This window comes from Dasypus novemcinctus, chromosome 16, assembly GCF_030445035.2.
Source record: "Dasypus novemcinctus isolate mDasNov1 chromosome 16, mDasNov1.1.hap2, whole genome shotgun sequence".
In the NCBI taxonomy this organism is placed as follows: domain Eukaryota; kingdom Metazoa; phylum Chordata; class Mammalia; order Cingulata; family Dasypodidae; genus Dasypus; species Dasypus novemcinctus.
In genome coordinates, this window is record NC_080688.1 from 63,105,928 (window position 1) to 63,394,285 (window position 288,358).

General features: G+C 39.7%; 4 protein-coding genes across 10 annotated transcripts in view; 1 reads left to right on the forward strand and 3 right to left on the reverse strand.

Moving 5' to 3' along the window:
* Window positions 1–54,551: 54,551 nt before the first annotated feature.
* On the forward strand, window positions 54,552–205,497 carry KATNAL2 (katanin catalytic subunit A1 like 2). Of its 5 annotated transcripts, none has more exons than XM_023586400.3 (16): window positions 54,552–54,679; window positions 110,342–110,412; window positions 117,576–117,742; window positions 119,085–119,127; window positions 125,372–125,489; window positions 126,646–126,744; window positions 129,883–129,981; window positions 130,192–130,269; window positions 133,074–133,172; window positions 135,192–135,255; window positions 135,453–135,571; window positions 141,263–141,354; window positions 143,529–143,639; window positions 163,647–163,809; window positions 164,697–164,799; window positions 205,357–205,497. In XM_023586400.3, the coding sequence occupies exons 1-16, from the start codon at window positions 54,629–54,631 to the stop codon at window positions 205,407–205,409; spliced, it is 1,530 nt and encodes a 509-aa protein (XP_023442168.1). In that variant the 5' UTR covers window positions 54,552–54,628; the 3' UTR covers window positions 205,410–205,497. The 5 variants fall into 5 exon arrangements, with proteins under 5 accessions (XP_023442168.1, XP_004484749.2, XP_023442165.1 ...); XM_004484692.4 differs by lacking the exon at window positions 205,357–205,497 and adding an exon at window positions 165,308–165,642; XM_023586397.2 differs by lacking the exon at window positions 205,357–205,497 and adding an exon at window positions 165,308–165,642 and having other exon boundaries at window positions 119,088–119,127.
* HDHD2 (haloacid dehalogenase like hydrolase domain containing 2) lies at window positions 172,477–218,358 on the reverse strand. 3 transcript variants are annotated; one of them, XM_004484689.3, is made up of 7 exons: window positions 218,311–218,358; window positions 202,519–202,629; window positions 199,306–199,514; window positions 194,385–194,469; window positions 181,790–182,006; window positions 180,031–180,094; window positions 172,477–175,299 (listed from the first exon to the last, which is right to left on the reverse strand). In XM_004484689.3, exons 2-7 carry the CDS (start codon window positions 202,617–202,619, stop codon window positions 175,196–175,198), a joined length of 780 nt encoding a protein of 259 aa, XP_004484746.1. In that variant the 5' UTR covers window positions 202,620–202,629; window positions 218,311–218,358; the 3' UTR covers window positions 172,477–175,195. The 3 variants fall into 3 exon arrangements, with proteins under 3 accessions (XP_004484746.1, XP_004484744.1, XP_004484745.1); XM_004484687.3 differs by having other exon boundaries at window positions 217,939–218,343; XM_004484688.4 differs by having other exon boundaries at window positions 218,143–218,340.
* A 1,600-nt stretch (window positions 218,359–219,958) lies between these two features.
* IER3IP1 (immediate early response 3 interacting protein 1) lies at window positions 219,959–233,993 on the reverse strand. The gene is made up of 3 exons (XM_004484686.4): window positions 233,710–233,993; window positions 223,634–223,735; window positions 219,959–222,796 (listed from the first exon to the last, which is right to left on the reverse strand). The coding sequence occupies exons 1-3, from the start codon at window positions 233,921–233,923 to the stop codon at window positions 222,741–222,743; spliced, it is 372 nt and encodes a 123-aa protein (XP_004484743.2). The 5' UTR covers window positions 233,924–233,993; the 3' UTR covers window positions 219,959–222,740.
* Window positions 233,994–255,868: 21,875 nt separating this feature from the next.
* SKOR2 (SKI family transcriptional corepressor 2) overlaps window positions 255,869–288,358 on the reverse strand; it is a 42,350-nt gene continuing 9,860 nt past the window's right edge. Inside the window, 5 exon segments of the mRNA XM_058277235.1 lie at window positions 255,869–256,701; window positions 261,673–261,738; window positions 269,771–269,838; window positions 279,267–279,365; window positions 279,745–279,810. Coding sequence (XP_058133218.1) covers window positions 261,676–261,738; window positions 269,771–269,838; window positions 279,267–279,365; window positions 279,745–279,810 — 296 coding nt within the window. The 3' untranslated portion in view covers window positions 255,869–256,701; window positions 261,673–261,675.

The window sequence follows — 288,358 nt, forward strand, 5'->3', positions numbered from 1 at the left end:
ATAGATGGATGGATAGATAGATAGATAGATAGATAGATAGATAGATAGATAGATAGATAGATAGATAGATAGATGGGTTGATAGAATGATAGGTAGATAGCTAGAATGATGGGACAAATGTGGCAAAATGTAAAAATTGGTGGATCTGGGTCCCTGGGGATATAGGGGTGTGTTAGAATTAGTTCTCTGTGTGGGGTCTGTATTGTTTTGTTTTTTTTTATTATTTTTTTAATATTTATTTATTATTATTATTTTTAATTACATTAAAAAAAATATATGAGGTCCCATTCAACCCCACCGCCCCCGCCCCCCACTCCCCCCACAGCAACACTCTCTCCCATCATCGTGACACATCCATTGCACCTGGTAAGTTCATCTCTGAGCATCACTGCACCCCATAGTCAATGGTCCACATCATAGCCCAGACTCTCTCACGTTCCATCCAGTGGGCCCTGGGGGGATCTACAGTGTCCCGTAATTGTCCGTGAAGCACTATCCAGGACAACTCCACGTCCCGAAAACGCCTCCACATCTCATCTCTTCCTCCCGTTCCCCACACCCAGCAGCCCCCATGGCTACCATTCCCACACCCATTTCACATTTCCTCTGTGGACATTGGATTGGTTGTGTCCATTGCACACCTATGTCAAGTGAGGGCTTAGATTCCACATGGGTACTGGATGCACTCTTCCCGCTTCTAGTTGTAGACACTCTAGGCTCCATGTTGTGGTGGTTGACCTTCTTCAACTCCATGTTAGCTGAGTGGAGTAAGTTCAATAAGTCAAAGTGTAGGAGCTGAAGTCTGTTGAGGCTCTGGGCCTGGGTGTCATATTATCAGTCCAGAGATTCAAATCCCCTACATATATCTTAAACTCAGCACCAACTACAATTCCAATAAAGTAGCATGCAAGTTTTGTGAAAAGAGATCCCCTCTGAGTCCATTTCCATCACGCAGAAACACCAGCTCCAAAGAAGGGCCATCTGTCATGGCAGTGAACCCCTTCTGCCATGACCATAGAACCCGTGGGTCTCTTTATCCCTCAAAAGAACCAATACCTGGGGTTGTATCTACCTTATCTGTCTCTTAGACTCTGTTCAGTTGTACATAGGGGTATTCCTTCTGACAACCTCCAGACTCTTTTTTAGAGACTCACAGCCTTATAATCTCATTTCTCCTTTCCATTTCCCCCTTACATTAGGTCAAACCGCTTCCCGAAGTCATGTTATTATATGTAGACAGGTATATTCTGCTGTTCCGCATTGAATCTTTAATTCAAGGTCATTTTCTAGTTGCTTCTTCAGCTGGTATGTGGTAGTGATCCCTCGGTGCCAGGGAGGCTCATCCCCGGGTGTCGTGTCCCACGCTAGGGGGAATGCATCACATCTACACGCTGAATTTGGCTGTGAGAGTGGCCACATTTGAGTAACATGAAGGCTGTCAGGAGGAAACCCCCAGGCACAATGCTACTCTAGGCCTTGTTCTTATTGCAGGTGCATAGGCTCAAAAGTGTAGCCATTAGTATCAAGAGCCCACTGTTGGGCCCTCCTTCCTTCCTGGTTCTTGCCGTTGCACCTGAAGGATTGCCGCTGCTCTCCCAGGGCCCACAACAGTGACCCCCCGGCCAGGAGCCCAGTACCCCCCCAGCTGTTGTTTTTAATTGTTTCCACTATGAGTATATATAGACATTACCATATACCCTGGGCATATGCCCTGTATAACTCCCTGTCAACCATATATATCCTGTCAATAACATCCCATATCAGTATTCCTCCGCTGCCATTGTTGAACCACTCTGTGATCCAAAACTTCCCGTAAAGTGAATCCCAACATAATGTCAGCTTCAGAAGAGTCTTAGATCACCGAAATTCATATATACAATATACAGTATTTCCCCAGATCCACCATAAAACCTTTTCCCTTCCACAGCAATAATCTTTTAACTTATTCATATCATATTTCCTGAAACTGATGTACAGATTCCGAAACTATAGTTTTCAAACAAGGTAACATTTGTGCTTACTATGTGGTCCATACTTTAGGTTGTACAGTTTTCTAAATTTTTTAGTTATCCTATGTTTCGTCTTATGGTTTTCATTATTAGTCTGTCGTCCCCTATATGTTTTTGGTGTAATATTAGCTGTTTTATATTCATCCTTGTGTACTCTCACATAACTCCTCTTTTGCCCCCTTATTTACCTTTGTTCTATCCATTGCACGTCCATTTTCCCCTCCCCTTAGGGCCCACAACGCCTGCCAATCTAATGCCCTGGGAGCCGCCTTTCTCACGAGAGATACAGTTCTCTCTATTCGACGGCATTAGTCTTCCCCAGGATATGGGTCCACCCCACCCAATGGTAGAACCCACCTTGGCAAAATGAGCCTTCAGCTATTCCCTCCGGAGTCCGTCCCACATCAGACCATACCCCCTGAGCGTCCTAACCAGGTGACCCTCCTACTTATACTTTGATACGTTTTACTCAACATTTAGTTCTCAACGAACTTCTGGCACTCTCCCATGTTTGTATGTTGCCCCTCCCTCCCACTGTATTGTTTTTGTAATTGCTCTGTAAGTTTGAAAGTGTTTCAAAATTTAAAGATTTAAAAAAATTTTTTAAAAATATTTTTGATGTCATTGCTAATACTGATTGCTGTCAAGCAAAAGAATTGTCAGGTGAGGTGTGATACATTTTGATATATTTTGAATTTTTTGAATGCATAAAAAATACAGATAAAGTTTTTCATCATGTCCTGTTATACTATATGAAGTAAAAAATTTCAGAGGTGGATTTTCCACTTATTAACTGCCTAACTCTAGGAAATTTTATTTTATTTTATTTTATTTTTTATTTTGAGAAGGAAAAATGTTTTATTGACAGCCAGCCGGACTTGGGAGCTTTCTGTTTCAAACCTGAGCCCTGAACAAGAATTTTGAGTTCCTTTCATACAGAGAGGAAGTGTCAAATTGTTCTTTGTTTCAGTGCTCAATAGGCTTAAATTAGCATATATCTTCCACATCCTAGGTAAGCTTTTAGCATGGACCTTATACATTCTAGATAAGCTTTTAGCACATTTGGTTTGCATTTTCTCTGAATATTTAAAGTTTATAGAGTTTGCATTGCTAAACTGTTTCCTGGAACTGGAGTTGTTGCCATGGTCACCAAGGGCAGGACTGCAACCTCTTACCGTCCCACACCCACAAATCACAGACGGCTTAGGTTATCAAGAAGAGACAAAGAGCCTCCCACCCATAACCCACGTCATTTTCCCCCTTATACCGAAGCTTAACTTGCTAAGCTTTGGCATAATTATTGTTGGAGCTATGAGGTGGATGGCTCTTTGTTGTTCTGATTGATTACTTTACTTATTAATTTTCAGTGTAGCATCCAGGATCCTGTTTTTAGAAGTTCAGAAGTTTTCATTCTGGACAGCAGAATCCTGGGGCGGGCCCCCCCTGCAGTCATTTTGTGGCCACCGGCACTCATGCAGATTTTCAGTCAGGTTCCAGATCCATCTATTAATTTTGTTTTTACCCTTAAAGAGTTTATACCTTTAATCTTAAAGGGGTGCTGAAGGGAGATGATCTCTTTTCTGTAACTGCTTCCTGCTGGCCATGGGCTGTAGTCATTACCTAACAAGGTGTAAAACTTTTATTTTATTTTAACTGGAGGAAGATGGATCTGGCATTCAGTACAAAGTTGGATGAAGTTTTTATATGGTTAATAAGATGTTCACTCTGAAAGAAACAAACTTAATTAAAATTTTGGAATACCTGTTTTTAAGAGAGGACATTGGATTACAGAGGTAGACAAGGTTAGGTGCTTATAAAGATGGCACCCCTTTTTAAAAGCTGGTGGGAACAGTATATATATATATATTTTTTTTCTCTAAGTTATTTTCAGAGAGAAATTGCAATAGATACTTAGCTTTGTTTTGAAGATGCATTTCAGGCAGTTTAATAATTGGCACTCGTGTTCTGTTAGATGCTTCTGGTAAACTGGCACCTTTTGGACAGTTGGTTTCATTCAGGATTAGTGCACTAAGATGGAAATTTTCTTAGTTTTTAGCTTCTTCCATGTTCAGAGTTCTTTTTCATTCCCAGAATCTTTCTCTTCAGACCTTCCATTGCCCTCGATTTTTGTCAGGAAGATTCTGTTGGAGCCCACATCTTTTCTGGATTAAATTTAATCCAGGGGCGCCCAGATTTGGGGTTCACCCGAGTCCTACTGGCTTCCTCGAGGATTTGGAAGGGGCAGCAAAATGCTACCATCTCTGGCCTTCGTTTGAAATCCCGGGAGAGTCCCCAAAAATGTTGTAGAAGTTGAGAGAGGTTCAATTATTTGCATATAGAAAGGCCAGGACTCAGGAATGATTTTGAGAAGGAAAAATGATTTATTGACGGCCAGCCGGACTCGGGAGCTTTCTGTTTCAAACTTGAGGCTAACTCTAGGAAATTTTCAACTAAGTTTTCTAATTTGTAAAAGAGGAATGAAAATACCTTATCTCAGGATGGTAAAATGAGAAAAGGTATATGAATGCAATCTATAAACTTACAAAGCAATATATATTTTTTTAATCTAAACAGCTTTTTTAATAAACACACCAAAAAAAGTATTAAGGAAAAGTATTAAGAAGTATTCATATATACTCATATGATTCATCCTAATAGCTTTAGAAAATAATATTCAGCCTAGTTGAATTATGCATCGACTATTCAGTTTAATTACAAACATCTGTCTTTTTTTATAGTTTTCCCTTTTTCTCTCTGAACCTATCAACCCTCCCTGATCTCAACATTTCTCTTTTCCTTCCCACTGATTTCATCAAATCTCCTGATAACCATGCTCAAGCCTTCTAGATATCTTTTGAGCCACTTCTTTCTTTGTTGTTAAGCAAGCATCTATTTCTAATCACATTTCCCCCTTCTTTTGTTTGGCCTTAACTTTTACTGATTCTAATATCAAGGAGACTGAACAGTGAATTTGGCGTAACACAAAGACAAATGCAAAGAAAAGTTGAAAGCATAGTACGGTGGACATCTATGCATTCTCTCTAGATTCAACAATTACTAATATTTTTATCAGTAACTTATTAAGGTATAATTTACATATATTTTAGCATTTCATATACATGGGTTCAAAGAGTAGCTTTTTTTGTATTCTTTCCATTCAACATAATATATTTGACATTGATATATGTTGCAGACATCATAGTTAATTCCTTTTTATTGCTGAGTAGTATTCCATTATATGGATATATCAGAGTTTATTAATTTTCCCATTGATGAATATCCAGGCTGTTTCCAGGTTTTGTCTATTATAAATAAAGTTGCTGTAAACATTCTTGTACAAAACGTTTTGTAGACATCTAATTTTATTTCTCATGAATAATCACCTGAATTCACTTGAATATTTATTGTGGAATGGCTGGGGCATAGGGAAAATGTATGTTTAACTTTATAATTACAAAAACAATACAAACAATACGGAAATGTATGTTTAACTTTATATATCAAATAGTTATGCAATTCTTAGGCTCTCACCAATAATGTATGTGGATAATAAATTTTAATAGTCAAATATTTTTACTCTATATTTTCATTAACCTTGAAATTATTTGTCAATGTTAACTATCAACCTTCTTCAAAATAATTGTCCTTGATATTCATGAGAAAGATGGCTTATTGTTTTCTTTCTGCTTTCTCAATTTATCATTTGTTCTCTTTATATGTCTCTTTTTATGTATCTCTAATGCATTCACTTGAAAAGCTCATCCATTCCCATAATTAAACCTATTACTGCTGTTAAAATTCAGTTATAGACTGTGATTCTAGATTCTAGAAACTTCTGCAAGATAACTATATATATAAGCTAGTAGAATGAAGACAAATCTGTACTCAGAGGGAAATTTATGTTCAAGGAAAGATGTTAAAGAAAGCAAAACACTAAAGTTTCCTAGGGCTGCTGTAAAAAATAAAAATTTTAAAAATTACCATAAAATTTGATGGCTCAACACAACAGAAACTTATTCTCTCACAGTCTGGAGGCTAGAAGTCCAAAATCTAGGTGTTGGCAAAATTAGATCCCTTTTGGCAGCTCTGAGGAGATTCTGTTCCATGCCTCTCTCCCACATCTGCTGGCAATCCTTGGCATTTCTTGGCTTGTAGAAACATCACTTCTATCTCTGTCTTCATCATCACATGGCATTTTCCCTGCACGTTTCTCTCTAGATGTCCTTCTTTTTATAAAGACACCAGTCATTAGATTGCATTAATCAAACAGAACAGATCAAGATTCCAGAAGAAGGAATAGAAGAAAGGAAGCTCTCTCTGGAGGTGAAACAAGTGCACAACATATTCAGAGTAAGATTCAGATAATGAAGCCTAGAGAAAATCTGAACAGATAAACACAGGCTAGTCTAAAGGTCTAAAATAAGACCAAATGTCAAAGGAGAGCCTTAACACAAAACCAATAAAAAATAAAACCCTAGACAGGGTGAAATGGACCTATAGGCTTAACTCATCAGGGTAATCAGGTGTCTAGACATAAGCCAAAAATGACAAGCCATAATACAATAACAAACAGGAAAATATGGCTCAGTCACAGGAACAAATTAAAAGTTCAGAAGAGACTCAGAAGTCAGAACAACTAATAAAAGATGTTCAAACAAATCTAAACCAATTCAGGAGATGAAGGAAATTTTTCATAAAGAGAGAACGGAAATTAAGAAAACAAAGAAGAATTTAAAAAGTATAAAAGGAAACATAACAGAAAATATGGGATGAAAGTCACAATAGTATAGATTAAAAATACACTAGAGGCATTAAACTGATTTGAACAGGAAGAAGAAAGAATCAATAAACTAGAAAATAGGGCAATCAAAATCATGCACACTGAAGAAAAGAATAGAAAAAAAAATAATTGGTGTAGCAATTTGACATGGTTATGAATTCCAAAAATAGATATTGGATTATGTGTTAATCTGGTTTGTACCTGGACATGATTAAGTTATGATTAGGGTTTTAATTGGGCCAGGTCATTAGGGCATTAAGTCCCCACCTTGGTGGGGATAAAAGGCATGGCAAAGGACAGAGTTGAGGGCTTTTGATGTTGGAGTTTCGATGGTGGAGTTTGATGCTGAGGCCTTGAGCTGGAGCCCTGAGAAGTAAGCTCACAGAGGAAAGAGAAGCAAGCCCTGGGAAGAAAGGAATCTTGAACCAGAGAGAAGCAAAACCTTGGAAGGGAGGAACCAAGGAAACCTGAACCCTTGCAGCCGTCGGCAGCCATCTTGCTCCAACAAGTGAAAATAGACAATGGTGAGGGAAGTAACTTATGCTTTATGGCCTCGTATCTGTAAGCTCCTACCCCAAATAAATACCTTTTATAAAAACCAACCAATTTCTGATATTTTGCAACAGGTATCAGCTGACTAATACACAGTGTCTTGGGGATTTGAGTGACAGCACAAAGCATGCTAACATATTTGTCATATGTGTCCCAGAAGAAGAGAAGGGTAAGGGGGCAGAAAGAATATTTGATGAAATAATGGCTGAAAATTTCTCAACTCTTATGAAAGACATAAATACATATGTCCAAGAAGCACAACTTACTCCAAACAGGATAAATCCTAATAGACCTCCCCTGAAACACATACTAATCAGAATATCAAATGCCAAACAGAATTCTTTCAAAGAGAATTCCAAACGCAGCAAGAGAAAAGCAATTTGTCACATATGAGCGATCTTCAATAAAACTAGTGCCAATTTCTCATCAGAAACCATGGAGTTTGTGAAAGACACAAACTGCCAGCCAAATATTTGTCACACAAACTACTGAGAATGTCAATCATCAAAGAGACAACTCTGAGAGCAGCAAGGGAGAAGCACACCATCACATAACACATATAGGAATTTCCAGTAAGATTTAGTATGGATTTCTCATCAGAAACCATGGAGGTGATATGTGATATGATACAATTAGAATACTGAAAGGGAAAACATTGCCGGTTGAAAATTCTTTTTTTAAAAAAAAGATACTTACATTACACAAAATGTTACATAAAAAAATATAAGGGATTCCCATATGCCCGACTCCCCACACCTCCCGCCTGAAAATTCTTTATCCAGCAAAATTGTCCTTCAAATATGCAGGTGAGTTTAAAATATCCATAAACAAACAGACAAAGAGAGTTCATAAAGAATCTGCCTTGGAAGGAAATATTAAAGGGACCCTTACATCCCAAAAGGAAAAGACAGGAGAAAGAGGCTTGGAGAAGAGTGTAGAAGGTAAGAATAACAGAATGGATAACCAAATGAGTAAAAAGACAGACAAAAATAAGATATGACTTATAAAAACCAAAGAAAAAGATGGTGGAAGTAAATGATGAATTTACAGTAGTATCATTGAATGTGAATGGATTAAACTCCCCAATCAAAAGACAGAGACTGACAGAATGGATTAAAAAAAACATGGGGGAATTGGTTGTGGCTCAGCCAGTTGTGCACCTCTCTACCACATGGGAGGTCCCAGGTTCAGCTCCCAGTGCCTCCTAAAGAAGAAGAGCAGATGCCCATACCCACTGCAACAAGCTATATGCCTCACCCTGGTGCAATGAGCTAGACACCTGCACCCATCACAACGAGCTAGCTGCTGCACCCACCACAACAAGCCAATGCCTAAATGAGCAGATGCCACAAGCCAGCAGACTCCACAGCCTGTGGGCAGCAGATGTGGCTCAGGCCGTTGGGCACTGGCCTCCCATGTCAGAGGTCCCAGGTTTGGTTCCTGGTGCATTCTGAAGAAGGCAAGCAAACAATGAGCAGACAGATAAGAGTACCATCATGGGGGGTAAGGGGGTTTATAAAAAATAAATAAATAAATCTTTTTTTTCAGAGGGACTTAGATCCAGGGATACAAACTGGCTGCAAGTGGAAGACTGGAAAAAGATACTTCATGCAAACAGTAACCAAAAAAGAACAGGGTAGCTATATTAATATTGGGGAAAAAACGAACTTTAAGTGCAGAAAGTTACAGAACACCATTATATATTAATAAAAGGAAAATCCATCAGGAAAAAATAACAGTCAGTAAATATCTATGCACCTAACCAGGGTGCCCCAAAATACACGAGGCAAACTCTTGCAAAACCGAAGGGAGAAATAGACATCTCTACATCAATAGTTGGATACTTCAACACACCACTTACATCATTAGATAGGACAACTAGACAGAAGATCAACATGGCAACAGAGAACTTGAACAATATGATAAATGAGGACAATATGATAAATGAGCTATACAGAACATTGCATCCCAAATCAGCAGGTTATACATTCTTCTCAAGTGCCCATGGATCTTTCTCCAGGGCAGACCACATGCTAGGTCATAAGGCAGGTGTTAATAAATATAAAAAGACTGAAATTATACAAACCACCTTTTTAGATAATAATAGAATGAAATCAGAAAATAATAATAAGACAAGAAAGGGGGAAAACTGCAAATGTGTGGAGGATGAACAATAAACTCCTAAACAATCAGCGGGCCAAATAAGAAATCACAAGTGAAATTAGTAAATATATTGAGATGAATGAAAATGAGAACACAACTTATCAAAACTTATGGGATACAGCAAAGGCAGTGCTGAGAGGAAATTTACAGCCCTAAACACATTAAAAAAGAAGAAAGAGCTAAAATCAAAGATCTAACTGAACTGGAAAAATTAGGAAAAGAACAGCAAACCATTCCCAAATCAAGCAGAAGGAAAGAAATAATTAAGATTAGAGCAGAAATAAAGGAAATTGAGGGAAAAAAAGAAAATCAACAAAACCAGAAGCTGGTTCTTTGATAAAATCAATAAAATTGACAAACCTTTAACTAGACATACAAAGAAAAGAAGATGCAAATAAATAAATTCAGAAATGAAAGGGGAAAGTTACCTCTGACTCCACAGAAATAAGGGGGTATTATGGGAAAGTGTATGCCTACAAACTAGACAATCTGGATGAAATGGACAAATTCTTAGAAATGCACAAACCTACATTGACACTACAAAAAATACAAGAACTAAACAAACTTGTAACATTGAAAGAGATTGAATTAGTCATCAAAAATCTCCCAACAAAGAAACGCCTAGCACCAGGTGGCTTCATAGGTGAATTCTACCAAGCAGTTCAAGAAGAATTAACACCAATCCTGTTTAAACTCTTCTGAAAAATTGAAGACGAGGGAAAATTGCCCAAAACATTTAATGAAGTCAATAAAATACTTGCAAATAGAATCCAACAGACAATCAAAAGAATTATACATCACAACCAAGTGAGATTTATTCCTGGTATGCAAGGGCGGTTCAACATAAGAAAATCAAGTAATGTAATACATCACATTAAAAAATTGAAGGAGAAAAAAAAACACATGATCATCTTGATCGATCCAGAAAAGGCATTTCACAAAATCCAGCATCCTTTCTTGAAAGAAATACTTTGAAAGATAGGAATAGAAGGAAGCTTTGTCAACATGATTAAGGTAATGTATGAAAAACTCACAGCCAATATCGTACTCAAAGGTGAAAACTGGAAGCTTTCCTTTTAACAGCTGGAAGAACACAAGAATGCCCACTGTCCTGGAAAAAGATCCAGGATCATACTCAAAGGTGAAAACTGAAAGCTTTCCCTCTAAGGTGTGGAACAAGGTAAAGATGCCATTGTCCTGAGAATTACATGTTCTGGTGAGCCTTCTGTTCCTAGTAGAAGGATGCAAGGGATAAACAGACTAGAATCACCGCGGTTGCTATAGCTTGAAACAGAACTATTCTACCTGACTCATAGACCTTCCGTTATAATCAGAGCTGCTTGGTTAGGTTCAGCCTAGATCAACCAATCTCCAACCAATCTTTAGATGAGAGTGATGATAAACAATTATTTTAAGCCTCCACCCCTCTCCTCCGAGGGCGTTGGGCCTGGTCCCCATAGATTAGGGAGGGCCAAATCGCCTCCTCATTGTTCTGAGGGAGTTGGGCCTTTATGCCAGAGATTATGGAGAATATTGCCACCATCTCACTGTACTAAGGGGTTTGAGACTGTCCCCCAGTGTTTGGGGAAAGTATGGCTATCACCCCAATGTTCTTCGAGGGTGAGATCTGGAGCTCTGTCACCACCCAGATCTTGATGAGGGTAGAACAGAAAAAATATTGGGCAAGCTTGTGGAAAGAGGGTCCCTTATGAGGATTTGAGAAGAAGAAACCATTGTTTTAAGGACCCTCCAACTTCAAAATCTAATGGAATATGCCCTGCAGGTTTTTGGAACTATTGGGCTTGTGACGCATGTTTGCCTTCCAAATTCTCCTTATGTTAATGTAAATGTTTATCCTTTGTCTGTGCATCATTTATATATTGGGAGTAGATAACTTGCTTTGTAAGTGTCACAGGTCTACAGCCAGAGAGAACTTTGCCCCAAGACAAAGTGTATTCCTATAACTGATTTTCATGTGATTTTGTACTTAGCATTGCTATTGAAATTATTTAAGTTTTTTTGGAATATTTTATTGCCTTCTTTGGGATTCAGAGGGTGGAGTACAGCAGTTTGAGATTATTTTATAAATCCCAAAAAGAGAAAGATTATGTTTATAAACTAATCTATTACTCTGGGTATGATATACTTTATTAAATTCAGCTAAGGGACCCTTGATTAGATTGCCTGTTAAGATTAGAGGTTTTTGATTTGACTAAGTAAGAAAGGCATGACTAAGGTTGAGTCCCTGCCCCCTTTATGGGTCACTCAAGAAGACATACAGAGGAGATAACTTTGCCATTTTTCATTCTGCCATGTGAAAGAAAGGAGAAGGATCAAACAGCTAAGCCCTGGCAAGAGATGGACCATTTGCCTAATAGCTTACAGCTGATGTTGGGAAGAGAGCTGAGACTGATTAGGAAGCCCTGAGCGACAAACCTGCAGCTGCGATTGGGAAGACGCTGGGCGTACAGGGCCTAGAGAGGAAGAGAAAGCCCAGAGGGGAAGGTTGAAACCCGGCAGAGATCATCTGCTTTCTTGCTTCAACATGTGGCAGCTGACTTTCGTGAGAAAGTACCTATTATGGTTCCTTGAGTTGGACTTTCCATGGGCTTGGGACTGTAAGCTTTTACCCCAAATAAATACACTTTATAAAAGCCAACAGATTTCTAGTATTTTGCATTTGGCACCTCTTTGGTGGACTAACACGTGCATCTGTTGAGATGATCCTGTATTTTTTTCCCTTCATTTTTTTAATGTCGTATATTATGTTATTGATTTTCTTCTGTTGAACCAGCCTTGCATACCAGGGATAAATCCCACTTGATCATGGTGTATAATTATTTTAATATGCTGTTGGATTTGGTTTGCTTGTATTCCATTGAGGATTTTTATATTTATATTCATAAAAAGTACTGGTCTGTGTTTTTCTTTTCTTCTGGTATCTTTATCTTTCTCTGATATGAGGGTGATGTTGGCCTTATAGAATGAGTCAGGTAGTGTTACCTCCTCTTTAATTTTTGGCAAAGTGAAACAATGATAGCAGCTAGTATGGGTGAAGATCTGGAGAAATGGGGATAGTTTTTTATCTTGGTAGAAGAATAAATTTATCCAATGGTTCTCAAATGTCAACGTGCATCAGGATCACCTGAGAGGTTGATGAAATAGCATGCTGGACCCCACCTCTGAGTTGCTGGGGTGGGTTTGCTGATTTTGCATTTCCAGTAAGTACCCAAATAATACTGAGAACTACTGAATAAACTCACTTTGGATAGCAATTTTGCCATACATAAGTTAAGATGTATTATGACCCAGAATTTCCACCCCTGTGTCTATACCATAAAACAGAACTTTGTATTGGTGTTCTATAAGTGCATCATAGAAGTCCTCAAGATATCAATTCCCAAAGTACCTGGAGTGGCTCTAACAATCCATGTGCAGGGAAGCGGATTTGGCCCAATGGATAGGGCATCCACCTACCACATGGGAGGTCCAAGGTTCAAACCCAGGACCTCCTGACCCATGTGATAAGCTGGCCCACAAGCAGTGCTGATGAGTGCAAAGAGTGCCCTGCCATGCAGGGGTGTCCTCTGCACAGGGGAGCCCCACACACAAGGACTGCGCCCCATAAAGAGCTGCCCAATGCAAAAAAAGTGCAGCCTACCCAGGAATGGCACCACACACACGGAGAGCTGATGCAGCAAGATGACGCAACAAAACGAGACACAGATTCTGGTCCCGCTGACAAGAATACAAGTGGACACAGAAGATCACACAGCAAATGGACACAGAAAGCAGACAACTGGGGGTGGGGGAAGGGAAGAGAAATAAATAAAAAAAAAATCTTTAAAAAAAAGAAAAAAAATCCATGTGCAATCTGCACACAATTTTATTTTGAAATTATAAATATTTATTATTTTCCTCCCTGCCATTCCCCCCATTGTCTGCTCTCTGTGTCCATTTGCTGTGTGTTCTTCTGTATTTGCTTGTATTCTCATTAGGTGGCTCCAGGAACCAAACCTGGGACCTTCCAGAGTGGGAGAGAGGTGATTACTCCCTTGCACCATCTCACTTCCCTGTTCTGCTATGTCTTCTTATTTTCTCTCTTCTGTGTCTCTTGTTGCATCATCTTGCTGCACCAGCTCTCTCTGTTGGCTGGCATGCCTGCGTGGGGCAGCATTCCCGCGTGGGCTGGCAATCTGTGTGGGTCAGCTCACCGAGTGGGCCAGCTTGCCCTCACCAGAAGGCCCTGTGCATCGAACCCTAGACCTCCTATATGGTAGACAGGAGCCCAGTTGGTTGAGCCACATCCATTTCCCTATTTTGAAATTTTTGATATGGAAATGCTGGTAGAATTTTAAAACCTATTTTTACTTATCAGAAGAAATCTCAGAATTATACTTGCCAATGGTAGAAAAGGAATGATTGTTAGATTTTAAAATATAATTGCAACACTTCAGTGGTTGAAAAATTATTTTATAATTTTTTCGACAATTGCCTAAACAAAGTTTCTTGTCAATGATGTCTACCAAAAATTTGAAGACATTGCCATTAAAATGTCTTGGTCAGAAAGTATAGACATTTCAAGTATTAAACCTGCTCATGGAACTAAGCTCAAGCATTTCATTCAAATTTTTGAAATTTTTTATTTGGAAATTTTATACAAAATTTAATATTTTCTTTAAATACTTTCGTATTTCTTTTTTTTTTAAGATTTATTTATTTTTTATTTATTTCTCTCCCCTTCCCTGCTCCCCCCAGTTGTCTGCTCTCTGTGTCCATTCACTGTGTGTTCTTCTGTGTCTGCTTGTATTCTTGTCAGCAGCACCCAGAATCTGTCGTTTTGTTGTGTCATCTTGCCGCGTCAGCTCTCCGTGTGTGTGGTGTCATTCCTGGGCAGGCTGCACTTTTTTCACACTGGGTGGCTCTCCTTACAGGGTGCACTCTTTGTGCATGAGCCTCCCCTGCACGGGGGACACCCCTGCTTGGCACAGCACTCCTTGTGTGCATCAGCACTGCATGTGGGCCAGCTCACCATGTGGATCAGGAGGCCCTAGGCTTGAACCTTGCACCTCCCATGTGGTAGGTGGACGCCCTTTCCGTTGGGCCAAATCTGCTTCCCTATATTTCATTTTAATCATAATTACAAATATAAGGGAAAGTGATGCAGGTTAGTATAGGGAAAGGGAAGACAGGTCACAGCTGAGGCCTGGGAGACAACATGGCTGACAAACAACATGGCTAGCAGACAACATGGATGACAGACAAAATGACTGGCAGACCAAGTAGCTGTAAGACCCTTCCCAGAAACCTCCTGAAGAATCCTGCAAGATCCTGGCTACAAGAATCTCATTTGAAATGAGATTGCCATTTGGAGTCAAGGGAAAGCCCTCAAAACCCTCAAAAGGCCTCACCATTGGCCCCTGAAAACTGACAGGTGGGACAACTAATCAGAACAGCAAAACAACTGGAGCCCCTCTCCCAACGTTATGAAGGGGGAGGAAGAAAGACTTTAAAACACCCTGACATGGGACCTTTGCAGCACACAGATCCATGCCTTGGACATGTACTTTTCTCATTTTCTTGTTTCTTAATAAACTTTTTACTCCCTTGCCTACCCTGTGGCATGGTCTTAAATTCTTGTATGTGACATAAAAGACCTAGAAGCCCAGAAACCAGAAGTAACATTATTTGGTGAGCCAGCCAGGAGCTAGGAGCCAAGTAACATTCCCCAACACCCAATGAGGACTGGTGAGTCTAAACTTTTAATTAAAGCCTGTCTGTGCTTTATTTTGTTTTATTAGGGAGGACCCAAGATTCTCACCCTGGACCATGCCAGGAGGTTTGTTCCTTACTCAGCCCCCAGGAGACCCTGAAGTTCCTCTTGATCCATTACCTCCAGAGCCTGGGAGGCTCTTTGCCTGTTAGCTGCAGATCAGTCTCTGCTTCTTAATTGCCTCTTCATGTCTGACTTAACTGCCAAACTTGTTCCCTGGCAGCAGCCATAAAATGAGCTCTCTCTCTCTCACGGCCACTTTCTAAGACCCTTGCAAGTGTAAGCCAAGAGAAAGATCCCTAGCCAGTCCCCTTCCTTGTGGGAAAGCCTGGTGTCGAAGCCAATGTCTGCGAACTGGACACAGACATCTCTAAGATTTCTCAGGCTCTGGGGACTTTCAGAGACATAAGGTTTCCAACCCCCAGAATGTGGGGACTCCTGACCTTTAGGACACTGGCTTGGGATGCAATCCAATCAACCAGTCTAGCAGTGGGAAGCCACCAAGACTGATGAACGTGTTTACCTTCTCCTGGGATAATGGGCACCTTCTAATTGAGACAACCTGCCTACTCTTAGTCTAAAAAGAAAGAGGGTAATATACTCCTGCTGCACCACATGGCCACAGTATAGTTAAGAGTGGGCACTGTATAGGACACTGAGTTTCAGTTAAATCTTTTTTAAGAGGAAAGAAAGAGAAGACAGAGCTGAGGGCCAAAGAACATGTGGTCATATCTTCTTAAAGGGATGAGGAAATGTACTACCAAATCAGTCAATTGAAAGCTCAGAGAATTTACTCAGAAGCAGAACCTAGAAATCTAGCTTTATTTCAAAGAAAGCTGGTAGAGGCAATAAAAATATGCTCTTGGTAGATCCTAATTCTAGAGAAGGCAAACCCTCTTAGGAACTCCAGTCTGCCTCAGATATCCATAGAAAGCTACAGAAACTTTCCATGAGGGAACTTCCATTAACCCCCTTTTAGAAAGAGCCTTTGCAGTTTTCAACAATCAAGACTGAGCTGCAGAAGAGAAGCAGGTGAGGAGGGGGCAGGCTCACCTTTTAATGTCCACCATTAAAGCTATGTCCCCTCAGGTCCATCCAAACCAGGCTCCACATCAGCAGGAACCTGGCCCCAAGCTGCCGCACTACACTGACCAACAGGGCTTGCCCCAGGGAAGCATGGACGGGGCCTGAAGCCATGTGTGAACCATCGACCAGGAGGCTTTGGGTGACCCGTGAGTGGCAGGTAGGATTGTAAATTTCTTAATTAACATGGGAGCCAATTATTCAGTCCTAGCCTGCACTCTGGACCTCCCCTAACTTTGGTTGTGTCTAATGAGGGTAGTGAATGGGGAATCAAGGTCTAGGACATTTACTAAACCTCTCCCCTATAGAACAAGGAACCTCCTCATGTGCCTTGAATTAAGATCAAAAATTTCCTGGCTATTCCTAATAAAGCAGGCTGGTAAGATAGGGAATCAATAGATGGATCTCAAACCTGGCAAGAAGTCCGCATGGATATCAATAACCCCAAGATGGCTACTGGAAGACCCTCCCCAAGATTCTGCCACTCTGAAGAAGACTTCCTCTGGAAGCCAGGAGAAGGCCCAGATATTCCCCAAGGACTTTATCATTGGGCCCTCATGGTAGATGGATGGGAGAAACAAACAATCAAAGTGGTGAACAGCTTGAACTTCTCCCATGTCATTAGCAAAGGGGTAGGATAATCAACAGTTCAAAAAGCAGGCACGATCCTCTTGACATAGAGGTGCAATGGACACAACCAATCCAATGTCCACATAGAAGAGGTGGCATTGGATTGGGAAAAGTGGACATAATGGACAAAGGGTATGGGGAAAGGCAGGAAGAGATGAGAGGTGGAGGCGTCTTCGGGACATGGAGCTGCCCTGGATGGTGCTTCAGAAGTAATCACCGGACATTGTAAATCCTCACAGGGCCCACTTGATGGAATAGAGGAGAGTATGGGCCATGATGTGAACCAATGTATATGAGGTGCAGAGGTGCCCAAAGATGTACTTACCAAATCCAATGGATGTGTCATGATGATGGGAACGAGTGTTGTTGGGGGGCGGGAGGGGGGGGGGTGGGGGGGTGGGGTTGAATGGGACCTCACATATATATTTTTAATGTAATATTATTACAAAGTCAATAAAAAATAAAAAAATCAAAAAAAAAAAAAAAAAAAAAAAAGCAGGCACGAGACCTTAATGTGCTCTCTTGCATGTGCTCTCTGGCATGTGGATCCCTGTTCCTGCCCTCTGTGCTGTTTTTCCTCTGCCATGTGGCCATGCAAGTAAACCTGGGCATTTATAATCTATAATGAGAAATTGTAGCCTATAAATCAGCCTGCTTTATCACTTTTCAACCCCTTCCTCTCTACCTGGGACCTATGATGTGTTATTTTCTCCCATTTCACATCCCTCCCTACATGAGTAAATTACTGACCTAATTCACCTGAAGTGCTCTTGAAATTCATTTCTGCAGCATAGTCAAGAATCTAGTCAAAATCTGATAACACTAGCTCCCTGCCTATTCCCTTCCAACATTCCAGTCCTTCCAGGGAAAAAGCCTCACAGTGCTTTACCTCTTCCATGAGGTAACTTCTGGGGTGCAACACTCAAAGCAGCCCCTATCTGTGTCTCATCATGGGCAAGGCTTTTCTGGATCCTTTTGCTCCATACTAAACAGCTGCCCAGGAATTTTCTGGAGGGACAAAGTTGGAGGGCATGAGGGTTTCTGCCATGGACAGACATTGGGAGCTTTGCATTAGGTGATTCTAAAGGCAGGTCTTTCCCTAAGCTAAGTGTGTAAAATTGTTTCTTCTCTTCTAATCTGTGCTTAACTTTGTGTTTAACTTTTAAATCTGTGTTTAATTTTGTCCATCTGCTTGTGCCTAGGAATTCATAAATCAGATTTGGGGTTTGCCTTTTACTAATTGGATAATGGTGAAAAGGAACCTAAAAATGAGTCTTTAAATTTTAATACAATCTTGCAATTGAATTTGATGTTTAAAAGAGATCACAAGTGGAATTAATTCAATTGCTGGAAAAGCAGAAAACCTTAGCAACATTAATGTTACTAATAAAATCATTTTAGTTGCTTAGTTAATAAACAAACATGCCCAATTTGTTCTAAAGTAAAAACTTACTAAAAACTAACTAAGAGTTAAGCCTGTGTATTATAAAACAGCAGAAGGATAATATCTGAAATTGCTGTAACTGGGTGGATTTAGCTCAAACCTACTACTGTAATGGTAATTCTAAACTGAGTTTTCCTTTGTTTATGGTTACTTCAGGTATAGCCTCTCCCCTGTTTGTAACATGGCAAATTCTGCCTCCTATGGCCCAGAGGAAGGCAAAGTTGCGACACCCCTGTCCTCCTACTGTTGTCAATAACCCTGTTTTTATTCATGATTGTCTAGGTCTTATAAGAGATGAGGATCAGTGTAGTTTTCATATAAAAGTAATATAAAGTGGAGAGGAAGAAAATATTAATTAATGTAACTTGGCAGTCTACTGCCTTAGTCTCCCACTCCTGGGTTAAGCAGGAACAAAGGAAACCAGCTTAAGCCAGTTCTATAATGGGGGAAAAAATGGATGCACAAGAAAGAGCTAAGGCAATACCAATTCACTAAATTCCATTCCTTATTTGACAAAAGAAGCAGGTAAAAGCCACAGTGGTTGAAATGTGATGGGGGGAACAGTTAATCTTAAACTGGGGGACTTGTGCAGGAAAGTTAGACCTCTTGGGTAAGCTATAACCTCTGAAGTATCCAATCTACAGAGAAACAGAGGAAGGGCTTGCATGCTAGGCTTACGGGTATAAATTGTGTCATGTTCCTTTGTTCAGCATGCCAGTCACATGTTCTCGTGGTGCGCCCCTTCTTGCAAGATTGATAATAAATTCCTTTCTTCTCCACAATTGCATGAGCCTTGTTTCTCCCAGAAGAAGATTTCTTTCTTACAACTTTGGGGGTTCGTCTAGGATCCTGAAACTTCAGAGAGCAGATCCCCAGGGTAGACGATGGGGAGGTGTGCCCCACTGTTTAAGCTGTCTTGGACTCCACCGGTGGGTGCCTCGCCTCTGGCAGCCAAGAGACCCGAGAACAGATGCTTAGATTTGCTGATTATGGACGAGAAAAAGGGAAGGGAAAATCCGCCTCTCGTTAACCAGGCGACTTCATGCATGGACCAGGGTAAGAACAAGGGCTATTAAGTATTATCTTGGTGGTTGGAAATTCTGATGAGTCTGAGGTTGATTGTGCATGAGGTTGATTGTGCATGAAGCGAGTGCAGAGTCCCAATTTGTGTTTTCCTTCTCCTGCGAGGAAAAAGGCCAGAAACAGATGAAGTGAAGGATTCCAGAGAAAGAGACCCCTACAAGATTCAGTATGGGGAATAGAGGCAGTCAGTCAGCTGAGAAAAAGGGGAAGGGGTTATCTGTAGGATTCCCTGGGGACATTCCTCCAGATAGTCTATTAGGGAGGATGTTGGAACATTGGACCAATAATGATCGCATCAAGGGAAAGGAAATAACTGCCCAGTGTATTCTGGTCAAAATACTGGGCAAATGAGGATTGGCTCTGTGCCAATCTTGCTTTCATAATTCTTTTTGTGTTTCTCTGTTTGTTCAGTATATGTTTTATGTATTTATTTTATTCATTTCTTATCCCCCCCACCCCCGCCCCGTTGCCTGCTCTCTGTGTCCATTTGCTGTGTGTTCTTCTGTGTCCACTTGCATTCTTGTCAGGCGGCACTGGGAAAATGTGTCTCTTTTTGCTGCATCATCTTGCTGCATCAGCTCTCCATTTGTGCAGCACCACTCCTGGGCGAGCTATGCTTTTTTCATGTGGGGCAGCTCCCCTTGCGGGGTCCACTCCTTGCACATGGGGCACCCCTACACAGGGGGCACCCCTGTGTGGCATGGCACTCTTTGTATGTGGCAGCACTGTGCATGACCGGCTCACTACATGGGCCAAGAGGCCCTGGGTATCGAACCCTGAATGCTCTATCAGTTGAGCCACATCCGCTTCCCTGTTCAGTGTGTTTTAATACCTCTGGGTGGTAAAATTAAATTGACAAAATTCTTAAAAGAGCTCTAGTCAAATGGCTAAAAATTTAAAACTTATATTGCTAAAGTATGGAAATCTTTAAAATGCCTAAATTGAGATGAATGGTTTATTCTTTTTCACAGAACAGAATGAGGAATATGAGACTTAAGTAGATATAGAAAGATGTAAAAGTTTTGTGGAAGTGCTGACTAAAATTTGTTTGTTTAAAGGAATGTTTTTTTCCTAAGATATGATTGCTAGCTTTCATAAAGTCAGATTGGAAGTATATAGGACAAAACTTGAATGCATACGGCAAGTTGTAGAAGGCATTGTAGAAGGCAGCATTAAGTAAGGGAATGTGTTTTGTGAAGGCAGACTTTGTCTTAAGATGAAGCCACTGTTATGGATGAAGCAACTAGTTATGGGTAGTTATAAGAAGTTTGTAGAAGCAGTGTTTAAACTAAAATATTTGAATGGCTAATTCCAGTAAGTCTTTATTAAACAGAAACTGAATTGATTTTAATAACAAAAAGTAACGTCATAACAGGAAAAACTGTCAGAGACTGCCTCGATCTGTATATTGAAGAGGTGGTCAAAGAAGATAATCTTAGGGAACTGAGGTGGCATAAGAGAGAGAAGATAATCTTAATTCCATTAGACATCTGTATTACTGAAGTAAAATACTTGTTAATTAATGTGATCATGGTGAAGGTGTAAAAGTAAAAAGTTCCTTGTTGCTAAAAGGCACTTATGCACCAGGTTGGTGGGTTGATGGAATACTGGAGTCTACCTTCTTAGTTTCCTTCTAGGGTCAATGGTGCTGCAGCATGCTGGCTGTGTGAACAACATGCTAAGTGGAGCAGTGATTACCAGAATGCTTTATGAGTAGAACTTAAATATAATTGGCATTATGGCCTGCTCCCATGTGGAGGCAACTTGTATGGTCTTGAAAATGTGAACCTTGGATCTATTAATTGTAACTCAAAACAAAAAAACAAAAACAAATTTATACATTCATAGTGCATTGATTAGTACTAAGTACTATACCTATGTCTCTCTTATTCTAGATATATGCTTGGTGATTATAGTGATATCTTTTCTAAATTATATGCAGAGGGATATTGAACATGTTAAAAGGTCCTGGTAAACTTCATTTTTTAATGTTAATGTTAATGTTCTAATGTTAATGAACATGCTTAATCCAAGTCTCCCTCCTAGCCCATATTCTAAAACCTATCCCACTCATATCCTGAGGAGGACTGGCAAACCCAAGTGCCATCCTGCCAGGGCTAAACATTTGGGATCCACTTCATCTTAACCCCTTCAAAATACTCTATGGTAACCTTTCCTCACCTAAGACCTGAAAACTAATTTCTGATAAAACCTGCAAAATAAAGCCCATCCGTTTTAAGAAGATACAGCCTTTCAGCACTTGGCCTTTTCTATTTTTATGGCCCAGTATCCTTTCAGTGAAACCCAATATCCTCAAAATTCCAATTAAGTTTATTTCTTCCATCTTGTTAGCCACACAAAGATTTCATCCAGTTTCACCCAGGGTGCCATACTCATCTTCCTCCAACCATAATAGAATAGTAGGAGGGTTTTACACCTTGTCATAATGTCTGGAGACCTCCCTACCTTAAAGTAGAAATATCTCTTCCTTAAAAATTATATATTGGCCTTATCTTCTACTTTGTCATCGCTCAGACATCAAGGTTTGCTGGCTCAGACTTTGCCTGTTTGTTTTTTCAATTAATTAATTAATTAATTTTTTCTTTATTTTCTTTTAAGTGTTACATTAAAAAAATATGAGGTTCCCATATACCCCCCACCCCCCTTACCCCACTCCTCCCATATCAACAACCTCCTGCATCATTGTGGCACATTCACTGCACTTGGTGAACACATTTTGGAGCACTGCTGCTCCACAAGGACAGTGGTCTTCATTGTAGTCTACACTCTCCCCCATTCCATCCAGTGGGCCATGGCAGAACACACAATGTCCAGCATCTGTCCCTGCAGCACCACCCAGGACAACTCCAAATCCTGAAAATGTGCCCACATCATATCTCTTCTTTCTTCTCCCTACCATCAGCAGCCACTGTGGCCATCCTCTCCACATCAATATTATAATTTCTTCCCTTACTAATCACAGTAGTTCCCCAGCAGAGGGGGATTGGACTTAAACATCCCAGGGTCCACAGGATGGAGGAATAGAGTATAGATTAGAGCAGACTCTGCCTCTTAAATTTGCAGTCCATGAACACCAACTTGGCAGCTGGGTCCTAATCAAGTCATGGAAAGAGTCCAAACTCCAACCAACCTGGAAAGGACCTTATCAAGTCTTGCTGACAACTGAAATGGTAGTCTGAATGCAGAAAAAGGCTGGACTCAATACACTCAAGTAAAAAGCAACTGGGTCCTAATCAAGTCACGGGAAGAGTCCAAATTCCAACCAACCTGGAAAGGACCTTATCAAGTCTTGCTGACAACTGAAACGGCAGTCTGAACGCACAAAAGGGCTGGACTTTCTACAATCAAGTAAAAAGACCTGAGCCAGATGATAAGTGCCCAACAACACTGTCTGAGTCCTAGGAAATAACTCCGCTTCGGATCACTTAAAAATCACTCTGAGAAGACAATAATTGGGAGGGCATATCAGAAAGGGGATAGACTGGTCAGACTCTATATCAGTAAATTTTGTGGAAAAATATCCCTCCACTTAGAAGGAAGCCTATTATCTATATCCACCTTGTCTAGTGCCTCAAGAAACTAGCAGATGAAAGACTTAAAGTATCTGAAAATGTGAGTAATTATACTATTATGTTTCAGATTCAGGTCATAACAAGCCCCGTTAAATTGATAGTAAATATAACCGAAGGCCTAAAGTCTCAACCTGTCCAGTTTGACGACTGTCAAGTGATAAGGTGTGGCGATTTAGGATAGTAGCAGCAGCTGAGTAGGCAAAATAAATATCTATGCCCAGAGTCACCAAGAGGTTATCTCATCCTCCCCCCATCTTGATTGGAGCCTTGTGTGGTTGACTACAGAGTACAAGGGGTGGACCGCTGGGAACGGAGGAGACCATACTCCCTCGAAACCATTAGAGGGCATGATAGCCTTTTATAAAGGTAATAACCTACCAGAATGTGAAAACCTCCAGTGTAACCTGGTAGTAATAACCATTAGAAAAGGAGACAATTCAGCAATAACAACCATTATTCTTTCCCTGACAGAGTCTATGGGATAGGGGTAGATGTTACAGGTAAAGATCCTCTGGGGAGATTCCTTATTCAAGTCCTTCCTCCCCCTGTGGATATGATGTCAATAACATCCCCTCCAGCTAACCCTTCAGAGATACCAAGGGAAAACCCACCAAAGGCCAGTTCCCCAGTGCAGAATGATCCCAAAGCAGTCAGGTTGCTTAAGGCAGAAGATTTAAAGCAGACCATAGACATAAGAGACAAGATACGGAGATGCAAATTCCTGGGTAGAATAAGTCAAATATACAGTCCAGAGTCTAAACAAAAGCAACTGTTATGCTTGTGCAACAGGCTGGCCTACTGCTTATATTGTACCCTTTCCATTAGGTATGGAGGAGAATGAAAGGGAGTTTAAGTGCATTGTGCTCCTCTTCCAGAATGCTACTCCTGTGTGAAACTGGTAGGACATTGTCCTCTCTCTTCCCTCCTGTCAAAAAGAGAAACATCAAAGCCACACCAGCTTCCCACCTTGGTCTAGGAAGTCACTCTGCCTATCTCTCTAGATGGGGAAAAGGGCCCTAGGACACTGGGACCTTGGCTTTGTGTACACAACTGCGGAACATGAGTGAGGATAGTACCAGCAATTTCTCCAGTTTGGTTATTCCTCAAGCAGACCTGTGGTGGTACTGTGGAAAGAGTATTCTCCAATCAATACTGCCTGAGAGGTGGGGCAGAACCTGTGCTCTGGTCCAATTGGCTATCCCATTCACCTTAGCATTTGAAAAAGAAGTGAAAATAACATCCCAGGGAGGGAGAGAGAAGAGAAGTCTATTCAGTTCTTTTGACGAGTGGATCTATATAGGTAATATAGGAGTTCCCCAAGGAGTCCCAGCTAAATTTAAAGCTAAAAATCAGGTAACAGCTGGGTTTGAGTCATTCTTGTTCTATAAAATATAGATTGGATTAATTACATTTATTATACCAACAGAGATATATTAATTACATCAGGGATGCAGTTAAGGGAGTTGCAAGACAATTAGATGCTACTAACATAATGGCATGAACAAATAGAATGGCCTTAGATATGATGCTAGCTGAGAAAGGGGGAGTCTGTGTTGTGATTAGAGGTAGTTGCTGTACATTCATCCCCAATAATACTGCCCCTGACAGAACTATCACTAAAGCTTTACAAGACCTAACAGCCCTATCTGAGGAATTAGCAGAGAATTCTAGCATTAGCAATTCACTCACAGGATTGCTAGAAAATTGGTTTGAAAAATGGAAATGGGTTACACTGTCTATCTTAACTTCCCTCATTATCTCAGCTGGGGTGCTTACCACAGTCAGATGTTATATCATTCCATGTGCCCGAAGGCTAGTTCAAAAACTCATTAAAACTGCCCTAACCAAACAAATGCCTATACAGTATGGACAAAACAATCTGCACCACTTCCCCTATGATTAAGAGTGTGAGATAGCTCTTAGAAAATTTTAAGAATGAAAATATGAAAACTAAAAAAAAGAAAGAGACGATTGTAAGAGATGGGGATCAATTTAGGTTTCACATAAGAGTAATATAAAGCAGGGAGGAAGAAAATATTAATGTAACCTGGCAGCTTACTGCCTCAGTCTCCCACTCCTGGGTTAGGCAGGAACAAAGGAAACCAGCTTACGTCAGTCCTACAGTGGGGGGAGGGGGGGAAGGATGCACAAGAAAGAGCTATGTCAATACCAATTCAGCACTAAATTCCATTCCTTGTTTGACAAAAGGAGCAGGTAAAAGCCAAAATGGTTGGAATGTGATGGGGGGAACTGTTAATCTTTTTTTTGTTTTTAAGATTTATTTCTTTCTCTCCCCCACCTTCCCCTTTTCCCCATTGTCTGCTCTCTGTGTCCATTCACTGTGTGTTCTTCTGTGTCTGCTTGTATTCTCATTAGGTGGCTCTGGCAACTGATCCTGGGATCTTCCAGAATGGGAGAGAGGCAATTTCTCTCTTGTACCACCTCTGCTCCTGTGTTCTGCTACATCTTCTTATTTTCTCTCCTCTGTGTCTCTTGTGTCATCTTGCTGCGCCAGCTCTCCACATCAGCCAGCACTCCTGCACAGGGCAGCTTTCCTGCAGTGGGCAGTGTTACCACGCAGGGTGGCTCTCCTGCGTGGGGCCACATTCCCACATGGCTGGCACTCCATGTGGGCCAGCTTGCCTTCACCAGGAGGCCCTGGGCATCGAACCCTGGGCCTCCTATATGGTAGACAGGAGCCCAACTGGTTGAGCCACATCCGTTTCCCAAGGAACTGTTAATCTTAAACTGGGGGACTTGTGTGGGAAAGTTAGACCTCTCGGGTAAGTATGCCTCTGAAATATCCAGAGGCTGTTTCAGAGAAACAGCGAAGGGCTTGCATGCTAGGTTTAGGGGTATAAATTGTGTCATTTTCCTTTGTTCAGCATGCCAGCCACATGTTCTGGTTGTACACCCCTTCTCGCAAGATTGAGAATAAATTCCTTTCTTCTCCACAATTGGGTAAACCTTATTTTCTTCCATAAGATTGCTTTCTTACTATGTGGACTAGATTGCTGCCTGGTGGAATTCTCAACCCTCGGGGTTGGATGTCCTCTCTTCCAGTCCAGTGGCCACCAGAGTCTTATTGTCTCCAAGTAATAGGGAGTGTGGGGGGGCCTCCCACCTTGGGTATTAATGTTCCGAAAAGCAGCAGGTCATGAGAGAAACCAGGTTTCCCTGAGACTTCACTGGCCTTAGTGAATATATTCTGGAAGTTGCTCATCCAAGGTCTGCCAAAGTCAAAATGGGAAATAAGCAAAGTTAAACCATTGGAAACAATTTGGTTATAAGCTAATAATTAAAAAGAACCAAGTGCATGGTTTGAGGCATGGACCATAGGTATGCTGCAGAGTGAGAAGCACACCTGGGGCCCCAGGTCAGGCCTTTTTAAAGTCTTTCCTCCTCACCCTTCATAATGCTGGGGAAGGGGCCGCAGCTCTTTGCTGTTCTGTTTGGTTGCCCCACCTCTCAGTTCAGGGCCCAACGGTGAGACCTTTTGAGGGTATCAGCAGTTTTCCCTTGATCCTGAATGGGATTATTCCCATGGCCAGGGTCTTGAGGAATCCCTCAGGAGGTTTCTGGATGGGGTCTCATGGCCATTTTTCTGATGGCCCTGCTGTCTGTCAGCCATGTTGTCTGTCAGCCATGTTTTCTGCCTGGCAACAGCAACCTTCTCTCTTTCACTCTACTAACCCGCTTCACCATGTTACAATTTTTAGCTTTCCTTTTAGTAATATACATGATCTTAGACTTTCCCTTTAAACCACTTTCATATCCACAAAGAGTACTTCTAGTTACCAACATGTTAGGTTTCCCCTTTTCTATTCATTTCCAAAGATTAACACATATCCTTTTTTATATAAAGTTTTCTTTCTTAAGGGGAAAAAAAAAGAGATCTGGAGCAAATATGGCAACATGTTAAGATGTGGAAAAAACTGCAAGGTGGATATACCAATATATTCTTCTCTATACTTATATGGTTGAACCATTTCTTAATAAAACAAAACTTAAACTACATCTGTAATTGATCTCTCTTCACTACTTCCATTGCTACTGCCACCGTCATCTCTCACCTGAATGACTGCAGTAGCCTCCTATCTTACCTTACCTCCTATCTTACCTCCTTGCTTTCTATCTTGTTCCATTACAAACATTCTCCATGTAACAGCCTGAATGAGCTTTAAACCTACAAATCAGATCTCACCAATGCCTGCTCAAAACCTTGCAATGGATTGGTGAGGGAAACGGACTTGGCCCAGGGGTTAGGGCATCCGTCTACCACATGGGAGGTTCGCGGTTCAGACCCCGGGACTCCTTGACCCGTGTGGAGCTGGCCCATGCGCAGTGCTGATGCGCACAAGGAGTGCTGAGCCATGCAGGGGTGTCCCCCGTGTAGGGGAGCCCCATGGGGAAGGAGTGCGCCCATAAGGAGAGCCGCCCAGCACGAAAAAAGTGCAGCCTGCCCAGGAATGGCGCTGCCCATACTTCCCGTGCCAGCTGACGACAACAGAAGCAGACAAAGAAACAAGATGCAGCAAATGGACACAGAGAACGGACAATGGGGGGGGGGGGGGAATTAAATAAATAATAAATAAATAAATCTTAAAAAAAAAAAAAGAATCAAACTCCTTACCACATCTACAGGTTTCATCTTTCACCTTTCTCCTTGTTCATCTCACTTAGCTACATTGTCCTTCCTCTGCTATCACTACTGATCCTCTCAAACTGCTTTATTTTCCTTATGGAACTTCTCATTATTTAAAATTATATTAATTCACCAGCAATTCCGTGTGTCCTCAGCCCCTGGCTGCAATATTAATCTCCATTGCCAATAACATTGCTTGACTCATATTAACTATGAAATATTTTCCCAATGGATGAATGAAATTTTTTTCATTCAAAAAGGACAGAATGTCATTTCAGTGGTTTAAAAAAATGTAATCAAATGTATGGAGGCTGCAAATTACAGCGATCTATAATAATGATAAGTAATGGCCCAGTAATCAAGCATTTACCATGTACCAGGCATTGCCAAGTATTGAAACCACATACTTATGGTGTATGTGTCAGCCTTGTTATCTTTCTCACAGCCCTATAGATCTATTTATATCATTAGATTCTGCTCCCTAGCTACAGTTGATTGGGTTTAGATTGACTCTGGCTGAAGAAAAGCTCATCAGTTAGCCAAGGCCCAGCAAATATTTCTTTTTCTTGCAAATTTGTACTGTGTGCTGTGGAGATTAAAGAAGTTTGACCATGAGTCATGTTAATGGCAGGCCACTTTTGAGTGAAAGGAACAGCTGTAGAGGTCCCTGAGTGTCCTTGGCTTAATTATAAATGTTACCCCACTATCCTTACAGTAAAATCCATCCCCTTCATTTTTTAAACCAATATTGGAAGGTTTATTTATTTCATTCTCTATTCATTATCCTAAAAAAAAAAAAAGCAAACAATTTCTTAAACAAGGAAACTTGTCTAAGGCAACCTTTCCCACACATTGTCTCATTTAAGTCTCATAAAACTATGCTATGGGTATTACTGTTCCCATTGTGCAGATGAGGAAACAAGGCTTGGTCTGGTGGAATACCTTTCTTAAAATAACAGAGCAGTAAGTGATGGGGCAAGATTCCAACCCTGACATGTGGGATGCCAGAGAGGATTTCTGAACAACTACATATGGCTGCAGGAAGGGCAGCACCAGTACTGATGTGGAGATCGTCAAAGAAAAATTGCACTGGACAGTGATAAATAGGTAAGGATGACTTTAGTCAAAGTTATGTGCAACAGAAAAGAGAGTGATCAGAAAGTTTTTGTGATAGAGAAAGTTTGAGAGAGAAGGCTCAACTCTGCTAAAACAGAAGCAGGAGAGCTTTTCACAACAGGGATGAGCAAAGGAAGAGTCCTGGAGGGGGAAGTCAGGCTATGGGGTATGTCCATTAAATTATGTTATTTCCTGAGTTTACTGTCCAGGCCAGATGGAACATATTCTATCTGGATTCTGTAAGGGTCAAGGTGAGAGAGGTCAGAGGCCTAGAGACAGGTAGAAGAAGTCTGTCTACAGTTAAGTCTGTCAAGCTAAGGAGAAGTTAAGGCCATCTTGGTCAGTAACACAATGGGGATGGTGGCGGGGGGGTGTATTTCTTAAGTTATGCTGTTTTCCAGGATCACAGAGTTCAGGTAATTCAACATTGTCAAGGTGATGTTAGAAAGACAGGGCAAACTTCTTGATACCCTCTAGGGTAAATTGGAAAAACAACACTGATAGCAGTGATGGGATAAAAAACAGATTTCACTCTGATTTTGGATCTGATCAAGTAGAAACTTATTCATATTTTAACAATTGTTAGTAGTGTGAAATTGGAATGATATTTTATTTTACTAACCATCTTGATTTGCTTGAGCTTCCATTTTAACCAGGAGTTATAAAGAAGAAATCAAGATTAATGGAAGCAAGCTGACATACCAATAATCCTTTGCAGTGCTGATAAAACCCTTTGCTCCAGTCTGGGAGGAAGAACTGTAACAAAGAACTCAAGTTGACACCAGCAAGGCCTTCTGATCTTCAACCAGATAGCCACAACCTTAGAGCAACATTCTGCTTGTTAATTAACGAACTGGGCCTCAAGGACACCTTGCTCAAACATCCCCATAGGCTCGTAATACACAGAATGCATGGAAAGCATGGAAAACACATACCAAGCATAAATCATGTTCCCCTTATCCCGCCCCCTTTCCCCCCATACCTTCCCTTTGTCTCAAGCAGCCATATAAGCTGCTACTCCAAGTCAAACTTTTGAGCAGAAACCTCTTTTGGTGCTGCTCTTATATTAATGCAACTTTGGCTCAATAAACTTACTCTGTATCCCCTTTTAAAATGTCTGTTTATTTTATTTTCAGCACAACAATAGAGAGAGATATATACCAATATAGAATGCCTGTATGATGAAAATGTTCAGACAATTTTTAAAGAACTACAGAAAACAATTTTTTTTTGGAATAGATAAAAATGGAATTTTGACATTTGTGTTCAGAGATGGCTTATAGTTGATTGTCATAAGATTTGTAGTAGGGCAGGTACATTTCTTGTCAGTCTTAAACCTCTCATTCTTGTATGCCTAGAGAGGCTCTGCCTAAAGTGGTTTGACATAATTGAGATTGTGAATACAAAATTCTAAGAATGGTTATGCATGGAGCAACTGGGGGATTGAGGAATTAACATATGATTTTAAGAGATTAATAAAACAAAAAGCTAATGGCTATAAAATTGTCAGAATTTATCTTACAAATATCCTTGTAACAGAAAGAACAAGTGGAATAACTTATTTTCTCTAACTGAAGTTGGACTATGTTTTTCAATTCTTTAGAAAAGTATGTCCCTTGAGAAACAATGATATGCTTGAGTGCTTTCATACACATGAAATAACACAGTATGGAAACATCATTAATGTTCACACCAATCATAATTTTTTTACTGGTAATTATTTAATTAATGTTTTAGAACTCAAGCATAAGAAATATTGAGTTTTTTTATAAAAGGAGAGAAAAATACAATTTTCTTAGAGGAAGTTCTCATTTTCTCTGCAGGTATTGATGGTTTAGGAAGCAATAAATTGGTACATTAAAAAATTTAAGACTTGTTCCCCCAGCTGGTGGTTTTAATCTGGGGGTGATTTTGCACCTCATCGAGACATATGGCATCTGGCAATGACTAAAGACATTTTTGGTAGTCACAATGCAAGAGGTTCCACTGGCATTCAGTGGATAAAAGCGAGGGATGCTGCTAAACATCCTACAATGCGCAGGTTAGCCTTCCATAACAAAAAAGTATCCCACCCAAAATAGAAACTGCCCTTGCAGTTTCTAGTTAGCAAAGAATTTCAGTGATAAAAATTTGATTTCCCTTCTTAAAGGAAATCCGCATGGCTCTGCTTTTACTTTTTCTTTCTAAAGTGATGACCTTGTAAAAATAAATGAAACATGGGAAGCAGTTGTGGCTCAATCAGATGAGCTCCCATCTACCATATGGGAGTCCCTCCGTTCGTGTCCTATGGGCCTCCTTGTGAAGGTAGGCTCACCTGCACGCTGCAGAGCGCTGCCCAGCCTGCAGACACCTTGGAGTGCCAACCCAGCAAGGTGATGCAATGAAAAGAAGGGAGACAAATGAGAACACAGAAGAGTCCACAGCAAATGGACACAGAGAGTAGACAGCAAGCAAGCTGCAAGGGGGGAGGGGAAAATAAATAAATAAACACAGACACAGAAGAGGGTACAGTGAACGGATGCAGAGAGCAAACAGCTCGCAAAAAAAAATCTGCAAAGGGGGGATAAATAAAAATAAATAAATGAAACAAAATAGAGTTACTATGACTAGGAGAGTTAAAATGGAGTCTGGAGTTCATTTTGGAGATTACTCTTATGCACATCTCCGCCAAAAAATTCACAAACTGCCGAAGTATGCAAAGACACAAGGAACAAAATTCCTCAAAACCCTGAGGACATCAGGAGGCCAGAAACGAAGCACAAGATAAGGAACTCAGTAAACTATCTAACCTGAAGGACATTTGGAGCACCTCAAATATTCACCAATCACAAACATCTTATGTCATCTTTTTTTCATTGAAAACCTTTGCCTAGTGGAAGTGGCTGTGGCTCAATCAGATGAGCTCCCATCTACCGTATGGGAGGCCCTCAGTTCATGTCCCAGGGCCTGCTTCCGAAGGCAGCCTTGCCTGCACGCTGCAGGCCAACTGGCCCAATAGCACCGTGGATGACTCAGCAAGATGACATACACACACACACACACACACACACACACACAAAAGGAGGCAAGTGAGAACACAGAAGAGCCCGCAGCAAATGGACACAGAGAGACAGAGAGAGCAGATAGCAAGCAAGCCACAAGGAGGGAGGGGAAATAAAATAAATAAATACAGACACAAAAGAAACATACAGCAAATGGACACAGAGAGCAGACAGCATGCAAAAAGCCACAAGCGGGGGGGATAAAAAACAAAACAAAACAAAACAAAACAAAACAAAAACCTTTGCCTAGAAACCCCAAGACGACACAATTCGGGTTGCTACCTGAATCTGTGCTACTTGAATGTATGCTCCCCAAATTGCAATTCTAAGACTTCAGATACCCTTGCAGCCTTGCAGCTTAGTTTGTTATTCCTCAACTGTTAACATTAATTAAACAGATTTTTTAGTGGAGTGGGTGAGCTCCTGCTTCTCATGTACAAGGTCCTGGGTTCAAACTCTGGTACCTCCTAAAAAAATAAAAATTAAAAAACCCAGATTTAAAAAAATCAAATTTATTGATACATATTAATAAATCCATCCAAAGTATATAATCAATGGTATTTTGTATAATCATATAGATATGCATTATTGGAAAATTATCATTATTCCAATAAAAATAATAAAAAACAGAAAACAGATAAACAAAAACTCTACCCCTTAATAATCACCTCTCAATCTCTCTATGCTTCCCCCTGCTGTACATAGCTATTATTCTGTTTTGTTCTAACTTAAGTATTTTATTATATTGATGGAGTAAAATATTTATAACACTTATTTGTCTAGTTTCTTCCACTTACTATATTTCCTTTTTTCATTACACACTTAATGTAAGATTATTAATATATTACTATATACTACTGTCCATAGTTGCTTTGATTGTATTCATGCCTGATATTAACATCTTGTAACATTAATGTACATTTGTTCAGTTTCAAAAAGTCATATATACAATGTTAACCATATTCATATTTCACATGAGCTTTTGCTATGTTATACAGTCCCATGTTACATTTTTTAGCTGTCCTTCTAGTAATATACATGACCTTAGGCTTTCCCTTTCAACCACTGTCATACCTATATTAGCACTGCTAGTTACAAACACTATGATGTGCTTTCACCATTCCTATTCATTTCCAAAGACTTAGCAACAATCTTTTAACCAATTCTACATAGATTAACCCTGTGGCAGTTTGAGATTATTTTACTAATCCAAAAAAGAGAAAATTTATGTTTGTAAACTAATCTATTCCTTATTCCATAAGGTTTTTTCCCCTTTATTTTTAAAGAGCTTTAGATTACATAAATGTTACACAAAAAAATATAGGGGTGAAGTGGATGTGGCTCAAGTGATAGTGCTTTCTCCTACAATTTGGGAGGACGTGGGTTTGATCCCTGGGGCCTCCTGGTGAAAAAGAAGAAGAGAAAGTGTGCCTACGCAGCAAGCCCGTGCCTGTGAGAGGGCCCATGTGGTGAGCCAGTGCCCATGCACCAGGATGATTACACATCAAAAAGAGATGAAAGCGGAGAGTCAAGGTGAAGCGCGGTAGAAATTAGGAACTGAGGTGGCACAATTGACAGGGAACCTCTCTTGACATCAAGGTTCTCCAGGATTGAATCCCAATGAATCCTAGAGGAGAGAAAATGAGAAGAGAAGACAACATAGATAGCAAAAACAGCAGGGTGGGAAGGGGGGAAAATATAAATAAATCTTTAAAATATATATATATATAGGGGATTCCCATATACCTCACCCCTCCCCCTCCCACAATTTCCCAATTAGCAACATCTTTCATTAGTGTGGTACTTTGTTACAATTGATGAACACATATTAAAGCATGCTACTAACTGTGACTTATAGTTTACATTTTGTACCGTACAATTTTGTAAGTTTTGACAAAATGTGTAATGGCCTGTATCTATCATTGCAATATCATGCAGAACGATTCCAATGTCCCAAACGTGACCTATGTTACACCTATTCTTCCCTCTCCCTCCCTTCAGAATCTCTGGTGACCACTGTCTTTATATCAATGTTACAAGTTCTTCCATTTCTAGAATAATAATGTATACTTTAGTCCATAGTTGCATTTCCCTCTATGTTTGTTCATTCCTTAATCTTGAGGATTTGGGGATTGTGATGCCCACTCTGCTTATGATTGAGAGGAGGGGGCTTAGATCCTACAGGACTGATGGGTGGAATTGTCTTGCTTGCAGTTGTGGATACTCTGTTTTTGGGGGATGGGCATTGTCCATCATTGTCCTTTGTTAGTTGTCCTGAGTAAATCAGATGAACTGGAGAGTAGGTATTGGCTGCAACTTTGCTGAGATTCAGAGCTCAACTGGCACATAAACGTCTGTAAGATTTAAGTCTCTGGGACATATATTTAATGGGTATAATGCTAATTACAGGTTCAAATTAAAGAGGGAGAAGAACCATATGTAGGAAACTCATAAGTAAGTGTAATTCTGATACATTGCAGAGATAGGTTATCATATATTCCAAGATAAGACCCCTGATGGGTGTGGTGATTTCCTGGAGTTTTCTGCCCTACCTATAGTGTCTAGATATTCCTAGAGCCCTCAGAAGCACTCTTGAGGCACTGTTTACTGTAGCACTGTGGCAGTCAGTGAGACCCTCCTGAGACATGCATAAGCATGTCCTCTGGAATGACCTCCCGACTCACTTTGAAATCTCTTAGCTATAAAACTCATTTGTATTTAATATTTCCCCCTTTTGGTCAAGGTCTTTTTCTAAATACATCACTAGTTGGTGCTTGATAATAGTCCCTCAGTGCCAGCAAGTCTCATGCCTGGAAGTCATGTTCCATGGGGAGAAGGTAGTGAATTTACATGCTGAGTTCGGTTTAGAGAGAGGCCACATTTGAGCAACAAGGAGGCTGTATTAGTCAGCCAAAGGAGTACTGATGCAAAGGACCAGAAATCTGTTAGCTTTTATAAAGGGTATTTATTTGGGGTATAAGCTTATAGTCACAAGGCCCTAAAGAGTCCAACTCGAGGTACCATAAGAGGTACTTTCTCTCCAAACATGGTTGCCAATATCGGTGAGGGTTCAGCCTTCCTTCTTCCAATCTCAGTTGTAGGCTGGCATAGGGCTCATTTCTGCTCCTGGGGCTTTGGTTGTTTGAGCCTTCTCCTTTTTGTCACATGGCAGGATCAAAATGTACCTGTTTATATTAGCTCACCAAGAGGGTGGGGACTCAATGTAAGTTACACCCTACTGGCATGGTCAAATCAAAGCCCTAATCTTACATAATTTAACCAAAGTCATCTCAGCTGAACCTAAAACAATCAAAGGGGATCACATCCAGAGGAACAGACCTGTTTACAAACATAATCCATATCTCTTTTTAGTATTCATAAATAATATCAAGTTGCTACAGAGGCTTTCAGGAGGTAACTCTTAGGCAATATATATTACTGGGTTAAGTTTCAATTTCACAAAAACAAGGTTCATAAGCACCAGCATCAATATTAAGAACCTGGTGTAAGGGTCTGTCCTCCTTTGCTAGGGACTGTCTATGTACTCCAGAGATTCTTGCCCCTCTATTAGAAAATATAGTAGGACTCCCTAGGATGGGAATTCAATATTCCTTCAGGTATTGTGTGGGTCTCCACCCAATGAGACAACACCTCATGTCTATACGAAGAAATTCATATTCCATACAGCCATGCCTCAGGATGCCCCCACTACCGACAACCCCACACCAGTGATCCTCCCCTGTCACAGTTGCAACTCTTCTGCAATCCAAACCCCGCCCCCAAAATTTCTTTTGCATTCTGTCTTTCATCACTGTGAGATTGATTATCTTTTATGTATATTGAAATTTTCTTCTGTATGTTCCCTAGTGTCTTTTTTTTTTTTTACTTTATTTTCAAAGAAGCTTTAGGATACAGAAAAGTCACATAGAAAATATAGGAGAATTACATATACACCATCCCCTCCCCCTCTCACATTTCCCCTATTAATAACCTCTTACATCAGTATGGTATATTTGTTAAAATTGACAAACACATATTGAAGCATTGCTACTAGCCATGGTCAACAGTTTACATTATGGTTTACATTTTGCACTGTATGCTTTTATAGGTTTTGACAAAATGTGTAATGATCTGTATCTGTCATTGCAAGATTATACAGAACAATTCCCATGCCCTAAAACTGCCCTGTGTTCCGTCTATTCTTCCCTCCCCTTCCCCTCGGAACCTATTGTAACCAATAAGTTTCAATTTTTGAAAAATAAGGTTAATAGTTAGACACACTAATATTTAGGGCTTGACATACTGTTTTCTTTTATCATGCACTGCTGTGATGGTTAGGCTAATGTACCAACTCAGCCAAGTAATTGTGCCCAGTTGTTTGGTTAAGTAAGCACTGGGCTAACTGTAATACAAGGGCATTTACGGACTTTAGTAACCATTGACTTTACTGCAGTGGTAAATCATAGATAGCTGATTACATCAGTCAGGGAGATTGCCATCAGCAATGAGTGACGCATTATCCAATCAGTTGAATGTCTTAAAAGGGGAAGTGATTCCAGCATTGAGTGAGAATTTCCCAGCTCATCTTTGGACAGCCAATGTCTCCCAGAACTTGTCAAGAACCTTCACTGGACTTTCATCAGAAACCCTGGTTGCAGTCTGCCTGCGGAACCTGGACTTGTGCAGCCTCATGGTCACATGAGAGACTGATACAATTGCATACTATTGGTAGATATCTCTTGCTAATTCTGTTTCCCTAGAGAACCCTGACTAATACAACTGCCTATGTACTTGAGAGATTCTTGCCCCTCTATTTGAAAATGTAGCAGGAATCTCCAGGATGGGAGTTTAATATTTTCTTGTTTATTGTGTGGATCATCACCCACTGAGATAACACCCTATGATAAAGTGAAAACATTTATATTCCATAGAAGCACGCCCCAGGTGCACCCTTTCCCACATATCCTCCCACCACCAACGCCCTGTACCACTGACCTGCCCCTGCAATATTTCCCAAAAGGACATTCTGACCGCTGTAGTTTCAACCACAGACCTACAAATCCCCAGAGTTCACCTGTTCCTTCCTCTAGTCCTCTGCCCAGCTCCATGGATAGTCCAACCCAACCCTTTACCCTGCTTGCCCTCACATTCTAGCACCATCGATCCCACTCATGTCCCTATACCACCATCCCCTCCATTCACTTTCATCTCCCTCCCCTTTCACCTTATCATAGATTTTGCCATATTGAACATCAGCTCACCACAATCTGTTTTCTGTCTCCTGTCTCTAGCTCTGTGAGTCTGCTCAATATGCTTAGGTTGTATTTGTGAGATCATGCAATATTTGTCCTTTAGTGACTGGCTTACTGCATTCAACATAAGGTCTTTAAGATTCATCCGTGTTGTCACATGTGCCAATACTTCATTCCTTCTTACAGCTGAGTAATATTCCATTGTATGTATATACCATATTTTGCTTATCCACTCATCTGTTGATGGACACTTGGGTTGCCTCCAACTTTTGACAATAGTCAATAATGCCTCTATGAACATCGGTGTGCATGTATCTGTTTGTGTCCCTGGTTTCAGTTCTTTTGGGTATATAACCAGCGGTGGGATGGCTGGATCATATGGTGATTCTATAATTAGTTTCCTGAGGAACCGCCAAATTGTTCATAATGGCTGCACCATTCTACATTCCTACCAGCAGTGGGTGAAGGTTCCTTTCTTCCACATCCTCTGCAGCATTTGTAGTTCTCTGCTGTTGTTTTTTTTTAATTGCTGCCAATCTAATAGGTGTAAGATGATATCTCATTGTAGTTTGAATTTGCATTCCCCTAATAGCTAGTGATGCTGAGCATCTTTTTATGTGCTTTTTAGCCAATTGCATTTCCTCTTTGTAAAATTGTCTATTCAAATCTCCTGCCTATTTTTCAAAAGGGTTGTTTGGCTTTCTATTTTCAAGATGTAGGATTTCTTTATATATGCTGGATATTAAATCATTATTGGATAAGTGGTTCCCAAATAATTTTTCTCATTGAGTAGGCTGCCTTTTCACTTTCTTGACAAATTCCTTTGAAGCACAAAAATTTTTAATTTTGAAACAATGTATCTATTTTTTTCTTTCATTGCTTACATTTTGGGTGTAAAGATTATGAAAGCATTTCCTACTACAAGATCTCATAAATACTTCTCTACATTATCTTCTAGGAGTTTTATGGTCTTGGCTTTTATATTTAGGTCTTTGATCCATCTTGTGCTAATTTTTTGTATAGGGCATGAGATGGTGATCCTCTCTCATTTTTTGGAAGTATGGATATCTACTTCTCTCAGCACCATTTGTTGAAGAGGCTATTCTGTCCCAGTTGAGTGGGTTTGGTGACCTTGTCAATTATCAGTTGAGTGTATATGCAAGGATCTATATCAGAACTCTCAATTCAGTTCTGTCTACCCATGTGCCAATGACATGAGGTTTTGTAGTATGCTTTGTAGTATGCTTTAAAGACAGGTAGTGTGATTCCTTCAATTTTGGTTTTTTTTTTTTCCATGTTTTTTGCTATTTGGGGCCCCTTGCCCTTCCAAATAAATTTCATAATTGGCTTTTCTGATTCAGTAAAAAATGCTGTTGTAATTTTTATTGGGATTGCATTAAATCTGTAAATCAATTTGGATAGGAAAGACATCTTAATGATGTTTAGTTTTCCAATCCATAAATCAATGGCATATTCTTCGATTTGTTTAGGTCTTCTTTGATTTCCTTTAACACTGTTGTGTAGTTTTTCTTGTACAATTCCTTTGGTTAAATTTATTCCTAGATATTTGATTCTTTTAGTTGCTTTGTAATTGGATTTTTTTCTCTTGATTTCCTCTTCAGATTGTTCATTATTAGTGTACAGAAATACTACTGATTTTTGCATATTTGTATTTTATCCTACCACATTATTGGACTTGTTTATCTATTCTGGAAGATTTACTGTAAAATTTTCAAGGCTTTCTATGCATAGGACCATGTCATCTGCAAATAGAGAAATTTTTACTTCTTCCTTTCCAATTTGGATGCCCTTCCTTTTTCTTGCCTAAGTGCTTGGTCTTCCAATACAATTTTAAATAAGAGCAGTGACAGTGGGTTTCCTTGTCTTGTTCCAGGTCTTAAGGGCTCTTAGCATTTCATTATTGAATATGATGTTAGCTGTGGGTTTTTCATATATATCTTTTATCATATTGAGGAAGTTTCCTTCTATTCCTGTTTTTTGAAGTGTTTTTATCAAGAAAGGATGCTGTATCTTCTCAAATGCTTTTTCTGCATCAATAGAGATGGTCATGTAATTTTTTTCTTTCAACTTTTACTGTGTTTTTTACATTGATTGATTTTCTAGTTGAACTATCCTTGCATACCAGGGATAAAACCCAATGACCATAGTTATAATTGTTTGATGTGTTGTTAAATATGATTAGCAAGTATTTTGTTGAGAATTTACCATCTGGATTCATTAGAGAGACTGGTCTGTAGTTTCCTTTTCTTGTGGTGTCTTTATGTGGCTTTGGTAATACGTTGATATTGGCATAATAGAATTAGGTACTGTTTCCTCTACTATTTTTTGGAGAGTTTAAGCAGGATTGGTATTAGTTCTTTCTGGAATGAGTGGTAGCATTCACCTGTGGAGCTATCTTGTTCTGGGGTTTTCTTAGTTGGGAGGTTTTTGATGACAAATTCAATCTCATTACTTGTGATTGGTCTGTTGAATTAATCAATTTCTTCTATTATAGGTGTTGTTTGCTAGTGTGTTTCTAGAAATTTGTCCATTTCATTTAAGTTCTCCACCTTGTTGGCACACAACTTTTCAAAGTATCCTCTTATGATACTCTTTATTTCTGTGAGATCACTGATGATAGCTCCTCTCTTGTATTTTATTTTCCTTACTTGCATTTTCTCTCTTTTTTTCTTCATTAGTCTAGCTAAGGGTTTGTCGATTTTATTAATCTTCTCAAAGAACCAGCTTTTGGTTTTACTTTTTTCTAGTGTTTTATAAATTCTCAATTTCATTTAGTTCTGCTCTAATCTTTATTGTCTCCTTTCTGCTTGCTTTGGGATTCATTTGTTGTTCTTTTTCTAGTTCCTCCACGTTTGCAGTTATGTCTTTGATTTTAGCTCTTTCTTCTTTTTTAATATAGGCATTTATGGCCATAAATTTCCCTTTCATGACTGCTTTAGCCACACCCCATAGGTTTTGATATGTTGTGTTCTCATTTTCATTCATTTCAAGGTTGTCACATTTCTTTTGCAATTTCCTCTTTGACCCACTGATTGTTTAAGAGCATATTTTTTAACTTCCATATTTTCGTGCCTATTCTGGTTCTCTGCTCTTATCAATTTCCAGCTTCATTCCACTGTGGTCAGAGAAATTACTCTGTATAATTTCAACCTTTCTAAATCCGTCGAGACTTGTTCTGTGACTTGACATGTGGTCTATCCTGGAGAATGATCCATGTGCACTCAAGAAAAATGTATATCCTGCTGCATTTGGGTGTAATGTTCTGTACATGTCTATTAGTTCTAGATCCTATAATGTATTATTCAAGGTCTCTGTTTTCTTTATTAACCTTCTGTCAAGATGTTCTGTCTAATCATGATAATGGTGTATTAAAGTCCCCCACTATGATTCTGAGGCATCTATTTTCAGTTTTTCCATTTATACCTCATGTATTTTGGGGCACACTGGTTAGGTGCATAAATATTTATGATTGTTCTTTCTTCTTTATAGAGTACTCCTATTATTAATTTATAGTGTGCTTCTTTGTCTCGTACAATAGTTTTGCCTTTAAAGTCTGTTTTGTCTGCTATTAGTATATCTACTCCCACCCTTTTATGGTTATTGTTTGCATGTAAAACTGTTTTCCAACCTTTCACTTGCAACCTCTTTGCATCCCTGGATCTAAGGTGAGTTTCTTGTAGACAGCATATAGATGGATCATATTTCCTTATCCATTATTCCAATCTATGTCTTTTTAAAAAAGATTTATTATTTATTAACCCCCTCCTTATTTGCGCTGTCTGCTCTCTGTGTCTGTTCATTGTGTGCTTTCTGTGTTCCTTGTCTTCTTTCAGGAGGCACCAAGAACTTAACCCAGGACCTCCCTTGTAGGAGGGAGGTACCCAATTGCTTGAGCCACATCCTGCTTGTTGTGTCTCCTCATTGCATCACCTGGTTGCATCATCTTGTCATGTCATCTCATTGTGTCATCTCATTGTGTCAGCTCACTGTGCCAGCCTGTTGCATCAGCTTGCTTGTCTTGCTCATCTTCTTTAGGAGGCACTGGGAACTGAACCTGGGACATCCCCCCTCCATGTAATAGGTGGGAGTCCAACTGCTTGAGCCACATCTGCTTCCCAATCTACATCTTTTGATTGGAGAGTTTTATCTATTAACATTCAATGCTATTACTATCAAGTCAGGACTTACATTAGCCATGTTTTCTTTAGGTTTATATTTGTCATATTTTGTTTTTATTTCCCTTTTTTTTAAGATTTATTTATTTATTTATTTGTCTCCCACCCCCCCACCCCAGTTGTCTGTTCTCTGTGTCTATTTGCTGCAACTTCTTTGTCTGCTTCTGTTGTTGTCAGTGGTACGGGAATCTGTGTCTCTTTTTGTTGCATCACCTTGTTGTGTCAGCTCTTCGTGTGTGTGGAGCCATTCCTGGGCAGGCTGCATTCTTTTTCACACTGGGTGGCTCTCCTTATGGTGCGCACTCCCTGCACGTGGGGCTCTCCTACGCAGGGACACCCCTGCATGGCATAGTACTCCCTGCACACATCAGCAATGCACATGGGCCAGCTCCACACGGGTCAAGGAGGCCCGGGGTTTGAACCGTGGACCTCCCATGTGGTAGACGGATGCCCTAACCACTAGGCCAAGTCTGCCACCTATTTCCCTTTTAATTTTCATGAGATACCAGGGATCAAACCCCTCCCTTTTCCTGGGGAAATAATTCTTTTCCCCTCTGCATCCTCAACAACCACTCCTGAGCAGTAGGTAGGGTGTTTGGGAGGGTTGAATGTCTTTAGTCCCCTGTAAGCTCCCAGGGCAAACAGTGGTGTGGCCCTGCCCAGCCAGGAAGGGTTCGTGGGATTCAGCATACCAAATGTGTTGGCCAAAAGCTGAATTAGCCTTCCTTTGTGTCCCTCTCGCTCACCTTTCCTGGATGCCTGCAGCCCTCTCTCTCTCCGTAGCTGCTGGCTTAGGCTGGAGAATTTAAAGCTGTCTGTTCCAAGGTGAGGCGGTGGGCACTGGTAGCTGCAGCGGCAGTTTTACTTGGAACTTCCCTGTTGAGGTTCTTTTCCTTTGCCCTTCATTCTTCTGAGTGGTGTCCAGCCTTCCCCTGATGTCCTAAACCCTAGAACATTTTTTCTAGGCTGTTTCTGTCTGACCTCTAACTATTTTTGGTTGTGAAGTGAGTCTTGTGTTTCTCTAATCCTCCATCTTCCTTCAAGTCCCTAAAACAGATTTTAAGACAGGGTAAGATGTGATTGGGGGAGGAGGGCTTTCTTGTCAAAATTAGGGGTTTGTATGTTCTGCAATACCACAGAAAGATTTCCTAGATAGTAGGCTGTTATGATCTCTACTCTTGAAAGCTAATTCGGAGTCAGGTGACCACCAAGGAACTCTTCTGAGAGTCACTCCGCTCAGTCCTTACAGTCCCTAGTCCAGTTTTTATCACCCACACTAGTTTGATAACCTCTTTACTGACCTCCCAACTTCTGGCCAATCCCCTTCCAGAGCATTCTATATCTCTAACACCATTCCCCCACTGGACTGAGCCCAAGGGATAAACAGTGAGGACGAGAACACTGCCCTCCAGAATAGGAAGACACGATTTAGCAAATAAAAGTAATAATTTATTTTTTTTTGCAGTATTTGGGACACAGATTTAAAATTATTCATTGTCTATTTGAAATTCAAATTTAGCTAGGCAACTAGTATTTTATCTGACAGCCATACTCCTGGAGTTTGTAGTAGAGCAGGGAAGACAATTCCAATGGAAAAGCTATTCTAGTGGAAAAGCAATTCCTATATTTTGTGTAATAAGTGTTCCCTCAGAGGAAGAATTTATTGCTGTGAGAATACACCGCAAATAATGTAGATGTAATCTTGCCCTTAGCATCAGAGAAGGCTTCCTGGAAGAAGTGGTAATCTATTCTAAACTGATACCTAAAAGATGAAAAGAATTTATTTGACTAAGGTGTGCCATGGGAAGTCGGTGAGGTAGAATGGAGTTAAGATCAGAGGCTGGAAGTCCATTTAGGAGGTTTTTATAATAATCTAAAAGAGAAAATGATGGCCAAGACTAGGCAGTATAGAAGACATAATAATAACAGTAATAATAATAATATTAACTGAATGTTTACTGTGTCAAAATTTATACTTTAATAAATTGACTCATTTAATCCTTACAACAACCCTGTGAATTTGTGCTATTATTATCCTTATTTTACATATAGGTATACCTAAGCACACAAAACTTAAGTAGCTTGCCCAAGACCACACTCCAGGTAAATGGTGGAGACAGAATCTGAATCTGAATCTAGGCAGTTTGCCTATATAGTGTATGCTCTTAGCAATCGTGCTTCACTGTCTCTGTTGAAGGAAATAAGTAGATGCAACTCAGAGATGTTCCCAAAGGAAAATCAACAGAACTGTCTATATTAGTCAGTCAAAAAGGTGCTGATGCAAAGTACCAGAAATCTGTTGACTTTCATAAAGGGTATTTACTTGGGGTAGAAGCTTACAGTTACAAGGCCCTAAAGAGTTCAACTCAAGATTAGTTCCTCACCAAAATCTCTTGCCACGTGTTGGTGTAAGATGGCGGTGACATCTCTGAGGGCCCAGATCTCAACTGTCGGCTGGAGGGCTCATTTCCTTCCGGCTCAGCTGGTCTGGTCTCTTCACAAGGTCAGCAGTAAACTATCAGGCAAATGACTCATCTCTCTTCCTGGGGCTCAAGGATCCTCTTCCATGTCTATGGTACTCTCTTCCTCTGTGTGCTCTCTCTGTGTATCTACTTCTGTGTGTTTCCTTGATTGATGTCCATTTATATAGCCCACAAAGGGAGACAGTGACTCAAACTGAGTCACCCTAATGATGTGGTCCAATCAAAAGCCCTAATCTTAACATAATTTAATCAAAGACATCTCAGGTGAATCTAATAAAATCAAGGTGTATCACACCCAGAGGAACAGACCAGCCTACAAACACAATCAATATCTCTTTTTGGAATTCATAAATAATATCAAACTGCCACACTGTCCTTGGTAACTAAGTGTATTGGGGATCATGGAAGTGGGAGTAAGAAATCCTGGGTGATTCCCAGTTTTTGCCTGTAGTTGTTTCTAGCTAATGGTCTGTAACCCTGACTCTCCATTGGAATCACACTAGAAACTTTTAGAAAATGCCTATGTTGGGGTCCCATCCCAGACTAATACATAAATCAGAGTTCCTAGGTGGTGGGGACCCAGTATAGATGACTGATATTTTTTAAAAGTTCTTCAAGTGATTCTAAAATGCTGCCAGGATTGAGAATTACTGCTCAAGTCAGTGGTTCTCAAACTTCAGAGCATATCCTAATCACCTGTGCTCAATGCCAGACTCTTTGATTTAATAGGTTTGGAATGGAACCCAGACATTTGTATTTTCACCAAGTTCTCAGGTGACATTGAGGCTCTTGGTCAGAGACCACACTTGAGAACCCTGTTCTAGGCTTAAACAATTCTCTTTCTAAAATTGTCTTTGGCTTTTTCCATAGCCATTTTACAATTGGTCAAGCCAGATAACTTTTTCTCTAATCATGGTCTGAACTTCATAGTGCTGCTTTACTTTTTGTATTTAAAGATGGTTCCTGCAAACATTCATTAATTCAACAAATAGATTTTAAAAAGGGGGTTATGGAACATAATCTCTAACCTTGTGGGTCTACCAGAATTCTGTTTATGGGCACTGGGAACACTAGGGCATAATGTTAAGAAATGGGGACACATATTGTACATATTTCTTTTACTCACACACATGTTCCCTGTCTCATCAAATTTACATCGTAAAATATGAGTTCAAACAATGCTTAATAGGAATTATAAAGAATGCTGAGAGCAGAGCATTAAACCAAGCACAGGACCTTTCTGAGAACAGGATTCTGTGGAATAGCACAGGTCACACAACCTGGAAGCCAATACTGAGGATAATGTACTTTACTGTCCAGCCAGGGAAGATTTTAGATAACAATGACACTATCATTAATTATACTAGAACAGAAAATTGGGACAGATGGTCACCCTACCTGTCAGCTGCACTTGATACAGTTCACTACTGCCTCCTCCTTGGTCCATTTTCTATACTTGGCTTCTAGAACATCACATTCTTCTGGTTTTCTCTTGCCTCAATGCCCATTCCTCATTTTCCTTTTCTGGTTTTTACTCATTTTCTCAACCTCTCAATGTTGGATGTTGTGCAAGTTTGAATTTGGTGAATCCCAGAAAAGATTATGTTTTGGAAGTAATCCATTCCTGTGGGTGTGGGGCCCTTAGATTGAATTAAGGGTCCTTTGATTAGATTACTTGATTGGATCACTTTCGATTGGACTATGTGAGGTATGACCTAGGTTAGGTCTTATATAAACTGAGCACGCCAGCACACACACACACACACACACACACACACAAACACAGATACCCAGTAAAGGGAGCTCTGCCATTTACCCAGCCATGTGAGAGAGAGTACTCCAGATTTGCCTACAGCAGTGGGGAAACTGAGACACCCTGAGAAGCTCAGGAAATGAGGCTTGGGGAAAGAAGCCTAATTGTTCACAGCTGAGCTCCAGGAGAAAGTAGAGCAAGACTGGCAGATCCGCTATCTTGCCTCAGCATGTGGCAGGACTCCAGAATCTGCTAGCAGCCAACATGTGGTGAGAAAGCATCTCTAATAATTCCTTGATTTGGATGTTTTTGAAGTCTTGGAACTGCAAGCTTTTACCCAAATAAATCACCTTTATAAAAGCCAACCCATTTTTGGTATTTTTGCATTGGAAGCTGTGCCAGTTTGAGCTTATTTTTGGAATCCCCCCCCCAAAAATGATTATTTTTGTAAACTGATCTGTTCCTTTGGGTGTGATGCCCTTTGAATACATTTAGATTCAGCTGACATGTCTTGATTAAATTACCTGTTAAAATTAGGGCTTTGATTTGACCATATCAGTAGGGCATGACTCAGATTGAGTCCCTGTCCCCTTATTGGGTTGATATAAATGGACACTCACACAGAAGAGGAGAGAACTTGTTCATTTCTGTCCTTCTCTGTGACAGAAAGGAGAAATCTTAAACAGCTAAAGCCCAGGGAAGAGAGATGAGCCGTTTGCCTGATAACTTGCAGCTGAAAAGAGTTAAGCAGCTGAGAAAGCCTGGAAAGAAACAAGCCTTATGCCAGACTGATTTAGGAATCCCTGAGAGATGATGCCTTACGCCAGCCTACAAGTGATATCTGAAGAAGCTGGGCCCATGGAGCCTTTATTTATTTATTTATTTATTTATAATAAATAACAACACCTCCTCCATCATCATGAGACATTCATTGCATTTGGTGAATACATCTCTGAGCACCGCTGCACCTCATGGTCAGTGGTCCACATCATAGCCCACACTCTCCCACAGTCCACCCAGTGGGCCATGGGAAGACATACAATGTCTGGTAACTGTCCCTGCAGCACCACCCAGGACAATTCCAAGTCCCAAAATGCCCCCACATCACATCTCTTCCTCCCACTCCCTACCCCCAGCAGCCACCATGGCCACTTTCTCCACACCAATGTCACATTTTCTTCGATTACTAATCACAATAGTTCATGAATAGAATATCAGTAAGTCCACTCTAATCCATACTCTATTCCTCCATCCTGTGGACACTAGAATGGTTGTATCCACTCCGCATCTATATCAAGAGGGGGCTTAGATTCCACATGGATGCTGGATGCAACTCTCCTGCTTCCAGCTGTAGGCACTCATAGCTCCCTGGTGTGGTGGTTAACCCTCTTCACCGCCATGTTAGCTGAGTGGGGTTAGTCCAATAAACCAGAGTGTAGGAGTTGCAAGTCTGCTGAGGCTCAGGGCCTGGCTATCACATGGTCAGTCCAGAGATTCAGGTCCCCCGGGCATACATTAAACCCCAGCACCAACCACAGTTCCATGGAGCCTTAAGAGGAAGAAAGGAGGAAAGACCAGGCAGAGATTGCCCACCATCTTGCTTAAACACATGGCAGTGACTTTGGTAGGAAAGCAACCTTGAATTGGACTCTGTAGGGCCTTGTAACTGTAAGCTTCTATCCCAAATAAAAACCCTTTTTAGAAACCAACAGATTTCTGGTACTTTGCATTAGCACCCCTTTGGCAAACTAAGACAGATGCTCAGGGCTCCTTCCTTGGATCTCTGCTCTTCATTATCTACATATACTGACTCCCATGGTGATCTTATCCAGTCCCATGAATTTAAATTCTTTCTTTAAACTGACAGCTCCCATAATCATTATATCTCTAGTCTAGACTCTCAGCAATTCTAGTCTTATATATCCTCTTGTCTATGCAAAATCTCCACTTAGGTTAAATTTAACATGCTCAAAACTAAAGTCCTGGATTTGCCTTACCAGTATGCTCTAACAACAGTCTTCCCTATCTCAAAAAATGGCAACTCCATCCTTTCAGTTGCTCAAGTTAAATCTTGGTGTCACTCGATTCATTTTTAAAGTCATACCTCACAGCCAATCTGTCAAGAAATCATGTCAGACCTACCTTCAAAATACTTATAAAATCCATTTCTCACCACCTCAACTTTAGCACCCTGGTCTAAAATACCATCATATTTTTTCTGGATTATTTTAACAGCTTTCTTTTGAGCTTTTTACTTTCACTTTTCCCGACTTTTTCTTCATCCCCGCCACCCCCCCCCCCAACCCCCCCACCACCACCACCCAATAGCTTTCTAACGGATCTCTCGCTTCTGCCTTAACGCTCCCTGAAGTCTACTCTCAACCTACTAACTGGAACAAAACAAGTTAGATCAAGTAAGTTCTCTGCTCAAATGGCCTGCAATGGCTCCCCATTTCACTCAAAATAAGACCTCTTCTTATACTCCTCCCCCGCCTCACTCAGTTTGCTCCAGGACACACCTTGCCATTTGCAACTTTGTTTAAGTCCTTTGTTCCCACAGTTCCCTCTGCCTGGAATGCACTTCCTCATATTTCTGCATCTTTCCCTTCCTAATCTCCTTCAAGTCTTTGCTCAAATCTCACCTTCTCATGGAGGCTTTCCTCTATGTGTGTGTGTATAGGTAGCTCAGATAGATAGATATTGCATTCTAACATTCTATATAATTCATTTATTACCAGAATAGCTTTTTTAAAAGAATGTATTTTTATTTAGTTAATCCTTAAAATCTGATGTGCAGTTTTGAAAAATGAACATAATTTAATTATATTTTACCCCTCTAGATGGTGTAAATTTTTCAAAGAACAGTAGTAGCAAATGGAAACGTTCAAGGAATTAGTAAGCAACAGAAAAAGCAGATTTTTTTTTTTAAGGAAGTACCAGTGATTGAACCCAGGACCTCATATGTGGGAAGCAGGTGTTCAACCACTGAGCTACACCCGTTCCCCAATGAGAGTTGCTGTCTTCATTTGCTTGTTTTTGAGAGGTACCAGGGATCGAACCCAGGACATTGATTATGGGAAGCTAGTGCTCAATAACTTGAGCTACATGCACTCCCCGTGAGTCTAGAATACCAGAAAATTTTATTATCTTTTTTATTTCCCCAAAGCAGTTTATTTGCTTAAACACAAAAGGCATTTTAAAGCATTTCTGCTTTTTGCTGTTCTGTGAAAAGAAATATTATTAGAAACACAGGATCAATTTGTTTTCTCACACTGTATCTATATGTACGTGCATGTACTCCCTATTTTCAAAACGGATCTCATATATATTACAATAAAAATACAAGCAGAATAGGATCTGAAACTATTATCTACAATAAGAGATAAAAACAGAGTGAAGAGGGTAAAGGGAAGGTGAAAATTATTTCCATAAACCTTGGAAAAAATTCTGTTTCAAGAATTGACCACATAATCCAGACTCTCTCATATCAAACATTAGAAATGACAGAAAAGATCATATATCTGTGTATATGTGTTCTCAAACCCCTGCCTCAGGGCACCTGTGAGGGCTGTGAGTTGTCAGGAGAGGTAGAGTGTTCTAGATGAGGAGGGAAAAAACAGGGAAATGTCAGTTTTCTGGTGAGCTTCCTACAGAGATCTCAGAGAAAAAAACCTGTGCCTCTAAGACTTGTGTAATTTGTCGAGTTTTAATAAATATTTTTTAAGGAAGTACCAATGATTGAACCCTAAATAAATATTCCTTTTAAAAAACAACCTTGTATTCTTTTTCTTTAAGGAGGCAATCAAATTATAAAAGCTTCAGGACGCACAAAACCTGGATGACCCTGTATCAGAGGGAGAAGAGGAAAGTTCATAACTGTGGCACAAGAAGAGGCAGTTATAAAAAACAACAGATTAGAGAACTGAATAGCTTATTGTCTGTCACTACCACTTAACCATGTTAAAAAATTTATCCAATATCAATTTTATCTTTATTGGCTTAGTAGCTGTTATTGCTTTATATATATTCACAAATCCTTTCCTATTTCTCCTTTCCAGAGTTGGAATTTAATTCCCCTCCCCTTGAATATTGGCTGGACTCAGTGTCTCACTTCTAATGAACAGAATATGCTCTCTTCATAGAAGCTTTGGCCATAGTAGATATTGTGGCTTCTGCCTTGCTTCCTCTTGGATCATCTGATCTGGGGAAAGCCAGCTTCCATATCATAAGGACACTCTAGTAGCCTATGGAGTGGACCATAAAGCAAAGAACTGAAGCTTCCTGCCAACAACTACGTGAGTGAGCCATTTTAGAAAAGGATCTTCTAGCCTTAGTCAAGTCTCCAAATGAACACAGTACTGGCCAATGTCTTGACTGCAGCTTCATGAGAGACACTAAACCAAAACCATGAAGCTATGTAGCACAGAAATTCCATGCAGTAATAAATGTTTGCCCTTTTAAGCTTCTAAGTATTGGTGTAATTTATTATACAGCAATGAATAACTAATATATTAGCTGTGTATGTTTTGCTTTTTTAGTGGTTGATCTAGGGTTTATAATATGTATGTTACTAATCACAGCCTACTTTCAATTACTATTACACCATTCCAATTATAATGTAATTGCACATCCCCTCTTCATCCTTGTGAGATTGTTGTCATATATTTCTCTATGTGTTATTAACTCTACAATAAATAATTATTATTTCTGCTGTAAATAGTACATTTTAAAATTACAAGATGAGAAAAAACCTTTTATATTTATGCAAATGCAAGTATTTACCATTTCTGGTGCTCTGCACTCCTCTGTGGAGAAACAAATTTCTATCTGGAATCACTGTCCTTTGGCCTGAGGAACTTCCTTTATCATTTCTGACAGTGAATGTTGGCAACACATTCTCTGTTGTATTTATGTGAAAATGTTTTTACTTCCCTTGTTAAAAAATACTCTGTTAATTCACATACAATCAAATTTACCCTTTCAAAGTCCCCTTAAAATATTTTTTACTTTATATTTTAAAATAATTTCAAACTTATAGGATTGTTACAACAATGATACAAACCCCATACAGAATTCCAACATTGCTCCAAACTCCCAGATACCCAAGATCCACCAATTTCATCCTTTTTTTTTTTTTACCACCATTGCAATATCTATCTATCTATCTATCTATCTATCTATCTATCTATCTATCTATCTATCTATCTATCTATCATCTGCCCTGGCTTGTTTTCTGTGGACTCCAGAAAATTATGTTCTTAAGCTAACCCATATCTGTGCCTGTAGATACAGTGTAGATGGGACCTTTTGATTAGATTCAGTTAAGGGACCTTTAATTAGATCACTTTAGGGTATTTGATTGGATTACATCAATGAGGTGTGCCCCAGGTTGAGTCTCCTCCCTTCTGTTGGGGGCTTACATAAGCAGAGAACTGAAAGCAGAAACACACACACACAGAAAGAGAGCTGCCATTTTGACCCTGCCATGTGAAAGAGGACTCCAGGATCAGCCACAGCTAAGAGAGGGCTGGAGATGGGAATCAGTGGAAAATCTGAAAGAGACAGGCTTGGGAAAAGAAGAGCCACATGCCTGTTCGTCTACAGCTGTAGAAAGACAGAGACACCCTGAAAGGTGCGTCAAGGTGATGAGGCCCAGGGAGAGATACCTGATTGCCCATAGCTGAACTCCAGAGAAAGTAGAGAGAGAGACTGGCCGACCTGCCACCTTGCCTTACCAAGTGGCAGGACTCCAGGATCTGCTAGCAGCTGACCTTTGATGAGAAAGCATTCTCTGATGATGCCTTCATTTGTACATTTTTGCAGCTTTGGAACTGTAAACTTTTACTTCAATTAAATACCCTGTATAAAATAAACACATTTCTGGTATTTTTCCTCTGGCAGCCTTTGGCAAACTAAAACATCATCTATTGATCTCATCTATCTATTTTCTGAACATCTGAGAGTAGATCGCACACATCATACTCTTTAAACACAAGGACATTCACTTATATAATCACCTTAAGTGAAGTTACCAAGTTCAAGAAATTTAATGTTGATACAAAGCTTACATTCTATATCCCAATTTTTTTTCTTAATGTCCCAGTAATGTCTTTTTGGGCCTTTTCTCCGTCATTAGATCCCATGCGAAGTTATGTATTGTAGGTAATAGCTATTATCTCTTTAGTTTCTCTTTCTTATTTTAATTGTGGAAACATATATATAACATAAATGTTCCCATCCCAGCTCCTCCCAAGCATACCATTCAGTGGGATCAATAATATTCACAGTGTTGCAGTACCCTCACCACCATCTATTTAACTTTCCCTTCAGTCCAAACAGAAACCTTGCGTTCATTTTGCATCATCTCCCTATTGCCCCTGCCTCACCACCCTCGGTAACCTGTACTCTACTTTCTGTATCTGTGAGTGTATTAGTCAGGGTTCTCTAGGGACACAGAATCAACAGGAGATATCTGTCAATAATAAGAGCTTTTATAAGAATCTCTCATGTAACCATGGGGATGTGCAAGTCCAGGTTCCACAGGCAGCCTGCAAACCAGGGGCTCTGATGAAAGTCCAATGAAGGTCCTTGATGAGTTTCCAGGAGACGTTGGACAAGCTGGAAAATTCTCTCTGAATGCTGAAATCACTTCCCTCTTTTAAGGCATTCAACTTATTGGACAAATCACTCATTGCTGACAGCAATCTCCCTGATTGATGTAAATGTAATCAGTTATCCATGCAGTAAAGTCACTGGTTATTAAAGTTCATAAATGTCCTTGTATTACAATTAGTCCAGGGCTTGCTTGACCAAACAACGGGCACAATTACCTGGCCGAGTTGCCATATTAGCCTAACCATCACAATGAGTTTGCATATTCTCTGATACTTTCTTTGTCAATACCATGGAGCTTAAATTTAACATCCCAAATCTATAACAATCTCGTTTGCTTTGATACTACCTTAACTTCAAGAGCATACAAAAACTATGTTTCTATATCTCTCCCTCCCCCCAACTTTATGTAGTTCTTTTTAAAAATTACATATTTTTAAAATATATTTTTTATTTTTTAAAAAAGATACTTAGATTAAATAAAATGTTACATAAAAAAATGTAAGGGATTCCCATATGTCCTACTACCCACATCTCCCACTTTTCCCCATATTAACAACTTCTTTCATTAGTGTGGTACATTCATTGCAATTGATGGACACATTTTGGAGAATTGCCACTAAGCATAGATTATAGTTTACATTATAGTTTACACTCTCTCCCATTGAATTCTGTAGGTTATGGCAAGATATATAATGGCCTGTATCTGTCACTGCAATGTCATTCAGGACAATTCCATGTCCCGAAAATATGACCCATATTACACCTCTTTTTCCCTCTCCCTGCTTTCAGCACCTTCAGTGGCCAATGTCTTCACATCAAAGATATAATTTCTCCAATCACAATGTCTACAGTAAAAGAATGAGAGAGGAACTCATCTCACACCTTATACAAAAATCAACTCAAGATGGATCAAAGATCTAAATATAAGAGCCAAGACCATAAAGACCTTGGAAGATAATGCTGGGAAGCATCTACAGGACCTTATAATAGGAAATGGTTTCATGAACTTCATACCCAAAGCATGAGCAGCAAAAGAAAAAATAGATAAATGGGACCTCCTCAAAATTAAAAACTTTTGCACCTCAAAAGAGTTTGTCAAGAAAGTGAAAAGACAGCCTACTCAGTGGGAGAAAATATTTGGTAATCATATATCTGATAGGTGGTAATATCCAGCATATATAAAGAAATCCTGTATCTCAAAAATAAAACAATGCCTTTTTAAAAAATGGGCAAGTGATTTGAACAGACACTTCACCAAAGAAGAAATACAAATGGTTAAAAGCACATGAAAAGATGCTCAATATCACTAACTATTAGGGAAAAGCAAATCAAAACTACAATGAGATATCATCTTACACTCAGTAGATTAGCAGCCATTAAAAAAACAGGACTACAAGTGTTAGAGAGGGTATGGAGGAATGGAACCCTCTTTCAAAAATTACATATTTATAAAATCTTTGATTTAGCATTACATTTTGTGCATTTGCCTTTTAGATTCTGAAGGAAGCAAAAAGTGGAGTTACAAATAAAAAATACAATAATATTTGGTATTTCCATTTATCCATGTCATTATCATTACTGGAAATCTTTATTTCTTCATGTGGTTCCAGTCAATTGTCTACTATCCTTTCAACCTGCTGAACTCCTTTTAGCTTATCTTGTAGGGTCAGACTAGTGGCGACAGTCCCTCAGCTTTTGTTTATATGGAAATGTCTTAATTCTTTCCTCATTTTTGAAAAAATTTTGCAGAAACAGAATCTTCAGTTAGCAAATTTTTCTGCTTTCAGCACTTTAAATACGCCTTCCCTCTGCCTTCTTACTTCCATGGATTGATACGTTTTAATGAGAGTAGATCTAATGGAAGAGGAAAAGTATGAGGCAGTTTGCATCCCAGAAGGTTCCTGACAGCCCATGTCCACAGCGGATTCTTCCGTTCTTAGTGGACTGTGGGTCGACCGACAATCTCAAAGGAAAGCATGTGGGAGTTTCCAAATTTTAAGATGGGATCTTAAAGTATAGTTTTAGGATCATAAATCAAAAGGCTCATCAACTGTCAAAATAAAGTACGAATTCTATAGTACATAACTTCAGGTCACCTCACACTTGAGAGACTGAGCATTACAAAAGCCGGAACAATTCCAAAACCCGCCCAAACCCTGACAAATCATCCTCTCGGTCTCTGATTGGCCAGTGCCCCGCAAACGCAGGATTAAAGCAGGCTCTGTTTAACATTGATTGGCATGCTAAAGAATCTATCTGTGGCCGGTGATTGGCTGAGCCGTCTAGGTTCTGGCCTATCCTGAAAGGGGCGGGCTGGTTAAGCATCGGGTTTCCCGGAGCCGGATTCCTTGCGTCTACTGGTCAGCCTAGTAACTGGCTCCTTTTCTCCCTTGTCTTGGCTTCTATCACCGCGTCTGATGGAGCTTTCTTACCAGGCCCTTAAATTTACGCATCAGGCTCGGGAAGCGGTAAGGAAAGCGTATACGAAAAAGAACACTACGACGACCTTGTCTCCCTCTCCTTTGTTGCTGCAGGTTGACTCGCGAGTTTCCGGTTGCTGTCGCAACAGAGTCCGCCACCCGAGTGGCGCAAGCGCAGTGACGACCCCTAGGCCCCACCGGCGAAATCCGGAGGGCTGGGCTTGAGACCCGAGACTGAGAAAGGATGTTATCTGTTACTGTGGTGGCTTTGAGGGCGACAGTGGGCCTGGTGAAAGGGACGGCAGGGTCACTTTGTGACTGAGGAAATGGGATCGTGATGGGGCAGTATTATTAGGCTAAATCCTAACAGCTGAGTGCATTTGGGGAACGGTCAAAATGCGATTGTTGCAAGGCAAGAAAAGATTTACCTGGGAGTTAGAATACTGGGTTCTGGTCCTGACTCCCCACTACCAAGGCCGAGAGACTTTAGGCATTTTACTTATCCTTTCGGGTTTCAGCCCCACCCCCCTCATTTGAAAATAAGGGAATTGGACTGACTGTACTGCTTTTCACACGAAGATTACATGAACGTACAGTGATTTCTTTTTGTCTGTATTATCTGCTAACTGGCCAGCAATACTTTCCACAACAATGAACACGCATTGAAGATATAGTATATGTTGAGCATTGGGGAAATAAAAACAATGCTTTAGGACAGGGGTTCTTAACCTTTCTTGTTCCACCCCTTTGCCGTCAGGTGAAAACCACGGACCCCTTACTAAGTCCACACTATACTGTGTATTTTTTAAAATTTCTTTTTTATTAAAGTTAATAGATCACAAGGGATGTTACATTAAAAACATAAAAAAAAAACAAAAACAAGAAACATAAGAGGTTCCCATATAACCCACTCCCCACTCCCCACTCTACCACATCATTTTTGTAAATTGTACTTTTTTGAAGATATATACATCACACACAAAAAATGTTACACTAAAAAAATGTAAGAGGTTCCTGTATACCCTCCACCCCCCACCGCACTCCTCCCACACCAACAACCTCCCTCATCATTGCGGCACACTCATCGCACTTGGTGAACATATTTTGGGGCACTGCTGCTCTACACAGATAATAGTTTACCCTGTAGTTCACACTCTCCCCAGTACATTTGACCCTGCAATATCATTAAGGCAACTCAAAATCCTAAAAATGCCCCCACATCACATCTCTTCTACCCTCTCCCTGCCTTCAGCAACTACTGTGGCCACTTTCTCCACCTCGATGCTAAAGTTTCTTCTATTACTCGTCACAATAGTTTTATAGTAGAATATCAGTAAGTCCACTCTAGTCCATATTTTATTCCTCCATTCTGTGGACTCTGGGATGGTGATGTCCCCTTCGCTTCTAGATCAAGAGGGGGTTTAGATTCCACATGGATAATGGATGCAATTCCTCTGCTTACAGTTGTAGGCACTCTAGATTCCCTGGTGTGGTGGTTGACCATCTTCACCTCCCTGCTAGCTGACCTGGGTAAGAACAACGAACCAGAGAGTAGGAGTCGCCACTCTGCTGATGCTCAGGGCCCAGCTGGCACATGGGCAGTCCAGAGATTCAAGTCTCCAAAGTATGGACCATCCCTAGTGTCAACCACAGGTTCAGTAAAAGTGACAGAATAGGCATGTGTAGAAAAGTCATCTGAGTCCAGCTCTGTCACACATAGGAGCACAAATTCCAAAGTAGGGTCCCCTGACATGGCACAGAATTCCAAATCCATCTGCCATGACTATACACCCTGTGGATCTCTGTATCCTTCAGGAGAACCAGTACCTAGGGTTGTATCTACTTTGGCTTTTTCTGGGGTCTGCTGAGGTGTGTGTATGCATGACCCCTCTGATGACCTTCCGACTCTTTTTGGAAGACTCTTAGCCATATCAACTCATTTGTTTTTGCCATTTCCCCCTTTTATTCAAGGTCAAAGAGCAGTGTTTAACACTTGATCCAATACGTAGGCTGAGATATTCTGCTGGTCTGAGCTGACTCTTTTATTCAAGGTCTCTTTCTAGTTGCTTCTCCAGTTAGTGATTGGTAGTAATCCCTCAGCTCTAGGGAGGCTCATCCCCAGGAGTCATGTCCCACATTGGAGGGAAGGTAATGCATTTACATACTGAATTTGGCTTAGAGAGTGGCCACATTTGAACAACATGGAGGCTCTCAAGAGGTAACTCTTAGGCAACTTACAGCTCTAGTCCTAGTTCATATTTCAGTCACACAGGCTCCTAAGCATAGTCATCAGTATGAAGGGCTCATTGATGGACCATCCTTCCTTGTTGATCTTTGCCATTGTTCTTGGAGGATTATTGATGTTCTATTGGGAATTGTTATAGAGCTCCCCTGGGTGTGAACTCAGCACTCCCTCAGTTGATGTTTGTAACTGTAACTACTATAAAAACACCCCACATATATCCTAACATATTTATGTTTCCTGTATGCATGCCCTGGAGAACTCCCCCTCGCCATGTGCTCCGCATCAATAACACTCCACACCAGAGTTCCTCCCCTGCCATAGTTTAACCTCTCTGTGATCCAAAACTTCTTCAACAATGAATCCTAATATATTGCCAAAGTCAATTAATAGGAAATTGAAATACAGGGATGGGTTTAAAGTTTAGAAATAGAACGCATAGTAATTTAGAAATACTAAAAGTACAAATAAATTGGTGTATTAATAAAATGAAAAATATAAAGCTTTGTTTCTAGCGTTTTGCCTTTCTTCACTGTAATAGGTGTTGCCCTGTATGTACAGTGGCAAGGCACTTCCATTTCTTCCTCAGTGTCTACATTCTTTGTTTTTTTTTTTTCTTTTTTCTTTTCTAATTTTTAATTTTGTCTTCAAAAAAGTTTTGGATCACAGTAATTCACATATGCAACATAGGGGACGCCCAGATAGCCAACGTCAAACCCTTCTTCCCTTTCCCCAGCAATGATCTCTTTACATGTTCATGTTATATTTGCTGCAGCTGATGTACAAAATTTGAATCATAGCTATAAAACATGGTTCCATTTTAGTTTACATTATTGTTTGTATTTTAGACTGTACAAATTTCTAAATTTTTAGTTTCCTTATGTTTTACATTATAATTTACATATTAGTTTATAGACTTTTACACACTTTAGATGTAAGCTGATATATCCATCATTGCATGATCTTGTGGAGCACTTCCATTGCCCCTCAGGTCCCTGCTTCCATCCGTGCTATACCTCTCTTTCCCTTCCGTCAGGGCACACTGTGACACTCAATCTTCACCACTTGAGAATCAGATTTACAGATACTGCAACAATGCTGAGGGTTTGACATACTAGACTGCCCTAACTAATTGGGAGCCATCGATCCTCTCCAGACACAATTCCCTTCCTTTGGGAACATCAGGTCTCCCCAGGATGTGGGTACACCCTCACACTCATTGTATGGGTCTCCACCCAATGATATGAACACACTGTGACAAAATGAGCACTCACATACTCCCTAGAAGCTTGCCCCTGTACCAGATGCCCACAGCCCCCCCAAGCACCTTAAACACGTGATCCTTCCTTATTATATTTTCTAAATAATTTTCTCAACAGTATAGTTTCAAACATATACCTGACATTCTCCCATATTCAACAGTTCTCCCCAGCCCTCCCCCCAGTTCCTTGGATCATCTGACCCATACTCCCAACTCTAGCCCCTCTCAAGCCCACAAAGCCCCACCCAAAGGTATTCCTATGCCCCCATCTTATCCCTTCCCTGTACAAATACTTACCTCCAGCTTGTCATAGACTTCACCCATGTAGGTGTCAGCTCCCAACCTTCCTTACCCCCCTCCAGATTCCTTAAAGCCTATCTTCCAGTCTTTAGCTATCTGAGACAACTCTGTTTGCTTGTTTCATATCAGAGAGGTCATGTAGTATTTGTTCTTCAATGACTGGCTTGCTTCACTCAACATAAGGTCCTCAAGATTCATCCATATTATCACATGTGTTTATAGTGTATTCTTTCTTATAGCTGAGTAGTGTTCCATTGTATGTATATACCACATTTTATTTATCCATTCTTCCGTCAGTGGGCATTTGGGTTGATTCCAACCTTTGGCAATAGTGTATAATGCTGCTGTGAACATTGGTGTACATATATCAGTTTGTGTCCTTATCTTCAGATCTTCTGGGTATATACCCAGCAGTGGAATTGCTGGGTCATATGGCAAATCTATAGCTAACATTTTGAGAAACCACCAAACTGTCCTCCAGAATGGCTGGATCCTTCTGCATTCCCACCAGCAGTGGATGAGTGTTCCCATTCCTCCATATCCTCTCCAGCACTTGTAGTCTGTTTTTTTTTGATAGCTGCCAGTCTTATGGGAGTAAGATGGTATCTCATTGTAGTTTTGATTTGCATTTCCCTAATAGCTAGTGATTTTGAGCATTTTTTCATATACTTTTTAGCCATTTGTAGTTCTTTTTTGGAGAAGTGTCTGTTCAAATCTTTTTCCCATTTTTTAAATGGGTTGTTTGTCTTTTTATTTTCAAGATATAGGAGTTCTTTATATATGCAGGATATAAGTCTCCTATCAGATATATGGTTACCAAATATTTTCTCCCATTGTGTAGGCTCTCGTTTCACTTTCATGACAAACTCCTTTGAGGTGCAAAAGTCTTTAATTTTGAGGACGTCCCATTTATCTATATGTTCTTTTGCTGCTCATGCTTTGGGTGTGAAGTTTATGAAGCCATTTCCTATTACAAGATTCTGTAGATGCTTCCATACGTTGTTTTCCAAGGTCTTTATAGTCTTGGCTCTTACATTTAGGTCTTTGATCCATCTTGAATTGATTTTTGTATAAGGTGTGAGATGGTAATCCTCTTTCCTTCTTTTGCATATTGATATCCAATTCACTAGACACCATTTGTTAAAGAGGCCATTCTCTCCCAGTTGAGTGGGCTTGGTGGCCTTGTTGAATATCAGATGACTGTATATATGAGGATCTATATCAGAACTCTCAATTTGGTTCCATTTGTCAGTGTGTCTATCCTTGTGCCAATACCATGCCATTTTCACTACCATAGCTTTGTAGTATGTTTTGAAGTCTGGTAGTATGATTCTTCCAGTTTCATTTTTTTTTTTCATTACGTCTTTGGCTATTCAGGGCCTCTTTCCTTTCCAAATAAATTTCATAGTTAGTTTTTCTAGTTCATTAAAAAAAAGTTCTGTTGATTTTTATTGGGATTGCATTGAATCTGTAGATCAGTTTTGGTAGGATAGATATCTTAATAATATTTAGTCTTCCTATCCATGAACACTGAATATTCTTCCTTGCGTACATCAGCACTGCACATGGGCCAGCTCACCACACAGGTCAGGAGGCCCTGGGTTTGAACCCTGGACCTCCCATATGATAAATGAACACTTTATCAGTTGAGCCAAATCTGCTTCCCTATTTTATTTTTATTTACCTTTTGGGGGAAGACTCAACCACATATTAACAAGTGCCTTGTTCTTTGGTTTAGTTTTCTACTCATTTGATAGAAGTTCTTCAACTTTTGGACAGAACTATAAAATTTTAAATATGGTGAAGTTCATCAGGTAAATTTCTGTTTCTTTTTTTTTTTCTTGGAGACATTCTTTCTGGACTTTCTCATTCTCCTGCCCTATGGACATTTTGCTGTCTGGGCTTGCTATACAGCTTTCTTTCTGGAAAACCCTTTGCTCTTTCCTGTGTTAGAAATCATGTTTCCTAGATCTTGTCTTCCTCCTTCTTGGCCTATGTCCCTGTCTTAGGGAAACACATCAACCAGTAGGTATGGTTTTTGTGCCAAGGTATGTATGAAACTCTGTTCTTTCCTCACCTTAGTTTGGTTGAGATTAATATTCTAGGTTGGAACTGATTTCATTTCATTTGAGAAGGCTTCTTTTCTTTTGGCTTCCAGTGTAACTGTGGAGAAGTCTGATGCCATTCTTTCTTTCTCTCAAAGCTTTTAGAATCTTCTCTTTAACATCCCTACGGGGAGCAGCTGTAGCTCAAGTGGTTGAGTCCCTGCTTCTCATGCATGAGGTCCCAGGTTGGATCCCTGGTACCTCCTAAAACAGAACAAAACAAACAAACAAAGAGAAAACATCCCTAGGTTCTGATTTTCACAAAGATGGCTTGTTGAGGATCCCTTTTCTTTTATTGTGCTGGACATGTAGTTGTGGGCCATTTAGATAAAAATATTCATGTACTTCAATTCTGGAAACAATTCTTGCCTTATATCTTTAAGTAATTTCCTCCCCTCCTTTTTTCCCTGCTCATTTTTTTTCTTTCTGAAAGTCCTATAGAATGTTTGACTAGAGTTTGCTTCACTGTTCAGCATACAGACTTGAAGTTAATTACTTCTTCCTTCAGCTAGGCCTAGTGCCCCATATCTCTTGTTTCTCTGGTTGAGTTTCTCCTGTGAGGAAACCTCCAGTCCTCTGCCAGGGTAGTGGAGGAGCGGTTACCTGTTTAGGGTAGGGGAAGGAGTTTGTAACTCTGTGTTCAGCCTGTTCTTCACTCCTCACTTCTGTGCTTAGAGGTGCTGGTGTACTAAGTGGCACCCGGTGCCTCCAGTTCCTGAAACTTTACAGCCTTCTTCTTCTGTAGGTGTTGACTTTGCTTTTGGCTTTCTTCATATTCCTAAATCAGTTGGCATTGATCCCATTTGCTTTCAGTCTGTCAAAGTTTGATTGATATAGCCTATCTATTGTCACCAGCTCATTCTTTGTCCTTGAGGGATCATAGCAGTTTTTTTTCCTCCTTTTTCTTTTTCTTTTTATGGAAGCAGGAGAATTTTATGTAAAGCAAAAGTACACACTCAAGACGGGAACGCGGGTGTACTTGTATGAGTTGCACGATTTGCCAGGACATAGCATTTTTATTCCTTTACTATCATTTTAATATGGTCTGAGGAGGGAGTAGAGATAAATGGTCTTTAGACTACTTTTAATTCTACAGATTTTTATTGATTGTCTACTGGGTACAAAGAATCATGCTAGTTGCTCTGGCAGGGAGTGGTTTCAGAGAAGTGAATTTAAAAAAAGCAACTAATATGATTTGTTTGTAAGAGGTAACTTTTTTTACATTTTTGTTGATTTCAAGTTAGGCATTCCACGTACATATGTTTGTATACTCAAATTTAGTTTCAAATATGCATGCACATGTTTATATATTAAAAATTACTTTTACATATGGATAAGGTAGGAGCTGATGACCTGGCACCAAATATAATTTTTTTATGCCATTGCATTGAGCATAAGAATGAGAGTTAGGTCCTTTTGAATTCATATCCTGTTTCCATTTATTAGCACTGAGGTAAGCATGTATTTATTCATTAACACATAACAAACATTTAGTGCCTATTTTGTATAAAATGTACTAGGGTCTTGAGATAGTAATTAATGGGAATGTTGACACTGTTGATTATTCTTTGGAAATGCCTTTTCTCTAGGCTTTCAGAGACTTTGTTTTGTAATCTCCTTCTTGGTGAGTTTCTCTTTCTCTGTCCTTTACTTTCTTGTTCTTTAGGATCTGAATTTGCTTTTCTTGGGAAGCTTTCCCCAGGCCAATCCTTATTCCCAAACTGGATATGTTGCCTGCCTTTATGCAGTGAGTAGCATCTCCAAACTACCCTTATCCCAGGGAATTATAATTGAAGTTTTACTTCTTAGTTCCTTTCTCTGTCCTAGTAGACTTTAAGTTACTTAAGGACAAGGACTCTGGCAAGTTTATTTCTGACTAATAAATGGATCACGCTGTTGCAGCATGTCTCAGGATTTAATGTACATACTAAGCACCTAGGATGGTTGTTTTTGTTTCTGTTTTTTAAAAAAAATTTTTAGGAGTTACTGGGGTTTGAACCCAGGACTCTGTACATGCGAAGCAGGCACTTAAACAGTGATTTATGCCAGCTCCCAACCCAGGGTATTTTTTTTTTTGTCTTTATTTATTTTTTTAATATTACATTAAAAAAATATGAGGTTCCCATATACCACCCACCCCCCTCACCCCACTCCTCCCCCCCTAACAACAATCTCCTCCATCATCATGAGACATTCATTGCATTTGGTGAATACATCTCTGAGCACCGCTGCACCTCATGGTCAATGGTCCACATCATAGCCCACACTCTCCCATGTTCCACCCAGTGGGCCATGGGAGGACATACAATGTCTGGTAACTGTTCCTGCAGCATCACCCAGGACAACTCCAAGTCCTGAAAACGCCTCCACATCTCATCTCTTCCTCCCATTCCCTACCCCCAGCAGCCACCATGATGACTTTCTCCATATCAATGTCACATTTTCTTCGATTACTAATCACAATAGTTCATGAATAGATTATTAGTAAGTCCACTCTAATCCATACTCTATTCCTCCATCCTGTGGACCTTGGAATGGTTGTGTCCACTCCACATCTATATCAAGAGGGGCTTAGATTCCACATGGATGCTGGATGCAATCCTCCTGCTTTCAGTTGTAGGCACTCTTGGCTCCATGGTGTGGTGGTTGACCTTTTTCAACTCCATTTTAGCTGAGTGGGGTAAGTCCAATAAACCAGTGTAGGAGCTGAAGTCTGTTGAGGCTCAGGGCCCGGCTATCACCTTGTCAGTCCAGAGATTCAGGTCCCCTGGGTATATATTAAACCCCAGCACCAACTACACTTCTGGCAAAAGTAACAGGAGAGGCTTGTGAACAAAGATCACATCTGAATCCAGCTCCATCACACAGAAACACAAACTCCAAAGTAGGGCCAACTGACATGACATTGAATTCCATCTGCCATGACCATAGATAGAACCTGTGGGTCTCTGTAGCCCTCAGAAGAACCAATACCCAGGGTTGTATCTACTTTATCTGTCTCAACCCAGGGTATTTTAAAAATTCAGATTCTAATCTAGAAGCTCCCGTGTGGCATCTGAGAGTGCATTTCTTCAAGCTCCTGTTTGACAGTAATGCTGCCGGTGATCTTTGGTAGCAAACATCTGGAAATGGAGAATTCCATTTGATAACAAGACTGTATCCAGTTTGTAAACCTCCCCATTTTCTTTTTCAACCTGAATTTAAGAATCTTTTATAATACGTTAAGGTCAGGGAAGCTCTTAGGAGTAATTGCCTGGGTGTTTTCAATTTGACTGCACAATTAAAAACAAACAGTAATTGGTGTTAATGCACAGGAATGGCTTTTGCAAAGCCATAATTGATCCACACATTTATGTATGCACACAAAATTACCCTGAAACAAAAGCTACTTTTATTTGTTCTCACATGTCATTATATATACTTTTCAGAAGTTGCTACTTGGCTTAAGCGAGACTTTTATGTTTAAAAATACCTACTGTAAGTGTTAGCAAATTAATGAGGTAGTTGACTATTTAGTTTTTTAAATGAGTGTTGTTAAATGCCTTAGATTTTATTAATTGCCTGGGCCCTTAAAAAAAAATCCCAGAGTAATTGAAAATTTAATTACATCAGTGTTTTTCTTCAAAGAACTGAAGCTTATTAAACTTTAAATGTTCAAACATTTAAGTATCTATTGAAATACCAATAGCTATAAACAATGTGCTATTCTAAATACTAATTAAACAAACTCTAAATCACTATAAAGCTAAGTTGAATTTTAAGTAACTCTTATGTTTTAAGTACTCTGCTCCTACATAAGGAAGATTAACCGCTTCACTACTGACCAACGGCTGCAGCCTGGCGGGCATCTTTAAAATACTGTGGTTGTTAATTTACATTCTTACTGTACCTGGGCCAAAAAAGGAAGACTGATCAGACAACCTGAAACACTGTGCTCATGCCATATTGATACTCTTGGAGATGTATTCTTTTCTTTTTATCACTAATGGAATATAAAGGTGTGAATTTGTATATTTGATGTTTTAGGCCAAAAACACTCCTACTCTCCTTCTTTTGTAAAAATAACATTTATTAGGCTTTATTTTTAAATGATGAAAGTATAAATCAAATCACCCAGATAAATCCTGTAAACATTTTTTTAAAAATTGATATGACTTCTTTTTTCAACCTTGATGGAGTAAGTACCTGGTACCAGTTTAGCCTTCCTGGTATAAGCAACTAGAAAACTAGACTAAATATGTGAATAAACTTTTTTTTAAGACATTGGACAATAGGACTGTGATCCCTGAGAGAAGGCCTTCTGTCTAGAGGCAATAACTGAATTCTGGCACAGAAAGGAGAACTTACTTACGCAAAGCACAGTTGTTTTGATGAGATGAAGAGGCACAGACTGGAGTTTGGAGGAGGCTGAGGAGGTTAGAACTGAAAGGGAAGAGTACCTGAGAGGAGGGAGCTATGCAAAGCAAGAGCTCCAGAATTTTGAGTTTTGGGCTGAATATCAAGTTGTGAAAATGTATGAAACTGGGCAAAGACCAATTAAAGGGAACTACAGTATAAACTGAGCAACTACTGGTTCTCATGTTTCATTGGGAGACATTTGAGTTCCAACCAACCTGAGTGGAGAAATCTTGTTTGAACAGCAAAATATTTAGTAGAGGTCCCAGAACAACTATGTATTAAGAGTAGGCTGGGAAGCGGATTTGGCTCAATGGATAGAGTGTCCACCTACCACATGGGAGGTTTAGGGTTCAAACCCAGGACCTCCTGACCCATGTGGTGAGCTGGCCCACATGCAGAGCTGATGCACGCAAGGAGTGCTGTGCCACGCAGGGGTGTCCCCCGCGTAGGGGAGCCCCATGTGCAAGGAGTGTGCCCCTCAAGGAGAGCCGCCACAAGTGAAAAAAGCACAGCCTGCCCAGGAGTGGCGCCACACACATGGAGAGCTGACACAGCAAGATGACACAACAAAAAGAGACACAGATTCTGGGTGCCACTGACAAGAATACAAGTGGACATGGAAGAACATACAGCAAATGGACACAGATGGCAGACAACTGGGGGGGGGAAGGGGAGAGAAATAAAAAATTAATTAATTTTAAAAAAAAGAGTAGGCTAAACTAGACTTAGAAATAAAGCTTAAAAATGAACCTTGTTAGGATCAGGCTGATAAAAAGTTAACCAAACTATCTGCCAAAACGAAACTCAACACACTTTAAAAGAAGACAGTAAAATTCAGATAATCTCAGTGTCTGACATCCAGTAAAAAATTACTAGACATAAGAAACAGGAAATTGTGACCCATAACTAGGACAAACACTGGTAATAGAAACAATAGAAATAGATCCAGAAGTAGCCAAGAAGATGGAATTAGCAGGTAAGGATTTTAAAAATAGCTTTTATAAGTATGTTTAGGGTTTAAAGGAAAGAATGATCATAAAGAGAGAAAGAGAAGATATAAAAAGAATAAAATAGAATTTCTAGAGCTGAAAAATACATTATCTTCAATGAAAAATTCATTGAATGGCTTAAGTAGATTAGACACTGTAGAAGAAAAGACTACTGAATTGAAGAAATCACAGTCCAAACTATCTAAACTGAAACACATGGAACAGAAAAAAAAATCTGGGAAAAACTTAACAAAGCTTCATGACCTGAAAGACAATATCAAGTGGTCTAACATAAATACATTTAAATTCCAGAATGGGAATGAGAAGATGAAAAAATGTTTGGAGGAATAAGAGCCAATTTTTTCCCAAAATTCAATGAAAACTACAAACACATAGATCCAAAAATCTCAATTCCAAGAAAGATAAACACTTGCTGGCTTTGATGAAGCAACCTGCCATGTTGTGGGATGCTTCATGGAGATGAGGGAAGCAAGGAAATGAGAAAAGCTTCTTGTCCACAGCCAAAAAAACAAACAAACCCTGTCTTACATCCTCCCAAGAACAGAATTCTGCCAACAACGACGTGAGATTGGAAGCGGATCCTTCCCTCGTAGAGCTTGGATTGCAGCTGTGTAAGAGGTCTTGAAGCAGAGGGCGCAGTGAAGCCATGCCTGGATTCCTGACCCAGAGAAGACATGAGATAATAAAATTGTATTATTTAATACCACTTAGTTTGTGGTAATTTATTATGCAGCAATGATAACTAATACAACTACAAACCTGGTAAGTGGCCAGAATTAAAAACCTTGACAATACCAAGTTTAATGAGAATGTGGAGTAACTGTGATTTTGATATATTGCTGGTGTGAGTATAAAATGTTAAAACCATTTTGGAAGTTTTTAATAAAATTATAAATGCACTTACTGTATAACTAAAGAATTCTAGTCTAAGGTATTTACCCAAGAGAAATAAAACCATACGCTCACAAAAGGACTTGTTCACAAAGATTCATACTGGCTTTATGCACAATGGAAATATCAATGAACAGGTGAAGGGAAAAACATACAATGGTATATTTATGCAGTAGAATACTAAGCAATAATAATGAATGAACTGCTAATACATGCAACAACATGAATGAATCTCAAAAACATTATGATGGCAAAAGAAGCCAGTCACAAAAGAATATACTGTATCATTTGATATATGTGAAATTTTATAATATACAAATATAACCCATAGTGATAGAAATTAGATCAATAGGTGCTTCTGCTAGGTGGTGGGAGGAGACTGCATAGGGGTGAAAGGAACATTTTGGGATAATAGAAATGTTCTGAATCTTAACTGAAATGTTGGTTACATGTGTGTATAAATTAATCAAAATTCATTGACCTGTACACTTAAAATGCATGCATTTTATTGTCTATAAATGGCTCCTTAATAAAGTTGATCTCAAAATGGTATAAAAATTCAAACAGCATTTAACAGAAAGGTATCCAATAAAAAGTAAATGCTTTCTTTCCTACTTTCTATCCCCTGTCCATTTCCACTTTCTGTCTCTATAGGGAACTACTACCCATAGCTTCCTATGTATGTCTATTCAGAAATATATTTACATGTAATAACTGCATATGCATATATATGTATATATATTTTTTCTTTCCACAAGAGATTATTTTTTTCATTCTCTATTTTCTTTCCCACACTTTATTACATATTTTGAAACTCTTCAGCAAATATTTATGGAGTGCCTCTGTCAGGCACAGTTAGTACTGGGAACATAGCTGTGAAAAAAGATGCTGTTTCTGCCTTCATAGTGATTGTATTCTAATAGGGGAGGCAGCAATCAAGTAAACATATTGACCAAGGAGTAGAATTGCTAAGTCATAGAATAGCTATAAGTTTAACTTCAGTAGGTAATGGCAAGCAGTTTCCCACAGTGGTTATATCAATTTGTATTTCCTCTTGCAGTGCATGTGAGTTCCCATTGCTCTGCAAACTCATCAACACTGGATATTATCATTCAGTTTCTTTTATTTTGCATTTCCTTGATTACAAATGATGTTAAGCACCTTTTCATTTGTTTATTAGCCATTTGTAGATCTCATTTTGTGAAGCATCTATGACATCCATTTTTCTGCTGGGTTAGTTTTTCTTTAAAAGAATTGGTTTGTAGCTGTTAATTATATACTTTTATATTAGCTCTTTGGTTATATGTGTTCATATTTGCAACAGATCAGTATGTCCTTCCAATCTGATGGGTCTTTTCACTCTTGTTATGGTGTCTTTTGATAGATAAAAATTCTGAGTTTTAATAAATTTGCCAGTCTTTTCTTGTATGGTTAGTCTTTTTTTTTTTTTGTATTCTCAAAAAATCTTTCCTTATTCCAAACTCATGATATGTTCTTTGTATTATCTTCTAAATACCTTATTGTTTTGCTTTTTGTGTTTAGATCTACAATCCATGTGAATTGGACTTTTCTCTGTGTGTGAAAGGGGTGAAGAAAGCATTTATAGGGACATATAATTTTTCCAACAGTGCTTATTGAAAATGATGTCCTTTCTCACTGTTCTTTGTTCATGTGTATATGGATCTGTTTCTGACCCTCAGTTCTGTTCTACCGATCTACTTGTCTATTCCCTATATCAAAATTACACTGTCTTAATAAGTATAGTTGCATAATGTCTTGAAATCTAGTAGAGCAGAGCCTTCTTCTTGTTCTTTTTTGCAGAGGAATCACGATTATTGAGAATATGTACTTACATATTTTAGAATCAAAGTGTCAAATTCTACAAAAACTGTTGGGATATTGATTGGCATGGCATTGAATCATCTGCAAATATAGATCAATTTGAGGAGAATTGACAATTTTTAAAATATTGGGCCTTACAATCCATGAATATGATATGACTTTTTCTTCAGATCATTATTTTTATAGTGGCATTTTAGAGGTTTTTTGCATAGAGGTTTTGCCCATTTATTGTTAGATATGCTTCTAGTTTTTTTGATGCTATTATAAATGGTTTCTTGTTTTTTAAATTAAAGCAGTTTTATTCACACACCATACAGTCCATCCAAAGTGAGAATCAGTGGCTTTCAGTATAATCCCAGAGTTGTGCATTCATCACCACAATCAATTTTTTTTTAATTAAATTTTATTTTTTTATTTCTCTCCCCTTCCACCCTACCCCCCCCCCCACGTTGTCTACTATCTTGTGTCCATTTGCTGTGTGTTCTTCTGTATCTGCTTGCATTCTCAGTGGCACCAGGAATCTGTGTCTCTTTTTGTTGCATCATCTTGCTGTGTTAGCTCTCTGTGTGGCGCCACTCCTAGGTAGGCTATGCTTTTTTTGCATGCGGAGCTTTCCTTGCAGGGTTCACTCCTTGCGTGTGGGGCTCCCCTATGCAGGGGACACCTCTGCATGGCATGGCACTCCTTGTGTGCAGCAGCACTGTGCGTGGGCCAGCTTACCACATGGGCCAGGAGGCCCTGGGTTTGAACTCTTGATCTCCTATATGGTAGGCAGACACTCTTATCAGTTAAGCCACATACACTTCCCACCACAATCAATTTTAGAACATCCTGATTGCTCTAAACATAAAAAAGGGGAAACGGACTTTGGCCCAGTGGTTAGGGCGTCCGTCTACCATATGGGAGGTCCGCGGTTCAAACCCTGGGCCTCCTTGACCCGTGTGGAGCTGGCCATGCGCAGTGCTGATGCCCGCAAGGAGTGCCGTGCCACGCAAGGGTGTCCCCCGCGTGGGGGAGCCCCACGCGCAAGGAGTGCGCCCGTGAGGAAAGCCGCCCAGCGTGAAAAGAAAGAGCAGCCTGCCCAGGAATGGCGCTGCCCACACTTCCCGTGCCGCTGACGACAACAGAAGCGGACAAAGAAACAAGACGCAGCAAATAGACACCAAGAACAGACAACCAGGGGAGGGGGGGAAATTAAATAAATAAATAAATCTTTAAAAAAAAAAACCTTATAAAAAAAAAGAACTTTAAAAAAAATAATAATAAACAAAAAAAGAAAAAGAAAAAACTTTACCCTTATATATCCCTTATTATTGGTGTAGTTTCTTTGTTATGATTGATGAAAAAGCCTACAATATTATTAACTATAGTCTATAATTTGCATTAGTTTGTTTTTTTCAAATTCATTTTATTTTTATTACTGATATGTAGAAATTCAATTGACTTTTGTATATTGGCCTTACTGAGCTGCTGCTAAATCCATTTATTCTAATAGTTTATTAGTGGATTCTTTTGACTTTTCTATGTATACATATTATCTATGAAAAAAACCATTAATTCTTTCTTTTGAGTTCTTATGCTGTTTTTTCCTTCCCTAATTTTACTGGTTAGAAATCCCAATATAATGTTGAATGGAAGTGGGGATATGAGGAATTTTTTCTTGTTCCCAATCTCAAAGGGAAAACTTTCTAACATTTTACTGTCAGTATGATGTTGGCTATAGGTTTTTGTTTGTTTGTTTGTTTGTTTTTTAATAAGTTCTGGCTCCTGGTTCCCCTTACTCTTGCCCTTTTTCCTGATCTTTTAAAAACTTTTCCCTCTAGGATTCTGTTATGCGTTTGAGCTAGCCGGATATATGCCTTCACTCCCACTTTACAGAATGAAAAGTTAAGCATTCACTTATTTGCTGAAAGAATGGCTATTATCCTGATCTTTATGTAGCCTTAATAAATCTTTCGCTCTGTTATCTAATTTCCACCAGAAAGAAAAGTATGGATAACTTATTAACTCAGTGTCAAGTTTTGGTAGGGTACCTTCTCGCCTGTATTTTGCTGATTTACATTTAAAATTCCATGTAATAAGTAAATTTATTTAGTTATCGAGTATGCATTATTTGAGCTTTAGTTTATCTTGGAGAACATCATAGGAAGTTATATTGCTCAAAGCTAGAAGTTTATAGGTGCTTTATTGAGATGGTTTACTTTTTTACAAACACCCTTCCCCTGATACCATCTAATCTGCTTTCTATCTCTGTGAATTTGCTAATCTTAGGCCTGTTCTAAGTGATATCATGAATTTTTGTCTTGATGTGTTTTACTTATTTCCCTGAGATAATGTTCTTGAGGTTCTTCCATGTTGTAGCATGTTTCATAACTTCATTTTTTCTTATGGCCAAATAATATTCCATTGCATATATGTACCACATTTTGTTCATCCATTCATTTGTTGATGGATACTCAAGTTGTTTCTACCTTTTGACTATTGTGACTAATGCTGCTGTAAACATTGCTGTATGCTTACGTGTTTTGTTGACGTCTTTTTGTCAGGCTAAGGCAGTTCTCTTCTAGTTCTATTTTGCCCAGAGTTTCATTTTTGTTTTTTGTCAAGAAAGGATGTTGAATTTTATCAAATACTTCTCTGTATTTGTTGAAGTGATCATAACTTCTTTATTTTGTGATGTGGTACCTTAATTGTATCACTCAATTTTCTAATATTAAACCAACCTTCTTGCATTCCTAGGATAAGACAAACTTAGATATTACGTATTGTTGATTCATTTTTTTTTTTTTTAAAGATTTATTTATTTATTTTAATTTCCCCCCCTCCCCTGGTTGTCTGTTCTTGGTGTCTATTTGCTGCGTCTTGTTTCTTTATCTGCTTCTGTTGTCGTCAGCGGCACGGGAAGTGTGGGCGGCGCCATTCCTGGGCAGGCTGCACTTTCTTTTCACGCTGGGCGGCTTTCCTCACGGGCGCACTCCTTGCACGTGGGGCTCCCCCCACGCGGGGGACACCCTTGTGTGGCACGGCACTCCTTGCGCGCATCAGCACTGCGCATGGCCAGCTCCACACGGGTCAAGGAGGCCCGGGGTTTGAACCGCGGACCTCCCATATGGTAGACGGACGCCCTAACCACTGGGCCAAAGTCCGTTTCCCTGTTGATTCATTTTTGCTTGGGATTTTTTCATCTATATTAAGAAGACTGGCATATAATTTTCCTTTTTAAAAAAATTTTTGGTGTCCTTATTAGGTTTTGGTATGAAGAAATGATGAAGATTGGCATTGTTTTTCATTGACTGTTTTGTGGAATTTGCCTGAAAACAAATTTGGGTATGGGTTTTCCATTGGAAGTTTTGTGGGGTTTTTTTTGGGAGGGGGCATTCAATTGATTTTCTTTCTTTTTTTTATATTAAAAAATTTATTGAAGTATATCATTCATGCATGATCCTACATATACAATGAGTGTATAGTAAAAGTTGAGAGCTTACAAAACAGACATGCATAACATCATACAGGGCTCCCATACATCACCTACCATCATCACCTTGCATTGTTGTGAAACATTTTTTACAAATTATCAAAGAGCCTCATCAAAATAGTACTACCAACTATAGTTATATCTTACATTTGGTGTATTTTTCCCCCAACCCACTCTATTTATTTTCTGATTTAATTTGTTTTAAAATTTAATTCAGTTTTTAAAAAAAATAATTTTATTGATACATATTAATAAAGCATAAATCCATCTAAAGTGTACAGCCCATCCAAAATGTGCAATCAGTGGTATTTTATATAATCACACAGTTGTGCATTCAACACCCCAGTTATTACCAGAACATTTTAACTGCTCCAATAATAATAATAATAAACAAAAAACAGGCAAAAAAGCTCTGCCCCTTAATAATCACCTCCCAATCTTTTCATATGTCCCCCACCATACACAGCTGTCACTCTCTTCACGTCTTTCCAACTTATTTGCATCTACACTTTGCATAGACGGAGTCAAACAACATGCAGTGCTCTTTGTCTAGTTTTTTCACTTAGTATATTTCCTTTTTTTATCCTTAATGGAAAATTATTAATATATTACTGTATACAACTGTCCATAGTTCACTTTCATTGTATTTTTGCCTGATAATAACATCTTGTAACATTAATATACATTTGTTAAGTTTCAAAGAAAGTCTTCTATATACAATATTACCCATATTCAAATTTCACATGAGGTTTTGCTATGCTGTACAGTCCCATGTTTCCTTCTAACATGACCTTAGACTCCCTTTTAACCACTGTTGTACCCATGTATTAGCACTATTAGTTGCAAACACTATGATGTGTTTTCACCATTTCTAAAGATTTACAAACAAACTTTTTATCAATTCTGCACAGATTAACCCATAGCTTTCCATTCTCTAAGCTCATTCTATTTTCTGGTGACCTATATTCTAATTATTAACTCCATGAATTTACACAGCATATTTAGTTCTTAATAGCGCCATCGTACAGTATTTGTCCTTTTGTGTCTGGCTTGCTTCACTCATCATAATGTCTTCCAGGCTCATTCATGTTGTCATATGCTTCAAAACTTCAGTTCTTCTTCCAGCTGCATAATATTCCATCATATGTATACACCACAATTTTGTTTATCCATTCATCAGTTGATAGGTACCTGGGTTGTTTTCATCTTTGAGCAATGGTGAATGATGCTGCTATGAACATCAGTGTGCAGATATCGCTGGTCTCAGTTCTTCTGGGTATATACCTTATAGTAGTATGGCTGGTTCACATGGCAAATCTATATTCAACTTCCTTAGGAACTGCCAAACAATTCTCCACAGTGGCTGTACCATTATACATTTCCAAAAACAGTTTCCTCCCTTGCTGCTCTCATAGTTTTCTCTTTATCTTTGGTGTTTGACATTCTGTGAAGTATGTGCCTTGGAGAAGGTCTATTTGGCTTTATTCTGATTGGGGTATACTGCACTTCTTGGCATGTAAATGCATTTCTTTCATGAGAGTCGGGAAATTTTCAAGCATTACTTCCTCAAATACTCCTTCTGCCCTCTTTCTCTACTCTTCTCCTTCTGGAACTCCCAAGACATGTATGTAGTTGTGCTTCTATTATCATTCAACTGAGCCCCTGCTCATTTTTCCCCCATTCTTTTCTCTTTCTTCAATTTCAACTATTCTGTCTTCCATATCACTTATTCTTTCTTCTATCATTTTGAGTCTGCTGTTTTATGCCTCTGATATGTTTTTTTTTTTTTAGAAGGTACTGGGTATTGAACTCAGGATTTCATACATGGGAAGCAGGTGCTCAAACGCTGAGCTCCATATGCTCCCAATGAGAGATGTGTTTTTTGTTTGTTTATTTGTTTTTAGGAGGTAATGGAGATCAAACCCAGGATCTCATACATGGGAAGCAGGTGCTCAACCACTTGAGTTGCAGGTACTCAACCATTTGTGCTATATCTGCTTCTCTCTAATGTGTGTATGTTTTTTTTAAAGATGTATATTTATTTATTTCTTGTTTGCACTCACTGTCTGCTCTGTCTCCATTTGTTGTGTGCTTGTCTTCTTTTTAGGAGGCACCAGGAACCAAACCAAGGACCTCCCTTGTAGGAGGGAGGTGCTCAATGGCTTGAGCCACCTCCACTCCCACTTGTTGTATCTCTCATTGTGTTTTTTCCTTGTGTCTCTTTGTTGTGTCATCTCATTTCATCATCTTGTTGCATCAGCTCACCATGCCAGCCCATTGCATCAGCTCGCTGTATTGCTCCTTTTCTTTAGGAGGCCCTGGGAACTGAACCCAAGACTTCCCATGTTATAGATGACACCCAACTGCTTGAGCCATATCTGCTTCCCTCCAATATGTTTTCTATCTCACCTATTGTGTCTTTCATCCCCATAATCTCTGTTAGTTTTCTGTTCAAGTTTTCAAATTCTTTGTGTTTGCCTAGTGTCCTCTTGATGTCCTTTATCTCTTTAGATATATTGTCTTTCAACTAGTTGGCTTGATTTAGGATATTTGTATGAACCTTACTGATTAGTTGTCTCATATCCTGTGTCTCATCTGGAGTTTGATATATTCCTTTGCTTGAGCCATATTTCTTACTATGGCTTTTAATTTAGATTATGATAATGAGTTCACTCTGATGCTCAGTTTCTCTTTCTTGTGTAAGTATTCAGTGGTGGGAGGCTTTGTGTTATCTGCTATTCTTTGATTCTTGGTTCAACCTGTTGTAGCTCTTTAGGATTATCCCTGTATTGTTGCTGAAATCTGGATCATGGACCCAACCAGTAATGGTTTGCAGACCTGCTTTCAAGGACCTTGGGGAGGGAGACTGTGAAGGCCCAAGAAAGCCTCTCTTTATTTATTTACTTTTAATTTCCTTGCATATACCTCCTTGGTCCACCAGCAGATGGAGCTCATTGGCAGCCCTCTTGGTTCCCACCCTGGTCTGAATGTTGTTGGCTACAACAACCACCACTGCAGCAATGTGACAGGGGATCCTTCCTCAAGGCTTTTCAGAGCCTTTGTTGTCATCACCTCTGTAAGGTTTAGAAGGTTTTCATTACTCCAAAAGGAAAAATTCCATACCCCTTTACACCCCCTATTGTTGACTCTTAGAATTGATATAATCTTTGACATTGCTGCAAAAATATTACGATATTACTGTTAACTATTGTATATAGATTACATTAGTTCTAATTTTCTGGTGTATCACCATATTCTTAAAACTTTGTAAAAGAAGAACATTCTTATATTTATACTGTTAACCACAGTCTTCATCCATCACTTAAATCACTTTGTAATACAGCCCATGGATTATCCTCTAGCTTCCTTTCAATTGACATTTATATCCTGAGACTACCCCTTTCAGCCACAATCACATTTGTAAATCAGTAGTGTTAGTTACACTCACTTTAATGTGTAACCATCAACTCTATTTATTTTCACACTTTTACGGGAAACCTTATTAAAAATTCTACATTTTTAAAACCTCAACCCACATTATATCTCCTAGTAACTTATATTCTAGAGTTTGCCTTCATGAATTTACTCATTGTATTAGGTTCATATTAGTAAGACCATATAATAATCATCCTTTTGTGTTTATCTTATTTCATTTAACACAGATGTTCTCAATGTTTCATCCATGTTGTAATATGCATTTCAATTTCATTTCTTCTTGCATCTGAATAGTATTCATTATATACCACATTTTGTTTATTCATTTTTTATCCATTCATATACACTTTTTTTTGTTGTTTATCCATTCATTGTTTTTCCATTCATGGAGACTTGGTTGTTTCCATATTTTAGCAATTATGAATAAGGCTGCTATGAACATTGGTGCTCAAATATTAATTTGCATTCTTGCTTTTAGTTACTCTGAAGATATTCCTAGTAATGAGATTGCTAGATCATATGGCAGTTCTGTGCTCAGCTTCTTGAGGTACTACCAAACTGTCTTCCATAGAGATTGCACCATTCTACTTTCTGACCAAAAGTGAAGGAGTGTTCCTATTTCTCCACATCCTCTCCAGCACTTGTAGTGGTTTTTTTGTTTGTTTGTTTGTTTTTAAACTGGCCATTCTGTAAGATGTGAAATGATATCTTGTAGTTTTCATTTGCATTTCCTTAATAGCTGGTGATGTTAAAATTTTGTGTGTGTGTGCTTTTTTGGCCATTTGTATTTCTTCTTTAGAAAAATGTCTATTTGAGTTGTTTGCCCATTTTGTAATTGGGTTGTAATTGATGGTTACGCTACTGTGTCAACTCAGCCAGGTAAAGGTGCTCAGTTGTGTGGTCAAGCAAGCACTGGGTTAATTGTAATACAAGGGCATTTCATGGGCTTTAATCATCAGTTACTTGATTGCATAGATAGCAGTTTACATTTACAATCCACTGAGGAGATTTCCTTCAGCAGTGATTGACATCTCATCTAATCAGTTGAAGGCATTCAGAGAGAGAATTCTTATCTCTACTTCAGAAAGCAAGCATCTCATGTGAACTCATCAGGAACCTTTATCTGAGCCCCTGGTTTGCATCCTGCCCTGCAGAATTTGGATTTGTGCCTCCCCAAAGTCATGTGAGACAATTTTACAAAATCTCATACTATTTACAGATATCTCCTGTTGGTTCTGTTTCCCTAGAGAACCCTGATTAATATAGCTTGGTACTGAGAGTGGGTGGCTCTTGAGAAACAGAATGTTAGAAATGGAATTTCTGAATTCGTTCTGAGAATTTTGCAATTGGCTCTCTACTCTGATTAGATTCAAGGGCACTGATGACTCACTTTCCAATAATCAAGAAGCCATGAAAGTCTATGATGTGAGTTGGCAACAGAGATACACAAAACATCACCACTGGATATGATTATTTCCATGCTTATAAGAGGCAAGGATCTGGGTGAGAGTTTAACATCTTAACAGAGTTTTATGGAGTTAAAAGGTACAATGATGTTGGCCAGTTGTACCTAAATTATGCTGGATACAGTTACAAAAGAAGGGAAGAGCTGAAGGCTTAAAATATGCAACTTGAGTGCTGCATGAATGATGTGAAAATTTCTATGTGTGCTCTTAAAGAAAATCTTTTTTCTTGCAACCACAGACTTAAGAGCTCTGAAAAACAGACTCATAGTCTCATTGTCGAAGTAGCAGAGTTACAATGGAAACTAAAATCTCTACCATGCAGGGTATCTCCTGTTAAAGTGAGGACGTGATTGGGAAGAAGTGGAACCCGGCGGACTGGGATGAAAACATATGGGTTGATGATATCAGTGAGGACATTGAAACCCTAAATTATGCTGCGACTATGCCCGATAAACCTGTCATGGTCTGCCTTGTGGAGACCACCCAATGTCAAGCTTGCATCATCTTGCCTCCTGCCTGCCCCAGGGAGTCTGGACCTACTTCCTTCCCTGAGGCAGGTAACACCCAACCTCAAGCCTATACTGCCCAAACTCCAGCCTGCCCCAAGGAGTCTGGACTTCTTCCCTGCCCTGAGGTGGGTAGCACTCAACTTCAATCCTACACTGCCCAATTTCCAGCCTGCCCCAAGGGGTCTCCATCTTCTCCTTGCCCTGAAGAAACCGTCACCCAACATCCACGAAAGAGTCTGCTATTTGACTCCCTGAATGGCGTTAATCCCTGAAAAGATAAATCCTGTCTCACCAGATGAAAGGGAAAAGGAATGCCCTGAGGTCAGTAGCTTGCAGGAGATTTCTAATTCCCTTACCCACTTCCACCACCCCTCTTTTCTTCCAGACCTATATCTAGACTAAAATTGCAACAAGCCCCCAAAGGTGAAGTACAAAGTGTGACACATAAGGAAGTACCATATAATCTAAAAGAACTGCATGTGTTTTCCAATTTATATAGACAGAAATCAGGAGAATACATCTGGGAATGGATAATAAAGATATGAGATAATGGCAGAAGGAATATAAAGTTGGATCAGGCTGAATTTATGATATGGGCCCACTAAGCAGATTCTAGATTCAGTGCTGTAGCTTGAGGGGTTAGAGAGGGCTCTAACAGTTTGTTTAGGTTGCTGACTGAAATATAGACCAAAAGTTTGCCTATAATGCCTGTGGTCAAGAAGTCCAATTTACCCTGGTATACTACAGATGAGGAAATCTTAAAGCTTAGATTAGAATGTTGGAATGGATTCACCATCTAAGACCTGCCCACTCACCCTAGGAATGTCCAGAGGATACACTTTTCACCAGGACTATGAGGAATACATTTGTGAGACTAACTCCATCTTTCCTGAAGAGCTCAGTGGTTGCTCTTCTCTGTAGTCCAGATATTACTGTGGAAACTGCTCTTATGGAACTACAGTCCTTAAAAACTATGGGGATGATTGAATCCAGGGTTGGCAGAAGCCAAGTTAACAGCACGTAATCGCCAAATACAAGGTAGGTGTGGCTACCACATTGAAAGGGAGACTCAAAGCAGTAATCAGAAGAGTCTGAATTGCACAGACCTATTCCGTTGGCTAATAGATCTTGGGGTACCCAGAAGTAAAATAGATGGAAAGTCTACTAAATTCGTGCTTGATCTGTATAAGCAGAAGAGTTCTGGGTCAAGTGGAAAAAAAAAAACATAACTTGAATTACAGAAACAGAGTCACAGCCCCTTAATCAATTCCCAGACTTGAGATTGTTTACAGACCCAGATGTCCTTGAATGAGGGGAAAGCCAGGTCCCCTTGGGGAAGGATTCTGTTACACTATCAAAAGTTTATACTGTTAATCTTCTCCCTAGCTTTCCCCAAAGTCACCTATAGCTTTTTACCAGGGTAACTGTGCATTGGGGAAAAGGAGATGATCAGATATTTTGGGGGTTATTAAACACTGGCTCAGAAGTGACCGTAATTCCAGGAGACCCAAAATATTGCTGTGGGGAAATGGGTGTAGCTCAGTGGTTGAGTGCTTGCTTCCCACGTATGAGGTCCCAGGGTCAATTCCTGGTAACTCCTAAAAGAAAAAGGAAAAAGAAAAGAAAAGAAAAAAGGATAGGAGAGGAAAGGAAAGGAAAAAGGTCACCATAAACAAATAAACAAAAAGAAAAGCCATTCAGTGAAAGCTTATGTTTAAAAAAAAAAATCACTGTGGTCTACCAGTCAGAGTAGGAGCTTATTGAGGCCAGGTAATCAATGGAGTTTTAGCTCAAGTCTGTCTCACAGTGGCTCTAATGGGTCCCTGGACACATTCTTTGGCTATTTTCCCAGTTCCAGAATGTATAATTGGAATAGACATACTCAGTAACTGGCAGAATCCCCATGCTGGATCCCTGACTTGCAGAGTGAGGGCTATTATGGTAGGAAAAGGCATGTGGAAGCCACTAGAACTGTCCCTACATAGCAAAATAGTAAATTAAAAATCCCTTTGGATTCCTGGAGGGACTGCAGAGATCAGTGCCACCATCAAGGATTTGAAGGATGCAGGGGTTGTGATTCCCACCACATCCCCATTCAACTCTTCTGTTTGGCCTGTGCAGAAAACAGATGGATCTTGGAGGATGGCAGTAGATTATTGTAAATTTAACCAAGTGGTGACTCTAATTGCAGCTGCTGTCCCAGATGTGTATCGTTGCTTGAGTATTTCAACACATCTGGTACCTAGTATGCAGGTATTTATCTGGAAAATGATTTTTTTCTTCAATTGCCTTTAGTAAGGACCATCAGAAATAGTTTGCTTTCAGCTGGCAAGGCCAGCAATATACCGTCACTGTCCTGCCTCAGTGGTATATCAACTCTTGAGCCTTATGTCATAGTATTGTCTGAAGGGAACTTGATCATCTCTCCCTCCCACAAGACATTATACTGGTCTATTATATTAATGATATCATGCTGATTGGTCCTAGTGAGCGAGAAGTAGCAATTACTCTAGACTTATTGGTAAGGCATTTCTGTGAGAAAGGATGGGAGATAAATCCACAAAAATACAGGGGCCTTCCACCTCAGTGAAATTCCTAGGTGTTCAGTGGTGTGGGGCATATTGAGATATCTCTTCTAAAGTGAAGGATAAGCTGTTGCATCTGGTCCTTCCTATGGCCAAAAAAGAGGCACAACACTTAGTTGGTCTCTTCGGATTTTGGAGACAACACATTCCTCATTTGGGTGTGCTACTCCTGTCCATTTACCAAGTCACCAGAAGCTGCTAGTTTTGAGTGGGGACCAGAAGAAGAGGAAGCTCTGAGACAGGTCCAGGCTTTTGTGCAAGCTGTTTTGCCACTTGGGGCACATGATCCAGCAGATCCAATGATGCTGGAAGCATCAGTTGCAAATAGAAATGCCATCTAGAGCCTTTGGCAGGCCCCCATAGAAGAATCACGACCAGACCCTTAGGATTTTGGAGAAAGCCCTGCCATCCTTTGAAGATAACCTCTCCTTTTGAGAAACAGCTTTTTCCTGTTTGCCTGAAATACAGGAGATCCTCTAGGGCATCTCTTGGTACTACCATATCCTGTGATTAAAGTCAATGGAGGGAAGCAGATTTGGCTAAATGGATAGAGCGCCTGCCTACCATATAGGAGGTCTAGGGTTCAAAGCCAGGGCCTCTTGACCCATGTGGTGAGCTGGCCCATGCACAGTCCTGATGTGTGCAATAAGTGCTGTGCCATGCTGGGGTGTCTCCCACATAGCGGAGCCCCACGTGCAAGGAGTGCACCCTATAAGAAAAGCTGCTCCATGTGAAAAAAAAAGCAGCCTGCCCAAGAGTGTCACTGCACACATCGAGAGCTGACGCAGTAAGATGAAGCCACAAAAAAAGACATAGATTCCCAGTGCCGCTGACAAGAATACAAGTGGACACAGAAGAACACAACAGCAAATGGACACAGAGAACAGACAACTGCAGTGGGGTGGCGGGGGGGGGGATGAGGAGAGAAATATATAAAAAATAAATCTTAAAAAAAAAAAGTCAATGGAAAATTGCAACAACCCAAGCAGGACTAGCAATGGCCCAGTATCTTCAGGAATGAAAGTTTGGGTCACCCCACCAGGCAAAGAACCATGGCCATTTGAGTTGCTCGCTGAGGATAAAGGGAATATGGAATGGGTAATGGAAGAAGGTAGTGGTAAATATGAACTTCAACCATATGACCAGTTATAGAAACAAGGACTATAATGTTCAGATGTTCATGCCTATTTTTCCTTGTTTTGTTATGATGTAAAAAAACTTTTTAAATAGTTTTACAATTTTATTATTGTTTTTCCTCTCCCTCCCCCTCCCCACTGTTTTTGCTGTGTCTGTCTGTTCTCTATGTGATCTTTTATATCTATTTCTCTTTTTGTCTTCTCTTCTAGTCTTTTTCCTCTAGGATTCACCAGGATTCAATCCTGGGGACCTCTGATGTGGAGAGAGGTTCCCTGTCAATTGCATCACCTCAGTTCCTGGTCTCTTCTGCGCTTCACCTTGATTCTCCCCTTCGTCTCTCTTGTTGCATCATCATCTTGCTGCATGACTCACTTGCGTGGGCACTGGCTCACTGCGTGGGCACTCGACTCACCATGCAGGCACTGGCTCACTGCACAGACATGCTTTCTCTTCTTTTTCACCAGGAGGCCCCAGGGATTGAACCTCAGTCCTCCCGTATGGTAGGCGGAGGCCCTATCACTTGAGCCACATCCACTTGCCGTTTTGTTATGATTCTGCTTTTATATGTACATAAAATGAATTTTGTTTTCTTCACTGACTTTTTTCTGTACCATATGATGTAAGTTGTATTAGTTTCATGCCATAGTTTTTAAGGATGTCGAATTTAAGAATGAATATTACCAAGGACTTATACCCTATTCTTGAGGGAATTAGTGTGTTTCTGGTTGTATACCAGACAGATGATTATTGTTAGGTGGAAATATATATCTGTTACTGTTTTTATTTAGAGACTGAGTATGGCTTAAGGTGATGTGTATGGCTGCCAAGTTGACAAGGGGTGAACTGTGATGATTAGGCTAATGTGTCAACTTGGCCAGGTAATGGTGCCTAGTTGTTTGGTTAAGCAGGCACTGGGCTAATTGTAACCAAAGGGCATTTCATTTCATCAGTAAGTTGATTGCATAGATAGCTGTTTACATCTACAATCAAATGAGGAGATTGCCATCAGCAATGAATGACATCTCATCCAATCAGCTGAAAGTCTTAAAAGGGGAAGTGATTTCAGCATTCAGAGAGAGAATTCTGATCTCTACTTCAGACAGCCAGGGTCTCCTGGGAACTCATCAAGTACCTTCATCTCAGTCCCTGGTTTGCAGTCTGCCCTACAGAATTTATCCTTGTGCATCCCCATGGTCATGTGAGACAATTTTATAAAATCTCATGCTATTTACAGATACCTCCTGTAGGTTCTGTTTCCCTAGAGGATCCTGAAGAACAGGTTGTTTCTTCTTTTATCGCTGAGTCCTATGATCTTTTTATATAACACACATAGCAAACCCTTATCAGATATGTGGTTTCCAAATATTTCCTTCCATTGAGTAAGTTGCCTTTTTACTGTCTTGACAAAATCTTTTGAAGAAAAAAGTATTTAATTTTGAGGAGGTCCCATTTATCTATATTCTCTTTTGTTGTTCATGTTTTGGGTGTAAGGTTTAAGAAACCACCACCAACCATAAGATCCTGAAGAAGTTTCCCTACGTTGTCTTCTAGGAGTTTTATAGTTGTAGTTTTTTATATTTATATCCTTGATCTATTTTGAGTTAATTTTTATATAAGGTATGAAAAAGAGTCCTCTTTATTTTGGATTTGGCTATCCAGTTCTCCCAGCACCATTTGTTGAATAGACTGTTCTGGCCCAGCTGGGTGGCTTGACAGCCTTGTCAAAAATCACTTGCCCATAAATGTGATGATCTATTTCTGAACTCTCAGTTCAATTCCATTGATCAATACATCTGTGTTTATGCCAGTACCATGCTGTTTTTACCCCTGTGGCTAAGTAATATGCTTTAAAATCAGGATGTAAGAATCCTCCAACTTTGTTCTTCTTTTTAAATATATTTTTGATTATTCAGGGCACTTAAACCTTCAAAATAAATTTGATAATTGACTTTTCCAATTCTGCAAAAAAAAAAAAAAAAAAGGCTGTTTGAAGTTCTATTGGGATTGCATTGAATCTGTAGATCAACTGGGGTAGAATTGATATCTTAACATTATTTAGTTATCCAGTCCATGAATGCAGAATGTCCTTCCATTTATTTAAATCTTTTTTGATTTCTTTTAACAATGTTTTATAGTTTTCTGAATATAAGTCCTTTATGTCCTTGGTTAAGTTTATTCCTAAATATTTGATTCTTTTAATCTTAAAGTAAATGTGTTTTTTCCTGATCTCCTCCTCAGATTGTGCATTAATAATGTATAGAAATGCTACTGATTTTTGCATATTAATTTTGTATCCCATCCCTTTGCTGAACTTGTTTATTAGCTCTAGTAGCTTTGTTGTAGATTTTTCAGAATTTTCTAGGTTTAGTTTCATGTCATCAGCTAATAATGAAAGTTTTACGTCTTCCTTTCCTATTTGGATGCCTTTTATTTCTTTATCTTGCTTGATTGCTCTAGCTAGAACTTCTAAGACCATATTGTGGTGACAGTGGGCATCCTTTCCTTGTTCCCAATCTCAAAAGGAAAGCTTTCAGTTTTTCACCATTGAGTATGATGTTAGCTGTGGGTTTTTCATAGATGTACTTTATCATATTGAGAACGCTTCTTTCTATTCCTCTATTTTAGAGTGTTTTTATGAATAAAGGATATTGGATTTTGCTAAATACCTTTTCTCCATCAAGACTATCATGTGATTTCTCTTCTTGGTTTAATAATGTGGTGTACTGCATTAACTGATTTTCTTGTGTTGAACCATCCTTGTATACCTGGATAAAATCCACTTGATAATTATGTGTATTTCTTTTAATGTGCTCTTAAATTTGATTAACAAGTATTTTTGAGGGTTTTTAAATTGATATTTATTAGAGAAATTGGTTTATAATTTTCTTTTTTTGTGGTATCTTTATCTGGCTTTGGTATGAGGATGATGTTGGCTTCATAGAATGAGTTTAGTAGGATTCCCTCCTGTTCTATTTTTTTTTGAAGAGTTTGACCAAGATTGGTATAAATTCTTCAAAAAATTAATAGAATTCACCTGTGAAACCATCTTGCCCTGGGCTTTTAATTTTTGGAAGGTTTTTGATGACTGTTTCAATCATCAATTTCTATAAATGTCTCAATTTTTGGCTAATAGCTATTTTTCTCATTGTTTGGATAGTGACCTCCTTCCTGGACACTTCAAACACTGATCTTTATCTGTCTGATTAGCTATTTCTCCCTCTTGACATAAAATACAATCAAAGCAGCAGATAACTTCCCCTTCCTGAATCCTGGACCGTAATTCTTGCTACACACAGATGTGTGAGTCTGCCAGGGGTGATGCATGAGCTGGCCTGCATTTATTATGGACTCCATTTCTGTACTCATAAAAAGCATTTCAAAGAAATCTTGGTCCACCACATACACAGAATTATATTTAGATATAGTAGCAGGATTCAGATGTGGCCATATCTAATTTTTCCTTAGGTAGACTCCAAAGAGGCATTCAGTGGACACTTCCAAATTTTTCCACGCACAGTTCCTGCAAGTGAGCAATTTAAAACTTTCAGCCAGAATTTGGTAAAGAAAAAGTCTGCTGGGTATTGAGAAGGGCTAAATGTTCTGAGAAAGTTTCAAAACTAGGTATCTTAAAGCCCTGGTATGTGAAAGAAAGACTCCCATGAAAAGTATCTAAAAAGTGGTCAGGTGGTAAAAAAGAAGCATCCCATTGTGATGTAGTGATACACACTTTCTGGGTTCTTAAGAAATAGTTTTCTTCAGGAACTGAGGTGGCGCAAGTGACAGGGAACCTCTCTCCACATCAGAGGTCCTCAGGATCGAATCCCAGTGAATCCTAGAGGAGAAAAACGAGAAGAGAAGACAAAAAGAGAAATAGATACAGAAGATCACAAAGTGAATGGACATAGACAGCAAAAAAACAACCAATCAAACAAAAAAAAAGCAGGGGGGAGGGGGGACAGGAGGAAGGGAGGAGGGAGGAGGGGAAAAAAAGAAATAGTTTTCTGCCGTGTTCTCACTTATTAATGTACTGGCATTGCCATAAATGATGAACACATTTGCTGATAAGTCTATGATTCTGGCCTCAAAAGTCCAGTCTCCTGAAGTACATATCCTCTTGGTCACGAGTACCTTTTCCGTAAATGCCATGCAGACACCTCTTATAGTCATTTCTCCTCTAAGGTTCCAGAGGAAATGCTCACCTTTTATGTCATCTGTCACTATGATCCCTACCAAGATTCAGCTAAATGTGTCCATAATGAGACCATTCCTAATGCTAGAGAAGTGTCCTTGGGGGCCATCTATTAGAGAGAGGGAGACTAGTCCTTACTTCTCAGAAAAGGATCAAAGGATCCATAGGTTATCTGTGGTATTTTGTACAGTTCTAGCAGTCTTCCAGTCTGGGCAGAGAATGCTGAAATGATTCCTGCAGTGACAGCCAAATTCTTGGTCTGTCTCTGGCAGGAATATTTAGGGATATTCTGTCCACCTCCAGATAGCCATTTCATGGTGCTCTTCAAAGTCCTGACATCATTGTGAAGCGCACTGTACAGATGGAAACTCAGAGAAAGGTTAGGGAGCAGATGGGTATTCCTATTTATCTCTTAAGTGGCAAAAAGAAAGGCCATGACATAACAATAATTTTTGAAGTTCAACCAGGAAAGGCTGGCTTGGAAAACATGGCAATGCAGGATTCCCCATGGTCTGAGTTGTCTGTCTCCTTTGCAGTCCTGAGATGCAGAAAGTCTGACTCCTGGAAAAATCCAATTTCTTTTCAATAGGACTAGTCATATGTTAACATTTCTTTTGGTGTCAGTTTGGTAACTTGTGTTTTTCTAGGAATTTGTTTACCTCATCTATATTTTCAAATGATCACTGTTCATAATAACCTATTATTTTTATATTAATATATACAGAATCTGTAATGAGATATTTTTCATTCTTGACATTGGTTTTTTGTGTCTTCTCTTTTTTCCTTCATCATCCTTACCAAAGGTTTATCCATTTTGGTAGTCTTTTCAAAGAACCAGCTTTTGTTTTGTTGATCCTTGTATTAGTCTGCCAAAGGAGTGCTGATGCAAAATACCAGAAATTGATTGGTTTTTATGAAGGGTATTTATTTGGCATAGGAGCTTACAGATACTAGGCCATAAAGCATAAGTTACTTCCCTCACCAAAGTCTATTTGGAGCAAGGTGGCTGCCGATGTCTGTGAGGCTTCAGGCTTCCTGGGTTCCTATGTTCCTGGGACTTACTTTTCTCTGAGTTCAAGGTTCCTTTTTTCCTGGGGCTGGCTTCTCTTTCCTCTGTGAGCTTACTTCCTGGGGATCCAGTTTAAGTCTTCAGCATCAAACTCCAACATCAAAACTCTAACATGAAAAACCCTCAACTCTGTCCTTTGCCATGCCTTTTATCTATGAGTCCCCACCTACCAAGGGGTGGGGACTCAACACCCTACTCATAACTCAGTCAAGGCCTGGTACAGATGAGATTACAAGCATAATCCAGTATCTACTTTTGAAATTCTTACCCATATCAAACTGCTACACTCCACCCTCTGAATTCCAAAAAGACTTTATAATATTTGCAAAAACCTTAAATGAGTAACAATGTAAATACTAAATCATATAATTAATTTAAAGAAATACAGTTTGTCTTGGGGCATACAGTTTGTCTTGGGGCAAAGTCCTGTTTGCTATAGACCTCTGAAACTTAAAAAACAATTTATCTGTTTCCAATTCACAAATGGACAGACATAGGATAAACATTTTCATTACAGTAAGGAGAAATTGGGAGGGAAACATGAGTCATGGGAAACATGAAATGTTTCCTGTACATTTCAGTAAACCTGCAGGGCATCCTCCATTGAATTTCAAAGTCTGAGAGTCACTCTTAAGAAGATGGTTTCTTCTCCTTGGGGCCATATGGAGACCCACCCTTTCCATTGCTTTGCCCAACAGCCATTTTCTTGGTTCCACCCTCATCAAGCATCTAGGTATCGACCAAGCTCTAGACCTCTCCCTCCAAGAGTGTTGGGGTGATTGCCACACCTTACCCAATATTTGGGAGTCTTAACCACCATCATACAGTGATGTGAAAACAACATTCCCCCTAACTTCTGGCATACATGCTCAACCCTTTCAGCAATGACTTGACCACCTGGCCTTCTGTAATCTTTGGGGGACGGGTCCACCCCTCTCAGACCTGTGAGGTGCTGACCTTAACTGTCCTATTCCTCGGGGAATGTGCTCCACCCTCTCTGTACTCTGGGGCAGCAAAACTCTCCCAGAACATCAGATGGGAACATTCACCCTCTTCAACACCTTTTCTGTACACATGGATGGGGTTCCTCTCTTGGCTCAAGGTAATGTCCTAATTCCAGATCTCAGCTTCCATGGTTTTCCTCTTAAAGCAGTTTCTCCTTCAATCTCTCCTTTTCATGCCCTTTTTATTCCAGGCTGACAGTGGTTTTGTTCATACAGCCCTCTCAAAAACCTTGTTGGTTTAGCATGCAGGAAGCAGGGGTCTAAGCCATCAGACAGTAAGACTTCCCGCAAGTCTTTCCTAGATAACTGCATCTTCAATCTTGATTTATCAGTTCCAAATTTATTTAAGTCCTCCAATGGGGCATTTTCATCTGGGAGCTTGACTTCCAGAGGCTTGGAATTTCCAGAATCAGTTTCTGTTTTCTTTGTGCCTGACAGTTTAGTTCACAGCATATCTCTCTTGTCTAGCATTTTGCTATAAGCTGCAAGCAGAAGCCAGCTGCATTCTCTGGGTTTACTTTGGAAATTTCTTCAGCTAAATGCCTTGGCTGGCCATTTTCAAATTTGCCTTCCATAAAACACCAGGAGTTAATCTTGCTAAGTTCTCTGCAACTTTAAAACATAGATCACCTTTCCTCCAGTTTCCAATAATAGTTTCATCATTTACTTCTAAGGCATTATAAAAAGTCTCTTTAGCATCCATATTGGTATCAACAATCTCTTCAAAGTGATATAGGCGTTTTCCATCAAGCATCTCACAAGTCCTCCAAAAAATACCCCTTACCCATTTATAAAACTTTTCCAGCATTTTGGTAATTGCAAAACCACTTCCCCAGTTCTTGATACCAAATTCTGTATTAGTCAACCAAAGGGGTGCTGATGGAAAATACCAGAAATTGGTTGGTTTTTGTAAAGGGTATTTATTTGGCATAGGAGCTTACAGATACTAGGCCATAAAGCATAAGTTACCTTCCTCACCAAAATCTATTTGGAGCAAGGTGGCTGCCAATGTCTGTGAGGCTTCAGGCTTCCTGGGTTCCTACATTCCTGGAACTTGCTTTTCTCTGAGTTCAAGGTTCCTTTCTTCCTGGGACTGGCTTCTCTTTTCTCTGTGAGCTTACTTCCTCGGGATCCAGCTTAAGTCTTCAGCATCAAACTCCAACATCAAAACTCTAACATGAAAAACCCTCAACTCTGTTCTTTGCCATGCCTTTTATCTGTGAGTCCCCACCCACCAAGGGGTGGGAACTCGATGCCCTAATCATAACTTAATCATGCCCAGGTACAGATGAGATTACAAGCATAATCCAATGTCTATTTTTGGAATTCATACCCATATCAAAGTGCTACAATCCTCTCTATTAAAAGTTTGATGTCTATTTCACTATTTTAATGGTCTGATATTTATTATTTCCTTCTTTCTACTTTCCTTGGGTTTTATTTTATTATTGCTGTTCTTATTTCTTAAGATGGTTGCTTCACCTAGTAATAGTTCTTTTTATTTTCTAATAAATGCATTTAATAATATAAATTTCCCTCTAATTATTGCTATGCCTGTTTACCATATGTTTTAATATGTGGTATTTTCATTTTCATTTAATTCCAAGTATTTCCTAATTTTTGTTGGGAAATTACTGACTTTCCAAACATATTGCGAAATCTCTTGATACCTTTTTGCTATCGTTTTCTAGTTTAATCTCGTTGTGGTCATGCAACAATATTCTAAACAATATCAGTTCTTTGAGATTTGTTGAGAATTTGTTTTATGGCTCGGTTTTTGTTAAAGTTTGTTGTGTTATTCCAATCTTTTATATTCTACAGATTTTTTTTGACACTTGTTTTATCAATTACTGAGGAAGGCATGTGGTAATCTACATTTGATTTCTCCTTCAATTTTGTCAGTTTTTTCTTTATTTATTTTGAGGCCATGTTACTCTTGGTACACACAAATTTAGAATTATCTTCAATTAATTTGTGCATTTGATGTGAGGTAGGGGTTAAAGATCATTTGTGTTTTCTGTTTGGTTATCCAGTTGCTCTAGCACCTTTTTAAAAAATTGAATTACATTGGCACCTTTGTTAAAAAATCAAGAAGCTATATATTTGTGGGTGTATTTCTGAACTTTTTTCTGTTTCATTGAAAGCTATGTTCATCCCTTGCCAATATCAAACTGTCTTAATTTTTGTTGCTTTATATTGTCTTGTAAACTGACAGTGAAAATCCTCTGAATTAGTACTTCTTGGCTATTCTAAATTTTCCCATAAATTTTAGAAATCAGATTTTCACACTATATATAAAAAAGTTTTTGATAAGATTGCATTGAATCTATAGATCAATTTGCAGGAGAATTTATCTCCCAATTCATGAACTTTTTAAAAAGATTTATTTTATTTATTTCTCCCTACCCTCTCATTGTTTACAATTGCTGTTTCTGTTTGTCTTCCTTGTTTCTTTATGAGGAACTGGGAACTGAACCCGGGACTTCTGAACTGAGACCTGGACTTCTGATGTGGGAGGGCGGTGCTTAATTGCTTGAGCCACCTCTGTTTCCCATTTTGTTGGGCCTTCTCTTTATTTTTTTCTTCTTGTGACTTTTGTTGTGTCATCTCGTTGCAGCACCTTGCTGAGCCTGCCTTTCATACCAGCTGGCTGTCTTCTTTAGGAGGCATTGGAAACTGAACCAGGGACCTTCCATGTGGTAGGCAGGAGCCCAATAACTTGAGCCATATCTGCTTCCCTGTCTTATTTAATTTCTTTTAGATGTATCTTGTGGTTTTTAGCACAGAAGTCTTAAACATAGCTTGTTAAATTTGTTCCTAGTATTTAATTTTTGGAGACTGGTATTGGTTAAATCATTTTTCTAAAGCTGTGTCTGATAGGTCCAATATCTTCAGTCCCAAAACCATATTATTGTCTGTTTCAATTGTCTGTTATTTCTGATATTTCTCGTTTATGTTATTGTTCTTAACCTTAAACTGTGTGTAGGCCACTGTTTTTGAAAGTTTGATTTTAGAAATAATTTGAGATTAAGGATGGTGTAATCTTCCTCTAGAGGTGGTTTCTAGTGAAGAAAGACACTAGCAACCCAGGAATTTCTCAGTCCAACTTCAGGAACTGAGTTTCTGAAGGTCACATAGAGAATGTGAAAATGAACTTGGGCAGCTTAACTTCTCATTCATCCTTATTCCTAGGATAGAGCCTGGATAGGTTATCAGTGTCCCCTAACTTGCTGGGTCTGAGATTCCAACTTTTGTGCTTATAGCTTCTGGAACTTGGCAAACACACTGCTCAACCTTTTAGCTTCTTAGAGGTATGAAAATGTCCTTGGGAAAAAATAACTTTAAACACCATGGTCACATCTGTGCATCAGTGAGTAGACACAAACACACAAACACACACAAGGGCAGGTATATCTATAAGATAAAATCCTAGAAGTGGAATTACTATATCAAAGAGTTTTTATATGTGTATATTTAATACATGTGCATCGGTAGAATAAAATCCACATGGAAGTAAATGAAAACCACCCAAATGAGAGGAGAGACTAGAGACTATCCAGGGAGTCAGTCACAATTATTTGCATGTGGCAGAGAATCAAAGGCAGGCAGGGTTAGAAAAAAAGGAGGCTTCAGGTATCTTCTGATTGGAGGTTATTGACTTGGGGAAGCTGGAGGTGGGCTAACTAGAAGCAGGACATTTTATATGATTGGTTTGGGAAGCATATTTGACTTTCTCTGGTTGGTTCTGAGTTAGAAGCTGGGGACAAAAATAGGGAAGCTGACCAAAATCGTGACTATTCTGGGCTAAGTGCTGCAGAGATTGTGGTTTGGTTTCCTGGGCAGATGGCTGCAGACTTTCTCTGAGCTGGTTGATGGGGAGATTGTGGTTTGGCTTCCTGGGCTTCTTATGTGGGTCTAGCCGTTGTCCATTTATATATTCAGTCTTCCATACTAGAAGTGATATTACCGTATCAAAGAGTACATACATTTTAATTTTTGTCTCTTAGCTTTCATAGAAGTTGTATGAATTTATACTTTTGCTAGCAGTATATGATATTCTGTTCCAACACAACAGGCTATTACTCTTTTTTTTTTTAAAGATTTATTTTTTATTTATTTCTCTCCCCTTCCCCCCACCCCCAGTTGACTGCTCTCTGTGTCCATTTCCTGTGTGTTCTTCTGTGTCTGCTTGTATTCTTGTTAGCGGCACCGGGAATCTGTGTTTCTTTTGTTGCATCATCTTGCTGCGTCAGCTCTCCGTGTGTGCAGCGCCACTCCTGGGCAGGCTGCACTTTTTTCATGTGGGGCAGCTCTCCTTACGGGGTGCATTCCTTGCACATGTGGCTCCCCTACACAGGGGATGCTCCTGTGTGGCACGGCACTTGTTCTGCGCATGGGCCAGCTCACCATACCGGTCAGGAGGTCCTGTGGTAGGCGGACACTCTATCAGTTGAGCCAAATCTGCTTCCTGGCTATTACTCTTTTCTTCACTACCTGATAGATGAAAAATGATATCTCAGTATGTTTTTTATTTTCCTTTTTCTAAGTTTGACCATTCTTTATATATTTTAAGAGACTTTTGTGTTTTCTTCTCTGTGACTCATCTTTTCTTATGATTTACCGATTTTTCTATGAAATTATTCATCTTTTTCTTACAGATTTGTGGGAACTCATTACATATAAAGGAAATTAGCCTTTGGACTGTGAAGTGAGTTATAAATATCTTTCCCAGTTTTTATTTGCCTTTTGTTCCTGTTTTGGATTATTTTTTATTTTTATGTAGTCAAATGTTTTTGTCTTTTGAATTAATGACTTCTTGGTTTTTGTCCAAGAAATCCTTACTCACTTCAGGACACACACACACAAAATCTCGCATTCTGCTTGCACTTAGTTTTATATTTAAAAATTTTTTATCTCTTAGGCAATTATATTGCTATACATAGTGAGGCATTAATCAAATTTTCTCCCAATTATCCTGTTGTCTCAGTATTATTTATTGAGTAATCTCAATAAATCTTATCATTCTTGGTTTTTAAGGATAACTGATGTCTTAGGTTAATTAGATCCAAAAGCTCCTGATATTTATTTTGTTTTTAGTACTCTCAGTAGTATAAATTAGTAGTTCTGATATTGCATGATTATTTTGCACTTATATAAATCAAGTTTAAAGAAAGAATAGATATCATAGATTCTTGACTGCTAAAATAAATACCATACAGTAAGTTGGCATAAACAAGGAGAAATTATTGATTCATGGTTTTGAGGCTAGAAGTCTGAAATCAAGGTTACTAACGCAATGCTTTGTCTTTGAAGAATGTGGAATTCTGGGGTTGGCTGTCAGTGATCCTTGGCCCTTGGCTTTTCTAGTACATGGCAATGCACATGGTGATGTCTTCTTTCTACTCTGGGTTCTGTTGACTTCTGGCTGCTTCTGCAGTTTTCTCTCTGTGGCCCCCTCTGTAAGTCCTCCAGTAATAGGATTAAGACACATCCTGATGAAGTAGGCCACACCTTAACTAAAAATATCCTCATCAAAATGTCCTATTTACAATGGGTTCCCCCACAGGATTGGGTTATGATGAAGAACTTGTATTTCTGGGATACATAATTCAACCTGCCACAATAGGTGACAATTTTATATGTATTGTATATGCATAAATAAAACTACAAAATACAAAACAAAACTGTATTACCACAGCCCGGATATTGCCACTAACATCTTTGTGTATGTTCACATATCCCTCCAGATCTTTTTCTATGTGGAAACACACACTCACACACATATATTCTATCAAAATGAAATCATATGCTCCATACTGTTCACTAATGATACTGTTGTCTAGGATCCAATCCAGAATCTTAGGGTATATCTGGTTATCATAGTCCTTAAGCATTTTTGAATTTAGCACAACTTCTAACTATACCCACCACTTTTTTCTCTTTTTATTTTAATGATGCTGACAAAAAACCATGCCAGTTCCTCAGAATGTCTCAGAACCTTCCAAATTTGGCTGGTTGCTTCCCTGCATTTTTACCTGCTGTTTTGTCCCCTGTAAACTGGAAGCTGATTCTAAAGATTTGAGGGATTCAAGTTAAATCCTTCAATTTATTGCATGCATGAGGCTGAGAACTTTACATTGCATCACTACACGAGACTGTGATATCAGATGCCCACCTGTAGAGATGCTGAGGTTACCTCTACCTCCGGGTAATGGCAGTCTGATTGCTCCATTGCAGAGTTCTGTTCTCTTTGTAGCTAGGAAGTAGTCTGTGAGGATAAGCTTTTTGAAAACAACGTAGATGTTGTGATTCCATACTCTAGTTCAGTGTTCAATAACAGTGGCAAATTACAAAAGTCCCCTGTTTTTCAATAGATTTTATACTAGTTCTCTGAAATCCGCAATTCTATACCCAGTTCATACTCATGGTTATAAAAAAGTCCTCTGTGTACCTGAGCACAGTTGACCAGTTCTGGCTATCTTTCCTAGATCTGCAGCTACTCCTTTTGATGGCTCTAATGGTAGTTCTAATGCTTTGTTAGGTTGTGCAGCATTTGAAATTTAGGAAGTTTCCTGGTAGAAAAAGGAGGTAATCAGGAAACAAACAAAAAACAAATTAGAACCCACAGGCATATCTATCCAAGCTTTTAAGTGAATATTAGATGAAGAGACTGTAAAATAGAACTATAATAAAAACATTTAGAAGAAGAGATGTGTCCTTTTTAACTGTTTGTTTTTTGAGGTGGAAAGCTAATGCAAAATCTGGATCTTATTACAGAAATTGAAACTAGCTAATGCAAGTTAATCTCCATTGCACCCGTAAAAAAGAAATTAAAAGCACTAATGTTGCATGTGGTGTACATACAGTAACATTTTCTAAGTATCTTCTAGGTCTAAAACTGGGAGTGATATTCAATGCTTCCTTTTCCTCAGGCTACCGTATCATAGGATTCAATTTTGAAACTGATAATGGAGACATTTTTGTTACACAATAGCTCCCAAAGGGAATGAAGGAAGAAGAAAACAGCTAGATTATTGAAACAGGCTGATGAGACACCTAGGTTAGAGGTTCAGTTCTGGGCTTTCTTTCATTGGTAGACAGAGATTAACTGAGCATCTAATTGTGTCCATTTCAACAGCACCCAGTCTCTTACAGTTTAAATTGACCATTTGCTGGTGGCTAATTCTTAGCTGTGGGTTTTTTTTTTTAATTGAAAAGACAATTTTCTCTGCTAATTTGAGTGATATGAGTAGAAAGGTGTTGTACACCTAGCAAACCTGACATCTTTATGAGACCAGATTTTTTGTTTCAGTTCATAGAAGTACACCTTAACTATTTAACCCTAGGTATTTGTTTTTTTTTTTTTATTGACTTTGTAATAATATTACATTAAAAATATATATATATGTGAGGTCCCATTCAACCCCACCCCCCCACCCCCCTTCTCCCCCCCCAACAACACTCGTTCCCATCATCATGACACATCCATTGGATTTGGTAAGTACATCTTTGGGCACCTCTGCACCTCATAGACATAACCCTAGGTATTTGAATGAATGTTTTCTTTTCTGTCTTTTCTTCTCTGAGTTTCCACGGAACGTGGGTTAAAGTAAAAGTCACATTATAATTTCAAGGATTGGAGGCCTCAAGTACAAGCTGTTCCACAGTCTGCATAGAAGGAAAGCCATTTTTTTGAAGCAGGCTCCTTACCAAACAGTTATCAAAGGGTGTCCCTCAATCCCCATTATCTTCTATAGAGATCAAGACTCTTTGGAAAAATCTGCAATTTTAGCAAAAAGAAACTCTGAAAATATTTTTGATTGGGACAGGTACTTTTTTCCAGGAATGTAATAAAAACCCAGCAGCAGCCTCTCTGCTGGGCTATATATATTCTTTGAAGAATATAATCAGCACGGCTCAGCTCAGCTTAGGATCTAGAAGTCCCTCTGTCCCAAGAATTAGAAAGAACCTTTGCCTTCCTATTTATCCTGTCACTAGGTCAATGTTCACTGTTTAAATGACTCCTCAGGCATTCTACAAGGAGTTTGAGGGAGATAGTTCTGACAAATGCTCCGGTTCAAGTTATTGGGGCAGCTGTGACACCCAAGGCCCTACCCATGGAGAGTGGACAACCCTGGTTTTCTCTGCCTACATGTGAGTGCGCAGCCATGTGCTCCTGGGGAAGGAGACGAGGTTGGGAGAAGTGAGGTGTGGAGAAGTAGGTATCTTTGGGTGCCTTTGGATGGACCTGTTTTTCCTAATGAATGAGAACACCTAATGAATGAGGCTTGTGTTAGTATCAGCCCCACGTCACCTCCCCCTTCCCATCACCCACCCCTCATTTTACTTTTTGAGGCTGGAGCAGGGTAGAGCCCAGATGTCCAAAGGGCTCATCTGCCTAGATGGTGACGCAGTTCCTTGGACTTGACTTAGACATTTCTCGAACTGTGAATAGTTGAACCTAAGCTGATTTGTTGTTTTTTAACTTTCTATTTTGAAATAATTTCAAACTTATAGGACAGTTGCTGAAATAATACAAGGACCAATACAGAGAACTCCAAAATACTTCTGTAGCAGTTTGATATAGTTATGAATTCCAAAAATAGATATTGGATTATGTTTGTAATCTGGTCTGTACCTGGGCAGGATTAAGTTATGATGAGGGCTTTGATTGGACCATGTCATTAGGGTGTTGAGACCCCACCCCTTGGTAGGTGAGGACTCACAGATAAAAGGCATGGCAAGGTACAGAGTTGGAGGGATTTTGATGTTGGAGTTTTGATTTGGAGTTTGATGCTGGAGTCTTGAGCTGGAGCCCCAGGAAGTGAGCACACAGAGGAAAGACAAACAAGCTCTGGGAAGAGAGGACCTGAGCCAGGAGAAGAACACAGAGGAGAAATAGAGACAGCTCCTTAGCCACAGCAGAGCCCTGGGTAGGGAGAATCAGAGCTGTTTGCCTGATTGTCTACAGCTTACCTTGGGGAGAGAGGCAAAGCCTAGAGAGCCTCATAGTCTACAGCTGACCTTGTGGAGAAAACAGAGGAGCTGAGCAAGAGACTTGGGAAGCAAGACTTGGGAAGAGAGGAACCCAGGAAGCCTGAACCCTGGCAGATGTTGCCAGCCATCTTGCTCCAACACGTGGAAATAGACTTTGGTGAGGGAAGTAACTTATGCATTATGGCCTGGTATCTGTAATCTCCTACCCCAAATAAATACCCATTATAAAAACCAGCAGGCTTCTTGTATTTTGCATCAGCACCCCTTTGACTAATACAGCTCCCTATCCACATGTTACTAACTTAACATTTTGCCACATATGTCTTGTCATTCTATGTCAGTCTGTCTACCTATCACCTATCTCTCTATCTCTCTATCATCTCCTAAACGTTTGAGAGTAGGTTGCATACATCATGTTCCTTGAACACTTAATACTTCCCTCTATTACCTAAGAACAAGGATATCTTCCTATGTAACCTGTTAAGTAGATATCAAGTTCAAGAAAGTTAACATTAAGTAGAGTTATCAAATTCAAGAAAGTTAACATTGGTATAAAGCATACAATCTATATATTGTTTTTTCAGGTGTCGCAATAATGTCTGTGCATTTTCTCCTCCGTTATTAAATCCAGTGTAGGATCATGAATGGTATTTAATTGTCATTTTCTCTTTTGTCTCTATCCCTCCCTTTTTTTTAAAATTGTGGAAACATTTATGCAAAACAAAATTTCCCATCTCAAACCAAACATACACTTGATTTGGATTAATCACATTCATAATTTTGTGCTAGTCTCATCACCACCCATTTGCTTCCACCTTTTGGCTATTGTGAATAATGCTTCTGTGCACATTGGTGTGCAAATATCTGTTTGAGTCCCTGCCTCCATTTCTTTTGGGTTTATACTTAGGAGCGGGATTGCCAGGTCATATGGCAGTTCTATGTTGAATGTTTTCAAGGACTGCCAAACTGTTGTCCAGAGTGGCTTTACCATCTTATGCTCCCACCAACAATGTATGAGGGGTTCAATTTCTCTGTATCCTTGCCAGCATGTGTTACTTCCTGGGTTTTTTTTTGTTGTTGTTGTTATTTGTTTGTTTTGTTTTTGCCTTCATGGTGGGTAACAGGTAGTATCTTATAGTTTTGATTTGCATTTCCCTAATGACTAATTATGTGATCAATCTTTCCTTGTGCTTATTGGCCATTTGTATATTTTTCTTGTAATACTTTCTATTCAAGTCTTTTGCCCATTTTTAAATTGGGTTATTTGTCTTTTTGTTATTGAGTTGTATGATTTCTTTCTATATTCTAGGTGTTGAAGTCTTATCAGATATGTGGTTTCCAAATATTCTCTCCCATTTTGTAGGTTGTTATTTTGCTCCTTTGATAAAGTCCTTTGAGGCCAAAAGTTTTTAATTTTGATGAGATCCCATCTATCTATTATTTTCTTTTTTTGCCTGTGCTTTGTGTGCAAAGTCAAAGAAATCGTTACCTAACACCAGGTTGTGAAGATGCTTCTCTATGTTTTCTTTTAGGCATTTTATACATCTGGCTCTTATATTTTCTTTGATCCATTTTGAGTTGATTTTTGTATATGGTATGAGGTAGGGGTTTACCTTCATTCTTTTGCAAATGGAGATCCAGTTTTCCCAGCACCATTTGTTGAAGAGACTATTCTTTTTCAGTTGAGTGGTCTTTTCCTGCTTGTCAAAACTCAGTTGGCCATAAATGTGAGGATTGATTTCTGAATTCTCAGTCAAATTCCATTGGTCTGTATGTCTGTCCTTGTGCCAGTACCCTGTCTTTTCTGGGTGTAGGTCTTATCCTGGGCTTGTGCTTGCTAGTAAGTAGCCTTAGGAGCTCCCCTAAAAAGTTTGAATGCTCCTTCTACTTTCCAGGAGACAGACCTTCTCCCTTCCGCCAGTGTTCCACTGCCTGTTCCACTCTTGGACTTAAAGCAGGTAAGCCTTTGCCCCAGGCCATCCACCTCAATTGTTTCTTACACTGCTTTCATTATCTCAAGCTACTTTTGCCTGGAGGGCAAATTTGGGGGCGGGGACATCAGAGAGGAGTTTCCCAAATCAGTCTTTCCCAGCCAAACAAGACCAGGGGCCCACAAAAAGAGTGCCTGCCAATTCCAAACTGCCCTGGAGAGGGAACGAGGGAGGGGCTGCCACCGGGAAGTTGTGCTTTCTTGACCTGACCAACAAATACAGCCCTACAGTTCTGAAGAAGGATACTGTCTTTAAGTCTCCTCTGCTGCTTTGTCTGGGGCAGGGTGGAACAATGACCACCCTCAGAGCCAGGCCCCCAGCAATCTGAAGTGGTTAATCAAACACTGTAATCGATGAATGGCCTATGCTGACCTCAGATCTTTGGGAAGTGAATTTTTTCTATCTTTCTAGCACCAGCAAGCTAGACCATGGGCCAGACCTCACTGCTGCCTACTGTGAGAGTGAGGGCTGGGCAATGGTAACCACCATTCAGAGAGAGCAATTGACTGGTATTTATCATAATTTACCAGGCTCTTCCTTCTGTTCTTCCCAGGATGATATACAGTATTCTTCTGGACTCTGGAGTTTTGAAATAGTTGACTTCAAACTCTTCATGCCTCTTTAATAGTTGTTCTGGTGGAGGGACTGATTTCTGGAGATTCCTACTCTATCATCTTCCCACAAAACTCCCATATTAACATCTTAACTATATTGTCTTTCAATCCATGGGCATGGAATATCTTTCCATTTATTTGGGTCTTCTTTAATTTCTTTCAGTAATGATTTGTAGTTTTCTATGTACAAATCCTTTACATCCTTGTTTAAATGTATTCCTCTCTCTCCCTCTATATATATATGTGCATATATATTTTGAAAGATTTATTTATTTATTTCTCCCCCCTCCCTCCATTGTCTGCTCTCTGTGTCCATTCACTGTGTGTTCTTTGTGTCTGCTCATATTCTCATTAGGCGGCTCCAGGAACTCATCTTGGGACCTTCCAGAGTGGGAGAGAGGCAATCATTCTCTTGTACCACCTCAGTTCCCCGGTCTGCTGTGTCTCTTATTATCTCTCCTCTGTGTCTTATTATCTCTCCTCTGTGTTGCATTATCTTGCTATGCCAGCTCTCTGCATGGGCCAGCACTCCTGTGCAGGGCAGTACTCTGTGCAGACCAGCACTCCACATGGGCCAGCCTGCCACATGGGCAGCTTGCCTTCACCAGGAGGCTGTTTGGCATCGAACCCTGGACCTCCTATATAGTAGATGGGAGGCCAATTGCTTCAGTCACATCCGCTTCCCTATTTTGTTTTTTTAGTTGATGTTGTAAATGGGATAGGCGTATTTTAAGATCATGTTTGCTTTTTCCTTACCAAAATATTAAACAATTCAGAAGTATATGGACTAGGGAAGTGGACTTGGCCCAATGCATAGGGCATCTGTCTACCACATGGGAGGTCTGCAGTTCAAACCCCAGGCCACCTTGACCCGTGTGGAGCTGGCCCACTCGCAGTGCTGATGCGCGCAAGGAGTGCCGTGCCACGCAGGGGTGTCCCCCGCCTAGGGAAGCCCCAAGCGCAAGGAGAGCCGCCCAGTGCGAAAGAAAGTGCAGTCTGCCCAGGAATGGCACCGCACACATAAACTGATGCAGCAAGATGACGCAACAAAAAGAGACACAGATTCCCATGCCGCTGACAAGAACAGAAGCGGACAAAGAAGAAACATGCAGGGAAACGGACTTTGGCCCAGTGGTTAGGGCGTCGGTCTACCATATGGGAGGTCCGCGGTTCAAACCCCGGGCCTCCTTGACCCGTGTGGATCTGGCCATGCGCAGTGCTGATGCGCGCAAGGAGTGCCGTGCCATGCAAGGGTGTCCCCCGCGTGGGGGAGCCCCACGCACAAGGAGTGCGCCCGTGAGGAAAGCCGCCCAGCGTGAAAAGAAAGTGCAGCCTGCCCAGGAATGGCGCTGCCCACACTTCCCGTGCCGCTGACGACAACAGAAGCGGACAAAGAAACAAGACGCAGCAAAAAGACACAGAAAACAGACAACCGGGGGAGGGGAGGGGAATTAAATAAATAAATAAAATCTTTTAAAAAAAAAAAAAAAGAAGAAACATGCAGCAAATGGACACAGAGAACAGACAACTGCTGGGGGGCAGGGGGGCGGGGAACGGGGAGACAAATAAATAAAAAAATAGAAATAAAAAAGAAGTATATGGACTAAAAATTAATTTGCCAAGTCCCCATCCAATTCCTCTATCCACAGGCAACTATAATATCTAAGTTTTTTTTCTTTCATTTTTCTATGAATGTGTGGGAGTGTATTTATGTGATTTTCAGTTTACCCTGTATCTTAGAATTAGGGGGATCTGTATGTATTCATATGGAAAGATTTCAAGACAAATTATTAAGTAAAAACCAAAACCAAAACCAAGATGCAGAGTGGTATGTATAAAATGATCCCATCTGTGTAAAAGTACAAAATTTATACATATATAAGCTGGTATATTTATAAACTCTTTACAGGTCCAGCATACAATAAATTAACAATAGTGGGTGGAGTGAAGAGAGAAACTAAACTTACTATACTAATTGAAGTTTTTCCTTTAATACTTATCATATTTAAATATTACTTTTAATTCAAAATTTTCCCTTAGTGTCACAATATTTGGGGTAGGATAAATGAGTGGGAAGAATACAATATCTTCAACATCTTTCATTGTCAGTATCTCTAGACCTACTCTCTTCTTTTTGTTGGTGCATAATATCCCACAGTAAGGATGCACCGTGATTTATTTAACCATGATGGACATCTAAGCTTCTTCTAATTTTTTTTGCTAATACATATACTGCTGTATTAAAAAGTCTCGTACCTTAACCACTATGCATACCTGGAGTATAGTGTCACTGATCTTCTGTAGTATAAATTGCTAAGAGTAGAATTGATGAGTCATTGGGCATGTGCGTGTTTTCATTTTGATAGATTTAGCCAAATTGGTCTAAATGAGAGTTCTACTAGTTTACATCTCTGACTGCATATTGTTCTACACCTTGCCAATTCTGGATAGTTTCAAAAATTTTTAAATTCCTGTATTTTTTAAAAATTGAAATTCTCATTGAAAGAACTTACATTTGCCTCGATGGGTTAAATAAATATTAACAATACTTAAAGTAGTTTCTTCAATGTTTATGTGAGTTGCAAATTGTGATAAAATCAAAAAGAAAAACTATAAAGAGAAAAATTTGCCCAGATGGTTTTATGTTCTTTTCTGTCTGGTAAGTCTACTCCTACAGTTGCATTGATGCAGAAGGTTGGTGTTTTTGTTTCCCTGCTGCTAAAACAAATACCATACAATGGACTGACTTAAACAGGAACTTATTGACTCATGGGTTTGAGGCTAGGAGAGGTCCAAAATCAACCTGTCAGTAAGGCAATGCTTTGTCTTCGAAGGCAGTGGCATTCTGGGGCTGGCTGCTGGTACTCATTGGAACTCCTTGCCTTTTCCCTCACATGGCCATGTCTTCTCCCTCTCTTCCAGACTCTGTTGACTTCTGGCTTCTTGCTTCTCCTTTGGCTTCTCTGTCTGTTTCCAATTTCCTTATTTAAAAGGACTTGAGTCATATTGGATTAAGGTCCACCCTCATTCAGTTTGGGCACAGCTTGACTAATAACATCTTCAAAGATCCTATTTACAAATGGGTTCACACCCATAGACCAGGGGTTGGGACATGATCATGCCTTTTGTGGGGACATGATTAGTAAAGTTGATTTATCTGCCATACTCAAAGCTGTAATCAGATACTGCCATTGGGGTGAGGAGGAGACCCTCACAGAGGTCCTGGGTGATAAGCAGTTATGCCCCCTCCCATCATTCCCATTTTTTAAAAAAGAAATACTTCATTTTCTTTAAGTATTTTTTTTGTTTTTGCTTACAGTTTGATATTTTTATTCCTTAGTAGTTTTTCTTTAAGTATTTTTTTTTGTTCTGCTTGGAGTTTGATATTTTTATTCCTTAGGAAATACTTCATTTTATTTTACTTTTTCAGCCACAAGTTCCAAGAAAATGCAACTTCAAGAATATTCGAAATAATACCAAAAGTAGATATAGCAGGCTTTAGATTGCATGGAAACAGTAGAATGTGATGATGTGGAGTAATTTGGGGTCTTCTCAGTTTGCCAAGCCAGGCAAACCATTTTTGGTCTAGTCCATGTAATAATTTCCGTGGTAACTGTCCAGATTGAAGAGAATTGTCATAGAATGGTGAAGCCCAAACCACTGAAACATTTACAGTACACAAAGCAAAAGAGTTCTTGGTGATACAAACTTATTTGTTTATCATTAAACTAATTAGCAAACCAGAGCATACCCCATTACATAGCATTACAAACATCCAGAGTCATTCTTTCATTTTTTCATTCATCTACCAACCAGTGAGTATTTATAAAGCACCTACTATGTGCCAGGAGGCATAATGTTAAAAGCTGGAGTTATACAAAGATGATTAAGGCACATATTCTGCCTCAGTCCAACTGTACACATTTTAGATATGGAAATGAAAAAACAATACATTGTGAGAAGTGCTGATAATCAGACGTTCAAAGTGAGAAACAATCATTGATTCATTCCACCACAGATTCTAGGAGAACAGTATGTGGCATTCCTCCTGATGGGTGCTTGACATAGCCTTTATCGCTGTATTTCAGTTCCAGCGTGACAATGGGGCATCCACAGCGTGGTTAATAGTTACAACAGACCAGAAACTGCATGTCCCACTACTGAACACTTTGGGGACATGCGGTTTGTCATTGCAACCGTAGCTGACTGTGGCTGAGTCCCACACCTTTACTCACTCCACAGGTAGTTACTGAGGATACACCACTTGCTCTCCAGCCCCAGCCTGCCTCCCAAGCTGTCCACAGGGGCCTCTCTGCCATTCGTCTGTGCTCTCAAGTTCAGTCCCATTTGGCCAGACCCAGGTGTATGTTCTTCATTGTTCAAACCTAAGCCTTACCTCTCAAGGACCACTTCTTTCCCCTGAGTGATTGGCTTTTCATTTGTCATTCATGATTATGGTGAAAAGATGGATGCTAGTTTCTATGTAAGGCAAAGGGCCTGACTCACATTTCCTGTAGTGTGTGAACATGGAGCCTTGGGCATTAAAAGGAAGAGCAAATAAGCAGAACCCTGAACCCCTCAGTGTCTGTGACCTCCTGTCCTTTTTCCTCTTCTCTCTTGGACCTGTGTTCACTTAGACATGTTTACTGGCATAAAATTGAAATCAAGACTTGCGTTTCAGCTTCTGACTTACACCAATAACAATAAAGAGTGGATTTATAAATGGTATTGTTAATGCTTTTCACAGTTTGGCTTTTGCAGAGTTTTGGTTATTAGGCAGAGGTCTCCTTTCCTCAGTCCTTTCCACCAGCCTGAGTCATGCTGACAGCCCTTTCCCTCCTTGCTTATCTAGCAAAGACGTTATTTAGCATCTGAAATCCAGTGTGATTATCTTGTCAGCCAGTCACTCCCCTTCCATTTACTCCATTGTCCTAAAACTTTTTATTTCTAATCTGCCTTGCTGAATCCCTCCCACCTGGAATTACTCTCATTGTGGATTCCGACTAGTAGCACAGGTAAAGGCTGTGGCCCTGTGAGCAGGAAGGTCTAGGGAGCAGACTTTCAAAACCAAGGTCTTTGGTGTTCACTTAGAGTTAATATGTATAGTGGTATTAAGGCCTCTTAATAGAGGCATTTTGCTTAGTTCATCTAAAAATCTGAGTACCTTAGTGTTAATTTAGTAACTAAATCCTTATACTTTGTGTAAATAATCATTATAAATGTTCTTTTGATGTAAAATTACACATCTCTAAAATGAAAACTTAAAAATGAATCTCTCTGATTTTACTTTTTAAAGAATGTATTAAACTCAAAATTTTGATTTAGTATATTTCCATAAATTGTACAAAATAAACAGAATCTGTACAAAAATAAGACCTCTCCATTTTCAGTAATACCTTTACTGTATATGAATTCGTTAATATAAAAAAGTATCTCCTAAGAAAACTATAAAAACATTGCTACAATGTCATAAATTCTCTACATTCTGTAGGAAAACATACCTTTGGAAACAGTACAACTATTGGAAATTCTTTCTTAGTAAAATTCAAGCTTGGATATGCCATATGCATTCAAATCAGGTCAGCACTAAAACTATGTCCATCCTTCCTACTTTTAGAAATTGTCTGTGGCATTCACCAACAGAGATATAATTCTTCTTTCTTCAGCTATCATCATTGATCTCTGTGGATATCCTCACAGTGACACGCTGGAAATCTTGAACAAATGTTAGGAAGTAGAAAATAAAACCAAAGGCCACTGTCCACTCACAAATTGCATTCACTAGGTGATGTATATAATCCTTTTCTTTTGGATTCCACTCCAGTTTGGTTATAGAAATTAGTGGAGCACAGACAATCATGGGAACCACAGCTGCACAGGAAATGGCAGAAATGGCTGAGTGTGGCATGTCAAGAGGCAATCAATGACATTTGATATAATCATTTGTGCATTCATCACTTCAATCATTTTTAGAGAGTTTTCATTATTCCAGTAGTAATAATAATACAAAAAAACAAAAACCAACCAACCAAACCAAACTCATCACCTCTCAATCTCTCTATGCCTCCCCTGACACAAATAGCTGCTACTCTGTTTCCATCTCTTTAGTTTCTTTGCTTTTATATTTTGTAAAAACAGTCTTATATATGCAATATCACCCATATTCGTGTTTTATATAAGGTTTCACTATGTTATACAGTCCCATGTTACATTTCTTAGTTTTCCTGCTAGTAATATACATGCCTTTAGACTTTCTCTTTCAGCCATTGTCATACCCATATAATAGCTCTGCTAGTCACAAACACCATGATGTGCTTTTACTATTTCTGTTCATTTCCAAAGATCTACAAACAACCTTTGTAGGCCTTTGAGTAAATCCCTTGACTCTTCTGGATCTCAGATTCTTAAGACTGAATGATCTCTAGGTACCTTCTAGCCACCTCAAATTCTGATTCCCAATCTTGAGTTTGAGGATTGAACATTTAGAAACATATCCCATTAATCCACTACCACCTGTTTAGTATGCGATTGTGCTTTTGTTAGTAAACTTGATTTGGACAGATTTCTGTGATAATTGTAATCCATATTATGCGACAATAGTGGAATCACCTAAACATTGTGAAGTGCTTTCCCTCCTAATACACTAGATGGCACTATAGGTGAAGCAAATCAAAATCAAAGTTGTGTGTGAGAGAGATTGATTTTGAGGGCCAGCGCTAACCATGGCAAATTAGAAGGGCATCAGTTGTAACCAAGAGATGTTGTGTAAACACAGCTACTCTTCAGAAAGATGAGTAAAAACTTCCAATGCTGGATATTTTCATATCAGCATAATTTCATTTTGTATAGTGGCTTTCAAAGTTTTTCATGATTCACCATAAGATATTTTAGACTGGCATCTAGTAGACACACACACATTTATATGCAACCACGTATAACTTTCACTGAGCGATACTATACCTTCCTACGTGTTATACATTCTGTGATAATTCTATTTCATTAAACTATGCAGCTTGTAACCAGTTAGAATGATTTTATAACCTACAGTTTGAAAGGCAGTTATCTAGTGAACCTATCAGGAAATTTCAGTCTCTGCTTAGCACTTGGCACCATACTGTGGGTGATTTTAAAGAAGTATATAATGATGCTTCCATTTTCTGGGAAAGAAAAGAGTTACTTTGAGAAATTAGAGAGTGATCATGGAAGACACTGAGAAATTATGCCAGAGGCCAGAAAATAGCAGATAATTTAAGTGAAGACCTTATGGAATGACTGGAGTTCCTAAGCCATTATTTTGAAATGAATTTTTGTTAGGAAAAATTACATGTTGTTGTACAAAAGTAGTTACAAAATACACATTTTCTTCATATAAAGTTCAGAAATGGGAAAATGAAATGTATTTTAAGGATGCATGCATAGGTGATAAAACTGAAAAGAAAAAGAGAGTGAGTAATCCAACAGTCAAGATGGTGGGATGAAGGGCGACACCCGCAGAGGGCTGGCAGGAGCTTCCAAGTTGCTGGCTGAGCTCTAGGTCTTAACCGGAGTGGAGTTTGCTCATTGTTCTTATTTGAAATGTATGTCTTAACAACAAATGAAACAACAGCAAAGATAATTACAGTAATACTTTCTTGATCCTTTACTTCTCCTTGGTAATTTGTTTTAGGGTTTGTTAACATGCCATGATGTAAAGTAGTCTCTTCAAGGACAGAAGTAGAAATTTGTTCAGTGTCACTTTTTAGACATGTCCTGCTGTACTTTTAAAAAGTCTCCTTAATGCACTCAAATCTGTTTTTGAAGATGCATTTGGATTTTAAAAATATTCAAACCTGCTTATACAGGGCATTCATCAGCTGGATGAGGCACAATTTCAAATAATAAGACTATCCAACAATAAAAGGTTTGTTAAGTTATGGGACATTCTTTCCTGTCATAAGAGACAAGTTTTAGAAACAATAACTTAGGAAAGTATTTAGAAAATGTTTTAAGAAGAAGAAGAAACAGATTATCAAAATGCACGAGCCCAGAAGACTGAAAGAACTGACCAAAATGGTTTATTTTTTTCTTGTGCCTTTATGCTTTGTCCCAGTTTTCTATGATGACCTCATATTATTTTTGTAAATGTGGGCTGAGGGGAGACTGTGGTTCATTAACTTGTGGTGACCGCTTTAAAAGAGGAGTTTCAGAAATGTTTTGAGCAGTAGAATAGGAGCATGATCTGACAACATGATTACCTTGAAGGGGAAAATGTTCATTTAAATATACTAGATCTGACAAATTGTTTAAAAATTATCCACTACTTTTTACTTCATATATCTTATTACTTCAAGGGTTATAAGTTCCCTTGACTCTTTCTTTTGGATTTCTGAGAACTCTGGTTTTGATTTATTTTAGGTTAAATTCAAAGCAACAACTACTTTTTTAAAAATTTTATTTCTCTCCCCTTCCCCACCCCCTCTCCGAACCCCCAGTCTGTTTTCTGTGTCCATTCACTGTGTGTTCTTCTGTGTCTGCTTGTATTCTTGTCAGCGGCACCCAGAATCTGTGTCTCTTGTTGCATCATGTTGCTGCATCAGCTCTCTGTGTATGCGGCACCATTCCTGGGCAGGTTGCACTTTTTTCACACTGGGCGGCTCTCTTACTGGGTGCACTCCTTGCGTGTGGGGCTCCCCTGTGCAGAGACACCCCTGCATGGCACAGCACTCCTTGTGCGTATCAGCACTGCATGTGAGCCAGCTCATTACATGGGTCAGGAGACCCTGGGTTTGAACCTTGGACCTCCCAGGTGGTAGGCAGATGCCCTATTGTTGGGCCAAGTCCACTTCCTGCAACAACTACTTTTTGAATGTCAGAGAACAAAATAAGTTTTGATTGAATGACTGGTTACTTCTATGCTTCCTTTGCAAGTGCTTTCAAACACAATTTGCTTTATTTGCTGTGTTTTCTAGTGAACTGTATAACATTTTTATTTGAATTGTTTTGAATGGATATTTTAATGGAATAAATTAATGTTCTGCCTGCCTCTGTAAACAGCAGATATTGAATATAACTTAAACTCTTCATTATGACTTTGTATCAGAAGGTAAGAGAATGCTGCACCTGAAAAACAAGAACAGAATGCTGTTAAAAAGGAACAGAGAATAAAATGCTCTTAGAAATTAAAAATAAAAATTTATACAAATAAATCCTATAGAATGATTTGAAGACAAAACTGATGAAATTGCTCAGAAAATAGAAAAAAATAGTGGAGACAAAGAAATTAAATATATATATAAAGAATCTTAAAGGATCAATTCAGAATGTCCCTCATCTAGTTAATAGGAGTTCTTAAAAATAAATCTGAGAAAACGTAGGGGAATAATTTCTCAAAAAAAATAATAAAAGAAACTTTCCAAGAATGGAAACAAAAGGGACTTCCAACTTGGCAATAAGCAGCATAATTAATGAGAAAAGACCTGTACCATGAAAGTTGTATAATTTCAGAATACTAAAGTTAATATTAAGAAAAAACACTTTGTGCAAAGGATCAGGAAAAAGAATTTCACTGGACTTCTCAACAAAGACACTGAAAGACAGGCAACAATGGAACAAAGTTATGTCCTTCCAAACTATTCAGTTTGAAGTAGAATAAAGACACTTTTAAGTGGGCAAATTCTTAAAAACATTTATCTTCCATAAACCTTATTCAAGAGGCTATGCCTAATAAACAAGGGAGTGATCAGGAAAGGGGAAGACGCAGGTTCTAGGAAATGGGGAATCAGACTCAGGAAATTGTCAAAGGAAATCCTAAGATGAATGCCTGCAGCAGGCCTAGTAGTCAGCAATTCAGACAAAGTGTAATTGACACATTATCTGATATTTTTGATGGTGTGGAAAGTGATGTGAGGGGGATCTAGAGATGTGATGGTGTTTGGAAATTAGCAATAGGTATGTCTAAAAGTAAGCAAATGAAAAACATGAGGCAACTCTTAATTCCAAGAAAAACAAATGCTGTATTGAAATGGAAAGGTGTAGTTTTTGGATCAGCAGTGAACAATATTTATGTGGACATAATAAGGTAATCACTGGATATTGATAAAACCGTAAGGGGAAGATAGGGTGAGAAGGGCATAATAGAGCTTATTTTAAAAGGTGAATAGTTATTGTATAACATTTATACATCATGAAATGGTGATCTATTATTTAGAAACATGGAGGTAAATATCAGAAGAAATAGCTAAAATAATTAAGATTGTTACCTGCAGGGTAGTGAAGTAGGACAGGAGACTATTGATTAAAATATATATATATGTAGTACTATTTGATTTTTAAATAACTACATATGTGTTTAATTGTATTACAACATTAATTTTGAGAAAGCTCTGGATGAATGCCTGAAAAGCCTTCATATATGTCATGGATGAATATGAATGTTTGTCTATAAATCTTATGATATAATTTGAGCCACTCAGGGGTCTTTTTTTCTTTTATCCAGTTTTTACTCATTAGATAAAGATGTTAGGTAAATTATTTCCAATAAGGGAAGTACTACTGAAAATGATGTATTTCATGAATACATCAGGGAATTTGAGATACCAGATAACTAAAGTAGTTACATCTTATCACTATGAATAAAAACACAAATCCATCCAGTTTGAATAAGGACCTAATTATGCAGAAACTTTCCTTTTATGGCCTCTGCTACTCTCAGTGGTTTTTCTAAGAGCTTGACTGTTCAGTCACCCCTGAATGGTTTACTGGAATATATGTCCATGTTTGTGCAGGGACTGGTTGGAACTCTGAGTGAATTAAATATGTGATAGCAGGTAAATGCCTCTAATGTCAGAGCTGATTTCTGGCTCCTGAATTTATCTTTATAATCACTTTTCTTAACCTGGTTCAAACAGTTGGGGTGTATGCATTTTTTCTTCATGATTATAAACAATAAAAGGCCAGTAAGAATTTAACTAGCGAAGTGCAATCCCAATTTAAATGATTGTACCTTAAGTTTACAATTGAGAAGGCAGCTTTAAGAAGAAAATAAAAATGGAAAGCAACTTTATATGCCCTTAGAGGCTTCAAACTGCTTTCCAGCCTTTAAGTCATGCTGCTTGGTTTTGACAAGTTACATTTACCTCCAGGGGCTTATCACTATAAAAGAAGTGTGACATCTCATTGTTGCCCTATCTAAATTTTCCTCTTTGTTCACAGTGCGAGATGAGGACAGAAGCACGAAGAAAAAATCTTCTCATTTTGATTTTGCATTACTTAACACAAGAAGGGTATGTTCCATTATAAATATTAACAGATGATTTCTTTCTTTCTCTGTTCTCCACTTTTCCAGACATATTTTTAGTGTCTCAATTACATAGATATTTTCCACATTATGCGTCTGAAAACTTTTTTAACAGACCTACCTAGTACATGAGATACTTTTACCTTCTACCTGGGTTGTTATAATAACATAGGCCTTTGAAATGAAGTTTCCTGAGGTTCCAGTTCTGATTGTGCACAGGTAGATAACACTCTTATTTCTCAATTGTCCTTCCTCCAAAATAAAGGCATTGTATTTTCCTGGACAGCAGATGTCTAACTCTCTTTTTCCTTCCAATATACATTCTATAACAGTTAGGAGAGGAAATTTGGAAGCATCTGAATTTGGCCCCTGTTTTAGCTTCCTGGCTGCTGGAAGCAAACACCACGTAATGGGTTGGCTTAAACAATGGGAATTTATTGGCTCACAGTTTTGAGAGTAAGAGAATTCCAAAACCAAGGTGTCATCAAGGTGATGCTTTCTTCCCTGAGTGTGGCATTCCAGGGCTGGCTGTCAGTGATGCTTGGTCCTTGGCTTTTCTGTTACATGGTATTGCACGTGGCGGCCTCTCCTGGCATCTCTTCCAGGTTCCGTTAACTTCCAGCTTCTGGATGCTCTCACCTCTTTCTCTTTGTGTCTGAATTTCATTCTGCTTATAAAGTGCTTATAATCCAGTAATAGGACTTAAGACCATCCTCATTCAGTTGGGTCACACCTTAACTAAAGTAACCCCATCAAAAGGTTCTATTTACAAGGGTTCACACCCACATGAATGGATTAAGCTTGAAAACATGTTTTTCTGGGGTACATAGCTCCAAACCACCCACCCCTTTACCTTGTTAAAAAAACACCCAAACATTTACAATAAAAGCACTAATATGCTGAATACTCTGTGAGGGAAGAAAGTTGATTCCACAAAGTATTTAAAGGGCACTATCCACTTTAAAGTTTTCTTGCTTTTCAAGTGTCCAGGAAGAAAATACTCAGGTATCAGTCTTAGAACTGAAAAACCTTTGAGTTAAGGTTGTGGTTCTCAAGATGGGGTGATTTTGCACATCCTCACCCCCACTCCTTGGTGCCACTTGACAGTATCTGGAGACGTTTTTGGCTGTCAGAACTGCCATTAGTGGGTAGAGGTCAGGGATGCTGGTAACATCACAATGCACAGGAGAGCTCCCACAGCAAAGAATCATCTGGCCCCAAATGTCAATAGTGCCGAGGTGGAGAAATCCTGGGTTAGAGCAAGAATTTTCCCAAAAGGTTGCAAGAACATATCTTTTCCTCCAATAAACATAGTGTCTGTTAGTGAAGTGAAGGATCTACTCTAGGTAAAAGTCAATTCTGAGCACCCAGTAACCCCTGTCCTGGGGAGGTAGGAAAGAAAGAGACGGGAGGAGAGGAGACAGATGAGAGAGAACTGGGAGTTTATCCTTATTTCTCTTAACCATGCCAGAGAACAGGCCCATTGCCCTCTCGAGGGGAATGAGCATTCTAGACTCCCTGAGGAATCTTGTTTTACATTTTAAGGTAGAAATTGGAGTCTCTTTTTCTGTACTGGGAGAACCTGAGGCTTGGAGGAATAAATGAGCTCACTGGAGGTCACCTGGCTCTAAGTGGGAGCACTTTCCAGGTCTGTCTCACTCCGTAGGACTTCCAGGGTCCAGAGGAATAACTACTTCAGTGTCAATGATCTTTTTCTGCTTGATGGTCGCCACAGGAAAATAAAAATATGGATGGATCATAGTTTGTTGTTTTTTTGTTTGTTTGTTTTTAAATGATGACCTTTTAAAGTCAGGAAATGAACTCCCTGCAATATGATGGCTAGGAGCCAAACTAGGTTCAAATGCCCCATCTATTCGTTGCTAACCTGTGACCCTGGGTAAGTTACTTATCCTCTTTATGCATCAGTTCCCTTGTCTATAAATTGGGGTAATGACTCTATCAGGTAGATACAGTTATTATGAGGATTAAATATGTGACATGCTTAGCTTAGAATAGTACCCAACACAAAGTAAGCATATATGATGCTATTTTTACTGGGAAAGAGTTAGTATATAGATTTTACCCTTTTAAATACCCAATCTAGTCTAGCGAAGATTTAAAGGAGTTGGAATGTGGGTTTGACCTATTTTGCTTCAATTTTTGATGGAATACCAGCTCTATCCAAAGAACCCTGAGCCAAAATACTGGAGGCAGCATTTTCTGGATATCATAGAATATTAGAAATGCAGGATATTAATAGTGTTAGTTTAAAGGAGTTTTGTGGCCAGGTAAGTTTGACAAGCATTGGGTAAAACTAAGTTAAGCGGTTTATCTTATTTCAGGACTTCTCAGACTGTCTAATTTGCTAATATACAATGGGAATATCTGTACAAAAGTCACTATATTCAGAGTTTTGCAAACCAATTATTTTCTCAGGACATTTTTGAGAAGTAGTTTTCTATGGAGTACTTTTTTTTTTTAAAGATTTATTTTATTTTTTTATTTCTCCCCTTTCCCTCATGTTTGCATTTGCTGTGTCTGTTCATATTCCTTGTTTTTCTAGGAGGCACTGGGAACCGAACCTGGGATCTCCTTTGTGGAAGGGAGGTGCCTAATTGCTTGAGCTAACTCCACTACCTGCTTTGTTGTGTCTCATTATATTTTCCTCCTTGTGTCTCTTGTTGCACCATCTTGTTGCAAGATCTTGTTGCATCCGGAGCTCGCCGCTCCGGCCCATCGTGCCAACTCACTGTCTTGCTTGTCTTCTTTTAGAGGCACCAGAAAAGAAATGCAGGACCTCCCATGTGGAAGGCAGGAGCTCAATTACTTGAGTTACATTCGCTTCCCCTATGGAGCACTTTGAGAAATGCTGCCTTAGTGGACTGACTCTTATAAAACTTGAGTTCACCATACCAGGTCTCAGCAGTGTGAGCATAGTATTAATAGATGCTCAACAAATATTTTTTGAATAGCCATTGAGGAACTAACTGGTGTGTAGATAGGTAGAATAATTAGAAAGCAATCAAGGCCATTTAGTAACCTCTGATTTTTATTGAAATACATTTTGTATTTCAGAAACCCCATAAGAAAGGAGATCTGTAAGAGTTAAAAAACAAACAAAAGTGGGGCGGCGAACTTGGCCCAGTGGTTAAGGGTGTCGTCTACCACACGTCTACCACATGGAGGTCCCTGGTACAAACCCTGGGCCTCCTTGACCCCTGTGGAGCTAGCGCATGTGCAGTGCTCATGCGCGCAAGGAGTGCTGTGCAGTGCCACGCAGGGGTGTCCCCCACGTAGGGGAGCCCCATGTGCAAGGAGTGCGCCCCGTGAGGAGAGCCACCCAGCGCAAAAGAAAGTGCAGCTTGCCCAGGAATGGCGCCGCACACACGGAGAGCTGACACAACAAGATAACGCAACAAAAAAACACAGATTCCTGTGCCACTGACAACAACAGAAGCGGACAAAGAAGACACAGCAAAGAGACACAGAGAACAGACAACTGGGGGGGGGGGGGGAGGGAGAGAAATAAATAAATAAATAAATCTTAAAAAAAAAAAAAAGTCAGCATCTGCCACTGCTGCTGTTAGGGCCAGAAAGGTTTAATGCGGTGTACACTTGCAAATCATGCAGTTTCCCCTTTGACCACTAGATGGCCTTTTGCATCTTGAATCAATGAAAATTCTACTGGAGTTGATTTTCTTGAGACCTGCTGAGAAACAGTCGTTATGAGTTGATTATCAAGATAATCAAGATTAACCTGATCAAAAGCTGCAAGAGACTAAAATCTTGTAGATGTCAAGTAAAAAGTTGTAATTTAAAAAAAAGATTAAAAGTAAACTGTGGCCATATTTTTTTTTAAGATTTTCCTCCCACCCCCTTGTTGTTTGCATTTGCTGTGTCTGTCTGTTGTGTTCTGGTCTTTTTTTTTTTTTTTTTTCTTTTCACTGGGAGCTGAACCCAGGACCTCCCATGTTGGGGGGAGGTGCCTGATTGCTTGAGCCACCTCTGCTCCCAGTTTTGTTGTGTCTCTCATTATGTTTTCCTACCTGTGTGTCTTGTTGCGTCTTGTTGCATCAGCCCACTGTGCCAATCTGTTGCATCAGCTCACCATCTTGCTCATCTTCTTTAGGAGGCACCGGGAACCAAACCTGGGACCTCCCATGTAGTAGGGGAGAGCTCAATTGCTTGAGCCACATCTTTCCTGGCTATTTTTAAGGACATACTAGTTTAGAAAAAAGTTAACTTCCTTTATTGAAGCATTAAGATTTCAGCATTGACGACAGATTACAATAGATTGGAATAAACAGTCAGGAGAAGCTTTGTAGAGAAGGTGATGAGAGCTGGTCTTGAAAGATGTGTAGACGATGGATAGACAAATGCTATTTGAGAGGACATTCAGGTAGAGGCACAGAGGAGGAAGGGACATGGCATCAGTGAACAATTAGATAAACAGAAAGACCAGAATTCAGGTGTGTGAGGAAGTGATGCGATCAGACAGTGAGGACCAGGGAAGCTGCTGCTTCTCATGCCATGCATGTGTCTTCTGGGGCTGAGTTACCTTTAATAGCCTCCCTGCTTCTCCTGCTGTGTCCTGCTCATCACTGCTAGCCAACCCTTCCTAATGTCCTGTCCTGTCATTCTGCTGATTAAGAACCTCTAGGGGCTCTCTCCTACCAACCATATCAAGTTCAGATCTCATTCAAACGCAAACAGTATAATAGACACACACAAAAACTGTTCTGTTTCCTATTAGTTTAGGAAAAATGGGGACTGCAATAATTTACTCTTGTAATTTGTGCTTAAGTCAAAGTTCCATGATTTTGGGAAGAGTTCAGAATATAATATGATGTCAGTAAAGACTGTAAGTAATATATAGCTTGTGATCCCATCTTCCATCTTTTTCTTTACAAGTGCATATATGTAAGTTTATGTATATGTGTGTCCTTTTAAAAAGTTCAGAAAGAGACACAAGCTTAGCAGTCATTATTTCTGACTTACCTGTATTTTCTGTGTTTTTCTGAAATAAACATGAATTACTGCACACTAACAAAAGCTATTAATTAGAAGAAAAAAAACTGATTTAGTTTTTCTCTGTGTAAACTGGGAATTGAGATATAGTGTGGACGCCTGGGGAGCCATCAATAAGTATAGAGGCTGACTGACTACACAGTCAATTGACTGTGGTTCGCAAATTCTTTAAACTTAACTTCAGAGAAACAAATACATTTCAAGGTCTTTGGCACTATCATGTGCAACCTCTTTTAAGTTCAACCTTCCAACTGACCTGAATTTCATGTAGGGGAGAGGACATACCAAAAAAAGTTTTCTTCTTCTACCTTTCCAGATTCTAATCAAACAGAAAGAACTCTTACTTTCAACAGGAACTCTTATTCTGAGGTACTTGGATGAGCTGGAGTTGGGGGAGAGTGGGCCCTTGGAATTGTATGCTAATTTTTTTCTCTCCCCTTCCCACCTCCCCCCCCCCGTGTCCCTCCCCCCCGTTGTCTGCTCTCTGTGTCCATTCACTGTGTGTTCTTCTGTGTCTGCTTGCATTCTTGTCATGTGGCACCAGGAAACTGTGTTGCTTTTTTTGTTGTGTCATCTTGCTGCATCAGCTCTCTGTGTGTGCGGCGCCACTCCTGGGCAGGCTGCACTTTTTTTTGCATGGGGCGGCTCTCCTTGTAGGGCGCACTCCTTGTGTGTGGGGTTCCCCTACATGGGGGACACCCCTGTGTGACATGGCACTCCTTTGCACATGGCAGCACTGAGTGTGGGCTAGCTCACCACATGGGTCAAGAGGCCCTAGGTACTGAATCCTGGACTCCCTATATGGTAGGCGGACACTCTATCAGTTGAGACACAACTGCTTCCCTATATGCTAATTTGTGCATATTTGCCCAGGTGCTTCTTTTTCAGGACTAGATCCTTGGTTTTAAAAAGAAGTTAAGAACTGAAAATTAAGATCTGGATAGTATTTTCACTTTCAGAGGATTTTGAGACATAAGCCTTTGCTACTAGTGCTAAAACCACTTAAACTGGACAACCTTATGACTGAACAGGTTAAAAACAACAATGAGAGAGTGTTGCTGTGGGGGGAGTGGGGGGTGGGGGCAGTGGGGTTGAATGGGACCTCATATTTTTTTAATGTAATTTTTAAAAATAAATAAATAAAAAAAACAAAAAACAGAAAACAACAGTGAAGAAACATGGTAAAGATGCTATCAAGTGGATGAATATCTCCTTATAATAAATTTCTGTGATAATGCTCTTGATCAACATATCTTTGAATTTCCTTCAGAACTTGTCTTAGTTTTCTGGGTCTGCTGTAACTAAGTACCACAAACTGGGTGGTTTAATTCAGTACTTTATTGCCTTTCAGTTTGGGAGTCTGGAAGTCCAAACCATGATGTCAGGAGAGCCATGCTTCCTCTGGAGTCTGTAGGGGGCTGGCAGTGGCTGGCCAGCAATCCATAGTGTGATTCAAGCTCTGCTTCTGTCACACGGCCATCTCTCTGTCTCCTATTGACTGGCCCCAAACTCCCTCTCCCTGATCCAGTTTGGCCTCATCTTAACTAATAATCTCTTCAAATAGGATCATATTCACTGGACCAGAGGTCAGGACTGGAACTTATCTTTTTGGGGGATGCAATTCAATCCATAACAGAGCTCATCACACATTCTTTTGAATTGCCTCTATGATGGCAATCTTGCCTGTTGGAGATCAATTTGGGTTTTAACAATTGCCAAATGTTACCTCAAATGAATACTGGTGAATAAAGAGGTTATAAAGTTGGGTGAATACCCATTTTTTATTAAAAATGAGTGAATGTAAAACATAAGACTAGTTTTTTTTAGTTGACTGACGACTCTCAGCGCTTCCAAAAACGGTTTGGGCAATGTGACGTCACTAAAATGGGTGTGTAGTTTCCAGAGGCAACTTCTTTGAAAGATAATATTTGGATGTATTTACAATGTGAGGCTCCGTACCCTATAGGCATTTCTCATTTATACTAGTTTTCCTCGAATATACTATTTAATGTAGGCTTACTCTCTGAATATTGAGTCTCTTTGGACTTGTAATGCCTGTTTGCCTTTATCTTTTTTACCTAGAGTTGTTTTAAATTTGTTTTTCTTCTGTGAAACTGCCAGATATATCGAGGCGGCCAATGCTTTGGAGCAAGAAACCAAACTGGGGTTACGGCGCTTTGAAGTTTGTGACAACGTTGATCTTGAAACTATTTTGATGGAATATGAGAGCTATTATTTTGTAAAATTTCAGAAATACCCCAAAATTGTAAAAAAGACAGCAGACACAGGTATGTGGCTATTTTCTATAAAAAGGGGCAGTATCTCATCTTTAAAATTAAGTTCCTTCCTCATCTTATTCCCTGATAGATGGTACCTCTCACCCGGCACTGAGAGAAGGCACCAGATAGGTCATGCAGTTTCCCTTAGATCCAGTGCAGATTATTTAAACATAATTGTCTGGACATTGCTGTCCCTTCAGCCGTACTGGCTATTTGAGGAATGTGTGTTTTCTGGCAGTGGATGCAAAACCCCGGAGTAACACAGGCACTTCTTAGAAGACCAACATGACTTTCATTTCTTTGGATATGCAAAGAGCTGTTAGAAGAGGATAAATGACAGAAGACTTTTTCAAGTTAGGAGGACCTATTATCTATCTTGAAAATAACGTGGAAAAGAGTATTGCTGCAGCTAATAGCTCATGTATAGATAATGAAATGCTTTTGAAAGCCATCAGTCCAGATAATGATCAATAAAATGCAAAGACCCAGGATAAGTCAGCAGTCAAGGAGGCTGGCTGGAGGAAAGATCTAAATCGAGGGCCCCGTGTTTCGTTGTAACATTGACTGAGAAGTCTGTAAGTGGGGGAAGTAATTATAAACCAAGGGAGATCATTGTCCTATTTACAAGGCACTTGTTAAGCCACAGACTTTAACATTTCATGTAGGGACCAGGAAACCAAGAGGAGCATCAATTAAAAATAGCCAGGGCCAGATCTCAGAGCTAGAAGGGGTCCGAGAGATAGTTTCATCTGAGCTCCTTTCCAGTGCGGGGTCCAGAGCTTGGCTTCCTTAGCTGGTTGTTAGAACTGGGAGTTGGCAGAGGAAGCACTGATTCCTAACCACTGGGCCACCTAGAATATTACTGGTATGATCTGATTTCTACATTGCTAGTTCTGACCTATGTTAGTGGCTATATTCTCCCGTGATATTGGACAATGTCCTTATTTTAAGGTAAACTGGCAGAGTATGGCTGATGTTCCCTGCCAGGCCCATGCTAGCATCCTGCATCCCACACACCACAGCAAAATGGTGTCAAGTTAATGAAAACATAACGAAATAGCAGCTGTAAAGCTTGCTCCCATATTGGAGTTGCTGCCAGGTCTGTTGTAATCAACATCTTTAATAGCTGAAGACTTTGGGGTCTTTCTCTGTATCAAAATGCTTGAGAAGCACAGGCCCCTTTCTCATAGCTGGTAATTTCACTTCTCTCTAGATGAGAATAGCTTAGAGTGTCTGGATTCCAAAAGGCTGCAGCACAAATTTGAAGAACAGTAGGAAAAACACACCTGAAAATTACTATCTCTTTCTCTTAAAAAATTAAGTTTTCTCCCCAATATTTGTTTTGCCACAGCAGAAAATAATTTACCACAAAGAAGTGGAGGGAAGACCAGAAGGTAAAGTGAATGGTAATTCATCTTGATCAACTCAACTCTAGGAATTTGTGGGATCCCCTACCAGAAGATTTTCCAGTGCAGATCCATGACTGTCTACCAGCAATACCAGGCTGTGGTCATGTGACCTCGGTAGGCTCAGCCATGGGTCCCCCTCCTGATATAGCTGTCCAAGACTTGGCTCATTGTCTGTTGGTTCTCCAGGTTTTAATGTAAATCACTGCATCCAGTGGGACTCAATCTTTCTAGGTCATGTTGTCTAGAGTATGGACCTCAGAAATAAAAAGCAAGACCCAGGTTCAATTCCTGGCTCTGCTACTTACAAGCTTGGAGCAAGTTTCTGGCACACAGTGAGTTCCTGGCATATCACAAGCACCCAAGAAATATCTGCCTTCCCCTTCCCTCCCACCCCCCGCCCTTTATCACGTCTGTAATTTCTGTGAGCACTCCCAGATAACATGTCCCCACATATCTGAAGATAACCAGTGAGCCAGGAGGTTTGAGCTCATACTTCCACTTTCCCCAAGGCTGGTCTGCTGTGGACCTGCCCTTCTCTTACTTTACGTTCTTTTTCTCACACTTGTCTTGTGTTCCCTTCCCCACCTTCTCAATTCCGTATCTCCTTTGGGCCTCGTTAGAGCCCATCTGTCTCTCAACCATTCTGGGTGGGCATGTTCTTCCACAGTGGCCCCCACTCTTGCCTCAGTGCCCTCCATTCCTCTCTAACTGTTCTCAATACATTCCTCTTCTGATAGGCTGTTTAGAAATGCCTGAGAACACTGCTGCAGAGGGATAGCCTGCTTGGGAGCATCAGGTCCTGAGGTTCTTTGCTGTTACAATAAAGTCTAAACCTTAGGGGAAGTTTAAAGTTGGGTGCCTCTAGGGACCACACAGTCATTCAGGCAATGAACTAAATTTTTAAAAATCTTAAGAATGTAACTGAAACAAAAACATGAGTTGTGACCATAAGCAATGAATCAGACCCTCAAGAGGCATGAGTTCAATGAGCCCCAGTAAGTTCCCAACTCTTATGAATCTGTGTCCCTTGTCTATAGCCAAGAAGGAAGGATAAAGAGCTTCCAGGGCTTATACAATTGGCCATGGATCCTGTGCCTGCCTGCTGGTGTAACTCATGCCTAAGGCTAGCTTTGCTGTGCACTGTTCTTTAGGAACAGTTTTATTGTTTTGGCAGAAGTATTTTTCCTTTTATTTACTGTTTCCATAAGGCTAGTCAGATTCTAGTAATAAATGGTAACTCCTTGTGAGTCGAGACAGCAAGGAGCATTTGGAGAACCCAGTTCTGGAACACATTCTGGTTCTGATTATTTTTCAGTCATACATTCATACCTGTAACTTCTTCAGCATTCATTACCTGGTAGGAAAATTCTGTAAGTGAATATTGTTGGAGTGCTTTGCACCATGTTAGGGCCAGCTCGGGGTTATTTCAGCTTCTATATGGGCACCTAAAGGGTGCCTAGCAAATAGAGTCAGGTAGGATAATCAGAAAGTAGTGAATGGTGTTTCTGATCACAATTTTGTGCCCAAAGATTGTTAGAGATTGAGTCATTTCTGGTTAATGAAATAGACGTTTTTTAATTCTTGCGTCTCATTCCAGTCAGCAAGCTCCCAGTTTACAGATTTGTAGGTGACCCAAATATGGGAAAGTGAGCTAATGTGATGGGAGGCAAAATTAGGATTGAAGAGATCTTTACAATTTGGGAGGTGGACCCAAAATAACAAAAAGAAAAACTGGAGTAAGGCTTAAGCTCTAACCAAAGGTTCATGACAAATAGTCCCCCATTACAAAATTAGACACCTAGAGGTCTGAGTTCATGAAGGTGCCACATGAGTCAATAGTGTAGTATGATTGCTAATGTCCTTAGCAAATAGAAAGGCAGCATTCAAAAAGTAGGAGGTCAATAAAACTACTAGAAGGAAATGTAGGGAAACATCTTCAAAACCTTGTAGTAGGTGGTGGTTTCTTTGACCTTACACCCAAAGCACGTGCAACAACAACAAAAAAATAGATGAATTGGACCTCCTCAAAATTAAACACTTTTGTATCTCACAGGACTTTGTCAAAAAGGTGAAAAGGCAGTCAACTCAATGGGAGAAAATATTTGGAAATCACATATCCAATAAGGGTTTAATGTCCTGGATATATGAAGAGATGTTACAATTCAACAATAAAAAGACAAATGACCCAATTGAAAAATGGGCAAAAGACTTGAACAGACATTTTTCCAAAGAAGAAATACAAATGGCAAAAAGACACATGAAGAAATGCTCAAAATCAGTAATGATTAGGGAAATGCAAATCAAAACTACAATGAGATACCATTTTATACCTATCAGAATGACCACAATTATTATTTTTTTAAGATTCATTTTTTAATTTTATTATTATTTTTCTTCCCCTTTCCCCCGCCCCCACCCCTCCCCTGCTGAGTTTATGATCTGTGTCCATTTGCTGTGTGATCTTCTGTATCTGTTTCTCTTTTTGTCTTCTCATCTTTCTCCTCTAGGATTTCCTGGGATTTGATCCTGGGGACCTCTGATGTGGAGTGAGGTTCCCTGTCAATTTCGCCACCTCAGTTCCTCTTCTCTGCTGGGCTTCACATTGACACTCCCCTTTGTCTCTCTTTTGTTGCGTCATCATCTTGCTGCGTGACTCGCTCGTGCGGGCACTGGCTCACCATGTGAGCAGTTGGCTTATCACGTGAGTGCTTAGCTCACCATGCGGGCACTTGGCTCACCATGTGAGCACTCAGCTTGCCACGCTGGCACTCGCGCAGGCACTCAGCTCACCATGGGGGCACTGGCTTACTGTGCGGGCACTAGCTCACCATGCAGGCTCTCAGCTGGCCATGTGTGCACTTGCACAGGCTGTTGGCTCACTACATGGGCACTTGGCTTGCCACACAGGCACCTACATGGGCACCTGGCTCACTGTGCGTGCACTCGGCTTCCACATGGGCACACTTTCTCTTCTTCTTTTTCACCAGGAGGCCCCAGGGATGGAACCTGGGTCCTCCCATATGGTAGGCAGAGGCCTTATCACTTGAGCAACATCCGCTTCCCAGAATGGCCACTATTAAAAAGATGGAACTACAAGTGTTGGAAAGGATGTGTAGAGAAAGGAACACTTATTCCCTGTTGGTGGGAATGTAGAATGATAGAACCACTGTGGAGGACTATTTGGCAGTTCCTAAGGAAGTTGAATATAGACTTGCCATGTGACCCTGCAATACCACTACTGGGTATATACCCAGAAGAACTGAGAGCAGTGACACAAACAGACATCTGCACACCGATGTTCATAGTGGCATTATTCATGATTGCCAAAAGTTAGAAACAATCCAGGTGCCCATCAAGTGATGAATGGATAAACGTGGTGTACTCACACAATGGAATATTATGCAGCTATAAGAAGAAATGAAGTTGTAAAGCATATGACAACATAGATGAACCTGGAGGACATTATGTTGAGCAAAGCAAGTCAGACACAAAAGGACAAATACTCAATAATTGCATTACTATGAACCAAATATATTGTGTGACATAGTATATGATTTTTAAAAAGTATATATATCCAGTACATTTAATTGAGAAATGAATGTTTTTATTCAATTGTGTTTTCTTTTTAATTTTTAATTGTTTATATTTTCAATTATTAAATGTACAGAAAATGTAAAGTGAAAAAAAAAAGTAGGAGGTCAGTATTACTGAATTCTCTTCTGGCCAGAAGGTGGTGGACAAAGGAAGGTGGCCAGGATGAGGTTCCTCAGAGCCAAGTAACCTTAGGAATGACCAGAGCAAATGGAAGTGTTGAACTTGAAGAACAGAAGCCTTGGGGAGGAGGAAATCCCAGGAGCAATGCAGTAGCAGCCTTTACCTTCTAAAGGGGGAAGAAGGAGTGGAGCTTCTCTGCAAAACTCTCTGGGCCACACCTATGAACAGTGGCTAACACAGTGGGACGAATGTGGTTCCATATTAGGAAGAATTTTACAAGCATCAGAGCTGATTGAAGGAAACTGCATTGCTTTGTTCATTAGCGTACTTGAGTCTGGCCCTGTTAAAGCAGATCTTGTGGTTCACTTGCCTTGAATGGGAAATCAAAGAGGGAAAATAGAGGCCCAGTTCCCCTCCAGCCCCACAAGGATACTGAGGCAAGTTTAACAAAATATATGTAAAACTTGGCCTCATTTAAATCAATGCTGTTAGCAAGGGCTTGGTATTCATTTCATGGCTATTTCATTTTTGTGCTCACAAAAGGTCTGAGGGACAGACCTTCTTATTCCTACTTTGCAGAGGAAAACCAGAGGCCCTGAGGAACTGCTACTTGTCTGCCTCTATGACACTCGCCCCATTGGGTCTGGCATCAGGGTCACCATGTCTATGAATTTCCTGTGGCTGCCATAACAAAGTCATGACAGGAGCTTATTCTCCACAGTGCTGGAGGCTAGTGTCTGACATCACGGTGTCAACAGGGCCATGCTCCGTGGAGGGCTCTGAGGGAGGAGCCTCTCTTGCCTGCTCAGCTTCCAGTGGTTGCATTGGTGTTCCTTGGCTTGTAGCTGCCTCGCTCCCGTTTCTACCTCCGTATTCATATGGCTGTCCTCCTCCTGTGTGTGTCTCTATGTTCAAATCTCACTCTCCTTTTTCTTACAAAGACACCATTCACTGAATTAGGGTGCAGCCGAATCCAGTATGACCTCATCTTAACTTGGCGACATCTGCAACAGTCAAATCCCCAAATAAGGCCATGTTCACAGGGACCAGGGGTTAGGACTTCCACATATCTTTTGGGGGGACACAGGACAACATGTGGACACTGGTGGTATTGGTGGTGTGGGCAGTCTTGCTGCCCAAGTGGCTATTTATATTAGACATAAACAACTTTTCAACTTTTTCTTTCCCACAAAGAAATAGAATTGAAATAGCAGCCCCCTAAGATGACTTAGAACATGGGGAGAAATTCTTCTAGCAAACCTCCTACAAATTCACCTTGCATGTGGGGACAAAAGAACTTAGAGAACTAAATAACTTATAATAGGTCCATGTTGTGTCCCTGAGCAAGTCCTGCCTCTTTCTGGATGTTGTCTTCTATCTAAGATTATGGATAGTCCAATATGAGTTTAACATGTAACTATGAGGATGCAGTGCATAAATTTTTGTCACCTTATGTTGCTATTGAGCACATATACAGTGAAGTGCTTAAAGCCCACTCATGTTAAGTATACAGCCAATGACCTTACAAATACACATACCCTTGCAACCACTGCCATTTCCAGCCTTCCAACAGGCTCCCTTTACCTGTTGCCAGTCATTACTTTCCTTCCCTACCAGTTAGCCTCTATTCTTTTTTTTAGTATACTTAAAAAAAATTTTTTTAAGATACTTAGGTTACATAAATATTATAGGGGATTCCCATATGCCCCCACCCACCCCCACACACTTTCCCATATTAACAAAATCCTTCATTAGTGTGATACATTTGTTATAATTGATGAACACATATTGGAGCATTGCCAATATGTGGCAATGTGTGGATTATGGTTTACATTATAGTTTACGCTCTGTCCCACACAGTTTTGTAAGGTATGACAAGATATATAATGGCCTGTATCTGTCATTGAAATGTCATTCAGGACAATTCCAATGTCCAAAAAAAGTTAGCTACTAGTCTGATTTCGAATCCCATCAGTTTTGTCCGAAGTGAAAAAATCTAATGAAAATTGTCTTTTGCAAATATGAATGATCTGTACAACAGAGACAGGGTAAGGCTTGTTTTCCTTCTACAAGCCCCTTTTGTTCATCATTCACAGCTTGATGGGAGGTGTTTTAAGTAGGTAGGATCCATCAGAGGAGGACTCCCATCCTGCTCTGAAGGAAGGAAGAAAGAAACAATGGAAGAGTGCTGGTAAGGTAACGTGCCCTTGCGGACACAAAGCTGTTTGCTGAAGGGTTGAAGCCATGTGGTGTGAAGAAGTAATGAAGCAGGGGAGTTGGGGGCCTTGAGGAGGAGGTGAGCCCTCAGTCCCACTCTGGGGGAACCCAACAGGGAGACTGGAGGGCGTCAGGGCAAGCTGGACAAGGTGGGCAGGTAGTGCAGTTGGAAGGTTGCTATTGGGCACATCCACATATGCCTCAAGAAATGTCCCTCTTAAAATGTGCCATACTGTTTGTTTACCTCAAATTAAGTGGTTAGAATAATTTCCTCCAAGGTTTTTGTTCCTCCCTCTAGGGTGATGAATGACAGTTGCCAAAATCTTCCCAAGATCTGTCAGCAGAGGCCAAGGTCCAAGACCACAGCGAGGAAGACAGGGGACAGCAAACCTCTCAATAAAGAGAGTCCCAAACAGGTCAGGATGGCCTTGCTTGGTGTTAGTACTGTCACCCTTGACTTAAAGATTGAGAAATTGCCCGAAGAAAAAAGTCACAATTACTCCATTTTTGAGGACCTATGCTTTTTAAATTGCTGTGTGATTTTAAAATGTAGTTTTTCTCCCAATATACTAGACTAAAACTGGGCCAAACCCTAGGTTTCTTAATGTTTCTTAATTTAAATGGGAGGCCTCCTTCCTTCTCCCAGTCTCTCCCCTGGTCTGAGTTCTAGGTGACCAGCCCTTGAGCAGTAGGGCCATTTGACTGTCAGTGTCATTGGCTGGTTTTCCTGCTCAAAGCATATTCCTGGGTTCCTAAGTGGAAGCCAAAGACAGTCTCGGGGGTGGCTGGGTCTCAGAGTCTCCCATGGAGTGTCTCCAGATCACACATGGCTGCTAACAACCCCAGAGCTCCACGTTGGAATTTCTGGGGCAGTTGCTGTGTCTGCTGTAGAATGGCACAAGAGGAGAGAGCCTGGCAGTTGGATGAAATCGAAGGCTTCGGGCTCAGGAGATGTATGTCTAGAAGCTCCTTGCTTAGGGTAAGACATGCTAGGTTTCACAGGAAAGAGGACCAGTGGAAACGGAAAAGGAACGGAAAGAGGTAATGTCAGGATAGGAAGGAATAATCATGAAGCTCAACTGGTCAGAAGAAATCCCTCACCCTCAAGAAGTGTCTGTCATCTGGCCCATGGTACTCTGAATCAAGGGTAAGGGAGGTGGAAGTGGGGCTGGATGAAACCTACAAGAGGCTGGTTGACTTTACTGCATCTCCAGGCTCAGCTACCTCTGGCCATAAACATCTCTGGTCCCAGGAGAAAAGAAGCCAATGAAAGGGGTGGGTTGAGAAACAACTGTTTCCTCCATTGGAAAAGCCTCTCAGAGCATGTGGCCTGGTGGGCACGAGTCAGTGGTGTCTTCTCAGTCCTTCAAGGATAGCTCCATCTATGTGGCACAGGCATGTAGTTCATTCATCTTGTTGGGTTCAGCATGAAAGTGGCCAGATGACATACAGGGTTCCCCATTCATAGAATTGATACCCAGGTTTAATTTTTGGGTGATGGAGTAGGCACTTTCAGTCAGCATTTCTCAGTTGCTTTCACAGTTGACTTCTCACTGTTTGCTCTTTCTTCAGGAAATTGTCAATAACATTCATATGGAGAATGCTGATTTTGGCTTAAACATTTCAGGATTCAACAGAGGCAGTGGAGAAGAAAATGCTCAGCCTCGAAGAGTGAGTGGGACTTGTGAACCTAACACTGAAAAAGGGGAGATTCTCTTTTCTTTAAAAAAAAAATGTAAATAGAAAATGTTATTTTAGTCAAACAGGAAAGTTAAAATGTGGTGATCAAAAGTTGGCTGTCAGGTAAACTGGGAAAAGCATTAGGTAAGGATCAGAACCCTCAGGTTCTGGTCTGGAATCTTCTTTTTCCTGCATGAATGGTCTTGGATGAACTACTCCATCTCTATGGGGCTCAGTTTCCTCATTTGTAAGTTGAGGGGATTCAAAGAGATGACTTCTAAGGATCCTTTCGGCTTAAAAATTCTGTGATTTAAGTGCTGGACATTGGTGTGACTCTTCTGCATTGTTGAATGAGTCAGGTCCTCGAGTTCATTCTGTTCTGCCTTGCCGTGGTAGTTGGCTGGTGGTGTGACCTTCCTCTTTGGAGGGATGACTCCAGGTTGCAATGAAATAGTTTCTCACACAGAAAAAACCCAGATTGGGTGGATGTAGATAAAAGGTAGGTTAAAACATGTCATTTGTTGATGGAAAGCAGCATCAATGCCAACATGTTTCTCTTGATTGTAACCTCTGGAGTTGTGTTTCTTTGGGAGACTTCTTTATTTCTTCAAGTTCTCAACTGCAGACTGCTGACTTGGCTCTGGCCAGCTCTTCTCCACCCAACCAGAGTCTGTGCATGTGAAGGGGAAGCTGGGGGCATTTCCCAGAAATTAAGGGAGCTGCCTTAATGCCTGAACTGGCTCCCTTTAAGGGCCTCAATTTTATTGGTAATTGCTGGAGATGAAACCATTTGAATCAATGCCTTTCATGGAAAAATACTTCCTTGTTCATCTTTTTGACTCATTGTGGGTTTTTGTTTGTTTGTTTGGTTGGTTTTGTTCAGTTTTTTTAACTTATATTTGCATTTATTGTATGCTGAAGTTATTCCCAAGTCTTAAGTTTTTGTTTCTTCAGTTTCTTCTGGGATATCTTTTTCTTCTGTGCAACCTCCTCTTCTGGTTTAGGAACAATTTGTTCTTTTTCAGTAAGGATCATCTCAATGTGGAGGGGGAGCTGATGTGTGCATTAATCTAACCATGGGCTCTGTAAGTACACCGCCGCATCTTGGGGTCTTTGTTCATCTGGATGTGCTCAATGACCAGAGAATCTACATCTAAACCCTTAAGTTCAACATCACTCTCTGCATTTTTAATCATGTGCAACAAAAATTCAGCACTCTTTTTGGGCCACTGACCCTGTGTCCAGCCCCACTGTTTGGCCTGGGCATACCTGCCACCATTGTAATGATAGATTGGCACGCATTACTTCTGTAAAATGACGTCTTTCAGATACTTGGTGGCTTTTCGCATATGCATACCCTTGATGGCCTGGGCAGTTTCTCAGGTATTCTTAAAGTGAACATGAAGATTTTGAGCCTCTTGGTTTGCATGATTTTCTGGGGTTTTCTGGGTCAAGAGAATAATGAACCATTTTCAGAGACTTCAGGCAACTTACAAGAAGAGCTGACTCATTGTGTTTTCAGTCACCTTTGTGCCTAGCAATTTTATTTTATTTTTTTAAAGATTTATTTTTTATTTATTCCCCTCCCCCCCCCAGTTGTCTGCTTTCTGTGTCCATTTGCTGTGTGTCCTTCTGTGTCCACTTGGATTCTTGTTAGCGGCACCGGGAATCTGTGTTTCTTTTTGTTGCGTCATCTTGCTGCGTCACTTCTCCGTGTGTGCAGAGCCACTCCTGGGCAGGCTGTACTTTTTTTACTCGGGTGGCTCTCCTTATGGGGCGCATTCTTTGCATGTGGGGCTCCCCTACACGGGGGACACCCCTGTGTGGCACAGCACTCCTTGCATGCAGCAGCACTGTGTGAGGGCCAGCTCATCACATGGGTCAGGAGGACGTGGATTTGAACCTTGGACCTCCCATGTGGTAGGTGGATGCTCTATCAGTTGAGCCAAATCCGCTTCCCTGTGCCTAGCAATTTTGTGGCATTGCGTTCTCTCCTGAATGCCTCACATTGATATGAAGAGATGTTTTTGATTGGGTCAAAAGCAAGGGACTATTTGACCAGCATTTAACCTTTGAAAGACTCTGGCTATAAAGCCTCTCTCCAGTTGAAATGTCCTCAGGATAAAATATACATGATTTTCTCCCTAGCTGTTTTAAATGTTCATAGGCTGAATGGGGGTGTATGGCCAGAGGCTGATCTCCAAAATAGGGTTTCCCATTGTCATGTCAGGGACCCCAGCTTCAGAATTCCTACCCCCCCACACACACACAAATTGAGATGCCTTATTGCTAAGGGCATGGGCTTTGGCTTCAACCTGGGCTCAGAGGACTCCCAGCCAGGTGATCTCAGGCAAGTTGCTGAATCTCTCCAAGCCCTATCTCTCTCATCTGTAAAATGGAAATAATCATAATGCCCATTGTAAATGGCATAATGAATGGACAGTCTGAGAACAGTGCCTAGTATATAATAAATATTCAAAAAAATCCTGGTTTTTATTAGTGATATTTGCTTTTTGCATGCACACCTGCATTATCCTACTTGCCTCTAGGGAAGATGAGGGGCAATGAAAGGACTGTGGGTTTGGAAGACAAATTATCTGGGTTTGAATCCTTTAGGCACTTGTCAGCTGTGTAGCCCTAGGCAAATCACTTAATGTCTCTGGGCCTTCCTTCCCTGTTTATGAAATGTCCTAGCAGAGGTGCTGTATGAATTAGAAATGACCCTCACCAGGCACCCTGCCCACCTGTTCTGTGCCAGGCACACTGCTAAGCGGGGAACGTACGTTACAGTCAGTCCAGAGGAACTGATGTTACTCTTGTGTCTGTTTTGAAATGATGGGCCAGTTAGGGAAGATAGACATGGAAGGAAGCATTTGAAAATGCCTGTTATTCATTATTGAAATCACCTTTATTCTGAAGAAGTGACTTACAAAATAGGGTGATTTTTTCTTTTCTAAAGTGCCCCAACTTGAGGAAATCAGTTGTTCAGTATTGGTGCATTTCTTTTTAAGAGCTTACCTTTAGTTTGCCCTCTATATCAAGGTCCATAAATTGACCTAATGAAGCCAAGCTGTTACCGTAGTTTCCGCTCATATTTTGGTGGCATAAATAACCATTACTCCCTTTCAGGGCCAAATCATTGACTTCCGAGGGCTGCTCACAGATGCTATCAAAGGAGCAAGTAGCGAACTAGCCTTGAACAGCTCCGACTGCAACCCAGACCCCTCTGTAAGTGGCTGAGATGTGATATTCATCTTCCCAACTGTCAAATTCCAGATGAACTTTAGAAATATAATTTTGAGTACAGTGAAACCTTGAGATCAAGTCAGAGGTCCTAGCAACCTGCCACCATTTGTTTTATCGAGATCTGTGCTCTGTTTTTCTTTCTAAATTATGAGGCAATATTATAATATGAGGCTTTTTGGTTCCTATCAACAGGAACGATTGCTGAAACCTCTGAGTGCATTTATTGGCATGAACAGTGAGATGCGAGAATTGGCAGCCGTGGTGAGCCGGGTAAGATCTGATATTCAATTCACAAATTTACGGAGGCGGATCGGGGCTCCTGGAGCACTGTGGGCTGCTTCTTTTATTAATAACAATAAATATGATCATTTATTTATAAAGTGCCCCCACTTGCGAAGGCACTCATATTGTTTAGAGGCACAATAATGCATGATAAATAAATTATAGAATCATAAAATTACAATATAAAAAGCCCACCATCTCACTACAGAGGCCAAGAAAATCAAGAGGAAAAAAGACTTAGAAAGGAAGGGACAGGTGAAAGGTTTCCTAGCAGGGAAAAAAGCCTCGTTGATAGGGACAGCGTATGATTGGGTCTCATCCAAAGGTCAAAGCCTAGAAACAGAGCTGTCAGGAGTCTGATGACTTCATAATTGAAAATTTACATGAAAATCAAGATTAGTTGGAAAGATTTTACCATCCAGACTAACGATTTTTTCAAGTTTGCGCCACAGAATCTAAAGGCAGTGAAGCTTAATGGTTAAGGACACAGGGTTCCAGATTCGTCCAGTGGATTTGATTTCCAGCTCCTCTTTCTAGCCGTGTGACTCTGGGCAGATTACTTGGGAAAAGAATTGATTCCTGGCTTATAGGATTCTTTTCTAATTTCCAGTGATCTCCTGTTTAATGAAAGACTGAAACCAAGGCAGGCTCAGAGAGATGTTTAAAATGATCTGAAAAATGCCCAGCTGCTCTGGGCTCCTCTGCTCTCTGCTCAGTTCAGCACCCATTTTGTGGTGGGCCTGTGCTGGGGCTGGCTACCCCCAGGGGAGCTCATCAGGCAAGGTGACTGCCCAGAGGCAGTCCTCGCCCCTCAGGCAAGGCACACTTTGAGAGCATAAAGGAGGGGAAAAGGGTAGAGAAGAGGATACACAGAAGAGACAGCCAGAGAAGAGAGGAAGAGGGAGGGTGGAAGGTGTTCTGGGAAAGATGTGCGTGTGAAATAGTATAGCTTGAGTGGGTTTCTGGTGGACAGAGTGTGAAGCAGGGAGTGATGGGAAATGAATGTGGAGAGAGGGACAGGGATTCCTGAGTGAAGTTCCGTGAGCAGGACCCAGGGCTGGGAATCAGCCAGTAGGAGATGGGGAATCTTTGAAAGGTGTCCATCAGGGGAAAGGAATAATTAACTGTGCTTTTTAAGACAGCATGTTCTAAGGACAATGTGTGTGTGTGAGTGGGGGTGTGGGGGGGTGGAAATAAAAAAATGGAGATGAGGAGACCAGATATGAGTATTACAAGCAAAAGTGAATGAGGGATGGAGCCAGGCTGTGGTAACTGGGATGCAAAAGGGAGCAGAGAAACACATTTTTCACACCCACAAACATCTGTAGTTTCATTATCATTTTTAAAAAGGCTAATATGATCAGTGATGGTAGAATCATAGAGTGAAAATGGCCCGCAATGATTCCATTTAGAATTCTTTCTAGAAATACCCTGGGAGTTAGTCATCCAGACTCTGCTTGAATGCTTCCAGTGATGGGGAGCTCACCATCTCTCAAGGCAGTCCTGCTGAGTTCTGACTGATAACTTTGATTGATATAAGATGGAACTTTATATTGGGAAATTAAACACAACCATATGGAACTTAATCTCATCTGTAGAGAAGGGGAAGAAATACTGCCGTTATCTACGGATGCCTTGAATTTCAAGGCAGATGCACCCCCATTATGACTGACGCTTTCCCTAAGAAAGAGCCATAATAAGGATGTGAGTTGCTATGGGCTAGTGTACAGATCCAGGCTTTAAAGACAGGGTGAACTCTCCCAAGATTTTGGAAGGCTGAGTCCTTTCACTGCTCCCATTTAGTAAATTGTTATCCATGACCCAAATCACTTGTATGAATAGTTGCTCTAATAAACAGTGACTGGGTGGATGGGAAACAGGTGGGAGCAAAGAAGCTCACCAGCATTTTAAAGATATATAGTAACTATTTTTATATTTTTGAACAATCTGCAGGTATACCAACTAAAAAATTAAATAAATAAAAAATAGTTTCCAGATTGTTCTGTAGTCACTCAGAATGTCTTTGGATATAAGGGTTTTTTTTAACTCCTTTTTGGATGTAACACTCTAGATATCCAGTTTTCCTGAAACAGCTTCCACCTAGAAAGGGCCCTGAGTGACTGTTCTGAGGCATCTTGTGAAATTGAAGTTTAGAAACTGTAAATTAGTTATCAGTAAAAGTTACCTTAATTGATTACCCTAGATGGTTGCTGTACTACAAGAGGGGAAAACTGCACTTTTGCTCAGCTGTCGGCTTCTTGAATTTTGTAGAAGCAATTGTGCCTGATAGAAGTAGGGAACAATCACTAGGGAAAAAGAGAAATTGGTTTCAGAGGAGCATTATCTCTTTTTATGCAACAAATTAAGAAAGTGTTTGTGAGATCAAGGAGCAAGAGAGAGGCCAGGCACTGGCTAGGAACTATGTTTCACGGTAAAAGCTAATGTAATTTGAAGGCATATTCTGTAGCTTTTTTGATTTTGGTCATAAATCAGCATGGCTTGCTATTATCTGAAGACAGGTAGTCCATCATTAGGTTTTTTCCCCTGGTCTAAAAGTACCATATTCTATCATCAGTAGTTTCTTCAGGAAAGATCTTTGAATATTTTCATGATATCCTTTCGGTGAATTAACCCCAAATGACAATGTGTATATATACATATATAAATATGAAAAGTTTTTAGCACCAGCCCTTTATGTCCTAGTATAAGTCAAGTACTCTGCCACTCCTGTGTTTGTTACAGCTGTAGAAGAAAACATTAATTTTAACAAAATGATCAAATGTGCATTGCAGGACATTTATCTCCATAATCCAAACATAAAGTGGAATGACATTATTGGACTTGATGCAGCCAAGCAGTTAGTCAAAGAAGCTGTTGTGTATCCTATAAGGGTAAGGATGGGAAGCCTCTTGGGGGTTATTTCTGTTCAGTATCCATTGGACAAGCTGGATGTCATAGATCCATCAGGAAGAGAAGGACAGGATGATTTTCTGTCCACACGGTAACTTGTTGCCTGTGTCACAGCACTTTTTCAGCACAGGAGCACCATGGCCCAGTCCATCCTAGGCAATTTAAAATCACTTTACCTGTTGGTTCAAGGCAGGTGTCTGCTCTAAGTGATAATTTAAGACCTAAGACTCTGTCAGTTACTGTAGATTGGTTCAAATTAACCTGCTTTCCTAAAAATATACTTACTATAGTAGAAATGCTTCCCATAGGTGAGGGTCTCTTGCTTTGGTTCCTTAGACAGCCCCCTCCCTCCCCATCATCTGGAGACTCTGCTTTTGCCTGGTTATGAATCCTACCTGGTGCCTTCCAGGGCATTGGCCAGAAGAGCCAGCATGTTGCTCTCATTGCTTATTCCTGACAAGTCTCCGTGAGGAGTGACTCACTAAGTGGATAGAAAAACAAAAACAAAATTCTACATGTTTAGTTACAAATGTGGTGATGAAAAGTTCAATGTATCACTTAGCTTTTGCTGCATAACCGACCACCCCAAAATTTAGTGCCTTACAATAACAATCGTTAATTTGCTTGCTGTTTTGTGTGTAGGCAACTTGGGCTGGCATCAGTTGGACAGCCCATCTCTTCTCCACATGGTACTGGCTGGGTTCACTCACATGCCTGGGGCATCAGCCAGGATGGCTGGAAAATCTGGGATAAGACAGGACAGCTGAAGTCTCTACCCTGTGGCCTCACCCCCTAGCAGGCAAGCCCAGGCCTGTAGGCAGAAGGATACCCAGAATGAAGCAAGGAAGGGCAAGTCCCAATACATAAGCATTTTTCAAGAACCTTCCTCTACTTCTTACATTTGATAGTTGTCTGTTTTTAAATCTCCTTTTATATTTGCTAATGTGTCATCGCCAAAGCAAGTCACCTAGTCAAATCCAGCTTAAACTGGTGGAGAAATAGACTCCATTTCTTGAAGGGAAGAGTTACAAATTTGTGGCTGTTTTCTGTAATCTCACGCAGTCTGGAATACAATTTTATTTTATTGAATAGCCTATTTATTTTTACTACTGAGCCCATGCATTTGATCACTTCTGTATTAAGAAGACAAAATTAGTAAATTTGGATCCCCACACACACCCCTTTCTCCTTGCAGATAGGGAAGTAAGAAATATGATGATGTTCAGAATTAGTAGAAGTTTATTCTCCATTTTCTCTAAGTGGATGTAGAGATTTTCAGAAAGGATAGAACATCTCCTAAACTCTGGATGCACTGCCTCTGGAATTGCACACTGCACTGCGATGGTGTTGAGTTTTTGACATTAGCACCAATAGGAAACTAATAGCTGGTTACCATGATTTTTTTCTTCTCTGTTCTTTACCAACCCTTCCCCCCACCCCCACCCTTACCCCTACCCCTAGATGGTTCAAATTTGAAGTAAAAGGAGAGACTAACTGTAGTTCCTGCCTACCTGTTTGGAGTCAGCGTCTTATGCATTTGCCCCTGAATGTTCTCAACTTCTAAAATAAACTTCATCATAGCTTTGTGCTTTATTCACATGCGCTCTTATTGGCCTGGCGTTTCCCTTCAAGTTGGTGCCTGCTCTACAACATACAAAAGGTTGTCAGATGCTCTGCAAAGAGAGCTCTGAGGGAAATGATGTTACACACATAATAACTATTACAACCAAGAGAGAAAGTACCTACTACATATGCCTTTTTCTCCTTAAAAATGTGCTCTTTTGAAAGCACAAAACTTTAGCTAGGGATTCTTATCAAGTGTGAAAGTAAAATTGGGAAAAATCAGATGTGCACAGAAGCAGTCACCCTTAAACAAAAGAAGGAAGCCTCGACTCCTAGGGTTGTGTGCTTCTCACTCGAGCTGTGCTAGCTTGCTCGGGCTGAGGGGGGGGAGCTGGTGCCCTGATACCGAACCTCAGCGCTGTTCCTTGTTTCCATAGTACCCACAGCTGTTCACAGGAATTCTGTCGCCCTGGAAAGGACTACTGCTTTACGGCCCTCCAGGTAAGCACGCCTTCCTATTCTGGTCTTGGTGTTAAGTTTGTGTGCAGAAGATGAATTGCCCCATCTGGCCTCTCTGCAGGACTGGGGCACATGAGAGCTAAGTCACCACTCCCTGTACCCATGAAACTGACTTCTGTCTGTAAGCAGAGGAATGGAAATTAATTGCCTGCTCATGTTTTATCCACATGTGTCTCTAGGTACAGGAAAGACTTTACTGGCCAAAGCTGTGGCCAGTGAATGCAAAACAACCTTCTTTAACATTTCTGCATCCACCATTGTCAGCAAATGGAGAGGGGATTCAGAAAAACTTGTTCGGGTAGGAATTCTTGATTTCGGTTTTAAAAAATAAGTTTTAGCAGAAGACAGTGGTACCTAATGATGTTATAGCTTATTTTATTTAAATGGTCGGTATGTTAGATTTCATCCTGGACTACAATTACCAAAAACCTGGGAAATGGATTGACCATTATATGTTGATATTAACTATGCACCCATTAGCAAAATGATCTCCCATCCTTTGGGGATTGACCAACAGCCCTTTTTTGATTCATGTAATTCAGGAATGAAAGGTGGAAAAAAAATGTCTCTGAATAGCCTCTTCTTTTCTTTACTCAAGAAGCATTTACTATTAAGCATGTGCAGTGAACATTTCTTGAGGGGCTACCATTTGCTAGGCCCTATACTGGGTACTTTAAGGAAGAATCAAGAAACTTAAAAACTTAATTATTCTTTCAAATGCCCTGAGCAACCTTTCCTCCACAGTTACCATCTTTATGGTTTTTAAAATTTTTTGCCTACCTTAAGAGATTGTTTCCATTTTTACAATATCTCATTCATAGTCTATGATATATTGTACCTTATAAAATTTCACTTTATCTTCCAGTTGCCTTAGGAGAACACCTGTTTATGATTTATACTTCCATGTAAGGTGGATCCGTCTCAGAAGTCCTGTTAAACTCTGTACTCTGTAGGATGACTGATAAATCATCAATACTAAGTGAATATAAAATATTATATATTTTCTGAAAAGAAACCACTCTGAAGTATTATGCTTAATGTGACATTCCCTTGGATGACTCATTTTCAAAAGATTATAGCTTATTTGGAAGACTTGTAATAAAATATTTTAAGGGATTGATTAATCTAAAATAACCTATTATTTATTACTTTGATATTTCAAATGTCTCTTAAAACTCTTATCTCCCTTCAAGATTCAGGGAAATCTATGTTGACATCTTCTATTACTTCATTTTTTATCTGAAGTCTAATTTAGTGCCAGGACCAAAAGATGGGGCTTAAATTTAGCTGCTCCTAAATGTGCAACTTCCGTATGCTTCTAGTTAGCTGGGATTCAATGAGCTGAAATCCAACTAACTAGAATCCTTGTCAGTCTGCAGACTTTTTCTTAACATCCATTTCTGTGTGCTGAATAACAACAAAACTCCTAGAAGATACCTCCAGAATCTGTTTAGATTTATATCCTGTCATGAAAATTGATGTTTGGAACTAGGAGCACTGCAAGGTGCTCAAAGAAAGATTACATTATATTCCTCAGACTGGACTTACCTAGGAGGAAGAACAAATTCAGAGATTTTATGAATATTTTAAACAAAGGTTAAAACTAAATGCATTTTTTAAATTTGACATTGAATAGCCAGAAAATTCAATTAACAAGAATTCTCCATCCTGTGAGCATTTTATTTAACTTAACATTTTCTCTGCTCCAGTATTATTTTGTTAGAATTCTGAGAGTGAGGATATCGTTCCTCCCCCAGTTTCTCCCCTTCCTTTATCCTATGTTTTTAAAAGTAAGCAGCAAAAGAAAAAAAAATAGATAAGTGGGACCTTGTCAAAATTTAAAACTTTTGTACATCAAAGGGTTCTATCACAAAAGTGAAAAGACAACCTACACAGTAGAAGAAAATATTTGGAAACCACATATCTGATAAGGTTTACTATCTAGAATATGTAAAGAAATTCTTCAAAGCCACAACAAAAAGACAAACAACTCAATTTTTAAAATGGACAAAATGCTTGAATAGACATTTCTCCAAAGAAGATATACAATTGGGCAAAAGATGAAAAGATACTCAATATCATTAGCTATTAGGGAAATGCAAATCAAAATCATAATGAGATACCATTTCATATGCACTAGAATGGCTACTATTTTTAAAAAAAAGAGGAAAATTGCAAGTGTTGGAGAAGGATGTGGAGAAACAGGAACACTCATTCATTGTTGATGGTAATGCAAAATAATAGAACCACTGTGGAAATAAAAGTTTGGTGGTTTCTCAGAAAGTTAAGTATAAAAGTACCATATTACCCAGCAATCTCACTTCTAAGTATATACCTAAAAAGAACTGAAAGCAGGGACTTGAACAAATATTTGCACACTGATGCTCATAGTGGCATTATTCACAATTGCCAAAAGATGGATGCAACCCAAGTGTCCATCAACCAATGAATGGATAAATGAAATGTGGTATGTACATACAATGGGATTTTTTTTTAGCCATAAAATAGAATGAAGTTCTGATCCATGCTACAACATGGATGAACCTTGAAGACATCAAATTGAGTGAAATAGACAGATACAGGCAAACAAGGGCAAATATTGTATAATATTACTGATATGAAATAATTAGAATCAGCAAATTGAGCCTGGAACTAGAGTATAGGTTACTGGGGGCTTTGGTAGAGGTAGGGAATGGGGAGTTAATGCTTAAATTGTACTTAGTATCTGTTTGGGTTGATAGAAAAGTTTTGGAAATGGATGGTGGTGATGGGAGCACAACACTGTGACCGTAATTAACAGCACTGAACTGTATGCTTGAATGCGGTTAAAAGGGGAAATATAAGGTTGTACATATTTCACTAGAATAAAAATTTAAAAATAAAACAAAAGGCATAGGACTGTGCAACATGGGGAATCCTAATGTAAATGATGGACTATAGTTAACAGTACAATTACAAAAAGCCTCCTTCGTGAATTCTAACAAATGTACCACATGAATGCAAGGTCTTAGTAATAGGATAATATATGGGAACTCTGTATTTTATGCATGATTTATCTGTAAATCAACAATTTCCCTAATTTAAAAAAATGTAACTGGCTTCTAAAAAATTGAAGTAGTACAAAAGGGTTTACAGACCCCTGAGCCCTCTCCCCAGAAGCAATAAAAATAGTTGCTGGAGTGGACTTTCAGAGCATTCATAAATCTGTGTTTATATCAACATCAACAAATTTCTCTCTCTCTCCCTTCCTTTTTAAGTAAAGTGGGCACCTAACACATATACCCTTCTGTACCTTGTTTGTCCCCACTTAACTATATCACTTGGATCTTGCTCCACACCATTATAGGTAGGCTGAACATGTTCTTTTATATGTATACATGGGCATTTTATTTATGGTTGCACCAAAATGTATTTAACCAGTCTTTTCTTTTTTTATTAGAGAAGTTATAAGCCTTATGGAAAAACTCATGCATCGAGTACAGCATTCTTCCCATGTCCCCCTCATCATTAACGCCGTGCGTTGGTGTTAACGAGTCTTTTCTTGTCAGACATGTTGGTTGTTTCCAGTCTCTTGCTATTATGAGCAAGGCTACAGTGAACAGTCTTATTATGCATAGTGTCTGCATACGCATTAATATAGGGTAATAGGTAATGGTCAGGTCAGAGGGAACGAACCTCATCGATGGGCAAATTTCCTCCCAGTGTTGTACCAGTTTATTCCGCTGTCCATGGTATGTGTGTCCCTTGTCTATATGATGGCCAATACTGTGGATTACCAAGGTTTTTAAAAAAATGATTGCTGATCTGATAGTGAAAAGTAAAATTTTACTGCTCAAATGCACATTTCTTTAATTCTGCATGAATTTGAGTGTGTTTTTTTATAGGTTTAGAAGACACTTGTGTTTCTTTTTTTCAGTGAAATTCATTTTTATTTGGATATTTTAAGAAAAACAATTCAACAAGAAAACATAACCTCTGCTAACTTTGAAGGATCTCATCTTATATCCTTTTTCTTATTTTCTGAGCACTTGCAATCACTGTAAGGGAAGCTCCTTACCTGGAAAATCGTGGTCATGCTGTCGAGTCCCTTCTGTGAAACTTTCAGATAAACAAAGTCCTTCAGGGCCTTCCCCTAAACCAGAGAACCTTTTCTATCGTGTTTGTCTTTCTCTTCCAGTTAAAGAGTTATTTATAGGGAACCCTTGGGTTATGTTCCTTCCTTCCCTCCTAATGATCCTGCCTTTTAGGAACTGATGCTATTGAATAGTTGAGTGGTCTCTTTAGCAAATGCATACACACCTGTTGATGAGTGCATCTTTCAACATCCCCCCTCCATTGTATGATTTAACTTCCTTCAAGTACTTTTGAACATTTTAGACTAATGCTTCCGGGAGCACTTACCCAGGATTCTCTTCCTTCTCTGGGAGTGGAAAGAGTGGTAAGGTGGGCAGTATGGAGACCTAAGCTCCAGGAGTGGTTCTCCTCCAGCCCAGGGGTTCTTAACCTTTTTGGTTCCACGTACCCCTTTGCCAGTCAGGTGAAAACCATGGACCCCTTACTAAGTCCACACTATACTGTGTATTATTTAATAAGTATATCACACCTGCACCAACACGTCCCCACAAGAATAGTATTTTTTTTTTTAATTCAAGCTCATTGACCCCTTGTTTGATTCTGTAGAGCCCCTCAGTCTCTCAGTACCTTAGTGAGCTCTTTGAAAATCATACACACATTGGGCCTAATGTTCCATTTTCCACTGGGTATTTTGCTGATGGAATCATCCTTAGCGGTGATCCTGTTTGGTTTTTCTTTTTGTGACAAGGAAGAAACCAACTTGCTTCTAATTAGGTGGCCTCCATTGTGTCTAAAAGGCATTTGCGGTGAGGGCTCCAGCCTCGACCCCGTTCTCTCAGTTCCCTAAACTGAGCCCGCTGTCCTGGGCTACTGAAACAGGAGTCTGCAGGAGGAAAGTGCTTGTGCCTGAGCCAGTGTGCCCCACATGCGTAAGCAGGGGAAGGGGAAGGATTTCCCACTGAGTAAGAGGAGACCCACAAGGGGTTGCCTGGGCCACTCTTGACCACCACAGTCTAGCTTTTTCTGAGCCCTTCCCTGCCTTTTTGTTCTGTGATGCTTTGCCAGTGCTAAGTGATACAGAAAAGAAATCCCGGAAGCCTATTAAAGAACCTCTATTCTTTTCCAAATCTCTGCTGCTTTCTCTGATCAACCAATGAAGAATTGTATATGGTGCTCAAGAGATCAGTTTTCAGAGTTAAAAAAAAAAAGGTTTGGGTTTTTTAATACTCTTTTCATCACCACCACATCTCCCTTTAGAGCTCTTTATTTTGTTTTTATATGTCTGTTCTTTTGTGTGTGGCTTTTCTGTTCTTGTTCAGTCTGTAATATTTCATTCTGGAATGAAACTTCTTGTTCAGTAGGGAATTGCCTTCATGTACCTGAGCCTACCAAACAGCAATGCTGGGATACTTTAGGGAACAGAGTAATTTGGGGAGCAGAAAGGGGCAAAGTTCTTCAGCTTTGTTACCCATGATTGGAACCCTGTCCTTTCCTTGCCATTCTTCCTTTTGAGAAAAACCCTCCTTGTGTCCATACAGGTTAAGGGAAAATCATCAAATCAATTTATGTATTCCTAGGGTTTTGTGCTCACATGAACATGCTATTGGCAGGATGTGTCAATGGTTAACTGCCTGTCTCGAAGCTTGGGAAGTGAGTTTTATCTTAAGCTTTCCCATCTATGATTAGTAACCTTGAACTAACAGTTGCTCTCTCAATCTAATTTTATCAAGTGATAAATGGAAATAATTGGCGCATCCAGCCCCATGGGGTGGTGCTAGGGAGAAATAATTGTAATGGTTATAAAGTTATTGTGAAATAACAGAGCACAATGCTAAGCTTTTAATCTCTGTGAGCATTTGAGGACTTTAACGTAAGTGTGTGAACCTGAACATGTGGTTGTTTTCTCCCCATCCAGGTTTTATTTGAACTTGCCCGCTATCATTCCCCCTCCACAATTTTCCTGGACGAGCTGGAGTCGGTGATGAGTCAGAGAGGCACGGCTCCTGGGTAACAGAAAGGGTTTTTTGGTCATCCTTTCTCCCCTCTTGCAAGTATGTGTGATGGTCGGAAGCCCATCGATGTTTACCAGAAGAATAAGCCTATTAATAAGCCCACAAATTTTCTGCAGACACATGGAAAGGTCTTTAAATTAGATCCTGTTAACTGAATAGCTGATTGAAGTAGTTTTTATGACCGGAGGAAATGTCATCCACCCTCCCCCTTCCCCACAGAGTGGTTTTCAGACCTGAACACCACCCAGCCCCAGGATCCCAGGCTGCCCTAATGCTCCTGCTGGCTCACAGCAGCCACCTGCGACCGCTTCCTCTGGAGGCACTGCACTTCACTCCCGTGCGGCAGTCCTTGACTGTGAGTGAGGCCAGCCAGGCCACTGCCATCTCGGTGACATGGGGCTGTGGCTCAGCACGTTGGATTTCAAATACGTCACATGTGTTATCTCTAAAGATTAAGTGTCTGCTAACGTCCCCAGCAGGAAAGAACACTTCTCAGACTGAAATGAGTCTTCTGTTTGTGCTTCTGACTGGCCAGCTGTGGGTTTTTGTTGCTGTTTGTTTGCTTGTTTTTAAGAAGAGCTTTCTATCTTGATCAGAGGAATTTTTCTTGAAAATTCACTAAACTTGGCATCCCTGGCTTGAAAAACAGATGGCGGAGACCTCTCAGCACAGCTGCGTTTACTAATGGCCTCTAATGGCTGGTCATCAAGGCAGCACTAATAGTAATAAAAGCAAATAATTAGCTGGTTGGAAGAATAACTGGGATATGATTTATGAAAATTTTCTCACTGAAAACCACTTTCCCAGCAGGGAAAAACCACCATAAGGATGCACCCATGTAATATGGGATTCATGCAATCGACTGAAATGGGGTAATGTCCAGGGCTCACCTGGTGCTTATCGGCCCCAGGCTAGGACACGAGGCCTTTCCATCCCCACATGTGCTACGGGGTGTGCCAGCTGGGAACCCACAAGACCCCACCAGTGACCATCCCCACTGCAAGGACCAGGCCCACCTTGCTTACCTTTCTGCAGTAACCTGTGCCTTGGTTCTTACCTTCACCTTGTGGCTCTCAAGCCCCAGGGTTTTCCTACAGCCTTGGTTGGGCACATTTCGAAACTTGGCATCTGTATCCTTTGGTGTGCTCCAGGTTTTGCACTGAATGTCAGTTTTCTTGTCTGGAACTTAAACTCTAAAACCAGAGTTTCCAAAGGGTCAGGGGATAAGGAGAGGTAACCTGAAGATGTCTTGGCACATACTATGTTTAAAGAATGATAATTATGGGCAAATGCCAAATAAATGTTTATACTATGTCTTATCTCTTAGGAAAAGGTAATTAGGTAATAAAGGACGTAGTTCCTGAAGGAAAAAACATGTGCATAATTTGGGTTGCCACAACACACATGCAGAGATAAGAAGTTGAATGTTGTGTTGTCCAAGAGAGGCATGTTTTGTCCTTTTAGCAGGATTTACACTGGTGAAGAGGCAGGAGAGTCCTGTGAATGTGGCCAGGAATTAGAGCCCTTTGGATTGTTCCAGTCCTCACCGTGAGCTCTTTCTTGGCTGTAAGGTCTTTGGTGCTGGTGGTGGAGGGCTTGGAGGACTGATTTGCACAAAACACTGCCTCTAATCTGTCTGAACAGAAAGCAGTTTCCATGTCATTATCTTGCCTCTTATTTGGAGAGAAGTAAACAGATTCAGTGTAGGTCACATATTGAGCGATTTCGATCCATAAATTATACTAACTGAGATACTATGTACATAAAAGTACTGTCATGCACCCTGTATTACTGAAAGAGATTATTCTCATTTATGCCTTTTTTTTTTTTTTTACAGGGGTAAATAATGCTGCGGTAGACCCAGCTAGGCTGTGGTTAATCTACCAGTAGCACTATTTACCCTTCAGTTATTTTCTAGGTCACTGCCCTCCTTTAAACCAAAGGATGAAACACCAGCATTATATTAGTTTACTTCCTTTCTATTACTTGCAATGTGAAAATAATACAAATTGCTCATTTCCTCTAACTCTAGTGCTAGTGACTTCTCAGAATGAGACCTGGAAGGGGATTGGCTGTGAGATGGGACCCTGCTCTGCAGTCACTGTGTCACTGCTGTGGGAGTGAAGGCCCTGCCACATGGGAGAGCCTCACATCCTCATTTCTCTGTAGGGGAGAGCATGAAGGAAGCCTTCGGATGAAGACAGAGTTGCTGGTGCAAATGGATGGGCTGGCTCGCTCGGAAGACCTTGTGTTTGTCTTAGCAGCTTCTAACCTGCCATGGTAAGAGTTGGAAAGGACATTTTGAATACGTTCTCATGAGCCACTGAGTAACAGAGGGAGAGTTTCTATTGAGCACTTCAGGCAAAGCCTATTCATTTGGTCCTGGCCCTGGAAGATTAATTTAAAGGCTTTACTGTTCAAGTCCCCAGTCCTTGTGATCTGTACTGTGAAAGAATCTGCCTTAGTAGAGAAAAAACAGGCCAGGGCTACCACTGACAATATTTCAGTTGGACATTTTGAATTTAAATTTGCGTTATTTACTATGTTTCAGCTAAGCACAGCTTTGGCATAGAACTGTAAAATACCTAAAATCTCCAGGACTCCAAGAATATTCCAGAAATAATATAGTTGGATTTTATCAGTATTAGAAATTAAACTTTTCATAGTTGAGAGGAAAATATTTTCTTTAATGTTGCACAGTAAATAGGAAGCTAAATAATCTCTAGTTGAAAATATAATCTACTCTTAGAGTCTTTTATTCAAATCATATCCCAGAGTGCTTTAAGAACAATTCTAGAAGTAGAGTTGGGAAATAAAAGATTTTGACTAGGGAAAAACAATATTTACTTGGGAAAGTATATCTTAAAAAATAATTATAATCCCTTTATAGTTCTAAGGATAATTTCACATACATTATTTCTTTTGAGCCATAAGTAAGACAGGAAACAGATAAAGGTAACCCTACTCTTCCCATTCCTAGAAGGGGCCTAAGTTCAAGAGAGGTTATTTAATCCAAAGGCAACAGCAAATTTGTAGCAGAGTTGGGGAAGGCACCCTTCTCCCTATCCCCCACCCCATCCATTTCTTTCTGCACATTCAAAGATGAAAGAGAAACTCTTTTGAGGTGATTGCTAGTCATCTGTGCTCCCAAACAAGTCATTAAAAAGAAATCATGGCATCCATGTGTAATCTGTTATTTTAAATATATTCAAAATTTCAATCTGACTACCCCTCCCCTCCTATATGTAAGACATTCTCTAATGTGCTAATCAGCATTTTGCATTTTGAAGATATAGTTATTTAGACGCAATATTAAAGTGGAGTTCAGAGAACCGTCATTTGAATGTGATGATGGAATCCTTTGGGAAAGGAATCTCAGTTCCTTCATTCTTTTGAAACAGCGTTGATCAGAACCACTTTACTCATCTTACAGGTTGACTGTAAGAGTCAGCTGGGGAGGGTGTGTGAAAACCATGAAGCTTTGTATGTGACTATGGCAAGGTCAGTGCCCCCAAGACACCTACATATTTTCTAGAGGAACAGGGTATAGTCCACTCTCAGTGAAGAGCTAGTCATTTTCTGATGATAGTATTGTGCTGCCTCGATTTCCTTAAGTTTTTGGTAAGCCAAAAATAAAAACGTTCAGAGAGGCCCAAACAAACAAATAGGCAACAAGCAAACAAAAATGAAAGCAGCTTAGAAGGGCTTTTCCAAAAGAATTCCTTTTTAATGTGTCAACTGGCAAACACATATGTGCTTTTGAGCTTGGATTCTTTTATATCACAGCTTGTATTATTACAATACACGTTGGAACTTTTATGGTCTAACCCACAGATCCTTGAGCATTGCTAAGATTTTAAACACCTTTAATTATGAAAGATTCTCAAGAAGAGAGAAAAGCACAATGAAGCCCTCATCTCCTAGTTTCAATAACTGCAACATCTTGCCTAATTTGTCATCCATTCCACCCCCTTTTATTTTTTTAAGATTTATTTTGTTTCTCTCCCCTTCCCCCTCCCCCCCCCCCCCGCCCCGGTCTGCTCTCTGTTTCCATTCACTCTATGTTCTTCTGCGTCCACTTAATTATCCGGCGGCACTAGGAAACTGCATCTTTTTTGTTGTGTCATCTTGCTGCATCAGCTCCCCATGTGTGTGGTACCACTCCTGGGCGGCCTGAGCTTTTTTCACGCAGGGCAGCTTTCCTTGCGGTGCGCCCTCCCTGCATGTGGGGCATGGGGCGTGGCACTCCTTGCGCACATCAGCACTGCACGTGGGCCAGCTCACTACACGAGTCAGGAGGCCCTGGGGATCGAACCCCAGACCCTCCAAATGGTAGACGAATGCTCTATCAGTTGAGCCATGTCCACTTCCCTTTCTGCAATATCTTAAAGCATATCTTAGACTACCACGTCATTTCTCACATATATGCCTCAGTATACATTTTTTTTAAAAGGGGACATTTTCTTAAATTTTTTTTTTGAAGATTTATTTATTTATTTATTTCTCTCCCCTTCTCCCCCCACCCTGGTTGTCGGTTGTCTGTTCTCTGTGTCTATTTGCTGCGTCTTCTTTGTCCGCTTGTGTTGTTGTCGGTGGCACGTGTTTCTTTTCGTTGCATCATCTTGTTGTGTCAGCTCTCCGTGTGTGCGGCGCCATTCCTGGGCAGGCTGCACTTTCTTTCGTGCTGGGCGGCTCTCCTTATGGGGTGCACTCCTTGTGCGTGGGGCTCCCCTATGTGGGGGACATCCTTGCGTGGCAGGGTACTCCTTGCGCACATCAGCACTGCACATGGGCCAGCTCCACATGGGTCAAGGAGGCCCAGGGTTTGAACTGCGGACCTCCCATGTGGTAGACGGACACCCTAACCACTGGGCCAAGTCCACCGTCTTTCTTAAATTATCACCAACAAAATTAACAGTAATTCCTTAATATCATCTAATACCTGATTCATATTCATATTTTCTGTATTTTACAACTGATTTATTGAATTGTTATCCAAACAAAGTTTGTACATTGTATGTGATTGTTCTTTTAATCTAGAACAGACTCCCTGCTCCCCTTCCCCCACACTTGCCATTGACTTGAAGAAGCTGGGAAGGCTGTCCTGTAGAATAAACTTTCTGGATTTGAATCATTGTGTCCTAATGGTAGGATTTACTTGTTTTTAACCCCTGTAACTGTTCTAGATTTAAAAATTAGCTTGATTAATCTAGGAGCCCTCTGTCTCTCTCTCTCTCTACACACACACACACACATGTATATTTGGCAAAAATGCTTCATTGGTGATATCAGGATTGATCGGAGGGTTCAGGTGTGTCAGCCTGGTCCCACAACTGTAAAATTCCCTTTCCATAGCTTCCATTGATAATCTTTGCATATCAGTTATTTCACTAGGGGTCCAATTCTATTATTCTCTCTGATTAATAGTTGGAATTATTCTCTATATTAGAACTTTCCCACATCCAATAGGTTTATTTGGTTACCTTGAAATATAGTTCATACTAGGAAAGCAGGATTATTTCTCTTTGATGTGTAGAGTCATGAGTTGCTGCCCTAGCAACCTCCCATGGTGACCAATGGGTTAGTCTGTCACACTCTCCTTTCTGTATCAGTATGACATTGTGGTTTGTTTGGTTCAACCCCATTAATTAAATTTTTAAAAAAACAAAACAACTTTATTGAGCTATAACTCACATACCACACAATTAACCCATTTAAAGTTTAAAATTCAATGGTTTTTAGTATATTCACAGTGTATATATTTAAGCAATTTTAGAACATTTTCATTACCACCCAAAAGAAATCCTATACCCATTTTCAGTCACCCCCAGTTTCTCTTCTCTACCCCCCAGCACTAGGCAACCACGAATCCACTTTCTCTCCCTGTTGATTTGCCTATTGGAGACATTTCATATAAATGGAATCATGTAACATATGACCTTTAATGTCTGGCTGCTTTCCACTTAGCATAATATTTTTAGGTTTCTCCCATGTCGTAGTAGATAGCAGTACTTCATTCCTATTTATTGCTGAATAGTACTGTGTTATGTAGATATACTACATTATTTATCTGTTCATCTATTGATGGACATTTGGATTCTTTTTCACTCTTTGGCTAGTATGAATAATGCTGCTCTGAATATTCATATATCAGTCTTTGTGTTTTTGTGTAGGCATATATTTTAGTTTCTCTTACATACATAGGAGTAGAATTGCTGGGTCATATGTTTCTCTATGTTTCACATTTTGAGGAAGTACCTAACTGCTTTCTATAGTGTTTATACCATTTTTATCTTTCCACTAGCAATGGGAGAGGTTTCCAATTTCTCCATATTCTCACCAACACTTTTTATTGCCTACCTTTTTAATTACAGACCTCCTAGGGGGTGAGAAGTGGTATCTCATTGTAATTTTGATTTCTATTTCCCAGATGACTAATGATATTGAGCATCTTTTCATTTGCTTATTGACCAATTCTTTTACCTTCTTTGGAGAAATGTCTTTTCAAATCCTTTGTCTATTTAAAAATTGTGTTATTTGTTTTGTTGTTGCTGTTGTTGAGTTATGAGTTACATATTCTTGATACAAGTCCTCAATCAGATATATGATTTATAAATAATTTCTCCCATTCTGTGGCCATTAGTTCTCGTTAGCTTTTTTGCTATTTTGCACAGGATGGCCCCAGCTGAATTTGTACATTCTGCCCCAGATCTGGAATCAGCCATACATTCATGGAGCCCTGGTTCCTTTAATGGAAAATGATATTTAGAGACCACAATTTCACAATTAGTAGTGTTCATTGTCACTGGATCATCATTGTTTCTAGGCCTTTTGTCTGGACAGAGTTAGGAAATGCATAGTTTTAAAAAGAGGAAACAAAAAATGAGCTCATACGAGTATTCCCATTCAAATGAAGGAGTATAAAGTTTTTACTTAAATTAACATATGCAATAGAAGGTAATATTCAGCTTTCTCCTACCATGTAAATATATTTTACATTTGTGTATATAACATAGCTTCTTAGTAATCATACCAATACTATCATAACAATAACATTTTGAATAAGGAAATGACACAGACCTGGCCTAAGATGGAGGAGTTAATGCAGAATTTGTCAACCTCAGCACTATTAACATTTTGGGCTGGATAATCCTTTGCTGTGGGGACTGTCTTACATTGTAGGTTGTTTGGCAGCAGCCTTGGCCTCTACCCACTAGATTCCTATAGCAGCCCCTACCCTCCAACCCTAGTAGTGACAACCAAAAATCTCTGCAGACACTGCCACAAATCCCTTGGGGGACAAAAATCACCTCCAGTTGAGGATCACTGGACTAATAGAAGGATCTGGCAGACCTTACACAAAGATAATCTGTCACATATTCCACAGCTGAACTCTCAAGATTTTTTTTAAGAACCCCATAAAATAACTGAATTTGGTTTTCTTACACCAAAGGTGCCATATTATATAAATTGTTTTGCATCTTCTTTATCTTCTCTTAACAAAATATCCTGGAGATCTTCCCAAATAAGTGTGTAAAGTTCATCTTCATTCCTATTACAGAGGCATAGAAATCCACTTTATGTGTATGGAATGGGCATTTGGGTTATTCCTACTGTTTCGCTATTAAAAATAATGCTACAAGTTCACAATATCTGTAACAAAAAATATATTTAAAAAAATAGTATGGATTGGGGGAAAATACACCAAATGTAAGATAAGGACTCTAGTTGTAATATTTCGACAATGCTCTTGCATAGTTTGTAACAAATGTTTCACACCAATACAAAGAGTTGGTGGAGGGGTGATGTATGAGCCCCCTGTGTGATACTATGTATGTATATTTTGTAAGTTCGCAATCTTTACTATACACTTATTGTTTTTGCGTGTTTATGTATGAATGATTTATATCAATAAAAATAAAAATAAATAATGCTACAGTGAGTAACAGTGTGCATGTGGCACTTGGTGTATTTGCCAATATATCTTTGAATTAGGTTCCAGGCAGTAGAATTACTGGGTTAAGCATTAATGTGCATGAAGTTGTTGTGGTAGAGATTGCCACTTGTCCCTCTATAAAGATGGTAGGTACCTTCATTTCCAGGGGCCTCCTAGTGAAGGCAAACTGGCCCATGCAGTGAGCTGACCCAAGAGGATAACTGGCCTGCAGAGGAGTGCTGGCCTGTGTGGTGTGCTGGCCTGTGCGGAAGTGCTGGCCCGCACAGAGTACTGGCCCATGCAGAGAGCTGGCACAGCAAGATGACACAACAAAAAAAGACACAGAAGAGAGACAATAAGAGATGCAGCAGACCAGGGAGCTGAGGTGGTCCAAGAGATTGAGCACCTCTCTCCCACTCCGGAAGGTCCCAGTATTAGTTCCCAGTGCTGACGGACGAGAAGACAAGACACAGAAGAAAGCACAGTGAATGAACACAGAAAGCAGACAGTGAGCACAAAAAAACGATGGTGGGGGGGGGGGATAATAAATAGATATATCTTTAAAAAAAAGACGGTAGGTACCATTTTGTATTTCCACTAGTGTCCTGCTTCCATTACTTACCATTATAGTGCAAATATTTCCAGTGTCATTAAATAATGCTTAAAAACTGGATTTTATAATGGTTGCCCCAAATCTCACATGTAGACTATATCATAATTTAGTTAATAAATTTCTTTCCTGTTGAACATACATGATGCTCCCATGCTTTCTCTAAAGCAACACTGAAATGGATGAACTTCCTTGCATAAAAATCTTTAATAAAGTTCTGATTGTTTTGGGTTTTATTTAGGATAGATTTCTGGAAGGAGCGGTTATGGGATCAAAGGGTTTAAATGTTTAAGTCCTTTGTTACATATGGCAAAAGCCTCTTTTGTAAGGAAATAGTCTATTTTCATCAAGAAGTTTGACAGACCTTTGTCTTGGCTTACCTGATTTGAGCAGTCTGTCATTCTGGGGGAAATAACTAAATCATACCCAACTATACAATATCTGGGTAGAAATTCTTTATGGTGAGTGGTAATTCTCATCCCTAGCCTCTTGCAGGGCATGAGGCTGTCCCTTATTCCTTGTTAACTTATGAGTCTATCTCCAAGGGGCAGTCGTAGTCTCCCTTTTGGGCAGCGAGATGGCGTGCAGCATCTTTGTTCATTTGGTACTTCTCCCCTGATAGTGCCTTCCATGGTCAACAGTACAGGAAGACAAGAAGAAAGCATGCAGTAACAGCTCACCTGTGTCATCTGATGTGTAAATAAGCAATGAGAGGAGTAACAAATGTTGCATCTTTAATAGTACCATTTAAAGTAATAGCCATGTAAGATGTGTTTAGCAAGCACAATTAAAGCTAATTTGACCAGCCTCAATTGTTGAGTGTTCACAAACTCAGGACTAGGAGTCCAGAGAAAACAAGATACTGAACAGGGCCATTAAGGCAAATGCCATCTTTAGATGTCTATTTAACTCAGTGGGAGTTTGTACAAATAAGGGGTAAAGACTATATGTGTAAAGCATGTTAGAACTCATCTTTTCCTTATCTGTTTGCAAAAGAGCTAGTGACTCTCTTTAAAAATCAGACATCTGGCATGACCAAGCTCTAAATTAAAAAACAAGCAACGCTACAAATTTAATATTTAGAAGAAAGCCTAAGAGCTGAGAGATTATTGCCCCAGAAACAAAATTGTCTTGATTTGTTTGGGGTGAAAAACAACTTGGACAAAATCTGTACTTAAGCAGTGGGGAGCTCTACTTTTTTTTCTTGGCAAGCCAGTGCCATAACCTCGTGACTCCTACTTATTTGCTCTTTCACTAGACATAACATTAAATTTGAAACACCCCTCTGGGCAATTACCACCCTATCTTCTTTTTATTTTATTTATTTTTTATTTATTACCCCCCCCAAGTTGTCTGCTCTCTGTGTCCATTCACTGTGTGTTCCTCTGTGTTCTTCTGTGAACCCTTCTATCCTTATCATTGGCACTGGGAATCTGTGTTTCTTTTTGTTGTGTCATCTTGTTGTGTCAGCTCTCCGTGTGTGTGGCACCATTCCTGGGCAGGCTGCACTTTCTTTTGCGCTGGGTGGCTTTCCTTATGGGGTGCACTCCTTGTGCATGGGACTCCCCTACACGGGTAACACCCCTGCATGGCAGGGTACTCCTTGCATGCATCAGCACTGCGCATGGGCCAGCTCCACACGGGTCAGAAAGGCCTGGGGTTTGAATCTTGGACCTCCCATGTGGTAGGCAGAGGCCCTATCCATTGGGCCAAGTCTGCTTCCACTGACTATCTTTTTATCACTTATGTAAACGACTTCTTCCCATGGGAACTATTTCTTCCCTGATATATTTCTGTAGAAATGTACACATGTGGTTGGAAGAATCAGCAAACATAACCCTGGTTATTTCCACAACAAACACGTGTTTTTTGGACTTGGGGAGAACCAGTGCTCTCTGAGATCTTATCTTTGGCTTCATGTTTCATGTGCTTTCTTGCCCCAGGTCAATAAAGCAGTATGCAAAAAATGGAATCAAGTGCCTAACAAGTTCAAAAGACACCGAGTTAAGGACATCTGGTTTCTTCATTCTTGACTCCTGGGAGTCCTTAAGATTTATTTATTTATTTATCTCCCCTCCCCTCCCCCCTACCCCGGTTGTCTGTTCTGTGTGTCTATTTGCTGTATAATCTTCTTTGCTTCTGTTTTTGTCAGCGGCACGGGAATCTGTGTTTCTTTTTGTTTCGTCATCTTGTGTCAGCTCTCCGTGTGTGCAGCACCATTCCTGGGCAGGCTGCACTTTCTTTCGCGCTGGGCGGCTCTCCTTACGGGGCGCACTCCTTGCGCGTGGGGCTCCCCTACGCGGGGGACACTCCTGCATGGCACGACACTCCTTGCGCGCATCAGCACTGCGCATGGGCCAGCTCCACACCCTGGGAGTCCTTAAGATGTTATTGTGCATTGTGACTGCAAGAGATGACATGTTACAGTAGTACTTAACCATACTCCTCTGACCCCAGAATTCTTTCTTCCCAGAGCATCTCATAAGACCAGTGTTTCGTTTGAATATCCTCTCGAAAACAGTGGTTAATATTAATATGAATTCACCTTGACCCCCATCTTTCATTGCAATTGCATTCCCTCATGCTCTTTCATAGTATTTTTGTGCCAACCAGTGGTCAGATTGTTTTGCTTAAAATTGCTTCTCTTCATACAAAATTTCAATATTCCATGTAATAATATCAAGTCTTTGATCCTCCACATGTGGTTTATGGGTGATACTGATACAACCAGGAAAGAATTTGCTGTGCAGGACTTGGTAGGTACAGTGGAGCGGGCACATGACTGACTGAGCAGTAGGCAGACCTTGCCCTTGCCCTAAGGCCGAGGCTCTGTTCATACTTAACTCAGTTTATTTGAGTCTATCAGATATAAATAGCTTTCAACCCGGCCTACTTTGGCATTACTTTTCTTTTGAACAGAGTGGCGGCTGACATGTGAATTGAAAACTTAAAACCAAATTTTAAAAGTTATGAAATTAATATAGCAGCTTTATAAAAAGTGTCATCATGATACAAGTATTATCATCTTTGTATACACCCTTCTGGTGACGATGGCTTGGTTATTTGTTATCATCTGTTGCCTTCCATAGTCATTTGTTCCCCCAACAGAGAAATAACTGTTTTGACTTTTAGAAAAATAATACATGTTCATTATAAAAATCATATTTTATATGTTTCAGTATTGTTTGTAAGTGAAAATTCCCTTGTAACTAAACTCTGTAATATGATATAAATCTTCCTAGACGTTTTTGTGTGTGTGCCTATATATGTGTAGAGTGTGTGCAGACACACGAACAAAAATGTGATCACCCTACGGATACTTATTGTATTGTTCTATGGTCTGCTTCCCCCCCCCCCCCTTAATATATTATGGATATCTTTGAAATCAGCCTAACCTCATACAGAATTCCCATGTGATTGCGCCATAATTCATTTAACCACCACCCTCTGCTCGGGGGATTTTAATGTGGTGCCAGCCTGTTGAACCACACTATTTCTACTACCATGACCCAGCTTCCCATTCCACCCCACTGACCTCTAAGATGGAGGGTAGACTTCCTGTGGTGTTTGGCTGGAATAAGGCTGGTTTTTATCAAAAAGATTTTCTGTTCTGCTAGGCCACCCTTTCCCCAGTCCTTTGGCTAGACAGAGCAGACTTTTCTTAGGGCTTTTTAAAATCTGTTCCTTTTAGAAATTCTGGATTGTAGGCTTCTCTGGTGCTCTATCTTACAGGAGGGACTTAGAGGAGGCAAAAAGGAAACCCAGGGAACTCTGCCACATCGTTCCCCACTCCCAGGGCCCCTAGCTGACCTTCCTTCTTGTACCTTTGAGTCTTTCCATGTTTATTTGTTGGTTTATAGCCATCAAATTCTAGTTGTAAGAAGTTGAACTAGAGGGTAATGGGACCAGAAGCTAAAGTCTCTCACGGGTTTGTTTGTTTTTTAATTCCCCCCCTTCCCCAGCTTGCAGCTTGCTTGCTGTTTACTCTCTGTGTGCATTCACTGTGCGTTCTTCTGTGTGTCTGTATTTTATTTTATTTATACCCCCTCCCCTTTGTGGCTTGCTTGTTTTTTGCTCTCAGTGTCCATTCGCTGTGCACTCTTCTCTGTTTTTGTTTGTTTGTTTTTTTCACTTGTCCCCCTTTTTGCTTCTCCATGGTGCTTGCAGGCCAGGCGGCAGTCCGTGGTGCTTGAGGGCTGGTGGCTCTCCACAGTGTGCAGGCAAGCCAGCCTTCACAAGGAGGCCCCGGGACACCAGCCCAGGGCCTCCCGTATGGTAGCCGGGAGCCCAACTGATTGAACCACAGCCGCTTCCCTCACTTATGTTTTTGATCCCCTCTTTTTCCTCCTTATACATTTTAAAATATAATTATTTATACTCTGTCCATGGAGTCTAATTATGCTGTTAGTTTTCTCTGCTGATTCTTGCCCATGGTGGTTTGTTAAATATTTTGTAATTTCTTTTTTTTTTCTGGAGGTATCAGAGCTGGGGATTGAATCCGGGACCTCGTATGTGGGAAGCTAGCACTCAACCACTGAGCTACAGGGGCTCCCCTGTTTTGTAATTTTTGACAGTGAGCTTACAGCTAATGGGTGTGTCTGTGGAAGTACTGCATATGTCCCTTCAGAGAAAAAAAATTTTGATGGTTTCAGGATATGGACCTCTTTAAACCAATTTCTCGGCTACAGGTTTCTTGGACCATGTCAGGGAGGGCTGGTCTGTGATTCTGAATTATCAGTGGACTTTTTTTCCTACCCCATAGCTCAAGACAGACAAATTTCTGTGTTGGCTCCCATCGCTAGTGGGGAAATCTAACCACCCTTTCATATCCTTTCATTGTATCCTTTCTATGATACTGATGTTTTTGCTTTAGCAAGGCCTTCTACACTATCCTTTATGTAGCCTTTAAAATACAAACATTTTTATGCCCAAGAGGCAAACATCCCCAAGTCAGTTATAGCTTCAACTTATACTACCTAGTCTTAATTTTCAGCTTCCTCATCATTTTTGGCCCTTGAGAACTTTCCCTCTTCTTTGTAGGCTCAGTTATGCATTTAAAAAAGGTGTTTTCTGGCAGAGTAAAGGGAATATATCTTCTTTGTTGATACTGTAGAATGAGAAGTAATTTTCATTTTTCATTGTAAGAAAATGAACCTCTTAACCCAAATGTCAGTAAGACATAAACTAAACTTTTTGCCTGAAACATTCCTACTTGATTCCCTTTTCTCGTGCTTGTGAATTCACTACTAAGAATGAGAAGTGCAGTTTCTAGAGAGGAGAGGCCCTACCTGGAGACTAAACCTTTCAAGTCATCCTCCAAAGCTCTGCCTAGTCAAAAAAAAGTGCATGAATCATTTTGTAAACTCATTATTTCCATTATTTTCACAAAAGATGAAAATACATTTTATTCCTATTGTCCAAGTTGATGCTGTTTTTCCCTATTAACTAGAACTAATGATTATAAAATGCCAACTTTCAACAAAACAGATTTCACCTTCATAATTAAATCTTTGGCTTTGAGGAAGCAGGTCATTTTACATGAAGTCACTAGCCCTATACCTCAAGTTGATTCATTCATCCCAGTAGTAATTTATTGAGCACCTATTGAGTATTCTGCCTGATGGAGGAAGGGGGAATCCAAGATATATAGTTCATTATTCTTGACCACTAGAAGCTGACAATCTAATGGGACAATGGATGAGATATAAACATAAAATAATCATGAGGTGCGGATATAACCAGCCCCATTTGGCTCATACAGACAGTAAGTAGAGTAGAATTGGACAGTAAAGAGAGGTAATTTCTTTTTTTTTTTAAAGATTTATTTATTTATTTAATTCCCCCCTCCCCTGGTTGTCTGTTCTTGGTGTCTATTTGCTGCGTCTTGTTTCTTTGTCCGCTTCTGTTGTCGTCAGCGGCACGGGAAGTGTGGGCGGCGCCATTCCTGGGCAGGCTGCTCTTTCTTTTCACGCTGGGCGGCTTTCCTCACGGGTGCACTCCTTGCGCGTGGGGCTCCCCCACAAGGGGACACCCTTGCGTGGCACGGCACTCCTTGCGCGCATCAGCACTGCGCATGGCCAGCTCCACACGGGTCAAGGAGGCCCGGGGTTTGAACCGTGGACCTCCCATGTGGTAGACGGACGCCCTAACCACTGGGCCAAAGTCCGTTTCCCGAGAGGTAATTTCTGATGACAGATTTTTTTAAAAAAGATTTTATGGGATAGAGAACAGTTGAACCTGTGAAAATGACTCAGCTTTTGCAGGGCAAAATGGAGATTCCACATAAAGAAAATGGCTTGAGTAGAGGCTTAGAACTAGGACAATAAAAGATATATCAAGGGAAAGGCAAGAAGACCAGTTTGGCCAAAGTGGGAAATGCTTGAGGGGGCTGCTCAAGCAGGGCTCACTATGGGAGGCAAAATAATCTTCCATCCTTTATTCATTGGCTCCCCATCATCTCCCCCAAAAGATTACAATTTCTTAATTAGTCTGCTATTCAAGGATTGTCATGATCACTCACTTTATGTTGGGTGTGGATACACTGCAAAGACTTTGCGTACAAAACGGAAGGTTGCTTTTCTTGTTGTGGGGAGATAGTTTAAACCTGAATGAAAAAACAAACAAGAATTATGTTTTGTTTTTGAATTCCAAAAGGTTTGTAGGGCTCTATGTCCTAAGAAACACATGGTTTAACAGGGGAGACAGGCTGCAGGTCTGGCACAGGTTCAGGTGCTCAAGTGCTCAGGTGCACGGGCTCACCATTCATGTAGACCATCTAGGTGACTGGTAGGTGCTGCCACCTTTTATACAGCAGTGGGCAGGGGGCCAGTGTGCCAAGCTCTGAGGTTTCCAGGGCCTCTCTGTGTTTCTCACTCTCCCTGGTTTTTCTCACCCTTGAGATGATAAAAGTACCAATAACAAAGAGAAAAGAAAGATGAGATAAAAATCACTAGGTTTAAAAGTCAAAACATAGGAGTGAAGGGGAGTGTTTTCTGGCTGCCACAGATGAAAATTTTTTATATAAATATATTGGCATAAAGAATCATTCCTGGGTACATTCCATTTGTCCTCTCTTCCCTCCCTTGTATGACTATATTGTTATTGATGTTATTAAGAGTACATTCATCAGGTCTGGCTGTCAGAGAGTTGCACTTATTTTGAGCCCACAAGCAGTTTTGAGGTAAATCTCTTGCTTTAGGGCATTAGCTGATCAATACAGACATCAGTAGTGAGAGATTGTTTTCCCGCCTCCCTCTGCATGACTCCATTTTCCTAGGGTATTTTGGGGATTCTTGACTTCCTTTTAAATGAGAGGTCTCTGTGGATGAGATGGGAAGACCAAGAAAAATGTTTCCCAATGAAAGAAACTTTATTTTGCAGTCCCTCTGCCTCTTCAGAAGGGAGCAACTGGTCCAAAGAAAGGCCTTGGAGGAAACCATGGCAGCTGCTCCTCACCCCTGGTCTGCCATTTCTTTGGGCTGATTTCTCTCTTCCCTCCTTATTTTTAGCCTGTTATCAAGTCTTACTTTGTCTTTGAAGTTTACAGACTCAAACATTCCTGCAGCCAAGCTCTAAACCTCCCAAATATTGCCTTAGTTACTTACAAGCAGGGGCTTTGTTTTATTCCTTTCTGTGTATTGGTGGCTCAGCAGGTGGTAAATATTGTTGAACTACATTGAAGTTCCTAAAAGGTGAATATAACCGTTTCACTTCCCCATTAAAAGGTCTTCTCCTTCCCTCTCCCTTCTTGTTCCTCCCCTCCTCACTTTACTTTCTCCTCCCTCACCTCATCATCCTGGAGATTTCCTTCTCTTTTTATGCCATATCCTCTGTTTCTTGGATACCATGTATTCCTTTCATTTGGTTTACTCTCTTCCTTTGGAGAATGTCCTCCAGAGTGCTTGGGAAGTAAACTTTTTTAGACTTTACATGCTGAAAAATATCTTTATTCTGTCCTCCATCTTAATTGATGGTTTAGCCAGATACAGATTTCTACACTGGAAATTATTTTTCCTTAGAACTTTGAAGGGCTTGCTCTATTTTCTTTTACTATTCATCCTACATTGCTGTTGAGAAATCTGACTTTTTGATCCATTGAATGTAACCTTTTTTTTGCTCTCTCTGGAAGCTTTTATGCTTCTCTTTGTGCTCTGTGTACTGAAATATCACAATGATATGACTTGGTGGGATTCTACTTGCATTTCTGCTTCTACAGTGATGGAGACATAGACTTCAGATTCTGGCTGTTTAGATTCAAATCCTGTGCCACCACTCACTAGCTTTCTTTTTTTTTTTTAAAAAGATTTATTTTTTATTTATTCGTCTCCCTTCCCCTCTCCCCCCCCACCCGCCCCATTGTCTGCTCTCTGTGTCCATTTGCTGTGTGTTCTTCTGTGTCCACTTGTATTCTTGTCAGCAGCACCAGGAATCTGTGTCTCTTTTTGTTGCATCATCTTGCTGCATCAGCTCTCCGTTGTGCAGTGCCACTCCTGGGCAGGCTATATTTTTTTCACGTGGGGCTGCTCTCATTACTGGGCGCACTTCTTGTGCGTGGGGCTCCTCTACACAGGGGACAGCCCTGCATGGCACAGCACTCCTTGTGCACATCAGCACTGTGTGTGGGCCAGCTCACCATACATGTTAGGAGGTCTTGGGTTTGAACCCTGGACCTCCTATGTGGTAGGCGGACGCTCTATTGGTTGAGCCAAATCCGCTTCCCACTCACTAGCTTTCTGACCTCAGGCAAGTTACTTAAACATTTTCTTCCTCAGTTTCCTCTTCTGCACAGTGGGAATAACTACCTGCCTTGTGGGAATAACAGTACCTACCTCGTAGGCTTGTTATAAATACTTTTTGTGTGATGTTTCTGCAAACCTGGAACTGTTTTAATAAAAAAAATGAAAAGAATATCTGTGAAATGCTTAAATCAGTACCCATTACTTAGTGCTATTTAACCTTTAGCTTTAAAAATATTTCAAATCCAGAAAATTATTTTCTATAGTTTTGGAAAGTTTACTTGAATTATTTCATTGTGATATCCCTCCTCCCTGTTTTCTCTGCTGTCTTTTTCTGGAACTCCTATTATTTATATTTTGGTTCTTCTGGGCCAGTGTTCTCACTCTCACTTTAAAAAAAAAAACCTTTTCTTTCTCCTTTGAATCTTTGTGTCTGTGTGTCTTTTTTATCCCATACTGGAAGATTTCTTCAGCTTTATCTTCTAATCTTTCTATTATGTTTCTAATTCGATCATATTTTATATTCCCAACTTGTTTTGTTTTTCTTTGAATGTTCTTTTTGAATAGCATCCTGTTCTTGTTTCATAAATGCAACATTTTATCTATATTATAGTTTTTGAAGTTCTCATCTCCATGAAGGTTTTTATTTCCTTCAATGTGCTTGTTGTTTGTTTGTTTACTTGTTTGGGGCTCTGTCATCATGTTAGGGGCTTTCCATAAAGGTAGGTCTCCTTGGCTGCCTGCTCATGTTTGAAAAGCACACAAAACTCATGGGGAAGCTCTGTGTATATGTGTGTGTGGGGGGGCGGTAGGTTGTCAACAGTAGGTTGTGTGTATGGGGATTTAGCTGGGCTCTTTTGTTGGCAACCCCTAATATCAGTATCTCTAGATCTTTCTCTGTGGTCAGATAACTCAAGGCAGATTTTTGCACTCTCCTCCCTGGAGGGTACGAGCTTGGCTACTAGTGTTCTAGGGGAAGAGAGGTGGTATCTTATTGGTTAATAAAGTCAGGCATTCAAGTAATCTACCTGTTTCCAATACAGTATTCTTTTCTCAGCTGTACCTGGTGCCCCCCAGTTCAGAGGTCCTCTGTTTTACCCTTTGCCAGGGTGTGGGAGGGGCAGATCCCCTGCCACTGCAGGTGGGAAGGAAACCTGGAATCTAACTTTCTTGTCAAACTTTCATCCAACCCTCTTATTTTCAACTCACTTTTACCATCACTTGTAAAGATACTAGATATTTCCAATTTTGAGTCTCTGGGGGATTCTGAAATTCAAATCAGATAGTTTCTTGGATTTCTTTATTGCTGACTTAGAAATCAGTTTCTCGGTTCTACTAAATTTTTGCTTGTCATTATGCTTTTCAGCTTCCAAATTTCTGTTGCTATCAATTCTTCCCCCATTCTCTGTTTTTTGCAGGTTTATGATATTTTTAAAATACCTTTACTGCTATTTTAGTAGGATTTCAGAAGGAAGTAGAGATCACTGTGTCCAATGCTTCTCTCCCCATTTTAAGTGCAGTCCTAATTTTAAGTTCATCAACAATGAAGTCTTATTTACTTCATCCTTAATAACACATACAGCCTTACGTTGGAACATCCTTGGACATTCTAGTGGGTTGAATTATGCTCCCCCAAAAGACATGCTCAAGTCCAAACCCTGGAACCTGTGAATGTGATCTTATTTGGAAATAGGGTCTTTGCAGATGTCATTGAGTTAAGATGACGTCATAGTGGATTACGGTAGGCCCTAAATCCAATGACTGGTATCCTTATAAGAGGAGGAGAGGACACACAGAGATTGGAGAAGATGGAGGCGGAGATTGGAATGATGCAGCTACAAGCCAAGAAACGCGAAGGATTTCCGGGAACTACCAGAAGCTAGGAAGAGGCAAGGAAGGATTCTTCCGTACTGGTTTTGAGGGAGCATGACCCTGCCACTGCCTTGATTTCAGAATTCTAACCTCCAGAGAATAAATTTCTGTTGTTTTAAACCACCCAGTTTGGGGTGATTTGCTTCAACAGCCCGAGGAAACTAATTGAGATGCGAAGGGCAATATGTCTTTGTTGATTATGTGCAGGGGCGATATTAAAAATATTTAACAACTGGTGTGGTATGGGTACCAACCAATCAGAAAAGATGGTATCATTGCTGATGCCTGCTGGCTGGATATTAGCACTGAGTGTGTGAGCAAGGAGGAAGCCATTTGAAACAAGGAAGACAAACACTTCAAGAACTCGAGTGGAAGTTCTGCTGTGAGCATAGTTTTATCCTTGAGCCTGTACCTTGAATATAAATTTTGGCCTTGAGAAGGAGAATGGTTGTGCAGGGGAAAAGGTGACTGAGTCTCTGATGTGAAATGAATTACAAGAGGCTGGGGCTGATAGAGAACAAAACAAGTGCAAAAAAGAAATAGGTAATTGTTACTGCCAGTAAAGCACCCCTGGACTGTGAATTCTTAGCACAGAATTGGAAGAACAACAAGTAAAGGAAAGGCACAATCTTTAAAGAAATCCCATCCCTCCAAGTTCAGAAATCCTCCTTGGAAGTGTGTTTTTTACTATTTCAACTTAATTAAAAGGAAATATTGTGACATAGGTTCAGAATAAGAGTAAGAAAAATGGGAAGGAATTTGGAAGTCCTCCATGTCTATGAATGTGAGGTACCTGGAGATGGTGTTTTCACTGTTACTGTTTAACAATGGTTAAATCGGCTCAGCACACAAGCATTTCCCAATTTCTATACTAGAAAATTGAACCACTGCTCCTCTCCCTTCTAGGAGCTTGACATTTTTAACAGAAGAAGGGTTTACAGACTCACACTTCAAATGATCTATTGATAATAGGAAAGGTAGTTCAGGGTAATCAAAGATCCCCAGTTGGTGAGGGAAAGTTCTACTTTACATAATTATTCCACCTAACACAGTTGGAATGAAAAATTGAAAAAGCATTATTTTGCAAGCTCTCATGAAATAATTCAGGCAAAGATCATTAACAGATGCTAAAACCATTGGTTGAAGATGAGAAACCAGGCATTTGCATGGTGCTCAAGTATTGTACATACTTAACTGCCTGCAAAGACATGATGTTTCCATTACAATGGAGAAATCTGTGGTCTTCAGATGGTCCCATAATTAAACACCACATCACTAACAGTGAGACACACCAGCATTTTGTGGATCCTGATGTAATATAACATGAAAACACATCACCTATGAAATATTCTTGCCAAAAATGTTTACCACTGAATCTAATTCGGCCTTTAGATCTAACTTCTATCTTAGGGGACAGGATAGAGGAAACAGTTGCATGGTACCATGAAGAAAAGTGATAAATCCAGAATGTGGGACATTCTACAATTGGCCTATCTTTCCAAATGGGGGCCAGAGTGAGGAGAGACTGATCTAGATTAAAAGAGGCTTAAGAGGCATAACCATATGTAATATATAAGATAGATTGGGTTCCACCCCCGCCTGCATGAGAGGACTTCCTCTTCTGTCTGGTCGCTGTCTTTGGTTGCTGTCTCTGTTGCTGTCTCTGTTGCTCTGTTGCTGTGTCTGCTCATTGTCTGCTCGTCTTTTTTAGGAGGCACTGGAAACCGAACCCAGGGTCCCCCCACCCCCCATTGTGGGAAGTGGGTGCCCAACTGCTTGAGCCACATCTGCTCCCCCTTGGTTGGAATTTGGTTTTAAAAAATTACAATAGAGATTTTGGGGATGATTGGAAAAAACTGCATATGGACTGAACATTAGTCCTATTATGGAATCAGGGTCAATTATAAAAGATGAATGGCATTGTAGCTATGAAAGAAAGTGTCCTTATTTTTCTGGAGATGCACACTAAAGCATTTAGGAGTGAGGTTTCATGATGTAATTTACTTTGAAATAGTTCAGCCAGAAGAGAGAGATAAATTGATATGAAATAGCTATGGGAGACTGTTAATACTCTTGGATAAAGATAGTAGGAATACAGATGTGCGTTTTTTTATTCTACATTTCTGTTTGAAAATTTTATATTAGGAAGTTTATTGAAACGACTTACAGATACAAGATTGCACAAATGTGGCCCAGCATTGGGAGGAATAGGAGTGAGTGTCTGCATTCCACACCCTGGAAGAAGCATTCACTCTTTCAGTTCATCGGAGCAAAGGAGTGGGATGGTCATTCCCTCCAGACTGTATGAGAGTTTTGAAAGAGTTAATGTACTTCCAGAGCGTCCAAGTTATTTTCAGGAATAATTTACTCACTGGCAGGATCAGACTGAATAATTCATGTTATGAGTGCAGTGGGAATGTTTACATTTGGTTGTTAGTTGTTGTCCTCCCCCCAAAAAATTAAGTCACCAAAGATTATCTCTGTTGTATGAGGTGCTTTAGGGGTGTCTTTTTTCTTTTTTTTTTTTTTTACCATTTCTCCCAGTCAACATGAAGTAAATGTCTTATCCACTCATGCATAGATGTTAAGTAACAGTTAAAATGCAGAATTGCTTCCTGCAATGAAGCAATGCTAAATTGTTCTTAAAATCTAGCTATTGTATTGAAAGGTTTACTGGGGCAATGGCTGCACAACTCTGTGATGAAAGTGACAGCCACTGAGTGTACACTTTGGATAGACTGTACAAGGCACAGAACTGTATAACACAGTGAACCATGTGGTGGAAGATGGACTGTGGTTAACAGTACAAATAGTGTTCTCTTATGAACTGTAACAAAAGTACAATACTAACACATGGTGTTAATAACAGGGAGTGTGTGGAAAAAATACACCAAATGTATATTGTCGACTATAGATAGTGGTAATAGTCTGATGATGTTCTTTCATAATCTGTATCAAATGTTTCACAACAATGTAAGGTGTTGGTGGAAGGGTGATGTATGAGAATTCCGTACATTATGCATGATTGTTTTGTAAGCCCACAACTTCTCAAATAGGAAAAAACCAACCCATATATGTGTTGCTTAAGAAGGATGTTTACTGTCCTGTCCAATCCCTGTTTGATGTGATTTCAGGGAGCTGGACTGTGCCATGTTACGCCGCCTGGAGAAGAGGATTCTGGTTGACCTCCCCAGCCAGGAGGCTAGGCAGGCCATGATCCGCCACTGGCTGCCCCCCGTGAGCAAGAGCAGAGCCCTGGAGCTGTGCACAGAACTGGACTATGCCATGCTGAGCCAGGTGAGCTGCCTGAGCTTTGACACCAGAGCTGTCCCAAGGGAGGCATCTCCAGCTATGGACCCACGAGATGAAAGCCTTCTAGTGGGGTCTTACCGCCAGCTGTCAGGAGACTCTTTACTTAAGACACTTAGAAAAGACCCAAGCTTTTCCAGGAATGGACCTCTTTTTCATGAAAGGGTGAGCTCTCCATCACTTGGAAATACCCTAGCAGAGAGAAACAATGTGATGTAGTGGAACTAGCATAGGATTGACACTCAGGGAACCTATGGTCAAATCCTGGGCCTGCCACTTATGAGCTGTATGACTTCAGGTAAGTCACTTACTCTGAGCCTCAACTTCACCTGCAAAATGGGGTAATAGACAAGCCACATGATGATTAAATGAAAGTCTTTGACAAATGGAAAACCTCTAGGTACATTGTCTGTTACCACCATTGTCAGGGCTTATAGAATAATTGACTGCTTTGGGAGGACACTTGAACACAATGACCTCTAAGGTTCCTCAAAGGCAGATATGATCTTATTTACAACAAAAATGACTATCAAATTTGATCATCCTTGGATTTGGGCACAAGGGCCCCATTAGGCTAACCTGGGCAGCCTGTGTTTTCCAGTCCTTCCCCAGCATCTTACTGCATGCATTCAGGTAGTGAGGAAGTTGTTTATTGCCTAGCTTTTTTGGTTATCCAAACGTATTAGCAGCTTCTCTCCCCTACCACCCCCCCCCCCCCTTATTTACCCGGGAAGCTTTGTATAGTATTCAAGGGTGACAGATCAAGAATCTGAAGCTTCTGCACCAGGAGTTCTGATCCTGGGTCCTGCCTGTAAGAATGTAATCCCCTCTTGCGTCCCAGCTGCTGACCAGTGCTGGGTTTGTGGCTGTTTCAGGAGATGGAGGGCTACTCGGGCTCGGACATCAAGCTAGTGTGCAGGGAAGCAGCCATGCGGCCCGTCAGGAAAATCTTCAGTGCCCTTGAAAACCACCAGCCAGGTATGGTGGGGACCACAGAGAAGGTGTTCTGGGAGAAATGTGTGTTTAGAAATCCAACATTCACCAGCAGATGGAGCCTTGCTCCTGCTCTTGGTGGATCTTTACATTTGCAATTCTTTTGTCAAATCATCCCTCATGTACTCAACTCATTCCCCCTTTGGTGTCCCGTTTTGGATCGACTTTGTCGGCAGATGATAAACTCCTCAGGGCGCAGGCTTTTATTTCTCTGGCACGCTAGAACATCGGGCTGGATCCATTTGAGGCACTATATAAATATTAAATAATACTTTGATAACAATCCATTTCAGTCACATTTTTGTCTAGGCTTCAGGGGCTAACTCAGTTGCACATTGAAGAATTTTCTCTCCAGCCCTCTTTAGTCTTTTGCTGCATGAATGATTAAGTATGCTGTATCATGCAGTGCCTTAAAAAAGGTCTGTTAGCATTTCAAGAGCACTGATCACCCTGAAGTCCACTGTTGTGTGGTTACCGTTATGTTTTTATCTAGAGAGCAGTCATTTACCTGCCCTCCAGTTGGACACTGTGACCACTGCCGACTTTTTGGATGTGCTGGCTCACACCAAGCCTTCTGCAAAGAATCTGACTCAGAGATATGCAGCCTGGCAAAGAGACTTTGAGTCTGTTTGAATCACATTGAACCTGACCTGGGCACAAAGGCAACCACAGAGGCCTCCTGGTTTATTAGCGTAAGTGGGAGAAGAACATAATAATTGGAATGGAAAAGAAAAATTTATTTTTGAGGACTGGATTAATTTGGACAACTCTGTTTAGGAAATTTGAGCTACTTTCATTAATTTTGCACAATAAATGTCAGCAAAATGGTGACAGTTTCAATTACATGTATAAGTGCCATTAGATCATGCCGGGGAGATTTTTCCTCACAATTAGACTGCAGACAATTTTGATGAGCAATTCCTGTAGTGTCCCTTGTTTGTGAGTTGGTATCTTTATTTTGGAAAAAAAAAAAAAAAAGAAGTACTTAGAAAAGTGATCCTGGAATGCCCAGGGTAGCTCAGAGTTGGGTCAGCGACTAAAGCTGAGCTTGACAGATGTCTGACCAGGTGACAGTGTAAGGGTGGATAAGGACAGGATCAGGGAAGGAAATAAGAGTTTGCTTCTCATTCTTGGGAATTTTCTGAATTTCATCACCTTTCCCTAATTCTGACCCCAACCAGCTTCAGAGCAGCAAACCCTACCACACTAGGCCCCAGCAGAAAATGTCACTGCCCTCCTTCTAGAGATGAGTATTTTGAGTTTAGAGCTTTGAGTAGGGGTGATTAGCACACCATGCCACCAGAAATTAGTTTGAGTGCTTTGAGTTCCAGCCCCTAAGAACATCTTTTTTTTTTTAAATTTATTTATTCATTTTTTAAAAATATTACATTAAAAAAATATGAGGTCTCATTCAACCCCACCGCCCCCCACCCCACCACTCCCCCCACAGCAACACTCTCTCCCATCATCATGACATATCCATTGCATTTGGTTAAGTATATCTCTGGGCATCGCTGCACCTCATGGTCAATGGTCCATATCATAGCCCACACTCTCCCACGTTCCATCCAGTGGGCCCTGGGAGGATCTACAATGTCCGGTAATTGTCCCTGAAGTACCACCCAGGACAACTCCAAGTCCCGAAATGCCTCCACATCTCATCTCTTCTTCCCATTCCCCGCACCAGCAGCCACCATGGCCACTTTTCCCACACCAATGCCACATTTTCTCTGTGGACCTTGGATTGGTTGTGTCCATTGCACATCTGTGTCAAGAGGAGGCTTAGATTCCACATGGATACTGGATGCAATCCTCCTGCTTTCAGTTGTAGGCACTCTAGGCTCCATGGTGTGGTGGTTGACATTCTTCAACTCCATGTTAGCTGAGTGGGGTAAGTCCAATAAATCAGAGTGTAGGAGCTGAAGTCTGTTGAGGCTCAGGGCCTGGCTATCATATTGTCAGTCCAGAGATTCAAATCCCCTAGATATATCTTAAACCCCAGCACTACAATTCCAGTAAAGTAGCATGAAAGTCTTGTGAAAAGAGATCCCATCTGTGTCCAGCTCCATCACGCAGAAGCACCAGCTCCAAAGAAGGGCCAACTGACATGGCAGTGAACCCCATCTGCCATGACCATAGAACCTGTGGGTCTCTATAGCCCTCAAAAGGACCAATACCTGGGGTTGTATCTACTTTATCTGTCTCTGAGACTCTGCTCAGGTGTGCATAAGGGCAATCCTTCTGACATCCTCCAGACTCTTTTTTAGAGACCTAAGAACATCTTTTGACTCTTCACTTATATCCAGTGTGTTCTGCCCTTCTCATTCCCACACCTCCTCATTCCCACAGCTCCTCATTGGAGCCAAAGCTTCAGGTGGGGTACCTGAGTCTTTAGAACATTCATCCTGAGTCTTCCCTGCTCTTAGGCTCCTCCCTTCTCCTTATGAGGTTATAAACAGCTAGAATCATTGCCCTCAGAAGCCAGTGGTCCCTGCAACTACCTTCAACTCTTGCTCAATTTTGAGGGCTTCTAGTAATGCCAGCCCCTGTACTCCCCCCTCATACTTACCCAGCTCCCTTCTTTTCACATCCTTGCTCTCTTCATCCCTGCAGACTCCTACAGAAAGGAAACACTTCTGGGAAAAGAGACATTTTGGATAGCTAAGTATTCCGAAAGGTTTTAACGTTTTCAAGAAAAACAAAGCTTTTGGGTTGGTGGTGGGGGATTGGCTGTTTGGAATGGAATATTTTAAAATACCTTTTAAAATATCTTTCATGGGCAATGTAGTCAAATTTAAAATATACCTTATAAAACAAATTTAAAATAAGCCAAAAAATTTTCATCTTAGCACATGCTAAACCTAAAGTTCACATGCATTAGATATTGTACTATACAGCACTAGTGATGCCCTACAGACACTGGACTCTAAACTAAATGACTTCAGGTTATATTACTGTTGAATTTCCGACACCTGCTCTTTGGGCTGACATTTCTTGTAGCTGTTAGTCCATCAGCTTGAGCCCATTGCCTGCCTTCCTGATTTCATAAACTCCCAATTAGATGGAACTGTAACTGTCATTGCTAATTTGCTGTGGTTTGGAAGTAGACCTGCTTGTCCTGAAAGTTTACTTGAGAGTGACCAGGTGAAGGGACAGAGAAGAATTCTGTGCATAGCATGCTTTGACAATACATTATGGTCCTTTTAGCCCATTCCTGCCTCCATTCAGGATAAATGCAGTTTTGTCATCACTCCATACATGGAGTAATCTTCCACTTCCAAACACCTATACACACCCTATGGTGTGCCTGACACCGCCCCCCACCCCCGCAACCTCTATTCCTTTAAGAATCTCCAGGGCCACCTTTGTAATACTTCTACCAGTTTCCAATCAGATATTCAATCCACTGCTCCTCTTTGTTTTGTGAAGTGTTTCTCCAAATGATTATTCATGTGTATGTTCTAACATCATTCATTTAGATGACTTCTTCCTTGATCAGTTTTAGACCTTATCTAATGGCTTCCTGTTTTGGATGAAATGAAATGTAATGTAGCGCTTTGATCTCTGTTCTTGTCGCCCACCCCAGCTACCACACATATGTCTTTCCCTATCATCCCAACTGGGATCACAGTTTTAGAGTAACTCAATGGTCAGTGTTTTGTTAGCACTGTAAACATTGTTCGCTGCAGAACCAAGTAGTGAATTAGGATTAGATTTTCTTTCTTTACAAGTTTTTGTCTTTTCTGGAATCAGTAACTACCTTTGCTTAATTTTCTAAGTATCCATCCTCATATTTTTGCAATACATTCTCTGGTCTATCAGAAACTCATTGGTATTATTTTTCAAATGGCCAAACGTATCAGATAAACTTTCAATTCTGTCCCCACCCCCTCTGGTACTGGTGTTCTAAGGGGAAAAGAACTAGGGACCACTGTAGAGTAGGCATATTTGTACCTAACTGCTGTTTTCAGCCCTGCATCACAGCTGGCCCACCGCCAGGCCTATTGCCCCAAGGCCCTAACATGCTGGTTCCGCTATTCCAGAAAATAAACTTTCTCCTGCCTTAGGTGGTGGTGGCCACCTGAGTGCTCAGAATGGAGAGGGTTTTTGTGGCTCCATTCTGTTTACCCATTGTTAACCACTCTCCCTTTTCAACCCTCCTTCTTTCTGTACTCCCAAGTCTTGAGTCTTCTACAGGATGACTTCTGGTTGTATTTTATCTATGCTGATTTTAGTTATCAACCCTCTACCTGCTTTCCAGCTTCCAAATTATTGTACCCTCTTGTCCACTGATGTCTCCTCTACCATTCTCTGGTGGGTTGTTCCTGTGGGTTTGTACCTCCACTGTTTTGAAGAGGAGGAGATCAACTACCACATATGATTAACCACATTTAAAGTCTCTGTGGTTATTTCTCGTTAAAGTGGATTATAACTCTTAAGTTTATAGGGATATACAAAATTGGTCTGTCAGTTGTTGGAGTTAAATGTAATTTACTCCAATGTGTAGAATTTCTTCTAAAGCAGAGGTCACCATCCAAATGCTTACTTACAGGAACATGAGACATAATAATAAGTGAGTAAAGCAAGCTGGGTGTAAGATAAGGAAGAGGTGGGGTCAGTGGTGAACTGAGAGGGACAGCACCTATCTCAAGGCCACAGCTCAGCTCAGCTCCAACTGAATGTTGCCAAGTGAAAATTTACATTTGGCATTGCCAGATCTTCTAGTCTTCCTAGAAAAAATAGTAATTGATTGCATTTGAAATATCCTGATATTCAGATGTTGGCAACTAAATTAACACATCTGAACTCAGAATTCACAGGCTTGCTCCCTTATTTCGTTCAGATCACATCGAAAGAGGCTTTAACTACTGGGACCACTCTTAACTAAAATAATCCCAACCTCTTTTTTTTTTTAAAGATTAATTTTTAAAATTTATTTCTCTCCCTTTCCCCGTCCCCCTCCCCAGGTGTCTGCTCTCTGTGTCCATTCGCTGTGTGTTCTTCTGTGTCTGCTTGGATTGTCAGCGGCACCCAGAATCTTTTTGTCATCTTGCTGCATCAGCTCTCTGTGTGTGCGGTGCCATTTCCTGGGCAGGCTGCACTTTCTTTCACACTGGGCGGCTCTCCTTATGGGGCGCACTCCTTGTGCGTGGGGCTCCCCTACGTGGGGGACACTCCTGCATGGCACGGCACTCCTTGCATGTATCAGCACCATGCATGGGCCAGCTCATCACACGGGTCAGGAGGCCCTAGGTTTGAACCTTGGACCTCCCAGATAGTAGGTGGATGCCCTAACCGTTGGGCCAAATCCGCTTTCCCAACCTCATTCTTACTTTTTAAAAAAAAATCATTTATCAATCTTTCTCATTTATTAAGTAGTTGTGTGTGCATATTTTATTGTCTGTCTCCCCTACTCAAATGTAAGCTCCATAATTGTGGTAATTTTGAATGAAAGAAACAATTTTTTAAATAGTGTAGGCCAAAGAACATCTGAGCACTCCATTTGCTCCACAGGCTATAAATTGTGGCTACTGCTCCAGAGCACTTAGCTTTTTGCTTAGAGGAGTTATACAACCATTTTGAACTGGTCATAGCCCTTTGCTTGTTAAGATACATTTTTATATGTTTCAATTCCCCAAAGAGAAAATATGACTCCCCTGGACCAGAGCTGCATTCTGGTCTTTCTTATTAAATGCCCACTGTGGGTAAAGCACTAAGTATTTGTAGTTCATTTTCTCATGCACATCAGCCAGTGAAACAAACAGGAGTTAAGATGTGTATGATGTGAAGATAAGTGCTGGACAAAGTAAGGTATTCAAAATTATTTGGTTTTTACAGATACACATTTGCATTATGAAAAATGATTTCTGGTGCTCTGGTGTCTTGTTACTACCCCTTAAAGACTGCAACATGGTTTGGGTAGTAGGCCTCAATGGCTGTTATAAAACAAGTCAACAATGAGGTGCAGAGGTGCCCAAAGATGTACTTACCAAATCCAATGGATGTGTCATGATGATGGGAACGAGTGTTGTTGGGGGGGGGGGAGAGGGGGGGGTGGGGGGGGTGGGGTTGAATGGGACCTCACATATATATTTTTAATGTAAGATTATTACAAAGTCAATAAAAAATAAAAAAAATTAATAAAAAATAAATAAATAAATGCATAATACCTAAAAACAAAACAAAAAAATAAAAAATAAAAAAAAAAATAAAACAAGTCAACAAAGCCTTGTGCATTTGTGCCAGAAAGGCTTTCGTGATTTAAGTTAAATATACCCAATAATGCAAGTGTGGCCCTATGCAAACAAGGACTCATATGAAAAAGGGATTCGACAGCTTGAGGCAGGTGTTTCAGTGAAATAGATTAGTGCAGTTTAAAAAATACTCTTACAGGGGTCAGAGACTTAGTTTCATCCTACATGAACAACTGTTGATCCAAAACCAATTGAACACGACCAGTGGAGGTGTTTTTAACTTCCACAAACACACTACCATATTTTAAATGTGGAATAAAGGTGAAGCGGGGACATCATAATTCCAAAGGAATTTCTGACTTTAACAGCTACAGGTGTTTGATGGAACTGTGACTCAGAGCAAGCCCTTTTCCTTACCTAGCCATTAAGACCAGCTCTGACAGATACAGAATGGTATGTAGGTGGAGCAAGGAGGTGTGAGAGGGAAGTGGGGAGAACCGTCGTCTGTCCCCTGCACAGGACTGGTGATTGCCCTCCTGTAAACCTAGCATGTGCTGGGCTCCTTGCACTCAATATCCACCTCCTGAAATGGATGCTCTCCTACTCTTTCCAGATCTACCCTGTCATGTGGTTAACTTTTCTCGGCCCAGGAAAGGATTACAGTAAAACTGATGCAAACATTGTCCTTGGAACATTGAGATCAATGCCCTTTAGATGGGGGCTGGAAAATAATACCTCAGTTATTAAATTTAGGCCTTAAGGCAGACCAACCAGCTAAGCTGGGAAATTTTATAGTAACTTTGATCTAAAACAAGAATCTTATTTATCCTTATGAACCTCTCTGTGGACAGGTCAGTTAGTAAGCCTTAGAATAATGTTTGTTAAATTTAAAATCCCAAGCTAAGATTTAAATGGCCCACAGGGACAAACCAGAATGGAAAAGTAGAGAAGCCACTACTTGGCCAGGCATATTATGCTCAGGTGATCTTACCCTTTCCAGTTACTCTATGTACTTCCTAACCCAACAATGATCTCTGCTTCTTTGCTTTGGTTCTAACGTGTCCCCAGAGCATCACATCCATTATTTCCCAGCATCTACTGGGGCTTCCCCAGTGGGCACATTAAAGGCAACAAGTCTAAAATGAAACTTATTTTCTCCTTTCCCAGCTGTATCTTTTAACATTAAATTTCAATAATATTTACATCTAGTTTTTATCAGTTCAGTAACTGAGTATCTCTTTGTATTCTAAAACAGATCTAAAAAAAAGAATGAGATGCAGTCCTGTCTAGTGGGGAGAAGTGTGGCAAAATAAGTGTAATCTAACAAGTGCTACATGGGCACATGGGAGGGAATACCTTACTCCACCTTGCAGAGTCAGGGAAGACATCACAGAGGGGACATCTGAGTTTGTTGCAGCAAAACTAGGGGTACTGAACCATAGAAGAAACCCAAGACTGGCACTCTGGAGAGATGGAGGAACAGTTTTATTACACATGGGCTCAGAGGAGAGTCAATCTCCAAATTCTGAGTCCTACTTTTCAGTTTTCATAGGTGTATATAGGATTTCAGGTAGGATCAACATAACTTTTGCTCATTGGCTAATGTGTTGCTAGGCGAAATCTTGCAAGCGGGTTACAGAGGCAGACTGCAGTTGCAAGGCTGTGCTTTTGCAGGCTGATTTACAGATGCGGGGGGAGGAGTCATTCACTTGATATTTTCCAGCAAGGCCATGTTTTCACAGGCTGATTTACAGAAGCAGGGGCAGGAGTGACTTGTTAGATATTTTTGTGAGGTTATGCTTCTTATTTCTCAACAAGTTGAGTCTTCTTATTGTTCTCAAGTAATGTCTTGTGTATTCTCAACTGAAAAAGCTCCTTGAGGAAGACTCCTTTCCTTATAAGAGTGATTGTTTCTCACAGAGCTAGCTTGGCACTTGCCAGATAATAACCAACAAACACTTGATAATGTTTGGGTCAAGGAATCATTGATCCAGGTACCCAAGGAACAGGCTATAGTTGATGCAGCCCATCCACCAGGTACCAAGCAATATTACTACCTGTGTGGTGAGCCTCTCGCTACATGCCACCTTGCCCCAATGAAATCCAAAATTTTTTTTTTTAATTTTGTTCTCAGGAGGTCTTTGCCCACTGACCAACAAGCAAGAAATTCTGTCAATGCTTTTCAGGTTGGTAAATGCAGGCAGTCCTCTTACATAAGCAGCAGCAGCTTCAAAAACACAAGGCACTTCTTTCTCACCTTTTTTTTTTTTTTTTTAAGATTTATTTAGTTCTTCCCACCCCCTCATTATCTGTACTTACTGTGCTTCCTTGCTCTTAAGGAGGCAAGGGGAACCAAACCCGGGGCCTCCAATGTAGGAGGGAGACACCTAATTGCTTGAACCACCTCCACTCCATGCTTTGCTGTGTCACTCATGTTTTTCTTCTTGGGTCAGCTTGCTGTGCCTGCCTGTTACACCAGCTCACTGTCTTCATTTGGAGGCACCAGGAACTGAACCAGGAACCTCCTGTGTAGTAGGCAGGAGCCCAATTGCTTGAGCCACATCTGCTTCCCTCACCTGATTCTATTCTAAGTACTTAACATATGCTTAATGCATTTAACCTGCACAACAACCCTATGTATGTATGCGCTATCGTACCTCCGTTTTAAAGATAAGGAAATGGGGGTACAAGAGGATAGGTGACTTGCCCAAGGCCACAGAGCCAGTTAACTGTCAGCTAGGCTCCAGAGTCAATGCTCTTAGCCACATCACTCATCCTGATTTGGGGTGGTGGTCATTTCACATCTGTCTTCTGGACTAGAGGATATAAAGTGCTAAGTTGGGCATTTGTAAAAACAAGAGGAGTGCCCATCAAACTACCACTTCTTACCAAAGGAGAGGGAGCTGCCATCTATTTAGTTTTGCCCCCTCCCATCCAAAACCAAGCTGATCTCTAAACAAGCGTCAAAACCCGAAGCTCATTAACATCAGAGTGAGCTTCAATAAGGTGAACACTACAGTGATGCTCAATTACATTCTAATAATTCAATGCCCAGGAGCCCTGTACAACAATTGCAGAGGCCCAGGATTATCACAGTATGCAAATGCAGGAGAAAAATCATTACCTACTTAGTCTCCTTCATTTTGGTAGGTTTAACATGAGAAGAGTGATCCATGCTACGAGACGAGATTTCATTTTACAGCTGTAGTAACCAAGTCCATAAAAGCTTGAATCTGTCCCAGTAGCTTCTAAAAGATTTTTCCCATAGTGTCAGAGGCAAAAATAATGAAATCTTGCAAATGTACAGTTAATAGGACCCCAGTGGACACTAACTTCAAAAATGCATGGTCTATAAGACATTAAAGGCTTGATTTTAGTTTCTGCACTGTTCCTGTTAATAACAATGTCTAATTAAAACATCTGTAAAATACTGATAGTTTTAATTTTACATAAAATTTCCAAAACAACTGTTACACAGTATAATAGGTATCTGCAATGAATAGGTTATTAATGGAAATATTATTTTAAATTAAAATCAGGTTCTAAATTTAAATTAGTCATCTCTGGCTAATGAAGAGAAAAAGAAGTCACCCGTGCTGGGAATAATGCAGTAGATAATCTAGTTTTCAAAATCCGTTAAAGCAAATTCACTTATCACTTGGGCTAAAGGACAATTCATTTGGCTTCTTCTGCCTCATATTCTCCTTGGCACTTCTGATGGATTTCACAGTTGAACTCAATATTAAAACTATAGCCCAATGCTTTAACTTTCAACATATTACTTTATAATTTAAAAAACACCAATCAACTTTATTCACAATCTGAATTTCCCCCACCCAGTTTACCAGGGATGAGATAGCAGTGAATACGATTCCCTACAGTAGATTCTCCCTCCCAGCCCTGCCTAACCTGATGAATATTTTAAAAGGAATGGCACAAAAATCTCAGCTTTCCCTTTCTTCGGGTCTCATCTTCTTTTACAAAATAAAACAAAAGAGATTAGCAAGGCTTAGTAGCTGGCTGCAATTCAATACCTTTCTTTCTAATTAATGCACAATAAAAAAGAGGGTTAAAATGTGATCTGCAATGAGCAGTATGTGTCTGTCTATGCTGGTGTTGAGTTGCTAAGGGATTCATTCCAGACAACGAAACCTGTGTTTCAAGTTGCTTCAGGTTCACATAATGGTTCACAGTAGATACTGCAGAATGTGGTCCACAGCATGAGGGAAGCTCTCACAAGTTAAGTAAGGAGGTGGATTAATTTTTTCTTCATCTGCTGCTCGATATTTTCCTGAAATGAAAAGTAAAGCCAGTGAACAAAGGCTACTGCTAGAATACAAAATTATCTGCCCTGTGAACACCTAGGCCATCACAGAGCCACCCTTATGATTACTAGAGAATCAAGGGCTCCACAGCTCCCAAAGCACCTTTTATTGAGGCGTTAGGATGCAATGAGGCAATTCAATGAGATGTCACATTCAGCATTTTCCCAGGCTTTCTGGTCTTTGACAATAGACTCAGTCACAGGTATCCCGTCACCTGACAACTATGGTTCTCTTCAAATCTCCACAGTTGATGAAATAATTTTCTTCCCCCACTAGCCCTGAAGATAGGAATGATGATTAAATCAATGCTTTTAAATGGAAGCCCAGACTCCAGAGGGCAGAGGCCTCATCAGTTCCCGAGGGTGACTGAAAACAGCATGTGTAGTTGCCAAGCCGGGCCCTGTGAGCCTGGCAAATGAGAGCGCCGGGGGTGGGGAGGGAGTGATGAATGGCTCATAGGCCTTGGGGCCAGGCACGACAGGCTGCACAGCAGGGTGCCAAGTGGAAGGCACACTGCCCACCTCTCCCAGACTCTGGAATTCAAGACAGTTTGCTGTTCCTCCAGCCTAGCACATAATTTAACACCCCAACACAGCAGAGGCACCATTCCATACAGTGGTCAGAGTGAGCTATTAAAAATGTAAATCAGAAGATGCACGGTCCCTATTTAAATACTCTTAATGGGTCCCAGTGCCCTTCAGAGAGAATCCGAAATCTCTATTGTTGCTTACCAGGCCCTCTGTCATCGGCCCCAACAGCCCTCTAGCCCATCGTGTGCCACCTGCTCACTAGGCTCCAGTCCTAGACAAGACCTAGCTCTTTTGAGGACCTCACATCTGCCATTCCTTTTGCCTGGAACATTCTTCTCGCCTGACTACCTCTTTCAGGCTTCAGGTCAAATTCCAGCCCTCCCATCCAAATTTGAACCCCTCCCTGTTCTTTTAGCACCCCATTCTTTTCTCTACAATATTTATAACGGGTTTTAATTATGTATTTATCTGTATTTATTTGTTTAATGCCTAGACCGTAAGTTCTCTGAGAGCAGGGACTATGTCTGTTTTCTTCCCCAATGTATTCTCAGCACCCACCAGAATACCTAGCACATGGTAACATTACACAAATATTTTTTTGAAGAATGAATAAATGAAAGGAAGGTAGGAAATAGGCGCTGCTTCAGCTGAGGATTTGGGGAAATGGCAGACTGCCGCGAGCCACTAGGGTTGCCTTGGCATGTCCCTTTTCACCTTGTTCTCACCCCCTTTTCTGCCATCTGTTATTCTGCTGCTGCTTCCAGTTTTCTTATCTGCCTAAATCTAGCTCCCTCAACGATGGACCCATAATTTTCTACAATCCTTCCTGTTCTACCTCATTTAAGAGGTTTAGCTCAGTAAACACAAAGCCTGAAAAATCCCCTTTCATACACCTTTGTATTTTGGTGAAAATAACTTCTTACTTTATTGACTCTAAAGTCTTATAGGAAAGGAATTACCATCTGATACCCAAAGGTAATACATACCTCACTCATCTTAGCATTTTCAAGGCAGCTTCCTTTCCACAATATGGTCCAAATAGCAAACTATACTGCCTGGTTTTTTTTCCCCTCAAGCTTAAATCCCACCAGGTTGAAACTTCTTTGTAAGGTTCTCTAATCACTCAAAGGTAATAATGACTAACTATTGCTATACTTCTGTTGGGGACTGAATCATTTCCCCCACAAAAGGCATGTTCCCTTACCAACCCCGGTCCTGTTGTAATAGGATCTCTTGAAGAGAGTTAAGGTATGGCCTAACCGAATCAGGTTGGGCTTATAATCTAGAGTCCTTTGTAAGCAAAATGAAATTCATTGTAAGCAAAATGAAACTCAGAGAGAAAGAGAAGCCACGGGGAGCAGCCAGAAGCTGCAAGTAAGTGGAACACGGAAAAGAAGACATTACCCTCTGCATTGCCACGTGCCAGAAAAGCCAAGGACCATGGACCGCTGGCCAGCCAGAAGACACGGACCCCAGGAGGAAGCAAGCCTTCTAGTCTCTAAAACCAAGTGCTAGGGGAGCTGCTTTAGCTCAGTGGCTGAACACTGGCTTCCTACACGTGAGGTCCTGGGTTCAATTCCCAGCCCTACTACCTCAAAACAAAATAAAACCAGAGAGCCAATAAGTTCCCAACCCATTGTATGGTGTTTGTTTTAGCAGTTAGGAAACAAACCATCACCTACTTCTTGGATACAGTGGTCTAAAGGGCAAATATGTGAAAGTAGTCTCTTGGCCTTAGGGCTAGAGCTTATGTAATGCTTCTGCTTAGTCTGGTCCTATAGGTAAGGTTTCTACACAATACAAATTGGCACAGTGGCTTAGGTATGTGTTATAGTTCTAGCACCTAGTGCTATGCTTGGCACACAGCAGGTACTCAGTAAATGTTGGCTGAGTGAACCTGAGCAGACCCCATATCTCATGCCTGACTCACTACAACAGTTTGTGCTTTCTGAATGGATAAGTGATGGGTGGAGGGAAAATATAGGAAGCTGTGATGATACCATAAGATAAAGAACAATCTCATTTTTGGGGGGTGACTTCTATATGCTAAAAAGAAATAAATTCTGGATAGGACTAGTCAGAAATCTTCAATAAAAAATCAGGAGCCAACATATATTGAGCATCTACCATCTACTTCTCATTTTGAGAAAGAAAATTGATCAAGACTTTCTAGTCTTATTCTAAGTAATATTCAGGGCTGGAAAACCTAGCACTTATCTACTACACTGGGTTAACATTTATCAATGGGCTGGCTTCTTTGTGTTCTAAGAACAGTGGGCTTACTCAGAATTTTTTCTGACCAAAGAGCAATACAAATGGACCTGTTTTCATGAGCTGGGCTTAGCTGCTGTACTTATTATACACTTTAGATTTGGTTGTGTTATGTTCTTAGCATCTTTAAGATGAACTGGATGACTCTGTGCTAGGCTGGTCACAACCAATTCCCAACCAGAAAGAAGGCAGACCCAATGGAGACTGGTGAGGGGCAGCAGGCCTAACAAACCACTGGCAGAGGTCCATTTTCAGTGCTTAGTGTAAATCTTAAATTACGTGAACTAAAGAAAGGAAATGGCTCATGGGAATAATAGACAAGAGCAAAAGTAGCTAGCTAAAGATTTCCTTAATAACCAGGAAATGAAATGACAAACGACAGGAATTTGAAAATAAAGATACAGGGGAAGATAATGAGTGTAGCTATTTTTCTTGATATCTGATGCTTCCTCCTTTTTCTTACATCAAAGGACAACATTGCTCCTGGGAAGGTGATGATTATTTTGACTGAATTTTGAAGAAACATACTGTGCTAGTTCTAGAGTGACTGGGGTTACTATCTGCAAGGCTCCAATGATTCACCCAGACAAGGAAAGACTATGTTTTTACTCTTTATTAGGACAGAGCCTCGCCAAGTATTTATTCAATTGTAGTTGCATCTATGTTTTCCTGTTTCTATTTTTAAATTCAAAAAAGCTTTTTTTTTGCAACCACTTCTTGAACAAACATAACTGTCAAGAGTAAATATAGTTTTTCTAAAAAATTTCCAAGTGTCAGTTATTCTGTAACTTTTAGTTTAAATCTGCCTTTTCATGAACAGCCTAGTAAATAGTTTCACTTCTGTTACATGGAATGAGGCAAATGAGCTCACAGAGCCATCTATGGAACCATTATCTATTTGATTTATAAGAGCCCAAGGACAATTTCGAGGACAAGATTTCTAGCTGTCATCCTTAAAGAGATGCTATTAGTTCCAAACTCAGCAGGTGCCATTTTGGGCACTGGGGGGGGGGGGGAACGACACATTTTCATTATATCTGAAAGGATCATTAAGTTTCCAGTGCAACAGTAGTTAACCCCACTCCCAGCTCTCATGCCCATTCTTTCCTTACCTTGAAAGGACTTTATCCAATCACATTCTACTAGGGTAACTGCACAGAATCATATACTATAAGAACTAAAGGGGCCATCATTCTTAAAGGGTGCAAAGGGGATGAAAAGCCTTGCCCAGAGTCTCACACAGCAAAGCTGAGAATACGCCAGGACACTTAACCAGCCAATGTACTCACAATGCCACATTATGGGAATTCTCCCCCGACTGGTTCTTTCCTTTTCCCTAAATTTATTTGAGGTAAACATACAATATAACTAATTTTGGGGCAGGAAATAATTCTGAAACTTTCTTTCAATCACCAAAAGCAGTAAGTAAAAAGGCAAGAAAAAATTGTGTGCAGGTGAGTTTAAATATAAACATTAAGTATCAGATAACTTATCCAGTCACTTCCTAAAGAGATCAACTTCATCATTGTATATTTTAGTAGGCACAAAGATAAAAAGTATTTTTACAGAGTACCATAATCAATGGTCTTTTGGTCCATTCCTATGTGCTGGTTTATCTATATAGAAAATCTTACATGTTGACTGTCAGTTGTGCATGGTTGTTTCTGGGTAGGTATTAAAACACCTCTGAACCTTGATCTTCCTAGTTGTATACACCCTAGGTCTGCCCCCATTGGCTGTTTTCCTAGTGATCTTAAGCCTGTTTTATTTTTGCTTTGTGGCAGACAGAGAAATAAAGTACCCAGTTGGCTTTGCCATTTCTGCAGAGATTGTTCTTTAAGCAACTGCATATTCTACCATCCTGTATTAGAAGAGACTTATAAAAAAGATACATACCGGTTTTCACTAAGATGCCTAGCATGCCGATGTTCTGAGCTCCACCAACATCATCCCTGCAATCCTAGAAAAGCATCGTGAAAGCATTTAGTCCAGTGTCTTCAGTTAGCTTGCTCCAAAACCCCACCAAATGATTTATTAGGGCTACCTGCAATCTCATGCTTTTTTCTTAAAATGGAAGAGAGAAAGATGTAAAAAGGCTGACTGCATGTAATGCTCTGAGGACGCATACCCTGTTTGAAGAGGGGGTGTCACAGACGTGGAAGTGCACAACAGAGCAATAAGAGTAACCAAACACAAAGTGCAGAGCTACAACTCCTCATGTTTTTGCTTTATATATCTCTCTCTCCTCTCAGCTTAAAATAGATCATAAACAAAATAGATCTTTCCATTTTGTAGCCTTTAAGGTAAATGATTCAAATGCAGATAGTGAATTAGATTTGGAAGAAAGCTTTTCTGCTGCCCATATTATCCTTAATTTCCATCCAATTGTCCAAAACAGGTGGAATTAAGTCATTTCACTATACTTAAAACAGATTCTGTGACTTTCCGATGTTCACTTCACATCTATGAATAACTGACAGATCAGTCTGAAAAGGAAACTGCTTTTTCCAATTCTTACTGAAGACAGGAATGAATTTACTTGTTTGACTGTGATGATGAATGAAAGGTTAAAAAAAAATCCAAGGACTGAAGAACTATCAAGAAAATTATTCAAAAAGTTTTTTCCTTGAACTAATTAATACCAACTAATAACAGCACTTAGAAATGAGTTTCAGAATGTCAAAATCTTCATGCAGGAGATCGCTAATGTCTAACAGAAAACCTTCTCTATTACATCTCTACTTGTGAAGATGTGGAGGTGGAAGAGAGGGAGAAAAGGAAGAAGGGAAAAGAGAAAAAGTGGACAAGGAAAAGGAGGGAAAAAACTGCCTGTCTTTTAGGTAACAAACAACCCTCCATCTACTGAACATTGCTGTCTTATGCCCTTCCAACTCCCACCATGCTCCAATACCAGCATTTCCCAGGTTAAAGGATTTCTGGTATCTCCAGGCTCAGAAAACTGCTTCTTCAAACATGGAGCTGCCTAGGAAAGCCAGATAAAGGCTTGCCAAGAGGAAAAGATATAACTGAAAAGAGGGTTTACTAAGAGGCAGTGTGATTTCCAGCTCTATTCACATCATGGCACACACAAAAAATAGCATTTACCCAATACACTGGGGTAAACTGACAAGGTTGCTCATGGCTAGAGTGACCAGCCAGGGCCTCCAATCATTCCAGGCTCAACCCTGCCACTCAAAGGGCTGAGGTGATCGATAGCTTTAGCTATTTGTGGCACAGTGATTGGAAAGTTCTTCCATAAAGCATACAATAAGAAAAAAAATCCATAATGGCAGAATTCTTTAGGTTCTGGTCTGCATAAGTTGTGGTCTGCATAAGTAATATTTTACAAGTTCAGATTGTGTAGAGGTTTTCTTCGGAAAGACATATAAAGCATGTAATTGACTGGCAATATAAATGGTGTTTTGAATTTTATATATCTTATCACTTGTGGAGAAATATCAGAAATAATCAAAATTTCTGTTCTTAAAAATATTGCTAAACATCTCCCAGAAAAGCCCATTTTTTAGGTAGCTACTTATTGCCACGTGGTAGCATCAGTGATAGGAAGTCTGCTTTCCTAAATTAATGTTTGAAGCTGGCTCTTCCCCAGGTATCAGGTGAGCTCAGGTCATTGCCCAAGCTCTCTCCTACTTACATCTCCTATCATGACAGCCTCCTCAGCTTCACAGCCAGTGCCCCGCAATGCTTCCAGAAAGAACGTTTTCTCAGGTTTCCCCACTACTGTGGCTTTAGTGTCTGTGGCATATTCTAAAGCAGTCACAAATGGCCCAGGCCCCAGGGCTAAGCCGTCTTTCCTCTTGTAGTACCTGGCTTTGTGGATCGCTATCAGCGGTGCGCCATCCAGGAGTAGCCTAGAGAGACCAAGAACATGGGAAATGGCTAAAAGTAAGGCTTTTATGACTGGAGAAGAATGCCAGGCTCACAGAAACAGTGTCTTACTAACTTTTAATGACTTGCTGTCTTCTAATGAATTTGCAAAGAACTGTTGGGAATTACACTCAGATACACTAAAGAAAGGTGACAGATTATTAAATCTGGGATTGCTTCAACCTTTTACCTTTAGTGGTTTCAGATACTTTACCCAAATCACCCAGGGAAAGAGAATTAAGAGAACGAAAGCTAAATAAGACACTCCAGGGAAGAAGCTTAACTTAATGAGACGAGTTGTTTTAACTTTCCCTAACGGTACGTAGGATGCTCTTGAGCCTTTCACAGTTCCATATCATCACGGCCACAGTGACACATTCAGCTAACTCTGGAAATTGCTGAATCCCTGTTTCTTCTCCTCCAAAATTTAAGTTTCTTTTTAATTTATAAATTTAGTAGAGTGTTTTTCAAACCGTTTCTACTTGTATCTTTACCTCTTTTTTCTTCTACCATTTGATTGCCTTTGACATTACTTTGCAAATCAGGCCACCTTCCCTAAAGACACCAACAAGGTTTAAGGGAGAGCCTTTATTGCAAACTCCCTTCCTTTGTCCTGCTGTAGGACAAACAATACTCTAATACCAAACTAAAGGACATAAAGAGTTTTCCTATTAGTTTGATAACCAAATGCTACACATAACTAAGGAACCTCCTTCATCACCTGGGCACAACATAACAAATCCAAAACCTCACCCACCCGGACAAACTTCTCCCAACCCCCATTCAAAAAAAAAAATCTGCCATTCATCTCAACAATGCAGCCTTTAGTCACACAGGAGAACTAGCCCCAAATATACTATCATATCATAGAATGCAGGACATAATATTTTTCTTAGACTGCTTTTTAACCAATGTAATAAATGAGCTCACTAGCTTAATTTACTTTTAAGTCATCTACCCAGTTAAAATATTTAGTATGTCTATAGAGGAAGAATTCATCACATCTTACCCTTCACAATTATGAGTAATTAAGCACTCAACTATGAAGCTGCTAAATTATTCTTGTCAGTGGGCATGGAAATACCTTCCTATGGGAGATGCAGAATTCAGACATTTATGAGTAAATATTTTATTAAGTAAAAACCAAGGCTGGACTATTACAGGGCCTTATTGTTAGTTACTACAAATGGCTCACAGGACAGATCCTTCACATTTATTCACTAATATTAATACCAATTTATTTCTTAAAGCAGATCTTGAAATCCAACTGTTAGGAAACCTGGCAAAGCCACTACACTGGCCTTAAAGAACCACAGCTGATAGCAATGAGCTAATAATGAGTGATTTATCTATCTTGCCTCCTGTCACCCCACCCCTAATCCCATTTATTTGCTACTCTACCACGGAACTGGAATTCTTTATGCAACAGACCTCAAAATTGCTTTCCACTTATATAGCTCAACTAAAAACTCATTTGATTTAGGTTTGTTAATATTTTATTATATAATAACTGGGGATAAGACTTATAAGCTTGATTGATGTGTGTACTTAATTCCCAGGCAGTACTTTAGTGCCTTCCCTGGAAGGGCTGAAACTGTGGGTTCCTTTACATTTCTCTAAATGGGAATCGGTTCTACATGAGGCTGATAAAGATATGCATCTTTCAGAAGTGGTTTCTGGTTCTGTTGTTATTCTTTGCACAGCATAAGCTTTCTTAATCTTTGAAGCGCCACAGTATATTCAGGATGGACTGAAAGGTAAATGTTTTCTAGGACAGAGAATAAAAGATCTTTTGTAATTAAGAATATTTTTAAAATATCAAAAATATACACCATTATACCTGGTTTATATTTATTAGATAGGACAACAAAGAGTTGCTTGTTTTTGTTACTAAATATATCAGGGAAGCAGATGTGGCTCAAGTGATGAGGCCTCCGCCTACCATATGGGAGGACCAGGTTCAATCCCTGGGACCTCCTGGTAAAAAAGAAGAGAAGGCATGCCCGCGTGGTGAGCCGAATGCCCATGCAGTAAGCCAAGTGTCTGCATGGCAAGCCAAGTGCCTATGTGAGTGCCCATGTGGTAAGCCAGTGCCCACATGGTGAGCCAGTGCCCACGCAGTGAGCTGAGTGCCTGCGTGAGTGCCCATGTGGCGAGCCGAGTGCCCGTGCTGTGAGCCAGTGCCCGCGCAAGTGAGTCACGCAGCAAGATGATGATGTAATGAGAGAGACGAAGGGGAGAGTCAAGATGAACTGCAGCAGAGACCAGGAACTGAGGTGGCACAATTGAAAGGTAACCTCTCTCCACATCAGAGGTCCCCAGGATCTAATCCCTCTGAATCCTAGGGGAGAAAGATGAGAAGAGAAGACAAAAAAGAGAAATAGATACAGAAGATCACACAGCGAACAGACAGAGACAGCAAAAACAGCAGGGCGGGGAAGAGGAAAAATAAATAAATCTTAAAAAAAAAATACATCAACAGGAAATCTGAGAATTTTCTAACTATAAGCCCACTGAGGTGCAAGAAGTGGGAAAAAAGGCACAAAGAAGGTCATGTACAAAATGTTTTGGCTCTAAATTCCATATAAGCTAAGGAAAAAAATGTAAAAATCCTAGCCAGTGAGCAATGCCATAATATAAAAATCTTATGCAAAGCTGAGGAAATAATTTAGATTCAGTGTCACAAAAAATTATTGAAAGAAACCTTAAGGACACCAAGTTTAACATGCCCCATTTCAGAGGTGAGACTGTCCAGAAATGCTGGCCAAAATCAAAAGCCCTACCAAGAAAGCTAGACCCATTCTTGGAACCCAGGTCATCTGAAAAATCAATCTAGCACTCTTCTAAATACACTATGCTGCCTTTCTAAATAATAACCTTTCTAGGAAAGCAACTGACTTTTCACCATTTCCACTGATGGAGCTTGTGGGAATGAAATTATACTGCATCTTAAGTAACTGTCAGACATGCTCCATATGTCCAACATCAAACTAGTCAGTCCCACTCATCATGCTCCAAAAAACATCTTCCCCTCATCTCTCCCATCTCAAAAACCTCGCCTAGTCAAAATCCTAGTAGCCATTCTTGATTTCTCACTTTCCTTCTTTACCCCTCCCTCCACATTCCTATCCACTAGCTAATCCCGTAATTTCCAATTCCAAACCAAAAGCTTTTATTACTCTTTCACATGACCTTCTGCAGTAGTCTTCTAACTAGTCTTCCTGCTTTCTCCTCTTGCCCTACTACTCCAATCCATTTTTTGAATAATTGTACAGTCCACAGAGGGAGTTCTAAAAGCATGATGAGCTCATGCCTCACCCCTGCTTTTTAAAAACGCTTCGATAGTTTTTCATTAACAACAGCATAAAATCCAAAATCCTATCAGAGCCACTGGCCTTGCCCTGTCTGGCCCTCAGCTCCATCGCCAATCTCCAGTCATCTGATTTGCTCCAATCACAATTATCTCTCAGTTCCTAAAACACATCAAACTCTTTCTTGCTTCAGCTCACGCATGTGTTCCCTCCATCTATTTTTTCCCTCAATTTAAAAAAATCAGTAACAATATATTTATGTGGCTTATTCACTTGCAACTTATATCTAGAGTAGCAAGAGGGGCCCTGATCATAAAAGAATCTCCTCAAATTAAAAAACACACATAAGAGCAGTTAGTGACCCTGATATTTAACTCAATTCTATGATTTTAAAGTTTGCATATAAAGTTCCTCTCAGCTCAAGTTCTTTATAAGCATTAAACAATTTCTTATCTCCAAAGTGTTTTATTTTTAGTCAGGACTTTAAAAAGACTATGTATAGGGGAACATATGGAAGAAACTGTCACTGTACATAAAAGGTAACAGATCTTATGGTGGTAAAAGACACAATGAAAAAATTTTTTGTTGTTTTTAATTTTTGTATTTTATTTGCTTTTTATTTTCTTATTTCTATTGTTTTTTTTTTTTTTTTGGCTTTGTTTCTGGGGAGGTTTTTTGATTGCAGAAGGGTGAAAACTGTGGCAGGGGAGGATCACTGGTGCAGGGTGTCAGTGATGGGGGGATGTGTGGAGAGGGGTGCTCCTGTGGCATGCCTCTATGGCATAGGAATATGTCCAAGTGGTCATGAGGCATTGTCAGGAATGAGCCTCCCTGGAACCAAGAGATTATTACTAAGCGCCAACTAGTGATGCATCTGGAAAAAGACCTTGATCAAAAGGGGGAAATATTAAATACAAATGAGTTTTTATGGCTAAGAGATTTCAAAGTGAGTCAGGAGGTCATTCTAGAGATTATGCAAGTCTCAGGAGCTCACTGACACAGTAAACAATGTCTCAAGCAAGGGGGCTCCTGAGGGCTCTAGAGATATCCAGACATTATAGGCAGGGCAGACAATCTCAGGAATTTGACACCAGTGGGTCTTATCTTGGAATATATGTTCCCCAGTAATACAACTTAGATTCATTTGTAATTTCCCTACACATGGCTCTTCTGCCCCATTTATTTGAATCTATGATTAGCACCATATCCATTAAATATACGTCCCAGAAATTTAAATCTTCTGGCTGTTCATATGCTGGTTGAGCCCTGAATCTCAGCAGAGTTGAGACTCTCTCCAGTTCATTGGATTTGCCCAGGACAACTAACAAAAGGATGATGATGGACAATGCCCATTCCAAAAAACAGTATCTACAACTGCAAGCAAGACAGTTTTATCTATTTGTTCCATGGGATCTAAGCCCCCTCTCAATCAGAAACAGTGGGCATCACCATCCCCAAATCTTCGAAACTGAGGAATGAACATAAGGGAGAATGCAAGTATGGCCTAAGGTAGACTTATTATTCTAGCAATGGAAGAACCTGTAACACTGATATAAAGGCAGTGGCCACCAGAGGTTCTGAGGGGAGGAAGAGGGAAGAACTGCTGTACAATGGGGCATTTGGGGGACTCTGAAATTGTTCTGCATGACATAGCATGATGGATACAGGCCATTATACATTCTGTTAAATCCTATAAAATTGTGCAGTGCAAAGTGTAAACTATAAACTGCAGACCATGGTTAGTATCAATGCTTCAACATGTTTTCATCAATTGTAACAAGTGTACCACACTAATGAAAGACGTTGATGAGGAAAAGTGGGGGAGTGGAGGGTATATGGGAATCCCCCTATATTTTCAATATTACATTTGTGTAATCTAAAGCTTCTTTCAAAATAAATAAAATAAAATGACTGTGTAGCAGACTGCCCTTTCAAAACGGAAAATGCCTACAGCAGCATTTTGCCAGTCAGGTGAAATGAATACTACTGTAATTTATTTATTGCATACATTCATAAGTAAAGGAAATGCTAGATGTCAGTTAGAGGTCAGAGAAAATAAAGATAATAAGTTGATTTTTTTTTTCAATTCAAGCTCACAGACGCCCTGAAATCTTTCCATAGACCCCTTGTGAGTCCATAGACCCCTGCTTAAGAACCCCTGGTCTACAGAACCATTTCTAATTTGAGCCCTCTTGTCATACTGTTTGGAAGTTCTCATGCCAAGGGCTCTAAATACTTAGAAAAGATTCAGGATTTACAGTACAAATGTAATAATAACTGAGGCCATCATTGTTGAATTTTTTTTCTCCCTTTCTATTATTTTCCTAAGGGACTGAATACCCTGGAATAATTCAACTTATTTTTTCTAAAGGAGATTGGAAAAGAAAGTAATCCAACATTAAGCAGAAACCATCAATGGTAATAAGAATCTCCATTTTCCCAGAAAACAAAGAAAAAACCCAATCACATTTCAGTGAATAAATATAATCATATCTCTAAGACTTGGAGTATTCTTGTACCCCACAATTATCTGAAAGAAGGTATTAACAAACCTTCAAATCATTATTCTTAAACAGCCTTCACCAATGTACTTAAATTTGAAGTCGTGATGTTCTTTATCTTTACATATAGTGACTTTTTTTATTAGAGCAGTTGTAGATTTACAAAAAATCATGCAAAAAATACACCCTCACCCAAGTAGTTTTTCCCTATTAACTAATACCTATTTTGCATTAGTAGGGTACCTTTGTTACAATCAGAAAAACATTATTATTATGTTATTAACTATAGTGAATAGTTAATAGTTTACATTAGTATTTGCTCCTTGTTTTGAGCAGTTCTTTAGTATTTTTTCCTATTCTGGTAACATATAACCTAAAATTTCCCATTTTATCCACTTTCAAATATGCAATTCATTGGTATTAGTTACATTCGCAAAGTAGTACCTCTATTATTGTCACCATCCATTGCCAAAACTTGTCCATCACCCAAGCAGACGCTCTGTACAAATAAAACATTAATTCCCCATTCCCCACCAGCTCCTGGTAATCTTTATTCTACTTATTTCATATCAGTGAGATTATACATATTTGTCCTTTTCTCTCTGGCTTATTTCATTCAACTTGATGTCTTCAAGGTTCATCCATGTTGTAGCATGTATCAGAACTTAATTCTGTTTTATGGCTTAATAATACTCCATTATATAAAAACCACAGTTTCTTTATCCACTCATCTGTTGATGGACACTTGGGTTGCTTCTTTCTTGTGGCAATTGTGCATAATGCTGTTATGAGTATCGGTGTGCAAATATATGAGTCCCTGCTTTCAGTTCTTTTGGGAATATACCTAGAAGTGGGATTGCCAGGTTATCTTGTAATTTATACTTAATTTTCCAAAGCAGCTGCACCATTTTACATTCTTACAACAACATACAAGTGTTCCTATTTCTCCACATCCTCTCAACACCTGTTATTTTCCATTTTTTTAATAGTGTAGCCATTCTAGTGGGCGTGACGTCATGGTATCTTGTGGTTTTAACTTGTATTTCTCTGCTGGGTAAAGATGTTGAGCATCTTCTTGTGTGTTTTTTTAAAAGAGAAATTGTAGATTTACAGAACAATCATGCATAAATTACAGGATTTCCATATACCACCCTATTATTTACACCTTGCATTGGTATGGTACATTTGTTACATATAATGAAAGCACATTTTACCATTAACTATAGTCCATGGTTTAACTTAGGGTTCAATGTTTGTGTTGTACAGTTCCACGGATTTAAAATTTTTTTATTCTAGTACCATATATACAATCTCATCTTTTCATGTGTTTATTGGCCATTTGTACCTCTTCTTTGGAGAAATGTCTATTCAAGTCTTTCTTTTTTTATTTTTTTATATTTTTTTTAAAGATTTATTTTTATTTATTTAATTCCCCTCCCCTCCCCCGGTTGTCTGTTTTCTGTGTCTTTTGCTGCGTCTTGTTTCTTTGTCCGCTTCTGTTGTCGTCAGCGGCACGGGAAGTGTGGGCGGCGCCATTCCTCGGCAGGCTGCTCCCTCCTTCGCGCTGGGCGGCTCTCCTTATGGGTGCACTCCTTGCGCGTGGGGGCTCCCCTACGGGGGGGACACCCCTGTGTGGCACGGCACTCCTTGCGCGCATCAGCCCTGCGCATGGGCCAGCTCCACACGGGTCAAGGAGGCCCCCGGCTTGAACCGCGGGTAGACGGACGCCCTAACCACTGGGCCAAAGTCCGTTTCCCTATTCAAGTCTTATGTGCACTTTTTTATTGGGCTGTCTTCTGTTGTTGAGCTATAGGAGTTCTTTTTATATATATTCTGGATATGAAACCCTGATGAAGTATATGGTTTCCAAATATTTTCTCATATTCTATGGCTTCCCGTTTTACTTTCTTGATAACTTTCTTGGATGCACAAAAGTTTTTTAATTTTGATGCAGTCCCATTTATCTATTTTTTTTCTTTTGTTGTTCATGCTTTTGTGAAAAGTCTAAGAAACAATGCCTAATACAAGATCTGAAGATGTTTCCCTATTTTTCCTTCTAAGAGTTTTGTAGTTTTGGTTTTTATATTTAGGTCTTTGATTCATTTTGAGTTAATTTTGGTATATAGTGTGAGGTAGCAGTCCACTTTTATTCTTTTGCATATGGATATCCAGTTTTCCCAGCACCGTTTGTTGAAGAAAGTATTCTTTCTCCATTGAGTGGACTTGACACTCTTTTCAAAAATCAATTGGCCATAGATGTGAGGGCTTACTTCTGAACTCTCCATTAGATTCCCTTGGTTTATATGTTTGTTCTTGAGCCAGTACCACCCTATTTTGATTACTGTACTTTGGTCATAGGTTTTAAAATTTGGAAGTATGAATCCTCCAACTCTTGTCTTTTTCAGGATGGTTTTTGCTACTTGGGGCCCCTTATCCTTACATATATATATTTCATGGTTGGTTCTTCCATTTCTGCAAAGGCGGCTGTCAAAATTTTGATGGGATTGCACTGAATCTATAAATCACTTTGGGTACAATTGATGTTTTAATATTTAGTCTTCAAATCCATGAACATGGAATATTCTTCCATTATTTATGTCTCTAATATCTTTCAGTAATGTTTTGTAGTTTTCTGCATATAAATCCTTTACATCCTTAATTTTATTCCTAGATATTTGATTCTTTGGTTGCTATTGTTACTGGTATTTTAAAATTTTTATTTCCTCTTCAGATTGTTCATTGCTAGTGTATAGAAATAACACCGATTTTTCCTTGTTTAACTTGTACCCTACCACCTTTGCTAAATTAGTTCATTAGCTCTAATAGCTTTGCTGGGGATTCTTTAAGATATTCCTAATGTAGGTTCATGTCATCTGTAAATACGGGAAGTTTTACTTCTCCATTTCCAATTTAGATGTGCTTTATTTCTTTTTCTTGCCTAACTATTCTGTCTAGAACTTCCAGTTCAATGCTGAATAACAGTGGTGACAGTGGGTATCCTTGTCTTGTTCCTGACCTCAGGGGGAAAGCTTTTGATATTTCACTATCAACTATGGTGTTAGCTGTAGGGATTTTCATATATGCCCTTTATGATGTTAAGGATGTTTCCTTCTACTCCTAGTTTTATGAGTGTTTTTATCAAGAAGGGTGCTGGATTTTCCCTTTGCCCTTTTGAGGTTAAGATGATTATGTGGTTTCCCCCCGTCTATTAATATTACTGTGGTAAATAACATCAAATTAAGTTTATTATGTTAAGCCACTCTTTCCTTCCTGTGATAAATTCCATTTGCTCATGGTGTATAATTCTTTTGATGGGCTGTTGGATTTGGCTAGTATTTTGTTGAGGATTTTTGCTTCTATATTCATGAGGGATATTAGTCTGTAATTTTCTTTTCTTGTGATATCTTTATCTGAGGTATAAAATGTTCCTTTCTCTTCAATTTTTTTGGAAGAGTTTGAGCAGGATACATATTAATTCTTCTTTGAATATTTGGTAAAATTTACCAGTGAAGTTATCTGGTCCTGGACTTTTCCTTGTCGGTAAGTTTTTGCTTACTGATTCAATCTCTTTGTTATTCATCATTAAGCTCTTCTATTTCTTCTTGATTCAATATAGGTAGTTCATGTGTTTGTAGGTATTTGTTCATTTCATCTAGGTTATCTAATTTGTTGGCATACGATTGCTTATCATATCCTCTTATAATCCTTTTTATATATTACTAGGGAAGAAAGCAAGTTGATGAATACCTACAATGTAAAACATGCAAAATAATACAACATAATATTTAGGAATACATATGTATGTGTTACAAGTGTAAAGAAATGCATGAGAGGAGAGCAGATGTATCTCAGTGGTTGAGCATGTGCTTCCCATGTACAAGGTCCTGGGTTCAAATCCTAATACCTCCCTAAAAAAGAAAAGAAATGCATTAGAATGATACTAAATTCACAGTCATGATTATCTTTGGGTCCTCTGATGCAACTGGAGAGGGATACAAGGGAGTATCAAATGTGTCAACAATTTTTCATTCTGAAACTGGCTGACAGGCATATGGGCATTCTTTATATTATTCATTGTATTTTTTAGTATTAAGTAAAAGGAAAAAAAGCTACCAATGGCTCTTAGGATTTGGATATTTATAGACTCCAAATCCAAATAATATCTATTCCCTATAATACTTCATATTCCTCCCCAAAATAAATTTTTGAAATGTACTGTTTTTAATTTATTCAGAATTTAAGACATATTTGTAGAGAGACTATACTACACTTTTGGCTGGGGTAGAAGGGGGCTCCCATTAAAAATACAGTGAATAAGAGTCAGTGTAATAGGAAAAGTTGAGATACATGCCTGAAGACAGTATATTCAAGGCAGCTATTCAGTGGGGTTTAAAATCCAATGTTTATTCTCATAATCAACTTGAATACTAATTTAACTAATCAGTGGTTCATTTGAGATAAACACAAACCAAACAGCTGCAGTCACTGGTTGGAAGGCATAGTCTCTGTGGAAACATCAATATGCAAAGAAGGGCAAGACCTAAAATCCTTCTGTTAACTCTCCACCCAGCTGTTAAGTGCATTTGTGAAATTAGAGTTGACCCATAAGTGCACTGTAATGCTTTAAAATGCAGTGTTTAAAAAAATCAATATGGTTAGCAAAGTGTACTAATTAGACAGCATCCGAGCAATTACAAAGTCAGTATTATGTCAACATACATTTTTATTACCCTGAATCTAGTATTCATCTAAGACAAAGAACATCCAACTTCCTATTAAAAATGTCCTTTCCAAATTACTGGCTAAAATCAATCAATACCTTCTCCTTGAATTTTGTGGTTAAAGAAAAGAATAAAAGGTAGTGGGAGTAAATTGGAAGTAAAAAACAAGAGCCGGTTCTCTATTTCAAATGAAACCTTTTGGTATAGTTGTAGACTCTACTTAGGAGTGCATGGGATAACCCCTCCCAACATGCTAAAGTAGGATAATTTTAAAGTAGAAAATTTTAGTACCATATACCCTGAAATACAACTTCGAGTCATCTAGCATAGCAGTGGATGTCCTGAAAATAATGTCAGTAAACTGATAATGAGCAACTATAAAATATGAATTTGTTCATTTTAAACAAAGGTTTGAATATCACAGTGACTAAGAGAGTCACATATAAAAGTGCATAAAGTAGCTATGCTTTAAAATAATCAAGGATCTAAAATCAATGTGCACACAAGGAAAAAAGGTATTGTTCCCAAAGTGCTATTTCTGGTTACATAGGTTGTATATATGGAGAGCGATTTTCAAGATCTACAGCAAATATAGTGTCAGCTGTCAGAACCTGGTAGTGAATTTTTAAGTTTTCTAAGATGTGTGTGTGTGTATATATATACATACATCAAGAAATGAATTTTCATCAAGCATAAGTTAGAATGATTTTTGGAGACTTACTCCTCACACTGGTAAGAAAATGATGTTTTTATAGTATTTTTGCAGTTAAATACCAAAAATTTACCAAGCCATTAAAAGAAGACTAGTTCAATGAATACCTATGTAACATTTTGAACCACGTGCCTGTCATAAATTCAAAGGTAAATTATATTGTTTAGTAGTTTGACAAGAAGTAAAAGGCAAGATTAAAAATTTAAGGGAAAAAGTCACAACTTCACCCTGGAGCAGGTCTGCAGGTAAATTCTTACACAATTCTCTCTGGGAGTACAAGAACAAGTGTATAGTCTTCCTTTTGGAGGTAGTCAGCAAAAAGTTCATGTAAGTAAAATGCACACATTAACAGTGAAGATTTATAACATCGTTCCACATTAGTTACGTTTTTCTGAATTTCTTCCAATAACCATTAGAACATCTCTAACTTGGCTATGCCACAGGCCAAAGGACCCAACCTAAACTCATCACTTCCTAAAACTCAAACCCACATTTGCTCAGGTTGGAAATCTGGAGGTCCTCCTTAACTCATTGTTCTTCATCCCCTACACTCAATCGTTCACCAAGTCATGATGACAGTACCTTCTAAAAGTCTTCTAATCTTCACCCCTACTGCCACTATCCCAGTTCAGGCTATCATTATCACTCATTGAAAAATTTCTTTGAAAGTAAGGGCAATTGTGTCAACTCTTTTTTTCATAGCCTGGATTTCCTCTGGAGGAAAAATCACATTTACTGTCTTCAGTGCCATAGACTGGGTGCATTTTCCTTCAGAGATTAGCATAGTCAGTAGAGAATGACAGAAGTAATAATAAAAGTTAAACTGCTAGTTTTAAAAGTTACAACTTTATTATGAATTTCTGCTCAAGAATATTGATGCTATAAACCAAAATAACTCCAATGATTATAACACTTTAATATATTAATTCTTTTTTTAAAAACAAAGTCAAGATAGTATTACTTAATGTTGCTCTTGAAGTAATCTTGATGATATCTGTCTTCAAGTATAATCTAAGTAGCCACAAAGTGAAACATATATAAACGTACATGACAAAGATTAAAGAAGGGAAGAATGGGAGTATATGATCAGATGAAAAATAAACAGTTTAAGACTTACCGGAATGCTTGATTCAGAATTTGATAATGAAAATGTTCTGGTGCCAATCCTATGACCACAGCATTAGGATCACTTGTTTGAATCCCTGGGAATGGAAGAAACATAGCCAAAAAATGCAATGAAAGGTAATATCACATTTTATAATAAAGTCATTTTAGTGAATCAAGTACAAATTTTTGTTGTAGCCATAATCTGAAATTTAAGAGATTATCCTGCCCAGTATACTTTGGAAGTATAAAAGAAACAAAAAGGTTTTCTAATATTTTATGTATTCTTTTTGGGCAACCTTATAGCCAGCCATAACTACAAGATGGGAATTGAAAATCGTAACTTGATGTTCTTAAATAAGTAACAAGTTCTAACTTTAAAAAGTTTCACTGATTAAGAACAGCCATAAGTACCCTAGGAACAATCAGATCAATAGAAACTGATGAGGGACTGAAAATCTAAGAGACAAGGGAAATTAGACTCTAATTGATACAACTGAGGTTAACATTCATGATAAATATGGAATGCACTGTAAATTCTAGTTTTCTACATAATGCCCAATCTACTTTAATTTCACAACTATGATTTTATAATTAAAGTGAAACTTAAGGCCTCAGTACATGATAAAAGGACTTAAAATACAAAAACCAAACAAGTACATTCATCACCACAGTTATTAAAAGTCTGACTAAAGGTTCTACAGATCATCCATAGCCCAATTCCTATTTGTCTGTCTTACTGCCTGCCAGTAATATCAATTCCACCAAAACATGAGGGAAAGAAACAAGAAAAGCAGACAACCAAGCTTCCAATTTCTTCCTTACCAGCAGCCATGAATATTGAGTAACTGGTTAAAGTTTGTTGAAGGAAGAAAATAAAAATTGGCTATAGTAAAAGTTGGAGGTTTATTTGTGTGTTATTTCCTTATATCTCCATTTACTGCTAGCAGAGGTACTCAATATAAGAAAAGATATTTCCATTCTCTCTACCCTGGGTATTTGCATGTATATAAAGAAGTTTTGCAAATATAGTGCTAGACTGAATTAAGATTTCTTCCAGTCCAGGGATTTCACTAATATATTCCACCTGTAGCTCACTGTTGAAATAGCTAAACTCAACTTTCCTCAAATAAAGTTAAAAGGGAAAAATGTGATTAAACATTTTTTTTGTCCTTCAGCTAACCCACAGTTATAAATATACTGACTATAGGATGCATCTATCCCCAGTTTCTGAATACCATTCTCATAACTGGGGAATTCACTAGTTGATAAGGTCTGGTGAGAAGCGAGCTCATCCTCTATCGATAGAGAGGCTGAAAATGCCAGATACTTTACCAGCTTCGCTTTTGGTTAAGGGTGCTGGCATGAGACTAAAGCTCTGCCATTCAGAAATACCCAACCCACGGCTATGAAATGGGAGCTAGTAACACAAAGAAGCAGGGAGAACCTTCTCTGAAAGGAGTGACTGTTGCAGCCAGGTGAAGATTTTGAGGCAGTAGTACTAGCTGAAGCCAACACTGGCATCTGATATCCAATGCCAATGGGCTCAGCAGGGCAAGCTGCAGAGTCCAATGCTCAACAGTGGTATCAGTGGCACCTGCTCAATTCAGTGGCATGTTACATACTGCTCCTGGCTGCATACTCCTAAGTCTAACTCTCCAGCTCTCCTTGGCAGTTCTGTGTGAAGAGTCTTTTTTTTTTTCTTTTTGCCATGGACATTTTCAATGCATAAAAGTAGTATAGTGACCTCTGAGGTAAGCATCACCAAGCTTTAGTTATCACCAACATTTTGCCATGTTGTTTCATTTATTATCCCCTACATTTTTTCATGTTTTTAATTAGAGAATTTGCAGGCCTACATTTTTCTTTTAAGAACTTTCTTTTTTAAAAGAGGTATCAGGGAGTGAACGGGGACCTTGTACATGGGAGGCAGGTGCTCAACCATTTGAGTTAAATTCCACTCCCAAGACCTTTTAAAGCAAACTCCAGGTATGTCATTTCACCCTTTTTCATATTTCAGTATGCATCTTTAACTGATAAGGACCTTTAAAAATAACCACCTTAACATTATTATATCAACAAAAGTAACAATTTTTAATGCTACTCAATACCTAGACTACATTTGAATTTCCTCAAATGTCTCAAAATGTCTTTTTACATCTGGTATGTTCAAATTGGCACCCCAACGAGGTCTGTGTATTACATTTGATTGCTACCTCTTGTGTCTCAGTCTATAAAAAACATTCTTCTCTCCTTATTTTTCATGCCACTGGTTTGTTGGAACAATTAGATCATTAATCCTGGACACAGCCCCACATCTGGATTTGGCTAATACCTTGTAATATTATTTAATTTGTTCCTCTATACCTATATTTCCTACAAATGGGTAATTGTATTTAGAGGTTTCACTAGGTTCACATTTAATTTTGGGGCAAGATTATCTCATAGCAACACTACAAATTTCCTACTAGATCACATGAAGTATAAGAAATCTGGTTGTCCTACTTCCAGCGATGTTAAGATCGATTAATAGATTCAAATGGTGTCAGCCTGATCTTGCCACTTTGAAGCTCACCACCAACCCTTCACCTAATGTTTTTAAATTCTACTGATGTTGTTGCCTATTTCAAAAGGATTGACAAAATGGTGATTTTCTAATTCTGTCATTCCTTTTGCATCTACTAGCTGGAGTACTTCTATAAAGAATTTACCCTCATCAAATATTTGACTATCCAAAAATACAGTTCAAATAGGAAAGGTAGGACAAATGTTTCCTTAACTCCCTTAATTTATCAATTTTCGGGGTAATGAGTTAGTAACATAGCAAACTCCAGTTTGTGGAGATGAGAATCATCTTGAACTCGATTTTTATATATATGATGTGTGTCAATCCACTGAAATTATTCTTTTTGTGCTCAGATTACCCTTTCAAGTTGGTTCCTATGTCCTACTGACATGACCCCATTAGTCTCCAATAGTTTCCTTGCTAACACAACTTGATATTCTAGACCCATTTTATAAAATGCCTGCCCAAATCTAGAACCAGCCATTTCTCTGAGGACCTAAGATGGGAAATGGCAACAGACACCATGATCTGAGCACCTGGCTGTCACTGCTCCTAAGCCTTTTCAGTGGAAAACTAGAGACATGGACATTTTAAGAGAATAAAAAGGACTTACTGATATTTCAGTTCAACCTTAATAGTATACAGCTTTTAATTAACTTAATTGATTTTTATATTTGTATCTCTTTTCTTTGACACTTAAAATCTTGGTTCCTAACAATACTAATATAATTAATACTTTGCTTTACCCTATAACCAAACCATAATTTTCAAAATAACTACACCATTATTACAAACAATAAGACTACTGAATGCAATTTAAGATGTCCTTGCAGTTCCTTTATCCTTAGATTTCATACCAATTCTGTGCACAATACACAGAATTTTAAAGTCATTTGAAGTCATTCTTTTCTGAGTGGGTATGCTACCAACTTGATGTAGAGTTAAGTTTGTTTTAATTCACTTTCACTTTTTATGATTTAATTATGGAAATATTTACATGATTCCAAAGTCAAAACTATGTAACAAGGTATTTTTAGAAAAGTCTCCTCTCCTGATTCCTCCACTCCTTCTCTCCCCCTTAAGGTAAAACCATATTTATTAGTTTTTCATTTACCCTTCCTTAGCTTCCTTTTAAAAATATAAGACAAATACATATATGTATAACCCTTTCTCTTCCATTTTCTTACACAAAATGTGTAAGTTTTATACACCTTATTTCTTTCACTTAAAATATCCTATGAAATCACTCCTTATGTTCTTCATCATTCCTTTTTTCAGCTACATGGAACTCCATTTCATGGATGTATCATAGTTTATTCAATGAGTTCTTTCTGATGAACATTTGGGTTATTTCCAATCTTTTGCTATTACAATAAGGCTGTAATGAATAATCGTGCTCATATGGCACTGCACATTTTTGTAACTCTATCTTAGAGTAAGACTGCTACATGTGGGGGTACTGCTTCATATGTAATTTTGCTAACTATTGTGAAACTCTCCTACACAGACGTTGTACCTTTTATCTTTCCATTAGAACTCATATCCTTTTAATAAACTTACTTGCTGTTTATTTCAGCCAAAGTTAGTTTTTTTGTTTCTCACAAATGAGCATTCTCATTGATACATTGGTAAGTTTCCTGTTAGTACAAGTTCTGAGGTCCTATCCTATTGTATACCCATGCTGAACTTCCCTAACCATTATTTGAAAGCCATCACGTTTTTTATAGTAAATGTATTCATATCCATTTTTCAATATTGTGTCACTTCACCCTATTATCTGCAAAAAGAAGCTATGTGGCAAAGCTTCATAAAACTGTAATATTTTTCCAGAGTGTGATTTTTCCAAAGTGAAAACAGTTTTATTTTCTCATGATTGAAACATAGTTCATGTTCGTTGTAAAAAAACTTCATACTATACAGAACGACATCTATTTTTAAACAAGGAGATACAGTTTATCTCATTTAAAAATGTTAGTACAGCAGCTCCTAGATTGAGGATTTCAACACTCAAAGTAATTCTAATCTGTGTTCTTTTAAACAGTGGGTCACGATACATCATTGGTAGGTTGTGAAACTAGGTTCGAGGGTTCTAGGCAGTATCAAAAGCAAACAAACAATTAAGTAAATCAAACAGAAAACAGAATGCGTCTCATACAGTAAAAGTATGGTTTAAGACATATAAACACACATGTATGTTTGTTCTGTGCTACTATGTAATGTTTCCCTTACTGTGGACTGCAGTCAAAAAAGGTATGTAACATGCCAATTTAGATTTGAACCAAAACACACCTCTAAACATCCAGTTTAAAGAGTGACATATAAGCAGATACAAAGACCCAATTTTTAAATCTTTCTGAATCTCCCCCACCTTTGAAGTCTGGTAGTGCCCGATCATCAACCAGCAGCATGGGCCTGACTTGTTTCTGCTCTACTAAATTTCTGGCTGCAGTCAGAGAAGTGAATATTTCATCTTCAGAGATCTCAAACTCCAACTTTTTCAACCTTTCCATTAGGTCTTGCTTGCTCTCTTTGGTGGTATTGGTCACAAACCTAATCTTTACAGAAGCACAGCGTAACCTGGAAAAGTAAAATTCAGATATCAACAGGCAGCTTTTATGTTCTAGCTCCATAAAACTTCATAAATTGGGAAGTGGATGTGGCTCAAGCAATTGGGCTCCCATCTACCATATAGCAGGTCCAGGATTCAATTCCCAGGGCCTCCTGGTGAAGGCAAGCTGGCCCGCATGGAGAGCTGGTGCAGCAAGATGACACAACAAGAACAGACACAGAGAAGAGACAATAAGAAATGCAAAAGCCAAGGAACCGAGGTGGTGCAAGAGATTGAACACCTCTCTCCCACTCCAGAAGGTTCCAGTGTTGGTTCCCAGTGCCACCTAAAGAGAAGACAAGCAGACACAGAAGAACAAACAGCGAATGGACACAGAGAGCAGACAGCGAGCACAAAAACAATGGGAGATGGTGGGGGGAGAATATATAAATAAATATATCTTTAAAAAAACCCAAAAAAGATACCTCATAATATGGATTACCCTATGTCAGAAGTCAGAAAAAAAAGGATAAGTCACGAAGTAATTGTTTCTATGGCCAAAAAGCTTTTTTTTGGATTTTTAAAAAATTTAAAATCTACCCACTTCTTATAGGCAATGTCTCCTCCAAAGGCTGCAAGGTCAAACTGTAAAAGTTCTGTCTATCTGTTTGAGGGCCTTCTATGTTTTAACGGAGTTTTACTGCATGGTTAAAGAAGGAAAAACAGAGTTTATTAGCCACCATACTCACAGAATTGAAAGTTATCTTAGAAATGATCTACGGTTATAGTCCTCTCCTCTTAAAGATGAAGGAATCAAGACCTAAAGGAGTTAAGTGACTTGCCCAGCTTCAGACAGCTGAGTAGCAGTAGAGCTCAGACAAGAAGTCAGATCTTGTCTTCCTATACTAAGAGAACAGAAGATACCTCAGAATGTTGTTGTTCCTTCTTTTTAATTAGAGACTGGCTAAGTCCTAATGTATTACTAAGTTTATAAACAGAAACTACCTGGACAGCTCAAACACATTCAGTTTTTATAGACCAAAAGGTGTCATCCCATGAACTACTTACATATATGGCTATTTTGATTCCATGTTGTGCTTCTGAAACCTAATCTGGCAATCAGGTATCACAAAGAATTCAGGATACAATTTAGACCTCTCTGAAAATTACTTTCTTGATTCTGCAGTGTTTCAATTCAAAAATCTAAAAATTATTTTAATTTCGCTATAATTTAAAATTTTATATTAATCCCCTATAGCTTTTTTTTTGCCTTACTGTCCCTGAAGGCCACAAAGTATAAAGCATTAACCACAAGTTAAAATCAGTGAGTATTCACCCAAAGAATGTTAAATAAATTTATATGATTAAATAATTCACTGTAATCATGATTACCGCTATAATATCCATAGTAGCTTTTCTGCAAAACACATTAAATCTGGTGGTTTACTGCTCAAAAGAAACTGCTTACTTCAACATAACTATTTTCCTAAAAGTGAACATGTACAAGTATTGAAATAACATCTTTTTTTTTCCAAACTTTTCTTTTTACCATTCCCCCAGCTTCCCTTTGTCTATTTGTTTCTATAGAAACCAAAACTGGCAGCACCAGTATAGTGATTTTTCTGGAAAGGAAACCTTCCTGTGCCAGTAACAACAATCTGTAGGCGTTGGACCCTCCAGAATGTCAGGCTCATAGTTTACAAAGCTACTTAAGAGATGCTACTGTTCACCTGAAATCGAAAGATTTTTCTTTGAATCCAGAGTAGAAAGCTCATCTTTAAAGCAGTCATAGTTCCTGTCTGGCATGACAGCAGACCAATCAACAGACTTCCTTTCCCTTAGAAAGACTAATTAATAGAGAGACCATGTCAAGGAATCGAGAGAGAGTCCAACTCTGCAACTGATTTACTTTTAGCTTTAAAACATGTCGGCTGCCATTTTTCTACCTTGTAAAATGAACATCATATCTCCTAACTAAAGTGATAGCTCCCAACTGATGACACAAAAGTCTGTTTATATTTTTTGAAACGGAAAGTAAATTCTTTGAGAGAGTGCAAAGTCTGTGTCAATCTTTTGCCCTAACATCTGACACTGAGATACTTGTCATTAAATTAGTGGATTAACAGCACACTGTAAGCATTTTAAGGTTGGAAAATAGTAAGTACCATAATGATAAGTACTGCTTATTTTTAAAACTTTCTAAATTATTTTAGAATGAAGATGCTTAATACCGATTGTTCTGTTGTACTAATGAGTATTCTTTTCAGGACACGCAGAAGCAAACATTCACAGTTCACTTCCCTCCCTACCCCACCTTCCTGATGGCTCCCTCTTCTGTTTGCTCATTGCTTTTGCTCGTTTACACTCGCTGTCTGCTAGTTTTTTCTTTAGGAGGCACTGGAACTGAACCCAGGACCTCCCATGTGGGAGGTGGGCGCTCAACTGCTTGAGCCAGATCCAGTCCCCTCACAGTTCACTTTTACAAGCTTTTACTGTGTCCTCAATTTGTATCTAGGCTTGTGTATAGTGCTGTGATTGGTACAACAGAAATATAAGGCAGTCCCTAATCTTTAGAACTTTACATTTAATTGATGGAAATAATTCTAAAATTTCAAATCTTATATTTAAATTTTATTTGAGCAGTTACACACTCAATGCTATCTTTTGGTGAAGGGGGAGGGATGGAACTTATGCTATGTGTGTGTGTGTTTCATTTTGTGATTCTAGTCTTCACTTGTGATTTTTCCAGTTTTATTTATTCCACATTTACAATCTTGATTTTCATCCCCAAATTTACATTTCTGACTTAGAATAAAAAAAGAATAGATCAAAAGGCCAAACCTAATAAAGGTTTAGAGAACAATGCTTGGAGGATATTACAAAACATACATCTTAGCTAAACCCAAGGCAGTTCCTTTATATATGGCAAACTGGTAAAATGCCATGTTATGGCCATCCGTTTAGCTAATGATCTGCCTTGGTAAAATGACACTTTGAAACATATTTGTCAGCTGAACCTAGAGTACAGCTTGCCTTTTAAGAGCTTCCTGTGCGCCCGGCACAGCTGCATCTTCAATGTGAAGTGTGCCATTGAGATCTACCAAAACAGCCTTTAACGCACGGCGTGCTGCCATCCTTCATTCCCTAGGAGAGAGCAAATGAAATTAAAAATACAGTTTAAGAAACAATGGACAATTAAAAACTGGTAAGTCTTCAAAAATATCACTCATATCGAGAAAGATACTATTTGGTATTAAGCTGCTAAAATACAATTTTAAAAATAAATTATCCAAAATTTGATCCATAAAACTTCCATAATGCTTAGTTGTTTTGTTTTTTAAGTCTAGAATTAAAACTATAGGAAGAAAAATGCCAAAAGAGAAATTACTATTAACTTTCAGGTATCTTAAAATAACTCTTTAGCTGGAACAATTGATTAATTCATTTATTTTTAAATATGAGAATAATGTTCTCTGAAGAATGGGTGGATAGAAGCATTAAATAATTGGTAAAATCTTCTTTATCTGTGGTTATGAATAATAAAAATATTCCAATCTTCCATCTCTCCACTGTTATATCTTGAAGTGGCATATGTGGCCATGGAATTACCAATATTTAAGGGTCAATGAGAGGGAAATTTCAAGTTATACAGTAATTTAAAAGTCAGGAGATATTTTTTTTACCTTACAATGTGCAGTTTTCCTTTGCTTTTTTATTATTATGAGCTATATCAAATAAGGAAGTGGATGAGAACAGTGTGGCAGCTAAAGGGTAAGGGATGGGACTAGGCTTTTGTTTTTCACTTTGAACCATGTTAAGATTTTATATATTCAAATTTAAATTAAACCAACCCTAAAAGGGAATACAAACAGAAACAAAGCAACCTAGCCAAGAAAACTTTTGAATATAGTACTGTGACTCTATATTTTCAATAGGATATATTTGAAGGATAAAAAGAACTGCAAGGAGGAAGTGGACTTGGCCCAATGGATAGGGCATCTGTCTACCACAATGGAGGTCCGCGGTTCAAACCCCGGGCCTCCTTGACCCATGTGCAGCTGGCCCATGCGCAGTGCTGATGCGCGCAAGGAGTGCCCTGCCACGCAGGGGTGTCCCCGGCATAGGGAAGGCCCACGCGCAAGGAGTGCTCCCTGTAAGGAGACCCACCCGGCGCGAAAGAAAGTGCAGCCTCCCCAAGAATGGAGCCACACACACGGAGAGCTGACGCATCAAGTTGATGCAATATAAAGAAACACAGATTCCCAGTGCCGCTGATAAGGATAGAAGCAGTCACAGAAGAACACACAGTAAATGGACAGAGAGAGCAGACAACTGGGGAGGCGGGAAGGGGAGAGAAAGAAATAAAAATAAATCTTAAAAAAAAAAAACTGCAAGGAAATCTTAAACTTTAATAGGTGGTAGTGGTATATATTCTAAAATGTACTTTGTGTGTTTTGTAGGATTCAAAAATGAGCAAAAATATTTATGTTGTTAAAAATCAGAGTTTTGAAATGGGAGGAGAGAGAGAGAAATGTGGAATGGGAAGAAACAAAGAACCCTGTGATTCTGGTTTGGCATTGAAAATATCACTATGAATTCATGATTTTTAAAAAATACACGTATTTTTTTTATCTCTGTCCACTAAAAGGGCCAAAAACAATGATACCTCAATAGCATGAGCACAACTGAAGTCCACTAACTAAAACCAGGGCTGTGGCAGGGAAAGTACAAGGTGAATCTGGAACATACTATTGTAGCAGATCACAGATGCAGACACAGGCTAATAGAACACAAAGGCCACCTTTGTGGCCAAATTAGGGAGAATTTAAGCATCAAAATGAAAAACAACAGGAATTTATAACACCAAATTTTTAAAAAATCCATGAGTCCATACTAATGCTACAAATATTTTAAAGAGATGGGAAAAGGTAAGCTTTTTAATGGAAGAATGCTAAGTAATAAATGTAGAAGGAAAGCTAGAAATAGAGAATCAACATTTACAATCATCACAGTAATAATGTTTCAGGTAAGGATCATTAATGGATGCTGAAACCATTGGATGAAAAATTGCTGGGGAAAATATACCACCGAGACTCAAAGAATCACTCAGAAATTATATTATTAAAAAGGAAAAAAGTCACCTTTACAATGGAGCAACTGCCAGATACAACCATAACTATACGATCAAATTAGCATCACCAGTTATGGGACAAAGTGACCTCATGTGCCTTCTGAGAAGATATCACCCATGTAAAAATTCCTGCCAAAATGTGTTAACCTGAATTGAATCATGAAGAAGAAAACCAGACAATTCCAAATTGAGGAAAAGCGTACAAAACAATTGAGTTGAACTTCTCAAATATATCAATGTCATAAAAGACATACACACCAAAAAGGTTGGGGAATTATTTCAGATTAAAGGAGTCTTAAGAGATATGACAACTAAATGCAATTCATGAAGAAATATAAAACAAATAGAGCATATTATTAGCAAATAGAGAATTTTGGTGAAATGTATATGGGTATTCACTGTACTATTTTTTACAAATTTTCAACATAAAAATTTGGGGAAAATAAATGAAAAAGAAATCCCTTTTTAAAATGGAATGAAGGCAAAATAAAGATGTTTTCACACCTAATAAGTTTTTAAAAAATGAAATTTGTGTATTTATCCCACCCCCAGATTAAGAATGTTGTCAGTTGTCGCTGAAGCCTCCCATATGAACTTGCAATTACTTCCCCTTCCTCCTTCCTGGAATTAATAGACTCCAAATTTTGTGATATTCTTGACATTTTAGAATATATAAAAGTGAAATAATAATGTATGCATTCTTTTGCAACTTTCATCTATCTTTTGCTCATATTTCTGAGGTTCGTCCATATTGATGCCTGTCATGGTCCACCAAAAAGACAACAAAAACTAGCAAAACAAAGTCCAGCTTTTGGGAATCTGATGAGATTTGCATTGAATCTATAGAAAAAAATTGGGAGAACCGAGATCATTATTCTTTTGAGTCATCCTATCCAACGTAGCATAGTGCTCCAGTTATGTAAGTTTTATTACACAGTATGTATAAACATCTACAAAAATGATTTGCATGTATTTGCAGATGTATTCTTATTGCTTTATTACAAGGTGGTTTTAAAATTTTTTCATTTTCTAATAATTTGGTGTTGGTATACGAAAATATGACAAACCTTTCTCTTACATCCTTTAACCACTCTAAACTTTCTCATTAATTCTAACTAGTATGTAGTATGTAGATTCTCTTGGGTTTTCTACATTGACAATAATTATCAACTGCAAATGACAATTTTGTTTCTTTCTTTTCAAACCTTCTCTCTCATTTTCTTTTCCCGTTTATTGCTCTGGTTAAGGACGCCATTACAAGTGAATAGAGTAGTGATAGCAAGCATCATTATTTGGTTCTTGATTTTAAAGGGAATGCTTTTTACATTTAACTATTTAGTATACTTGTACAGGGACTTTCTTTTGTTTTTTTTGAGCACTTCATTGCTTTCTGCCACTATAAGATGCTTCAGGCTCATCCTGTATTTTCCCTGCCCCAGGCTTAGAACCAGCCTCTTCTCCAAGGTCTCCTGGCTTGTTTTATTGGAGAATAGTATTTAGCAAGCAAGATCTAGGCACTGGGAGTACTCCTTGCTTCTGGTGTATCAAGGTTTCTAGGTCCTCTCAGTAAGGAAAGCTAATATATATACTGACTCTACAACAGGGTTCCTTTTTCCTTTCTTGTTATTTGCAACTTCCCTCTCCAATCATGAGAAACCTGGCTCCCACTATTTCCATCCATTTACTTGTTCAACTCTATTACACTTAGGTAAGCCATTTTTAGAATTGCTCTTACCCCAATGAGAAACAAATTGACCAACTAGAGTACAATATTGATATACAGTTCATTTAGTCTTTTTTTTTTTTCCTCCCCTTCCCCCCGCCCCAGTTGTCTGCTGCGTCCATTTGCTGTGTGTTCTTCTGTGACCCCTTCTATCCTTATCAGTGGCACCGGGAATCTGTGTTTCTTTTGTTGCGACATCTTGTTGTGTCAGTTCTCCGTGTGTGTGTGGCGCCATTCTTGGGCAGGCTGCACCTTCTTTCGCACTGGGCGGCTCTCCTTACAGGGCGCACTCCTTGCACGTGGGGCTCCCCTACTCCTGCGTGGCACGGCACTCCTTACATGCATCAGCACTGCACGTGGGCCAGTTCCACACGGTTCAAGGAGGCCTGGGGTTTGAACCACGGACCTCCCATGTGGTAGGCGGACACCCTAACAATTGGGCCAAGTCCACTTCCCTCATTTAGTCTTTATCCTTACAATTTCCAGTCAAAATAGTTTTCCAAAATTACTTAGGTCAGTTTCTCCTTATCCACATCCCACTCCCCAGCCTTCTGTGTGGTTATATCATACATTTGTAATGCAGATTCATCTGTCAGTCTGCATTCCATCCTAGGATCTCCGGATATCCTGGGTGATTTTTTTAAGTTTGCATGTTTTCATATATTAAAGTTCCTTCTTTGTCATGTACAGTTCTGTTAGCTTTGACAAATGCTTAGTTCAGTATCTGCCACCCCAATACCATGGGTCTGGCTTCTTTCACCTAGGCAAAATGTATTTAAGATTCATTCATGATGCTGCCTGAATTAATATTTCATTCTTTCTGTTATTGAATAGTATTCCATAAACTTATCATAGTTTATACATTCCATATCCAACTGAATTTCATCTCAGTTGTTCCAAGTTTTCAGTGATTACAAATAAAGCAGCTATAAACATTCGCATTCAGGCTTTTGTGTTAACATAAGTTTCCAACACATTCTAGTAAATACCTAGGAGTGCAATTGCTGGATTGTATGGTAAGTCTATTCTTAATTTTCTAAGAAACTGCCAAACTATCTTCCATTTTCAGATGGTTGGAAAAACTCAAATGAAGAATAATATCTTGTGACACATTAAATTTATATGAAATTCAAATTTAGTTACATTTAAAGTTACATATAGAGTTTACATATTTAGTTACATAGAAAGCTTATAGTTTTGCCCAAAAATAGTCTGTGAAAAATATTTACTCTCGTTACTTATGTACCAACATAATAGCTTCCATTCTGACCCTTGGCCTACAAAGTCTACAGTACTTACTATCTGGCCCTTTACAGAAAAAGTCTGCCATCCCTGTGATATAGGAAGCAATTCCTACTGGAGAAGAGTGGGGGGGGGGGAAGCAGCAGGATAAACATCCCTCAATTCCAATGACCTACGTGATCAGAGTGTGGGTAGTTATGTGTTCCCATGAAGAAAAACTTGTATGCCTGAGCATATAAGACTAAGGGAGCAGACCATAAATAAACATCTACATCAGGGGTTCTTAACCAGGGGTCTTCTGTAAGCTTGAACTGAAAAGTCATTCTTGTGGGGATCTGCTGGTGTGGGTTTTTTATATTTATTAAATAATACACAGTATAGTGTGGACTTAGAAAGGGATCTGTGGTTTTCACCTGACTTGGAAAGGGGTCCGTGGAACAAAAAAGGTAAAGAATCCCTGATCTAAGTAATGAGGGAGACAGAATATTACAGCTAGAAAGAACCTTCAAGATCATCTGCTCTAGAATCACCTTACCCCTCTTTCCACACACACCAGTTCAATCATGGGAAAACCAAGGCCCAGATGTCTGTGTAGGTATTACCTGTCCTTGGTGATGACCATGGAAGATCAAGAAATTGCCAACACAACCTCTTATGGTTTTTAATGTAACATTTTCTGTGATGTATGTATCTTCAAAAAACCCCACAATTTACAAAAATGATGGGGGTGGGGTATAGGGAATGGGTTATATGGGAACCTCATTTTTTAAAATTTCTCTCTCCTTCCCTGCCCTCCCCCCAGTTGTCTACTCTCTGTGACCATTCGCCATGTGTTCTTCTGTGTCCACTTGTATTCTTGTCAGCGGCACCCGAACTCTGTCTCCTTTTGTTGCGTCATCTTGCTGCATCAGCTCTCCACGTGTGTAGTGCCATTCCTGGGCAGGCTGCACTTTTTGCATGCTAGGTGGCTCTCCTTACAGCGTGCACTCCTTGCGCGTAGGGCTCTCCTATGCAGGGGACACCCCTGTGTGGCAGAGCACTCCTTGTGCGCATCAACACTATGCATGGGCCAGCTCATCAGATGGGTCAGGAGGCCCTGGCTTTGAACCTTGGACCTCCCATGTAGAAGGCAGAAGCCGTATTCATTGGGCCAAATCCACTTTCCTCAAGTTTTTTAATGTAACATTCTTTGTGATCTATTAACTTTAATTTTAAAAAGTGTAAAAAAATAAAATAAAGTCTGGAAGTGAGAAAGAAAAAAAAAGAAATGACCAACACAACGATTTTTCTAAATTTGCTTTCTAGCTTTTACTAAATGTTCAATGTACCTGACCAACTACTCTTCAGTGAAAGAGAAATTGACTCCACTATAAAGAATCTTTTCAGACATACTATAAAAACATTAAATGGGAAGCAGATGTGGTTCAAGCAATTGGGCTCCCATCTACCATATAGGAGGTCCAGGGTTTGATACCCAGGGCCTCCTGGTGAAGGTAAGCTGGCCCATACAGAGTGCTGCTCTGTGCAGGAGTGCTGCCCCACGCAGAAGTGCTGGTCCACACAGAGAGCTGGTACAGCAAGATGGCGTAACAAAAAAGAGACGAAGAGGAGAGATAATAAGAGAAGCAACAGACCAGGGAGCTGAGGTGGCACAAGAAAATGATCACCTCTCTCCCACTCTGGAAAGTCCCAGGAACGGTTCCCAGAGCCACCTAATGAGAATACAAGCAGACATAAAAGAACACACAGCTAATGGACACAGAGAGCAGTCAGTGGAGGGAGGGGGGAGAAATAAATAAATAAATTTAAAAAAGAAATTAATGATGAAAAAAATGGATATTTGACACATAATTGATAATGTACCTAATTATTTCAGTACAAAGAATTATGTTACTAAATCTATCTGAAATTAAAAGAACAAAATTTTAATGAAAATTTTGAAAGCCCATGTTCAAGAGGCTATTTATTTTTCTGTTTTAAAAGACTGCCAAATATGTTTTAATAATATTTCCTTACCACAATAAAACACTACTATTCATAATACTTAGGAAATGCAATGTTCCAGCAAAGTTAATTTTCTAGCTAACTGAAGTTTGATAAGAAATTTATTTCAAACAACCATTATTCAAAATGTTTTTTTTTCCTTAGGAATTGCTCTAAGTGTCAGCCTATAAGCCACATATGAAATCATCCTCATTAACTAAGGGTTCCATTTTAGTTTTAACTTCAAATGGCATTACTCACCTTGACTACTCACTTCATTCACGAGGCTTTACTCTCATACTTTCAAAATTAGATTCATCTTTAAGGATAAAATTGTAACCACTAAAGATACACAAAACAGTATGGTATTAAGTCCAAAGTAATTCCAAAATGGCAGAAGCTTACGGTCTCCTACCTTGACTACTTTGAAGAGGTGAACATGTGTGTGAAAAAACTTTTGCAAGCTTATTTTAAAAAATTATTCTTGGATTTGGTCTTTCATTAATATAGCAGGCTAAATAACCAAATTTAACCCTCCAAATGAAAAATAATACTAGATTTAAAATTAGATTTAAATTAATCCATGACACTAAGTGACCTTAAGCTATTTTTTTCATGGGCCTCTGCAGGGAATAGAAGGCAAAGCCCAGGGCCTGCCTGAAGAGATAGATCCTCCTGAGCTAAAAGCTGAGATTTCACTGTAAGGATGAACCAGAAATAAACCCATCCCTGGCACCTACCTCCCCTACCCCACCTTGTATGAGTAGACTACAAGAAAATCAACTGCTCGGTCCCAAGGGAAAGGAGGGGTAGAAAGTACCTCAGAGATTTTGGAACCACAAACCTGGAGCCAGTTTGCAGACCAAATTCACAGTCTAGTGACTACCTCAGACATACCTATGGTATGTCTTCAGAAAAACCTTCAAGATTTGAGAGTCATCTTGACTAACAGATGCCTGGCTAAAGCAAATGCTGATCTCCATGAGATATTAGTTTCAGTCCAAACAGCAAAGAAATCCCAAATATAAGATCAAATAAAATTCAAAGAATAACGAGCAAGTAACCTAAGGGAACGAGGCATCACAAGGGAGAACCTAAAGAAACAAGACTGCATAAACAATCTTGTAGGGGCTTCAGATAATGAAATAATCAGACTACTATAAAATGCCTACATATTTAAAGAATAAAGGACATGACAGAAATGTCTGAAGAAAACATGGAAGACCAACAATGCACAGATTCAGAGAGCTCAATGAATTCAAAGCAAGATAGATAAAAATAAATTCACCGCTAAATCCTTGTTGAACACTAAAGGCAAACAGAAGATCCAAAAGGAAAAGTTGGACTACTTTCAAAAACAGAAAATTGACAGATGACATTACATCAGTAATAATGGCAGTCAGAAGACACTGGAATAATAAAATCAAGGTGTTGAATGATAAAAGCTGTCTATATAGTGATATATCAAAAAGAAAAACGTCATGACTAAATTGGGGTTATAACAGTAATATCAGGCTGGTATAAACCAGAAAACAAATTAATGTTATTTATCACATTAATAGATTAAAGGAGAAAAATTATATATGATCCTATCAATGCAGGAAAAGCATTTGGTAAAATTCAACATCTATCACACTAAAATATTCTAAGCAACATAAGAATGGAAGGGAACTTCATTAAGCTGATAAGAGTAACAACAAAAATCAACTTCCAACTTGAGATTTTTCAGTAATATAAGTATTCCCTTTGAGACTGGGAATAAGACAGGAAGTTGCTATCACCATTTCTATTTAACATTGTAAAAGAGATCTTTGCAAGTGCAGTAAGGCAATAAGAAAGTATAAGGATTGGAAAGGGGAGCAGATGTGGCTCAAGCAGCTGAGCACCTGCTTCCCACACAGAAGGATGGATCTGGAACCTTGCAAAAAGTCCACGTCATTCCGTACCCTCCAAGATGGCTGCTGGAAGACTCTCGCAAGAAAAAGTTGGAATGAGATTTCCTCCTGAAGTCAGGAAGAGCTCGGGATCTCCAGGGGCCTTATTATTGGGCCCTTCTGGGGGATTGATAGGTGGGGTAATCAACCAAAACAGCAAACAGCTGGAACTCTTCCCAAGCCATTAGCAAAGGGGAGGAATAAATAGTGGTTTAAAATCAAGTGCAAAGCCTCACTTGTGCTCTCTTGCCTTCGCCCTGTCCCAGTGCCTGTCCTGGTGCCAGTCCATGTGCCTGTTCCTGCCTCTGTACCCTGCTTTTGTCATTTTTCCCCTGCCATGATGGCCACACAAGTAAAACCTGGGCATTTATTATCACTCTTCAGCCCCTTCCTCTCTATCTGGGACCCATGATCTGTTATTTTGTCCCATTTCTCTTCCCTCTCTACCTTAAGAAATTACAGGCCTAACTAACTAACATGCTCTTGAAATTCATTTCTGCAACACAGTCAAGAACCTAGACAAAAAGTGGTTACAAAACCAACTCAGATGAGCTAATGTGGCTCAGTGGTTGAGTGCCGGCTACGCACATATGAGGTCCTGGGTTCAAACTCCAGCCTTGGTACCTCGAAAACACACACACACACAAACAAAAACAACAACAAGGGATTGGAAAGGAGAAACAAAACTATCATTTTCTTAGATGATATGATTGTATATACAGATGTTCAAGAATCTAAGACAAGTAAATAAAATAAGCATTTAGTAATTAATATTAAAAACACCACTTGCATTTCCATGTCACCAACAAATAGTTAGAAAATGAAATAACAAAAAATAAAGATATTACTTGCAATAGCACCATAAAATACAAAATACCCAGGAAAAATCTAACAAAAGATGCCAAGGTCTTTATGGCAAAATTATAAAACTTTAATGAAAGACATAAAGAAGACAAATACATAGAAACAGCATTTTCATGAATTGAAAGACTCAACACTGCAATTTTCCCCATAATGATCTATGGATTCAAAGCAATTCCAATCAATACCCCCAAAAAGTGTTTTTTGGAACTTGATAAGCTGATTCTAAAAATTATATATCAGTGCAAATAGCCAAGGATAGCAAAGACACTTCAGCCAAGACTGAAGAATAAAAATAGAATGTGATATCTTGTAGTTAGGTTCAGTATTAACATATAGAGATAAAAATATCAATGGAATAGAAGAGAAAACCTAGGAAAAGATCCCCATGTATTTAGAAACCCAATGAGAGAGACAGTATTTCAGATTAGTGAAGAAGGAAGTAGTCAATAAAACGATGTTAGTACAATTGAATATTCACATGGGAAAAAATGAAATTAGACTCCCACATCACACCAAAAAAACTATTTTTTTCCAGGTAGATTAAACAACCACATGTTTAAAGCAAATCTATAAAATTTTGGATAGGAGAATATCTTAATGACTTGAGGATAGTAAAGATTTCCTAAACAAAATATAAAAAGTACAAACCATAAAAGAAAAGACAGATAAATTCAACTATATTATATTATTAAAATCTTGCATTCATCAAGAGCACATAAAGAGAGTTAAAAAAGGAGTAAAAGAACTTTTTTTCAGCATGTTAAGTGAGAAGGAATCAGAAGCCAGGAAATATAAACGATAAATTTAAAAAAAGACAAAGAATCCAATAGAAAATGGCATAAGACTTCAACATATCCTTTACAAAAGAGAGAATCTGAATAGCAAATAAACAAATGAAGATGCTCAACCTTAGGTGGGGGGCGGGTTGTAATCAAAGAAATGTAACTTTAAACCACAGTGAGTTCATAATAACAAAATACTAAACAGATTGGCAAAATCTAACCCTGACAACACCAAAGGTTGTCAACAGGAACTACTGTATTCTGCTAACAGGAGAATAAACTAGTACAATCCAGTTTAAACTGGAAACCAGTTTAACATCACCATATCCTACAACCCAGCAATTCCACTCTCAGAGCATCGTTTGTAATAGCCCAAAACTGGAAACCATTCTAATTTCCATCAACAACAGAATGGGTAAATCAATTGTGGTGGATTCATACAATGAATACAAAAAGCAGTGGGAATGAATGAACTACAGTTACACATAGCAACCAAGATAAGTCCCAGAAATCTATGAGAATAGAAGAAGCATTCACAAAAGCACACATAGTGTGGTTTTATATGACAACATTCGAAAACAGAAGCATATAAAGGTGAAAAAACTGTAAAGAGAAGCAAAGGAATGATTATCACAAGAGTCAGGTTATTCACTCCTTCCAGGGGTAGGAAGGAGCTGCAAATTGGGAGGAACACAAAGTGGGGTCTCTAAGGTCCGGCAATGTTCTATGACCTAGATGGTAAGTATGGGTGTTTTTAATCTTATTATAATTATTGCTTATTATAATTATTACTGAAACCTTATATTATGTTTTATATACAATTTTGTGTAGATATTTCAAAGTAAAAAAAAAAAGTCTTGTATATTTTAATAATGTTTCATATATTTAATATAGTTACAAAAAACTAAATTAGTCCAGACAATTATACTGACAACATAATAACCTCCCACTCCCAAAGTATTCTGATTTTTAAATAAATCCCAGGAAACGGACTTTGGCCCAGTGGTTAGGGCATCCGTCTACCATATGGGAGGTCTGCAGTTCAAACCCCGGGCCTCCTTGACCCGTGTGGAGCTGGCCATGCGCAGTGCTGATGCGCGCAAGGAGTGCCGTGCCACGCAAGGGTGTCCCCCGCGTGGGGGAGCCCCACGCGCAAGGAGTGCACCCATGAGGAAAGCCGCCCAGCGTGAAAAGAAAGAGCAGCCTGCCCAGGAATGGCGCCGCCCACACTTCCCGTGCCGCTGACGATAACAGAAGCAGACAAAGAAACAAGACGCAGCAAATAGACACCAAGAACAGACAACCAGGGGAGGGGGGGAAATTAAATAAATAAATAAATCTTTTAAAAAAAAATCCCTGATTTTGTTTTATAAGATGTCTGCCAGGGGAGGGGGAAAAAAAAGCCTGCAGAGGCATTTTTATATATATCTCAAAATCTCTGGTCAATCCAGGTTCAACTATAAAATCCCTTGTGTAAGATTACTCACGTATTAGCCTATTTCTGATCTTTATTGTTATCTTTTGGCAAGTAGGATCTTTTTAAAAAGATTTATTTTTAACCCCACCCCCAGCTTCTCTGTGTCCATTCACTGTATGTTCTTCTGTGTCGGCTTGGATTCTTGTCAGTGGCACCAAGAATCTGTGTCTCTTTTTGTTGCATCATCTTGTTATGTCAGCTCTCCATGTGTGCAGTGCCACCTCTGGGCAGGCTGCACTTTTTTCGCGCAGGGCAGCTCTCCTTATGGGGTGTACTCCTTGTGGGTGGGGCTCCCCTACGCAGGGGACACAAGGAGTGGCAGGGCATTCCTTGCACACATTGGCACTGCATGTGTGCCAGCTCACCACATGGTCAGGAGGTCCTGGGTTTGAACCCTGGACCTCCCATGTGGTATGTGGATGCTCTATCAGTTGAGCCAAATCTGCTTCCCCAAGTAGGATCTTAACTTCAGACGTGACCCACTTCATTCAGGACTCATTCAGGGTTCATTCAGGTGGGTCTTAATCCTCTTACTGGAGACCTTTGCCACACAGGGGTGTCCCCCACATAGGGGAGCCCCATGCACAAGGAGTGTGCCCCATAAGGAGAGCCACTCAGCGCAAAAAAAAGAAAGTGCAGCCTGCCCAGGAATGGTGCCGCCCACACGGAAAGCTGACACAACAAGATGACGCAACAAAAAGAAATAGATTCCCATGCCGCTGACAACAATAGAAGTGGACAAAGAAGACAACGCAGCAAATAGACACAGAGAACAGACAACTGGGGTGTGGGGGGGAGAGAAATAAGTGAAAATAAATAAATCTTAAAAAAAAAAAAAAAAGCCATAGACTCACAGAAAATGCTGCAGCGACAGAAAGAAGCCACAGAGCAGACCAACACAGAACTATCCGTAGGCCCAGAGGAGAGGGGAGAGACAAAGAGGCCCCCATTAAACCCTGCCATGTGCTTGATTGCCTAAAGCTGAGATGCGAAAGAAAGCATCTTTAGATGATGCTGCCATATGCCTGATCACCCACAGCAGCAACTTGGTGAGAGGTAGCATCTCCTGATGATGCCTTAATTTGGGCATTTTCACAGCCTTGGAACTGCAAGCTTTTACCCTAACAAATTCCCATTATATACTGATATTCTACTATGGAACTATTGTGATTAGTAGTTGAAGAAGTTGTAGCACTGATGTGGAGACAGTGGCCACGGTAGCTGCTGAGGGTAGGGAGAGGGAAGAAGAGATATGATGTGGGGGCATTTTCAGGACTTGGAGTTGTCCTGGGTGGTAATGCAGGGACAGATGCTAGACATTGTATGTCATGCCATGGCCCACTGGGTGGCCTGGGGGAGAGAGTAAACTACAATGTAAACCACTATCCATATGGTGCAGCAGCGCTCCAAAATGTATTCACCAAACGCAATGACTGTGCCACGATGATGAAAGAGGTTGTTGATGTGGGAGAAGTAGGGTGAGGGGGGTGGGGGCTATATGGGGACCACATATTTTTTTAACATAACATTTAAAAAAAAATAAAGAAAAAAAAAAGCTAATCCATTTCTGGTATATTGAGCTGGCAGCCTTCAGCAAACTAAAACACTCTTCAAGATACTTCACAGGACATCCCCCTTTAAATATACCAGGGGCATCTCAACCCAAGTCCTTTTCACCTCAATTCGACTCTTTTCTGTGATCCTTATGTATGAATGGTAGCATCATAAACCCACATGTACCAACTAATCTCGCCCACTGCTTCCTTCATCCAATTAGCCAAATACTTCCAGTTCCATCGCCTAAAAAGTCTCAAATGCACTCATTCTGACCGTTACTACAATATCTTAGTTTGAAATCATCACCTCTCATTCAGCTTACTTCAACAACTTCCTAAATGTCCTCTCTGCTTCCAATCTCCTATTTCCAGACCAAAATCCATTTCCTGAAATGCATTAGTACAGTGGCAAAGTATAACAGCAAAGAAGATAGATATGCCTGGGTTTGAAACCCAACTCACTAGCCACGTGTGAACTTGGGCACATTTTTTAACCTTAGTTTCGGTTTCTTCACTGAGGAAAAAGGAAGAATAAACACCCACCTCCAATAGGTAGTTAGGATTAAAGAAAGTAACACATGTAAAGCACTGTGAACACTGTTCTACACATAGAAAAAGTGATGTGTGTGTGAGGGTACATGATTATATCAGGTGCTACAAAAATTACAAGATAAACATGATGTAATTTCCTAAAGTATTAATATACCTTTAAAATACAAGAAAGCATGCATATTAAAATAAGGATATAGTGTGGTATCTAATTAAAATTTGCATAAATATTTCAATAAAAATTGTCTCCTGGGAGGTTGGGCCATCGAGACTCCTGGGAAGTACAAATTCTCCTTCCTTCCCTATATGCTTCTAGAGGGAAAGTCTAGAATCACTATTATACATTTCAACAAAAGATGTTACTTCGTCACTGCACAGTTAAAAATCCTCCCATCGCTCCCACCGCCCTCAGGAAAAAGTCTGAACTATTAACACTGGTGTACAAAGCCCTGGTTTACCTCTCTAGCCCACTTGTCTCTACTAACAGCACCAAAGTTCCAAGGCTCTGCAATCTGCTGGGAGTCCTATACGCTACCTCCCTCATGGCTGGACTTCAGTCCTAAACCACTTTGCTACCCTGAATTCTACCACCCACCTACATCCCTTACCCTGGCCAATTCCTTCAGTCCTGCGGTCCCGGCTAAACATTTCCCCGGGTTTGCCTTCCCCGACTCCAATTCTTTTTCCCTCAGGCTGTGCTAGAACCCTCCATGTGCTCCCACTACATTTAAAACTGTATTGGAATGGCCTGGTTTCTTATCTGCGACTCTCCAACGACGCTGTTAAGCTCTAAGAGTAAAGCTACTGTGTTGCCTTTTCCACACAGGCGTTCAACAAAGACTTCTGAATTAAATAAACGCATGCGACCCGGTCTCTGAAACTGAAAGGAATTAAAGAACACAAATCTTTCTAAACGAATTTAAGGATGATCCCCTCCACCTCCTTAAACTTAGGGCAGTCCAGACTCAACCAGCAATCTCAAGGCAGGCGGGTAGAGACCTCGGAGCCCTGGTGCGGCAGGACAAGGAGTGGGAACGGGTGCTCAGAGTTGGTGTCTGCACCCTGGCCCGGCCCAAGTTCTAGGACCTGGCAGTTGCCAGACGGACCTGAAAGGCCCTTATCTTCAAAATATAGTCCAAAGGCACGTTCCGAAGAATCACTAACAAACCAGAATCGCACCCAACCCGGAGAACAGTAGCCCCGCTCCCCTACCCGGAAGCCTGGCAGGAACGCCGGGCGTCTTCATCCGCGCACGCGCGGTAGCGCAGCGTCCATGGGGGCGGCCTCCGGCGAGAGGGGGTGGGACGTGCTCTCCGAGCGAGCGCGCGGTTGGCCCGCGCATCAGGAAGGGAGAGGGATTGGCTTGAGGCAGCAACCCTTATTTCCCCGAGCCGTCTCACAAAGAAAGGAACCTACAGGCGGTCACCCGTCCCCTATTCCTCCTCTTCTTAACGCCCTTGGGCGGCTTTCCAACCCCACTCCGCAAGCCGTCCTCAGGAAAGGCCCCTGCTAAGAGGAAAGTAAGCACGACGGCGCCGTAGGCAGCGTCCCCACTGCCTGCCCGAGACCGCCGCCGCAGCTAACCTGATTGACGCCGGAAACTGGGCCCAGGACTGCACCGGAAGTCCCGCCTCTATCCGCTGCATCCATTTCCGCCTCCCCCCCCCCGCCCCCGCATTCCCCATTTGACCTTAGTTTCCTTCCTGATTGGGATACTAACTATCAGGTCTTGTCCTAGTTCTGCACGGTCTTTGAGAAACGGAAGTGTTTTCAGAGACCTGCTCTAACAAAGGGCTCAGCCTGTTAGGGCCCAGAGGCAGGAGGAAAAGAAAAAAACCTTTGGTCAGAAGCTGTTTCCCATTCTATAGTAATATTGTTGAACTATTAATTTGCCTTGCCTCCTCTCCTTTACTCCACCACTTATTGCCCAAATTTCTTCCCATTCTCGAGGGGTAACTCAGAAATTATCTCCTCGATATTTCCTTGAAACACCCAAGTGTCTGAAGTCATCATGTCTTCCTTTGCTAATTGAATGGTAACTGGCAATATTGCTGTCCCCACTAAAGACTAAGTCGGTGGGCGACAACACTTGTTTCCAGCAACAGCTGTTCCGAAACCTAACGCTGTCAAAGCTCGCTCTCATTAGCGCTGCCACAAGCCTTGCCCATCTGGCCCTTGTGGGGGCAGTATCTTGGTGCACATAAAACCACCACCTTCCCTCTTCCCCACACAGGTCGGGAATCCTAACTTGTCTTAGTTCAAATAAAACCCTTGAGTGCAGACAAGGGCACCTGGTTATGTACCCCCTATAAAAAGCGACTTAATGAATTTTCTAGAGCAGTCTGGCCTAATAGGATGCACACGATTACATACAGGGAACCCACTGACAAAACTGCTGTTCTACCCTTCTTAAACTGGGGACCTATATGCTACTGGAACACCATCCAGCACCCACCCTGGCAGTTTGAGTTGTAAGCCTTTGTCCCCTGTCCCACAGACCTTATGCCTTTCCTCCCCAATGGGCCTGGAGATTGTTTTTATCTTTTATTTGTTGAGTCTTAAGTTTTCCATATGACGGCCTATTTAACCAAAGGGGGAAAGAACCTGGTGCTATTTCCACCTTGAGAACTAGGTGCCAAGTCTTTGATCAGATTAAAACACCACGAAAGGATTTTAAGCATTTTAAGGATTTTTTGTTCTTTTGCTTTGGCTGCATTGTGGAAAATGGACGAGCAAGATGCCAACATGGATGTGAAGTCATCAGATAAGAGACTACTGCAGGACAAGAAAGATGATTGAAATAGAATTATGCAGAAGTGGAGCAAAGAGGACAAATGCAAGAGATCTCTAGGAGGTAAAACAGAAATTGATAAGATTTGAAAGACAGAGGAAGGCACTGAAATAATTATTAGATTCCAGACTTGGAAAAGTGTCATTCGTTCCCTATGATGTGACAAAATGGGGCAGGACTAATAGCTTCCTCCTGATCAAAAGACTCAAAATTACTTTGCTCCCAAAGGACAAAATGAGTTAAAAAGGATGGGACCATAAAAGGGAGGGGATAAAGGAAGTATCAGACATGAAACAACAATGGATTCCAAAAACTTACTTGACCATTGATACCCTTGGACATTGCCCACCACGAGCCCCAGGTCCTTGCACAGTATGTTTTCAAAATATCTAATATCTAGTGACCAGAGACAAAGGAAAATTTTAGCAAAAAATAATCCCATTTTGCTTAGTATCAAAATTTTATTATTGGTAATAACTTCAAAAATATAAGTTAATGAGAATATGATTTACTTTACCAAAAAATATTTTACTTCAGGACAACATCTCTTTGACTGGGGTACATTTAGAATCAAAGGTTAGTGAAATGGAAAAGACATATATAGATCATCTGGTCTAAATTTCTATTATTATTGACCAATTTTATCGATGAGACAACCAAAAACCATATTAGGTCCTAGGAAATTTCTGTGCTTTAAGTCACATGTTAAGATTTTCTTGGCATATTAGAAATATCTTGCCTCCTACTCTTTTTTTTTTTTTTTTTTTTTTTCCTCCTACTCTTTTTACCATTCAAATATCTTTCTTTCTCTCAAGTTACTTCATGGGAATACATACATTAACACACAGTGATTGTATATATTCATAGAGCATAGCTCACATTGCCTACCCTTACTGTATCTGAAGCAGATTTAATAATTTTTAACCATGTTTTTGAAAACTTAGGGTTTTGTGGAAGTGCTCCCAGGAAGCTTGGTAAGAGTTGGGTGGAGGATGAAAAATGAGCCCTTTGGGCTCTTCCCCTGCTTCAACTAAAAATAAATAAACCAAGCTGCTCTCATCTGTTTTAGAAACTGGAGTATTACAGTTCTGTTAATACTCCTTTGAAAATCTGGTTCTGTCACTACCAATCAAAATTTGAAACCACTGTATTAAGGATTAGAGTAAAAATTCAGTTAACATCCATAGGCTAGAGCCAAGATCCTTCACATCAGACCAGAGGCATATAGATGCAGGGCGAGAATACATAAGGACTATAAACATTATGGACATCTGGGGTTCAGAATGATCATAGTTAATTCTGAGAATGGATAAAGGGGAGAATGTAGGTAGGCAAACAGGTACTTAAGTTACAGTCTATTAAAATATGATACTATGGTTCCTGAATCAGAACTGCCCTGGGGAAACCTTACAGATTTCCTTCAGGCATATTAAAACTCGAATTGTGTAAGTGGCATCCAGGTGTGAAATATTTTGATGTTCAGTACCTCTTTTTCCTGAGAACTATTTTGCTACTGAAAACTCTTGACACCGCCCTGCTATGACTGCTCCCCAGTGAAGTGTGAATTTAGGTACTATCCCAATACTAAACTAAACATAAAGGTCTATGTGTCTTACATGAAATGGCATCAGACCAGGTGTGTGTCCTTTTTTCTTTTTACATTCTGCATTGCTCACAGCATATGGAAAAATGGGAGTGTACTCAATTAACTGCTTCTTTTTAATTTGTTCTGTGGCTTAAACTTGGGACTCATGCATCAGCTCTTTTTAAATCCAAAACACTGCCTTTAAGTGGCAAATATGGTAGTTACTCACATGAGCCAAGTAATCAAGTAAAAATTCCTGGTATATTTCCTTGGTTCAGCTGCAAGCCCAACACCCAGAGATCATCCATCTCTTACTCGAGTATGGCCAGTAGGCATTCAATATCTGCTCCAAAGTTTTAGAAATAACTTAAACCATGGAATAAAAAGTTGCTAATGAGTACTCTTGATGTATGTCAACAATTCAGTTTATCCATTTAAGAAAAAAAAAGATTGGGAATGTTTCCTTTCATTAAATCTGTGCACAGCAATTTTACAGCAAGTATATTATACACAAAACGAGGTTAACTCAGTTAACACTGCAGGTATGTACTATGTACAAACGTTCTCCTATAAACAAGGATGTCATTCCACCCCTTGATAGCGTCCACAAAAACCATTACATAGTTTTAAACTTTTTGCACAAAATTATATTATGGGATGAGCAAATAACCTCACAAGATAGCCTAAGACATAAAAACAAAACCAAACAAAACAACTTATCCGGCATAAATGTTCTACTGTCAGACAGAACGAAGAATTAAACTTACAAACCTTAATGTTTCCACCAAGAAAACAGAAACATGTTTCTTTTGTAGGTAAAACCTTCACAATAAAGTCTTTTTACATAGTGTAGTTTAATTGTGATTGTTTAGGATTGCTCTTGTAGGCTTTTTTATTGATTAAAAAAAGTCATCATTGTAAAAAGGTCAGACTTTTCTACCAATGAAAATATGGCCAGGCAAATCAATAAAATAATAAATTCATGAAAGAACTTAAAACAAAAACATGATCATCATGTGAATGACTTACAAAATTAGAATTCTCCCTGAAATTAGGGAGTATTGCTCCCTCCTCAACTGTTACTATAAACTTGACTTTTCCATAGCTGAGACAATATTTAACCAGAATATTTAACCAAAACATTTAAAATTACATTTATCATTTTGTATGTATTTTACATGTATCCTTTAAATTTTATCTAGGGGGATAATCACTCTCACATCATAGTTAAGTCATAAATGTCAAAAATTTGGGGGGAAAACAGTAACAATAACAACAAACTTATTCCTGAGAAGAAAGAGAAAAATCTCTACGTACATAGATGTGACAGTCTTGTTCCTTTTTAACAATTTTTACCACAGCATGGAATATTATTAACAGCCAGCAATCAAATGTATTTCACTTCTGAATAGTTACTGCCTCTGTTGTATTAATCTGTTCTTTTTGTAAGGAAATTACAAGTGCAAAATTTTTAAAAAATCTGATAAATAGGAACTCTTATTTTATTGTCAGCTTTATATTTATCAAGACCAAGGTTAGCCAGCTAAAATGACAATATTCCAATAATAACTGAAGTAATAACTTCTGCTTGTATCTCTTCTTCTGAGTCTCCATTTCCCCCATGGATCTTCTGGATCTTCACCCAAATAATAAAAGTAATACGATTGCAATTGAGTTTACTATTATCAATGGCACTGCAAAGAGGAAAAAAACAAACACACACAAAAAATAAGTTTGTTAGTTTAAATAAAATACCAAGAAAAGACAAAGTAATAGTTATTAGCATCTAGGAAGGAAATACCTAACAACATATCATCATAATCATGTTGTAAACAGTTACAAAAGAAGAACATTCAAACACACAGTGGCTAATATCTTATTTCAAAGGAAGCTCAAGTGACTGGGGATAAGGGTCACACTGAGATACCTGGGATCAATGCAAAACAACTGCAGATAGTACCAGTGCAGTTCCAGGAACAAAGATGCACACAGGGCACAGGCAGTAGTAGACCCACGTGGCATTTGAGATTACAAATACAGTGCAAAAAAAGATTCAGTAGCATCATCACTAATTTAAGAATTTATTTATCATTCTATTCTAAGTCATGATTACAAAAGCCAATAAATAAATAAATGCCAGAGTTGTAATGGTTTAAAAAGAGGTTTTTGAACTCTTCTTTCCTGAATTGCTATAAAATATTTTCAACAGAGGCATATCTGGGACTTTTGTTTTTCTCTTGAAGGTCTTCCACAACTGTAGATGATCCAAAAGGCAAGAAGATCCTCTTTCAGCTCTGAGAGTTAACATGCAAACTGATTATCCCACTGAGCATTCCATGTGTATCTACTGGCTTAGACAGAAATAAGTGGCAAACTAAAGAAGAAACTTTAAAGCAGTAAAGCAGAGTGAAAGAGAAAAAAGTTCCCACTAAGAAAACAGCATATGAATGTACTCACACTCAGAAGTTCTGCTTCTCAAATCAAATCACAAAATTAAAACTTAAGAGTGCTCCACTAGCTTTTCTTCTTACCTCTCATCACAGTCCTTACAGATCGAATAAGGTTCATTAGCTGAGATTTAATTCCTGGCTCCTCTCCGAATCCACCAATTCCCTGGTCTGTTCCCCATCCAACTGCATGATATAAAGATAGCTACATTAAAATTTATTATGCACACACCTTGCTCCTGCATTATTCATCTTTAAAAATTTAGTCAGAACCCTTGTTAAAGACATCAAATATAAAGTCATATAACTTCTAAGAAAAAAGTTCCTCAATTTTTAAGGTGAGGAATTTAGCCACTACTCTTTATTCTCTATAAATAAGTCTCTTACCTTCTTCTATGTCATTTTCCTATGTTCTTAAAAATCATGATTTCTATAACCTTATCTGCTAGTTCCTTTTTTAAAAAATGTCTTTTATTCTTTTAAAGACTTAAATGTCTTCATTTCTGCAATGTGTCTTTCTCTTGTCCTTCATTTCAAGACCACTTTTCACTATCTCAGGGCTTAATTTCTGACTTGCTAACTCTTAAATTTGATGACAGAAAACAAATCTTTAGTTTCTTTTATACGTGAAAGAACCAAGTATCAGGAAACAAGATTTCACTTTGCTTAATCAGCTTTTATTTGGTTGAAATAAAGGTTAAATAATTATTGCTTTTTAAAATATCGACACTGAGATACGCTGTGGTATAACATTGATTTAAAACAAGTTCACAAATGAGCTGATATTTTTTGATTCCTCCTCATCCTTCAAGACCAACTCAGGCTCTGCTCACAGACTTCTCAGCCACTGGGGTCTGTCTTTTCTAAGTGCAACCACAATCACAGTGATTACTCTCACAGTGGTTTACTAGCTCTTGCTCAGGCTCTTTCACTAGACTCCTCTATAATTTCCCTGTCTCAACCTCTTGAGTTTTCTTCCTTAAAAGGTCAAATCTTTCTATCTCTAATCTTGTAATGATTCTGACTGCTTAATGAATAACTTTCAAACTTCTTAAATCCACATTCTAGGATTATAATTCAACATTCCCACCCAAATAACCTTTTTTTAAAGTTTTTCTTTATTTTTAAGGAGTTTTAGATTACATAGATGTTAAATCGAAAATAAAGAGATATACCCACCTCCTCCCCATTCTACACTCTCCCACATTAATAACATCTTTCGTTAGGATACATTTGTTACAATTGATGAATACATACTGAAGTATTGCTACTGAGCACAGTCTATAGTTTACACTTTGCACTGCACACTTTGAGGTTTTAACAAAACGTATTAATGGCTTGTACCCATCATTGCAATATCATGCAGAAAAATTCCAATGTCCCAAAAATGTCCCACATTACACCTATTCTTCCCTCTCCCTCCCTCAGAAACCTGGGGACCATTGTCTTTTTATCAATGTTACAAGTTCTTCTGTTACTACAATAATAAATTGTAGTATTATTACTACAATAATAATTCCCCCTTAAGGTTGTTCATTCCTCAAGCTTGAGGATTTGGGATGGTGATGTACTCTGCTTCTGATTGAGAAGGTTTAGATCCCATGGGGCAGATGGATGGAACTGTCTTGCAGTTGCAGATACTGTTTTTGGGATAGATGTTGTTCATCATCATCCTTATGTTAGTTGTCCTGGGTGAGTCCAGTGAACTGGAGAGACTTTTAATTCTGCTGATTGAGGGCTCAACCAGCATATGAACAGTCAGAATATTTAAGTCCCTGGGACATATAGTTAATGGGTATAGTGCTAATCATAGGTTCAAATAAATGGGGCAAAAGAACCTTGTGTAGGAAAATTATAAATAAGTCTAACTCTGATATACTGGGGAGATAGGTTACTACATATTCCAAGGTAGGGCCCACCGAAAGGTTGCCAATTCCCTGGGGTTGTCTGCCCTATCTGTAGTGTCTAGATGTCTCTAGAGCCCTCAGGAGCACCTCTGCTTAAAGCACTGTTTACTGTGGCAGTCAGTGAGATCCTCCTGAGACGTGTATAAGTGTAACCTCTGGAATGACTTCCATACTCACTTTGAAATCTCTTAGCCATAAAAACTCATTAATATTTAGTATCTCCCCCTTTTGGTCTAGAACCATTATACCTATATTGTTCTATTCCCTTTTTTTCTCTTGCTCTCATCCATTTCCTTTTGGCTGTTATTGTAAAATATATTCTCAGTTTTTGTTTATCTGGGAATACCTTTTATTTCATCTTCATTTTTTAAAAATAGTTTTGCTGGATATAGTTGAATGTTTTTCTTTTAGTACTTTATGCAATCCCACTGCCTTCTGGCTCCCATTGTTTCTGATGACCAGTCACTTTGAATCTTATTGGGGTTTTCCTTTATGTGATGAGTCATTTTTCTCTTGCTATTTTCAAGATATTCTCTGTCTTTGGCTTTCAACATTTTGACAATGATGAATCTAGGTGTGGATTTCTTTGTATTTATTCTACTTGGGTGTCGCTGAGTTTCTTGGATGTGTAAATTAATTTTTTTCACCAAATGTGGGGAGTTTTTGGCTATTATTTCTTTGAATTTTTTTTCTGCTCCTTGATCTCTCTCCTTTCCTCCTACTGCTCCTATTATATGTATGCTGGTGTGCTTAATGGAACCCAACATACCTCTGAGGTTAATTTTTCTATAATCATTTTTCCCTCTGTTCTTCTATAGATTTACCTTCTAGTTCACTGATTCTTTTGTCTCCAGCTCAAATATACTAGTGATTTTTTTTCCATTTTGCTTATTGTACTTTTCAACTTCAGAATTTTCACTTGAATAATGTCATTTCTATCCCTTTATTGATATTCTCTATTTATAAGACATGGTCATACCTTACTTTACTTGCTTCTTTAAATATGGTTTTCTTTAGTTCTTTGAACATACTTAAAATGGCTACTTGGAAGTCTCTGATAAATTCAACGTCTGCTTGCTCTCAAAAGCAGTTTCTATTCCTATTTAGGGATCACACTTTTCATTGTTTCTCTGTACATCTTATATATTTTTTTGTTGAAAATTGGATGTTTTAGATAATATATTGTAGCATGTCTAGATACTCATTTCACAACTGCAAGGGTAGTTATTGTTGTGGCTTGTTTAGTGACTTTGCTGGGATATTTCTCTTACAGTGTGGAGTCTGTGATGTTGCTCCTCTAAGAGTAAAGTCCTGGGCTACATACAGTCACTCAGACTCCTTAGTCCCCCATGATGACAGTGATTTTAGCTGAGTTCTTTTTGATTGTCTCTTTCCCTGATCTCCCTATTAAGTTTCTACCTGGACTGCCTGGGTGGAAGAAGGACATCCCAGTCCTCTCAGCAATGCTTGCTTGGAATACAGCTTCTACATCACAGAGGATGAAAAATATTGGCAGTCTTCCCCTCCTGGGGAGAAACTGTGGCCCTAGACTGGAAGCTCTAGGACCTCATAGAGTGAGGCAGGTGAGCAGGTCATGGCATACATTCCACAGATTCTGTTTTTTTTTTTTTAAGATTTATTATTTATTTATTTCTCTCCCCTTTCCCCTGCCCTGGTTGTCTGTTCTCTGTGTCCATTCGCTGTGTGTTCTTCTGTGTCTGCTTGCATTCTTGTCAGCTGCACCAGGAATCTGTCTCTTTTTCTTGCATCATCTTACTGCATCAGCTCTCCGTGTGTGCGGCACCACTCGTGGGCAGGCTTTACTTTTCTCGCGCGGGGCAGCTCTCCTTGAGGGACACACTCCTTGTGCACATCAGCACTGCGCGTGGGCCAGCTCACCACACGGGTCAGGAGACCCTGGGTTTGAACCCTGGACCTCCTATATGATAGGTGGATGCTCTATCAGTTGAGCCAAATCTACTTCCCAGATTCTGTTCTTACTAAGATTTTTATTTTCTTGAATTTATATTTTTTCCATTTGCTGTGTGTTCTTAGGACAATTCCCAGAGACATAAAATGGCTGTTTTTAAAAATATTTTTCATCAGTATGGTTATTTTATTGGGGAGAGGTTCTTCAGAGCTCCTCACAGCACATTCTATTAGTGTTCTTTGCTAACAATGGTTTCTAACATGTTTAAATGGTGATATGAGTACCTACACAGCCTCAATTTTGCCTGTTGGCTAGCAAAAGCCTAAAATATTGTGAATATGGCTCTTTAAGAAAAAGTTTGCTTTCTTCTAGATGCTTTTACCTTTGTTTTTAGTTCTACAATGTTCATGGAATTTAATTTTCTGTTTGGTGTGAAAAAGGTGTCAAGATTTATTTTATTTCTTTTTGGCTATCCAGTTAACTCAATCATTTGATAGGGTCACTCTTTCTATCCTGTTTTGTAGTGCCACCTTTATTATAAATTACATGTCCATACAAATGTGGATCTATTTTTGGATTCTCTACTTTGTTCCAATGTATTATTTGTCCAATATCCTTTCAGTAAATTCCTTTCTGCTTAATTAGTCAAAATCATCCTCTGTTGTTTGCAAACAATAATGCTGACAGAAATGAATAACTTCAGGATGCAATCCTTGGAACTCTTCTCTATGAATTAATCTTTAATTCAATGGTTACAAATTAGCAGCCAATTCTGAAAATTCCACATGACAATCCTATCCAGACCCCCTTTATTAATCAAGGTTCTCTAAGGAAACAGAAACAACAGGAGATATCTGTAACTAGCATGAGATTTTATAAAATTGTCTCACACAACTGTGGGGATGCACAAATCCAAATTCTGCAGGGTAGGATACAAGCCAGGGAACTTTGATGAGTTCCTCAGGAGACACTAGCTCTCTGAAGTACAGATGGGAATTCGCTCTCTGAATGCTGAAATCACTTCCCCTTTTAAGGCCTTCAACTGACTGAATGAGACATCATTCATTGCTGACATAGATGTAACCAGTCATCTATGCAATCAACTCACTGATGATTAAAGTCCATGAAATGCCCTTGTATGATAATTAGCCCAGCGCTTGCCTGACCAAACAACTGGGCATCATTACCTGGCCAAGTTGATACATGAGCCTAAACATCACAGTCCACCCTTGTCAACTTGGCAGCCATACACATCACCTAAAACCATACTTAATCTCTAAATAAAACAATAAATACATTTTTTCAGCCTAGCAATACTCAACTGTCCTGCATACAATTGGAAATGCACTAAATCCTCCAGAAATCTGGTATTACTTTTGATTTACTATTTTGATAGGTAGGGGCAGTTCTAATGGCTTCCACTTGGCATTTCCTCCCACAATAGCTTTCATTCAACAAGTCAGGGCACCATTGTGGTGATTCTGCCAGTTGCTGAATATGTCTATTCCAATTATGCACTGTAAAACTGAGGAAATAACCACAGAATGGGTCTGGGGACCCAATGGACCCACTGTGAGACAGACCTGAGCTAAAACCCCATTGATCACCTGACCTCCATAAGACCCTACTCTGACTAGCAGACCACAGTGACATTTGGGGTCTCCTGGGAATTAATGTCATTTCTGAGCTAGTGTCTAATTATCCCCCAAATGTCTGATCATTTCCTTTTCTTCAATGCAGTTACTCTGGTGAAAGGTCACAGGTCTCTTTGGGGAAGGCTGTGAGGAAGACTAACAGTACAAATTCTGGCAGTGTAACAGGGTCCTTCACCAAGGGGACCTGATCTTCCCCTCACTTCAAGGGGTTCTCAGTCTGTAAATTGTCTCAAGTCTAGGAGTTGATTAAGGGGCCGTGACTCTGTTTCCGTAATTCAAGTTAGACTTTTGTCCACCTGACCTAAAACTCTTCTGCTTATATAGATAAGGTAGTAATTTAGTAGACTGACAATGTATTTTACTTCTAGGTACCCCATGATATATTAGTTAACACTGTATGTGTTATGTGACTCAAACTATTTTGATTGCTGCTTTGAGTTTGCTTTTCATTGTGGCAGCCATGCCTACCTTGTCTTTGGCAATTAAGTGCTGCCAATTGGCTTCTGCTGGCCCAGGATCCAATCATCCCCATAATCTTTAAGGATCCTAGTTCGTGACAGCAGTTCCCATAGTAATATCTGACCTACAGAGAAGATCAAGTATAGAACTCTTGAGGGAAGATGGAGTTAGTTTTACAAAATTTATTCCTCATAGTCCTGGTGAAAGGTGTGTCCTCTGGACATTCCTGGGGTGGGTAGGCAGGTCTTAGATGGTAAATCCATTCTAACACTCCAATCTCTCTAAACCACTGGATCTCCTCATTGATGATATACTAGAACAATTCTGGCATCTTGAACTCAGGCAATATTGGCCATCTTTTGGTCCACATTTCTAATAAAACTGTTAGAGCCCCTCTACCACTCAAGCTACACATTGAACCCAGAATCTCTGCTTAGTGGGCCCATGTTTTAGTTTGCCAAAGGGTTGCCAATGCAAAGTTCCAGAAATGTGTTGCTTTTGACAAAGGGAATTTACTTAGGGTAAAACCTTACAGTTCCAAGGGTGTGAAAAGTCCAAATCAGGGCACCATAAGAGATGCTTTCTCACTAATGTCAGCTACTGTTGATTCTGGTGTTGTTGCCACATGGTGAAGCAAAATGGCTGCTGATCTCTGCTGAGGTCTTGGCCTTCCACCCTGGGTTCAGCATTTCCTCTTGAGCTTCTCTGTGGGTCCAGCTTCTTTGAGCCTCTTGGGGGCTTGTTTTTTTGAGTTGCTCTGTGGGCCCAGCCTCACTGTGTCTCTCGGGGGCTTCTGTTTTCCTGCAGTCTTCTCTCTCACACTGCAGAATCAAATGTGCCCATTCCCTTTTTCCTCTTACAGTCCATTTATATCAGACCCAGCAAGGGGGCAGAAAGTCAACCTGAGTCACGCCCTCTGATCTAGTCCAATCAAAAATCCTAAATCAATCCTATCATGTAATCTAATTAAAGGTCCTCAACTGAATTGAAAATCAAAGGGTACACACAAAGGATAGATTAGTTTATAAACATATAATCTTTCTCTTTTTAGGATTCATAAAAATAATCTCAAACTGTCACAGCCCACATCAATAAATTCAGCCTGATCCAACTTTATATCCTTCCACTATTATCCCACATCCTTAACATCCATTCCCAAACATATTCCCCTTCATTTCTGTCTATATAAATTATCTTTATAAATTGTCTATATAAATTGGAAAAAATTGTCCTTTTTGTCTAGTTACAGGTCTGGAAGAAAAGAGGGGTGGTGGGCCAGGTATGGAGAAGCATTTGAAGTATCTTGCAAGCCAATTACCTCAGGGCATTCTGTTGCAGTTTTATCTGGTTTAATACATGATTAATATCTTCAGGTGGAGGCTGGATGGCTGACTCCTTGGGGCAGACTGGAGGTTGAGTGGCTGTTTCCTCAAGGCAGGGAAGAGGTCAGGACTCCTTGGTGCAGACTGAAAGTTGGGTACCTGACTCCTTGGGGCAGGCTGGAGGTTGGATGGTCATCTGTCTCCTCAGGGCTGGGAGGAAGTCGGGTGGCTATCTCAGGACAGACCATTACAGGTTTATCTGGCAAAGTCTCAGCAGAATTTAGGGTTTCAGTGTTCCCACTGCCATCATCATCAACCTGTATGTCTCCATCCTAAGCCTTAGGATTCCACGCCTTTCCAATCAATGCCCTCATTTTAACAGCAGACATCCTGCAAGGTTGAGATTTTAGTTTCCATTTTAACTCTGCTAATAATAATAAGACTCTGGGTCTGGTTTTCAGAGAACTCAAGTCTGTGGTTGCATGAAACAAGATTTTCGTTCAAGGCACATCCAGAAACTTTCACATCATTCATGTGGTGCTTAAGTTGCAAATTTGAAGACTTTCTTTCTTTTGTAACTATATCCAGCATATTTAGGAACAGCTAGGCAACAACACTGTACCTTTTAACTCCATAAAACTCTGTTCTGGTGCTAAAAACACTCTCACACAGAGCCTTGCCTCTTATAAGCATTGAAATAGTTGTATCCAGTGTTGATACTTTGCATATCTCTATTGCCAACTCACACCATGGACTGTCAGTGGCCTCTTGATTATTGGAAACAGTCAATGCCCTTGAATCTAATCAGAGCTGAGAGCCAATTGCAAAAATCCCAGAACCAATTCAGAAATCCCATTTTTAAGATTCGGTTTCTCAAGATCCACTCCCAATACCAAGCTGTGTTAATCAGGGTTCTCCATGAAAACAAGAGATATCTGTAAATAGTATGAGGTTTTATAAAACTGTCTCACACAACTGTGGGGATGCACAAGTCCAAATTCTGTAGAGCAGGATGCAAGCCAGGGATTCCGATGAATGTCGTATATGAGTTCCCCAAGAGACGCTGTCTGTCTAAAGCATTGATGAAAACTCTCTCTGAATACAGAAATCACTTCTCCTTTTAAGGCCTTCAAATGACATCACTCACTGCTGATAGCAATCTCTTCAGTTGATTGTAGATGTAACCAGCCATCTATGCAATCAACTCACTGATGATTAAAGTCCATGAAATGCCCTTGTATTACCATTAGCCCAGTGCTTACTTGACCAAACAACTGGGCACCATTACCTGGCCAAGTTGTCACATGAACCTAACCATCATTCCTCCCTTCTGAGAAGTTTATTTATTTGAGAACAAGGCCTATATATGTAATTGCCTACATGACAGCTCCAATTTAACATCTTCAAGGCACCTTAAACTAAACTAGATTTTCTTCATGTTTCAGGACTCAGCTTAAATGTTATTTCCTTAGGGAACTGACAGTGTCCTGGTTCACGCAAGAATTTACATTCACAGAGTTAGAACCCTGGTCTCTGCCTTCAAAATATTTATCCCAGACTCAATAAACTATTTGTGCAGTTGTTTTTTTAATATCTGACTCTTCATTAGACTGTATGCTATATAAGAACATAATAAATGCTACATTAAGTGTTAGCTATTCTTACTGTTATTATATCTACCCAATTGCTCTTTTACCCACTATCTTTACTTGGACTATATGTACTGTTTTTTTCCCCACATTCATTCCTCTGTCCTTCTGATCTGTTCTCTACACTGTAGCCAGAAGAATCTTATAAATAACACAAATCTGATGTCACTACACTGCTTAATATCCTGTTTTCATCTACTCCAGAGTTTTCACACCAGCTCTACATGGCTTAAGGCTCCCCTCATCCTCTCAACTTCTCCCAACCCTTCACCTACTGTCTACTCACTCATCAGATCTTCTATTAGACACATTTTCTTCAAGAAGTTTTCACACAAGCTTAGTATCTCCCTGCACTTCTCTTTCATAAAACTCTGTATACTAGTTTTCATTACTTTTTAAATTTTTGTTTAGATTAACTTCTATTAGAAGGGCAGGATAAGTATTTTGCAACATTAGTTACTATTACATGGACCTGACATATAATTTGTGCTCAAAAGTATCTTCTGGAGGAATACACAAAACGATCATGAGTTTGAGTTTGAGTGATTCACACAGCCTGTATCCTTTCTCATAGGGCAAGGAGCAGCCTGCCCTGGAAGGCATGAAGGCAGCTGGACTGTGAGATCCTGGTGGGCATAATGTGTGTCATCTTTGTATTCCTAGACTCTAGCATAGTCCCTGGCACACTGTGGTACCCAATAAACTGTGCTAATACTTTTCTTGGGACTTGGGTGGCTGGATGTCAGGATAACCCAGGAACACATCCCCTTTTCTTTTTATCCCCAAATCCCGGGAACCCCTATTGCCCTCCATAAATCCATTCCTTTTATCTATATTCCAAAATGAGCCACGCCTCCCACCCCACTCTTAACACAGACCCCATTTTCGACCATTAAAAGCGGTTACAGAGCAGTTCAATTACATTACTATCCCAACCTAAGCGCGGGCAGGGAACTCCTGGCTCATCTCTTTATCCACTCCCGCCCCCCCTCCCCGCAATCCCGGCCACCAGGACCCAGCACACAGTGCACTTCAGTTGAATACCTTTCACCTTTACCCGGCTCAGACCTGGCGAGATGAAGGTGGTTCAGCTTTCCCTCCCCCGCTCCTCAACCAGGAGCCCTCGGCGCTCGTCTTTCCCGGGCCCAGGTTGTCACCTCACCCCGCCCGGCTCGGGTCCGCGCCACCCCGGGACTCCGCCGCCGCCACCTCAGCCCGCGCTCCGCGGCCCCACTCACTGTTCTTGAGGAAGCGCTCTTCGTGCAGTACCGCAATGGCATTGACGCAGAGCAGGGCCGCCTGCAGCAGCGAGTACAGAGTAAAAGCCATGGCTCCCAGAGCCGCCTCGGCCCCACAGCTCACACCCCCGGTACGTGGCGGTGCCGCAGCCAGAGCTCTCCTACGGGAGCCTGCGGGACCCAAAACGCGCTCTCTGAGAAGCTCCGCCCCCATCCGGCTAAGCGTGGACACCGCTTACAAGTAGGAGAATCTGCCTAAGCTGTCCAATATAGTAGCCACGTGTGATAATTGAACACTTGACGTGTGGCTAGTCTGAATTGAGAGGTGTTGTAAATGTAAAATGCACACCGAATTTCAAAGACTTAGTACGAAAACAAGAATATAAATATCCCATTTTATGTTGATTTTGTGTTGACATGAATATATTTGGGATAAATAACAAATATTAGTAAATTCAGTTTTTCTGTTTCTTTGTTTAATGTTAAATGGCCTGCAAAGCATGCATTGTATTTCTCTTGGATAGTGTGGCTCTAGATGCTTCCAAGAACTATTAATATTTCCATTTTACAGAAGAGGAAACAGAGGTTTTGAAAAAGAAAATTTAAAAACATAAAACAAGCATTTTTAAAAATAGAAAGCAAAAAGGGCTGAGTCAGACCATGTTAAATTGTATATATTATTTGAGGATAAGTATGCAAAGTAAACACTTCACTGAACTTAAGGTCTCCTAAGATAAAAGAGAGATAATGCACCACTTTCAGTCCCAGAAAGGACTTGGGAAGCCCATGTGTGACTAATGCTGGAAGAGACACTTGCAAAATGAATAATTAGGTAAGCTTCCAAGAGGAAAGTAAGTTTTGAAAGGCCAACTAGTTAGTGACCTACAGGAAAGAGGAGATGTATTGTTTCCCACAGACATACTTTGACACTGTCTCCAAAGTCTGCCCCTATGAACAAGTCAGGTTGAAAGAGACACAGGAAAATAAAATACAGAGAGTGAAAGAAAGAATTGGATACCCATACATCCTTCAATTTTCCAAGGCCCACAAAACTCCGGACACTGGTGATGATGAAGGAATGTTGATGATGGTTGCCACTCCAGGATTTCCACATTGGGCTAGGGGGTTGGGGGCATCACCTAGAGGGGGAACTGTCTGGAAGCTTAATTGCACAGCAAATCAGTTTTTACTAGATTATATGCTTACTGGGAGTCTGGGTAAAGTGGCTGTTTTCATAGACGTTGAAAGCAGATACCATGGGCTTAAACAATGGGAATTTATTAGCTTACAGTCTGAGGCCAAGAAAAGGTCCAAATCAAGGCATCACCAAGATGATGCTTTCTTCCTGAAGACTGGCTGCTGGTGACCCTTAGCTCCTCTGCCATATGGCAAGGCACATGGCAGTATGTACTCATCTCTCCATTCTCTTCTGGGTTTCATTGATTTTAGCTTTTTGTGTCTGTGACTTTCTTGCTCTCTCTGTATCCATTCCCTTTATAAAAGGCTCCAGTAATGGGATTAAGTCCTATTCTGAATGAGGTGGGTTATTCAGCTGAATCGCCTCATCAAAAGATTCTACTTACATTGGATTTATAACCACAAGAATGGGTCAGATTTAAAAACATGTTTTTCTGGTGTACACACAGCTTCAAACCACCACAGCAGCCTACTGGAAATTATAGGAATGGATGGGGTGGGGGTGGAGTAAAACCCCCACACCAATTCCTTTCGCAGCCACTGCATTACTATTCACATGATTCAACTCTTATTGTCAAAAGAAACTGGTTAATCTCTCTGGGCCTCTGCCACTTCATCTATAAAATTAGATGATTATAATCTCTAAGACTTCTTCAGCTCCAAAAATCTCTAGCTCTTGCAAGAGAAGCTTAAAATATAAGATAGTGTCCAAGTACTAGTATATTATCTGACTGATTATTTTTCAAAACTCCAGGCATGCACCTAAGCTGGTAACAATAGATTATATCCTTAGAAAGAATTGGTCCTCTGATAGCATTACTTCTAAGAAACATAGAAGTCTGGAAATGATATCATGTGACTATAAAAGGGTTGTCACAGTTAAAAAAAAATCTGCTCCCATAGAACTAGGTAAAAATGCATATTCTGTATCTCTGCAGCTTAAAAAATAAATTACTGACTATGGCTTGCTTAAAATTAGAACTTGCTGCTTGGTGCTGAGTTTCTGATCTCTGTATGGTACAGTTCCATGTGTTTGTGTTAGTTATTGACCAAGAGTATTTTTCTTTTTATTCACGGTATTAGCCAGCCAAAGGGGTGCTGATGCAAAACACCAGAAGTCTGTTGGCCTTCATAAAGTGTATTTATTTGGGGTAGTAGCTTACAGATACCAGGCCATAAAGCATAAGTTACTTCCCTCACCAAAGTCTATCTCCATGTGTTGGGGCAAGATGGCTGCCAACATCTGCCAGGGTTCAGGCTTCCTGGGTTCCTCTCTTCCAGGGTATTGCTTCTCTCTGGGCTCAGGTCCTCTGTTTTCTCCACAAGGTCAACTGTAGACTATGAGGCTATCGAGGCTTTGCTTCTCTCCACAGGGTCACCTGTAGACTATCAGGCAAATGGCTCTGTCTCTCTCCCTGGGCTTTCTGCCATGTCTAAGGAGCCATCTCTACTCTTCTGTGTTCTCCTGGCTCAGGTCCCGTCTTCCCAGGCTCCACCTCAAGACTCTAGCATGAAACTCCAAGTCAAAACTCTAACATCAAAATCTTCCAACTCTGTCCTTTGCTATGTCTTTTATCTGTGAGTCCCCATCCACCAAGGCACAGGGGACTCAACACCCTATTGACATGACCCAATCAAAGCCCTAATCATAATTTAATCATGCCCAGGTACAGACCAGTACAGACGTAATCCAATACCTATTGTTGGAATTCATAACTATATCAAACTGCTACATTTACCAAGCTGGCAGCTTTGCTCCTTGTATGCCCCTACTGGCTCTCTCCACCTGCCCTGACCGCCTTAAAACTAATCTTGCAGCTGTGGGATTGCAGAGAAAAAGAACTTGGGCTGCCATGAAGAAAACGAAAAGAAACATAAAGCACAACTTCAGATGGACCTCGTCCCCACCCCCTTTCCTTCCTCTTTTCCCAGATGGCCTGCTGGTACTTTCCCCCTGCCCTTACCCTGATTGTCTTCCTCTGAGTTGAGATCTATCTCTTTCCCTTACCATGGTAGCTATAAGTAAAGTCATCCTTGCCTATTTCACATTGCCCAGTGCAGTTTTTCTTTGACATTACTCTATCAAACAGGACTCTCAGAGAATGAAACTTTGTTTTCAGACACAGATGTCCTCTTACCACTGCTTGTTGTCTTTCATTTGTTTTGTTCTTTCTTCACAAACTGATAGTTGATACACTTGGCATCTTGGACCACCTTGCTGCAGACTTTCTTGGTAATTAGTAATATGGAGTTGGTGTTTTCATGACCTTAAGAAAGCAAACTATGAACTTTCTTAAGACAAAGCAGTGAAGCAGATGTGGCTCAAGTGATTGGGCTTCCACCTACCATATGGGAGGACCTGGGTTTGATCCCTGGGCCCTCCTGGTAAAAAAAAAGAAAAAAGAAGTGTGCCCCCATGGCAAACCAGTGCCTGCACAGGGAGCTGAATGCCCGTGTGATTGCCTGTGCGGTGAGCCAAGTTCCCATGTGGCGAGCCAGTGTCTGTGCAAGTGAGTCATGAGGCAAGATGACGACGCAACAAAAGACAGACAAAAGGGAGAGTTAAGGCAAGGTGCAACAAAAACAAGGAACTGAGGTGGCGCAAGTGACAGGAACCCTCTCTCCACAGCAGAGGTACCCAGGATTGAATCCTGGTGAATCACAGAGGAGAAAAACAAGAAGAGAAGACAACAAGAGAAATAGATGCAGAGGATCACACAGCAAAAGGGCAGAGATAGCAAAAAAACAGCAGGGCGGGGGGTTGGGGGAGGGAAAAAAAATAAATGACTACCACTTTAAAAAGTTAAAAAAAAAAAAAAGACAAAGTAACATCAACAAAAAACCCCAGCCATTTATGCATGCATTTATCAAAATATAACCTCTGCATTTTCATACACTCTCTGAACTAGCATACTTTTTTAAAAACATCTCTTTCTTGATTCTCTAGCTAGCAAGTAAAAATGAGACTCATGATTAAGATAAATTAAGAAGTTCAGTAGTTTGACTATTGAATCAAAACATGAATTTACATTAATTAGATTGATTTCTTCATTAAAAAGTTACAAATTCGTCAACAATGAAATATGTGATTTCCAATTAAAATATGTATTTATTTTAATGAATATTTCTATGAAATTGTTTTTTTAAATTGTAAAAGTAATATATATTCATTGTAAAAAGTATTCTGAGAATATAGAAGATGTATTAGTCCACCAAAAGAGTGCTGATGCAAAATACCAGAAATCTGTTGGCTTTTGTGAAAGTATATTTATTTGGGGTGGAAGCTTACAGTTACCAGGCCATAAAATGTAAGTTACTTCCCTGACCAAAGTCTGTTGCCATTTGTTGGAGCAAGATGGCTGCTGATGTTCAGCCTTCCTCTTCCTCTTAAGTCTCCATGGTCCCAGCTTCTTCCAATATCAGCTGTAGGCTGGGATAAGTTTCATCTCTTTCCCAGGGCTCCTTTGTCTCCAGGCTCAGCTGCTCTGCTCTCTCCACAAGGCCAGCTGTGAACTGTCAGGCAAATGGCTAGGCTTTCTTTTCTCCTTCCTTATGACCCAGCTCCTGTGTGCTTACTTCCCAGGGCTCCAGCTCCAATCTCCCTTTGCTGTGGTGTGGTTTCTCTGTGAGTCCCTGCCCACCAATGGGGTGGGGATTCAACATCCTACGGACACGTCCCATTCAAGTAAAAGTGAAACCTCTGACTCCAATATAGTCTAATATGTCTAGAGGAAAAGACCAGTTCACAAACATAATCCAATATCTATTTTTGGAATTCATAAATAATATCAAACTGCTACAGATGGTTAGAAGGTGAAAATTAAAGGTCTCCTATATGCCTACCTGGTGCCACACTCCTATTCTAACAGAGTTAACAGTTTCTAATCCTTTTCTGTTCAGAACTATCTTTGCACTTAGCCGTACAAGACACATACCTAATTGTACACCTTTTTTGTAAGGCTTTGTGTGTATTATTGTGTAACTGTGTTTTCCTTCTCTCTTAGCTTTGTATGTTGGACATGTTTCCTGGTGATCACAAGGATTTTTGTGTCAGATGAGACTATACTTCTTGGAGGACAGGGATAAGTGAGGTGTCAATGACCCAGCAGAAGTATGAACTAGGTGCCTGCCTGTTATGAGACCTCTTGAGAAAAGCCTGAGACTCCCTGAATCTGTACTGGTTTTAAAAATTATTTATTTATTTAATCTCCCCTCCATGGCTCTCTTATCTGTCTGCTTGTTGTTTCCACTTCTTGTCTGTTTGCTGTGTCTGCTCTCTGTGTCTGCTTGTCTGCTCATTGTGTCTGCTTGTTGCATCAGCTCATTATGTCAGCTCATTGTGTCGACTCATTGAGTCTGCTTGTCTTCTTTAGGAGGCACTGGGAACCAAACCCAGGACCGCCCATGTGGGAGGCAGGCACCCAACTGCTCAAGCCACAGCCACTCCCTGTAGTGGTATTTTGTTTCCCATGAGAACTCATGTTCTTTCAAATTTTTATTTTTATTGAAGTACTACAGGCACATAGTTTTAAAGGTCAAATAATTCAGCAAAGCCGATAATGGAAAACAACATCTCCTCTATCCTACCAACTCCAAATGAAGCAGTTGCTTCTGACATTTACCTCCATATCTCTAAACAATCAAAATAATGGCCAAAATGTATATAGCTGTTACTATGTGGCAGATACTGTTCTAATTGCTTTAAATAACATGCTTATATTGCTATTTTTTTTAAATGTGGGCAATATTGACTTCCTACTATGGAAAATAAAAATTCGATTCTCTTTTATAATAACTCCCTCTCCCAACAGCCCAACTCCACACACACAGGCATGTACACATGCTTTCCCTCCCTTTTTCTTTCCAACATAATTATGCCACAATTTGTCATTAAATACATATTCGGAGTTTACATTATTCATCACCATGTAAATATTAGTTACACCCAAGCAAGGGAATATTCTGGTACCATATTTCCATTCTCCTACAGTGTCTTTTTATTCCTGAAATTAATAATTCCCAGGTACTGTCATTAAACCATTCCTTGGATGCCTTAAGAGCAGGGATTCCCCCTTTCTCTGCCTACCAGCATATGGTGAAGAACTTAAAACCAGTTTCATGCAAAATCTGACAACAGACCTGGACCTAATCTTCCTAGCATCTGATTTGAAAATAGCTTCTAGGTAGCTAAAATAATACAAAGCAAAGCAACACATAAGAAAGTAAAGCAATAAAACCTAAGCCAGAGGGAAGTGGATTTGGCCCAGTGGTTAGGGCGTCCATCTACCACATGGGAGGTCTGCAGTTCAAACCCGGGGCCTCCTTGACCCGTGTGGAGCTGGCCCATGTGCAGTGCTGATGCACACAAGGAGTGCCCTGCCATGCAGGGGTGTCCCCCAAGTAGGGGAGCCCCATACACAAGGAATGCACCCCGTAAGGAAAACCGCCCAGCGCAAAAGAAAGTGTAGCCTGCCCAAGAATGACGGTGCACACATGGAGAGCTGACACAACAAGATGATACAATAAAAAGAAACACAGATTCCCATGCCGCTGACAACAACAGAAGCGGACAAAGAAGAACACGCAGCCAATAAACACATAGAACAGAACTGGGGCGGGATGATGGGAAGGGGAGAGAAATAAATAAATCTTTAAAAAAAAAACTAAGAGGTCAGATGAAACAATTAAAAGTGGGTTCTTAACATGGTTTCTATTAAAAAAAAAAGTGGGTTCTTGAGATCTAATAAAATTAAAGTTTATTATAACATTGTTAACTCATTATGAACTTTCAGAGTGAACCAATGAATTCACAAATCCCATTGTCATCTGAGCGAACTTCTCCTTCCAGCTCTACAAAATAATGTCAGTTGTCTTGCCTTTTGAAGATCTTGGAATATTTTCTATGGAGTCCTTCAACAGTCCTTTGTATTCCACAGTCTGCAAAAACTCACAGTTTAATTAAAAAGGCAAATAATTACAGTAAAGACATCAACTAAGGTGATGGATTGGCCACAAAGGCCACTCATTCTAAAAGAGGAGCTCAGACATTTACTAAATTATGCTAGTACCTTTGAAATAAAATTTAAAACATGTTTTTTTTTTCTGGAATATTTAACTCTAAGCCACCATAACTGTGACCTGTAGAATTACCCAGATTCTGGATTTTGTTGATTGCATTCCCATGGTCCTGGCTGACTTAAATGCTATGTACAATAGCCAAATCTTCTGGAAAAATAAAAACAGTTCCTGATTGAAGAAATTTGTCCCTATTTAAATCAACTGAAATCTTCACTACCTCAATGCAAAAGGTAGGTATATGGTAGAGAAAGTTGCTTCACAAGTCAGATCTTAGAATGACTCTTCAATTAATCTATCGGCTTTGTTCTCTTTCCCTTGTTATTTTAAAATCCCAGCATGTCTACTCCTGCATTCATTAAAAAAATCATCAAGATAAGAATTATGCATGTTATTTATTAACAATTTAGACTCATCTTGAGGATTGATGAAAACAAAGTTTTGGTTTTGAATATTTTAATCCTGATCACATATTTTAATGTATTTATTTTGTTGTCTATGTCTGAGATATGAATCATGATGGCTGAGGTATGTTTGCTTTTAATCCTATTATTTACAATGACAACCTTGAGTTTAAAGGGATTTATGGCAACAGAATTCACTCAGATGGCTTCTATTTGAGGTCAGCATTGTACTTAAATAGGAAAATCCCACAAGAAGAGCCTCATTTATGAGTATGAATTCATACAAACTATTTCTGGTATGAGAATCAAATGAAACCATTTGGAAGCTGAAAGCTTGTGAATTATGAAGAATTTCTGAAAATAGGGCTCTTGGAATTGGTGTTTCTGTTGAAAATAAAAATGTCACTGTATCTGTTTTATAAAGGGATTAATTGCAAATAGCTGCATATAGCTCACTAGTTTTACTTCAAAAACACTGGCTGAGTAAAAGCAAATTAAGAAAACTGGAGAAACTCCTTACATGGATGGATGGATAACATTCCTTCATTCACTAATTCATTCTTTTTTTCATTATTTTATTCAACATGAATTTACTGAATTTCTAAGATGCACCTTACATAATCCTAGAGTTGGGTGAGGTGTGGTAGGCTAAGCACAAATAATAATCAGATATGCTCCTGCCCTAATGAAAATTGCCAACTAGTAAGAAAAACGAGCCATATAATGCAAGGAACTACAAGCTGTGAATACTTAGTGCTTAAAATAAGAGGGAGAGAAACAAAAGTTCATCTAGGACAATATCTCCCAAACTTAGCTGATCTCAGAAAAACTTAGGGTGCCTTTAAACAGGTCAGGATGGCACAGCAATTACACATACATGTGTTTCTTCATTACTTACTTAGATTCCATTAAATTATAAAGGAATAAATAAAGGAAATAAATTTGTAAGAGTAATTTATGGAGATATATAAACAAATTCAATAATGTCTGGAAGACAAAAAGTAGAAGGAAATATATCAAGGGATGATGAATCACAAAGGGGTTGCATGGAGGTGAAAGTCAAACCCTGAAGAATTCCTTAGAAGTTCCAGATTCAGAGCCAGCAGATACAGCAGAGATGTAAAAGGAGAAGCAGGACTGCAAAAGGTGGGCTGCTTAAGTAAGGGTCTGCATATGAGAGGGTCAACCTTCCCACCACTGCCACCAACCTGCTTAGACAGTACAGCATACAGTCTGGCATTTGCTCCTGGGCAAGGACAAGATTCTCCTCAGGAAAATCAGTGAATCATCTGAGGAGAACTAAGAGTCCTAATCTGAGTATTGCTGCTCTAGGGGACATTTGTTCTTATTCTGGCTTTTGGGAGGCTGTCAGATTGATGACAGATTCACTACGAGTTCAATTTACACCTAAGCTTGTTTCTTTTTTTTAAATTTCTCTTCCCTTTCCCCCTCTCCCCCCTCAGTTGTCTGTTCTCTGTGTCCACTTGCTGCGTGTTCTTCTTTGTCCGCTTCTGTTGTTGTCAGTGGCATGGGAATCTGTGTTTCTTTTTGTTGTGTCATCTTGTTGTGTCAGCTCTCTGTGTGTATGGCACCATTCCTTGGTAGGCTGAACTTTCTTTTGCGCTGGGCAGTTCTTCTTAAAGGGTGCACTCCTTGCGCGTGGGGCTCCCCTGTGCGGGGGACACCCCTGCGTGGCATGGCACTCCGTGCATGCGTCAGCACTGCACGTGGGCCAGCTCCACATGGGTCAAGGAGGCCCCGGGGTTTGAACCCAGGACCTCCCATGTGGTAGATGGACACCCTATCCACTGGGCCAAGTCCACTTCCCCTAAGCTGGTTTCTTACATAGAGCTTCCAGTTAGCTTTTCCTGCTCACACAAATTATAGAAATATCAACTTAAGTTCTTTATTATTAAATATAAAGAGGAAACCAGCACATATGAGGAAAAGCAGCAACGTGAAAGATCAAGACAAAAAAATCAGTAAAACTGATGTCAGAGAGCCAGAAACAACTCAGGGGAAAAGTCTAGTTAATGATAACAAAAATGATTTAAAAAGACTGAGGTCTTTTCAGACATGTCTATGCAAAAGGAACAGTCAAAAAAGAAGAAAGAGTTCTTAAAATTAAAAACGTGATAACCATACCCCCGAAAAGGTTCATTGGAAATCTCCCAAGATATAGAGAAAAAGATATAGAGGCAGAAACTATGAGATGAAAGATAGAAAACATAGGAAAAATTAGAGTTCCATAAGGACTGAAATGCAGACAAGACATAATGAAAATAAATAAATATTTCCAGAGATGAAAAGAGTATGAGTGCTCAAACTGAAAAGACCTACTGGGTGCTGAATAATTTAAACTGTTAAAGAAATAAATTCTTTACCTTGACCGATTATTGTGAAATTTCAAAGTATGATATTAAAGAGAATATCTTAAAAGTTTTAAAAGATGAAAATGCTATCTGTAATAAAGAGACTTGCACTGAAATATAGATAACAATGGAATATTTCCTTCAGGATTTTGAAGGGAAAAATTTTTGAACCTAAAATTCAATAGTCAATCAAACTATCTAGTAATTGTGAGGGTAAAATAAACATTTTTGAAACAAAGGCAAAACTAAGATTTTGTAAGCAAAGTTTATTTTTAAAAATTAAGGTTTTTAAATAAGAAAAAAAAACACGCAGAAATCTTTTGCCCAGTGAAAAAGCAAATATTCACTGAGTATCTATCTTGGCACTATTCTAGGCAATAATGAAATAACAATAAAACATGATAGACTTCCTATTATCAAGGGAGTTATATTATAGTAGAGATAAGTGTCATGATGCATCCTTTCTGAAAAAGTTATTTCAAGATGTACTCCAGCAAACATGGGTAAAAAACAAGAAAGAAGACAAGTTATAAGAAATGGCAGAACTAAATTAGTCAGTTAATGAAAAGAATCTAAGATGAGAGAGATTTGCCACAGTCCTAAAAAGCAAAGGCCTAAATTAGAACAAGAAATCCATGTTCTCCATGAAGAATCTTATATTAAAAATAAAAAAGGATTCCATGTAATTAATAAAATGAGCAGGTAGCTGGAAGATGTAAGTGATATGGTAAGGTAGTTACTGGTGATGTTCAATATCCAATTTGTTCCTTCCCAGGTATATAAAATTACTGCATTTCTCTGAGTTCCCTAGAGTTAGATGGCATGGAGTGATGGTGTTATGGTCAGAGAAATGTGTATTTCAGTTTCAGGCCAAGGCAGTTAAGAAGTAGCGAAATTTCTCCACAGTCTCTCTTTTCATTTATTGACTGTCTGGATGCAGTGGTTGCACTGGAACTTTTGGAAGTCCTCAGTACTGGCGAAGCCAGAGATTGGAAAGAAATTTTCTCCTGACCTACACTGGACTGTATTATGAACAAGAAATATACTTTTATAATGTTAAGCCACAAACTAAGATTCCAGAGTTTTGTTACTGCAGCATTTCTTAATTTACCCTAACAAATATGATTTTAAAAATAGTAGGGTGGTATAGGGTTAGGAATACTTTTCTCTCAACAAGAAACAAGAAATGTAATCAGGGGACTAGACAAAGATAAATCACATAATGACAAACTCATGATCCAATATAAAGTGAACTAAAATATGGGTCTCTGCATGAGCAGAAGCTGGGTTCCAAGGAGCAAATATATCTATGAGAAATTAAGAAAAAGGAATTGGAGAACAGATGTGGCTCAAGTGGTTGAGTGCCTGCTTCCCTCATGGGAGGTCCTGGATTCAATTCCTGGTGCCTCCTAAAAACAAACAAACAAAAAACAACAAGCAAGCAAAACGTAAAACCAACACAGGGGAGCCAATGAGGCTCAGTGACTGAATATTGGCTTCCTATATACAAGATCCTGGGTTTGATCGCCAACCCTGGTACCTCAAAAATAAGTAAATGAAACTTAATTAGTTAAGAAAGGAATTGGCAGCAACAAGAAGGAGAAAAGGACAGCAGCTTGAGAAGAAGGCAATGTTTAAGTGGTAAATCCACTTATTCTTAAATTTCATGGCACTGTACAAACAACCACCAAAACCTTGTTGATGTTGGTGGAGATGATCTACTATTGAACTGGAGCAAAGCTTCACAATATATGGCAGCGTGAAAGTGGAAAAACATCTGTAAGTATAGGCAGAGGGGAAACAAACTCTGAAGTTGAGGGGTGGGAGAGATAGTGATAAGAAATGGAGTATGACTCAGGAAAGATGATCTTGATTCAGCTCTTTCCCAAATTCTGATAATTCTCCACAAACCTCTCCACGATTTTAGACATTTAAGGCTCCCAAGTCACCTGCAGTGACACACACTTTTGGAGGAGCTGCCTTTATCAAGCCAAGAGGCGCACAAAGAAGGAGAGGGTCTATTTGTTAGTACCCGAAAGGAGTTTACAGTCTCGCTGGGCACGAAGAAGATAGTGAAAGCAATAAGAATCAAGGTTGCAGGTAAGAGGGGCCAAATGTCTGATACAGAAAACAAAGTACCCCTAACAAAGGATTAAGAGAGGGAGAAAATCTGAGGGTTTGGAGAGGGAGAGCTAGGGGTGAACTTGTACTGAGTCTTGAGGATTGGGCAGAACTTAGAACTTGAAGGAGGACCTTCCAAGTGGATGAACGGCGTCGTCAGAGGCAAGAAGGTTGGGAACAAGGAACAATGTAGGAAAAGAGTCCTAAAATGAGATGGCAAATGCATATTGGGTTCAAATTTTATAGGGTCTTGAACAATAGGTAAACATTTGGGTTTTATTTTGTAGACCACAGGAAGCATCAAAAATCTCAGGATAAAAGTGATGGTTCAAAATCTTAGACATATTTCTTTTCTAGTATTAGTTTATAAGCCTTTGGATATTTGAGAACTGTCCCAAATCTTTTTGGTTCTTGAGCAGCTACAAGGGTCCTTTAGCCTTAGCATATTGAAAGCGAAGAAAAAAGTCCTGTTCCAGAAGATGGAACACCCATCTGTGGTTGTCAAAGTTTTTCTTCCTTGTTACTTAATATTAAAGGAAGGGAGCCTCTTAGGAGTTCTGAGAATTAATCAGTATCTCCCAAGGGAATTGCTTATGTCTGTTGTTATTTATGTAACTCATTGCAGAAAAGATCTCCCTTTACTTTATTAGTCTTTGTTGAGTCAATCAAGGATACACTGGGGAAAGGTAGAGGGGGTGGGTGGGGGCCAAGAAGCCGAAGCCTCTCAGGAAGGACACCTACAGATGTTGGGAAGGATTTGGGGACTGTGAGCGCTCTGAAAACTGGCTATATTATAGAATAGCTTTCCTTTTTTCCAAGTAATACAACAGACACATGGTTTTTCTTCCTATTTAGTTTTCCCTGATTAGGGAACACAGAAAATGTCTTTTTCTCTGTGTTTAGACAAAGGCGTAAGCTAAGTGGGGCTGTAGTAAAGCAACACGGATGACACAGTAGGCTTTTGTTGGTAGGTTTTATTGTAGAGGCTTATTCAAGTTACTTCAGGAAATGGGAGTTGATTGAAGAATATGTAATTCTAAATAAAACAATTACAATAATAAATACAGGCAATAATAAAAACAGGAATCTTGTCTGTGCATCCAGGCCTCACAAGGACCCAGGAATACCACGCAAACTCTTTACCACTGTTTCCTGGTCTGTCGAGTGGTCATCAGCATCCCTTTTTCACACAGTTGTTGTATTACATGAGAGAATGTTAAACATTTAGCACTTACACATAGCAAACTCTTAATTAGTGATATTTATCGTTAGTGGTAAGTAATGATAGACGAATGGGCATAAATGAAGAGCTGGAGCTCAAAACACTCTTCCTGGAAGGATTTGTAGGGAGGCCAATCTGCCCTATATTTTGGCTCTGAGCAGAACACATTTGTGCCATCCTGTACATGCCTTCAGCATCTTAGAGAAAGGGTCTCAGCAAGACGGTACACTTCCAGAATCCTCCTCACAGCAAGTCCTTCCTTTGCATGGTGTATCACAATGATTCCCCATTAGCCTGGGCTTGTCTGAGGATTATTATTTGTTAAAGAGGAGGCACTTTAGGGACCTTTACCTGGATTTCTTTAGTAGCTGCACTGAGGGTGGGCTTCTGCTCTGCAGTGCAATAAAACTCTTTACTTCTGCTGGCAGGTCCATTTTGGGCTCGTGGCTGGGCAAAACTGCTAGCCTCATAGAGCACGTTTACTGCTTCTAACAGCTCATTTTGCGCAATCCTTTCACAGGGGAAGGTGCACGAATGGAGAGGAAGAGCAGGGCAGCGCATGCACTAGGGGAGAGGCTGTGGTCATGAGGTTATCAGGGCTGAGAGATAAAGGGGCAGTGAACCCATAGAGTGAGAAGCTTTACCTTTATGGATGAAGAAGGGCTTTCTTCCATACCTGGAACAGAAGAAGATTACTCTTGCTTGAAGGTCTAAGTCTCAGTCCCACTTCATAGCATGGCTGCCATTTTCTTACTGCTGATATATCAGCTCAACACCCCTTCCCCATTTACAGCTGCCCAGATTCTCCAACTTAAATTAATCCCCACTCCAATGCCACACCACAACATCCAGTTTTTTTCCTTCACTAAAATTATCACCACCTCAAAATATTTTATTTATTGATTTGTTTGTATTCTGTCAGACTCCCTTTCCCCCAACCATCAGTATGTAAATTTCTCACCTCAGGTGACCAGATAGTTTTTCTCACCAAATTATTACCAGTACCTATGTCAGCACTTAGTACAAAGCAAGTGCTCAAAAGTAGTTGTTAAATAAATATCTGCCAGGCAATCTTAGCTAGAATACAGTTTTGGTACAAACTCATTTTCGTATCGCAGCTCTATAACAAACAGCTGATCATCCAGCCCAAAGACTACTTTTTAAAAAAACTAATAGATTTATTGAGATATAGTTCATGTACAACACAGTTCATCCATTTAAAGTATACAATTCAATGCATTTAGAATATTCACAGAGTTGTGTAGTCATCACACAATCTAAGTTTAGAATATTCTATTACTCCAGAAAGAAACCTAGTATCACTTCCCATTTCCCCCAACCTCCTTCTCTAGCCCTAAGCTACCACTAAACAACATTCTGTCTCTATCAATTTGTTTATTCCATACATTTCATAGAAATGGAATCATACATTATGTGGTCTTTTCTGAGAGACCTGGCTTCTTTCACTTGGTATAAGGTTTTCAAGGTTCATCCATGTCATAGCTTGTATTGTACCTCACTCCTTTTCATGACCAAATAACATTCCATTATATGGATGTACCACATTTTTTATCCATTCTTCAGTTGATGGACACATAGGTTGTTTCCATTTTCTGGCTCTTATGAATAATGGTGCTAAGAACATTAAAGTATGAGTTTTTGTGTGGATGTACATAATATTTTCAATTTTTTGACATGTAACTATCAATGGAATGGAATTGCTAGGTCATATAGTAACACTATGTTTAACATTGTGAGTTACTGTAAACTTTTCTAAAGCAATACACCACTTAATATTCCCAACAGGGATGAAAGTTCCAATTTCTCCACATTTTTACCAACACTTTTTATTGTGTATATTTTATTATAGCCATCCTTGTGGGTGTGAAGTGGCACTTCGTTGTAGTCTAATGTGCATTTTCCCTAATGACATTGAGCATCTTTTTATAATACTTATTGGACATGTGTATCTTTTCTTTGGAGAAATGTCTATTTAGATCCTTTGGGTTTTTATTTTATGTTATTTGGGCTTTTTGTCTTTTTGTCATTGAGTCATAAGGGTTTGTTACATAGTCTAGATACTATACCCTTAGATATATGATTTGTAAATATTTTCTCTCATTCTGTGAGAAGTCTTTTGACTTGCTTTTTTAAAATTTTTAAATTGATTATTTTATTGCTACATTTGAAATGAAAATAAACTGAGAAGTTGCTAGGACATGCAACTTCCTGAAAATGATGGCACAATGGAGGCAACCATTGGAGGGAGTTAAAAGTGACCTAACTTGTAGGGAGTATAAGGACTATGTATACCAAAATCATCAATGGTAAGGTTACTGATAGCTTCAGTCATCTGGAATTTATGCACCAATGGGAGTTTAAAATGAGGGTAATGGAACATTGGCTATCCTGGACACCTTAACTAGTGAGTATGGATGAGAAGATAGAAGAAGATGCCTAAATTCTCTACAAACACATTAGTTTACAAAAAACAATCCTATAAAAAAGACACCCAGACAATGCTGAAATTTGCTTTTGCAAGGAGATCCCCATTTTATGATGTTTGGATACATTCTTTCTCCTGCTGAATAGTTTCCTTTGATGGGAAAGTACTTTTGACTTTCTTGATAGTATCATTTCAGCACACAATTTAAAAATTTTGATGGAGTCCAATTTATCTGTTTTTTTTTTCTTTTTTTACTTGAGCTTTTGGGGTTGTATCTAAGAAAGTTTTGCCTAACCCAAGATGATGAAGATTTACTTCTATGTTTTCCTCTAAAAGTTTTATAGTTATAGCTCTTTGCCAGACCACACTTTGAGTAGTATTGTCTTAGAATATTTATCTTTCCAAGGATATATAATACCTTCTTGAGAGGAATCGTGCTAATGGTGGAATTTCAGCCTCAAAAGAGTTTGGTGAGTGGAGATATTTTTGATTAAGAGGTATTCCACCACCCTTCAAATGATGTCATTCAGGGGATTGCCATATCACCTATGCATAGAAGATGCCCTGCATGGCTCGCTTAGTAGTGAGACAGTAGAGTTTGGTGGTTAAAAGTAGTGGTTTTAGGGGAGGCTGACTTGGCCCAGTGGATAGGGCATCTGACTACCACATGGGAGGTCCACGGTTCAAACCCCGGGCCTCCTTGACCTGTGTGGAGCTGGCCCACGCACAATGTTGATACGTGCAAGGAGTGCCGTGCCACACAGGGGTGACCCCTGTGTAGGGGAGCCCCATGCGCAAGGAGTGCACCCCGCCCAGTGCATAAGAAAGTTCAGCCTGCCCAGGAATGGCGCCGCACACAGGGAGAGCTGCCACAACAAGATGATGCAACAAAAAGAAACACAGATTCGTGTGCCGCTGACAACAGGACAAAGAAGAACACGCAGCAAATGGACACAGAGAACAGACAACTGGGGGCGGGGAGGATGGAGAGAGAAATAAATAAAAATAAATCTTTTAAAAAAAAGTAGTGGTTTTGAAGTTGCAGTGGCCCTAGGTTCAAATTCCTGCTTTGCTGCTTATCAGCTGAGTGACTTAACTCCTCCAAGTTTCAATTTCCTTATTCATTAAATAGTCCCTACCTCATAAAGTTGTTGAGAGAATTAAATGAAATAATGCATTAAGGCACTTAGCACAATGTTTGGCTTATTGTAATCACTCAATAAAAGTTGGCTGCTGTTATTATTATTGGCTGCCAAGTAATTGGATGATAGTGCCATATAAGTAGGGGGATGAGAGAGCAACTATGTTTAAAATCACAGTTTCACCAATGAAGGGGTTTAGTATTGAATTCAAACGGTATTTAACTATGTTTTAAAGCACACAATTTGGGAGAAATGTTGATTCTTTAAAAAGTCAATCCCTAGAGGGCCATAAAAGCTAATTTAATCACTGCAACTAATTACAAGGAAGTATAAATCAATAAACTTTGCCAAATGGTCTAAAATATAATAAAGAAAACCATCATTAACAATCATCCAGGAAGCCACTGTCCTTAATAGTGAGATGATGTAAAAGTTGGATGAGAAGAATGAATTTTATTATTTGAAAACTCCAGAGCTTACCAGTGCTTTTAGGGAAGTTCTTAACTCAGTACAGAGACATGGCTTTTCAGAATGATTATTTACTTTGTGTAACTTGAATTTATTACTTCTAACTTATATGTATATTAGGCCTGGTGTATGGAAATAAGTGGCCATTTGCAGAAAGGTATTTCCAGTTCCCAGTCTTTTTCCCAAACCAGCCTCTTTCCATCCTTCCTCCTGTTTCAAAGCCAAAATCAAGCCTGGAGTCAAGTTATGTTTAGAAAGCATCATCTCCTTTCCCCCAGTCCCTGTGTGATGGTTACTGGCTTAAATCTGGGAGCCGCAGGGCTTTTGCCTGAGCTCCCCAGCTTACCTTGCTGTCCTTCTGACTGAGAGATCCACTGCCCACGAGGGCTACTGAGTCAAAGTGCTCTCTGGCCCTCACCTTCCCATGGCTGAGACTGGGCTTGCTTTTTGCCACCTTACTTATTTCAGAGGGATTTTCCCAGGGTGGAACCTGCACATGAATGCCAACCGAGCAGCAGGGCCTCTTCTCATGGATACTGATGACTGACAACACCCCACTCTTGAGCTTGCCTGCACTGCTGAGCTCTAGCCCTTGTTGGATCCTGGCTACACAGCTGGCATTTCTTTGCCTGCATCAAACGAGAACCTGTGAGGCCTTTTGCATAGCATACCTTTCCAACCAGCTCCTGTCCTGCTCTGAGGTGCAGAGGAAGTCCAAGCCCCTGTCCCTTGCCCCATCTTCATATTGCAATGGGGGATATCAGAGATGTTATGGATTGGCTCTGCCGAGACAGCGAGGCCAAGAGATTGAGCAGGAGAACATTGCCATAGCAGTAGGTAGAACTTGATTTCAGGCTTCACTCGGTAACTAACTAGCCTTTATATCTATTGACCTGCCTCACTGTAGCAGTTTGATATGGTTATGAATTCCAAAAACAGATATTGGATTATGCCTGTAATCTGATCTGTACCTGGGCATGATTGAGTTATGATTAGGGCGTTGGTCCCCACCCGCCAAGGGGTGGGGACTCACAGATAAAAGCCATGGCAAAGAACGGAGTTGAGGGTTTCTGATGTTGGAGTTTTGATGTTGGAGTTTGATGCTGGAGACTTAAGCTGGAGCCCCAGGAAGTCAGCATGCAGAGGAAAGAGAAGCCAGCCCCTGGAAGAAAAGAACCTTGAACCCAGAGAAAAGCAAGCCCCAGGAACATAGGAACCCAGGAAGCCTGAACCCTCACAGATGTCAGCAGCCATCTTGCTCCAAATAGACTTTGGTGAGGGAAGCAACTTATGCTTTATGGACTGGTATCTGTAAACTCTTATCCCAAATAAATACCCTTTGTAAAAACCAATCAATTTCCGGTATTTTGCATCAGCACACCTTTGACTGACTAATACACTCACCTAAATCAAAGGGCTAATGAGATCATAAAATGAAGTAAATAAAATAAACATACATTAGAAAATTGTCACACAAAGAAGAAGTTGTGTTATCACTGGGTGATCAGGACATCTCTCCCCCACCCTACCCGCCAAGTCGAGAAAAGGGTCCTATAATCAGTTAAGATGACCAGGAAACCTAAAATATCAGTTTCTTTTTTTAAGTAAGAAATTTATTTCTCTCTAGCTTAAAAGAAATTTGGAGGCGGACAGTCCAGACCTGGAATGGTGATTTGGTAGTTATCCAGGACCCTGGATTCCATCATCCTTCTATGCCTTACTAGCATGTAGCTCCCAGCTTCAAAGTTACCTCATCATCCAAGATAGCCGCTAGTCTATATCGCAGACAGCAGAAAAGAGGAAAGGGAGTAAAGGAACATTCCTAACTAAGTCAAGATCTTTTGGGGCGATCTTCTACATCCTACTGGCCAGAACATAGTCGCATGGTCACATCTAATTGCAGGTAAACCCTGGAAATGTATATTTTGGTTGAGTGTATTACCCACCTAAGAATGGATATTTCAGGGTGGCAACTAGCAATTTGCCACAGATGGTCATTTGAAACCAAAGGAAATGTCGACATTCTTTGAGAGGGTCTCTCTCAAGTGATAATTAGTGGAATGATGGGCTCTTGTGATCAGCTAAATTATATAAATGAAGAAATTCACTCATTTAACAAAAATGTTTTTCATGATTACTACATAGCTACAACTGTGTGAAACACTAGGGAGATGGCAGTGAGCTGGAACACATATGGAGTTTACAGAGCACATCCCCCCTACACAAGAGTGTATAATTACAAATTGTAGTTGGGTTGTCTATGGGGAACTCTGAGATGGTCACACTTCACAGGGGTTCAACCTTGTAGAGAGAAACAAAGGAGTCTACTCCTCTGGTGCAGAGTCTGCTGCAAGCTTCCCACCAGATGATGTCATAACACAGCCCTACCACACTGATAGTGTTCCTCCTCTCTCATCTTCCTACCTGCTGACCAAGCTGCCTTAACCCTTACTTTTAAATGAAAAAGGTCTTACGTGTTCTAAAATGTCCCCTGCAGCTAAAAGAGAATTCTCCCTCTATTTTCCACAGAGCTGAGGCTATGCCCACTGGCCAACTTAAGGAAATTGGGATGTGGTATTTCACTCTCCTTACTTGTGGCAAATGGATGAGAAATCACTCAGTCATTTTGAGGATCAAAAATATCTGGTCTGTTCCAACAGGAAGTACTTCATAGTTGAGTAGGATTTTTAAAAAATTTTTTTTCATTTGCTATTTTGATTTGCTTTGATTTACTATGACCCTTTTGAGTCTTATAATTTAATTTAGAATTAAAATAGAGAATTTTTTTTGCATTGCTGCATTCTTCATTAGGCAATATTGGGGTTGACCTTGGAATTGTGACATGACAAAAGAGTCAAAGAAAAGAGCACATCATTTTTCTGCTGTCTTTTTGCAGAGACAATAATTTTTATTTGTCCTTCTGAAGAGTGGCTTTATTTTTAGTCCCATTGCAGCGGCATAGATGGATATCCTGTCTGTTTCCACAAGGCAGCTCAGATAACCTAATCACGTGCAGTTTTAGGGAAAATTTTTTGTTGTTTCAACTTAGAAGTTTCATCAAGCCCTAATAAGAAAACATGGGCGGTAAATGGACATATTTCCATATTAAAGGTTGGATTTCCATGATCCTTTTTGTCCAAAAGACCTGGGGTTTTTTGTTTGTTTGGTTTTTGGTTTGTTTTTGTGGGGTTTTTTTGCGTGTAACTTTATGCTTACGTTTTGAAGAATTATTGAACTCCAGAGCTTGTAAGGAATAAAGACTCCACCTGATAAATACTTTGAGGAATTGGGAGATTCTGAGGGATGGGAATAAGGACAACAGGAGTCCTCTAGCATCCAGAGAGAAGTACAGCTGAGCTTCTATGGGGCCTGAGGTTTAGGTGGAGAACCAAAGGGTACCAACGCAATTTTAGTGTTCTCAGCACCAGAGGCCAGTGAGTCTTGTACACTGAGCTTGCCCACTAACTCGGTTCAGAGCTATGCCACGGTTAATAACTCCAGAGCTCTCCAGACAGCTTTTTAAGTTCTATGATCCTTGCTTCCCCTTTGCTGAAAAATCATTTGCTGATATTTTAGCACCAACAACCAATGCATCTAAAGTTGCAACTGAAAGGAAAAGACGTTTCAGGCTGGTTTAGACTGCCAAATGGCACAGTTGTAGACAAAAACCTTAAATTCACCTGCAAATCTGCTAGTTATTTCCCTCTTGGGACACTCTGGCTGACCTGCCATCCTTGCTCTCAGAAACTATCTGGTCCCAGAGCTTGAATTGGGTTCTATAGAAAATGACCTCTGCTGCCCCCTGCTGGTTGGTCATGAAGCCAGGATGGGGTTGTCCTCACAGATTTTCTGTCACCTCTGCTCTCATTGGCTTAAAGTACACAGTTCAGGATGCTGGGCTTCCGTTCCTGTGTGTAATTTAAAGCTTACATCGGGGAGAATGCTCCATAAGTTTGACTGCTCAGATTTGCTCCGAAGCACAGCTGTCACTTACAGAAACCCACGCCATGTGCAAGGGGCTGCGAGAGAGTCCCAGGCCCCCAGGGCCTTGTGGAGAACAGCTCAAAGACAGCGTTCTGCCCCTGTGGTCAGTCAGTTACTTTCCTCTGGTGGTCACAGGGAACCTGTCCTCAGACTCTGTCACAGTTTCCCTCCCTTCCTGGGCTAGGAAGAAAACTAGCATCACTACCCCTCCTTTGGTTTCTTAATGAGGCAGCCAAGGACAAGAAAGTTTTTCTCAAAGGTAAATCATGAAGCTTTTGGACAGTTCATAATAAAACTGGTAACAGGGAAAGTTTCAAATATCATGACGACACATTTTAAGCCTCTTTTGAAGTCTACCGAGGAACGCCAGCAATGAGATGGCCTCTAGTTAGGATTGTTTGTGACAACCTCAGCTTAGGAGGTTATCCATGATGAACTTCCATGCAATACAGCACTACCTTAGAAGTACCCGCACCAAAGGGGTCACCATTTTGGTTCTTATATCTCTCTTATCAGAGAGGCAGAATTTTTGGTAGAATTATCTAGTGGACTTTTATTCAGCATCACGTTTAGGAGGAAAGAATAATATCAACTCCATCACAAAGCTGTCAGAAGACTTAGCAGGAATTTAGAACCTTCTCTGATCCCCACAATATGATGGTGACAACTCCAGCTGCTGCTACTGGCCAGAAACTAATCTAGCTTTTAATAATCATTTTTTGAAGGGATTCAGTTTTCAAAAATAATTTATTCAAATATTTTGTGCCAAAATAATTCTAAAAAGTATTAGCTTCTATTAGTTACCCCCAAGCAAATATGCATGTAACCATATGAACACAACTATTACTTCATAGTTTTTTTATTATAGACTTTTTTTATCCACATGAATGTTAAAGAAACTACAACAGAGTTAAATACCATTTTTGATAGCGTGATTATATTCTTAATTACACTCAATATTAAATTGTAAAATATTTCCAGAGGAATACAATCTTCATTCATACAGCAGGCAAAATACCAGAGAGGAAGGGGCCACATATTCATCTGTCCAGTTTGCTATGAAAAGCAGATTTGTATGGCTGATGCCTTCCCACCTGTCGAAATATGATCCTTGGACAAATTTTGTGTTTTCTTGCCACCAAGAATCACTTCTTCAAAAGTAAAAGACAGTCTTGTAGAGACGCTCTCTCCATGTTTGCACCACTGGAATCGCCTGGGACTGTCCGCGATCTCCCGTCCTGGTTAGCTAACAGCACTTCCACGCTCTGGGTTCAGTTGGCCTTATAAAAACACAAAGACTCAAACTTTGGTTCCACCAAAAGATGCGACAAGCATTGACTGCTCTGATTGGCTCCCCCCTCCCCCCACTAATAAACGGCTGCTAAAGTCTATTTTACATGGTTGTCCATGATGCTTCGAGGTCACTTGTCCTTGGGTTCTCCTGAACCTGATTTTCTATTTGTTTCCCAAGCCCTTTCAATTTGCAGTCTCTATGCAGGTCAGAAGTGCTCAGTGGCAGGCTGTACCTTATAAGAGAACAAGTGCATGTGGTTCTGCGCACCTGGGAGGAGACAAAAGCACAGAGTTAACAATCTGAGCGTGACTATAATTAGATAACTTTCAAACATTTAAATAATACTTAGAATACATTTAAGAGAAGACATGTTTGGTACTGTTTGGATACGTTTTTTTAAAAAAAGGGACCATGGCAGGAAGCATCTTCTTTTTTACATATGCTTGCACTTAGATTATACATATTAAACCAAATTTGAACCAAATTTGAACTGTTAAGTCAGAGTGTGCTGGTTTGCTATAGAATCCTTACATTTGGCTGGGTTCTGGGAACCCAGGATAAAATCCTGTTTATCGTTGGGCAGACATTAGACAGCTTGTGGTGAAAGGGGCGACGGAATTTCATCTTCTTGTGCCCTGTTGGCTGTGACCAAATGGCCCAGTTTACATCTATTTTCTTTGTTCTGGAATATCAGGGCAACAGTAAAAATATGATTAAAGGTCTTCTGATTCAAAATCAAAGAAACCATCTGATTGTTTATTAAATGCTTATTTATAATGGAAGATGTGACTAAGGCTAGGAACCACAGGAGACTAGATGAAATGTGGACTAGATGGCCAGGAGGGCTGGCTCGAATCCTGGTCCTTTCGGCTGCTGCCTCACTGTGAGACCACGGACACCTGATAGCACTCAAGGTAATACAGGGAAATAGTGTCGCTTTAGGTCTCAGACCCTCTCGCCACCAGCCCAGTGAGGTTAAGAAGGCAGGTTAGTGGCTTTCGACTCAAATGGAGCTGGATGGATCCTGCTCTGTCACTTGCTAGCTAAGTGACCTTCTTGAGCATCAATTTTCTCATGTATAAAATGGGGATAATAAGAGGATCTCCCTTATAGAGTTGTAAGGATCAAAAGAGATAATGCACTAAAGAATTTAGACCAGTGTCTGGCAGTTAGTGCTCAATAAATGATAGCTATTATTATTTCCATCTTGGCCAATGCATTTCTATATGAGCAGGACATTTTGCCATTATTCACTTTCCACTTTTGTAAAATGATTTAGCTCTCTGTGAAAGGCATGGGTGTTTCAACCAGTTACGGGGATGATATTTGCATAGTGCTTAATGGTGCCTGGAAGAAAAAGGAATATAGAGTAATAAATTGGTGTTAACATTATTTCATTTGTATTTGGGGTACAGTTTTCACATAGTTGACACTGGGTCTGTGCAGAAACTGGGTCACAGAATTAATAAGAGGTAAGAAGACCATCAGGAACAATTCTGGGGTTAAAAATGGTCCCAGACAAAAGCATTTAAAAATACTTTTTCAAATAATATTTACACAAATTCACAATGAAACACACATGCAGAGCAACACAATGTCTAATATAATAGGGCTTGTTTTAGGAGCGCGTTTAAAGATAAATAAAATAAAGTACACTTTATACAGCTGATAGCTAACCAAATAGAATTCATTGCCCCAAAGGGGACTATACCTAAGTTGAAGAAAGGTTTTAGATAAATTCATGGTTAAAGGGTATTTATGTAGTTATGAAAAAGTTAAGAGGATTCAGTGTACACACATAATTTTGAGGTTGATATCTTTAAGAACAAGAATTGGTCTCTTCTAATGGAATTACATGGTAGGTATCCTGGTCTAGGTGCCTTTATTTTGAGTCAACATGGAATTTCTTGTGTTCTAATGTAGGGGAGAAAGATTGGTAGAGCAGTGATATGTGGCACTCCTTGCTCAGCGTATTAAGTGGATTGCCTGTGGTTTTGAAAAGCTTCCTCCTCTTAGTAGTCACCTGGGAATCCACTGGGTGGCAAGAACATAGCATGCTACCTTAAGGGTCACTCTTGCATAAGACGTTAATGCATCAGTCCCTAATTTGGAAACCTGTGGTCACTCAGCAAGATAGAATTCGTCTCTCTCCCTTGCATAATGATTTTTATTTTGTGATCTCTCTTGGGGTAACTCCTTGCAGGTTTGGCATGTTGAGAATCAGAGACTGCCTCTAACAATATGGTTGTGATTCTCTGCTTGGCTGATTTAGCTAAGCATTTAAGTAACCACTAATCTTCTGAAAGCACCAGGGTCTACTTAGAGAAATCCCTGATGTCTGCAAGGATGGAAACAAAATCAGCAAGGAGGAAGCATTAGTTACTAAGCAGGAATCAATCTTTTTTTTGCCACCTAGTCATATGCTATGTCACTATCACAGGCGTGGTTTCTGGGCAGAGTCTTCATTTTGTGGGGGCAAGAATGACTTGTGTCTGATAAGCAGAAAAGATGAGTTGGAGAAGTAGCAGAAGTAAGAGAGTTTACTGAAGTAAGTATAAATCAAACCACACACTAATGGATGAAATTCACAAATGGAAAGTGAAAGGAGCAAGACACAAGGAAAGTGAAAGGAGCAAGACACATTCTGTATAATGTCATTTACACAAGTTCAAAAATAGGCAAAACTCATCTTTTTTGGGGTTAGGGAGTTACTGGGAGGGGACACCAGGTGGGCATGGAATCTGGGCACTGGAAACATAAGTAAATTCATTTTATGGAATTTTTCTTGACTTGTAGACATTGTTGAATGTGTGTTATACTTTAATAAAAAGGTTATTTTAAAAACCACATCCTAATATTTTCCCTGTGATTTGATAGAAATTCAAGCTATTATAGTATGGAGTTTATCATCATTAATTTGGGTTATGCTTGGCTCAATAACCAGGATATTCTGAGTTAAGAGTTTCTGGATTCTGAAATATTCTAAAAATTCTTATTTCACACTGCTGGCTCAAATCTGGTCTATCGTAATGAGAAAGAAGTCTCCCAAAGTCAACTGTAGGCTTTAAGGAAAAAACTGGAATATACAGAATGAAGTGAACTCACAGGTGCATTTGTGTATGATTTCATGGAGATGAAACTGGAATGTCTTATTATCTAAACATCTCTGTTGTAGAAACACCTGCTCACAGAGGACAGGAAGTCGATGCAGGAGGAGCAGGCAGGCACCTGATCTAAAGTTAAGAGCTCTGGAATCTCTTCCTGGCTTTTTAACATGGAACACAAAATGCTACATCTCTCTTCTCTGTGCCTTAGTTCCCCATGCAGAGAATTACGAGAAAATGTATTAATGAGAGACTTCTTTCCAGAGAGTTTTGGACTCCTGTTGAAATGCAACATAGTGATCATTATTTAAGATAAATATCGAAGATTGCCACTAATAAAGATGATGGCAAGAAGTAGAACTGTCATCTGCCAATATCATAGAGGAGGCTTGTGATATGCAGAAGAGAGGCTTGATGGAAAGAAAAGGAACCATGAGTCTGCATTATAGGGGATTCCTTTTGCCAATAAATTCTACTGAGTTGAAAATATATGTTCCAAAGGGAAGGAGCAGGAAGAATCATTCTGATGAGAATAGATCAAAGTGACAAATGGTCACCATCCTTGTTGGCCATGCATACTAACAGATGCTTCTTCTGGCACCTGAGTTTTCTCCTGATTTAGCAATTGCAGTTGTTAAATCATCCTAATGTGACGCTACTGAAACAACAATGTCCTGTTTCTTGAATTCCCTCAATTCTAATAATTATATATGTATTCTTCCATATAATCAAAATGTTGCTTTCAAAATGTTCAGGTATATTCTGAATCTAGTCTCTGAATTTCACTATTCTCCTTTCCTTGAGTCCAGAATATTTGCCCTTTAAATTGTTGCCAGGGAGTTACTTTGAATCCAGCCTCAACAGTAGAGAAACTATTGTTGGTTTGGGAAAAGAATGAATAAATATTCCTAGAGCAAAAGGGCTCAAAAGTCTGTATTGTCCGCATTGTTCATATTACCATCTGTCAGTACCTCATTGACAGTCAGATTTCAGGGAGACTTGTTGGAAGCAAAAGGGAGATGAGAAGATAAAACACAGTAAGCAGGACTCACTGGCTCTTCTGTTTCCTCTCCAAGGGAAGTTAGGATGTGAGGTAGAACCATGAAGGGCAGAAATCCTCAAGATAGAGTGAAGATCATGTCTTCAGACCAAAGAGAGAATTTCCTTTTTTTTCAGAATTTTCCACAGAATTTATAAGAGGCACTTAGCCACTCATTTAGGAAGTCCCAAACCCAGACACAAAGTTCATCAATATATTGGCTTAAATATAGGATGCACTGGACTCAGATGGGATCTCCCTTCATAAGACTTTCATGCTAATGTGCTGGAGGTGCAGTTAATGTTGGGGTTTAAGATATATTTAGGGGATTTGAATCTCTGGACTGACAATGTGATAGCCAGATCCTGAGCCTCAACAGACTCCAGCACCTACAATCTGATTTATTGGACTTACCACACTCAGCTAAGATAGAGGTGAAGAAGGACAACCACCACACCATGGAGCCTAGAGTGATTACAACTGAAAATGGGAGGATTGCATCCAGCATCCAGGTGGAATCTGAGCCTCCTCTTGACATAAAGGTGCAATGGACACAACCAATCCAGTGTCCACATAGAAGAGGTGGCATTGGATTGGGAAAAGTGGACATAATGGACAAAGGGTATGGGGAAAGGCAGGAAGAGATGAAAGGTGGAGGCGTCTTCGGGACATGGAGCTGCCCTGGATGGTGCTTCAGAGGTAATCACCGGACATTGTAAATCCTCACAGGGCCTACATGATGGAATAGAGGAGAGTATGGGCCATGATGTGAACCAATGTATATGAGGTGCAGAGGTGCCCAAAGATGTACTTACCAAATCCAATGGATGTGTCATGATGATGGGAACGAGTGTTGTTGGGGGGGGGGGAGAGGGGGGGTGGGGGGGTGGGGTTGAATGGGACCTCACATATATATTTTTAATGTAATATTATTACAAAGTCAATAAAAAATAAAAAAATTAAAAAAAAATAAATAAATAAATATAGGATGCAACTTTACCAATCCCTCGGGCTATTTCAAATATATCAATTAAGAACATGACTGAGCAATAACAATTCAGAGTTAAGAAAATCTCTGTCCTCCAGCAATCTCACCTTTTAGCTTTTGCTGAGATGGGCACCAAGCTTTTCTTTCCTGATCAAGCTTGCTGCATAGGGGATCTGTAAGATAAAAAACAAGGGGAAGAAAATACACCCAGGGAAGTGAAAAGGGGAGACAGATGTGTACTGTAGACCCTTCATCAAACCTAACAATTGGAATGTCAGTGGAGCTTCCTGAAAAGGGCCTGATATAAAGCTCATCAGGACAGAACAGATGACTACATCGAACTTTTACTACAGCTTCCTGGGGATGCTATGTGATGCTTCATTAAAAAGGGTTTTTTAAAAAATTGTAGTATATGGTATTACTATTTTTTATTTGGCTATGAAGCAAGTTATGATGTTAATGGTTATGTCCAAGGTCACAAAACTAGAATGTCATTACTAGCTAGTTCAATGTTATCTCTCATTTTATTAGAGTGACTTCTTCATTAAAGTTGCTATCATCATAAATCACAAATAAGACTAACTAAACTCAAACTGTTATTCCGGGTAATTTCCCAATAACTAAAAAGAAGCATCAGAAATAATTACACTGATTAGAAAATATGACCCTTGAGGATTCTACCTGGATAGACTTGAAAAGTACTTTTGAATACTAGGGATTTGAGTGAAAGCCTATCATAGGTGATAAGCTACTTTTCATTAGAAAACCAAATGCTTGAAATTGGGCTACCTGCATTATTTAGATGTGCCTCTCCACTAATCCCAGGTATGGTACTCATTATTACACACCATGTCATCAGTACAGGGTTAAACACAACACTGTAAAGATTTGAATCTATTTTACATTTAGAGAAATAAATATTCATCCTCCTAGAATGTAACATGAAATTTGGCTGTTGTGTAAAAACCATAAGGGAAATAAAATTATTTCATTACAATTAAGAAATGTTTGTGAACACTGTTGAATGCACCCCCCACATTCCCGGCATATTATGTCTTGTCCTCCTGGCCACCAGTCCATAAATATGAACCATTATGAATGGGAAGGAGCTAAAACTCTACAATGATGCCAGTGACTAAGATGAGCTGGACCATAATAATAATCTTTTACCATAATAATCCATCAGTGAAATCAAACAATCTTTTTAATGGGGAAAAGAGGGAGAAGACTAAAAGAACTCCCTCACTATTCTGATATATACTCATAAAATGATGTATCTGACAGGCACGTATCTGATAAAGGTTATAGATTGCAGCACTGAAATGAATAATTCATTTAGTAATATAAAAAGTTCAGTGTCCTAATCTCATATTTTAGAACATGGGTGATCAGCTAGATAGCTATGACAAGAACAGTTACACAGGGACCTACTTTAACTTTCCCATCTTTTCACTCTAGATTACACTACACCTATTAACACATGCTCTTGAATCTTGGTTTTCATGATGGAGTATGCTTTAATTTGCCAAAGCACATGGCTCACCTCCGTCTTGGGAATGCATGATAAAACAGAGCCTTGGATGGAATTCTAGTATGGAAGGTAACAAGTGGAAAACAACGTAAATTTTGGTCACCAGGAGTTACCAGTATAAAGCGCTTGTGCCACTCTCACATTTACAAAGATTTCTCAACATCAAGATTAGATGCAACAAAAATTTAGTAAGTGTCTGTTCTGTGCAAGACACTACATGAGATAAGGTTGGATAAATTAACATCACCATGGGCTAGCTCATCAAAGCCAGTAAACTACTCTTCCTAACCCAAAGAAAAACTGCCTAAGGGTGCACTACTCTCAGATCCAGACAGAATGCTTTATTTTTTGATTTCAGAAACAATAATGTAGCTTTTCATTAAGGTGGGAAGCTGAAATGAAAAGGAAAAAAGGACTAGGGCAGGAGCTTTTCCAAATAAATTCATTTGATCCCCAAAACTCCAGACTGGATTTAAATCTGTGCAGAATTATCTCCAATCAAACATTGATTGCTGTGTTTATTTCCTTAGAAAATGGATAAAACCAAATAACAGCAACAAAAGCAAAAAAGCAAAAAGTTGTTAACTGCAAATAATGTATTTTTAATTCTAAGTTCTAAATCGTGCATGATAATGAATATATTAATACATGGCCCAGTTTTTCATGCAAACATCTCCATTTCAATGATTCTAAGATGGGCTTTTTTTCCCCTCATATTTTAACATCTCTGAAATTGGATCTCTTATCACTGACAGTAACTTAGAATAATAGTAGGAAGTTTTTTTCCTATGACATCAAATAATGGTGCCTCTGACAATGGTTTTCAGATTTGATGAAATTAAATATGGATTTACAGAGACCTCAACAAATACTGTTCAATTCAGGAGCTCAGGATTTTGAAGGCTCCATTTAAGCAAATTATTCCATGTAAACCTCCTACAATAGGACTTACAAAAGCTTTCTTTTCATTTTGCCAAGATTGGAAATCACCAAGATTGGCTTGGGCAAAAAATGTGAAGAATTATATAATGATTAAATTACCCCATTGATTCTAGTAGATCAAGAGTATTGGGGTTGTCCTTTTATTTGAACCCATAATTAGCACTATACTTGAAAAACATATATCCCAGAGCCTTAGACCTTTAGTCTGCTTATATACCAGTTCAGCCCTGAATTTCAGAAGAGTTGCAACACCTACTCTCCAGTTCATTGGACTCATCAAGGACAACTAACAAGGAGCTGATGATGGACAATGCTCATTCCAAGGAACAGAGAGTGTCTGCAACCACATGCAAGATAGCTCCCTCCATTTGTGCCATGGGATCTAAGCCCCTTCTCAATTAGCAGAGTGGGTATCACCATCCCCAAATCCTCAAGATTGGGGAATGAACAATGAACTAAAGCAGATTTATTATTATATTACTATAGATGTATCTGAGCAATTGAAGAATTCTTATCATTGATGTAAAGGCAGGGGCCACCAGAGATTCTGAGGGATGGGAGAGAGAAGAATAGGTATAATATGGGGGCATTTTTGGAACATTGGATTTGTCCTGCATCACATTGCAGTGATGGATACAGGCCATTGTATATTTTGTCATAACTTATACAAACTTATGCAGGTCAAAGTGTAAACTATAAAATGTAGTCCATGGTTAGTAGCAATGCTTCAATATGGGTTCATCAAATTGTAACAAATGTACCACACTAATGAAGGGTGTTGTTAATGTGGGAAAGTGTGGGAGTGGGAAGGAGTGGGGCATATGGGAATCCCTTATATATTTTATGTAACATTTATGTAATCAAAAGTTTCTTTAAAAATAAAAAAATTTAAAAAGAGTATTGGGGTCTTATCAAAGAAATCTTCCCAGTTTGTGGCAAGAAAAAGTCAGCCTGAGCTCAGTCATTCAGGTGAGTCAACATCTCAAAAGAAAAAAGATAAGAAGAGGGCCTACACAGCCAAGGAACAACTGACTGCACTGTCAAGATACATCATAGTAGATCAGTAATTTGAAAAAGATGCACTAAGCCAAAGTCTCTCTCCTGCTGGAGAATCTTAAGGCAGCTTCCATGGAAACTCAGATTTGCATCAAATCACCTGACTTGGCCAGACCTCCTTTTGATGTATATTTAGCCCCCAAACCAACATCCTCTAGTAGCCCAGGATCTTTTTCTAAAAATATAATGCAAAAGAATAACTGTTCTATCAAATTTTTTAAAAAGATGTAAAATACATTTTAAAACTCTGGGTTAAGACAGTAGAAATCTGGGCAAGTTCCCATCCTAATGAATACTGGAAGACCTCCAAGAAAAGACCATATCACTGCAGAGTTGTGCCTTTGCCAAGGAGTGCTCCTCAAATGACCAGGAAGACGTGGCGCTCCTTTCCCTGCGAGGAAGCACCGCACTCCGCCATCAGGAAGTTGTAAACTGCTTTTTTACAAGTCCACAGTGAGTGAAACGTTAGTACTAAATCTATTGACTGAACATTATTTTAATTGAGGCTTTTAATGAAGAACTTTGAGACCAGTTCCCCCTGGCTGTGTGTGACTGCAGAGTTCTGGAAAAACAGCAGAGGGCACTTCAAGACTGGCACATGTCCTCAACGTACCAGCCTTGCAGTGGTGACCCAGCCAGTTCAAAGGATGTGAATCTGGTTTAGACATTTTATCATGGGCTCTGTTTTGCATTTCCACAATGTCCTTCAAGAACTATGAGTTAGAAAGAGCATGTTTTTCAAAAAACCTACAGTGGTAGCTCATATAAGTGCTTAAAAATTGTTGCCAAATAAGCAGTTTTTAAAAAAGGCTATCAAGGAATCATAATAGTGTTAGGTCACATTGCAAATTATTATATTGGTTGTTCACTGAAAAAAATATCTTTAGCTTTTTCTTAACCTTAGGAATGATGGTTTTTGTTTTTAAAATTGAACAAATTTCTCCTAGAATCACAATTCACTTGTAAATGAGAAGTCCTTTGCTCTTTATTACACTAAACACTAACAGTTTCATGTGATTGTTAAATTTTAAAACTTTTGTATTTACTTCAAGTAGGAGGAGTATATTTCTTTGCTTGCAGAAATAAATCTGGTTTAAAAATTGAAAATGTTTAAATGAAAACCCAGGGTAGGGGTGGAAGACTAACACAATCTACGCTAAGTACTATACAACCTAAATTTTAAAATATTTTTTTTAAAGTTAGCTTGTGGCCATGTATAAATGTTAAATAAATTAATTCTGTGTATACTTAAACCTTACATTGAGATAAATGCATTATCATTTATAAGTGCACAGAGAGAGTCAATCATTTGACTCTATAGCCACCACAACTTTGCATTTAACAAACTGGAAAAAGAAGCAATGTTGCAGAAATTACAGTCAGCAGAGAATCTAAAAAATGCAGGAGCCAAAGAAATTCATAAGTTTTCTTTCCACTGCAATGGTACCCAAGATGCTTTCCATATAAGTGTTTTGAATATGAACACTGTGTAACAACACAGGATAAATGCATTGTGGGTCTGTGGGAGTCATTACCGAATGTGATGATTTTAATATGTTTGAATTCTCCATGACTGCAGGATAGGATGAGTTTTATTTCATATTAAGGGAAAATGCCTATTCTGTAATATATGCTCTGTAAACTTTAAATATAAAATAATTTTGAGTGAATTGTTCTGTTCTCAGGAGCAAGGCTTGCAGCCATCTTTACTGATAAATTAGATCATTAAACCAGAAATACAAGGAAAGCCAATCATGGCGATACATAGAAACTTCTTGACAATCTTTACACCCTTCAGGTACTTTTAGGAGATTTATCAAGATGAATAAGGGGCTAAATAAATTTCTGTTCGAGTAATCTTGCTGTTAAAACCTGCTGCTTCAATTCTTAAGCAGATAGCTTAATGTGATCACAAGTTCTTCCTGCCCCAAATCATCTCCAGCCACCTGGGTTTAAGAAGTCCCGCTATTAGAGGCATTACTTTGAGAAGAGGCATGCTATTAAATTGATTACTCATATTGCAGAGCATTTCATGGCTTACATATGCATTTCAGTTCACTCTTCACTAGTTCCTTTCAATACCACTACCACAGCGCTGGGCTAACTGTACAACAGCTCCCTTTGGAATGAGGAACTGTGAGGGTTGGAACCTGAACCCAAGTTTGCAGACCCTAAATAAGAGCACAGGAATTGGGTCAGGTGATCACACTCAGAGATTTAGGGCACACATGAGTGGGGACTCAGTCAATAAACTAACCAGCTATTTGACACTGTGCTAGGTGCTGGAGGCAGCATGAAAAATCCTGGGCATCTCATGGTGGGGACACAAAACAGGAAGAAAAGGGAGGGAAAAATCATACCTACTTTCCCATTTTTCATGTTGCCAGCCTGGGTGCACCTTTGCTGATTTCAGGAATTATATGGTAACTACAGGGCTGGGGGAGTATTCTAACTTTTCCCAGAGTATTTAATTTGCTACTAGAGGGTAATTTACTATCAAGAGGAATGTGAATTAATAACACTTGGCTAGATAGGTGAATATATTATGATAAAATATTTTGCAATATAGTATAATAAAAACATTTAGTAATACTAATTTGCATCTTCCCTGTACCGAATATTTCAAAAGGCTTGAGATATTTTTTCCTCTAACAACACTATCTGCTTATTACCTGGATGCAATATCATTTCCTCTTTTACATATGAGGAGACCAAATGTCAAAGAAAACGAAGACATTAAGATGGCATAACTGGGAAGCGGACTTGGCCCAGTGGTTGGGGTGTCCGTCTACCACATGGGACGTCTGCGATTCAAACCCCGGGCCTCATTGACCCATGTGGAACTGGCCCATGTTCAGTGCTGATGTGCACAAGGAGTGCCCTGCCACGCAGGGGTGTCCCTGCGTAGGGGAGCCCCACGCGCAAGGACTGTGCCCTGTAAGGGGAGCTGCCCAGTGTGAAAGGAAGTGCAGCCTGCCCAGGAATGGTGCCACACACACGGAGAACTGACACAACAAGATGATGCAACAAAAAGAAACAGATTCCCGTGCTGCTGACAACAACAGAAGTGGACAAAAGAAGACGACGCCAGGGAGGGTGGGTGAGGTGGGGGGAAAGGGGAGATAAATAAATCTTTAAAAAAAAAAAAAAGATGGCATAACTAGCATTAAATAGGGGCACTGAGAATATTTAGCTTCCTTTCCCAAAGGCCATTTTGCTATAGTTATTGCCATCCCGAAATGACCATTTTTTTGTTGCATGGATGGTGATTTTTAAGAGCCTGAATACAATGCCCTGTGTAAAATAAGGAAGGTCTTAAAATTCTGCATGTCCTTCCCACTCCTCTTATATTAAAAGTTTTCCTTTGGATAAAGAAAATCGCAAGTATATTCACAGCAAGTAATATGTAGCTCTACTATCTAGGTATAGAATGCTAAGACTAAGTACTGTAGATACACTTTTTTAAACTTCTGCAGAGGATGTGTCATCAATCGAAGAAGAAAATCTTTCTGCTCCCCCAGAGAATTCAGGTGCAAAGAAAACTCACAAACAAAACCAGAACAAGAAGAAAGAGCCTGTTTATAAAGGGCATCTTCTCTACTGGTTTTCAGAGCTGAGTGGTTAATGCAAACTTGAGACCCAGGAAAACCTCAGTGGGGGTGTGAGCGTTCAACGTGGCACGTTCCACAAAGCCCCAAGAAGAGGGAAGCTACGCCATGAAAAAACAAGATTGCTTCAAAAATTACTCTCAGGAAACCCCATGAATTTGAACACGAGTTCTTTGATGCAGAAAGGAAACATCAGTAACCACCTTCCTTAAATAATCCTGCCAGGAAACTGGATACCTGGTCGTTTGGGCAGCACGGGCAGTCGTGTGCGTGGGCACAGACACGCATGTCATGGCAGGCAGAGCCCGGGCCAGCCCGAGGCCAAGCACCCAAACGAGCACCGCTGAGGACCGGTCTATGTCCTTGTACAGGTGACTGACAATGTTTTATAATGATTGAGCAGAAATTACTTTCCCCACTCTTCTAACGGAAACGAGGAAGCTTGGGAGATGGGTTTAAAAGCACCAAGGAACACCAGATGAACCTGCAAACCGGACAAAGGGCAAGGGATTCAGGGAAGAAATCCACATATCTTTATCAGACATCTTCCTGATAGAGCTTAGCCAGTATCCACTTTGAGAAATGGTTAGGATACTGTGAGCAACACTCTTCATTTGGAAATAATTCATGTTTTTCATTATGCTTGGATGAACGTGATTGATTAATTGCGTTTATACTAAGATGAAGTGACAGTGGAGGGCTCAGCTCAGATCTGGGTTGAAAGAAGGGAGAAAGCAAATGCCCTTCCCTGGGCTCCTAGTCTATCCCAGCACTGACTGAGAAGTTTACACAGTGGAAGAAAATGCAGGTACCTCTGGCTCGCCACAGAGACAATTTACACATCTGTCTATTAACACATGGTAGGTAGTTACATTGAGAGGAAATAAACCGACACATCTGTTTATCCTATGTCTAAGTAAATCTCTTGGTAATTAGCATCTAAACCAGCAGAGAGGCAAGTGGACCAAAGGATTTCACAGCAAAAAAAGGAACCGTTTCATATATATTGCATGGTTTAAAACAAACCAAACTGAGTTGCATTTATTTTAAAGTAGAAATGCATCTTACAATTTGTAATTGTTGCACCATTTCTTCTCGGTAGGCTAGCTCCCTTTTCATCTGATCCTGAAAATTGTCTGGTAGGAGAGAGGAATAGAGAAAGAAATTAATTAAGATGCAAAATCTACCTTTAGTATATTTGTAAAAATAGTACCGGAAGTCTCTAAGACAACCTCTCCCCTTTTTTGTGTGTGTGCCGGGGGGAGGGAAAGGGGGGGGCGGCGGGTTAAGTAAATAATACGGTTGCTTGAAGAAATTTTTTCAAGACTCCGTAATTTAACCAGAATGATAGTAAATATTGAGAGGGTATGGTCTATATCTTATATTTCACAGTATTTCAGCCCATTTACTGTAAACCCTTGCATTTAATAATTACTTGGTAATATGTGCTCTCACTTTTGCACACTTGTGAAATTCTGCTGTGTTCACAAGTCCAATGCAAGTGAGCGGGTGAACCTCAAAGGAAAGGCTGACCTCGCATATGTGATGCTTTCTTGATGGATAAGACGTGGGCCTGTGAAATACGCCTGCTTGGTGCCGCACAGCTCCTCATTCCCTGTGAGAGCGCAGGCTGGCCTGACTGCCTCCCAGCAAACCCGCTCGCCCCGCATCCACTTTATTCATGGTCTTCCTTGGGCATAGCTCGTTTCCACACCTCACTCTGAGAGGTGGGGGGGGGGGGGCAACTGAAGAGATATTGCCATTCAACACATGGATCATTTTTTATTGCATTTAAGGAACGAAATTCCTCCAAATAGGTTTCCTCGCGGTGCATCTTGTCCGGGTGATTTTTTTCAACTGGGGCCTGGCCAACGGGCTTTTCTCTTTAAATGTGAAATCAGCCTGCTCTCATGTCGAACATGTGGTTGGTGGGGCAGCTGCATGAAGGCACCAGAAACTTGGTGGTCATCTTTTCCTCTCCAATTCCTTTCCTCTCTAGAGTCACCTGGTGTGTGGGTCCTGCGCAGGCCGCCTCCGGCCCTCCTCTCTTTGCCATTGTTACCATTTATCGACAGGCTACCTGGCCTCCAGTCCTCCCCCTTCAAATCCCTTTCGCTCCTCTGATTCAAGCTCACAGATGGCTGCCCATAGCTTTCAAGATACTAAATCCTTTACCACCCATAAAGTTCTAACTACTTAGAGATGAACACATTGTTCTTTTTAGTTTTTCAACTTCTACCCTGCTTTACTGCTTATTTCCCCAACTCCAAGCACGTATTGTAATTTTTTAAAATTTTTATATAAAAAAGAACCACACCCTACCCTCACCTCTGAATTTGATGTGAGAGGCCCTGCACCAGTGGGCCAGGGAGGAGCCCGCAGATGCTTGGGGCATTACGGCGGAGGAAATGCTTGAGCAGAGACCAGGAAGACGGCGTTCCACGCGCAGACGCGGTGGGAGCGGCGAGGGGCAAGGGGCTCTGTGGACTCTACAGGCGATGCAGAGGGAAGCGGCCTCCTCTCCTGCTACCCCCTCACCCCTGCCACCTCCCAAAAGGCTTCAAACACGCATTATACTCCCAGACTCAGGCCTTTGGCCCTGCTGAGTTCTCTGACTGAGTGGTCTGACCTTTTGAGCAAAACACCTTTCTCTCCTTTGAAGTCCATTTCAAATGCTGCCTCTTTGGGAAAGTCCTCTCCAATTCCCCCACCCACTCTGGCCAGACTCAGCCACCCTTCTTTTGTGCCTCCACAGCACCCTGTCCATACTTCTATTAATACATTCATAACGCTGTTCCATGATCATACATCTGTCTCCCAGCTAAACAGAGAATTCTCCGAGGGCAGAAAGCGACGTGATGAGATTTTTTTATGTTTCCACGGCACACCACAGTTTTGGCACACAGCAGGGACAGTTGAAAGAACGAGGAGAGAGAGCACACAGGCATCTACCAGAAGGCTTGGGTTCTGCCATCGACAGTAACTTCCCCACGCTGGCGCCTCAGAGCTTTATCGGAAACAAGGGTGTGGAATGATGTGTCCTTTAAGGTTTTTTCTGGTCCTAGTGTTCTTAGATTTGATGTCAAGGTAAGCCGTGTTGGCTGGGTGCCAAGCATGCGGTTCTGTCTTTCCTGTGCTGGGGAAGGGAGAGCGGGTGATTTCCATTTACAGTGGTAAAGAATGGGGGGTGATGTGCTGTGTGAGGAGCTGGCACCCACCCTGCCACCTCAGGAGGCTCGGAGGTGAGGGGATGTCAATGCTGGCCCCGGGCAAAGGGGCTGTGGCCCTCAGGACACTGCCCTGGTTCCCATGCCGTTGGTCCCACGGCCGGGCCTGGCCTCTGGGAATATCAGTGGGTGTTCAGGACCCAAGAGCACATCCCCAGCAGGCCCCTCTCTGTGAAGGAGAGAACTTTCCTCAGGCAGTGCATAGGTTCCTCTTTCCCTCTAGGGTTCCAAGGTGCCCTCTGACCAGGGTGGATTCAGAACAAGGGCTCTCTGAAGCTGACCTGGCTGGGATACCTCACTTGGATTCCAGAAGTTTCTGATTTTGGAGGAGAAAACATCTAAGAGCAAACAGAATGCAATGGCAAATACTAGCCCTCAGTTAGTTCATGCTTGTTGCTCTAAGATGGCACACTTAATATAATCCTTAAATTAAAACATAAAAAAGAAGCCATTAAAATATTAGAAAAAAATGGTGAATATTTTATAAGCTTGCAGTGGGGCCTTAAGGGCAAAAACAGAAAAGGAAAAGATTGCTAGATCTAATTAGACAAAAATTAAAAATTTTGGCATGACAAAGATCTACAAAGTTCCCAATACACAAAACATAATAGTCAACTTGTAAAGGCAAGTGATATAAGAAAAGAACATTTGCAACACACTTGACAAAGAATTAATATTTTAGTATATAAAAAGTTCATAAAAATCAATAAGAAAATGAAGACAACAAAAGAAATATGAGAAAAGAATTTAAATGGACAGTCACAAAACATACAAATGGGTGATAAATACAGGAAAAGTTTTCAACATTGTTTGCAGTGAAAGAAAAGGAAATGAGAAAGCATTTTTTCCATTTCAGTTAGTAAAGATTAAAAGAAAAGAGTCATGGTGTTCCAAGGTTAGTAGTGAAAATTAGCACACCCATTTTGGAAAATATCTTGAAAATCATGTATTAAAAGTTTTAAAAATCCTTTAATGCAGTAATTCTTCCTTTAGAGAAGTTTATTCTAAGGAAATATTCATAGATGTATGCAACAATTTACTTACAATCATATTCCATCACTTCAAACTTGGATAAACTTTAATGTTTAACATAAGAGTACATTCATAGAAGTTCTGTAGTAATGCAAAGAGGCTCACAAGCTAATCAAGCTAATGTTAAGTGAAAAAAAGGAGGGTAAAAAATACTGTGTATAAAATGATTTCATTTTGTTAAGAAAAAGGATTTAGTATGCACTAAAAAAGATGAAACTCCAAAATAATAACAACATTGATTATATCTAGGCAAGGTTTTTGCTTTCTTCCTTTTGTTTTTCTATATATTGACATTTTTCTATGACAATATATATTTAACTTTTGAGCTAAAAGATTACTAATTGACAAATGAAAAAATTAAAATTTTTGCTATCTCCCAAATGTTGAAAACAATTTAATTGGAGATAAAAAATCATTAGGTGAAGTTCTCTAATAAGAATGACATACAACGCAACTTTTTTTTGGAAATGATAGAAAAAAAAGAGGTAGCAGAAAAAAGCAATGAAGTGCAACATGTCAGCCAACACAGTAGTAAGGGCTGTATCGTGCACTGCAAACTTGAACAGTTTGAAAACCTAAAAGAATTTCCAAATGGCAATAAAAAATATCCAGCCTACATTCCCAGAGCCACAGATAGGAAGTGAATGCAAATGGTACATGGGTTCGTCTCAAAGATCCTACAGATCAAACAATAAGGCTGGGCACTCCATTTGCTTATGTGGCCTTCATTTTGCTATTACCACCTTCAGACAACTACTGGGGCTTTTGGTCTCTACAGAGTTTTGGAATTCTCCCATAGCTTCTCCTCGAGATGATGCTACCAAGAAATGCAGGAAAGAAACCACTGGCCATTTATAATAATACTGACAATCGTATTTAGGTATTGTAAGGAACAAAGTCTTAAAGTGAAAAGTAGTTGTTGGTTTTTAAAAAATAGTTAATAAGTAATATTAGCAGGAATTTGGAAGAGTTATTCTTTTTAGGAATCTAAAATGATGACAGTTAAAATCCACCACCTAGGCTTTCCATAAGGCCTCAGGCATTTGTTCCACCCACTCAGCCCTTGCTTGTAATAACCGACCGGCCGCTCCACTCAATTCTCTCTCAGGCCAGGAATTTGTCATCGTACCTACAAATCCAAGGACTCACAACGAGCTCTCACTAATCTCCTTTATACAACACTTTGCAGTGATCCAATCTCATCTTTAATTGTCGGTTTTAATCTCTTCAAATATGACACAATTTATCTCAGTCATTTACTGGGCTATGTTATGTACCCGCATATGCTGGTGCTGTGTAGGCAGCACAAGAAGAACGTGCCAAGCCGCGCCCTCCTGATGTAATTACAACGCAGTGGGCAGAGGAGCGGAGCACGGGAGAGGCACACGATCAACACGGGAGGACTTCAGGAAAGAGTGCCTGCTGCGGGAGTGGGAAGGCTTCCTGGAGGTGGAATCGGAGCTGGGTCCACAATGATGAGGACCGGGGAGACAGAGGCATCCCAGACTAGCAAATCACCGTGTGCAGAGGCAAAAAGTGAGGGACAGCGCGGTCTCGGGGTTCCCTGGAGCTGAGTAGGGGGAGAGGTGGAAATAAGGCTGGAGAGGCAGGGAGGGCCAAGTGTGGAGGGTGTTGAGAGTCAGCTAGGAGTTAATTAGAGACAACAATATCCAGATGATACAACAATCTTGATGATAACAGTAGGAATCATTGTAGCTTCTAGAGCGGGAGACTTGGTGCCAAAGGTAGAGTTATAGAAACACCGAACAGTGGTAAGAAAGGATTGGAGCGGGAAAGGGAGTGAGGCCCAGGGCATGCTGCTGGGGTGACACAGGAGAGAGCAGGGGTGAGGGCTTCTCCATCCGGTCCTTTGCCCAGCAGCCCTTTAGGAGGTCCTACGCCCAGGGCTAGGCTCTCAAGTTCTAAGGACGACTGGTGGGAAGAGAGTTAAATGAATTAAAAATTATAGCAATGGGATGAATGTTATAATAAAGGAAGGTGTAGGATGTCAGGGGGAAGAGGAAGAGGAGGCAGATTTGCTAAGGAAGGTGGGAACAATGTGGCGGCAGGAATGACTTCTGGATTTTCAGGTGCAGGAATGATCAGACCTTTTTGGTAATGATGGTGGTGATGGAAGCACTACGTTGTGAACATAATTTACAACACTGAATTTACAACATTGAATGTGGCTAAAAGGGGAAATTTTAGGTTGTCTATACATTACTAGAATAAAAAATTTAAAATCGAAATGGAAAAAAGTCATAGGACTGTACAACACAGTGAACCTTAATGTAATCCATGGACAATAGTTAGCTAGTACAATTATTAAAATACTCTTTCATGAATTGAAACAAGTGTACCCCACTAATACAAGGAGTTAATAGGGCAGTATAGGGGAACTCTGTATTTTATGCATGAATTTTCTGTAAACCTACAACTTTTCTAATAAAAAACAAACAAAAGAATGATCAGAGCAGAGTCATTAGGGGAGTCTACAGTGGCAGGAGCTGGGGTCGGGGTCCCATCAAGAATGACTGTAAATGCAGAACATGTCCAAGCAGCTGTCCTGATGAAGAGAAAGCTCCTCCTCATCCTCTCCCCCAAACACCTCTTTCCACCCATTTCTCCCAGCCGTGCTGGGAGACCCTCCCTGACTGTCTTCCTCTCGCCTGTATCCTTGTCCTCTTCCTGCCCAGGGCTCATTACTGGAGACCTTATCCACCCTCAGAACCTAACCAAGAAGCCCAAGAGAGACTCAGAAATTTGGACCCAATTTTAGAAATGCTTTTCAAGAGCTCGGTGCTAATAATTTCTACCTCCTTCTCCTTCTGCTTTGTCAGCACCGGCCATTGCAGCTGACATTTACTGAACACTTATGTGTGCACAATTCACACGTATCATCTCATTTAGTGCTCTCATCCATCGACAAGATAGGAATGATCTGCCCCCTCGTACAGTTTCCAGGGTCATACAACCAGTAAGGAGCAGAGCCCAAAAGTGAGCTCTGAGCTGGTAGATCTTTGAGCCTGGGTTCCTAATTGTTGCATGCTGTAGGTTCTTAACCAAGGGCATCAGTGCTCTCAGTGAACTGGATTTTAAGTGTCATGACTGTGTGTCTCTGTCTACCTCATGGGTAAAAGCTCTGCAAAAGGCTCACAGGGATTCCTCTCTGCTTCCTTCCGATGTGGCTTTACAAAGTTTGGTTTTTCCCTTTCCATCTGAACCAATCTAAATCTATCTGCTAGCCTCACGGCCCCTCACATTTAGTTAACAAGCACATAATGTACGTTTGCTATTTTCCTCGGTGCGAAATTGACTGCTCCTCTGTGGTGTGTCTAAACCATGCATTATTCAAACTTGGGTACACACATGCCACTTCCTTGGTCAGTGGAGTAGGCTGCAGATAAAAGAAGAGGAAATTTTTTTTGTTGTTTAATTGAAGTGTTTCATATACACAGTAATAACAGAGGATTCATTTTAATTCCGATCAAAAGGATGAATGACAGGTCTGAATTGAAACTGGCCATTTGTTCTATAATATTCTAACGTTTTTGTTTTTTTTTCTTCATAGAAGCAGTTGAACATGTTGTAGGATGGAGCAATTAAACAGGGAAATTATTGTAAACCACTTAATTCCTCAAAAATGATTATTAACCAGCTTTTATTAATGGTGTAGATTATGGCTACCCTGGCTTCATGGGGAGTTAGAATGAAGGGAGATTTAGTGGGACTTGGACCTAGTCTGTGGGATTTAAAAGCCAGGACTGGCAACCTCAGCAATTAGATAAACAGCAGTTTTTGGAAAAACAAATCATTAAAAGCTATCTGCATGTAGTTGCTAGGAATTGTGCAGTCTTTCTTAAGATACAGTTTTCAAATTAGAGAGGTAACACTTATGCACATCTCAGTAGGATCTCATAGACAGGCACAGTAGATACTACTCCAAATAGTGCGGCTCCTGAGGGCTACAGAGGCCCCCAGGTCCTACAGTCATGGCAGATGGCTCAGGACTTTGGTGCCTCACCAGGGGCCCTCCTTTGGAGTTCGTGCTCCTGAGTACGACAGAGTTGAACTCAGATGTGACTTCTCTACACATGCCTCTTCTGTCCCTTTTATTGGACCTATAATTGGCGCTGGAGTTGGTAGGTGTACATCCAAGGGACTTGAATCTTTGGGCTGTCCATGTGCCAGCTGGGCCCTGAGCCTCAGTAGAGCTGCAACACCTACTGTCCAGTTCATTGGACTCACCCAGGACAGCTAACAAGGAGGTGAGGATGAGCAACCACCACACCAAGGAACCAGAGAGTCTACAACTGCAAGCAAAAAAGTCCCATCCATCAGCCTTATTGGATCGAAACCCCCTCTCAATTAGAGGTGGAGTGGGCATCACCATCACAGAATCGTCAGGACTGGGGAATAAAATATGAACTAGAGTGTACTTACTGGAATTCTACTATAGACTTATTGTGATTCTAGCAATGGAAGAAATTACATCATTGGTGTGGAGACAGTGGCCACTGGAGTTGCTGAAGGCAAGAAGAGGAAAAAAGAGGTGTAATATGGGGGCACTTTTGGGACTTGGAATTGTCCTGTATGACCCTGCAAAGACAGATACAGGACATTATATATCTTCCTATAGCCTACCAAATGGAGTGGGAGAGAGTGTAAACTACAATGTAAATTATAATCCATGTTGTATGGCAATGCTATAAAATATGTTCATCAATTGCAATGAATGTACCACACTAATGAAAGAAGTTGGTAATATGGGAAAAGTGGGAGTTAAGGGGGGTGGGGCATATGGGAATCCCCTATATTTTTAAAATGTAACATTTTATGTTATCTATGTAACTTCTAAAAAATAAATAAATAAATATATATATTTTAAAATCTCAGATCCTTTTGGAAACAACTGTTTTTTAGTTACAAAGATATTTTTCATGTGTTTCTCCTTTTCTCAAATCTAAACAAGTCATGCTATGCCTAATATAGTAGCAAAAGCTCTTGACCATCTTCCTCTCTTGGATCTTATTCCAAGCCTCAGCAGGCATTCTCTGAGTTCAAAATGCTCAAGAACCTTGAGTTCCAAATCTCCCTTGTAGGTACTGAGAGACCATGAACTTGGCAGACCCTGTTGTTCTTTGTGGTCAGGACTCTGCTCCATCATGTCGTTGTGTTTTCGTTTCTGCTCCAGCTAAGTGTTCTGGTGGAGCTCAGCTTGACACATCAGCAGGACCCTGGTACTATTCACAAAATGCTACCCAAGGGGACAGGTCTTGCAGTTGTGCTGAAAATTCCATTTGAGAAGCCCCAGTGAATGCAAACCTTCATGTTCATATGATTCAAATTGTCTCAATTACTAAAAACTCTTCCAGATGCTGGTCTGTGACTCTGGCACAGGAATTGTTAACTGGAGTTTTGTGATGCCAAGGGGCATGTTTGACATTCTGCAAAAGTGTTCTGGAGAAAATTAATTTTAAATTTATATGATATAAAATATAAGCTTACACACTATTTTCTTTCCCATTTTCCATTTTCTGAAGAAGAGAATTTATAGACTAAATGAACGAAACTCCAGAAAATCTGAAAATCACCACTGTGATAGATTTGTCCAAATGTGACCCAGACCAGAACAGCTAAATTTTGGAATTCTGGGCATCTCCCGTGAAATCTCCCTGAAATTCCTAGATTCTGGAAGTAAAACCAATAGTTTTTAGGCCTCAATGTCTGCCCCCGCCCAATTTGAAATGGCATTTTAACATTAAATATGAGTGGAGAATAAAAAAATACTAAAATGATACCAATGTCAAATAATAGGTTTATGTACATTGAACTGTTAAGTTTTAAATCCTCATAATTATACAAATTATAAGCACCAGGCAGCTGTTTGGCAGTAGCCAAGAATAACAGCTAATTTTTCTTTATTTTCTTTTACTTTAGAGACTAAAAATACCCGAGCAATTATTTTGTTTTAAATATATGTTATCCAACTATATCTAATATTTAAATACATGTATATTTTAATTGTATATTTACAAACATATTTAAAATGCATACAATACATATACACAGACATACACATACCAATAAAACAAATACTAAAAGGCTCTTTTAGGAATTTTTTTCTGTGAGTCAATGCAAAACAGAGATGATAGTTTAAAAGCTCCAAATATTTAAACAGAGATGCCAGGAAGCCCATGTGGGGCTTTGCACAACTTCTTAATACTTAGAATCATATTCTCAAACCCAATCATAGAACTGTCATCAAATATCACAAGTGCAATGGAATAAAAGTGGTTTCTTACTGAATACTGGAAAAGATGTGCTTCCTTTTAATACTTGAAATTCTTGTTCTAGTCGTCTCCGTAAATCTATTTGTTCAAATAAAACCTTCTGAAGTTCTTCTAATAAAGAAAAAAAGAGGAGTCATTTTACTAATCTTTACAAATAACTCTCCAGAGAACTGTTATATATGGCAATTTATTATTATAAGACAAAATATTTTACCAGTTTAAAAAGTGTTGCATAGATGTAGGATAGATTTTGTGCAGAAATCCATGAATATAAATCAATGTAATATATTATTTTAAAGTATTATATTACATTGTCACGTATTGATTGATATGTATGCATTAATCTCAATTATATCCACCCAATGGTCCATATATTATTCATATGTTGCTTGTCAAGCTTAAAATATGGTGCAGAACAAAAATATCCTCCTATTATCTCCGTTGTCTTTTAAACCTCAGAGGAATCTACAGAATTAAAACTTTTCTTTACCTTTCCCCATATTTTCTACATCCTTTTTGAGTGAATTAGGTGAGTTGGTTTCTTGTGTGTGTTCACCTTTAAAAAGGGAGGGAAAATATTAGTTTTGTGTAGGCTGCTTTCAGAAAGTTTTTATTTTCTTTTAATATCTACAAAAGATAACTCGAAATTAGAAGTTTTCAGGATCAAATGGTGTCCTCATTTAGTGTATGATTTCCCTGAAACCGTGGAGCAGAGTTACAGCAAATGCTAGCTCCCCCCAGATCCTTTGCTACCACCCATCCTTTAGAACGGAGGTAACTGCTAGAATGGGCCAAGGAGGTGCCTGGACCATCAAGATTTTTGGTAGAAACTGATCAGAGCCCATCCTTCTTGAAACAAGGAGCCTGGTTTCAACTGGAAGGCCCTCAAGACTATGGAAACAGAAGCCTCCCTGCCCGTTGGGTGGCCCAAATTTGGGGCACTGAAAACAAAGTAGAGGGAAGCCTTAGTTGTCCTTATGAGAGAATGTATGAGCCTGGAGGGGTTTCCTAATCATTAATAGTTTAATTAAAAAAAAAAAAATCAACCTAAGACATAGGTGTAAAATGATGGCTTACTTTCAACAAATGAAAACTATATCGTGGATAAAGGTTAGAGTGTAGTTCTTACTTATTCTACTTATGTGCTAACTAGAATTAGATCACAAGCTAAGAAAATGCATTTATTGCAGTCATACATTGAGTCTACTTAACCCAGAAAATCTAAATAAACTGAAGAAGTCTAAACATTCAGTTAGTGAGATTTTCCCCCGAAATTTCAACCTATTTGCAACTATCCTCATAATTTAATTAAACTTTCCATTTTCATCTGAATAGGTGTGGTAGTACAAGGTGCTCTGAGAAGGCTTCAGGGATCCTCCTGTCCCCCCACCTGTTAGAGGCCTCCTCTGTGTGCACAGAGCATCTTGCACATGCCTGGGTCTCCGTGCCACTGGTGCCCTCCCCTTCCTCACCACCAGGCTGTGTGCTGCCTGAAGGCAGGGGCTCTGTCTTTCCTGCATGGCCAGCGCCTCGCACAGCACTGGACGCATAATAGGCACTCGATAAAGTGTCTTGAGTTGTTATTGAAAGGGACCCCAAGAGGTGGTAAGTTCTAAATTATAGCACAAGTCAGAATTAATCATTTCAATTCTCTCCTCACTCTTCATTCATTTCCCTTAACAAGAAATGGAATGTAATGGCCCCGGGCACTTGTAGGAATACTGGGAGATTTCATTGTCAAGATAAAATGTTCTGCAAAAAACGAAATGAAGTTTCTCCCCATAGTAGTGACCTACGGTATCAAGCGTGGACAGACAAGAAAATCCTCAATGTCATATTATAAATTGCTGTTCTGCATTCCACTTGGTGACTTTCAGGAGGATGTGTGCAGAGGTGTATATATCCCAAGAACATATGCATAGTTAGGGAAGGCGCCTCCCCTGACTCCCCATCATTAGGACAATAATAGCCTTGGCATCCCTGAGTTCCTTAATGACAGGCATTTTCTCTAATATCTAGATCGAATTTGCACAGCCTTATTCCCTTTCTCATCATGGAAGTGACCCCCTCTTTAGGCATAGGGGTACTCCTGAACCTAAATACCTTGGCTTGCTTCTTCACATGATAAGAAAATAATGAGGAAATATCTGTGAAGCATTTTAAATATAGACCACAATATAATTCCTAAAGTGTTATTATCTAAAGGAAGCGTATCATGAAGGTTAATAACAAGTCACAAATGTGTAAACCAAAAAAAAATAAGGTATTTTAAAATAAAGACAAATGCGTATTATTTCCAGTTTTGCCTAGGCTTCCTCGAGTCCCTGTTAACCAGTTAAGTGTGTAGAAGTGTCATACTCACACGCAATATTGAATCTGATAGAGAAGAAACGCGCCCCACATATCCCTACCTCTATTTACAGGGGGTAAAGAGATTGTAAATTTCTACAACTTTCTCTGCAGCTGTGGTTTGTTTGTTTCACATTTTTGACCAGATTTTTTTTAATTCGTTAGTATATTTTGTGGACTGCATATCTTATATTACATTTCAGTTAGATAATTAAATTTAACAATTAAAATATGATAGGTAAAAGTGGCCTAATTTTCCATTTCGCAATTAGTGGCTTTACCTGGATATGAAACCACTAAACCAGGGTTCTTTCTTAACCTTTTTTGTTCCACGGACCCCTTTGCCAAGACAGGTAAAAACCACAGACCCCTTACTAAATCCTCACTATACTGAGTATTATTTAATAAATATGTCACACCTACACCAACATATCTCCACAGGAATAATGTTTTTTTAAAAATTTCAATTCAAGCTCACTACCCCCTTGTTAAGAACCTTTGCACTAAACAAACAACTAGCAAATGGAAACTAGCTTAACTATGGGCAAATCTACGGATGGCATTAATAGTAAGTATTTCTGTTCATCAGCTTTGTGGAGATTTTTTCGTATTTTGCAACAGTGTCTTTTTTCACACATACTTTACTGCAACTTCCGTGGTAAAATCTGCCGACTTGGAGTTTAGAGATTCAAATGTCTCACAAAGAGATTTTAAAAATGGTTAAATGTTAATAAACAAGGAACACGGAAGCTTCAGCTGCCTTTTGTGTAGCTTTTACTGGACCGTTGCCTTTTGTATATTTCTAATCTATGAAAACCAGATTGTTAATGGTGGTTAAAAATGACCTCTGGGAGCCTGGATATGTTTGTTCACTATTACTGCTAATGTTTTCCATCTGGTTTTTTAAAAAAAGGCAGTTTAATACTAGATTAAATAAATGTGATTTAGTTGACAATGAGCTTCCAATTTTTATAAATATTCCATCAGGTTAGATCCATTTTGCTTTTTAAAAAATAATGAATTTGAAAAAATAATGAATGATGATTTGGAGAAATAAAAAAAATTACAGTGCTTACTTTCCCTCCCCGAGTTTCCCCTTTTAAAAAAAGTTATGAAGCAGGGGAGTATAGAGACCTTAATTATGCAGAGTTATAGGACGGAAAATTATAATGTGGAAGGAACATCTTTCTAGAAGGCCTGGCCTGAAACGTGTCTTAAGTTGGACAATCAAAGAAAACAGTTTGGTGGCTTCAAGTTGGAGGGCAACCCATAGGGCACAAAGGCCCCTTCACTAGGACGTCACTAGTAGGTTCACAGCCTGGGTGCCTGCAGATGCACCGGGAGAGCAGGAACAGCACCGCCCCAGGGCAGGCCAGCCACGTCTCTGCCAAGTGCTGCTGCAGGCCAGAAAGCCTGGAGCCCCACGGTTCCTGCTCACTGGTCTCGCCGGGGCCCTTCAGCATGCCGTGGCCCCACATTCCAGCGAATGCCCCTTCCCACCCTTGGTTCTACTCTCACACAGCCGCTGGAAACTGGCAGTGTGGGAGGGAGGGACGTGAGGATGTGTCATGCTGAAGCAGACATAAGTAGTAAGTAACAAATGAGGAGGAGACTGGGAGATTCAAAGGGGGAAAAATCCTCTCTCCTAAAACAGCCAATAGATTCACGGGCACGTCTTTCAAGACACAAGAGTAATGACTTTTTCTTAAATATCAGGTCGCACCTCTGCGCAAGGACCTGCACTGGCTCCCCACGTCTACGTCAATCACAACCTCCACTCTAAACTCCTTGGGAGCCTCCAGGTGCTCCCATGACCTCGCGCCACCCTGCTGCACCAGCCTTGTCTTCCTCTGTTGCCAAACACAAATCCTTTACTCTTCTCAAGCCTTTATTTCTCCCATCTGCTGTCTCTGCCTTGTTTCTCTTGACTGAGATAGCTTCCCTTCTCCTCTCTGACCATCCAAACCCAGAATGCTGCCCAAGGCCCTACTCCTCCATGAAGCCTCTCCCAACTTCCCCAAATGCTGGCGATCCATTCCTACTGGGGCAAGAGGTCTAAGGGCTTTACTCTTTATTCTCTCACTCTGTACTCAATATGCTAGTGTTCCATGTTAGGGCAGTCTTCCCCAGAAAAGAAAAATGTCTGAAGGTAGGGAGATCCTGCCCTACAGGTAATGCCATTATCCATCAGCCCTACCACGAGCAGGACAAATACATTCCACAGATACTGGTTGCACTTAACTTAATTCATTCTGAATTCATACCGATTAATACTACTGTTAAACCTTCCATTGTCACAGGGGTTTTTAAGCACTAAGTCATTCCTATGAATTAACTTGTCTATAAAACACATTTTGATCCATTTGTATATTCTCACTAAATTAGACTAAATTGTATTTTCAAGTTTACTGTGGAAGTTTACAGCATTTCAATAAAAAATAAATCTAAGTTTTGTTCCCAGTTGACAGTTTGAAAATTTATTTAAGGGACAAACAAAACCACAGCACTGAATTCAACCAAACCATGAAAATACGATTTAACATATATGTCAGCCATGGTCTCCAACAAAAATATGTTACATTTATAGAGTTTAGTTTAATTATAAGAGCCAGAGTGAGCAGATGACCTGTTCTGTGGTTGGTCGTGGGACAGGAGGAGAAGCTTATTAAATAGATATCAAGGTTTTCGAACTGAACTTTCAATTCAGTAAGTAAGGTCATTTGAATACTGTACCCTATGCATATATAGGGTTCAATCTGAGAGCACTGCCATTTGGATGAAGAAGGAAAAAGTCAGCATTCATCCATTCCTTCGATGGAAATGCATTCTCCCACCTTCCTTCTTTCATCTCCACTTGCTTTCCTGTACCTCATCTGGGCTTTTCCCCTACTAACTACCCTTCCCCTGCCAAGCCTGCAACTAGCGCTTAGAGGCACTGCCCCAGCCAGCAGCACCAGGGGTCAGCAAGCTGCTTGTCGCTGAAAGGGCCTCTTCCTTCCACCTAACTGCCGCTGGCAATATTTGATGAAATGATATTTGGAGAAAATTTTTCCTTTAGTAGAAAGTGTGTTATTTAATGGCACATTCAAAGGTAAATGAAATTATTTTAGTTTGGGGCCGTGTCTTTCCATAAGATATACATGTACCCAAACATTTGGATGAAGAATGAAAAATTCAGTCAAGCGTCCAGATGTCTCCATATATTCGGTGTCATGGGGACTTGTGCTACCAGATGTGGTTGGGGTAGGGGAGCAGTCTCTGGAAGAGAAGGCTTGGCACAGTCAGGGAGCTACGGACAGGCCCTGTGCTGTTCCCACGCTGCCATGCCTTTCGGGCTGAGCTGGGGTTTTGCGCAGGGTCTGCCTTCCACTGAATAGAGACACTTTACATGTTCATCTCCCGAATACACTATTTTAATAATTAATCTTTTACAATCTAGCTATAATTGAAATTTTCTGGAGTTTTAATTTTCTCTCTCTCCCTCTAACAGTCTATTCTAGAATTACAATTTGGGTGGGGTGAAAGTTAATCTACAGTTGGTATAACTAGCGCATTTAAGAATAATCAAAATTTAGCATAGAATATGGTTTAGAGGTTTTTAAGAACACTTTGTATTAAGGCATTAAAAAATCAATTACACAAAGCTAGGTTAAATAATATTCTTCTCTGTTAGTGGAGACATGGACTTCTGCTAATTTCTCGGTGTTTAATTCTACATTAAACTCTTCCTCTGTGATCTTCGGCACTTTAGTGAGGTCACAGAACAGAAGAGAAAAGAAAACCAACACCACTGGAAAGAGTATGCCACAGAACGTACTAACTAAATATTAACTCCTTTAGCTAAAAACAGGAGCAAGAACAAGACTAAATAACATTGGGGGGATTATAGTAAATTAAGAGGAAAAATATTACAATTCATGATCAATATTTATTTCCAGTTGTATATCCACTGTTTCTTGAATTAGTACCTCAAATTTCTTTGGTTAGTGAATCTTGAGTCCATTTAGAGTTCCCTTGAGTTTTAGAATTATACTGTAAGTGGATGCAATTTAATATTTTTTGTCCTCAATTTCCTTGAGTTTCATATAAACTTTCAAAAATCATTAGTAAGAAGGGAATTTTCTTGTAAATATGAAGGAATTGATATCTGAAATATGAGATTTATTTAATTTTAAATACATATATTAAAAGACCTCAAAATATTTTGTACATAGCTAAATGTCGGTAATGAATTGTAGGTGAAAGGGTTTATTCGAATTTACAGATTTATAAACTGAGGCACAAAGTGGTTAAAGGGCCTACTCAAAGTCACCTAGTAAATGAGGAAATTAAAATCTAGACTTACTAGTCTGTACTTTTTAGAATTCTCCGTCCTCTTTTTCTTTTTCTTTTTTTAATATCAGAAGAATGTTCTAAAATAGAATGGAATAATAAATCAGAGTGCCTCATCTGCTATCTATTCATGAGAAGTGTAACTGCTTCTCACTATTCTCAGAATCCATCCATAGCATATTAACTACACTAGAGAATCATACCGGTGAAAATCAAATTGATTTCAAAACTTCCATACATATAACAAGATGCAGCCATGCTCTGTGCCCGATGGTGCTGGCATTTCTACAACGAAAGGGATTGAAAGTGGGGATGACTCTACTTTACGTGATTTCCTTGACCCGCAATAGCTTTGAGCTGTTTTACCAGCTTACCCCACTGCATTCAATTTCAAATCACTTAACTTCACTAAAGTTATTCAAAACGGATATGCAAAACCTGACCCTGGGATTGCAAACGAAATGCTGTCATTTATATTTTTGAGTAGGTAATATTTTGACCAACCTGCTCCACCCCCTTCCCCCACCCAATCTATGTTTTAAGCCATGGGTCTAAGTTTAAAAAGACCTAGAGATAAAAGTTCTATTGGATTCAGGAGGATTTTGGCCATTTAAAATATGTTTGGTCTGTCTTATACAACAATACAGAATCTACTGTGTGTCAGGTTAGTGATCACAAATGGGGAGGTGTTTAAAGAAACATTTAAAAATGCAATCCCTTTGAAATTACTGAAGAATAACAAATACCAAAAGGCTGAAAGTTGAAGGAAACCCAAATTTATTTAAAATGATCAACTACAAGATCAACTGGAAATAAGATTAGCAACAAAAGCAAGCCTTATTCCAGCTGGGCCCTGAGCCTCAGTGGAGTTGCAACACCTACTCTCCAGTTTGTTGGACTTACCCAGGTCGGCTAACAAGGAGGTGAGGATGGGCAATCACCACACCAAGGAACCAGAGAGTCTACAACTGGAATCAGGAGAATTCCATCCGTCAGCCATGTGGAATAGAAGCCCACTTTCAATTAAGAGGTGGAGTGGGCATCACCATCCCAGAGTCCTCAGGATTGGGGAATAAAATTTGGACTAGAGTGCACTTACTAGTATTCTACTATTGACTTATTGTGATTCTAGCAATGGAAGAAATTAGATCATTGATGTGGAGACAGTGGTCACTGGAGTTGCTGAAGGCAGGGAAAGGGAAAAAGAGGTATAACATGGGGGTATTTTCGGTACCTGGAGTTGTCCTGAATGATATTGCAGGGACAGATGTAAGACATTATATATCCTGCCATAACCTACTGAATGGAGTGGGAGAGAATGTAAACTACAATGTAGACTATAATCCATGCTGTGTATCAATGCTCCAAAATGTATTCATCAATTGCAATGAATGTACCGCACTAATGAAAGAAGTTGTTGATGTGGGAAAAGTGGGGGGTATGGGGAATGGGGCATATGCTAATCTCCTATATTTTTTACTGTAACATTTTGTGTCATTTATGTACCTTTTAAAAATAAATAAAAAATATATTTTCAAAAAAATAAGCATTATTGCTCAAGTGAATTTGTATTAGGGATCCAGTAAAATAAGTTCTCATCATTTAAAGATGTATTTATACTTTTACTTGTTTAGAGAAAAAACATAGACATTTCTGATAAGCTACATTTCTGATTGCCATGGGAGAGAAAAATTCATATAATAATCAAGAATTGCATACTGACTTAATAGATGGCTTTGAAAAACCATTTCATTCTTCTATGTTATAGCTGCATATGCATAGAAATAAAATATTATATTTTCCAATGATAATTATTGAATTAAACATTGGCTAAAGGGACACATAGATATATAAACCTTAGCAGATGATATTTTGTGTAGCCCACTATTTTAATAGTCATATTGCATTACAGCTAATGGTCTACCTAACTGTCCCTTCCTCTTTGTTTTTTTTCTCTTTATTCTTTTTGAATTTATTCTATTCATCCTTTCCTCTTGATTGGAAGCAACTTGAGGGCAGGGACCATTGTTGATTCTGTCTCTCAATCCAGAGCCTAGCAAACAAAGTATGCAACATACAGTAGTCACTGGAAAATACATAGGTTAAATAAGTAAATAAACAAATGCACACTATCACATAGCTGTAAAAGTCAGCAGTTGCTACGCCGGGAGAAATATCTCCATTGGGCAGGGAATACAGGAGAGCTGCTACCGCGCCGAGTAGATAACGGCAAGTTCTCACTAATCTCTTAGGCTCATCTGGATTTTTGACGCTTGGCCAAATGAATGGATCCTTTGATTCTGACCACGAGCAAATAAGTTAATAGAAATACATAGGCCCATTGGGTACTGACTCTTGGATTTTCTTGAATGTGAATTTCAACATGAAGACCATGAGCTAATCTTTTCCTCAGGCAAGGACTG

What these genes read in the sequence shown, in the direction of transcription:
- HDHD2 (XM_004484689.3), bottom strand. Translation starts at nt 202,619, where the DNA reads ATGGCAGCACGCCGTGCGTTAAAGGCTGTTTTGGTAGATCTCAATGGC. An exon ending in ATTCTGAATCAAGCATTCCG is followed by an intron (nt 182,007 to 194,384) that starts GTAAGTCTTAAA and finishes TGGTCTCTCTAG; the next exon opens with GCTACTCCTGGATGGCGCAC. An exon ending in AGGCATCTTAGTGAAAACCG is followed by an intron (nt 175,300 to 180,030) that starts GTATGTATCTTT and finishes TTTTCATTTCAG; the next exon opens with GAAAATATCGAGCAGCAGAT.
- IER3IP1 (XM_004484686.4), bottom strand. Translation starts at nt 233,923, where the DNA reads ATGGGGGCGGAGCTTCTCAGAGAGCGCGTTTTGGGTCCCGCAGGCTCC. An exon ending in AGAGCGCTTCCTCAAGAACA is followed by an intron (nt 223,736 to 233,709) that starts GTGAGTGGGGCC and finishes TATATCATGCAG; the next exon opens with TTGGATGGGGAACAGACCAG. An exon ending in TGTAAGGACTGTGATGAGAG is followed by an intron (nt 222,797 to 223,633) that starts GTAAGAAGAAAA and finishes TCCTCTTTGCAG; the next exon opens with TGCCATTGATAATAGTAAAC.
- KATNAL2 (XM_004484692.4), top strand. Translation starts at nt 54,629, where the DNA reads ATGGAGCTTTCTTACCAGGCCCTTAAATTTACGCATCAGGCTCGGGAA. An exon ending in ACTGCTTTACGGCCCTCCAG is followed by an intron (nt 135,256 to 135,452) that starts GTAAGCACGCCT and finishes ATGTGTCTCTAG; the next exon opens with GTACAGGAAAGACTTTACTG. An exon ending in CCTTGAAAACCACCAGCCAG is followed by an intron (nt 164,800 to 165,307) that starts GTATGGTGGGGA and finishes GTTTTTATCTAG; the next exon opens with AGAGCAGTCATTTACCTGCC.